The sequence below is a fragment of the Leucopleurus acutus genome, assembly GCF_964270905.1.
Source record: "Leucopleurus acutus genome assembly, chromosome: 21".
Classification (NCBI taxonomy): domain Eukaryota; kingdom Metazoa; phylum Chordata; class Mammalia; order Artiodactyla; family Delphinidae; genus Leucopleurus; species Leucopleurus acutus.
In genome coordinates this window covers 11,829,294-12,117,651 of record NC_139163.1, presented here as the reverse complement: position 1 = coordinate 12,117,651, position 288,358 = coordinate 11,829,294, and the positions used below count along the sequence as shown (strand labels likewise).

The 288,358-nt window shown below is 43.3% G+C and overlaps 3 protein-coding genes, 1 long non-coding RNA gene and 1 pseudogene across 7 annotated transcripts; 3 read left to right on the top strand and 2 right to left on the bottom strand.

The window, feature by feature from the left end:
* Positions 1-7,842: 7,842 nt before the first annotated feature.
* Positions 7,843-11,506, bottom strand: CDKN2AIP (CDKN2A interacting protein). 2 transcript variants are annotated; one of them, XM_082863760.1, is made up of 3 exons: positions 11,077-11,506; positions 10,509-10,639; positions 7,843-9,914 (listed from the first exon to the last, which is right to left on the bottom strand). In XM_082863760.1, exons 1-3 carry the CDS (start codon positions 11,346-11,348, stop codon positions 8,569-8,571), a joined length of 1,749 nt encoding a protein of 582 aa, XP_082719886.1. In that variant the 5' UTR covers positions 11,349-11,506; the 3' UTR covers positions 7,843-8,568. The 2 variants fall into 2 exon arrangements, with proteins under 2 accessions (XP_082719886.1, XP_082719887.1); XM_082863761.1 differs by having other exon boundaries at positions 9,804-9,914; positions 10,540-10,639.
* Positions 11,507-68,004: 56,498 nt separating this feature from the next.
* LOC309977552 (putative claudin-24) lies at positions 68,005-68,709 on the top strand (the record flags this gene model as incomplete). Its single annotated transcript, XM_082863684.1, has 1 exon — positions 68,005-68,709. The coding sequence occupies exon 1, from the start codon at positions 68,047-68,049 to the stop codon at positions 68,707-68,709; it is 663 nt and encodes a 220-aa protein (XP_082719810.1). The 5' UTR covers positions 68,005-68,046.
* A 1,560-nt stretch (positions 68,710-70,269) lies between these two features.
* On the top strand, positions 70,270-74,694 carry LOC309977507 (claudin-22-like; annotated as a pseudogene). Its single transcript has 2 exons — positions 70,270-70,958; positions 74,463-74,694. The product of its transcript is annotated as a claudin-22-like (transcript).
* On the bottom strand, positions 72,214-238,718 carry WWC2 (WW and C2 domain containing 2). 2 transcript variants are annotated; one of them, XM_082863903.1, is made up of 23 exons: positions 238,349-238,718; positions 152,314-152,423; positions 141,442-141,645; positions 140,603-140,679; positions 123,532-123,611; positions 118,789-118,918; positions 115,631-115,777; positions 114,305-114,378; positions 110,100-110,342; positions 104,262-104,351; positions 102,568-103,190; positions 99,238-99,367; positions 98,436-98,516; positions 98,256-98,342; positions 95,742-95,934; positions 94,357-94,521; positions 90,836-90,957; positions 88,792-88,990; positions 87,096-87,260; positions 85,432-85,524; positions 82,240-82,482; positions 78,020-78,147; positions 72,214-75,045 (listed from the first exon to the last, which is right to left on the bottom strand). In XM_082863903.1, the coding sequence occupies exons 1-23, from the start codon at positions 238,477-238,479 to the stop codon at positions 74,979-74,981; spliced, it is 3,582 nt and encodes a 1,193-aa protein (XP_082720029.1). In that variant the 5' UTR covers positions 238,480-238,718; the 3' UTR covers positions 72,214-74,978. The 2 variants fall into 2 exon arrangements, with proteins under 2 accessions (XP_082720029.1, XP_082720030.1); XM_082863904.1 differs by lacking the exon at positions 238,349-238,718 and adding an exon at positions 203,628-204,173.
* A 1,140-nt stretch (positions 238,719-239,858) lies between these two features.
* Positions 239,859-251,954, top strand: LOC309977531. The gene is made up of 3 exons (XR_014327064.1): positions 239,859-240,301; positions 240,687-240,817; positions 251,850-251,954. It is a non-coding gene; the product is annotated as an uncharacterized lncRNA (long non-coding RNA).
* Positions 251,955-288,358: the final 36,404 nt, after the last annotated feature.

Here is a 288,358-nt window from a genome sequence, read left to right as displayed (position 1 = left end):
ATGAGTGTGACATCCATGGGTTGTGAGTTATATCACAAGTCATTTTTTTGGCTATTTCACCAATTTTACTGATTGAATGATTTATCCTTTTTACAGGTTACATCAGATTTTAGAGCACGTACTGTGTTTGTGATTGCCATCTCTTAACTGTTGGAATGGAACAAAACATTGGAGATTATTTTAATGAGAAAAGCTTCTCCAGGAAGTCAGTGATGACCAAAAAATTAGGGGCATAATTTTTCTTTCTGGGACATAATTGTTTGGGGTCTTGTTGGAGGAAAAGACTTTGAGAACGGGGAGAGGGTGTGCTCCAGGACCTGGGTAACTGGGTGGCTTTAATGACCATCGTCTTACAGTGTGGGCCCTGGGAAGAACTTACCGGGGAGTCCCAGTAGCTAATTTTTCATTGTCACTCTACAGGACGTCTGTACCAGCACATCTTTCCCATTTTGTAGTTAAACATCCCTCTGGAGAATTATCCCTGAGGCACTGAGAACTTTATTGTACTTTCCCCATACACCCCCCTCCCCCCCAGCCTCTTGGTCTCAATTCAGATGTCAGTGAAGGTGCCCAGCACAGGACAACCTCTTTAGCTGGTTGCAGAGCTATTGCCAACTCCTGAATACACAGAAGTAACTCACCTTTGTTCTGGTCCTACAGCTTTAAACCCTTAAGTGAGGGCTTGTGAATCATCTAACCTGATGAGGATATTTGAGGCCCCATCTGATAAGTGCACTTTGTACCATAAACTCAAGTAAAAGTAAAAATCAAATCGATCGACAAAATACAAATATTTTCTACCACTAAATCGCTAAGGCAATTCCAAAGAATGTGCTTCTGGAACACAAGGCAATTCCAAAAGAGGTGCCCTAAAAATGTTTTGAAAGTGGTAGAATAATGGCATAAAGATATTCTTTCCAAATAAAGATATTTTTCTTTGAAGTACACAAAATTGGGATTTGTAAATTTGTTTTTCTTTCTTTAAACATAACTCTGATTTTAGAAGTATACGTATTATCTGGAGCAGAACATGTCATGTTCCTCACGAACACTTCCCTTTTACCCCTTTAGATATTTGCAGTGACATTTTAGATGTTTAAAGTCAATCAGTGTGATTTTTCAAATGCCTAGGATTATTTATTATATACTTATATGACTATGAAGAATGTAGAATTGAGTGCTTTAATAGTTATACATGCCTTCTATTTGTCCAATTATACTTGAGAGCTATAAATTTAAGATGTAGTTTGCTCAGCAGTGAGAAGCTGACATTTAACATTTGCGAGGTCAGTCAGGCAGTAGGTAAGTGAAGTCAGCCACAGAGTACTTACTTTCCTCTATTTCCACACCCTCCAGCCTCTTTAGGGCAAAGTTGTATTCGTTCTGTCTACTATGACCCAAACGAGGCCTTGAAAAACTGTCAACTTGTTGGCCATCTCAGCTTCTATGTTACTTCTATTATTTGACCCTTAAGAGAAAGTCTCTTATTGAAGGATCCATGGAGTAAAAAGAGGTTCCCTTATTAGACTTGAGGGATTAAATGGTTGAGGAAGCACTTGTGATCAGCCATCATTTAAAATCAGTAAGTCGTCTTACAGCAATGTATCGTGCTGCTCAGCGGAACTCATTTTTAAGCTGTAACACCTTCCACACACTGTCTTGCTCAGCAGTAAGGCAGTTAACACTTTGTGATTTATGAAGTTAGAAAGCCAACATTCTTAAGATAAATGTTGGTGGTGAATTCACACCTCTTTGTGGACTCCCTAGAACCTGCGAACACATTACGTTACCTGGCAAGGGAAAATTAACGTTGCAGATGGAGTTAAAAAAGTTGATCAGATGACCATCTAACCAGATGATCTTAAAATAGGGAGAGTATCTGTGTGAACCCAGTATAATCGCGAGGGTCCTTGTAAGTGGGAAAGGGAGGCAGAGAAGTCAGGGTCAGAAGAAGAGGTGACAGCAGAAGCAGGGTCGGTGCAATGCGGCTTGAGGACTCAAGTCACCCTCGCTGGCTTTGCAGATGGAGGAAGAGGGTCGTGAGCTAAGAATGCAAGCGCTTCTAGAAGCTGGAAAAGACACGGGAGGCAGACTCCTTCAGAGCCTCCGGAGGGTAAGCAGAGCAGCCAACACCTTGATGCGAGCCCGGGGGACCTCACTGGACTTCTAACTTACAGATTTGTATTGTTTAAGCCACCAGATCTGTGGTAATTTGTTACAGTGGCAATAGAAAATCAGTATGTTGTTATTGTCATTTTAGTTTGTCTGCTCTAGGCCAAGACTCAGTAGGGAAGCTTTGCTTTGATATACGGCAGCATAAATTCCCTTACAATAAGAAAGGATAGAATTTTGAATTCTGAAAAGCCACCAAAGTCTACAAAAAATTCTTGAGCTGACCTTATATTATTTCTATCTCCCAGTCCTTTCCCCTCTTGCTTTATATTGACAAAGATCAAAAAGGGGTCAGCAGCTGTCTTTCATGATTCTCTCAGAACCATTATTACACTGAAATTTACAGGATGTCTGACGTATGTACTATCGTCCATGGTTTCAGAAAGTAAAAAGCTTAAATCTTTACTCATTTGTTAGCTCACAACAGCAAAAGGTAACAACTGAGAAAAAAAAAATAAATGAAGCAAAGAAAGAAATATCAAAGGGAAACTGAGCAAGAGCCGTTGGGTTTACACAGAATGTTCAGAAGAAAACTTGGGGTAATTAAGGAAAGAACGCAGACGACCCAGTTTTATTCCATACTTGAACTGACGTTTAGTCTTCATCTGCTTAGTTCCTGAATTTCCCCCAAGGTTGTGAATAAAGAAAAAGAAATCTTTACCAGAACCCAAGCAGCCGTGCTTCACCTGGTATGATTTGATTTTAGGCTACTGTCTCGAAATAATTCCTCCCCTAGAAGAATGTGTTGGGCAAAGTCATGCCTGACCAAATATAAATAGTGCCCCAAGCTTTATCAAGTATCTTTAGCATATGTACCACCAATAACAGTTCGTTAGAACTTTTATGCTACCACCAGTATTTATTTCAAATTACTTTTTTAAAGTAAGATTTTTCTAAGTTTACTTGTACAACAATCTCAGGGATCCCAAAAAGGGCCACCTTGTTCTGCAACCCCAAGGACATCAGTGCACTGAATGACATCCACGGAATTCCATGTGAATGCTGCCCCGTGCTGTGCAGCTCAGCAGCTTTGGATTCAAGGTCTCGATTTCTTCAGGATTTCTTTATTCAAGCCCTCTTTGTTTCAATCTCTCGGACCCTCCTAAGGAAGGATGCATTCTTTGATTACAGTCAGGGGATAGATGAGGCAGGCTCATTACACGGGAACTGTCATTACTCCCACCGCTGCAATACTGACACACGCGAAGCTCATGCTGTCGAGGAGAGGCCAGGACCCACTTGCCTGGAATGCCCGCTTCCCTGCCTTACCCTCCGCAGAATCTGCTAGGGCTGGAATGGTTCATTTTTCTTTCCTTGCTATCCCTGCGTGGACTTCCCTAAAGTCACATTATCCTTCTCTCCTTCCCTATATGAGCCATAATGGCAGAATGACTGCCAGAGAATGTGAATTTCAAGGTAAAGGAATGAGTATTTTCGAGTATTCTTATTTTACCTTTATCATATTTCTCTTGTTAATCGCATTCAATATTTTGAAATGAAAAACGAGGACAGAGGTGCACATACTTTATCCCATATTGGTTTCCAAATTGCAGGTTATTGGGCATGTGTGTAACTCCCTCGTTAAGTAATCCATGACAGTCCACACAGGTATGACAAACTAGAGATGCCTCTGTGGACCTCTATGAGTTTTTATTTCATGAGAACCATTTTTTTTTTCCTCAGCTAGTGTAGGAAAGTAATAATATACAAATGGTGAAGAGTAATGAGACAGGATTCATTAGGTACATAATTTGTTTCAACCATTGGTTACATCACTGATTATACCACTGCCTCTGCAGATTGTCCCTTTAAAATTCTACAAATAATGTCTAGAAAATATTTTCCAACGATTTTTTCAGATCCATATTTGAGCAACTTCCCTTAAAGTTTACTTCTTTACAAACTTCCTAATTTAAATTGTTAAATAAAATTTCTCAAATTTTCTTCCAAGTGTGATTACACTATGTTCTAGTACATAAACAAATATCATGGGCCAGCATGTCTCATTGGCATCCACATTCAGTGCCCCAAATTAGAACGCTGGATTTGAGTCCCTACGTCAACAATTACTTGTTCTATGGTCTAAAATGGTCATGTTTTCTCATTTGTGAAACAGGATCAACAATACCAACCCACCTAAGGGTAAGGAGGCTTAGGTAAGACGTACATAAAGCATCAGTATATTATAGGCACCCAATAAGTGACAGCTACCCACATGGTGAGTCCTTGCACTGCAATTTTGTTTTTTGACCTAGGTAATCATTATGTGGGCATTTAATAATTTATATATGGACTTCTGCAATTACAACTCACAAAAAGTAAGAAATGGTAGCTATTTTTGGTGTTATCTAAATGTTAATTTACGTGATGGTCCCTTAAGCCTGACCTGAGTCCCTACTAATTGCAAATTCTAATATGGCATTTTACTTTAAAACAGATTAATTCCATTTAGTAAGCTGGTAACCTTCTGCCTTACATCACTCTAATACCAGTTGCAGAAGGAAGCTGGCATCTACACCAGGCCTCATAGTTGCTAAACCCCCTTCTGTCCAGTCCAAGGTGGTGCCAAGGAACTGAGAAAGGAAGGTAGAGGAATTCATCGACACGGTATGGCTGCCCTCTTTCAAAGTAGGTCTGCTCCTCGCTGTTTCACACACACAGGGCTCCATTTTTCTTTGAAGAAATATGACTAAAAGAAAGTTTGAAAACCACTGATCACATATTCAGAGTTCGGGTTTTATCATTTCCATGTCCGAGCCCTGGTAAACTGACAAACATGAACAGTCGTAAGGAAAACACTAGGTGATTATCCTTTTGTGCATTTGTCTTTACACTCCTCCTCAAGTTTTATGTACATTATGTGTAATAGTTCCACTTCATATCATAGTAGTTTTATTACTCCATACACTTACTGTTTATGCTGTTAGTTTGGTTTTCCTAATGACTTCCAAGGAGAATTCTGATTCTACTCATGAGAGTTTCAAGATCACAAAAAGTATTTGCTTGCTTTGTGTTAAGGACTGGCACATGAAATCTCTAGCTTTTACTAAAAAGAATATCCTGTATCTAACCTTCCTGTTTAGTATTACCTTTCTCCCCCCCTTCCAAGTTAGTCCATTTTGTTTGGGACCTTGTCCACTAACTACACTACTTTTCTTGCTGTATAAACCACAAAGGAATAGATAAAGAGAACTTTAAAAATTAGGATTTTTAGATAATGATCTTCCTTCAGTAGTCTTTCTAAAGAACAGAATAGAAAAGTGGATAGAGTAAAGCTGGTAATAAGGGGAGAAAAGGAAAAAGGAATGTTCTAGCTGGATAGCAACTAAGCTACATTCACTGAAATTTCTATTAATTTTTTTTTGCAGAGAGGGAGTAGGAACATTAATGGCTTGACAACCCTGAATTTATGTTTTTGTTTAAACGGTAAAAAGCTACAAAGAATTTCTTTAATCATCAACCATACAAATTTTTTTTTTTTAAAGTCGTGCTCAAAGAGATACCCATAGATTTGCCAGTGTCTAGGCAGTGAGTCGATATAGGGCTTCAGCACCATTTTTTAAGACAAAGCCTACAAATTCCCCTTCAACTAGTAACAATACAAATTTAAGACTGACCTGGTTCCCAGTTGCTGCTTGCTTTGGTTACCTCCTCACTGCCATCGCTCAGGAATCCAAAGAGGAAGGAGAAATCCGTACCAAGAAAAGCTGTACTCGGTAGGGAAAATGATGGCCCCTTTTTATCTAATTTAAAATGGAGCATGCTTTTGATAACACACACCAAAAGCCTTGGAATTATACATATCCTCATGACAATCATCCCAGCCAACGGCAGCAGCGGCAGGCCCCAAAAATTCGGGTTAAAAACTCATAACAATACCATTCTTTGAAGTCAACTCTCTAACTTTACCGTTAAAAAAAAAAAAAATTCTGGATTTTAGCACCATCAAGAAAAATTAGTTTCAGGTCATCATCTCACCTCATTGATTTAGAAGAAAAATCAGTATTTCCTCTCAATATCCTATTCAGTAAACTTGATTTCAAATTATTTTAACAAACTTCAACTGCACCCATATGGGATAATTCCCTAGTCAAGAATATTCAAGACATGCAGATACTAAGGAGAAGCAGTACAAACATTAGATCTCCTTCTGCGACTCAGTTCAAGGAAATGAGCCTTTGGAATGATGCGGTCACTTAAAACTAGTAGGAAACCAGTCTGAGGGGGATTTTCAGAAATGTCATCATTTAGAGAAGTGAGAAAGGTAATAAGCAATAAAACATAGTAAGAGCTTGGACTCTGGAATCAGATATGGGCTTGAATTTGATCTTTGACCAAATTACTTTTTCAGTTTCATCTGAAAAATGGACCAAACGACAATAGTTACTCATCAGGTTCTCAGAAAATGAGAATACACATATAAGCAATTCCTCAACTGTGGTATGTACTTTGATCCTCACAGCTGAGGCAGCTCTTCTATTTTACAGATAAAGGGTTAAATTTCCAGTTAAAGTTAAAGGGTTAAATGCCTACTTAAAGAGGAAGAGCCAAGATTCTATCTCAAGATTCCAAAGCTTGTTTTCTTCTGCACGACACTATTTTGAAGAATTGTAAAATATGCATTTCTCTTAAATCAAGGGTTCTTTAAATTCTGATTATAAGCTTTTAATAGTTATAGAAAACGTTTATTAATGTTTGTTTTTATATTAAGCAGCTTCCTGCAATTCTACCATATAAGACGTTTACTGTAATTTAAAATATTTTCAGTAACTTTTATATTAACTTGAAATTTAGCCAATTCAGGAAATTACTAAACCACCTAATTAGATACATTACAGAAATTTATTCTTACTTTTCTTGCAATCATTGTCCCACAAAATATACATTCCGAGGCTGAGGAAACTGAGGTAATTAAAACTGCTTTCACAACACTCATGTTATTTCTCCTCACAATGTATTATATAAAGGCAACCCCATTTACATAATATGGACTTTAAACTTTGGTATCCAATTTAACATGCTCAAAAATAAACTTTTTTAAAAGTTACCTAGTGAAATAAAAACAATTGATTATTTCAATTCAGGTATATAAAGTATCCCCTATTATTTCTAGAATATAAAATAGAAATAACTTCATGACTTAAATTTTACTACTTATGTCCAATTTTCCTACTCCAATACAACTGCCACACACAAGGCCATTTCCTGGTTTTTCTCAGTACATTATCACCATCACTGCTCAAAGTGCAGCAACTAGAAGCCAGAAAAAGGCCTCAAAGAATACAGTCCAAATCACCTAAGACACAGAAGCAGGATTTCCTTTCTTAACCAACAAATGTAATTCAACTCAACAGGCTCATTAAAGAGCTGAGCTTGGCTTCTCTTATTCTGCCCAGTGTTCTTCTACGAGGTTTTGTAAACAAAAAACCCACCCAGTTCTAGATTTGCAAACTGTTAACTTGTCTACCCATAAAAAGCTGTGTTATCAGCTATGAAAAATTACCTAGTTGCAATTTACGACGACTAGTGACAGGTGACAGGAATTCGCAGGAAGCCTATCGGCAGGAATTGGTTCTGACTACAGGGGGCGGGGCGAAAAGAAAAACCACAACTTCTTGAAAAGGTAAAATAGCTTAAAGCATTTAATATCTAAACAAATCAATCTGTTAATAGTAGTAGTCACAAAATATGCTTAATATAGAAACCCACATTTACGTCTTTAAGAAAAAGTGTAAATTGTACTTTACCTCAAAACATAAATTAACCCACTTAAAGAATCTGCAGAGGTCAAAATCATGGTGAATTTCAAACAACTTCAGAATAAAATAACCTTAAGTATTTAACACTGCTTTATATCTAAAAAATGCTTACAGCTTCTCATAAAAATAGTCTGAGGCAACTATTTTCTCTTTTATTCTTTAACAGACATGTTCAACATTATAGCCAACATTCTTAAAACCTTAAGCTTCACAGACTTTCAGACAAATACTATGGTCCCCTTTTCTTTGATGTGAAGGTTTATTCAGCTAGAAAAAAAAAAAAGCATGGTAGACAACTTAATACATTTTCACCAAATTCAAAGTAGTACAAAAATTTTAGAACTACAGAACTACACATCGTACCTAATGTGTCATTAAAAATAGAAGACAGTATTTTTTTCGGCAAATAAAACAGCATACTGGTATGCTGCTAACGCATAAACCTTTTAATGTATACTGTCATCCACAAATTATTTACAACTTCCACTGTGTGAAGAGAACTAGAATGTAAATTTTCTGCAAAACTGGAAAAAAGCAATACAAAATTTGTGAAAGCCTGTGTTTCATATTATACAAAAGTAAGCCAGTTTTTCTCTTCAAATACCAGATATTGTACACAGTGACATTTTGGACATTATTACAGTAATTCTTGAGGATGTTTTAATGCTGGAGGCAAGTTGACAGGCCTTGACTCTTCATCGAGGAGTACTAAGTCCTCGATTTCACTGCCTCTGTATTTCCTTTTACATATCTTTACCACCACCTTTTTCTTGAGAAATAACTTCAAGGCTTCTCTTGATGCAACTGCTTTTGCGTTTTCTTTGCTTTTTCCACAGCCAGTGCCCAAATACACAGACTTACATCTCAGTTCACAAACAATACTTTCTTGAGAGCTCTTGTTTTGAGGCAGATCTGCCAGTTCCTTTAGTGGGACGAAAACCACATCCAGCGTTGCTTTTAGAGCCTCGACAGCTGCGTTCAGGAGCTCTCCGTGATTCACGCTGGGACTAAAGCCACCAACGGCCACCAACTTCCATGCCACCGTTTTGTACAGTCTATTGAAAAAAGGCTGCTTCTGTTTCACATCTTCATTGGTTAACTTGCAACAAGAGAATCTGACAGAACTCTCGCTCGCCTGCGCAGTACTTTTAGAAGGCAGCTGTGACGTGCTGCTCTGAGAGCTACTCTTAGAAGCCAGCTGGGACACACTTGCTATGGAAGTGCTTTTGGAAACCAAAGAGCCGCTGGTCTGGGAGCTGTTCTTGGAAGCTAACAGTGATGCAGCTACCTGCGAAGTGCTTTTGGAAGTCAGCATCGTGTTTGCTGAGGTGGTGCTCTTGGGGGTTAGTAAAGATGTGCCTGATGAGGAACTGTTTTTAGAAACTGATGATGAAACACTTGCCTCTGAACTAGCTTTGGAAGTTAACCCGCTTGAAGCTGTCTCTGAACTAGGTTTAGAAGACAACAGTGGCAACTCTATTTCTGAGCTTCCTGAGGAGCCCAACAAGGGCACCTCAATCTCTGAGGTGCTCTGAGAGGCTGAGACTGCAGAGCCTTCCAAAGCACTCTTTTTCGGGGATCCACTTTGCTGTCTGGAATCAGCGGACTGGGTCACATGACTATTCACACTGGATTTCAACAACGAAGAAACCAATGACGCTGAACCATGTTTATCTGGAGCTTCTGGTTCAGAAGCTTTTCCACACCCTACCGCTGTTACCTGAGAGGGAATGCTGCTGCTTTGGCTGGAAACAGAGCGCTCTCCATCACTTGTGGAGCTATTCTGACTCAGGGTGCCAGAGCTCCGAGCTGAGTTCCCACTACTCTCTGACTTGGTAGTTGATCCCGAACATGCTGAACTACTTTCCTGCTGAGCTGAGGCACGCTCTGTTTTGGCAGGAATTTTCACATGATCTTTTTGCTCAACTGCAGAACTGTTTTTTCCTTCTATGGCTCGTTTTTTTGTTGGCTCTTCTACCCCTTCTGAAAAAAACGAAAACAAGTATGTGACTAAGCCTACCTCATACATATCAGCTGAAGATTTACAAGACAGATATTCATATTAAAATAAAGGCACAAGATGAAAACATTTCAAGATTTGTAAATCCTTTAAAAAGTGTGGAATAACTTCATTAATTTCTTAAAACAGCGCTGAATAACACCAATAATCTTTTCATTAAAAAAATTTTTTAGTTATATTTTTTCTGTTTTTTGGCCGCCCCACAGGGCATGTGGGTCTTAGTTCCCTGACTAGGGCTCCAACCCGTGCCCCCTGCAGTGGAAGCGCGGTGTCTTAATCACTGGACCGCCAGGGAAGTCCCCTCAATAATTTCTAATATTAAAAAATCAACAGCATAGACAACATTTCACACTTCAAAATCTCACAGAGGTCAAAGGAAACTATCAAATTCAAAGCCTAAAACACAGAGACACATAATTTAGGTTTAACATTCCAATTTGATTAATAACATTATATAAATTCTAACTTGTTAAAAACTTAGTAATAACGATAATTCCTAATAACATCAAATTTAAGTTCTAAACTCCTATGTATGTTCACATCTATGATCTGCTAACCATTGCTACTCGATATCCCTCTTTTCTTCACCTTGGCAACCAGTTCGTCTCTTGTTGTATGGATTGGAGCATCTGTCACTTTGATGCCTTCAGCCATACTAAGTATTTTATCCATAACTTTTTGAGGGTACCTGAAAAAAGGAAGGGAAAGACACTTTAGGAAGTGTTTTTGCTAAGCTGCCACCTCTGGGGTACGAAAACAGGCCACAGGAACTGCATTTCCTGGTTGTAATCAAGAAACGGAATCAACCGCCAGGAACATTCTGTTTCCTGGAACGCCGTAAACAAACGCCCGGGGTCTGGGAGGCGGGATCCCTTCTTACAAACCTAATTTAGATTCAGTGCCCCTCTCCCCCAAGAGCGTTGTGAGCTCATCGCCAACAAACAACTCCACCGCCAGCTCCCCACCCAACGGGGGCACCTCCAGACTGGTAACCATGGCAGAGACGCCCTTCTCGCCCTTAGAGGGCAGCCTGTCCCGCGGATTCCCGCGCTTCCACCACTTCCCCTTCCGCCGAAAGCTCCAGACAAAACCGCGAGAGCAGCTCAGGGACGCCGGCTCACTCACCGGCACCCGAGGAAGACGTGGTTGGCCCAGGCCATGGAAAAGGAAATGAGCTGCTGCAGCTGCCGACTGCGGGTCCCGCTCTCGGCGTCGGCGGCCTCCTCCGGGTGAGCGGAGGCAGCGCCGCCGGCGGGGGCCAGGTCCCCGGCGTTGCGGAGCAGGAACTCGCGGCGGTGGCGCCAGTGTTTGTCGGTCTCGCCGTCGGAGCGCAGCGTCTCCACCCAGGCGGCCACCCGCGGGTTCTGGCTCAGGTACTCCGACACCTCCTGCGCCATGTTGGGCCTGCGGGTCGCGGAAGTCGCGATCGGACGCTGCGCCGAGGCTAGGAGTTGCGGGGCGAGCGGCCCTGTCACTGCGGCCTGCACCGGCGGCCCACCACAGAACGCCCCTCGAGAAGCGCAAACACCAAACAACAGCGCCGGGAGCAGCTGAACCGCCCACTTCCGCCCGCCGCCGGCTCCTTCCCTTTTATAACCTCGCTGCCGCCGAGCGCCCGCGCGTCCTTCCGGTGCGAGCCGGCTCTCCCAGGACGCTTTGCGGCGCCCGAGCCGCCGCGGCGCTGCGGCCCCTGCGGCGGGGGTAGGGGAGGCGGGGCGAAATGAAGGGTTCGCGCGCCTGCCGTTCCGCCAGGGAGGGCCGCTAGTGGGTTCGCCCCGGGCGCCCTCGGCTTCAGCGCCGGCCCCAGCGTTCCGACTGGGCTTTGTGACGCCACGCGCTGCCGCGCCGGGCCCGCTGCTCCGGGGGTTGGCGGAGGACCGCGGGCTCCGGGGCGGCCGGGTGGGGCAGGCCGAGTCCTCGCATGCCGCGCGCGTCCCCGCGGACTCGAGCCGCCATCCGGCCGCGAGGTCTGGGCGCCTCGGCCCGAGGACGCTGGTTTCGAGCGGGGCCAAAGTAGACAAAGCTCGCCTCCATTTTTTCTGATTATGCAGAAAATCGAATGTAGACAAGCGAGGCATTCTGAGGTCGTCCAGTCTCGGGGCATTTAGGAATGTGCAGGTGTATATTAGCTTAAAAGTATTATACTAATAATAAAGGTAAATGATAACGTTTAATCCAGTTCGATGTTGCCTTGTGGAGCCCAGTCTTTGAAACTACTCCTGACCCCGCAGACTTGGGTTTGGTTTCCGCAGTTCAACCCGGGCAGTACTGCTTTCTCTAGGGTGGATATTTGGTCAGTAACATAAACGCTGCGCCAGTACCTTCGGTCTCCGTCGTATTTCCTTAAATTAACAAACTGCAACCCCTAGCTGGACGGATACCCAGGAGGCGGCTTGGAAAAGTGCATTTATCTCCACGCCCCTAAACTTCCCCTCTTAGAGCTATATTTTTCTTTGCATTTTTTCCATTTTAGAATGTCCAGACTTAAAGCATAGCTGCTGGCTTGCTTTTTGTTATGTTTCCAATATTAGGTATTTGGGTATTTTATGATTAATAAAATTTAATAATAAAATAAGTGATACTTATAATTTATCATTCTTGTCACTTATATAAGTGACAAGAATGATAAACTACGAAATAAAAAGAAATTTTCCTCTCACTAAATGTGGATTGTGATTTTAAAATAAATCAGAATAATCAAACAAGGTAAAAAAGGAATGGTCACTTAGATGGGATTAACAAAAAGCCAGGTAATTTATATACATGCTGGAACAAGCAAAATTCAACTATTGTGTGAAAATAGTAGAGCCCATTTTCCTGTCGTGCCCAATGAAAGTGCATAAAAACAGGCACAGAAATTTTTTAAGCTTACGATTTTGCTTCTAGTTTTGCTCTTCTTTCCTCTTTTCCCCCGAAACTTTAGAGGGGTGAAAAGAAGTGGAAACCTGGCACTTTATTTTTTAACATATTTATTGAAGTATAATTGCTTTACAATGTTGTGTTAGTTTCTGCTGTATAACAAAGTGAATCAGCTATATGTATACAAACATCCCCATATTTCCTCCCTCTTGCGTCTCCCTCCCACCCTCCCTATCCCACCCCTCTAAGTGGTCACAAAGCACCGAACTGATCTCCCTGTGCTGGTGGCTGCTTCCCACTAGCTATTTTACATTTGGTAGTGTATACATGTCCATGCCACTCTCTCACTTCGTCCCAGCTTACCCTTCCCCGTCCCCGTGTCCTCAAGTCCATTCTCTACATCTGTGTCTTTATTCCCGTCCTGCCCCTAGGTTTTTCAGAACCTTTTTTTTTAGATTCCATATATATGTGTTAGCATATGGTATTCGTTTTTCTCTTTCTGACTTACTTCACTCTGTAGGACAGACTCTAGGTCCATCCACCTCACTACAAATAACTCAATTTCATTCCTTTTTATGGCTGAGTAATATTCCATTGTATATATGTACCACATCTTCTTTATTCATTCATCTGTCGATGGACCCTTAGGTTGCTTCCATGTCCTAAACCTGGCATTTTAAAAGACTGGAGAAACTTCATGGTTTTTCCTTTCATGAATTCTTTGGCGAGAGAAGGGGGAGGTCGCAAGTAAAAGAATCTAAGATTACGTACCTAGATGATATTTGTACATTTTAATCCAAGAATTTTCTCACTGTTTTTCTTTTTGCCCTGTAGCCTTCCACCCATGGGCTTCACTGCCTTGAAGGGGGTGCAAATAGAGCCTGGATTTCAAAATTAATTGTTAAAGTTATAATAAAAGCATTACGGTCTGAAAGCTGGAGTATTTGTTATTTGCAAAAGCCAGCTGCTTTACTGAAAAGATGCATGTCTTTTTTTTTTTTTCTTTTCTTTCTTAAAAGGTTGACTTTGCATATGAAGATTCGGGGAATAGACCACGGACCACAAAGTTAAGAATGATAGCATATATTCTACTAGAAAAAAAAAAAAAGCCTTCTCACCATATGCAGACAAATTCTCAGACTGGAGGGAGGGAGAATTCAGAGAGAAAAGGTGAGAAGGGAACCTGTGAAAACCAATGAGGGTGGGGCTGAGCGGGGAGGAGGACGTGTTGGCTCTGCCTGGACCTTTGGGAGAAGACAGCCCACTAGTGCCCAGCGTGGGTTGGCCTTTATAAGAGAAGAAATGAACTTAGAGAAGGCCTTTTATAGCTCTAGTAATTAACTATACAACTCCCTCCTCCTCCCCCAACACACACACACACACCCCTTGTCTCTCACAGACCTTAGAGGGATCCAAAAAGTTCCACAAGGAGAGAGAAAGAGAGGAATGCTGAAGTGCCCCAGCCACCATGGTCCCTACTTACCTGCAGGATTTGTGCCATTTTGTTTTTACATTAAGCCTTAACATTAATAAATGTTAATAAATGTGTTTGCTGCTGTGAGAATTAAATAGGATTGTGAAGTTACATCTTTCATGGGGGTTAGTGTCTAACAATCAGCATATAAAATGAAAGTCAGATAAGATATGATAACACTCTACCTTCTTTTCCTGTGGCAAGCAGTAGGCTCAATTTTAGAAAGACCCCTTGGGCATCTACTGATGTGAAGAAGTAGGGAACCATGGGCTTTCTGTACAGGTTCACAAATGCTAGGTTGATTAATTTCAGTTGCAAGCGACAAACAAATTATGATTTTAGATGGCTTCTGCTTAAAAATAAAAAAGAAAGGGAATTTATTGGCTATATTACTGATAATCCAGGGAGTAGACTTTGGGGATCCAGGTACTCAAACAATATAATCAGGAATCCTGTTTCTCTGCATCTCTAGACTTTGCTTTCTCTGCGTTCGCCTCAATCTCAGATAAGCTCTTCTTACATAATGGCAAGATGGTTCCAGCAGCCCATAGCATATACATACTCCATATCTCAGCAACTGCTTTGAAAAGGGAGCTTATCTTTCCTGATAGTTTCTGTCATTGTCCTGAGGTTCTGTTGGGAATCCATTGGTTCTGTAGATAAACAGTGTAGCCAGGAATATGAAATATTCTGATTGTACAGGTCTGAGTCATGCGTCCCCCCTAAGAATAATAAAACACCTGAGCAGGGTCAATATCATGTAAGAGAAATAACAAAATCAGTAAATAAAGAATTTACACTCAAAAAAGTGGGAGTCACAGCCATATGCACAGTAAGATCGCCAAATGCCAGAAAAGATTTTAAAGAAAGGATGATAGTAATGAGTTTCAAATGGCACAAGATAATTCTCCTGTGGGAAGCCCTCTTATCAGAGGACTTCCTTTCCTCCACATCTTAGGCAACGTGATAAAGTCTTTTTATAACAATTACTATATTTCCTAACAGAATATTATATAGATCCTTCCTGAAAACAATTCCATCTTTTTAGTTATGTTCCTCCAAATACCAATAAGATGAAGTTATTATTATCTGTACTTTCCCATCCTTTTGTGAAAGTTTCGCTTATGCTTAGCCCTAGATTTAAATCTAGGAATGAGATACAGGTAGAGCTCAGACAAGAGTTGGTACTTGAAGAAGCACAGTTCAAGTTCCCATAAAATAATAAACTTGATCCTCACTCTTCAGAATCATGGACAGTTCGCACTGGAAGGGGACCTTAAGACTGTGTTTATTTTATAGGTGAGGCAACTGAGGGTCAGAGTGGTTCAGTGATTGGCCAAGGTCAAACAGCTGGCTAATGGGAAAGCAAGAATGAGAAACCAAGGAAAATAGTCTGTTGACTTGTGGTCGAGGACGCTGTCCTGTGTCACATATTGCTCCTTGGTGAAGTGTAATAAATTTTGATTAACTCACAAGGTGTAGTGGCTGCAAAAGAAAGAGGAACTGAACCAACCCTTGTTCAGTCCAGGCACTAAGATACGACAGCAGTAATCCACTTAATTATTGGGCAATTTGAAAACTAGAACAGGAAACGTGTGTTTCATTGTGCCCAGGGCTCCAATGCATGAATGTGTGATTGCCTTGAAACTGTGGGCAGGAGAGGAAGTAGAAAGTTACATTCCTGGAGGGATTGAGGGAGCCAAAGGAGAGGACAGAACATCGCCTAACTTAGTGGTTAAGAACAACCGTTTGGGAGTCAGAGATTCCTGGGGTTGAATTCCGGCTCCATTATATATCACCACTGCGGCCATGGGCAAATTGTTTAACCTCTGCAAGTCTTTTTTTTTTTAAGATTTTCTTGATGTGGACCTTTTTTTTTTTTTTAAGTCTTTATTGAATTTGTTACAATACTGCTTCTGTTTTATGTTTTGTTTTTTTGGCCCTGAGGCATGTGGGAATTTAGCTCCCCAACCAGGGATTGAACCCACACCCCCTGCAGTGGAAGGCGAAGTCTTAACCACTGGATGCCAGGGAAGTCCCTGTTTTCTTAATTTTAAAACAGGAATAGGGCTTCCCTGGTGGTGCAGTGGTTGAGAGTCCGCTTGCCGATGCAGGGGACACGGGTTCGTGCCCCGGTCCGGGAAGATCCCACATGCCGCGGAGCGGTTGGGCCCGTGAGCCATGGCCGCTGAGCCTGCGCATCCGGAGCCTGTGCTCCGCACCGGGAGAGGCCACAACAGTGAGAGGCCCGTGTACCGCAAAATAAAATAAAATCAGATTATAATGTGGCTGGGATAATACTGACACAGAAATAATTGCTTTTTGACAGGTGGTCCCACAGGTTTGTGATTAGACCTAAAAATTCCAGGCCAGCAAGCCGTGCCTAGGAGCCCTCCTCCCTGGACCTCCGTGAAGAATGACCTGCTTCTCTGAGATTCCACCTTCCCTGAAGCTTAGAGAGGCGCACAGCAAAGGGAACTGAGAAAGGAGTAGAGGTGAAAGTAGGTAAATGCGGTGTCCCGGAAGCCAAGGGAAGACAACGTTCAAGGAAGACAGAAAGAACTGGGTCTGATGCTGCTGGTGGGTCAAGGAGAATGAGGCCTGAGCACTGACCATTGGGTTTAACAGTCGGGAGGTCACTGATTATCCTGAGCAGACCCGATGAATGTATGAACATAACCGAATGCAGACAGGCAGAGGAAAGGGGCAGATCACATGGTACCACGTCCCTGGCTGCTGTCCTAGACTTGTCAATCACAGCATTCCCCGTGCTCACTATTCTCTTCCCAAACACAGCTCTACCTATGCAGACCCAGGCTAGTCCTCGCACATGGTGGTCTTATTCAGCACCGTATGATAGGCTAACCATTGGCCTGGGAGGGGAGCCTGACACAGGAGGCCCTGCCAATGCCCATCACATCCCCTTTCTGAAATATGCGAGGTAGGCTGCTATCAGTAGAATCTGAAGCTGAGAGACTGCACAGGGGGAGGTTGTGAGGTAGGAAGGCCACGCTGGACCGCTAGTGGGCTGAAGTTTCAAAACAGGCGGAACACGTGATCATGGAGCTGAATTTATGGCATAGAAAACGGCATGCAGATCAGAGTGCAGGGGCTGCCTGGTAGCAGGAGAAGAAGGGAGAAGCCCCCCAAGCAGAAGCAGAGATGGGGAATGTGGCTGTGTCACGTCTCGGTGGGCACTAGAGTCAGACCCCCAAAACACCGCCCTGTTCCAAACCTCCCACCAGCCGGGTGCCTCCCCGGAGCCCCGCCCTCCCATCTCCTCGAGGCTCTTCCCCCATCACTGTGAAGGTCTGCACGTGAAGCCCCCTACCTGAGCTCACTTGAGCGCAATGAAGTAAACCAGCAACACAGTGGGCACTATTTTACTAAGTCAGAGTGTGATCTCAGCAAGATGTGCTCAGAGGGTCCTGAATTAAAGCCAAAGAACAGAAACAAAATAGGAAATGGGATTGATAGACCAGACATCGGGATGTATTCAGAGCGTGGTAACAACACAGGGGTCTTTCCAGGAGTCTAACAGGAAAAGGGTGGGTGTCTCACTGACTTTTGCCTTCCTGGGCTTGACCGAGCCCGTGATGAAGTGAGGACGATGTGAGGAAGGCCAGACTTTCGTAGTGATGGAAGTTTTTTTGTGTTGGAGAGACCGAGGTAGGCAGCGTCCTTAAACTGGGAGCACCGGGTGAGCTAGTCCCTTGCATTCCTGAGGCTCAGTAGCTGGGTCATACGCATCTGCTAAAGATATCCCAAGGTCACTAGACCTTTGACTGAAGTAGTTATTTTTGTTGAGTTCAGTGGTCCAATTTGTCTTTTGCACATCGAATGTACAAAATTCAAAATTTGTTATGGTTCTGGGCACAGGGGTCAACTATGAGCTAGACCATTAAGGGATCAGGAAATCTCCCAACTAAACCATCTTGGGAAGGCTCTCCGGGATCTCCGCTTTAGGGCACCAGGGAAGAAGTTTCCAGAACTATTCCTGAACCATGGACACGAAAAAAGTATTCATCAGAGTCTAGATGATTTCAATCAGATTAACTGTAGCCTCTTGATTTTCATTTTATAGACTGAGTTTTAGACTTATTACAATGATATTTATTGAGCAACTACTTTGTGCCAGGCTCCATCTCAGTGCGGGAATGCCACGTGAGTCAACAGTAACGCTATTCCTGTCGTGAGGGGGGCTGATAACTTGGCCCTTCACAGTACAATCGGAGGTGCTAGCATGCTCTGCAGTAAAAACGGCCCCAAATTATTCTGGCTTACAGCCTATTAACTTTACCACTTCCTTAGTACAATGAGAATTTTACTGCCAATTTACCTAGCAGGTTAAACGAATATTTGTGAGGTTCACAGAGGCTGATGGCGAAATTCCTAGATGTGTCTTGTCAGTGCTGGATCTTTTCCTAGTCAACTGTGGTCTCTCAGTAGTTACCAAAAATACTTAGCATTTTCCTCTTTCATGGAAGCCATGGGAACCATGATTCTCACAAAGGAGACCTTTCAGAAGGGTGGGGACTGCTGGGGGGAGAGGGAGGGGAGAGGAGAGGAAGTGGGGGGAGACAGAGATGGGCAGAGAGATGCCTGATGAGTCCACCGCCATCCTCCACAGTGCGTGGCAGGAGGCTGGAGGGGACGGGAGACGTGCCTCAACCCGCCGTGGCTCCGTGGAGAAAGGCACGCGTGAGGGCGGAAAGTTGCGCGGTCTCCGAGTTCCCGCCACTGCCTGCGCATCAGGCTGCGGTGCAGCTATTTTGTGACCTGGCACTTTCGGGAATTGACATTTCCCTGCACGCGGTGTTACCCGAAACAGAAAGACCTCTTCAGAGAGTTTCTTTTCAGAATGTGTCCGCTGAATATCTGTGACCTCTTTTGGCTCCCCCCGCCTCCCAACGCAGGTGAGACACCTAAGGATGTAACTGAACTGCCCCCCGTAGAGAAGCCAGCAGGGAGCCACGCCGAGCCGGAGCCCGGGAGCGCCTCTGGGTCCTGACCTGAGTCAGTTCTCTTCCACTTGAGCAAAAAAGAAAGTCTGCAGGGAGGGCTTCCCAGGAGCAGTCACTTAAACACCACTCTGTTTGAACTGATTTATCTCTCTATGGACTGAAAAAATAGAAACGCACAAATAGATACCCTCTGCTCCCCAGGGCCCATATCCAGACCAGCAGGGCTCCTATGTGGATAAAACAAAAGAAATGCGTGAATGAGCCACACCCAAAGCAATCCTACAGTGTTAGCGACAATAATTATGTGGTCCCAAATCCAGCCTCTAGCATCAAGGACAGTCATTACCATCGCGTTGCTGTTCCCCCTGTTGTTTTCTTCCCCCCTTTGCCACCCCAGTTTTTGGGTCTCTTGCCCCAGGTTGGAGATTGTGGGAGATATTTCTTTAGAGGCAGAGGACAGAATTTGAAGTCTTTGGAAGGGAGGAGGTGGAAGGTGGCAGAGTGACAAGAGACTTGGGGAAATTCCCCCTGGGCTGGCAATGGAATAGAGATTTGAGTGGATTCTGTGAGTAATAGAGCTGCAAGCAACTGCCCCATCACCCCCACCCCAACCCCCTTGGGGAAGAGGAAGGAACTCAGAGTACTTGGCTGTGAGGTCTAGGGGAGGGGAAAAAAACCAAAAACCCTTTTCCCCTACCCTCTTAGATTCAGTGACTCAGGCCCGTGAATTAAGCTGACAAAAGATAGGTTAACAGGAGAAAATGCATACAGCTGAAACACTATTTCCAATTTTATGTGTCCAAGGCTTCACAGAAAAGAAGTAAAAAAACCCAAAGAAGTGGTTAGATTTGGGGGCTTATATACCATTTTAACAAAGGGAGATAAATTGTGAGGTGACTAGACAAAAGAAAGGGATTTGGGCTTTGAGGGATAATAAGTTGTGGGAAGGTGAACTAGGAAAGAAATGGAAGATAAGGGTTTTTTTAGTAAGCTTGATATGCACACTCATCATGGTGCTGGCCCTCTGTGTCCTGTGATGAAGGTTGCTCTCCTCACCCTGGTACAGGAGAGGGGGGACATTTATGCCACCATCACAAAGGGAAATCTACACCCTGCTTTTGGGCAGTTAAGAGGAGGGCAAAGGACTCTTCCTGTATTTGTTGATTCTCAACTTCCTTCTGCTCAAAATAGTGTCATATTTTGGGGTGGCATATTCTGAACCCTTCAGAGGAGTCCCTAAGGAGGCCAGACCCTACATTCAGAGGGGTGAATGACGACGGTCTTTAGGGACCAGGCTGGCTTGGGCACAAAGTGTATCTTGGCAGTGACCCCCTGATGGACAAGGGCTGGAGGCCCAACTTTGGTTTTTTGGACACTACAGATAACGCCAGCGGTTCTCGTGTGACCCTAGAGGTGGGAGGAGACCCAAACGTGACTGAGATTGAATTTCTCATCACACAGGCAAGTTGACTTAATATGACTTAGAAACTTCAAAATGTGGCATTTTTTAAATTTTTGCTACTTGTTTTAGAGTAAAATTCATAACCATTAGCTATATATTATCTCATTAAAACTCACAATAATCCTACCAAGTTGGTATTACTGTCATCACCATTTTGCAGGGGACATCAAGCCTTAAAGGGGTAAATAACTCAATTACTCACAGCTATTCCGGTGGTGCTGGGAACCACCTGGAAGGGACTGCCCCCCTCCATCCTACTTTGCATAACAATTGGTTATGGACTTTTCAGTTTTGAATTTGGCTAAACCTTTATTTTGAAGTGGTTTCTCCTGAATTCCTTTATGAGAAATTGAATTCATTTCATAGCACTCACTGTATAGATCCACTTGGTCACCCCCAGCTAGAAGGCAAGGTGCCTTGGTGGAGAACAGGGACGCTGTTTCCCCTGCAGGAGGGCACAGAAAGACACTCAAGTGTCACCCACTACACGCCCCCAAACCCACTTGCTGTCAACCACGTAGGGAAGGGAAATTCTGGCTCAATGTTATTAAAAAACAAAACCTTAAAGAAAAAAAGAAAAGTCAAAGAAACATCTATAAGAGAGTTCTTTGTAACAGTTTGGTAATCCGAACAGAAAAACCTTTGATAAGATCTCTGGGAGAGCGAAAGTAATTCTCCTCTCTCACTCTCTGAGTACGGATGGCGAAACAAAATGACCGATTCCACCAGCATCAATGAGGCCCTAATCCTGGAGGAAGGAAGTGGGGTCCGGTTTCCACTGCTGCTATAAAAAAAATCAGGGCTTTGTTTCTCAGAATTGCTTTTCCAGTAGTTGTGACACACGGCGGTTTTCTTTGGCAGGAAAAACGCCTTCGGAAAGGGCTGTTTTAGCCCGAGCCGCGCTGAGCTCGCGGGATGTTCCTCCCTGAGGCCACTGGGTGGCGCTCGAGGAGACGGGATGGCGGGTCCGAAGTGGGCAACATGCAGAGGTGACTCCGAAGAAGAGTGAGGCCAACCCTCCTCCCAAAGCCATTTTCAGTGTGGACAGTCGCGGTTTTCTCCCTCTTCTATAAAGAAGGAATAAAAGCATACTTAGAAATTATGTTTTTACTTGGAAAATGCTATTTTTATTGGTCTGTAAAAGACCATCGGCGTCAGAGCGTGCAAACGCAACGTCAAGGCCGGCGCCGGACTCCACCCTTCCAGCTCCTGGCCCGCAGCCCCTCCTGTACGGAAAGAGCCGAGTGGGCTCGTGCACGCCCTTCCCCCTTGGTTAGGCCCTCGGGCCCCAGCATCTCCGCGTTGCTCCCGGCACCGCCGATGGGCTTCCCCTACATTTTGAGTTCTGGTACCACCCCCTTGCACCTCCCCAGGGAGCAGCCAGGCCTTAGCAGTCAACTCTTACCCTGGTCTGCTCTCTTGAATAAACTTGCTTAGCAATTTCCCTCTTCAAAACCAAACCACGCTAGAAACAAGGGGTCCCTATCGGCCCTCCACTGCCCCTTTAGCTACATATTGCCCATTGCTTGCTTCCCCTTCTCAACAAGCGGGATGGATTTGGCTGTGAGCACGGCCTCGACTTCCTCCCTCCTATTTACTCAAATCCGCCCTGATTTAGTTTATGTTTAGTTTTTGTTTGATACTGATCACCCCTATCTCCTTCTCCCCTTGGGTCCCCCCTTGGCTCCTGAGACTTACCTCCCTTGGGCTTCCTCCCAGGCTCCGCCCTCCCAGGCCCCACCCCTCCTAGACCTGCCCCCCCCAATCCGCCCCCCCTTTCTGGGATCTACTTGCACGTAGCACTCTGCAGACCTGTGGAAGGGAGTCCACAAAAGGCCCCACTGCAGCAGGGGGTAAAGACTTGGGCCTGCTGGACAAGGTGACGAGTTTTTTTGTTTTTTAATTTATTTTATTTATTTTTGTCTGCGTTGGGTCTTCTTTGCTGCACGAAGGCTTTCTCTAGTTGTGGCGAGTGGGACCTACTCTTGGTTACGGTGCACAGGCTTCTCATTGCGGTGGCTTCTCTCGTTGCGGAGCACGGGCTCTAGGTGCGCGGGCTTCAGTAGCTGTGGCTCGCGGACTCAGTAGTTGTGGCTTGCGGGCTTAGTTGCTCCGCGTCATATGGGATCTTCCCAGACCAGGGCTTGAACCCGTGTCCCCTGCATTGGCAGGCGGATTCTTAACCACTGCACCACCAGGGAAGCCCAGGTGATGAGTTCTTGATCCGCATTTATTTTTACCGTTAGAAGGACCTTTGCTAAGGATCTTGAGTAATGGGTAGGTTCCCAAGCTCAGAGGATACATGTGTCCCCTACATGCCGCGGGGCTTGTAGGGGAGAGAGGGTTGGAAAGTGTGTGAAGGGTGTTCAGTGCTGGGCTAGCAGTTGGGACCCCATTTCACAGACCCCTAATCCTCGTGTGAGAGGCAGACCCGGGGGCCACTTGGGGAGGGCTTGGGGAGGGTCAGCATCCCTCCCTGGGCTCCCCCAAGGAAGGCTGGAACCCTGGAGCTCCAGTTATTTACTGCTGTCTGAAAAACTGATGCGGCAGATCAGGTCTGCAATTTGGACAGGAATGAGGGCATGGGAGAAGCCTCATCTCGGCTACACGAGGTATCAGCTGGGGCACGTCAGGGGGCTGAGGATCCACTTACAAGATGGCTTTCGCACATAGCTGGAGAGTTGGCGTTGGCTGTTGGTTGAGAGCTTGGGGGCTTGGTTCCTGTCCCCACGGGCCTCTCTACCATCGGCTTGGCCTTTCTCAACCAGTCTGCTGGCTGGTTCCCAGGAGACAAGTGGAAGTTACCAGTTTCTTAAGGCCTGGGCCCCAAACTGACACAGTGATTATCTTGCATCCACTGTATTCTATTGGTTAAATCGTTGCCAGGCTCAGGTTCGAGAGTAGAGGACAGAGATGCCACCTAGTGATAGGAGTATCAGAGAACTGGGGGCCACGTTTTCAAACTGCCACACGTAGGATCCTGCCTTTACCCCTCTCTCCTTCTCCGTCCTTTTAGGTTGGGACTGGGTGGGGACAGTCAGTAAAGTGAAGCCCAGAAAGTTATGGCATGGACCACGCCTTTCTCCACCCCGGCCTTAGGGCTGCTTCCCTCAGTGGTGGTCAAGCTTGCAGATGAAAGAAAGGCCGTGGTAATTTAATGTGTCCCTTCCAGGAGGGTGAAAAGGAGGGGAGGGGAGGAAGAAGTTTCAGGGAGCTTCAAGCAAGCTGGGGCTTCCATCTGGGGCAAGAGGAATTATTTGAGTGAAGGGAAGAGAGGTGAACACAACAGCAGAAGCATTTCTCAGTGTTTCCGAGAGGCCTTGCCCGATGGCCTGCTTTCAAAGTACAGAGCAGAGTTCCTGCTGTTATTGTGATGGTTATAGTGGGTTATTGTCATTAGAATGAGTTTAAGCTTCTTTTCCGTGTTCTTTCAAGGTGCTTCAAAAGTAATAGAAATTAAGAGTCCTGAGGCCCAGCCAGCTCAGGCATTTTCCTTTGAGGTTGGGGATGAGGAAGCCAGGCGTCATGCCAATGAAGCTGGACACCTGTGCTGCAGGCGATCAGCTGAAGCCGCTAATTAACCTCACAAACGCTGCCAAGCAGCTATGGGGGTGATGACCGGCTCCCTCCAGACCCAGCCCAATCTTGAGCCCCTGACCTTGAGCGACACTGTACCGCCCATGGCTGTTCTACAAAGGGGAGAATGATGGCAGGCAGCGGACTGGCTCCCTGCAATCATGAAGGTAACGAAAGACATAAATATACGAAGCACCAAGGCTTGCAGGGTGAGCGTGGCTCAGTGCCGAGAACCGCAGGGGCCTTTTGACACCAAGTGGGCACGTTTTCCTGATATAATTGTCTTCCTTTTGCAAGCATTGAATTAATTTCTCTTACGCACATACGCCCTTCTGCCTCTATCTGCACTCCATAAATAGTTGCTATTAATTGCCATGTCTTGCTTTTTATTATATGCTCATCGAGACCAGAAATTTCACATCCTCTGGGCTGCGAAAAGTCCTGGGTGGATTTACTATAATGCCACGCTACTGAGAAGCCCTCAGGAAATATTATCACTATTTATGAAAGTGGCAACTACTTTAATTGAGATGTGAACAACGAAAAAGGGCTAAATGCCCTTGGCTCTTCACCTCTGTTGCATTGGGAGAGACTGATTTTTTTTTAAGATTTTTTTTTTAATTTATTTATTTTGGTTGCGCCAGGTCTTAGTTGCAGCATATGGACTTCTCAGTTGCGGCATGTGGTCTTTTCAGTTGCAGCATGCATGTGGGATCTAGTTCCCCAACCAGGGATCGAACCTGGGCCCCCTGCGTTAGGAACGCAGAGTCTTATCCACTAGACCACCGGGAAAGTCCCGGGAGAGACTGATTAACACAGGCTTCCAGCTAACTCCTTCCCTCTCCGGCATCTAAAACTCGGGTGCATTTAGGTCACTGAGCAGCTGTGTGGGTGGGTGAGAGGCTTTCTTGGGCTTAAGCCAGAGAGCCCAGCTATTTGCAGCAGAACTAGATTTTTTTTTTTTTTTTTTTTTTTGTTTTTTTTGCGGTACGCGGGCCTCTCACCGCTGCGGCCTCTCCCGTTGCGGAGCACAGGCTCCGGACGCGCAGGCTCAGCGGCCACGGCTCATGGTCCCAGCCGCTCCGCGGCATGTGGGATCCTCCTGGACCGGGGCACGAACCCGCGTCCCCTGCAACAGCAGGCGGACTCTCAACCACTGCGCCACCAGGGAAGCCCAGAACTAGATTTTAAGATATGGAAAACTTGGTAAATATGCCAAGCAGGAGACAAGGAACCAGGCCAGGTCAGGTCAGGCCCCAAAATGGAGCCGCCAAAGAGGCTGGGAGGTCACGAGGGGGTGTGTGTGCAGCCAACACCAGAGGCTGGGGGTTCCTTTGAGCAAGCGGAGGGCTTGGGGTAGCACTGGGGCCGGTGTGCTGTGTCCCTTCCCCGGCTTCCATTTCTTGAAGCTCCATTTCCAGCTGAACATGTGATCGCTATCTTGCTGAGTTCAGGCAAGATAAAATCTGGGAGGGGCTGCCAGGATCCACATTTCCATCATTCTCAGGAAGTCAGAAGCAGGAGTTCTCACTCCTTGCCGTGGGTAAGTTGTGACTGGGTCTCCCAGGATGATCCCTGGGGTATGTTGGGTGTAATACCATGCTCAGTCATTGCTATACAGAAGCTTGAGAAAAAAGTGCAAGGTAGGACTGAAGCTTTATAGAGAATTATGCCACTGTGAGTTTTAAAACAAGCAAAAGAAAGTCATGACTGTCGCAAGCAGTCACACTGCACAGAACTGCAAAGTTGCGTTTCTGCTGCTACCTAGGTGACTTGGGTTCATTTGCATATTGTACTTTCATTTTGCTCAACTTTCATACATGGGCCAATAACATTTGCCAATGACTTAGACTCTCCTCAGACCAGGTGAAGTGAAATCCAGTTTGTTCTGAAGAAAAAGTGGAGGGAGCGGAGGATTGCGTTTAACTACCAGGTTTACTTAAAACACAATCCCCTCCCATTCAATTTATTTTCTGCGAGGTCAAATGGCAATTCCTTTCCAATTAGCCGGGAGTATCACATGACATGTGATAGACATGTAGACATGATAGACATGATAGACATGATAGACATGTATGTCTACTTTTCCTTTCCCAGGTGACCAGGATTTGGATCAGTAGATGTTGGCTGTTCTCTTTCCCAGAGCTGGAGTGACAAGGACCCAAGGCCGGATATCTACAGTGATTTTAATGACTTTGCTAGAGGTCACTTTGGGGGAAAAGTTTCAAAGACAGTCCACTAGCAGTGAAAGACAACACTCACGTTCTGTGTGATGCCCTGGGCGCATGAATATGTGAGCGTGTGTAACGTGAGAATTCTTGGGAAGTGATACGTCAAGGCAAGCTTGTCACCACGGTGGAGAGTGAGGGTACCCACCCTACATCCCCGTCCCTCTTCTCTGACCCCTTAAGCCAGTGCCTCCTCTAGCTCTCCTGGGAGTGTCATCTAGGTGAGTGAAATAATAGGAAGATTGCTCACATATTTTTAGAAAAAGGAAAATGCATAATGTCTTTAATTCCGTTTATATTTCTAGTGGGATCACAGGCCATCCCAGACTAAGGTTTTTCTAATGAATTAAATAGACTTGGTTTTGAGTCTTGGCTCTGCAACTTCTTAATTATGAGATCTTGGGAAATTTGTAGAAACTCTCAGATTTTCATTTATAAAATGAGGGTATTCACACCTCCCTCATGGGGCTGGGTGAATGGGACAGGGTGCACAAAAACACCCAGCACAGGGTCTCGACACCTAGCAGAGACTCGGGATCGGCAGGGAGGGAGAGTCTTCTTCTCTCCCCGCACAGCCTGTCCTGGAGGTGCTGCTGTCACCGGGCAGCACGGGGACACGTGGGAACGAAGGCGACGAGCACCGTGTGCCAACCGTGGGAAGTCCTTCTCGGAAACTAACAGCAAAGAGCTGCAGCGTGGATGGGGACTCTGGAGAGAATGGGTTTTCTGTTGCTTCAGAGATCACAGAACCTGCGGGTGCCAAGGGCAGCGTGGCTGGGCGAGGCAGCCCCGAGTAACAGGCTGATCAGGAGACAGGTCACAGAGCAAATGAAGGAAGTGGGAGGAAGTGTCCTTCAATAACCCATGTGACACAGTGTACCGCGATATTATACCTCATGATCTGCTCCTTTCCCCAAGTGTCCCCACACCCCTGCGTTACATGTGGAGACTGTTTATTCGCAGCTGAATTGCCGGTGCTTGGCCCACTGCCTGTCACTTAACTGTAGGTGCTCAGTAATGACTGATGACTGATTAACTGAGAGAATGATACCCCTAGCCTCCTGACGACCCAAATTTGCATTTTCCCTGCCTCTGAGACAACGTGGGCATTTCATAGGGTGCAAAGTTCCCGGTCTATTTTTCTGAGCTACTGCCTGCAGTCCTCTTAGAATTCACTCAAGGTACTCCTCTGTAGCAGCAGAATAAGAGCAGAGGATCCACGGAGAAGCTTTGATGCAACAAAATGGTTTTCTGTGTGCCGTTCACTGTGAAAATCAAGAATGGTTTTCATAAGAAATGAAGAATGACCAAAACATTTACAGAATCTCAAAAAAACATGAACAAAAGCCAGCTTCTCTGTCATCTTAGGCGTGTGGCACATACTTCACCAATGGATGTCCTCATACAAGCCTTTCCTTTTGTCTTTTTAATTAATTAATTAATTAATTAATTTTTGGCTGTGTTGGATCTTCGCTGCTGCGCACGGGCTTTCTCTAGTTGCAGCGAGCGGGGGCTACTCTTCGTTGCGGTGTGCGGGCTTCTCATTGCGTTGGCTTTTCTTGTTGTGGAGCACTGGCTCTAGGCACGTGGGCTTCAGTAGTTGTGGCACGTGGGCTCAGTAGTTGTGGCTCGCGGGCTTAGTTGCTCCGCAGCATGTGGGATCTTCCCAGAGCAGGACTTGAACCCGTGTCCCCTGCATTGGCAGGCGGATTCTCAACCGCTGCGCCACCAGGGAAGCCCCTCATCCGTATTTTTGATGAGTCTGAGCAAAAAAGAATCAAGGTTCTTTGTTGGTAAACAGGTAGCAATTAAACCATGTTCTTAGAACCATGGCTCAAAGAAACTCAGTACGTCCACCAGCAGAATTACAAAATAAAGGTGAAAGGAGGGACTTCCCTGGTGGCACAGTGGTTAACAATCCGCCTGCCGATGCCGGGGACATGAGTTCGAGCCCTGGTCCGGGAAGATCCCACATGCCACAGAGCAACTAAACCCGTGTACCACAACTACTGAGGCCGCGCTCTAGAGCCCGCGAGCCTCAACTTTGAGCCCGGGCGCCTAGAGCCCGTGCTCCGCAACAAGAGAAGCCACTGCAATGAGAAGCCCGCGCACCGCAACAAAGAGTAGCCCCCGCTCGCCGAAACTGGAGAAAGCCCGCGCGCAGCAACAAAGACCCAACAGAGCTAAAAATAAATAAATAAAATAATTAATTAAAAATAAACAAAAACAAAAAAGGGGTGAAACCATAGCGTTATCTGTAAAAAGATGCTACTGGAATACAGGACTATTGCAACCAGTTATCTTTTAAGTGATTGCCCAACTCATTTTAAAATCATTCTTTATGATAGAACATTTATGCCTTAAGGAATAATTAAACAGGCAAGTGCCAATTTTTGAAAAATAAGTTTACCCCAAATAGCTTATTTGTGAGCCCACGCCGTGGGTCCCTCCCTTGAACGGTGGTCTTCTGTTGTCCACGACAGACAGGCAGCGGCGTCTCACAGAAGTGTATATTGGGGGCCTGAGGAGCTTCCTAGGAAGGAAGTCAGCCTGGGTTACAGCTGGGGAACTGGTGAATGGACGCAACTCTATCTGCAAAAGCTGGGGAGCTTCCTGGAAAGAGACTCATTCAAGGGGAAGAAGTTGCCCAAGAAGAGGCTCTGAATGGCTTGGGCGGGAGGGTCCGGGGGAGCTGTTCCCCTAACCTGTTCCGGGCCCAGTCTACTTCACACTCGCACGTCTAGAGACAGAGAGAATAAAATGGAATGATCTATTGTAACACACTCCATAAAATCCTGGGGCTGAAACAGCAGTGCTTTGAGACTCCCTCCCTCTGGCACAGTTTACTCTCCCATAGGCTGGGAACAATGAGAACTCAGGACATCAGTGACCTCACCAGCAGGGAACAGCTGTACCCTGGGGGTGAGAAGATGAGGCATGGTGCCTGATGACACAGTGTCAGCCCCAGCAGGAAGTGCTAGAGCGGGTGGGGCACTGGCGGCCTGGAGAAGGACACAGGGGGCACTCCCTGAGCATGCCAGGAAGTTCTTGGGAGGGGCCACAGCGAGGTGGCCTTCTTGTGCTAGCAGGTAGAAGCAAGAGCCTTTGCAAATTGGTGATTACTCTTAATACTACCTCTTCCAAACATGGTGAGACCTAGGAAAACTTGGGTTCCATCATGCATTTGGTAATCATCTTATATTCTAAAATCATACTATAGACAGTGGTTAGATTTTTAAATACGGAAGAAAATAAGGAGGGAGGGAGGGAGGAAGCCCAATTTCTCCATTATAAACTATACATTGGCTAAACACTATACATTTGCTATTGAAAAAAGAGTAGAACTCTTTTTGTTTTTAAACCCATAAAATACATTTAAACATACCGAGTGTTAAGCAAACAGATAACTGGCCTCTGGTGCTTTTCCACTGTCAGCCGAACTGTTCACCTTAATCCACGTGCTTACTTAGGGCTCAGAACTCAGCATGTACTTAGGGCTCTGTCCATTACTTAATCCCTGAAATACACTGTTAACATCCTACATGGGGTGGTTGGGACAGGAATGAAGAGTCCCAACACCAGCTGAGGAGGGGCATGATGGGTAGGCAGGCAGAGAAGAACTAGCATCTATTGGACATCTTTTTTTGGTTTCTTCTCTAACTAAATGTTCATAAGATCTTATTATTTTTTTTTTCAGAAGAAAGCATCGGCATCTATTTTTTTTTTTTTTTTTTTTTTTTTTTTGCGGTACGCGGGCCTCTCACTGTTGTGGCCTCTCCCGTTGCGGAGCACAGGCTCCGGATGCGCAGGCTCAGTGACCATGGCTCACGGGCCCAGCCGCTCCGCGGCACATGGGATCTTCCCGGACCGGGGCACGAACCCGTGTCCCCTACATCGGCAGGCGGACTCTCAACCACTGCGCCACCAGGGAAGCCCTCTCTGGCTGTGTTTTTCTTTCCAATTCTTTGTGGGCTTTTTAGCTCCATCTCCCCAGTGGTCTCCATTCCATCATTTGTCCTCCATTAGTTCTTTTATTGGGTCTATCTTATTTCTGAAATGTTCACTGCTAAAGTGTCTCGCAGTTCTTAAAATCCCCAAAGCATTCCTACCTCGTAATCCTTCTCCCGTCCTGTTCCATCTTCATGAGGCACCAGGAGCATCTTTCCTGCAAGACCTTGCTTGGAGCTGACGGTGGACCCGAGAACTCCAGAAGCCTGATTAGTTTTCTTTTTACAGAACCAATCCATTTACCTAGACGACTTCACATTTCAATTCTCAACATCTAAGTATCGCCAGCACTTTTAAAGTAGAAGAATTCTTTGTCAGAGATAGGCTTTGCTTTTTGTCCTAGAGACATTTGCCAGAGGATATCAGTTTTTTAAGGGAAATATAAACAACCATCTAGTAAGGAAGAAAATCCCACATCTCACAGATTTCACTCACTTCTATTTTCTTCTTATTCATGCCCAGCTCATGTGAAGGGCTTGTTCAACCCATCTGATTATGGGAAAATGCCAGTTATCGAAAGGGTAAACATTCCCTAAATCTTCAATAATATCTAAAAAGTGTGTGATTTTATTGTACTCCTGACACATTTTGATGGTTTCATGGGTTAATGGATCTTCTTATGGAATCATTGAGCAAAAGCTTTAAATAAAAACATCAAAGCCTTTATTTTATTCTTCCTCAGTCACAGGACAGACCAACCCTGCAGCTCACTTCCTTATTAGAATACTAGAACCGTCGAATTTCTGCCCACACACTGACCGGGCTTTCCTGTGGGGTAAGGAGTCCTCTTTCTAGCCCTGAACTGAATGCTATTCATTCTTCCACTGTTCACTCACTATAGTGCTTCTGTAGTATTCTGATTCTGTTGAGAGAATCCAAAATTGGCAAATGCTTTGATTTACAAACCTTGATTTACAAACACAAAGGGTAAACATTTTCTAACCCTTCAGTAATTTTCCATAATGTTCCAAAGCATGCAACTTTATTCTACACGTTTTGATGGTTTCATGAGTTAACGGATCTCCTGACTGAACGATGGAATTATTAAGCCTTGCATAAATAGTAGAAGACCCTCTTCAGAGGTGTTAGATAAAGTAGAAGTTTGGCAACAGTCTGGTGAAGTGGGGCTCTATAGACCACCGGCCTGGAAAATCCAGTTTTCAATTCAGTTTCTCCTTGGTCCTGTCCTAGGCTGGTTAATAGAAGCTGAAGCAGGTTGAGGATTGAAGCAACTTGGATTATGGCGGCTGTAAGATTTAACTTGTGAAGTATAAGTATACTTAACGTGATCTGATATCTGTGTTTGTTCCCGGAAGGTTGTGTGTGAGTTCAATTTTGGTCACTGCATAATTTTCTCATTTCCTTACACTATAAATTCTGGAATGCTTTACCTTGGTACCTAATTACCTTTAAAAGGTAGTTATTTCCCACATTTCTCTTCCTGTTTTTCTGCTCACAGGCTTCTGATAAGTAGCCGTGACCCTCTTAATGAATGCGGCCATTGGAAGCTGCACTGCTAATAAGACAATGCTCTTTATAAGCCTTTAATTTATCTCTTTTAAACAAAATTTCTCATGTTGGAGTTTCTTTAAGCAGATCACATATGCTGATTAGCCTGGGCAAATCTGAGTGCTGTATAGGCACTAGGAGGTGCTGACTTCGGGGTTGTCCTCTGTCTGGTTATTTATTGCTGTGTAACCAACCGTCCCAAAACTCAGTGGCTTGAAACAACAATATATTTTTCTCTCACAGGGTTCAGTGGCTTGGCTGGGTTCGACTGTGTGATTCTCCCTTGCGGTCTCTCGTGCAGCTTGCCATCAGATGCTGGCTGGGGCTGGAGTCACTCGAAGGCACTTGGCTGGACGTCCAAGGTTTCTCTGGTCACATGTGGTGTGTAGGCTGGGATGACTGCAGAGCTGGGGGTTGGCTGGGTGCCTCTCTCTCTCCAGCCTCTCTCCAGGAGCGTGGGACTCCTCACAACCTAGCGATCTCAGGGTGGTAGACCTTCTTTCAGGCCGTGGCTTCCCTGAGAGCATGCCGTCCAACGAGTATGGTAGATAGTGCGAGGTTCCTCTGACCTGGCCTCGGAACTCAGTGCCACTGAGGCTGCATTCTGTTGTCTACATGGAAGTCACAGGGCCAAACCAGATTCAAGGGGACAGGACTATACACAGGCATGGACGTCAGGCGTTGTAGCCCATCAGAGATCCATCTTTGGAGTTTAGCTACTGTGTTTAATGTATCTCAAATTTATAAAGTGGGTTAGAGTTAAAGCTACCTATTTTGGTTGTATTCCTGGGAACACTTTAATAATAATAATAATAATAATAATATCTGCCATTCATGGAGCAATTGCACTATCACCTACTGGAGACAGAGTTGGACAAAAACAAAAAATTCCTGCTCTCACAGAACTAGTGGGGGAGAAAGGCAATAAAGTAAATAAGAAAATATATAGGATATCAGACGGTGCTAAACTCTACGGAGGAAACGTAAGCAGGAAGAGGCTTAGGAAATGAACGTGGAAGCAACGCTAAGTAGGCTCTTAGAGGAGGCTGCCCTGACGAGGGGACATTGAAGCAGACATCCGAAGGAGGGGAGGGCCCTTGTGGGGCAAAAGCTTTCTAGTAAGGGGGCCCTTTGGCTGGGGCTCAGTCAGGGGGTTAGGAGACAGGGTCAGAGTGGAGGGAGGGGTGTGGGGGGCTGTGAGGGTTACATAGGCCTTTTACTTACACGAGGCTTTTACTCTGAGTGTGAATGGAAGGCTCTGCTGTGGTGCTCTCCGCTGGAAGGGAGCGCAGGCCCAGCGGGAGACAGGCAGGGGGCTACCGCGCAACCCAGGCAATGGGGGCCTGGACCTGGGTGTTGGCTGCAGAAGTGCTAGGTAGTGAGGTATCATATTAGGTACATTTGGAGACAGAGACAACTCTTCCGAGAAGTTTTGCTGTGAATGGAGGGAGTGGAGAACCGAGGCGCAGGCTGGGAGGGACATGTGTTTTCCTCGGTTTTGTTTTTGTTTTTGGTTATTGTTTTTGTTTGTTTGTGTAAGATGCGAAGAATGTCTGTGCATTGGTGGGAACGACTGGTCCAACAGAAAGGGAACAGTTGGTGATGCAGGAGAGAGAGGGGCTGATTGCTGGTGTGACGTCCTTGAACAAGGAGCAGGGTGGGATCAGGGTACCAACGACAGGCTGACCTCAGGGAGGTGCACCGGCAGCTCGCCCAGAGTAATGGCGGGAACGACCAGGTGTATGGGTAGCTGGGTGGGTGTGGGGTGGCCTTTATGGAAGTCCTCTTTTGATGCCTCCATCAGATCCACAGAAGAGAATCTGGGGGTCTGGGAGGGAGATAATTTGCAAAACATCCATCAAAATGAGGGAAGAGTGAACTCACAGGACAGGAGGCAGGATCCCTGGGCAGCGCCTGGCCCCCTAGACGTCCCTGACCAGGGCTTGAAAGCCGGACGAGCGAGCGCAGGGTTGTTCTTCTCCATCGTTCCCAGCTGCGTGGAGGCCAGGGTGTTGCTGGAGAACTGGGTACAGAGCAGGGGAAGAGGCAGCCAGGTCAGCTCAAAGGGAGGAAGAGGGAAAGGCGCTGGAGTAGCGAGGGAGCGCCCGGACGGGGCGGGCGGGAGGGCCGTGTCGGGTGGTTACCTAAGGCCTCGGGGCTACGCAAGCACTTCCCCACCCGCGTCAGCGGGGATTGTTTTCAGATCCGGAAGCTCTCCTAAATTGTCCACAAATATCCTCCGGACCTAACAGAGAAACAAATAACTTACGGGAAATGACAGACCCCAAACCAACTAACAGAACGATCGAACGCTCGGGGTTTCCTGTCAGGTCAGCTGCCAGCCACTCCCTCCCCCGACCCCGCCGGGCCTTCGAGAAATTGGCAGCCGCGGCCCCAGGCCCGGGGCCCCAGCGAGAGGAGAGGACGCCGCCTGCCGGCCGCCCCCCGCCCCGCCGTCCGGGCTTTCCGCCTCCCCGGGCCGCCCTCGTCCGCCAAGTTCACCCGGCAGGGCCTCCGCCCCCCGGACCATCCCCAACCTGGGCCACCCTCCCCCTGGACGGGCCACTCCCACCCGGACCCTCCCCCTGCCGGGCCACCCTCCCCCGGGTCAAGTTCATCCGGCCGGGCCACCCTCCCCCGGCCCGCAGTAAAGGCGGGCGCGATCTTGGAGCCGGCGGCAGGCAGGCGGGGGCCCCGGGGGCGGCCCGGGGGCTGGGGCGCGGGGAGAAGCGGGGTGAGGCAGGAGTCGCTCGCTGGTCCGCCCTCCTCCCGCCGGGATTGCGGATTCGGGCCCGGGCACCCATGGTCCCCTCCTCTGCGCCTGCAGCACTTTCCCTGCCACCGCCCGGCCGCCCCCATCCAGCCTTTAGGCGTCAGCCCGGAAGCCTTGCTGGGAGGGCTGTCCCGGCCCCGCAGTCGGTGTTGGGGCCTCGGCCTCCTGAATTTCTCCTCTGCCTTAGTTGTCACACCGTTACATTGTCTGCCCATCCTCATATCACCAACATGACCAGGAAAGCAGGGCCTCTGTCTCTGCTGCTCACAACTGTATCCACCGTGCTTAGCACAATTCCTAGCACACGCATGGACCCAATAAACGTGCCTTGTATGAGTGGTGAGTCCGGCCAGTCTCCCTCCGCCTTCCCAGTCCTCTTTTCTTTCAGATTGCATGGCTGGAAAGTTCCAGACTTGCTCCAGACCGGGGCCTCTGACTCCCTGTTTCTGGTCTCCGTTATTCTCTGGTACCCAGGTGAGGACTCCGGCTCCTAGCCGTCAACAGTCAACTAGCAAACTTTTGAGGAGGGCCCAGCTCTCCTTTTTGCTGTACTGTAGACCCAGTTTCAGTCCCAAACTGCACTGATTCTGCCGGCCTCCCATGTCTGAGGTGTATTCTGACCTTTGGTGACAGAGAGCAAGAATATGCATGTTTAGTCTGGATTTGATCCACGAGGAGGCCACAGTGAGACTGGTTTTGAACAATTTCGGAAGCTGGCGCTCTGGCTGGCCGTTGTCAGCTTGCTGGTTGTGTAATTTTATTGCTACTGTCTGTGTGCCCTGAAGGGTTGCAATGGGAAGAGTTTTAAAGTCTAAAAATAAAAGTCAATAAACCAATAATGAGGACTGTCAAGCTATAATAACTCACACATGATTGAATCTTTTTCCAAATCCCAACAATTTGTTTTCAACACCAACCGACCAACTCTGGAGCCGAGGTTTGATTTGTCCCCACTGGTCAGTCCCAGCGCTGGTCTGAATGGCCGTGTGCGTGCGCGCTGCCTATCTGTCGGCAGAGCCATTACAAACCACTGGCCCAGGGTTAGGTTTATCTCGGCATTGATTGGCTTCAGGTTTGGGCGTGCTGCGTGGTTCCTGTGCAAGGGCCCAAATCTTTCCTGTCAGAGAGAGAGCACAAATAACCCAATCGTCCGTGAAAAATTCATTCACGAAAACACAAGGAAAATACGATAATACAGGAACCGTATTGAAATTAATCAAAAACCGGAGACACTGCCCTTCAGATGGCTCTGGGTCCCAGTTATCAGGGCTGCTTAGAACAGCCTCTATATTTTCTCACTGGGCCCTATCGCGAAGGATTTCTTGCTTGGAAAGAGCAAAGCTCTACTATAATTAAATCAAAGAATGATATTATTCTCCCACTGAAGTGTAAAAATTCAGCAAGAGCTGTGATAAAAACAGCAGTCACGGGTCCCTCTCTGCACTGCCAGAGGGTGATTCCCTTTGGTGGCAGCCCCTGGGGACAGGGTCCAGCTTCCTCTCCCGTTGCGGAGCACAGGCTCCGGACGCGCAGGCTCAGCGGCCATGGCTCACGGGCCTAGCCGCCCCGCGGCATGTGGGATCTTCCCGGACCGGGGCACGAACCCGCGTCCCCTGCATCAGCAGGTGGACTCTCAACCACTGCGCCACCAGGGAAGCCCAAGAGCCTTTTTAAAAGTGCATTTCCTTTGAACCAAAATAATCTGTACCTCCCCCATGAAAGCACTCATCACACTTTATTTGAATTCCTTGTTTAATTAATACTCAAATTCTCTACCAGACTCACCACTCTGAAGGAGGGACCTTGTCTGTCTAGATCATTGCTCTTTTCTCAGTGTCAATAGAGATGTGTGTTAGTAGGCGTTCAATACGTGTGTTAATGAATTAGTCACTACCTCCCACTTCTAGGATGTATCCCCAGGAAACAAGAGGACAAATGTGCAAAAATATTGGTAAAAGGCCATTTATCTCTTCATTGCTTCTAAAATGTCTACAAATGAGACTCTGGTTAAATAAATGAAGGGACTCTATCCAACAGAATACTATGCAGCCATTTAGAACGATGCTCCACATTTATTGACATAGAAAGATATTCACAAAACAGAGCTAGAGAGAAACGAAGTCAATTGCACAACTGTGCACCACCTATCACGGAATTTTTGTAAAATAAAAAAAGCTGTGTGGTAGGAAATCAGGTATTTTGATTTTCCTCTTTAGCTTTCTGTATTGTCTGATTTAACAAAAGTTTCTTTAAAATGTTCCTTTTATAGTGTGAAAAGCCAAGAAAATAACTTCCATTTTGAAAAACAATGTAATTGTTCATTCCCATTTGGCCTTTCTCCACATACAGGGCAATTATGCGTTGCACTTGTGAAAGGAGGAAAAATGGCTTCGATCAGAGAACACGAGAAACTAGCACATCATTAATTGAAGGAATTAAAAAGAAGGAATTCTGTCTGCTAAAGGTGCTCTCCTTTGTAGCAGACAAAAAAACTGAAAAGACTTTTTAAAAAGTCAGAGAAATAAAATGGCATCACAGGCTATAGGTTGAGTCGGTGCCCAGTGAACACTTAGAATAGCAAATCTGGAAAGGATGAATCACGAGGGCTTCTCTCCTTTTGATTCACACACATAATTATGCCAAATTGTAACCAGTGTCAGCTGCCTGGATGCTTCTAAGTCCTCCAGGCTTTTGCAAATCATCCTTTTTCTTTCATATCCAAACAGACTTGCTTGAGGCCCTATGTCAAGCTCTGGCTATAGAATGTTCATCGTTTCACCAAGATTTCTGATGACTCCCCCAGATTTGGAGGAAGGGGGTATGCACTCTATTCCCGCAGTCACCTGTTGGTAGATTCCTGCTTTTACTGAATCTGTTGCTTCCTAAGGCTGCTCTGTCTACCCACACTGCTTTGCCCACCCTAAACACACCTCTCTCTCATTCCCCAAAGCATCAACAGCACTGGAACCTGATGAATGTTTAGGCCCTAAGAAGACTCTTACAGCGCTGCTCAGAATAGGCAAAGACTTGCAGCTATGCTCTGCCCTCCGTACCCACGGGTTCTGCATTAGTGGATTCAACCAACTGCAGATGGAGAATAATTTTTTTTTAATTCAAAAAGTTGCAAAAAAGCAAACCTGGCATTTGTCACACCAGCGACTGTTGGCATAGTATTTACCACTGTTTATATAGAATTTACATTGTATTAGGTATTATAAGTAAACTAGAGATTATTATTTTTTATTGGAGTATAGTTGCTTTTCACTGCTGTGTCAGTTTCTGCTGTGTGGCAAAGTGAATCAGCCATACGCATACGTATATCCCCTCTTTTTTGGATTTCCTTCCCATTTAGGTCACCAGAGAGCACCGAGTGGAGTTACTTGTGCTATACAGTAGGTTCTCATTAGTTACCTATTTTATACATAGTAGTGTATATATGTCAATCACAGTCTCCCAATTAATCACCCCCCTTCCCCCTTGGTAACCATACATTTGTTCTCTATGTCTGTGTCTCTATTTCTGCTTTGCAAATAAGATCATCTATACCATTTTTCTTAAACTAGGGATGATTTAAAATAAACGGGAGGGGACTTCCCTGGTGGCACAGTGGTTAAGAATCCACCCACCAATGCAGGGGACACAGGTTCGAGCCCTGGTCCGGGAAGATCCCACATGCCGCAGAGCAACTAAGCCCGTGTGCCACAACTACTGAGCCTGCACTGTAGAGCCTGCGAGTCACAACTACTGAGCCCGCATGCCACAACTACTGAAACCCATGTGCCTAGAGCCTATGCTCCACAACAAGAGAAGCCACTGTAATGAGAAGCCCGTGTACTGCAGTGAAGAGTAGCCCCCGCTCGCCACAACTAGAGAAAGCCCGCACGTATCAACAAAGACCCAATGCAGCCAAAAATAAATAAATAAAAATAAAATAAATGGGAGGATGTGTGTAGTTATATGCAAATAATACACCATTTTATATAAGGGACTTGAGCATCCGTGGATTTTGGTATCTGTGGGGCTCCTGGAATGAACCAACCCCCCTTGGATACTGAAGGATGACTGTACATATCAAATACCACAACCCTCAAGTTCCTTTGCCTTCCCTCCTATGGTGTTCTCACTGGCTGTCCCTCTGGTGTTGGTGTCTGCTGTCATGTTTTCTCTGCATGTCTCTTTTCTTCCATATCTGTTCCTCCTTCCGTCACCCAGACCCACGAAGTCTTTTTCGAGCGTTGCCTGCCTTCCCCTTAGTCTATTAAGCAGAGCCGTTTTGTTTTCTCTCACTCCTGCCCTCACCTGCCTGCCTAATCCCAACCCATAGAGGCTGGACAGGGGATGTCACCTTTCCTGACCCAAAGGCCCATGCATCTTTTCTTACGCCTATGTGCATGCTTTGAGTACTGCTTTTTTCCTAGAATGGGAAAATTCTATAGTAATTTAATTTTTTAAAACATGAATTTCCCCTTCTCGTGCATAGATATCAGGTGGATATCTTCTACACTTCTGTATACCCATGCTTATCCCTATACGTACACAATTAGTTGTTAAATAAATCAAAACTGGTACGTTCTTTCAGAATCTGTCCCCATTTCTGTTGTACAAACTTTAGAGGTGGGGTAGCAAAACAAGAACATATGGAAAAGTTATTTTGGGGTTTGGCACAGACATTTCATAAGAAATCTCAAAGCAGCCATGCCTCCGCGTGTATTTGCAGGGCGGGGTGTGGAACCACGGAAGCTAAGAGTTTCCATTTGGAGGCAGTGCCTACCCTTCAGGGGCTCAGCCGAAGACATTTTGGCCTCTCGCTTCTGGAAGATGGTCCCCTGGAAGTTACCTGCTCAGCTGGGCTGTTTCTCACTCACCTCTAGTGGAGAGGGCACCCCCCCACCCCACCAGGTCCAGAAGAAAGACGGTATCCTTTGAAGTGACCCTGGGATGTATAGTTATGATTTTTTCTTAGCTTACTCCAAGCTATGAAAAATTTAGGGTTGCATTTCAACCCCTAGACTTCATTGAGTATTCAACGAATCTCTGTTCTTTCCCCTTTCTGCCTTTGAATGCCCTGGAAACATTTACAAAGCATCTGGCACTGAGTTTGTGCCTAAGCGTTCAAGAAACACGACTGAAATTACCCAAGCACATGCGTGTGCATTGACTGGAACTAGCATAAATATTGTCTCCAAGTCATGTCCGGGAAGCATGATAGACTCACTGTGGGTACCCACGTTCTGGAGGGACATTTATAGCAACAGCGAAAAGGCCAGATAATGGCCCCATTGAGAACAGCCATTTAGCACCACAAATACATTTCCTCAAATAAATCTGCTGATTACTTTCGCACTGACTTGACAGCTCAGCCAAGTGGTTTGCCCTAAAAGCAGCAAAAGGCCCCACCTCGTGTCCATCCACATCGGGGACCTCTGATGAAGAAATACAATTGGCGGGCCATTTTTGGAGATGATTGCACAAGACGAGGAAAGAAATGGGGAAAAAATCTCGCAGGAGCCAGCATTTATCATCGAGCTAGTTGCCCATATGAAATCGTAACTCCTGCTGCAGGAAAAATCGGCCACCATTCAAGACCCAGACAAGTGTTACTACAAATACTTTTGAGATGAAAAAGAAAAGCACAAGTTTTCCTTCAGATACACTATCAAGATGAGGGTGGATGGTAGAACGCTGGTTTGTTAACCCTTCAGGGGGTCGGCTCGTTTAAAATCCTTGAGGGCCTTCCCTTGGCTTTTAGGATAAAGTTTAAATCCCTTAGTTTGGAAGAAAAGACCCTTCCTGGTTAGGCTGTGTCTTCTCCACCACCAGGAGTCCTCATGATCTGCTCTAACCTTACAGAACCACCAGCAAATATCTCTTGTTCTCTGGTGTTTTCTCCCCACTCCTGTCCCCATCTTTCTTACTGAGTGAATATCTGTAGGAATTCAATGTACGGGTCATTCCCACTGGAAAGTCTTCCTTGAGTCTCATCCTCTGCTCCAGACTGGCTTGGATGGTCACCTGTCTTGCTCCCCTGGCACTGATGGCTGTGCTGGTCGTCTTGTGTGGTTTTCTTGTCTATTTTCCAGGAGGCTGAGGGAAGGGGCCATGTCCCTGCTGCTGAAACACGGTAGGTGTTTGATAAACATTACATGGCTCGTAAGAGACAACATGTATGTATTCCTACTATGCACCAGGCATTGACCTCAAGCCCTTTACATGCCTTACCTCCTTCAGTCCTTCCAACAGCCTTGGGAAGCCTTGTAGCCCTGTCCCCAGACTAGGAACAGACTCATTTTACAGGGGAGGAAAATAAAGCACAGAAATTTGGGGCAACATTCTCAAGGTCAGTCATACAGATACTCTACGTTGGGGTCAAGATTTGAACTCAGGCAGCTGGACTCCTGAGCCTGTATTTTTTTTTTTTAACATCCTTATTGGAGTATAATTGCTTTAGAATGGTGTGTTAGTTTCTGCTTTATAACAAAATGAATCAGTTATACATATACATATATCCCCATATCTCCTCCCTCTTGCGTCTCCCTCCCTCCCACCCTCCCTATCCCACCCCTCTAGCTGGTCACAAAGCACCGAGCTGATCTCCCTGTGCTATGCGGCTGCTTCCCACTAGCCATCTATTTTACATTTGGTAGTGTATATATGTGCATGCCACTCTCTTACTTTGTCCCAGCTGACCCTTCCCCCTCTCCGTGTCCTCAAGTCCATTCTCTACATCTGCGTCTTTATTCCTTTCCTGCCCCTATGTTCTTCAGAACCGTTTTTTTTTCTAGATTCCATATATATGTGTTAGCATACGGTATTTGTTTTTCTCTTTCTGACTTACTTCACTGTGTATGACAGTCTCTAAGTCCATCCACCTCACTACAAATAACTCAATTTCATTCTTTTTTATGGCTGAGTAATATTCCACTGTGTATATGTGCCACATCTTCTTTATCCATTCATCTGTCGATGGACACTTAGGTTGCTTCCATGTCCTGCTGAGCCTGTATTTTTAAACACCATGCTGGGCTGAGGGATGGATAGATACATGATGGGGAGAATCCTTCTTGATGCTGTTTCTTGAGAGTGAAGGAGAGGAAGAGAAGCTAGAGTTCTATTGTCACAGACACCAGAGCCCAGCCCCTTGCTCGAATGAGCCTGATGCCTCATCTGTTGCCTGTGGGGCGGGGGGAGACCGGGGTAAGGGGGGGGGGATGGTCAGGAAGGCGTGAGGGGCATGACGGTGGGAGGAGCTGCTCTTCCTCTTTGACATCTTTTTGCTCCTTTGACTTCTTGCCAATTGGTTCCTTTTTTCGGTGAGTAATTATAGACTATAGGGGTAGATGTAGATTATTCCATTGTCTTAAGCTATACATAATGAATCCCACTTGTAATATACTGCTTCTTATTAATATCTTAGAAAAATATTAATGTCTAAGAAAAAAACGCCTCCTTCCTTCAGCCCAGACATTCCTCAGACCAAGACTGTCAGCCACAAAGCATCAGCGGCTCCATCACTGCCCCAGGCTCTGGTGGTCCATCACTCAGGTCCAGGTGGGGATGGAGTGGGAGGTGATGAGGATGAATAGCAGGGACCAACCCAGGAGGCAGCTGAGGTGGCCCTGGGCTCCAGCAGAGCTTTCGTCTGGATTCCCCAGAGAGAATGGCCATTGGACACCACCTCTGGAAAAGGGCAGAGGGGCTGAGCTGCAGACCGTGTCCTTTGGACATTTGTAGTGCCTCAGCCCCCGGAACAGTGCTTTGTAGGTCCTTGGTGAACGTCTATTTGCCTGTGGATGGTGAGTAGAAAGGGAGGAAGGAAGGAATAGATAAAGGAAGGAGGAACGAAGGGAGGGAAGGAGGGAGTACCAGGAGGATATGGAGACTTGGGTATTGAAGAGGTGAAGGTTAGACATAAGAAAAGAAAGCCATGGTCATGCTGAACTCAAGGTAGACTTATCTGAGGATGGGGGGTGGTCTTCACAATGGTGGATTTTCTTTTTCTTTCTGTTCTTTAAAAAACAAAAATTGGGGGGGCTATATTCCCCGTGTTGTACAATATATCCTCGTACCTTATTTTATACCTAACTGTTTGTATCTCTTACACCCCTACCCCTGTGTTGCCCCTCCCCCCTTCCCTCTCCCCACTGGTAACTACTAGTGTGTTCTCTTTGTGAGTCTGCTTTTGTTTTTGTCATATTCACTAGTTTGTTGCATTTCATAGGTTCCATGTACAAGTGATATCATACAGTATTTGTCTTTCTCTGTCTGACTTATTTCACTTCGAACAATGCCCTTCAAGTCCATCCATGTGGTAGGTTTTGTTTTCAACTTCCATTTAAACATCTTTTCTTTCCTATAGCTTGATTTCTTTTAGGTCTTGAATACATATTAACTTTCCCATCTGCAAGACTTGGATTTTGTGGATGAACAGTTTGTTTCCTTGGGATTTTGAACAGCCCTCCAAGGTCCCACGTTGGCTCCAGTGCAGACTTTTGTCACAACTCTTTTCTGTACCCATCCAACATTGCATAGTTCAGATCCGTTCGTGATTCCACTTGAAACACAAAGTGACTTTACAACAGATATATTTTAATTCTAGGCAGAATTGTTTTTGGAATAGCAGAGAATGATTCTGAGATTTCAGAATAGGTTATGGATTAGGTCACCATAATTCAGTTCCCACCATCTCACCGCAAAGGCCTCCTAATGAGATTTTTATCTAAGCACTACACAGTTGCTCGTTTATTATTTTTCCTGGGTATGCCCAGATAGATGGCGTTGACAAACCCGAGCTCTGATCATTTTATCACAATGAGGTCAGCTCAGTGAGAGCTCTCTTGGCTGAGACCCAGAAAATATCATAACTCACTCAAGATAAGGTCAGTGTCATGGTGTAAATCACAAACTCTATAGTTAGAACAACCCTCCCCTATACGCTGACGTCTGTTTTCAGACGCGTTCTTAATCAGGTCTTCCAAACAATGCGTTCTTTATTTCAGGGGTTTGCTGCTTTAATCTCAGACAATAATGGCCATTCACTTACTCAAGTCAGCAGCTGCCTTCCTCTCTCTGCTAAAATTCCTTAATTGGAATCACCCTCTCATTGACCTAAACCATTCATTACAAACTATTTCAGACAAGCTCCTGATAGCCCTGCAGTAGAGGTGCCGCCTGTTTTTCTCTCATCTAGGATGCTTTTCCACTGCGGGAAGCTCTAGTCACTGCTCAGAAAGCTAATTTCTTTTGCCCTCACATTTTCAATGAACAGCTTTGCATTTTTGTAGCAGCAAAATCTGAGACAACTAGATCTTTGGGTTTCCTTAATTATCCAACAAGGTTGATGAGAGCTGGTGCCAGGAAATAGGTATTCTCCTATGTTCCTGATGGGACTGTAGGTTGATATAACAGTTCTAGGGAGCAATTTTATGCTATGCATCAAGAGTTTTTGGATTAAATCATTAATAAAGTAGAAATTAATATTAAATAGTAATATTAAATAAGTTGTTAATTAATCATTTAAAATTATTTGATCAAATTGATGTATTTCTAGAAATTTATTTTAAATAATCACGGCTCTATCAAATGATTTGACTATAAGATGTTCACTGATAAAATAAATCTTGGGGATGTGATGTACAGCATGGTGACTTTATTATTTTTTTTAACACTGTATCTTTTAAAAAAATAAATTTATTTATTTATTTTGGGCTGCATTGGGTCTTTATTGCTGCATGGGGGCTTTCTTTTTAGTCACAGTGAGTGGAGGCTACTCTTTGTTGCGGTTCGCTGGCGTCTCATTGTGGTGGCTTCTCTTGTTGCAGAGCACAGCCTCCAGGCACGTGGGCTTCAGTAGTTGTGGCACATGGGCTCAGTAGTTGTGGCGCACAAGCTTAGTTGCTCTGCAGCATATGGGATCTTCCCAGACCGGGGCTCAAACCCGTGTCCCCTGCATTGGCAGGCAGATTCTTAACCACTGCGCCACCAGGGAAGCCCAGCATGGTGACTTTAGTTAACAATACTATATTATATTTGAAAGTTGCTAAGAGAGTAGGTCTTAAAAGTTCTCATCACAAGAAAAAAATTTGCAACTATGTGAGGTGATGGATGCTAACTAGACTTATTGTGGTGATCATTTCACAGTATATACAAAAATCAAATTATTATGTTGTACACCTGAAACTAATATAATGTTATGTGTCAATTATATCTCAAGAACAAACTAATCAACAGGGTATTCCTGGACGTTTTCCTAGGTTTTTGACTACAATTTTATATAAACAAAACTCCATGGTTTTTGGGCTTCCCTGGTGGTGCAGTGGTTGAGAGTCTGCCTGCCAATACAGGGGACGCGGGTTCGTGCCCCGGTCCAGGAAGATCCCACGTGCCGCGGAGCGGCTGGGCCCGTGAGCCATGGCCGCTGAGCCTGCACGTCCAGAGCCTGTGCTCCGCAACGGGAGAGGCCACAACAGTGAGAGGCCTGTGTACCGCAAAACAAACAAACAAACAAACAAAAAAACTCCATGGTTTTAATTTGTCTTTAATGAATAAGTTCCTTGACAGTCTTAATTAAACTTATGGATTTTTTGTTCTCATTAACCTTAAATATAGTTGAATCCAGGCAATTGGAAAAAAAGAAAAGATGCTCATGGAGACTTTTTTAATAAAAGTGAAAACCTAAAACCACCTAAATGCAAAATAATAAAGGATTGGTTAAATTAAATCATGGATTATAAATACATTTTTATGTCACAACCACACAATGGGCCAGTGTGTGGCTATTAAGCATGAGGGTGGAAAAGCATATTTAAGGCACAGTACCTATGAGTCAGGGCCTCGCATTAAGGTAATCTAAGGTGGGTTTCTCTACAAAGGGACTCAGTCTGCAAGTGTGAGTTGTGACACAAGCCCCCAGGGACAGTGCAGGAACTTGGGCAGGTGACCGCAGAGCTGCTACCAATCCTGGGCCAAAGGGACACCGAGTGGGAGAGATGACCAGAAACCGTGACCAGAGAGGACTGTGGAAACCCTGGAGAGGAGTCATGACTTCTGTCAAGAGCAAGGCCAGCCCAGGGGACCTTGCAGAGCAGAGCCCAGGAGAATAAAGACTCTTCTCCTTGCCTCTGAGCTCCAGCTCGGGCTCCCACGGACCGAGCCAAAAACAGCATCAAGGTTAATGGCCCTGCGATGGCCCTGATGCTACACAGAGGCCCATGAGGAGGGGCAGAGAGGGGTCTGCAGGGACCATGTATTACTTTCCTACTGTGGCTGCCGCAGCCATCCCAGAAATGGGGAGGCTTCAAACACAGACGTGTATTTTCTCACAGTTCTGGAGGCCAGAAGCCTCAAATCAAGGTGTTGCTTCCTTCTGGAAGCTCCGAGGGATAATTGCTTCCAGGCTTCTCTCCTGGCTTCTCACAGCTGCCCCAATTCTCCGAGTTCCTTGGTGTGTAGACACGGCACTCAGATCCATGCCTCTGTCTCCATAGCTCCTGTCCTCTGCATTTCTCTCCACCTTCTCTTCTCTTCTCTTCTTTCTCTTCTCTTCTCTTCTCTTCTTTCTCTTCTCTTCTCTTCTCAACACTTGTCACTGGATTTAGGGCCCACCCAGCTAATCCAGGACGATCTCAGATAGAAAGATTTAATTCAGCCACACCTGCAAAGACCCTTTTTCCAAATAAGGTCACATTCACAGGTTCTGGGCGGACAGACAATCTCTGGCACGACCATGGCAAGATATTCACACAAACATGTAGGTGTAGGGGCCAATGGAGCAGGAAAACCAGTGTGCTCCTGTCCATTTTTTGTAGGAAAACCACACATGTGTATATCGAGGTATCAAAAAAAATTGTAAGAGCACGCCCAGAAGTGTTCAGAACGGCTCTTGATCTGTGGTAAGATTATGGATGATTTTTCTTTTCTTTCTTTCTTTTAAAATTAAAATATAGTTGATTTACAATATTGTTAGTTTCAGGTATACAGCAAAGTGATTGAGGTTTTTTTTCAGATTATATTCCATTATAGGTTATTACAAGATATTGAATATAATTCCTTGTGCTATACGGCAAATCCTTGCTGTTTATCTATTTTATGTATAGTAGTTTGCATCTGTTAATTCCATACTCCTAATTTGTCTCTCCCTCCCTCCCTCCCTCTCCCCTTTGGTAACCATAAGTTTGCTTTCTATGTCTGTCAATCTGTTTTGGTTTTGTATATAGATTCATTCATATTTTTTTTTTGATTCCACATATAAGTGTTACCATATAGTATTTCTCTTTCTCTGTCTGACTTACTTTGCTAAGTACAGTATTCTCTAGGTCCTGGATGATTTTTCTTTGTTTTTATTTATTTAGAGTTTCTACATTAAAAAAAAAAAGAGAGATGATGCTGTATTACATTTGTACTATGAAAAAGCAAATAATAGCCAAAGACAGAGAGAGAAAGAAAAAAAATGGCTGAATGATTGGTACCTGATGTTACGATCTCATGAAAGAGTGAAAGGATTTTGCCCATATATATTAAAGCCCCCACGTGTGGTCAAGTTGTATAATGGGATGTAATTGGCCCTGTGCTTCTCTCCTGATAACACAAAAGAAAAAGGGCATCATCTTCACTTTTAAAGTCCCAAAGCAATCTTACTGTCTCCTGTGGGATCTTCAACTGCTGGCTTCTGTCCCATCAAAGAAAACAGGCCACATCCTGGCTTTGAGAGAATGGATTTAATTGTATCTGCTTACCAATGCCAAAGCCAGGACTGTGAGTCACCAGGACCTACAGGTGTCAAAATGCTCTGATATACACCTGCCCTTAGCCACGGCAGGGTAAGAACTCTTCCCCACACTGGGGTCTGCGTCCTGATGCTGAGTATACCCCTGGGGTTGAGTTGGGGTCCCTAAGTGCTCCTGGCCTAGCCCTAACCCCTTCAGTAGATATACTGCTCTTTAGACAACTTCTTCAAGATTTATCAGAATATCTTTAGGAGCTAACTTCTGTATGGATGTGATGGGCTTATTAAAAGTTTCTGCTTTTCATTTCCTGGGGGTTAGCAAAGTCATGGTCCTAACTGTGATTTGCAAGAAGGTCAAGAAGAAGATTTTTCTACTTCTTTTTTTTTTTTTAATTAATTAATTTATTTGGCTGCATTGGGTCTTAGTTGTGGCGCGCAGGCTCTAGAGAGTGCGAGCTTAGTTGCCCCACAGCATAGGGGATCTTCGTTCCCTGACCAGGGATCAAACCCGCGTCCCCTGCTTTGGAAGGTGCAGATTCTTAACCACTGGACCACCAGGGAAGTCCCGATTTTTCTACTTCTGCATGGCTTTGAGGAATGGAGAAGCTAGAGGTCCTCATGCACTAAATAAATAGATGCAAAGAAGGTGGAGTGTCTCTGAACAGCAAGAATGAAAAGGGTAGATTTTTGAGCTGTAGGTGGGAATTTGGAATCCCCTGTGATCTATTTTATCCACATGACAGCCTGCAAAGGTCCACAGTAGGGACCCACCTTTCCCAAAGTTTCTTTTACATGTGTGGCCATGCAAAAGTTATCGAAAATCATCCTTCAATAGATAAAAGTATTTAATTACCCATTAGAAGAGAAAGGCTATTTTAGTTTTTATTTTTCCACCTCTTTGTGTAAAACAAAAAAGAAAAAGCTTTTAAGAGTCATCTGTTTGAGCAGAAATTCCATTTACCTTGCAACCTGGAAGTTCCTACTTGGTGGGACTTAATGGTGATCTCCCACAAAATGTCCATGCCAAACCTCTGAATGTGACCTCACATATTTGGAAAATCTATTGATACTTGGCAGATGTAATCAAGTTAAGGATCTCAAGATGAGATCATCCTGCATTAACTGGTGGGCCCAAAATCCAATGACAAGAGACTTTACAAAAAGGGGAGACACAGGATTTCCCTGGTGGCGCAGTGGTGAAGACTCCGCCCTCTCAATGCAGGGGGCCCAGATTCGATCCCTGGTCAGGGAACTAGATCCCACATGCATGCTGCAACTAAGAGTTTGCATGCCACAACTAAGGAGACTGCCTGCCACAACTAAGACCCGGTGCAACCAAATAAGTAAATAAATAAATATTTTTTAAAAGTCACATGAAGCCAGAGGCAGAGAAGGGAGTGACTCCAACCAACCAGGAGCTGGAGGCCAGGAACGGACCCCCACCCAACTCCCCGAGCCTCCAGAGGGAGCACAGCCAACACCTTGATTCAGGCTTCCGGCCCCCAGAACTGTGGGAGAGTAACTTCCTATCGTTCTAAGCCATCCAGTTTGCGGTAACGTCTTACAGCAGCCCAAGGAAACCAATACACCCTGTTTCTGCACATTATCCATCTTTGTCATTGCTCTGGTCACCTGGTGGCCCTAGAGGCAGTTATATGATTCCAGCCTATCATTCTAGAGAGCACTTTTCTATTAAAAAGTTGTCGCTGTTGTCTAAGCCACTCGGCAGGTAATGCCCATCTGGACTTTCCCGGTTATGTGTGCCCATAAATTTCCTTTTTGGAGGAAGATAGTTCATGACGTTTCTGTGACCTGCCATTGAAAGAGCCCAAACTCTTGAACCAAAGTTGCCAATGACATTTTGATTATTAAGTTTCTTCCCCTCATAACAGGGAAGCAATAAAGCCAGGACCAGCACTTCTGTCCCAGAATTTCTAGTCCCATGTTCCTACATTAAAAAGGGAGCATATTTCAATTCAGCTCATTTGCCAAAAGCAAGTCACATGGAAGATATAATCTAAAAGCTCAGTAGGGCTTCCCTGGTGGCGCAGTGGCTGGGAGTCCACCTACCGGTGCAGGAGACACGGGTTCGTGTCCCGGTCCGGGAGGATCCCACATGCCGCGGAGCGGCTGGGCCCGTGAGCCATGGCCGCTGAGCCTGCGTGTCCGGAGCCTGTGCTCCGCAACGGGAGAGGCCACAACAGTGAGAGGCTGGCGTACCACAAACAAAAAAACATAAAAAGCTCGGTAAATGACAATTAAAAATTTCACAAAACAGTTAAAAATGGACACAAGATTAATGTCTTCCATTTGTTTCCGTGTTATACTAACACACTGATGTCACCACGTGTGTATCTTGTTGACAGAGGATCTGAAACTCCGTCAGGACTATGCTGATGGATTCGGTGGTTTTGATGGTGGCCAATCCATTTCCTTTCACAGTTGGTCTCAATTTAGAGATTGGTCCAAAAGTTACAAGTAACTTTTTGGTAGGTACATTTTTACCTGCCCCAAACCACCAGATGGCAAGTGATACGCACAAGTTACGTGCTGCTTAAAATTTGACCTTTTCAAAGAGCTTTGCAAACAAGCTACTAGGTGAAGCTCATTGGATACTCAAGCAAGACCTGCCCTGCCCAGAAATCATCAAGCAAACATTTGCTCACGTTGTCCATTAGCCTGGTGAACTGACAGTCGCTGGTCCTCTGGGAAGCATGCGGACGGGCGCTACCGCAGGCAGCCAGCTCTGAGCCCACAGGCTGTTCTATGCAATTTGCTCTCACCGGTTGAGTTGTATGCTTGCCTCAAATTGTGGTGTTCGTTTCCTGAGCTGTTTATGCCATTTTTCTTTGGTATTGATTTGTGATTTAGTTAAATATCACACAAACCGCTTAAATATGAGTGAGAATAAAGTTAGTTTATATGAAAACTAGTTTGAAGACTTTGGAAAAACGGATCAAGGTAAGTAACTCAAAATGGCTCTTATACTAGGTGTTGGAGAGACCATTTTAACAGATTAGGGGCAAATCAGAAACATCTTGACACCTGCACCCGAAACGCTCAAGAGCCACAAGTTTTTACTCTATTTTAAAGAAACCAAGAGTAGAATCACTGCAGGCTGCGTTCAAGTGTGGTTTCTGCACAAAAGTCAGAGATTCCCCAGGCCGTTGACCCGTTCTCAGAGAACGGCCTGGCCTGACGTCACAAGATGAGTGTCCATAGACAGAATGTATATTTCTGTCATCGAAAGTAAGATGATATGATGGAGGTGAACATGTGTCATTGTTCCTGATTCCCCACTTTAAGAGACTGTTTTTCCATTAGATGACTCACTACCCGTGCTGATCTTGTCTGATAAGAGGGCTTCTGCCCTCATCAGCGAGTTACTCAGCCCTTGTCTCCCTCTTGAACAGGAATCTGCACTAATCAGCAGTGGCTGGAGGCTCACATGCCTCCTAATTAACTGTCCTTGGCTGTCATTTGCCTCTGAGTCAAACCTACACAATTAAAAAAAAATTGAAATCTAGGGCTTCCCTGGTGGCGCAGTGGTTGAGAGTCCGCCTGTCCATGCAGGGGACACGAGTTCGTGCCCCGGTCCGGGAAGATCTCACATGCCGCGGAGTGGCTGGGCCCGTGAGCCATGGCCGCTGAGCCTGCGCGTCCGGAGCCTGTGCCCCGCAACGGGAGAGGCCACGACAGTGAGAGGCCTTCATACCTCAAAAAAAAAAAAAGCAAAAAAACAACAAAATAAAACAAAACCCAGCAGCCGGAGGTCCTGACACTGCGGTCCCTGGCCGGGGCCAATCCCCTGTTGGGGTGATGTCCTTTTAAAGAGCTCCGTATACATCTCCTCGTCACAACATGCTTCGTAAATGATTAACTTGAGCAACTCTACAAGGAAAGGACCCAAGGAACATTTAAATGAAACTTCCTTCCTTTTAGGTTATTTTGTAATGTTTGTAGGATACTTTTTTTTTTAATTATTTATTTTTGGCTGTGTTGGGTCTTTGTTGCTGTGTGCGGGCTTTCTCTAGTTGCTGCCAGCAGGGGGCTACTCTTCATTGCGGTGCACGGGCTTCTCATTGCAGTGGCTTCTCTTGTTGCGGAGCACGGGCTGTAGGTGCACGGGTGTCAGTAGTTGTGGCACGTGGGCTCAGTAGTTGTGGCTCACAGGCTCTAGAGTGCAGGCTCAGTAGTTGTGGCGCACGGGCTTAGTTGCTCTGCGGCATGTGGGATCTTCCCAGACCAGGGCTCGAACCCGTGTCCCCGGCATTGGCAGGCAGATTCTTAACCACTGTGCCACAAGGGAAGCCCTGTAGAATACTTACATACTTTAAAAAATATAGTCACCCTCAGCAGGGGCATACCGCTTTACATTCTATCATGGCTTAAATATCCAGCTCTGAACACGCTGGCATGGTCCAGGCCACTTGTCGTTGTTAACGGCCATAGGGTATTTCATGTCAACGCATAATTTGCTTAGCGGTTTCCCCTATTGTGTGTGTCTGGCCCGTTTCCAGTTTTATACTGTGTTGAACCGCAGCTGCTGTGTATATATTTGTACATATTATGTTGTATATTTTTTTGGAGTTATTTTCTTGTAGCATATTCCCAAAAGTGGAATTACTGGGTCAAACATTCTTAGCTCTTGTTACACATTGTCCAATTTTTCTCAGGAAAGAGAGGAACCACTCTAAAGGGCCACCAGCAGGGTATGAATGTGCTTATTTCCTTAAAGTCCTGCCAGCATTGTGCTTTATTCTTTAAAAAGAAAAGTTGTGCTAGCTTAATAGATGGGAGATTGTTTTAAGTGATATTTCTGTCATTGCTGGGGGTTTGAAATCCATCAGCTTGGGATCGGGCCAGGTGGCCACAGGTCTGTGTAGGGTTCCCAGCACAAAAAAATGCAGCCAGCTGCCCCCAGGGAAGAGTAAATAGGTCACCAGGGTGGCAGCCCTGCCAGTGCCCGGTAGTCACTTCTCTTTAACGTAAGCGACTTCTAAGGAGGCTTGTACCACACATGTGAGGCATATTTTGTCCCTGAGGGAAGACTTCAAGAATTCTTTGTATTAGTCTGGATCAGCAAAATCTCCCTTACCCACCTTTACGGAAGATGGCTGGGGTTCGCGTGATAAGTCGGTCTTTGTGAAAGTACGGATTAAATGGAATTCTGTCGGCCTTGGAGGGGTGCTCTGGGAAACCACGCAGGGACTGAGAGCGTGGCTCTATCTCTGCCTTTCCTCACTTGCAAAAAGAGAAAATTCCACCCTGTATGTGTGTGGAGGTTTAGAACCCCCATGCACCCAACATCTCCAGCAAACAACAGCCTTCCACCCAAACTGGAGCCGTTCCAGGTGACTGAGCCCGGAGGTCCCTGCAGATGGAGGTACAACTGAACCCAGAACTTAGTTGGGTGGCCTTAGATGGGAGGTTGCTTCATTCTAGGGCGTGGCCTTGCCTGTGGAGATTCTCGGGGTCAGCCCAAGATGACCCCGACTGGAGAGCCATCGGGACACCGTGGGGCTTCTTGCCTCCAGCCCCAGACCTGCTGTTTCCTCTGCCCGGAGGCCTACCTCCATCTTTGCTCTGTGCTTCCTCCACATTGAAATGATAGGTCATCATTTCAACGTCATCTTTTCCCCTTTCGGGGTCAGGAGCTGCCATTCTGAGCTCCCAGAGCATCCTGCCCTTTTCTCCTCTATACACTCATCACACTGGACCATGGCAGCTGGAAATGCGTTTGACCCGTCTTCAGTGCCTGGTGCAGGACTCAATTTGTGGAATGAATGAATGAACGTATGTGATGATGAAAGGCTGAAGTAATTAACTCTGGTACTTACAGTGGCCACCAGGTCCTACGGTTTGCAGCAATCCAGGGCTGGACCAGAAACTTGTGAGGCATCCGAGGCAAGTGAGCCCTTGAGTTCTCTTTATCTCAGAAGCTGGAGATGAAGGGGACTCTGACCCACAGCTGTGGCAGCAAGGGGAGTGCTCTGGGGTCTCGTAGGCAGCTGGTTCTCTAGTTATCTCTCAGCCTTAGTAAAATTAGAATCATTTCTTCCAAACACCTTTTGGACTGTAGTCTTTGTTTCAGTGACCTCAGAATCCCTTTATGGAATGAGGCCAGAAAATAAAAAAGAAACAAAAACTATCAATCAAAACTTTGTCGTGAGGAAGCAGATTTCCTTTTCTTTTATGTTGCTCTACAAAGACCTCACAAAATATCGCACACGTATCACAACCCAGTTTAGGTCCTCGAGTCCTTAGCAACACTTCGTTCTGTTTACTTGACAGACATAAAGGAGCCACTGCAAAGTTCTGGACACACTGGGGGACCAGGGCTGGGGTTCCTTGCATTGGGGGTGGGTACAGAAATTCTCATCTGAGGCAACTGCAAGGAATACAAAAACCAAAAAAAAAAAAAAAAAAAAAATTAGGGCTGAGAATTGTGCTGAAAGCTAGGCCTAAGAACAAGGACAATACCGAGGGTGGATTGGCAGAGAAGAGAGGGCGTAGGCATCACTGGGCAAGAGGAGGCTGAGTGGTCGAAGGCTTGTTTTGAGTGGCCACAGCAAGACAGTCTCTGAAGGGCCCAATGCGCCAGGAGTAGAAAGAAACTTCCAGAAAGGGATAGCATATGGCCATTGCCTTTAAGGACTTTCCCAAACATCCAACCAGCAGGGAAATCAGACAAAACAGCAGGTCACAGCACACAGAATGCACTGGTGAAAGCGAATATTATTTCCCAACCATGACCATTTTCTCGTTGCAATGACGATAAATATGTTAACAGTAACTTTTCATCTAATAATTTAGACAGGATGCACATTAGTCTTTGCTCAAGCAAAGAGTTTACTTTGCATGAATTTGATATTAAAGATGGTTGCATAAACCAAGCTTTTCATGTAATCTTCAAAATTTTAAAGTTGCACGTCCTCTGGTGGAAAAGCGATAAATCAGTAAAACGAAAAATTCTTGCAGCTGTGTTGCTGTGCAGAGTTTATGAGTGTCTTTGCCAACATCAGATTCTTTAGAGAAGTAGGTTAGGTAGGATATAAATTATAAATTAATAAGTAAAAATAGAATCCCTGGATTCTACTATTTTCTATCATAGGTTGTAGCCACTTATAATTACAATTTAATTTTTTTCAGTATATCATGTAAAGACAACAGCAACTACTCTTTCTCAGGCACCTAGATATCCTGTTTACTTTAACTGTAATTTTCTAAAATACAAAGTTCCTCAAACTGAGAATCACAGATGCCTAAACATCTGCAAAATTTTAATTTTGTATTTTTGCCTTAGTGAACGTTTTTCAAAATTAGCGATTATAAAGAGAAAACTTACAGTGGCAACTTACATTTGGTATTTTCATAAAAAGACTTTGATTTAAGTCATTGTTTTCTCAAACTGGGATTCATGAGCAAATTCTAAGAGGACTTAAAAATTATTTCCCTGTAAATTCCTCAAGTTTAAGAAACATTTGCTATAGTACCTATCCTTATAATTCAAAGTCCATTCTTCTCTGATTCTTTTGATTGATGACATATTAACACTCTATCTCATAGTTTCTAGTATCTCTTTGACGATAAATTAAGTCCTTGGTTGTTAAAGATTTGCTTCTACTTTTATTTCCTAAAGCAGTTTTGTTTTTCCATGACAGGTTTTAAATTTGTCAAGAAGCATGGTGTTTGGTATTTTTTTCCCCAGGACCATGATTTTCTCCATTGTTACCAAAGATTCAAGTAAGAGTTGCATGAACGTCACAAGTGAAGTAAAATATCTTTGTCTTTTCCTTACAATAAGGATCATGGGACTGCTTGACAGCTTCACCTTTATAAAAATAACTTTCAAATTATGAAGGAGTCATGACGCTTTAGCAGTCCAGTCGAACGCTGAGGGCACGTGGGATAAAATTCACATGAGGAAGGTTTATTCACAGTGTCTGATGGTTTGAGCTGGATCTCTAATAAAGAAACATCAAGGAGAAAGATAAAGAACTCCGACCTGGGATCGGGCTCTACTGGCAAGGAATAAACCATTTAAAGTGAATTTTATTCAAATCCTGCCCAACTTCCTGGGCTAAACTCAAATGCCACTTTCTTTTTTAAAAAAATTTAATTTTTTTTTATACAGCAGGTCCTTATTAGTCATCAGTTTTATACACATCAGTGTATACATGTCAATCCCAATCTCCCAATTCATCCCACCACCACCCGCACCCTCCCCCCGCTTTCCCCCCTTGGTGTCCATACGTTTGTTCTCTGCATCTGTGTCTCTATTTCTACCCTGCAAACCGGTTCACCTGTACCATTTTTCTAGATTCCACATGTATGCGTTAATGTACAATATCAAATGCCACTTTCTCCTCGACACCTCCCCACATCAGCCTACCTCTTCCTTTTCCTTAGCTGGCCCTCCTCTCTCCCCTCGATGCACCTCCTTTAATCTGTCTCTGGACAATGGCCCGCCCCATCTTTACCTATGTTAGTTATTAAGTGGATGTCTTGTCTTCCCTGTAAGATTGTATTCTGTCTTTTAAGGAGGAACCACATCCAACTGCCCAGAGCGCATTCACAGCACCGGTTATGGATGTATTCAATCAAGTAACAAGTAAGATCTTGAATGTGAAATGTTGTGTGTGGGCCATGCTCCAAACTCAACGGGACCATATCTACCCATCTTTGCGGGAGTCAGAGATCCTACTGCAATGCCTTTCATCTGATCAGTTCTCAGTAAACATCGGCTGAATGAATGGATGATAGGAGTGGCAAGTTCATCACATAAGCTTCAAAAGCACCAGAGTCACTCTGCATCCATCCTGGCTCCTCCTCTGGGCCAGAATACATGGCGCAGCATGGGTAACATCATGGATTTTTTTTCACACTCTGTTTGAAATCCGCAGGTAAATCTCATCATGCCACTCCGACCCCCGCCCCCAAATTCCTTTCTAAAGTCTAAAACCCTTAGGGTGGCGTGACTCATTCATTCATTCAACAAACATTGACGGAGCACCTAATATACGCAGAGACTTGCCTCTGACAGGCTCTGGGGATACAGAGGTGAAAAGACAGATGGACTCCGGCCTGCAAGAAGCTCTCATTCTAGTGAAGACAGGAAGGCAATGAACACAAACAGATACGTCAGAATCTATAGTGGCTGGAGGGGGCAGGGAAGGAGGAGGTAATCAAGCTGGACCAGGCGTTTTAATGCTTGGAGTCAATGAACTCCAAGAAAGGGGCTCTTCCAAATGGGAAAAAATTACATTTTTACTAACTTAGCTTATTATAGGAATGCAACATGGAGGGAGACACCTGGTGCAGGAGGGAACGAGTTGGTGGATGGATGGATGGGTGGATGGATGAGTGGACAGATGGATGGATGATGAAAAAATTCAGGGCAGATGCAAAGTAGTTCACATTTACAATGTCTTTAATCAATCCTTCTCCTCTTGGAAATAAGATTTCCCTTCCAGCTAAGGCTGATGGAAATCTTGTGCTGATAATATCAACAGCCCTTCTCCCAAAGCAGGATCCTGGGGAAACTTGGCAAGAAACACTGACTCTGGATTCAGCCGCCCAGGCTTGGCCACAGGTGGAGCCGCTGGGCTGGTGGCCACAGGAACCACAGTCGATGACCGGGGCATCTGATCCTCCTAATCTGAAGGCAAAGGAGACAGTCACATAAAACTGCCATGGACGGTGCAGTGTGAGAGGAGCAACCTGATGAGAGGACCATTCACGCGCATCTGAGGAGAAAGAAAGGGTTTCACCGGCAGGATGGCCAAGCCAAACCCACCTGCCAAGCCTTTTCAGGTGGCACAAAGCCCAGTTTTAGAAGACTCCAGGTGTAGAAGGACTTTGAAAAAGGGCACCTGTCTTGGCCACTGTACAATAACAACCCAGCTGCAGAAGACATGCAGTTCCCCATCATCCTCTGAACATGGGTTTGAAAGACAAAATACAAAATAAAAATAGTAACTCCCATCTATTGAGAGCCTCCTATGTGCTTTTCAATTTCCACAGTTATCCCCAGCTGTCTCGGTCACCTTGTGAATGTTGGTGAACTGTTACTATTAACACCATTTTACAGAGCAGGAGACTGAGGCTCAGAGAAGTGAAATAAGTTGTCTCCATTACAGAAATGTAAGTAGCAGAGTTAAGGGTTTGAATCCAGGTCTTTCTGATTCCAGAGCCCAAGCCCTTGCCTTTTCTTTAAATAAATCTTTGATTTATGGAGAAATCTCATTCTCTTGGCTGGGGAAGGAAACTCATGCAATAATTCTGAAATAAGACCATTTTATGAGTATTAGGTGGGGATTTTCAAAAGCCCTTCATATTGCCTCGGTGAAATAGCATCGTCTTACGGAACTGCCCACCACAGGGCCCGGGGGTTGCTACCACCTCCTCCCTTGGAGCCAGGGAAGTGGGCTGCTACAGCTTCTGAGCAGGAACAGGTGTGTTAACAGATAACAAAGAGTTTAGGAAAGAGAGGTCAAGACCAAAAATATCACTGGGACACAAGGATTTCCTTTGCAAGGGGATTTACGAGAGAAATCTCCTTCAGACCCCTTAGCACGCTGCTCTGGGGAAACCTGAGTGAAACAAGCTGTTGAGAGAACAAAGGGCCTTGTGTTCGGGGAGCCGGGTACCTGGCAGCGGCAGGTGCGCTGTGATGGGGAGGCCCAAGGTGCACTCCCCACCCATGGACCCTCTCTCCTCCCGGGACTCGGCCCCTCCGGGCTGGTAGCGCCTGCGTGGCTCTGGGTTGGAGTGGCCGTCGTCCAGCGCTCCAGGCCGGCTCTGAAGGCCCTGGGGCACAGCCGGCTGCTCAGATGGGTCGTCGGGTCCAGACCTTTAAATTGCTTCTGAAGGCCCGTGACTCCCAATATAGGTCTCCAGCTCGGATCTCTGAGCACCGGACGCGTTTATCCAGCCACCTACTCGTCACCGCTATGCGTATGACTCCTAGGATCTCGGATATGAAAAGACCCCAAAGGACTCATTTCTCCTCTCCCGCGCCGTCTCCTTGGGTCTGTCCCATTTCAGGACACGTTGTCACCAGCCACCCAGAGGCTCGAACCGCGATCCGCAGTGGCACCGCCGACTCCTCCCCACGCCACAGGCCAGTCATCAGCAGGTCCTGCCCGCGCCCTCCCCAGGGGATGCACCTGAATGCCTGCATCCCCGCCAGTCCCGCCCCAGGCCGAGCCGCTCGCCTCCAGCGCGGGAGCCCCCGCCTCAACCTCTCCTTCCGCCCTCGGGCCTGTGCGGGGCCCCGCCCCCGCCCTGGCCCCGCCTCACCTTGCCCACAGGTCTCCTGCCACCGTGCCCTTTGCTTGGTTCCGCCACCACGCCAAGCGCGTTCCCATGAGGCTTCACGCTCTAGTTCCCTCGGCCTGGAAAGGTTCACCCAGGCCTTCGTTCGGTTGACTTTCCCACTGGTTAGTTCCTGGCTCACGTGTTACTTTCTCAGAGAGACGGAGACCACCCATCGTGAATCTCACCAGCTTGTCCATCATTTGGTTTCTCCCTTCCACTCTTGTATTGTCTGTCTCCATACCTGACGGATGGCCAACGAGGTCTGTGCATTTCTTCATCACCTTCTTAACCCCAAGGCCTGCCACAGGGCCTCACACGTAGTAGCTGCTCAATAAACATTCGTGGACTAGCTGAATGATTGCGACCCCAGCCTATCTGTCCAGTGTTACTTCCTGTCACCCCACTGCCCACCTCATCCTCCCTCCAGCCGGGATCTGGGAAGAGGGACTACTGTGGTCCCAGCCTGGGCACCACGCATGGCCCTGCCTTTGCCCGGTCCCCCCGACCTGAAGGCGTGCCACCCTCCTGGCTTCTGGCCCTCCCCCAGCTCCTAGTACTTTCCAGTGCGTGGCAGGTGCACGGTTATTGTTTGCATGGGATTCGGTCTCTCTCCCGGAGAAAGGGCAAATACCCTGATGGCCAGGGCCCCCGTGAGGGCTGTGGCTTCTGCCGGAGCCTGGCAGTGTGGGAGGGTTTCAGAAAGATCCCCGGAGTCCGAGTCTAGAGGCCAGGTCTTCGTCTTGATGCTGGTCCTAACCAGGTGTGTTGTTTCTTCAGGCCTCACTTCCTATAAAATGAAGCTGCTGCGGTGTCTGAGGTGTGGGCTGACCCCGGACTCCAGGACTCTCTTGACACTCACCTGCTCAAGAGGAGTTGCCAAAGCTGTCGCTGATTTGCACTGCTTTGCCCATCTGTTAAATGGAAATCAACTTAGCCACTAGCGTTTTGAGCCTAGATTAATACTTAGGAAGGATTTACAAAGGAAGAACCTAGTTAATCCTGAGATAGAGGGCTTTTCATTTCTATTTGCAAGGTGGGTGGGGACAGAGTCCCTGGCTAGGACAGTTCCCACATTCCTCTCTGTAAAGGCCCTTTGCTGATATAGTTTCTAACTTTACAGCCACGAAGCCAGCCCCAGCTTCCGTGGTTCAGCTCCCCTGCTGTCGGATGCACTCAGCGCCCGACTCTGGTCCAAGGGGGCGACACTGTGCTAAGTGGGGGCCGAGGTGAGCAGGTAACACTTCTAGACAAAACGGAGAGTCGATCGTGACAACGGCCAAAGGTCGCTCTTCACAGCATAAGATGATTATGACCCGGACTTCAGTGTTTGATTACAAACACGCTGAGGAGTACCAACGGGGGAACCAGACCCCTTTACATTGCTGCCGGCTCACGTCTGAGACCCATCAGAATCCTGGGCTGACCCCACGCCCACCGCTGAAGCTCAGCTCAAGATTTCAACCCCCACTGGGCTGAAATCTTCCTCTACATAGAGCAAGCTAGTTGGCTTGTTTAAACCCCACATTGCTTATCTATTAAATGGAGGTAACAATGGCGCCTAATCACAGGGTTCTTGCGAGGATAAGCAAGATAATACAGATAAAGCCCTTCTCCTAACGTCCAGCAAGCAGTAAGTGCTCATAAAAACACGTTATTAATATTCTACTTTAATAGTAAACTTTATAAAGTATATAATATTATACTTTAATATTAAAGTGTCCGTCAGTCCCATCGGTCACTGCATGACACGGTGTCCCCTTCATTCTTCAGAGCTCAGATCTTACAATATCTTTTAAATATTAGTCCTTTTCAGGCTTGGAATAAAATCTCAGCTGGGCCCTAAGAGGACAGAAACATCAGATAACTAGGCTCTCAGAAACACTCCACCCACACACACCCAGCGATGAAAAGGGCTTTCAGACCTGGTGCTGGGAATCCACTGGTTCCTCCAAGGTTTCCCTACTTCTTCTTTTAAATGCCATCACCTGAAACTGACTGAGGGCACCGGCAGCCCCTCACACACCAGTGCTTACGTGTGGGCGATGCATCCTGGTGTGGACATTCGGACACCCCCCTCTGCATTGGGACCTGGAGGGCAGCCCCCAGGGAAGGGTCCACGTAATCCTCCCGGATACACCCCCTAGCTGCTCTGCTGGACTGAACCCCTCCTGCCACCTGCTCTCAGTTCGTTAACCCCCAGAATGTCCTGAGCAAAACGTGTCAGGCCAGTGGGAATAATTTTCTGGTGCTGACCCCCCCACCCCCAAGATTGTCTGACGCAGGAAGCCACTGGCTGTAAGTGTGAAGACTCGGGCATGCACGCTATAATCACAGAGCATATTCGTTTATACTTGTTGATAGATGTTTCCTTACAGTCTTGTGATGTCCACCAAAGTGGTTTTTTTTTTTTTTTAACTCCAGTGGGCAAGGATGGGAGCTTTCTTTTTCTTTCTCCCCAAAACCCTTTGATGAAAGTTTCAAGGGCCATTCAATACACTGCCTGGCAATTATAAATCAAATCAATCCCAGTAACTGATAAGTGTTCTGAATTTTAAAACATTATTTTTTAAAATTTTAACCACCAATGTCTAGAGGCCTCAGAGTCACAGAGCTGGTGGTGTTTCAGGGAACAGAAGGGCATAAGGGACCACATCTATAGCTGAGAGAAGTCACTTTGAGTAAAACAGCAAAAGTCAAGAGGTAGATGCAATGAATAGAAAGGGCTGGCGAATCCCAGACCAGACCAGCCGCGCTTCCGCCTTCTCCGCAGCCCTGAGGGTGAGCTTCAGCGGTGGGCGTGGGGTCAGCCCAGGCTTCTGATGGGTCTCAGACTTGAGCTGGCAGCAACGTCAAGGGGTCTGGCTCCCCCGTGGTAATCCTCAGCCTGTTTGTGAATTCCTGCAGGAGCTTGTTAACCTCTAGAATCCTTCCCCCCAGCTCCTTTGAGAGACCCTGATTTGCAAAGTCTGGGCTGGTCTCAGTGATGAGCTGGAGCTGTCTCAAGCTGACTCACCAGAGCTGAGGGTTAATTTTTCAGGAATTTGGGGAGTTGGTTGTTAAATATAGCTATCATTAAAATTGAATTATACGATATAAACTTAGAATAAAGTTATATTAAAAACAAAGTATTAGTACTCAAAACATCACTTCCTGATTATCTTATTCCTTATTATTATCTATGCTCTTGAGGTAATTTACATCAATGTATCTCTATGGTAAGAATACTGTATAATGTATACAGTATTTGTATACATTGTATAATGGTGTATTATGGTACGTCTGTATAATGGTGGGTTATGGTACGTCTCTTCCTAACTCCACATTCAGTGATTCACATTGGTAGCCTGACGAGAGTATTTACATACTGGCAATTGGCAATGTCTATAAACCAGGGCTCCACCACCTGAGAAGAGCTGATAAACATTTACGAGCACACCACTGGGGGTGGAACCCACAAGTCAAGCTGGAATAATCCCCTGAGGTTGTTCTGACTTAGACAGAAGCTCTTCTTGGAACAACACTGCTAAGTGTAGACGCAGGGGACCCAGTGGCCTAGGATCTCTGTGCTCTTGGGAGAGAATTGAGGCACCTTCATCCAAAGCACTAAAAAGGACTTTGAGATCCTGGGCAGGTCACTTGCCTCCCTGTGCTTTAGTTCTGCCACCTGTGAAACGGCGCTGCTGACAGGGTCTTGCCCTACTGGGTGACTGTGAGGATTAATTGAGATAACATATGTGGAAGTCCTCAGAACAGTGCCTGGTAAGTGGAAGGCACTTGATCATTGCTGCCTATTCATTATGATCTGACGAAACATTAAAAACTTAGTTCAGCAGGTTACCTGTTTTTCTTTTATCATTTTTTTCTTCTTATGAGAATCCTACCTGGTTTGTAGAAAATTTAGAAAATATAATGAAAATGAGGAAAAGAACTAGCATCCCTCTCTAGCACCCTGTGATCATCTTGGTTCGCCTCCAGCCTTCTCATCTTTTCCCGACACCTAGACTATGTCCATCCCGATATCCTCTGGGAATGGCCAACTCATGATGTTATGGCAACATTTCCCATCCCACTATAGGTGGTTGATCGAGTTCACATCTTTGAGAGTCCCTTGGTTCTGCTCAGGCGCCAGCATGGCCTGTCGCCATGAGGACAGGTGACTGGCCAGGGGAGCGGCGTTTCCAGTGCTGGCGTTGCAGACAAACGTTCCCTATCAGCTACAAGGAGGCACCTCGTCCATCTTTTAGACACATGGTTGTTGAGAACCTAGTAGATACAAGGCGTGCTCTGGGGGTTGCGAAGGCTACCGGGTGTTTTGTTCCGATTAGTGAGCTCACGGTGTTGGTTGTGAGGATTACTATTTAGCAGGACAAGGAATACTAAGAAACACAAAGTAACTATAGGTTTCCTTTTAATCAAAAAACCTGTGTGTGGTGGGAGGAACCCCCTTGCCTGAAGCCCTTGTCAGGAGAAAGGTCGATCCAACCTTGTTAGGTTCACGCTCCTTGGGGAGGTCGGGACGTTTGCTCTTTCTCTGATTAGCTGTCCCCAGGGCCCTCGTCTCTCACAGCAGTGCTGATTCTAAGTGTCTTAAGGTTCAGTGGGTGTTTATCCCAGAAGATCCCAGACCAAGCCAACTGCTTCATCTTGCGCTTAACCCAGGACCGGGTGGGGGGACCTGGCCCATCGCTGGAGAGGCCGGCGTGCTGGACGCTGGGAGGTGTGCTCGGATCTCCAGGGAATTTTTTAAGGGTGACTTTGACAGCATGGGATTCGTGTCTCTCCACTGACTTTAGACTCATGCTCTCAGAGGACATCTAGTTCCCCCGCCCCATTGCCTCCTTCAGCCCCTCTTCCTGTGCCCCTTCCCAAGCAGCAGGGCCGCCCACACCAGACTGAAGACACAGCACCGAGGAGGCCCTGCCCAGGGGCCACCAGCACTTCCAGCAGCAGCCAGGCTACTGTCTGGCTTCGGGTGGCCTCATCCGTGTGGCTTCTGTATCTTAGATGATACAAAGGAGCTCATCACTGGAGCCACCAGTCAGGTTTCCAAGATGCAAAAACGACCCTGTCAAATCCCTGCTTATAATCCTTCAGAGGCTCTTGATGATCTATGTCCTAAAATCCAGATGATCTGGCATTACGTAGCCGTGCCCTGCAACGCAGCCTCGTTCCTGGAGGCTCCCTCGCTCTCCCCGGCTAACAGCTGTTCAGTTTTCCCCCCACCAGCTTCCAGGAGCGACCCTTCCTTTCAAGACAACTTTGACCTACTGTATAGCACAGGGAACTCTGCTCAGTACTCTGTAATAACCTAAATGGGAAAAGAATTTGAAAAAGAGTGCATGTATGTATATGTTTAACTGAATCACTTTGCTGTACACCTGAAATTAACAGAGCATTGTTAACCAACTGTGCTCTGATATTAAAAACAAAATCTGCTCTCCTCTCCCGCAATAGCCACTCTCCTTTAGTGCCACGTCCAAGAGAATATCTTACACAGTCTCCTTTTATCGGGCCAGGCTCACTTGAGGACAGATCTTTGCACCCCTGGCTCTCATGCGGTCAGAGATGCAGACAGGTGAGGCTGAATCAGTGAGCCAGCCTGGGCCCTCCTTCTGTCAGCCCTGGACCAGCAGAAAGGGCAGGACGACGGCGTGCGAACTGGCACAGGGTGGCAGAGGCAAGAGTTTGTGTAAAATGTGTCAAGGTCTCCACAGCCCAGGTAGTTTGGTTGTGACCACAAACTTAATCTTGAGCATGAAAGCAAAAAGCCAAGGAGAGAAGGAAGGGCTGGCTTTTCTATACAGTGCTTGCCATGCATCTCCTGGAATCTAGATTTGCTCAACGGTTCGTTAACAGGTCCATCTGGTTTACTTTTCCTGATAGATCTGTCTTCCAGAAATGGCCACAAAAGTACTTCCGTCTCACAAGCTCTTCCAGAACCTTGGTGTTATTTTCCCTCTCCCTGATCTGCCTCGTCTGTGAAGTGATGCTCTGTGACCTCGGAGTCTGGGTCCTAAAAGGAGACTCAGCCTCAGCTGACACTGCAAGGGGCAGAGACACACTTGCCCCACTGACTGCAGATTCCTGAGCAAACTCCACGTACACGCTCGTTGGTCTGAGCAACTACACTGTGGGATGGTTCATTTGCGGACGTTTATCAACCCTTGCCCTGGACGGAGAGGTTTCCCACGATGCGTGGCTTTGGGCACACTGGGCTGGTTGGTAACTCTCACCTTCTCTTTGTTAAGAATGTACATACTCCGCTGACCTCTCACGTTCTGTTTATGAGCTGTGTGGGGTTTTTTTTGTTTGTCTTTGTTTTCTGTTTTTTTAAGCATAACGTTCCTGAGACAGAGAGAACGCAGACCTCCACGCGCTGAACGACGTGCTGGTAGTATTTGTTTCCTGGCTGAATTTCACTCCCATCCCCCTCTGGAAACACCGGGGTCTAAGCGGCTAATCCACGAACTGAGACGTGGAGACGGGAGCCCCAGGTCAGGGGAGGGTGGTCTTTGTGCTTTCAGTCTCAGGGCGGCTGCACTAGGGTTTCCTCTGCCTGCAATCCTCACACTCCACTCTTTTTATTTCTTTGAATGATCGGATTTACTTATTTCCCGATGGCCTCTCCCACTGGAATATGAGCCCCCAGAGGCAGGGGCAGCGCCTGTATCCAGACTGGTCTTGGTAGTGTCTTCAGCACTTACTGCCTGGCCCAGAGGAGGTCCTCAAATATTTTATTTATTTGTTTTTTTTTTTAAATTAATTAATTATTTATTTTTGGCTGTGTTGGGTCTTCATTTTTGTGCGAGGGTTTTCTCTAGTTGCAGCGAGCGGGGGCCACTCTTCATCGCGGTGCGCGGGCCTCTCAATGTCGCGGCCTCTCTTGTTGCAGAGCACAGGCTCCAGACGCGCAGGCTCAGTAGTTGTGGCTCACGGGCCCAGTTGCTCCATGGCACGTGGGATCCTCCCAGACCAGGGCTCGAACCCGTGTCCCCTGCATTGGCAAGAGGATTCTCAATCACTGCACCACCAGGGAAGCCCCTATTTGTTTATTTGTTTGTTTTACATGCTGCAAGAATAAATGAGCTGGAGGTTATCCAGGTCCATTCCCCACCGCAGAGGAATTTCCTCCCTGTAGCCCAGGTGAGAATCACCTTGTTAACACCTCGGAGGTGGAGAGCGCCCTGCCTCACAGAGCAGCCTGTCCCATTCCATCTTTTGTTCAGCTTCAATGTGATATGAAGAAGTGTCTCTCCATAATTGTTAAAGATTGCTCTTGAGGGCTTCGTTAACTTGACTGCCCCCCGGAAGGGAAGTTCGAGGTCACCCATATCCCGCCTCCTGGGACGAGGCCCCAGGCAAATCTCTCGCCCTTTCTGGACCTTTGTGCCTTTGTGCAAACCGGAGCAGCTTACTCCAGTGCACTGAGGACAGCCATCAATCCGAAGGGATTCTGAACATTTGTCAAAGCTGAGGAAGAATTCATCTTCGTGTTTCATGTATGATGCTGGAGAATGCTGAAGAAGGGACATCTAACCCGACTCCTGTGCTCACTTTGGTGTGTCGGGATTGGGGTGCTGTCTCTCTGATCCCCTGTTGAGAGACATTGTAAAGGACCTTCTCCAATCCTGGACTAGAAATGTGATGGGCAGCTGGCTCACAGATTAGAATCATCCAGGGCAGTGGCTCCACTTTAGGAAGCTGCATGTCCTTCCCGCTCCAGGCAGGCGCATCAGGTCCTGCCTCTGGCTGTGGGGACAGGAGCGTGGTGGCCCTCGGGGCAGGGGCAGCCCTGGGAATGGGGGGCGTGGTCTCTCCTCCTGGCCTGTGAGGCCCTGCAGAGAGGGTCCTGTTCGGCAGAAGCATGCACTCAGGTGTGGCTTCAATCAAAAACACAAACAAAGGACTCCCCTGGTGGCGCAGTGGTTAAGAATCCGCCTGCCAATGCAGGGGACACGGGTTCAAGCCCTGGTCTGGGAAGATCCCACATGCCGCAGAGCAACTAAGCCCATGCACCACAACTGCTGAGCCTGTGCTCTAGAGTCCGTGAGCCACAACTGCTGAGCCTGTGAGCCACCACTACTGAAGCCCGCGCACCTAGAGCCCGTGCTCCGCAGCAAGGGAAGCCACTGCAGTGAGAAGTCTGCACACCGCAGCGAAGAGTAGCCTCCGCTCGCCGCAACTAGAGAAAGCCCTGCACAGCAACGAAGACCCAATGTAGCCAAAAATAAATAAATTAAATAAATAAATTTATTAAAAAAATCACACACAAACAAGATGACGCCTCGAAGGTCAGCCCCATGGTGGCTATTTTGTCTTGGAATTGGCAGGAGTTGTCATGCCTGGTGCTGCTTTGTCTTTGTGGCTTAAATGACAGTGAAGACAGCTCAGCGCTAGGCAAAAACAAACAAAAACAAAAACAAAAAACAACACCTCCTGGACACTAAGAAATTACGTTTTACCCCAAGTCCTTAACAAGGATGGAGAAAATCTCAGAATGAAATCCAGAGCTTCCTGAGATACCCCCTCTCCCCTCAGTACCTATGGGCACAGCCTCAGCCTCGTCATTTTACTTCACCCAGTGAACCAGCCTCTACTTCGCAAAGGAATCTAAGGGAAAGTCTTCTGCCAAGTCCCAACTGAGTCCCTGTGACAGTCAAGAACCTGGGCCAGGTTCTTGTGTAGGTTAAGGAAGCCTGAGAATGATAAAGATTATAGGGAAACAGTCTACCTTTCTTTACAAGGTCTTGTTTTGCATCTCTGACATCTCAGATTCAGCTATTACAATGAGGTCCTGTTGTAGAAAGAGCTGGCCTTTTATCACCACTTAAAATCTAATTAATCCATATTGAAGCACAAAGATTTCTGTTGTATTTTAGGGTGAGGGGTCATAGAGCGCTCTTTGTTCATCCTTAGACTTATATAATCATCAAGCATTGGGGATATAATTTTACCAAGCAAATTGGAAGGTAACAGATCAAATCCTTATCAGAAAGCCCAACTCATAGTTTTAACAGAGTCCTTCGTCCTTTACATGAAACATTATATTCAAGAAGAACAAAAACGCATTTCAGAGTGCCCAGAGTTAACGACCAAAACTTATATTCCCCAGGCAGCATCGAACCAAGATTGTCACACTACTGTCCACCACAAGACAGCAGCTCCTATAGAGGTGGCAAGGGTCCTAAGATTTGTTGCGATGGCTTTAGTCTTTAGAGTAGCAATGCAATTCGTTGGAATTTTGCTATCTCTGCTGGGATGGGTTTTATCCATTATTACAACTTTTTTGCCACATTGGAAAAACCTCAACCTGGACTTAAATGAAATGGAAAACTGGACCGTGGGACTCTGGCAGACCTGCGTCACCCAAGAGGAAGTGGGGATGCAATGCAAGGACTTTGATTCTTTCCTGGCTTTGCCCGCTGAGCTCAGGATCTCCAGGATTTTAATGTTCCTCTCAAATGGCCTGGGATTCCTGGGCCTGCTGGTCTCGGGGTTTGGCCTGGACTGCTTGAGAATTGGAGAGAGACAGCAGGATGTCAAGAAGCAGCTGTTAATCCTGGGAGGAATTCTGTTCTGGACAGCAGGTGTCACAGCCCTTGTTCCTGTCTCTTGGGTCGCCCACAGGACAGTCCAGGAGTTCTGGGATGAGACCATCCCCGAGATTGTGCCCAGGTGGGAGTTTGGGGAGGCCCTCTTTATCGGCTGGTTTGCTGGATTTTCTCTGCTGCTCGGAGGGTGTCTGCTAAACTGGGCCGCCTGCGGGACCCAGATTCCCCTGGCTTCCGGCCACTATGCAGTGGCAGAAATGCAAACTCAGTGTTCATACCTGGAGAATGGAACTGTCAATCCTTCAGTGTAAGACTTTGATGAGACCAGAGAGGTGTATCTCCCTATATCAACTGTGACGGTCTACATGATAAAGGGTTCTTTGTTATGTAACTATGTTTGTGATGGTCACATTTTCTCATTAAATACATTAAATCATGACTTTTCTATCCTAGATACCCCATCCCCCCAAAACCTGGAGAAGTAAGAAAGAGGCAAATCTTATATCTAAAGGAAAATGATTGTGGTAAGCATTACATAGGAATGAACAAAACAAACTTTCATTCATCTGGGTATTGAGATCAAACTTTGGTGGTGGTTGTCCAAGAGAGCACTAATTAGCTTTACTGTGTTCATTTGATATTAGAAATGTTTTTTTGGTTTTGTCGGTAGCTGAAATTGATAATTAGTTCCTGTTTCCTAAAGAAAAAAACCTAACAATCTGAAATCCTTTAAGCATTCTGCACTAGCAAAACCACATGCTCAGCCTATCCAAAGTGCTATTTCCACAACCATGATTTGGTCTTTCTTGAACAGAGGTGGTTTGTGTTCAGGAAATTGCTAGGAAGCCTGTGCGGCAGGACTTTATGAGGCTGAAGGGTTTCAGTACATTGTGATACTCTCAGATTTAAAATACTGGCCAATCTCTTCTTGTCTCTTCCCTCAAAAGCTTCGTACTTTAAAAAGATAAACAATCCCAAAAATATTTTGCTTAATATCCAGCTCATCTGCCCTAATAAAAATTTTCCTTTGTTCAGTTAAAAGTTACACGCATGGGGATGAACCAACAGAGGCGTTGATTCTAACCTATGCAGTCCTACTGCTTAATTTTTCCACGGCATAGAAAGCATATTTAAGCAAAGAAACAAAAATATAGCAAGCATTGATGTCCCTGTGTGTGAAGCTGTCAGGAAGGCGTGGAAGTAAACAGACTCGATATTTAGTTCAGAATCATTTCATATGTTATTGGGTATATGTAGCCTAAGAGATTAAAAAAAGAAAAGAAAAGCCTGATTTAAGGTCTACAGAAGAGATTTCTGAGATTGATTTGGTTAAGAAATACTTTTCTTGAACCTGTTTTTAAAAATGATAACACTCAGTTATAACCACAGTATGCGTATTGAAATGAGACCTCTTAACAGATGAAATTCTGATAGGTGCAACTAGTAAGATATATAGTAGCAGGAGTTGAACCAAACTGTCAATTAAACATCTTGCACGGAGACTTCTTAATTCTTTGACTTGACAGAAAGGTTGGGAACAACGTGAAAGCCATTTTTACTTTAACAATGAGAGGATTATTACTACTTAATGTTATTTCGGGGACAAACTGCCTACTACAAAATGCGTCCTATAGGACGTGAACGTGATCTTGGCCACACCTTGTCATTACTGGTTTGCAGAACTATTTCCCTATCCTTTTCTGAAAACTATTCAACATAGAATTGAACGATAGCAACTCTGGCAAGAATCCTCCTGTATACACAATGAAAAAATAGTTCTGAGCTCTGCAAGTGATAACACAAGTGTCACACTTCTTTTCACAGCCACTGAAAGGCAGGGGTTGGTCTGGCTAAGGTCACAGGATTTTATAATGGCTTTAGTATTTAGAGCTGTGGCACAATTAGCGGGAATTTCACTATCTTTGCTGGGATGGGTTTTATCCTGTCTTACAAACTACCTGCCACATGGAAAAATCTCAACCTGGACTTAAATGAAATGGAAAACTTGACCATGGGACTCTGGCAGACCTGCGTCACCCAAGAGGAAGTGGGGATGCAATTCTATCCTGGCTTTGCCCGCTGAGCTCAGGATCTCCAGGATTTTAATGTTCCTCTCAAACGGCCTGGGATTCCCGGGCCTGCTGGTCTCGGGGTTTGGCCTGGACTGCTTGAGAATTGGAGAGAGACAACAGGATGTCAAGAAGCAGCTGTTAATCCTGGGAGGAATTCTGTTCTGGACAGCAGGTGTCACAGCCCTTGTTCCTGTCTCTTGGGTCGCCCACAGGACAGTCCAGGAGTTCTGGGATGAGACCATCCCCGAAACTGTGCCCAGGTGGGAGTTTGGGGAGGCCCTCTTTATCGGCTGGTTTGCTGGATTTTCTCTCCTGCTCGGAGGGTGTCTGCTAAACTGGGCCGCCTGGGCCCTGGCTTCCGGCCACTATGCAGTGGCAGAAACGCCGCCACACCGTCTACACCTGGAGATGAAAACCACTCACCTGAAACTAAGCCAGAAGGGATCAGCGGTGCCCTCAGATGATTTGGTAGGATTTCCTGTTACACAGTAACCCATTCACTATGCTTTAGATTTCCTAACATGCATTTTCCCTTCGCTTCTGAAACTGTCATTTCTTTCTAAGATGGTAAACCACTTTTATCTTCTACTCTGAGACGAAAACCAATCAAGACTTAACAGTAATCATACTCATTACTGGGGATGAGTTTTCTCAATTTTAAAATAGATTCAGTGATTGCACAGAACCGGTAAATAAAACATTGTGTTAGTACCTACACATCTTCTGAAGGTGTTATTTAATAAAGATGAATCATTTGGCAATTGGAAATGTTACTGCTGATCACTGACTTCTTTCAAGGGTCTAAGATCACCTATTACACTGAAACGAAAGTCTGGCTGCTTATTTTTTTAAAAGGTATGACATCTGATTATATTTAAAAAATCGCTAGCTCTCTGAAAGCTTGAGAGGTGCACACTGGGGACACATCATCTCTTTTTAAATTGGAGACCTCAGTGCCTCTATGGAGATGCTTCCATTCATTCACGTCGTCTTTACTGTGTCAGAAGCAGAGGAGGGCAGTCTTGTGTTTTAAAGATTCATGTAAAATCTACCGCACCAACGTCCTTTTGCTTTGTGTCCTGTGCTCTGCGGTAGATGCTGCAGCCACAAGGCGACTGTGGGTCGGGACTGGGGGGCGTGGGCAGGTGCCCCCACCCCCTTTAACAAAAAAATCAGCAATATATATGGTCCAACCGAGAACTATTCACAGCAAGCTGCTGGCTTGGGGAGTTTTTTAATTTATTTATTTTATTATTTTATTTTGTTGGTTTTTGGCTGCATTGGGTCTTCGTTGCTGTGCGCGGGCTTTCTCTAGTTGCGGCGAGCGGGGGCTACTCTTCGTTGCGGTGTGCGGGCTTCTCACTGCGGTGGCTTCTCTTGTTGCAGAGCACGGGCTCTAGGTGCTTGGGCTTCAGTAGTTGTGGCACGGGGGCTCAGCAGTTGTGGGTCACGGGCTCTAGAGCGCAGGCTCAGTAGTTGTGGTGCACAGGCTTAGTTGCTCCGCGGCACGTGGGATCTTCTTGGACCAGGGCTCGAACCTGTGTCCCCTGCCTTGGCAGGTGGATTCTTAACCACTGCACCACCAGGGAAGCCACCAAACTTGGGGAATTCTTCATGAAAGATTTTATATTTGTTTGGTATATAGTTCAAGTAAACTTCTGTGTTTGCGCCAGTCAGGGAAATTCACTGAACAATAAATGACACTGAAATAAAGTATTAGGTAATATGTATCTTTGTTTTAAAAAGAAAACACTGAATTTTTTTCCACCCACAAACACATGAAAAGTGCAGAAACCAGAGTTAATCTATGTGATGTATTTGCATACTTTTACAAACAAGACAAATTAAAACAGAAACATATTCAGAATTTAACCTGATTAAATATTTAGTTCAGTCCTGAGCTTTTGATATTTAATACAATATAAAGTAATAGCAAAAAAAAGATTTTAAATTTATTTGATTTGCATGCTACAGAGATCCAGCTAAACTTTGTTCATTTGGCTAGCAATATTCTTTTTGTACCTGTAACACTTAGATTCTGATATACAAAATTGTAATAACATACTGATAATTCAAACTTGAGAACTAAATATTACATTCTTTTTACCCTGTGAAGAATAAATTCTACCTTTAAAAAATAGTACTTATAATATTAAAATTCATGTTGTCCATATGGTTTTGTGAGCAAGTTATTAAAATGTTTCGTCACTGTGAATCATCTGGGTTAGTACAAATATGACAGGATTGTTAAAAGCTGCCTATAAATACATAACACTATTGCTGATTTTTAAAGAGTGAAAAAGGATTATATTAAGTTTGTCTCTCATGTTAGAAATGAGCAAATGCTGTAAAATAAAACCAAAAGCATCTTGGTCACAACTGCTAACTACCAGCCTGAGACAGATTTTATTCTTTTATGCTTGTCTGAAACTCTTTGTCGTACAAAAAGTTAACAGCTAATCTGATGGAATTTATAAAGCTGTAAATATTCCAATATAGCCTCTTCTGTGTCAAACATTTAAGATGGCCAGAACCGAACTATATATTAAACAGAACATAAATAAGACCGTAAATAAATAAATGAAGAAAATAAAATCGTACGGTACAACCACACATAATCCTATAAACATTTTCATGGTCAAACTAAGAAGCTGAAAACAGCTGACCTTCATTTAACTCTACATTAAATAAACTTCTGTTTTTCACATTTGACCTCGACAAGGATGAACGGTGCTCTTCCTCCAGTTCTCCTTGGTCACCTAACAGGATGAACTGGGCCGCCTGCAAGGACTGTGCTCAGTCAATTCACGAGGCTGGTTTTTGTTCAAAGTAGTGTCACGTCCAGTTATTCCTTCAAAGACTTTTGTATATAAATGGTGGGACACTTAGGAAAAAGTCATTACAGTTCTAGGCTCAGAAATGGCTTGATCTGAATTTTGATTCTGATAAAATGAACCTTCCAAAACATGTGTAATTACTTTCAAATAAATATTCTTACCACCGAGGATTCTAGCTTAGGAATAGAACTTGTGTTTCTTTTTTTTAAGGGGCCCATTCCTTTAAGATGATGTTTTCATCTCTAAAAAAAAAGAATGATTTCACTTGTTACATAAGATGGCTCACCAAACATTGCCTCTTCCAGTATTACAGACCGAGGAACATGCATGATTTACTTTGCATAAAACTATTTCTTTTAAAAGCCTTTTATGCTGGCAGAGCTGACCTGGGGATTTGTTTCTTTTAAGAAGTGCTTGGGTTGGGTGAGCTAAAATTCTCCACTGGAGGAAACTTTAGTCAGTTTCCATCTTGTTTGTCTGGAATATACATTTATTTACTTTACAAACGACTCAGCTTTTACTTCAAATTAATAACCCCCCCAGGCACTCTCTTCTCTTTGCCTCCCAACTCCTTACCACAAGTTACACATAGGAGTCCCTAAAAATGACAGCTGCAAAGTAATTTCTAGTAAATGTTAGAGATCTGTTTACTGATGTATTTAAAAATTTTTTGGCAATCTTGATTCCGTCGAGGTACCCTTTCCTCTGTTCCTGGTTTCAGCAAGTGATGCTAATGTGTTTCCCTCCACAGTACCAGCACTGTGTGTCCTCAGCACCCTGGGCCCCTACCTTCACCCACTTGGTAACATCCTCACACCTAGGACGAAGCATGACTGGTGCAAGCCAGACACTCACGTCTGAACACTGACGCACAATCAGGCTGAGTGAGAAGCAGCAGCTGCTCACTGACGTGCTGATTTTAGTGTATTTGAGGCGGACTGGCTTTCTGCTTTCATCTCCCCACCCTTAAAGTCCTAAATCACGGGGTCTGTAGTGTGGCTGGAGCACTGCTCCTTTGCATTCTTGCCTTCCTGCACTCAGCATTTTGTTTTTTTTTTCTTTAGACAAATAGAAAAGGACAAAAAAAGGCAGTTGTTTTAAAGAAACAAAGTGTTCCGACAGAGGTGACGGAAATGAACGCAGCACCTGTTTCAGGTGGACCCGGGACTCTGCACTGAAGCTCACGCTCAAGTTCAACCTCACGCCGAACGAGCTGCCCTCTGGCACCAAGTATCACCTGGCGCCACTGCCGGCTTCACAGTCGCCCACAGTCGCCCACGGGAAAACAAAGGAAAAGCGAAAGCCGCGTGCTGCTGAGTTACTTCTCCACAGCCGGTCCAATAGGATGCGCGCTGGGTCCCGCCTCTATTCCATTTGTACCAAATAAAGCCCACTGGCAACACACGTATGCTGTACATCTGTTACCAGATGATCCTGTTTTGGTTATCTGATTTTTTTTTTCTTTTTTAAACATGTAAGAATTACATTCAAGGTACTTTACAAATTAACATGTTGAAAATCTGATGTGAAATAAAAGCTCTTTAAGAATTGACAGTTATATTACAAAAAAAACCCCAAAACAAAAAACAAAACCCCCAACAAGAAAACGTTCAGTCTTTTGCCCTCCCTAAGAAATGAAGAGGTGAAAACACGGTCTCGTCAGCGATGTAATCAGACGTCATCAGCCGGCAGGGACGGGATGCTTATCTTTGCTCTGGTGAAGTAGGCAATCTTCTCCCTACAGCCGGGGTGGGAAATACACCGACTTCAATAGGATGTTGAAAATGCTCTGTGCCCGTTAAAAATAGTCCCAAGAACGCCAGCGCTGTCTCCACAGGCCCGGATGGGAGATCTTGTCCTTAGCTAGAGCTCCATTTAAAATCAAGACTGTCTTCGCCTTTTTACGGAAGGACATAAAGGAGAACGGCAGCTCTGACCCACGGTAACCACCGGTCGACACAGGCATTTCCAACCTCAGACAGGTTTTAAACCACTGGGGTGGGGGTGTGGAGGGAGCGTGTCAGTCTAGGTCTGAGCATTTCTAGACCAGGGAGCAGAGGATTCTAGGGGCCAGAGTCCTCACAGGAAAGTACCCGATCTGGGGAGAATTCTTTAAACTCAGTACCATGCTAAGGTAAGGGCACAATAATGAGCGATGGATACCGGGGCTCAGATGAGGCAAGAGAAGGAGCCTGACCATCTTAAAGGCAGATCTGCCGCATCCCGACGCGGGGATAAGTGGAAACAACCTGAGAGGGAGAGGCTGAGAAAGAAGGGGCGGGAGGCTTTTCAGAGCTTAGCAGAGTGTCAAGAAAGTAAGGTTTTAGGGTTGTAGAGCCGCCAAGGGCAGGACCAGTATGTCCAGCCTCTAAGAAGCCTTCACATCGAACGGTCTCCCCTCAACACAGGCTGCTGACGGGCTTCCCCACGTGGGGCCACACTGGAAGCCCTGAGGAGGAATAAAGCACTGGCCCTCCTTCGAGAAACTGGGGGTGAGACGGTGCAGGAGCGTGGGGTTATGATGCAGGAGCTGAGGCGGAAAAGCTCTACCTCTAAGGAGAGGAGAGAGAAGGAGGGAAGCGTGAAAACCCTGGGCAAGGTGGAAGGAGAGTTATTTTTGTGCTACAGCGTCCTTTCCGTTTGCTCAATTCTATGAGATAAAATTAAGAATTAAAGGGGCGAGTGAAAGTAGTCAGGATATCGCTGAAGGCAGAACCCGAAACTGGGGTCTTTGCTTCATCACTTCCCGCAAGCGAATTACTTTGGCTCACGCCGTGCTTTTTAAACACACAAACTAGCTGTCAGTGTCTACGCTTGAGATGTTTCACATAAAATTCCTGGTTTCTACCTTCCCTCCGCAAATCGGAAGAGCAGGGAGCCCTGGGCTTTGAGAGAGCAGCTCAGGGAGAGTGTCCCAGGCCTCGGCGCACTTCCAGAGCCACTGCCGTGTCCTGGTCCATCTCCCTCTCCTCCGTCACCCATCTGGTGATAGGCCTGGCTTTGGGTGCTAAGCGAGTGTTTATAAACATTTATTTCGGGTTTTAGCAGCAGCTGAGGTTGGATGACTTCTCCTCTGGACAGTGTTTCTTGCACCAAAGGCACGAGAGGATTCCCCAAACCACCCTGCAGTTCTAGAAATCCAAGGAGCAGTATCCTCTGAAAGTTACAAGAGTGACCCTGGAGCTGAATGGAGACAGGAAAAAGCTGACTCTTTACTATAAGCCATCACGTTAAAGAGAGTCTGAGCCTGCCATGACCCGTCTCCTTCCCCCGCACCCGACTCACTCAGGATAGCAGGAACTCCCACTGCGTCCTCTGGCACCAAACCCATCCCTTCCTAACGAGCCCTCTCCACCCCATATCGTCAGACATGCTCCTTGGGCTTCTACCTCTTCAGCCCAAGAGCCTCCTACAGACTCCTCCACAGCACACACACACACACACACCACAGACCAATAAAACCACACCTCTCCCGTCGCCCCCCTCTCACTTGACTGAAACTGTCACGGGATGGTCACCAGTGGCCCCCAGCCTGGGGAGTGTCTCAATCCTCTTTGCTGTTGCCTTTGACAGCACCTGTCACCCTCCCTGCTCAGCTCCAGGACCACGCTCCCCAGTTCTCCTTCTAGCTCGCTGGCCATTCCTTCTTAGTCTCAACAGTCTCCTGTCCTGGTCACCTTCTCACACTTTCCGGGATGTCAGACCAACGTTTGTTGTGGAACCACCACATGTGAGACGAAGACTCACATTTTTATCTCCCATCTGATCCTTAATCCTGGCTTCAGATTTTTATTTCTACTTATCTACTGACCATGGCTTCCCAAGCTGGCCTACGGGAACTGGTAGGATGGTATGTCCAAAAGCAGAACTCTCCCCGCCCCCTAGCGCCCCTCCGTCCGCCCACCTCCCGTCACCCTCCTGTCGCCTGCCTGGCCTCCCCTTTCCAGGGTCTGCCCGGCCGCTCTCCACAACACCTCTAACGCCCTCACTCACTCCTGCGCTTGGAGACCCCTGCTGGTCCCCCACCACTCAGAGCCAGCGCTGGAAGCTTCGACACAGTGCACGGGGCCTTGTGCGGTCAACAGGCTCACCCACTGGCTCTGACCTTTAAGGCTCTGTGCCTCTGTCCCTGCCCCGAAGCCCTTTCCAAAACCACCACCCCTGGTGCCTGACACAGGCATACCCATTCTTCTACCCTGTACGGCCTCTTGGACTCCCGTGCGCTCCCGCAGGCCCAGCGTCTGCCCTCACGGGACCCCGCCTGGCCTTCAGGGGGCTCCTTCCGCATGGCACTGCCCGCCCCCCTCACACAGACCGGAGCCTCCGTAAGGCCAGGGGCGCTTGCCCTTCTCTGGGTGCCCGGGCCCAGCCCCGTGCATGGCTCACGGGGCCTGAGGAACAGTCCAGGGAGAGAACAGCAAAACCCCGAAGACAGGTGACTTTTCTGTACCTTTTTGTTTTCTGCGTTAAGATTTCTCAATGAGATGTCTAACTGCTTCTAAGAGCTGGGGACACCCCGGGCCCCGGGGAGCCGGGCTCAAACGGAGTCAGGACTGTGGCCGGCAGGGTCTGTGAGCTCAGGGAAACACATACATCAAACCGGAAACAGAGAGCGTGGTGTCCCACATCCTAACACGTGTCACCTGCCAGCCACCCTGCGGTGCAGGCCTGCGTGATTCGGGGACAGCCCCGCACGTCCCACGGGCGCTCACCTGAAGGACTGCACCTGCCGGGGCACCTTCCGGCTCTGCTCCCGAAGCCGGCACACGTCCTTGGACACCTGCCTCATCAGCTTCTCTGCGTTCAGGTCTTGCTTCTGCTCTTCTTTGGACTGTTCGGCCTGGTAAGGAAATGAAAACACAGAGCCCCCCAGAACATTAATTAGAGATTCCCAAAGGTGTGCTCCAAGGCTTGAAAGACGCCGGGCTCAGGTCAGGAGGCCAGCCCAGCAGGACGACACCCATGCGTCCACCTCACGCCCACAGCGAGCAGCTACGGGGTCGGGGCAAGGGTGTGTTAATGCATTTTAAAAATCTTACCACACAGGCAATGTGGGGTCATCGTGTTGCATCTAGAACACCTGGTAACTGCGCCCCTCTCCGCCCCCCAAAAGAGAAATTAAAAACTACTTACAGCACCATGTCCAAGAAATATCTACTCTTAACATTTTGGAGAATACACTTTCAACCTCTTATTCATCTTTTCAACCCCCTTTTTTTTCCATCTTAGACCTTTTAAAAGCTGTTTACTGAAGTAGAATTGACATACCAGAAAAGTGTACACAGACGCGCGTGCAGCTCAAAGAGCTTTTTACAAAGTGATACCCTTCTCAAAACTCCCAGACTGTAAACATCCCAGGGAGGCGACAGAACACATCCCAGCCTGTAAGTTTCCACAGAGGCTTCTACTCCCAGGAGGACGTGTTGTGAGTTGTGCTTAGCCCTTGGCAGGGAAGGGCGGGCGTGTGTATTGGGAGGGGACACTATTAATTTGAGTCAGGGGTTGGGGAGACTCCACTCATTTGGGCACCTTCTCCCCATGACCTCCCAAGTGGGGCGCTACGGTAACAGAATTTCCTGCTCAGTGGAGGCCACTGGTCATGGTGGGGCAGCTGGACCTCTGAAGGAAATGGGTGAGGAAATTTAGAATACTGGTGTTTGCAGCTTCAAGTCTTACAAGAGAGATCAGCTCGGGATCAGAACTAAGTAGTCGGCACAAAGAGATGGAAGGAAAAGTGGCTTTGCTGACGGTGGTGCCTGTAGCCTGCAGCAAGCTGATGGTCCCATCACTGGGACCCTTCTGCACTTGAAAAAGCCGACTGCTGTGCTTGTGTTGTTAACACAGGCAGCTATAAACTTTAGAGTAAAGACCAAGGTCTTCCGGCTTAAGAGACAAGACAAAGACAAGAACCAGTCTGACTGGTTCACAGCCAAACGGCTACAAACAGCAATTCTATTACTAGAACTCTATTCGTGCTTTGGAAACGCTACTGAAACAAGAAAGGTGTCCCAAAATGTATAGGAGTGTTCACTTCCACAGTCTATGACTGAAATTTGGGAAACTACCATTAGTAGAATAATGAAATAGTTATGATATATTTATGATTAAATAAATATGATATATTCATAATGTGTATTACAAATGCCTTAAAACAATCAATTTCAGCAACATATACAAATATGGAAAGCTGTTCATCTTACATGACTAGAATTAAGTGGGGAAAAAAATAAGTGCGGAACAGTATGTCTTCAGACCCTAGTTTTCTGTAACTCTTCCCAACACTGACACATACACGTGGCGTAAAAAAGAGCTGGAAGGACATATAACAGTCAGCAGAGGTCACCCCTGGGGAGTGGGACTCAGGGCGCGTCTATCAATACTTTTTGCTTTATATACTTCTGCATTATTTGGCTTTGCTACAACATGTTAATTTTTTAACTAAAAAAAACTCTAAATTTTAAAATATTCTCAACACACAAAGTGCACTAAACTCAGTTTAAATTTGAAAGCAAAAACGCTTGTGGCACTTTTAGGAAAGATGACATTTTACGAAAACTATTCATTCAGCCAAGTACTGATGAAGTTTCAGTTACACTCACACCGCTTTACGGAAAGCTAAACAGACTACAGTGGGGCATAACCTAGCTAGTACTTTGCTAATAATACTCTACTGCAGTAACTTCTGATTTTTTTCACCACAAAGGCTCCCTTTTCCAGATATTTTTTACTGCTCCCCTTTCCTCTCCTTGTTTTGAACGATTTTGTTTAGAAAAGTGGCCTATATTTAAGTAGCAGTTCCTTCTTGATTATTTTGGAATTGATGAGATAGGTGAGCTGTCACTCGGAGCTTCTGAATTTGTGTAATTCAAGTTCAAAGGGGACAGATGTGATGTTTTAGTTACTTTGTGAAGTCTTACCTTCAGTGAACGGATGATTTTTCACTTGGCGCCAGGTTGGGAACTACTGACTTAGTAGACACAAAGAAATGACTTCTACCATGATGTGGTACATCCAACTAGGAAACTAGTAATTCTCCTGAAATGTTGCTGTTATTCTAATTTTGGGGAACTTATAAGATGAACAAACCAATCTTAAAATGGCCATCTCCTTACTGACTTGAACAAACGGAGAGATCAGGAAAAACCAGCGAAGGAAGGTACATGCCGGGTATACTTAGGGGAGAAAACCTGGCCCGGTTTCCCCAAGAAAGCGTATTTCACTAGATCAGAGATGCAACAGGCCCCCGGGATCCTGTTCGGTATTTTGTTCCCTTCCGTAGGAATGGGAGCGTGAGGCCTATTACACACTGTTAAGATGGTCCCTCGAAGTAGCCTGCGGCTGCTGCTGTTTCCAACGACCAGCATTTATGTGGTGGCTGCCGAGTCCCTCTGAAACTTGGCTTTGTTCTGTGCAAAATAAGACCGACCACCCTGCAACACACGAAGAGCCTCCTCTCCCTGCTGAGTAAGAACACACTTTACTGCAGACTCCATTTGTCTCTGTGTTTATGTATTTATATCTGTACCCGGGTCTGTATCTTCCTCCAAAAGTCTGGGTGCTAAAATATAGCATAAAATTTTCACCAGGTGTTAATTATCGATAGTCACCAGCTTTGCAGGCAGTCGAGGCTCCGTGCCGAGCACTTCACCAGAATCACTGAGTTCTTCTGTTGAATGAGCTGTATTAATATTTCTGACATATAATTTTCTTAGCAGATTCTAACTTTTACAAATGTTAACATCTGTATTATTTTAAGCTTTGAAGAAGCCTAGCGTCACAGAACTGGCATTTTGACAGGGAAACAGAGGAAGAAAAAGAAATTTCTGCTTTGTAAGCAACCTGAGGCTCCTTTGGAAAAATACCAGCCCTTCCTCAGCACGCCTCTCCCCTTTTCACCCAACAAGTCACGATGAGCTGCCTGGTTCAGGAGGATCGGAAGCCGGTTTTTATGGCCCAGATTCCAGGAGGGTGTGATTAACCTTCAGTTTACGTGATGGGGGCCTGACCTGCAGGAAGGTCCAGTGATTTACTTACCGTCACGTTAAGAAGCCTGACAGAGTAAGGAACACAACCCGTCCTAATTACAGTCCTGAGCTGCTCGCTCTGCTTCCTAAGGGGGTTGTACTATACACGAGGACACTAACTGATTCAGTTCTTATTCTGAGCTACAAAACAGACTTTCAGCCACAAAGGAGGAAGGTTATGCAGAGTGACGCAGAGGCCTGACAGTTTTCCTAACAAGGCAGGCAGATCTGGGCTCTGCTGCTGGACTCCGTTCACAGTTTCCCCGGGAGCCGTATTTTTTATGGCAATTGGAAGGCTGTTTGCTCATCGTTAGGCATTTTATGGCCACTGTGCTGCAAATCTCACAAATCCCCAACTGCGGGCGGGAGGAAGGTGGATGCGAAAGGGCAGCATGTGTGTGTGTGCATGTGCGCCAGTGTGTCCGCATGTGTATAAGGAGTGGACGTGGGGCTTACGAGCACGCAGGAGAGAAGCCAATGGCTCTCACCAACTTCTGTGGCCGGAATGAGAGGCGCACAATTGGAAACAGTTTCTCTTTCACAGAGCGGGTGAGCACAAACTTCAGGGATGAGGAAAAAAGGCACGTAACTCCAATAATCTATCTAGACATACAGAGTCGGCAAAAATAAAGTGAAAAAAATCTGTACTCAGGGGAATCAGATTATTCTCAAAATGGTACAAACGCACCTTGCTTTGTGGGCTCTTTCTTCACTATCATTGGATGCAAGGGCTGCCACCAGGCAGGATGAAACACAGTGGGAACAAATGTGTTCTAAGTTCTAGAAAAAGGACTTGAAGACTCGAGCAAGACTGAGGTGTAGGCTGAGTACCTTCTACCCGGCGGGCTTTAGGCAACGTGAACTCCACGTAAGCGCCCCGGAGCTCACGGCAGCACCGGGCTCTGTACCTGCTTCTCGGCCTGTCGCAGAAGCTTCTGGAATCTCTCGTCCTCCAGCACACCCGGCGGAAGGTCCGTCTCTCCCTGGGCTTTCAGGTCCTCGAGCTTCTGCCTCAGGCCCCGCAGGGCCTGCAGCTCGTCGTTCAGGCGGCTCTGCCGGGTCAGCGAGGCCTGCAGGTCCAGCTCCAGGTCCAGGGAGGTTCGCACGGGGCATTCGGGTGCTGCCCTTCTGAGCACCGGCTGGCACACCGTCTGGAGGGTTGGAAACAGCACGACACCCTCATTACGTCGGTGGTCACCTAACAGGAGGGCACCATCCCTGCTTCCTGCTTTGGCCGATGAGGGGTGAGTGGCAGTGATGTGGCACCTCCTGACCCCTGTTACAGGGGCAGCAAAGGCCTAGAGGGGGGAGGCCGGGGGGCTTGGTCCTGAAGGAGGACAAGTAGAGCCCCCGGCCCACCTGTACTGAGCACGCAGGTAAGCAGCAAACGAGCCTTTATTGTTTTAAACCGCAGAGAGTTTTGAAGTTGGCACCGTGGTAGAGCCTAGCTTAGCCGGACCAATTTACTGCAAGAAGCCGGCCTCTGTGAACGACAAATACATTATGAGAAACTCACATCTGCTCCATTTCAGGCCACGCACCTGCGTCCCTGCAGCTCATACCTCTCTCTTATCATTTCTGCACGCGCTGGCCAGGACACAGCTGCTCAGGGGAGCTAGGGTTTTGACTCCTCCCTCGGTTTCCCATCGCTTAATATCTCTTCAGTACTTTCACCCCTGAATCACTGTGCTCTCTCTGGGGCCAAGCTTATCCACTTATCAAGAAATAATTACTGAATATGTATGAATGCATGTCCGCTGGCAGCGGCTTCTGTGTCCCAGGAAGTCAGGGGAGGGAGAGATCACTCAGGGCTGGGTCAGACTCGCTTGAAGAAAGGCCTTCAAACGAGGCTGGGCAGGACTCCCTGAGCAGAGGGAAACAAGGAGGGCATTTCTTGCCTGGACTGTTGGCAGTGGGAATGGAAAATAAGAGATTACTAATAAAGACGGGTACTATTTGATACAAGACAGACAGACGCAGACCTGACAGGTATTCCAGCTGGAAGGTCTGGAACAATGGTGGTGCTCATGACAGATGGAAAGGAGAGGCCTGTCTGTCCCTCTTCTCATTTCAGAGCTGCAGCCCAGGTCTGAATAGCTTTCATTGTCTCCTCGGATTCCTCTTTCTCCTTGCCCAACATATCCTGCTGCAACACTCTCTAATGTTCTTATTAGTAGCTTTCCCTTTGTTCAACTTCTGCTCTAACAAACTTATTACACAGAAGAATCATCTAGACACACACTCTCTTCGACTGTACTACTCATGTTTTCTAGATCAGAAATCCTTCCCAGCTGTCAGGTACATGGAGGCTTTCTAAAGGCTCCTGTGGGCACGGCCTGCTGGTTAAGTGTGTAACAGCGGGCTCGCTGGTTTGTAAGATTCTGCCCATTTCCTTGGTGTCAATGCTCCCCGCCATGACTGCTCTCAGGCTGTCAGTGTGGTGTCACTGAACTGGGGAGAGATGTGGCGATGGGTCCCCCCAACCTCATGCCTCGCTGGCCGGGCTGCCACCTTCCCAGCCAGGGAGACTTCCACTGATCTCCGGAGATGCTTTTGTTCTCTTCACCTCTACATGGTTCTCATGCTGTAACTCCTAAATCAGAACACCCTTCCCCATTCACTTCTACCAAAGTCTATCTGCCCACTTTAAAAGCTATTAACAGCGATCTCCTAAACAATGTTTCAGGATTAAACTAAGTATCAGTAACCCGACTGTTTTTCAGCTCCACTCAATTCATAAACACTGCTGGTTAAAAGTTCTCTGAAGAGTGCTACCATCCTCTAAAAGTATGTGCTTTTAAAAATGCAGGGGACTTAGAAAAGAGTTGAGACGAATTTTCATTCAAGATGATGGAAATTTAGGTGCTTTTAAAGCACAAAGTTTTGTAATCTGAAAGATCTGTGTTTCAAAAGGTCCTGAAAATGCTGAGGTTAAAGAAATGCCTGCACATTTACCTTTAGAAAAAAGAAATATGCTTAGGACTGTCAAGTAACTAGGAAGTTAAACCAGGAAGTTACATGTTGCCCAGTCACACATCCAGTACTTTGCCTACAGCGACACTAAACCAGAGTGACTCAACTTACCCTCCAATCTCCACTCCCATCCACGGGGCCCAGGCCTGGCCGAGCTGGGTCCTTCCTCATCCCCTGAATGTGCTTCCCTGCCCCTGTGCCATGTCAGGCCACCTAGTACCCATCCAACAGCACCCAGTATCCAGCTCCATCCCTGAAACAAAGCTACCACTTTCTTTAGAAATTTTATATGGGTGTCAAGGCCAGACACCTTCCCCACGAAGTGTTTTTGATTCTCCCGACCAGGTGAGCTCACTCCGCCCTTCTATCTGCACCCGGAGTCGCCCGTGTGCCCTCGGAAGACCTCCTCCAGGCAGGGCGGTCCTGCCCGTCACTGCAGAGCTTAGTGTGCACAGCGCTGCATTTTTACTGAACACCATGCTTTAAACCGAAATAAAGCAGCTTCGGAAATTAGCACGAAACAAATTATTAGTAAACAAATAACTTTCCATTACTAGTTCAGCTGCTGGTAGATAAACAGGAATTTCTGAACCGTCCAACCTTTTAATTTATCTAAAATTCATCCCTTTCGAGCTCATCCAGAGACCTCTGGCTTCCAGGAAAACCTGGCTTGAGCTTTTCCATCTACATTAATCTTAATCTTCTAAAAATATCTGTTTTTAAGCAAGCTACTAAAACCGTGTCCTCCTTTTCCAGAACGTCTGCCCCTCACGAAAGGCACCGGGTGTTACACTCTCCCCACAGCTGCTCAAGAGCTGGCTGTGGTGTGGAGGCCAGGCAGCCAGCAGCAGAGATGCTCCCCCCGACTCGGCAGGCCCGTCTCCATCCACGCTGCAAAGTGGATTTACCCTTCATTATCAGGGTTCCACACCGGTGATGAACGAACGCTCTCCAGCACATCCTTCTCCGTAACTGACACAACAGCTGTGTCTCCGTAATCCCAGTGGCTTCATCCCAGCTCCCAAGAGCACGGAGCAAGGACACCCAGCAGTCCTGGTGCTCATGTTCTGATATGCAAGACGCTGGGTGGGTCCAGGACAGCGGGATGCCGCTGAGGGAATACATACCCTTTTGACTCTCAAACTTCGCCGTTCGGTGGAGTTTCTCACAAATAGTGATTTTTTAGCCAGGGTTGAACTGTCACTGTCACTTCGATTTAACTGGCAACAAAGGATAAAAAAAAAAAAAAGAAAAGAAAAGAAAAGAAAAGGAAATCAGTGCGTACCAATGTGCTAGAGGAAGCTTGGAATTGAGAACTTTATCACAGAAAGAAGGTAGTTTATTTCTTTAAGAAAATCCTCCCCAAACAAAATTTTCCCTGTTTTCTTGCTTTTCTTAAATAACTTGATTTTCTTTAAATAATTGCCTTTTGGTTACAGTTATCATAAGTCATTTGTTAAGAAAATTATATACATTTTGAAATAAAATTATCCCTTGTATTTTTAGCTAATAGGCACTATCCATTCTTTAAAAGAAAGGTTTGTGTAATGCACAGAGCTCAAGGTCAGAGTGGAGTCACAGCACGTACAACTGGGAACACGCCCAGCCCGGGCAGCCCACACTCACTCCCTCACCTGCTTCAGGCCTTTGCTGAAACGTCACCTTCTCAGTGAAGTCTACTCTGAACCTACTTAAATTTGCGACCCTCATCCTCAACATTTCCATCCTTTCTTAACTTGCTCTACTGTTTTCCAGAGCACTGGTCCCTGCCCCAGAGACTTCATAGTTTACTCATCATGTTGAGTATTTGGCTCAACTCACAAGAACATAAGCCCCGCAGGACAGGGGGCTCTGGGTCTTTGGTTCATGGACGAATCCCAGGGATCTGGCAACGTGCTTAATGAATAGCAGGTGCTTAATAAAAATGTCTGGTGAACTGAATGAATAAGTTTAGAATTCTGAAAGTATTTTCTAACCCACTTTATAATGTTAAATCTAAATTACTATAAATCATAAATACTTATGGAACTAGAATTTGGTAAACTGATGCAAATCACATAATATTCTCCACAGAACCAGGAATCTGATTCAGTGTCTGGAGGCATTAGTAAAGGCGACTTTTGTCCTAAAACCCAACTCACAATCTTTGACTCAGCAGCACTAACATGTTTTTTTTTTTTTTTTTGCTGTACGCGGGCCTCTCACTGTTGTGGCCTCCCCCGCCGCGGAGCACAGGCTCCGGACGCGCAGGCTCAGCGGCCATGGCTCACGGGCCCAGCCGCTCCGCGGCATGTGGGATCCTCCCGGACCGGGGCACGAACCCATGTCCCCTGCATCGGGTGGCGGACTCCCAACCACTGCGCCACCAGGGAAGCCCGACTAACATGGTTTGAAGTATGCATGATACACAGCAGAAACATACAAGACGTCATAAATCTTGAGTCACTTTAAGTTTCTAAACACACACTGAGGTCCAGACAGACTCAGCAGCCTGGTCCTTAATGTCACTTATTTGCCAAATAAATGGCATTAGAAGCAAAGAGACATTAAATTTGAGGAAAGAAAAAAATTCCACCACCCAAACTAAAAAGAATGATTAAGAGTGTGGTATTTTATATTTTATTTTACGGCATTTCTAGCCATTAGAATCTGTAGTCGAGCTTGAAGATCCCCTGGCACTGTCTATTGTCACTAACGGGCCACTCCTGGCAGGGGGTGAGGAGAGGCGGCAGCCCCCTAAGAGCACTGCGCGCCTCACACCCTGCACATGCCCGCCCCGCAGACGCCTTACCCTGCAGACGTACTGGCTCCGCTCGCCGGGGGAGAAGGTCTGCGAGCGCACGATCACGCTGCTCCGCACGAAGGGGCGCTGCCGGGCGCTCAGGCCGCTGCGGTCTTTGGGGCGGACCGCCACACCGGCACTGCCCGCCTCGTCGGTATTTGTCTCTTTATCAACCTAGAAGTCAGTAATTTGTCAGGAGGGGAGAGACGTTTCTTGCTCCTTTCTTCTAAGCATGAAAGAAATACCTAATCTTACAAGAGACTCATCTAGCACCAGGACCACTTCTGTGAGACAGGCTTTGTCTTTCTGCTGATGGGAAGGTGGTTTCCTACTTAGTTCTTAGGAAGTTACCCTCAGGTAGGGTAGGATAATAACTGTCCAACAGGGTTACCTATAAGTGGCAGCACCACCACTAACAGATTAGACCTAAAAAAGGGAAGCTTTAGATTTACAGAGGGTAAATGTGCTTCTATAAAGAACCTTATTTGAGAATTCTTCATCATTAAACGTTATTCAACTTTCTGATTAGTTTTTTTCAGAGTAAACGATAAAAGTAACTAAATATAAGAAAATGAAAATACACTAGTTAAACCTCAGGCTAACGCAGAACATGCAATTATATATACAGCCATACCTCGGTATCCGTGGGAGATTGGTTCCAGACACCAAACTCTGTGGGTGCTCAAGTCCCACAACTGGCCCTCTGTATCTGGGGCTCCACATTCTCGCATTCAGCCAATCGTGTACTGTTTACTATCAGCGGTTGGTTGAATCAGATCCGCGGTTGGTTGAATCCGTGGAGGCAGAAACCACGGATACAGAAGGCCAACTGTATGTATGTGTGTATATATATATATACACACATGAAGTCTTCAGTCAGGGTATAACATTATTTTTCTTAGAAATAAATGTTATTTTCTAAACTCCCAAGTTTGCCAGCATCCTCAAACCGTGAACATGAGTTTCCCCCTTTGGGGATGGCAGTCTCAACATGTCTGTCACCAACCAGCAAAGTTACCTGCTTAGTAACATGGCATCTGTGCCTAAACCGAGTCATGTACCACCTTCCTGAACAGGTTTCAATCAGAGCCCCATCTAACCAAAATGAGCTTCACACGTTTACCTCATGTTTGAAATTGAAATAAACTTATAACATCTATGAAACTTAATACAATTAAGTAGGCATCCTGGTGTTATTCAGGAAATTCTGAAAATGCTTTCAGTAAATATTCACAGAACATTTACAGAGAGATAAACGCCACTTTTTTTTTTTTTTTTTGCGGTACACGGGCCTCTTACTGCTGTGGCCTCTCCCGTTGTGGAGCACAGGCTCTGGACGCGCAGGCTCAGCGGCCATGGTTCACGGGCCCAGCCGCTCTGTGGCACGTGGGATCTTCCCGGACCGGGGCACGAACCCGTGTCCCCTGCACCGGCAGGCGTACTCCCAAGCATTGCGCCACCAGGGAAGCCCTAAACGCCACTATTTATCTTCTTATATGAAACTTAATTGGAGAATGAATATTTGGGGCCCATTTGAAAAGGTTAAGGCATTTACAATGTTTCTTATGGTCTACTCCCACAAACGCCCATCCTGATCAGCTTTGGCACAAAATCCTAACATGGAGTTATAGCTGAAGAGACAGACTTGGTCTGTGTGGTGCCTCTAGGAGACCAGTTTCAGGAGGGGACAGCTGAGAACACTCACCAGGGCGGGCACTCCTGCAGGTGGCTGACTCCCAAGGTCGTTGGCACAGTTGTTTTCTGTCTTACTTGTGTCCTCGTTCATCTCAGGCACACTCGGGCGTGAGCTGACGTCTTCTGCACAGCAACTGCCCTCTGCCAATTTCACTTCAGCCCCTTCCTCAGCCACAATTTCATCAGAGGCCTCTCTCTGCATGGTTAACCTATGGGTGAAACAACACACAATACCGTTCAGGGTCAAGCAGGTGTGCTCTGTGATCAGTGCAACCTGGGCATGTTAACCCGTTATCTGGGCGATGAACAGACTCACACATCACGATTCAAGCCAGTTCTCTGGCTGGAACTTCTACTAAAATGCTCATGAGAAATAAAATTATCACCCCACTCTCCAGAAATCTGAAGCAAAATCATCATAATTTCGTACTGAAAAGTTAAATTCATGAAATTTGACCTAATTCCTAAATATTAAATAGAAGTACGCTAAAAAAATCACATATAAAGTTTAACCCATGGTTTGAAAATACGGACACTCGCTATAATATAATTTGGTATCAGTTGTTCATTTATTGTAAAATTATTCAAATAACAGAATGCAGTGACTCTCTGCTAAGAGTGAATAAAAATATCCATTATCAACTGTGCTCATGGTCTAGCAGAGGTGGAACCCTGGGTAGAGGAGTCTTACTACTGAACTAACAGAAGACTCTGAATGGTCTATGATCTTGTCTTTAACAAAAGCCATGGCCTGGGCTTGGGTGGCACTACAGGTGAGGCTGCAGAATACACTTACGGTTTATATTCTGTATAAACTGTACTGACAGGAAAGCAAGAGGACCAGGATGGGAAGAATATCTCACTCTTTGTTGAGTTTCATATTCTCATAATAGGAACATTTTTTTCCACTGATAATGAAAAGTCAAGCTTTAACTGTGACTGGTGATATACTGACAGATTGGAACAGACTAGTTGTTAAACACCTGGTCATGAAATGAACACGGGGGGATCAGCAATGAGGACTGTAAGTTAACAATTCTTTTAGATTACGTTCTAAGTGCATTTTTTGAAATGTGGGTGAAACAAGTTGCGTATTTTACATATGCAAGGAAGGCTCAGTATTTCAAGATATGATGAACCTCATAATCACTCTCATATTTACTTTTCTTTTTTGGTGCTCTGAACTTTATTCACTATAAAGGACTTTTGATAAAAACAAAGTATATCTGCTTTTCACATCACTATAGTACGCTGTTCCTTCCAAATGTCCACAGTTTTGTTATTTATATCTTGCCACTCTAAGTTTGTAAGAAGTTTTATATATACACACATAGACACAAATGCTGCTATATATGTATATGCATATATGTGTCAACAGTAGTTCAAACATAACAGAATAAGCAACAATACATACAAAATTAATCCAAATGACTTTACATATATACTAAAAAAACATGCATTCACTAAAATTTGTTTTAGAGAAAACAGTGCAAACCTGGAACGATAGTTCTTTATACATATGTGAATCTAGACAAACGCTATAATAACCTTTTTTTCTTTTTTAAAAACAATGAGGTATGGAAAATGAGAAGGAAACAGAAAAAGAAGGTGAAAGTGGCCACAAACAGAAAAAGAGCTCTTCAGAAGCTATTTTCTAAATACCTGCTTTGACTTCCCAGAGCCTGAATGGTACTTCTGGTCATTTGCAGAAAAAGAGTCAGTTTTTACATTTATCTATGACTCTGAAATAAACTACCATACCCTTCAAAATAGGTAGTTTAGACTTAAAACCAAACAAAAGCCCAAGAAATAGTGTCAAGATTACTGAAGCAAGAATCTCGCTCATGTGCTTGTCCGCAAACTCGCCACTACCCCTCTCAAGTCTCTAATGACCAAGGAAAGACTTTCCTAGGGGCAGCCCCCTGAAGCTGCTCTACTTTCCATTAATTCCAGAATAAGATCTAAACCTATAAAGGTTTCCCTGAAAGTTTCTTCTGAGAATCTAAACACATCATCTTTGCGATCCCGGTAGCAAAAGGAAATCGCTGTTTTACCAATCTCCATCTGGACCCCTTTGCTCTTCCTCCTGCTCTGGTTCTTCTTCTTCTTGTGCTAATTCTTGTTCCACAGCCAACAGCTCAGCTGATGTTCTTGCAAGTAAGGCTGACACTGCATCCTGGAGAAGGTAAAACACAGGGCAATGAACACCATATACTTCAAGAAATGATTGAAAAACTTATCGGATGGGGACTTATGCTTCTAGTTGAGAAAAAGAAGAGGTATGAGACCCAAGTCTCCTGCTGAGAATAAATATGAAGGCTGAATAAAGTAAAATAAAAAGCAAAATACAAACACACAAGAAATTCCAGCTGTTTTAAAGCAATGGAGAGCAACAAAGGCAATCAGCACTCGAGGACCAAGATCCCAGGGCAAAGGGAAACGCAAGGAGGTAAAGGGACCATCACTGCCACTCTTCTCCCCTGGGGGGCATGTCTCAGTTCCAGCGGTGAGGCACACAGGCTGACAGACTGTGGCTGCCCAGGGCTGTGACAGTGATGGGAGGATGCAGAGATGAAAACTGAGTTGGCGACAAGGTAGCCAGCATTCAAAGGGCCGGAGAAAATGAACTGTGAAGTGAGCCCAATGTTCTGCACAATATTCCTTTTGGGACATTTGCCCTTCCTAAGCGACATACGTGCAGAGCAAGAAGATGAGAAAGCAGAACCAGCTGCTAGGAGGCTAAACAGTAAGCAGACACCTCAGTTGCCCCATGGTCCTAGGGAGAGAAAAATTGGAATTCAGGTCCCTCAAATGATCCGGGTGATCTGCCCATATTGTCACCTGCCTTCCAGAAGAATATTAAATCCTCTCTGGAGGAAGCTATCAGCCAGATCCTCTACAATCCATACATAATATCCAGCATTCCACTGGAAACAGGGCCCAATGGCTGAAAGCCAAGAGAGATAAGAAGCAAAAGAAGCAGACCCACAGGTGATCCATACACGACAGTTATTTAGAAAAGGAATTTAAAACTTCATAATTAATATGTTCAAGAAAACTGACGAAACAATGGAGAATTTCCCTAGGATAAACACAAAGAAAAACACACGAGCACATCAGAGTGAAATTGCTGAAAATCAAAGAAAAAGAGGACATTTTACAAACAGTGAAAGAAAAAAGATGTAATACATTTTAAGGATCAACAATTAGACTCCTCCATCAGCTGAACAGAATCAGTGGAAACCAGATGACATGTTATTTTTAATGTGTTCAGAGAAATAATTATTCACTTAGAATTCTGAATACACAGGAAAAAAGTCCTTCACAAATGAAATCAAAACAAAGATGCTGATAGACCTGTACTAAAAGAAATACTAAAGAAAATTCTCCAGGCATAAGGAAAATGACCCAAACTGGAAGCACAATAATGCAGAAAGGAAAAGAATACATTAGAAAGGGTAAAGATATAGGAAAATCTAAATAAATACTGATTGTCAATAATAATAATGTCTTGTGGGATTTAGAATAAATGTAACTAAAATATATGACCAATAATTGCACACAAGGAGGAAAGGGAATCATGGAGTTAAGTCTTTAAAAATCTTTGCACATCAAAAAAAATAATAATAATAATGTATTTCTTTTCTTTTTTTTTTTTTTTTTAGGGATGGAGCAAATGAAGATGTCTTGAGAAAGGTGTTTATTTGATGGCATATCAGTGTCAATTCTTCCACACTGTTGGACCAACTGGGCAGTGTTGCTTGTTAAACACACACACACACACACACACACACACACACACACACACACACGTCAATGAAGCCTTCTTATTATATAGAAATTTTAAAATATCAGGCTGTTTAAATTTTTACACGTTTCACTTCGAGTCCTAATTTCTTTTTCATTGCATCTACCTATTTTCCCTAGCACTATTACTCTTGTAAGTAATCTTACAGGAGAGAATATTATACATCCGTGAGTTTTACCTTAGGCAATCCAACAGCTGCTTTTTTTTTAATTTGGAATTTTTGAATTTTATTTTATTTATTGTTTTATACAGGTTCTTATTAGTTATCCATTTTATACATATTAGTGTATATATGTCAATTAAAAATACATTAATTAAAATATATTTCAATTTAAAAAAATCTTTGCACTGTCTGAAAAAAAGCAAAAGCATTAATTTAACACAGTTTCTAAGTCAAGGATGCATGATGTAATCATCAGGGTAACAGCAAAAAAGAAAAGACTGTAATACTAATGGTCTAGGAGAAGAAAAACCAAAATTTTAAAATACTTGATTAATCCAAAAGAAGGAAAAAAAGAAACAGAGATAGGACTAAAAGAAAACAAAGAGTATGATGACAGGTTCAAAGCCAAATATATCACTAATAGCATTAAGTGTAAATAAATGAAATATTTCAATTAAAAGATGAAGATTTAAAAACTGGATAAGAAACCAAAACCAACTATGTACTGCTTACAGGTGAAACACTTTAAATATAAGAACTCAGAAAGGTTGAAAGTAAAAGAATAATAAAAGGTGAACCATGCAAATGCTAGCCAAAAAGAACTGATACAGCCTTACTGATACCAGACAAAAAGTGTTATTAGCGATAAAGAGGGATAATGTATAATGATAAAAAGGTCAGTTGAACAGAAAGATACAACATAATGCTAAATTTATATTCACCTAATAGCCTGGATACAAAATACATAAAGCAAAGATTAATAGAACTAAAAGGAGAAAGAGACATTTATAATCACAAATTGGAGATTTTATTATACCTCTTAATAATTGATAAAATAAGCAAATTGAAAAATCAGTAAATGCAGAAGATTTGAAAAGTAAAATTAACAAACTTGACCTGCAGAAAATACACACTTTTCAAGAGCACATGGAACTTTTACTAAAACGGAACACATGCAAATCTCAATATTCTCTATGATTGAATATGTATAAAAATTCATATAAAATACACCACAATGAAGTCTGTTTTATTCCAGGAATCCAAGGGCAATTTAACATTCAAAAGTCAATCAATGTATAATCCACTACATTAACAGAATAATGTTAAGAAGATAACCACGTAATCTTCTTAAGAGATACAGTAAAAATGCTTGATAAAATTCAATATCCATGCATAATAAAGCTCTTAGCAAACTGGAAAGAGAAGGAAACTTCCTTAATCTGATAGCAATTATCTGTAAACAGCCTCAGAAAAACCATTCTAAATGATGAATTATTGAAAGCCTTCACTTTGAAAAAGCATAGTACTGTCTACAGAGATAGATGACTGTACTGTCTACAGAGATAGATGACTAAGTCAACAGAACAGAATAGAAAGTTCAGGAACAGACTATACACATAGAAGATATCTGACTTATGACAAAAGTGACACTGAAGTGCAGCTAGGAAAGGAAGTATTTTCAACAAACAATCCTGGGTCAACTGGCTATCATATGGGTAAACAACAATCTTGACCCCTACCTCAAACCTTGCACAAAGATTAATTTCAGATGGGCTGCAGATCTAAAGGTCTTAATGAGATGTGTTTCTCCAACTCTGACTCACCAAGTCTATAGAATCGACTAGTGTCTGGCTTGGTTGAAACACTGAATCCTCAGTTTCATCTTCGTTCTTTTTGCACGGCATTTGCTTTGAAGGAAGCAAGTTATACCACAGAGTGAAAATCTCATTGGAAAAGGGTAAATCTGCCAGGCTGATCTGAGTTCCCGCCTATGTGAAATGAAAGGAAAAAAAGAGAAAACAAGAGAAAATAAAATGTTTCAATTCATATTTGCTCCCTCTGATATAATTAAGATTACTGGACAAGTTAAAAAAAAAAAAAAAGCAATACTCATGATATATAGCACTGGTGGATTTTTTTAAAAACCTGGCAATGTCTTATATTTTCCGGTGTGACTAAATAAGAAATATAGCTGATCCTTGAACAGTATGGGGTTAGGGACGGCAACAACACCCCCAATCCTGCAGTCGAAAATCCACGTCTGCCTTTACAGTTGGCCCTCCACGTGTCAGGTTCCACACACCCAGATTCAATCAACCACGGATCACGTAGTACTATAGTGTGAATTTAGTGAAAAAAAAAAAAAAATCTGTGTATAAGTGGACCACAAAAGAACCCCAGGGTTGGATTTTAGATCGGGATTACGGTTGACCCTAGGACTACACGGGTTTCAACTGGAGACCTCAGTGTTTCTTGAACACCTGGGCACACCTCTAGACACCTGTTTGAACACCTTATGTAATGCTGCTCTGGTCACTGTGCGCAATGATGTGTTAACCTTGCTATTAGTTATGTGTGAAGTCTTCTGCATTAGTCTTTAAATATCCTATTGCTCTAAACAGTAACACTTAAGACTTCCTAGAAGCTCTAACACCATGGCTGGGAGAACGAGCTGAATGAAGGAACCAGACTCAGTGTCCTGCTTAAATCTGTAGCAGTCAATTAGGTGTGGGATGTCCCTTTGATATCTATCCATCATTGATGAGCTGTGTGACCCTGGATGCATTACTTCTCTAAGCAGTCCTTCATCTGAAAATAGGGGTCATCATACCCTTTTCATAAGACTGTCAAGAGCATTAAATGAGATAATGTATACAGAACACCTGGCACCAGACTCGTATTGGGAATAACAAGCATACTCCACAGTGATGGTCCTAACAGAGGCCAAAGTTCTTCTTTATCTAAAGGTTAGAAATAAAAAGTAGATTTTACAGAGAATCATAATTTCTAAGCAAATTTGAAAGGTCTGGAATAAGAGAATGGAAACCAGAAATCACTACTTCAGATAAAAAATGAAGCCACTGTTGGGTGTGTCTGAGGCATTGGGCAGATCGGTAGAAGTATCGAGGCTGGCAAAACAACAACTAGAAAATTATTCCCAGAATATCCGATAGTGTTATCTGATGATGGAGATGATGAAAAGTCCTACCAGGCACTCTTCCCTTTGGTGTTTACTGACAGAGCACAGATCCACCCTCAGCGTCTTCTGCTGCAGGGCTGTCTGGGAGATGGCCACTCTGAACACATCACCGAATAACAGGGACTCCGCAGCTGGATGGACTTTCGTTCGAAACAGACAGCTGACATCAGTTGAGGAGGGAAGCAGAGCAACTCTGAAGTATCTGCAAAGAACAAGGATGAAATGGATTTCACTGGTTCAATTATATTGGATTCACAGCTGGTGTTTGAAAGTATCTGCCTGGGAGAGAAGCACAGGGACACGGACTTCGTCTCAACCCAAAGCTCTGCTGCCACCACGGTCGTCATGCTCAGGGGCACGGAGGCTCTGTTCTTAACCCGCCGGTGCTCCGATCATGCAAGGCCGAGCCTGCCACCCGCCCCGGGGCTGCAGCAAAGGCACGTGGTAGGGAAGTGAGAGGAACGAAGACCACGGGGCAGACGGATTTACGTCCCACCTGCCCGTGTCCTGACCATTCCACAGTGACTGCCACCTGAACCCAGGAAAGCAGGAACACACCAAGTAGACACGGGTGACTTTGTCCCAAAGAACACTCATCCTGCATATTAAACAAGAACTGCTGATGGTCATTCCCCAGGAATGGAACACGTTATCCTACTAGAGGGAAAGAAACGCTAGTAGCACACTGTTAAGAAAATTTAAAACAGATGAATTTTAAAAGTTCAAAAAAAGCACTGCCTAGCATCTCAGAAGTCTCAGATATGACAAACCGTTTTATGCTTTGTCATATTTTGAGGAAGCGTCAGAGATAAACAATAACTTCTAATACTACTTTATTTTATTTATTTTAGTTTTACTCTCTTTTTTAGCATCTTTATTGGAGTATCGTTGCTTTACAGTGGTGTGTTAGTTTCTGCCGTATAACAAAGTGAATCAGCTATACGTGTACATATATCCCCATATCCCCTCCCTTTTGCGTCTCCCTCCCTCCCACCCACCCTATCCCACCCCTCTAGGTGGTCACACAGCATGGAGCTGATCTCCCTGTGCTATGCAGCTGCTTCCCACTAGCTAGCTATTTTACATTTGGTAGTAATGCTACTTTAAAAGTGAGTTTTCTGAGCACGCATTACACGAGGATTGACAATTCCTGGAAATAGCATGAGGTATCTTCTTCTAAATACCAGAAAGAGAACACCCATTAAATTCCTCCCCAGTCCCCCATTTCCAGGCTTTCTAATTCATATTCTAAAGAGCATCTTTCTCCAATTATAAAAACTGTAAAGTCACATGAAGAACGGAGGAAGGCCACATTATTTCCGTAGTTTGTATCAACATTGATTATGGAGATTCAGCATTAAAAACCTAGTGGACCCTGGGCCACAGTCGTTAAGGCTGGAGATGCAGCAGAAGAAATCTTCTTTCCCTGCCTTCATGGAAAAGCAGCAAAGGGAGGTATTTTAGAGAGGCGGGCGGGAGGGACGGGATGTTCTGTTTCTCCAGACTCAGTTCACCTTGTCCCGGTGGCCTAACCACTTACACCATCCTCAAATGGTTCCGAGTGAAGAAAGTGAGACTTTACAGGGTTAGGAAGCAAAGGCATAGGGGAAGGAAAGTTGGGGTGCTTTTCCTCTCGTTCTGCTGCTGGGGAGGGGGTTGGGGGTCACTCACAGAGACCCTGTGGCCGCCGCCAACCCACTGACGCATCAACTCTGCTTGTTGTCATTAATAATCAAAAAAAACAGGTTTGACGTTAGGAGAAAGAAAGAACGACTCTGAGGATATTTCATGCTAGTTGTCGTCTTGAGCAGTGTCCATATTTAGGCCGAGGCTTTCGTTACGGGTTTAAGAACACGTTGCCATGCGCTCAGGAGGGGTTAGGCCAGGCAGACAAGCGACCGCAGGGCAGCCAGGAGCAGAGGCCTGGCCTCGCACTCTGGAGGCCACCTGTGACGTCCTGCGAGCGCCCTGCTCTGGCAGGGGCGGGACGTTTGCCGGCAGCCCCATCCCGACATCAGGGGCTTTGTGCAAGCGCGTGTTCTTGGGGGATTCTGTAGTTTTGCCTGGACTTGCGGGTTGGCTCTCCCTGTTCACACATTCGATCCCTGGCAGATCTGTCCTTTCCCTGACAGGCCACTCGAAGATTAAAAGGCTGTCCACGGTGTGCTCCGAGATCTCAGCATACTTATCAGGAGGGGGAAGTCACGAATGGTATCACCAGCCGGTCCTCCCTGAACACTACTGACAGGTATCCCTAACCTCAGTGCTGGGAAGCGGGCTCTCTGGGGTGATCAAGCCACTCCCCCACATGCCCTCCCTCCTCCCTGCACGGTTCATAAAACCAAAGGAGGGGATCGGCCCGTATCACCCCCTCTTCGCCTTTATCTAGTGCCGATTAAGACACAGTCAGCCCTGCTATGTCTTTCCCACATCTTCACTTGGATGAATTGCTACATTAAGATGGAAGATTCTCATATGGACAATCTTAAGTTCTTTGATTTGTCCTCCACTGATTTTACTTACACTTTTGAAGTGTGAGGTATCAGGAAGGCATGAAGATTTCGGAGTTGTGCTACAATCACCATGAAACTTGACCTTTTTGCATCATATCTGTCAAAAGAGAAGCTGATGAGATAAGGAAGAGTATGGGCCACTTGTCACCGCACGGAGGCGAGACGCGCCCCTTCCTGCGCACGTCCGCACCTGAGTCCGATCTGCACCTGGGCCGTCTCCGTGACGGCGACGTCCTCCTCACTGTACAGGACATCTTCGACTTCACTGGGCCTGGGGGCAGGGAAACAGCAGGTGCAGGTGAACGTTCGTGAACGGAAACGTGCAGAGCTATGGTTGCTGTCTGCCACTGACTGATTCTGAATGGAAACCTGAACTAACAGATTCCTCAGGACTTCACTAGTGGTCCAGTGGTTAGGACTCTGCACTCCCAAAGCAGGGGGCACGGGTTCCATTCCTGGGCAGGGGACTAAGACTGTGCAAGCCACACGGCATAGCTAAAAACAAAACAAAACAAAACAAAAAACAGCACTCCTCTACTAGCCAGTGGACCTGACCCCAGTGCAAGCTCACTTGTAAAAGTCTTGCTTCACCTTGTCAAGGAGTCTGCGTCGGGGCCTTGAGGGGAACGACTTTCTGGTGCCTGGGCTTCCAGAGCCTCCCCGGGGTGTATGGTACCCCAGATACACCAGGCTTTCCGAAATCTGCATACACGAAACGCTTCACGACGCGCCAACCAGGCACTGGGCAAGCCCTGCAATGCTCTCATTAAAAACGAGTTTACGTCTCTAAGAGGCTCGGCTGCCTTTGAGCATATCGGCCTGTTCCTCCTTTCCCTGCTGATGGGATGTTCTGGTATCCCTGGAATTTTCAGCCTGCCACTTCTTTAATGCCTACAGCCCTTTCCCCTGCAGAGAGTGGAATAAGGGCAGCGCGCTAGCGTCTGTCACCCCGCGCCCGGCTGCGCGGAGAGGGCACCGCGCTGGGTCCTTACTGTTTCACGAAAGCTTCGTAGACCCCGCTGTCCCCGGCCACAGACTCATCCGAGACCGCAGCCGACACGCAAGTGGTTTTCTCCCCAAGCAAGTGGATTCCTCTTCTTTTTGGTAATGATTTTTCCACATCTAGGGAGGGGAGAGTGACAGCACTAATTAGAAAAAGTTAAGTACAAAATGCACACATAGTTTGGTTCTGAGAAATCCAAAACGAACTTTCGACCTGAGAATCAAGGATGCTACTATTCAAATCAACAGAAGTGAAGGATTCCAGGCACTGTGACTTATAAGGTTCCTGGGATGCCAGTTATTTGAGAAAGAATCGGCTGTTCCTCTGTCCTGGATATTTTAAGGGAAGGGATCAATTGCACACTTTCTCCCGGGCCCCTTGCCTCCCCCTTCTCGGTACGCGCTGCAGAGAACACAGTCGCAGTCGCGGGTAAGAAGCTGTCTGCCTCCCTCAAGTACTGGAGACGTTTCTATGAGAGAGCTTCTAGCGCTCAATGGAGAGAAAGGTTTCCGCCTCTTTTGCTCGCCCCTTCTCTCCAGCCTCCCTCTCCTGAGCTGCTGCTCTAATAGAAATTAAAGAGAGAGTCTTTGACTTACAGAATTCCTCACTGGCTAATACCATTAAAAACGTTGTGCTACTGAATCTTCACCAACCACCACTTAACTTTTGATCTCTGACTCATATTCATACCCCGGCAACCTGCAGAGAGCAGGGAGCCTCGTTTAAAGCGGTGTTCCTGTGTAATAAGCTGCAAGCCCATGGCGTTCTTTCATCCTCAGGCAGGCGATCGGGATCAATATTGGTATGCATTTCGCCCCCCTTCTGAGTCACGACTTTACATCTTGTGAAGATGTTTAAATTTTAAGGCTTCAGATTACAGGGTTGATTGCTGCATTTTCCCTTTTATTTCTGGCAGTGGGAATGCTTTTTCCCCGATGATGAAGTGTCTTCTCTCCGCCCACCCCTCTTTGTGAGGGGTGAAGGTGATGACGTGATTTATTGATTACCCCCAGGAATAACCACAGCAGCCTGAAATTGACTTTGACAATGACAGAGACTGACTGCGGAAGGACTTCGGAGTTATTCCAACTTGATTTCTGCCATCCAGCAGGGACTGGTGCTGGACAGTCAAATGTATATAAAAGGAACTCAACTTTAGCTGAACAAGAGTCTAGAGCACTGACAGGTGACCAGAGTCACTATCACGAGCCACCTGCCCCCATGCCAAGGTCAGACATCCCCCCCACGGACTGAGTGTCGCTGACCTGACCTGGAGAGAATTAGTCTTTAGGGTTATAAATATATGCTTTCGGTTGTTTTCACATGTGAAACTGAATATTACTTGCAAACAAAGCTCTTGGATATATTTTCCCCTAGTGTGACTTTTTAACAGCTGTTTTCTAACTAACGTGCATTTAAAAAGTTAAACGTTGTTTCATAGACACTCTGGAGATACCATTCTGCAGGCACAGACCCCTCAGACAGACACGGGAGCAGATCAAGGGTAGGGAGCGAGGCGTCGGACACTGCGGGAAGCGCAGGGACGTCGGTGCCTCAGGACGGCCAGGCGGGGCAGACCCCGGGAGGTCCTCTCCCTCACCTCGTGCTTCACCAGCACGCAGCCTCATTTACTGGCCCCTCCAAACTGACTGAATGTGGACAGGTGGTCACTAGAGAACACTCCAAGTACATGAAGAGCAAAAACAGCTTTGAAATGCTCAAGAACTGTAAGATCCTTCAGGTCCAAAGCACAGAAGAGTGTCCACTTTCTTCCTTCTTTCTCCCTTGCTCTGTCCTTTCGTGCATGTCGGTGGTTTGTGACAGGAACTGGGTTTAGCAGAGTTTTTGTACTCCTTAGTGTCATACAGTTAACATTAATTACTGTGAGCTGAGTGCCGAGAACCAGGTGCGGCTGGGTGCTTCCCAGGCACTACGAGAGCGCTAACCCTTCCAGCACCCCACAAGGTAGATACTGCCTCGTGCCCGCTTTGCAGATGAGGAACAACAAGCCCGAGAGACCGGGTGACGTGCTCGCCGGAGCACGGCCGGCCTACGGGGCCCCTGCGACGCAAGGGCAGTCCGGACTGGCCTCAGGGGCAGCACGCGCCGGGCCACGCGCAAGGCCCCAAGGCAGGTTTCTGCTCTGCTGGAGCCATTAGGTAAGCGGCGCTCCTGTGCTATTTTCTTTGCGGTTATTATTCCAACAACACATCCCTTGTTGGCACCTGCCAGGCGGGCAGCACACAAACCACACAGCATCTCCTACGCTGTCTCTGCCCCAGGCCACTGGCAGGCGGTGGCTCAGTCCTCAGTGTTTGAAACCACACAAACGAGATGGATCCCTCTACCTCTCTAAACATCTGAAATGGCCAATCGATTAATACCTAGAATTCCGAGGACCAAAAGGACAAAATAAATATGCTTACGGAAACAGCAGGAAAATCCTCCTAAAGAGCCTGTGTTCTCCTGCGCTGTCGACGCGCAGGGGCCTGTGTGGCTCTGAGCAGGCCTCCTGGGACCAGCACTGGACTTTGTTTCTCATTTGGTTTGGGGCCAGCTCCTCGGAGCCCAACTGCGATCACCTGCCAAACAAGGCACCACCCCGTTCTCCTTACAACCACATCTAGTAGAGTAAAACCTTCTGCCTTGCAACGGCAAACAATTAAAAATATTAAATCCTCCCTCTGTCTGGGTCTCTGTGAGCACAGGTGCAGCAGTAAGGACTCAGGCCGCTGCGCTCTCTTGGGCTGCAACTAGTACCGTGGCCACAAGAGGGCAGGGTGACACCACGCACGGGAATCCACCTTTCTCCCCAGTAACCTTCCGCAGAGAGGGAGAGTCCGGCATGAAACAAAACTCATCGTTATTTATATAGAATTCCCACAGCAACCTAAACATTGAACCTTGGTACTAATTAGCTGGTATGCTAATTGCCTTGGTTTTCATCTGTTTTAGGCCAAGTTTGAAAAGAAGGTCCTCTTCCCTTTCTTGCTATTTCAGAACCAGAACCTATTTGCAAGCACGAAGTACGTTCACAAAATGTGTTCCCGGGCAGATGCCATACACAGTGGGGTTCTACACAACAGAGTGGATGCTCGATGATTAAATCTATCAAATACGGAAGGGGATTTGCGTTTGATCAAGAAAAAATGTGCAGGTTTATTAATAAACATTCTCTCCCAAATGAAGCCAAAATGAAAAAAGAGCAGCAGAAAGAGAAGGGGGACATATACCCTTTGTTTCCGTGGAAAAAGTAATCTCCAGTCACTCTCCGTGAAACGGTCAAGAGGGATGCGTGAGAGCAAGGGTCTCCGTTTACCTGCAGGCCCTTCATGCGGCAGCGCCCTGGCGCGTTCGGTGAGGTCCTTATCCTCTGAGAGAGACGGGGGCGCTCCTCCCGGGTCAGAGTCCAGCAACGGCTGATCTTCTCCGAGGCCAATGTCTGCAAAGTGGCTGCTCAATTCACAGTCCTCAAGGTCAGCAGAGAAGTGATGGAGAGGGACGACGTCGTGGGGAGACAGGGGGAACGTGCCTTCTGAGACCAAGGGAGAGCCCGGCGGGGACAGGGAGGAAAGGGAGGACCGGGAGGACAGGGACGCCACGGACGTGGGGGCCTCGGGCAGGGCGGGGGCGCGGCCCGGGGCCGCGGCCGCTGCCACACAGGGACCGCTCCGGCCAGGCTGGCTGGGGGACTTGGCCACTTCGTGTTCGTGGATGGTGGTGATGGGTCCGGAAGGAATGTAGCCACCTTTCTCCTGCAGGAGGAAGTCCAGTTTATACTGATAATCCGGGTCCAGCTGGTCGCCCTGACTGGTGTAGTAGAGCTCGCTGGAGCTGAGGGAGTTGAGGGACCCTCTGCTGGACGTGTTCAGAGACCCCCGGCTGGAGGCCAACGAGCCCAGGCTGCTCCCGGACGACATGGACAGCGTGCTGGCGGAGAGGCTGGGAGGGGAAAGCACAGCTGTAAAAACCGGGATGATGTGGAGACCCCTGCCGGCTCCTTCGGGCCGAGAGGAGAGAAACCCAGTGACACCAAAGAGCAGAGTCAACGACCGGGGTAAGAGAACTTGCTGTCACCCCACACGTGTCCAAGCTTATTCGTGAATGCTTCCAACCTGACTCTCTAAAGACTCTTTAAGCAGCAATCCTACCATTAAAAATCATCCCCCTTGTGCAAAAGTTACAAAAATTTTAAAAAGCGATCAAATACCTATTGATAAATCTACCTGCATAAATATCCAGAAGCAACTATGCAATTAAAAAATACAGAAGTTGGGCTTCCCTGGTGGCGCAGTGGTTGAGAGTCTGCCTGCCGATGCAGGGACACGGGTTCGTGCCCCGGTCCAGGAAGATCCCACATGCCGCGGAGCAGCTGGGCCTGTGAGCCATGGCCGCTGAGCCAGCGCGTCCGGAGCCTGTGCTACGCAACGGGAGAGGCCACAGCAGTGAGAGGCCCGCGTACCGCAAAAAAAAAAAGCACATGGCAGACTAAGAAAAAATACAGAAGTGGGAGGGAGGTGTAATGAACCCAACAGCATGAAGGGTTAATGCAGTGACTCTACTTTTAAAGAATCAAACTTTTTATTTTGAGAAAGGAAGAGGCCAGCTTCTAAAGACAAAGGCCCCTGGGCTCACTGCCTTCCTCCTCTTTCTATGTATATTTCAGGATGTATATTTTCAGGCAAATCTCCCCCACCTTCCCTTTTTAAAAGAAGGGATGACGCGGAGAAATGTGTCATTTTCCTAAGTATGTCCTGATAGTTGAAATACATCTTCTTCCCAACACATTTCAAACATGTTCCAAAAAGGACCTTGGGGTTCATGAAACAAAAATAAACCAAACCCAAATCCCTGCATCTTTAAATGTGGTCACCCGAGTTTTAATTGTATTAGTATAACAATTTTCCTACTTTTAAGTCATTGAAAATAAAGAGAAAAGTAATCAAAGATGAACTACAACATGCCTGGATGCAGTCAACAAAAATGTTCCCCTCAAGAACCAAACAGGCTTACTTTTTAAGTTGTGAATGCAAATATGTAGTTAATTTAGTAGTTTCTTCAAGTTTCTGTAGCAGCTCTTTCCTTCGCTCTTCCAATTTCAATCTAGACAAGAAAAAGAAATGAATTTATTTTCACAGAATTATGACCAAGCAGGAAAAGAAAGATTCTGAAAGAAAAGAAAGATCCTTATTATTTTCCCCTTGTGAGATCCAAATGAACTCGACACAGAGAAAACAGAGCCACCTGCCAGAAGGAAAGTGGGCGGAGCCGTCCACGGCCACTGGGCGAAGGACTGCACCAAACGGCCGGCATTACTGAGAACTTGTAAAATGTTGGTAGTCTAAAGTTTTCTTAAATGCGTAAGAACACCTCACGCTCTTACAGGTTAGGGGAAGACAGTGGGGAGGAAAAGAACAACGAAAAAAACGAACAAAGATTAAAGAGCCTTCTGCAGGCCTGAGACTTGAGCTTCCGTTACTAAAACACTTGACTGCAATAACGGGGAATTAGAAAAGATCATCTGAGTACTGAACTTGGTAAGGGCTGTTCCAAAATCATAGTTAGTGATAAAAATTCCAATGGTATTTTGATGAGAATGTTGGCGATGAAGAAACAAATTAGTCCATATTGCCAGTGTGAGCTAATTTGGGCTTAACTGTTTAAGCAAGAAAAAGACATAAAAGTGATTTCCTTTCCCATCGACGGCACCTCTCATCACCTGTACTGGATTTTCATGAAATTTCATCCACATTCAGCTGAACAAGTTTTATGAGGATTTTTTAGAAAAAAAAAATCTGAGTATTATGGAATTGTGTACTTGAGTAAGCCATTTTTAAATATATCAAGTATACTGTCTGTGTCAGGAGTTTTAGACATTGAAATGAGCAGAATGGGACCCAGAAAACCACCACGTTTTTTTTTAATCTCCTAAATATAAACAAAAATCAACCAGGAAAAAATATTAATTCAAAGTAGATTAACTGAATTAGAAGGTACATAAAGGTCCAGAGAAAGTCCCCGAATCTACTAAAACCCATGCCTCCTGATACGGGAGCAATACTTTTTTTTTTTTTTTTTTTTGTGGTACGCGGGCCTCTCACTGTTATGGCTCACTGTTATGGCTCCCGTTGCGGAGCACAGGCTCCGGACGTGCAGGCTCAGCGGCCATGGCTCACGGGCCCAGATGCTCCGCGGCATGGGGGATCCTCCCGGACCGGGGCACGAACCCGTGTCCCCTGCATCGGCAGGCGGACTCTTAACCACTGCGCCACCAGGGAAGCCCGGAGCAACACTTTTGAAGTAAGTTTTAAAACCAAGTCCCACACACAAAAATGAAGGCTTTTCTGGTATGGTAAGGAGGCTTCAGGGCAACACAGTGTGTTTCATGCTGAAATTTAAATCCAAATCTTTCCCATTCCAGTCAGTCACATGTGATGGTCCCCCCAGGCCCTCCTCTGGCAATGGCTCAGCTGCTGCCCTTCCAGACCTTTCCCGGTTGTCTTGAACTGAGGCCTGGCCTGTGTTCCCCAGTTGAACCCTAAGCTCCCGGAGGGCAGGCTCGGGCTCTTTCTCCCTCCTCTACCCAGGCTGCCTGGAGAGCCCGGCGCCCCTCCCCGGTCCCCTCCCTGCAGATGTCTAGATCACGTCATTGGAAGAAGCTTAAAGAAGGCTCTGGGGAGGTCTAGTGAATGTCAAAAAGTAGGGGGCTTCCCTGGTAGCGCAGTGGTTGAGAATCTGCCTGCCAATGCAGGGACACAGGTTCGGGCCCTGGTCTGGAAAGATCCCACATGCCGCGGAGCAACTAGGCCCGTGAGCCACAACTACTGAGCCTGCGCGTCTGGAGCCTGTGCTCCGCAACGAGAGGCCGCGACAGTGAGAGGCCCGCGCACCGCGATGAAGAGTGGCCCCCGCTCGTCGCAACTAGAGAAAGCCCTCGCACAGAAACGAAGACCCAGAATCTCACCTAAGGCCACCCCTGAAATAATGAGAAACCCACAATGTAAGTGGAAAACAGGATAATTTGGGGGAAGCAGCAAGTGCTTGTCTGACAGGCGTGTAGGTACCGAGAAGAAACGGAGGGGGTCTGGGGTCAGTGAAGCACCATTTGCTCTGCGATGAAACTAAGTCTGACACAGTGAATGTCAAGTTCCCAGAGGTGTCTCCCTGAAACCCTGCCGGCAACCCTGTGGCTGTCCTCTGTCAAGCACTGCACCTTCTGTCTCTGATGGAATCAGAGCCTCTCCCAGTGGGAGCTGGTTCCTGGTATCCTTCCTGGGAAATGACCTCCCCCACTTCCTCTGGACCAGGGACTAGAAGAAACTGCTGAGACGTCAGCCCCCTCAGGAGGGTGCGCCCCTGTCTCTCCTCACCCTTCTCCAGCCCCCGTCCTGCTACTCCTCCTGGGTGAGAAAGACCTCTTCAACCTGACCCCGAAAGACCCCTCCCACGGTCCCGCTGTTCCACACCCCTGCCCAGCTGCCCTGGACAAGACAAGGGGGCCCTTGCACCCTCCACCTCTGCCCTCGGTGCCCTGAGGGGGAAACCTCCATGTCATCTACAGAAGTAAGAAGTTCCTTTTCCATTAAAAAATATATGACACTCATACCCCCCGCCCACTTGCTATAAGAACTTTTTCAGAATCAGTGGCAAAAACATTCATATGATTAAGAAACAAGACACCCTGGCAAGATGCAAGGCAAAACCCCTAAGATTTGTGAAAAAGGAAGGAGCAATGTTAAGATCTTATCAGCCACAGGAAAGCACAGAGTTTAAGGAATTTCAATAACTTTAAGGAAAGAATAGAAGGATGTGTAACAAGTCTTTTTTTCATTTGAGAGCAATTTCTCGTTCCCGATGCGCTTTATGACCACTAGGGGGCGAGCTCCGTCTCCGCGGGCGGTCCCGCGAGTAGGCGACACTGAGGACGGGGCTGGTGGGCACAGCTGGGGGGACTCTGGGAGCTCACACAGCGGCTGAAAATTCATGTGAGTTTAGCTCCTTCAGAGACCAAAATTCAGCAATGACTCAGAATCTCGCCTGAGGCCACCCCTGAAATAATGAGAAACCCACAATGTAAGTGGAAAACAGGATAATTTGAGGGAAGCAGCAAGTGCTTTTCTGACAGGCGTGTAGGTACCGAGAAGAAACGGAGGGGGTCTGGGGTCGGTGAAGCACCGTTTGCTCTGCGATGAAACTAAGTCTGACACAGTGAATGTCAAGTTCCCAGAGGTGTCTCCCTCGACCTCCTGCTGGAGCACCGAGGAAATACACTGCCTGCAGAGGGCTTCTCGGGCCTTCTGGCTGGGGGGATGACCCCGTTTCAGCTCAAGAGCAACGACAAGCACAGCAGGAGTATACACAGGCAGTGGGAAGAAACGATGAGGTTGGTGAAGGGTAGGAAACGGGGAGAGCATATGGGGAGTAAAGTGAAACCACCACCACCAACAAAGCCCAAAGCCCCACCGTGCTGTGCCCACTGGGAAACGAAGGACTCCGGGTGCACTTCGCAGGGGTTCTGCTCTCTTGCACAGGGAATGCTGGGCCGTTTTGCAGCCAAGGAGAGCAGTGAGAAAACTGCAAGGCGCTTCAGCAAGAAAGTGTGAGTCCCTCAGCCTCACCCTGGTTTATCACGGGGCTCTGCTTTTGGCCGTGGACAGCACAGAGGAAGCTGGTGTCCATTTTCTGTAATGCTAAATGACTTGACCCTTCCAAATGACTCAGACAGCCAACATATCACAAATATGAAACATACACATTTCCCTTCCTGCTAAGATCTCAATTGTGGGACGTGGGCCCATGCGCGGTCGTGAGTCAGAGGGCCATCCAAACCCGTGGATGGCCCCCATTACTCCCTGTGCGACTCAAACCCCACGGCTGGATCTCACTAGATAGAGAATTATTTTGTATAAATATTTTATAGCTCCTCTTCCGGATGAGATCAAGCCTACTGTTTCTGCTGGAATTTTGACAGTTATTATGTGCGTGCAAACAAAAGTATAAAAGCCAAAGTCTAGGCACTTAAACTATATTTTTAACGTTACTTCGTTAGTCATTTTTGAAGCTCCAGTCCTAATGAAAAAGACAAACAAGGGACTCCCCTGGCAGTCCGGTGGTTAGGACTCCGCACTCCCAGTGCAGGGGGCACGGGTTCTATCCCTGGTCGGGGAGCTAAGATCCCGCATGCCACGTGGCCCGGCCAAAAAAAGAAAAAAAAGACAAGACATCATGCCTGTAAAAGCTGATTCAAACGAAGAAACACACGCCTGTTTTCTTTCTCTCCCAGAAAAAATTTAAAGTCCACTTGCAGGGCCCTTCCCGGATTCAGATACTGCAGAGTAGGACAGCTGAGATGTCAGATGTCCGTACGTTACACAGGTATAATTATATGACATTTATTAAGGGCGACATAACACAAAAGATCACTGGTGTTTTATCTACGAGCCACACAAAGCGAACCATTTCATCATATTTGCTGATGATTATCAAACGTTTATCCTCGGACTTTAAGAAACACAGACACAGACACTCAGATACAACATCGAGGTAATTCAGGAAAACAACTGAATTCTGCCTTCTCGCCCTTTCTTTTTGTTCCTTGTGGTCTTGGTCGGATGGCTCCCTACCTGGCCAGCCTTGCTGACACCTTCTAGAGATGTCAGAGCGGGAGGGGAGGAGAAGCAGGGGCAGGTGGGTGATGAGAATTATTTAAGATGGTGAAAGGATGGCATCTGTAGGGGGTTCCCCCTTTGATACTTTTTCACGCTCCCTAAAGCTGTGATGCTGTAGCTATGCGTTATCTCCAGCAGCATTTTAACTCACATGGTTAAACAAGTGCTCACGCTAATACCTCACCAGGAATGTCAGAGGTTCTTCCCTCCCCCGTCTCCTCCACCACCACACTTTTCAAATGTTTTGATATTATGTTGACACACAACCTTAAACATTTATAGAAGACAAGGAATTAGAAGGCAAGAAGGCAAGAAGTTAAAAAAAAAAAGTGACTGGATTATGGGTGGGTATTTTAAACTTATTCCCAGGTCACTTGAAGTTACGCAAATGTGAATCTCTCTCCCTTCATTCTGCTCCTTACTTGTTGGCCTAAAAGATGGATGCGCAGTGGTTCTAAAGGGCCACATGGTCTATGGCTGAAACAGGTAAACAGGTGTCTGACCATTAGTCAGCAAGGCCTGGACACAGGGCTGCTGTGCAGGTGTCCTCACGGCAAACACACACAGGGGTTCCCTGCTTAAGAGTCCAGCTGATCTGCCTACAGAACTGGAGTTTTTAGATTAAGTGATCAATTTACACCTTCCCACAGAAAGATGAGAAAATTGCTTAAAGCATTTTCCTTTATATTTTCTCCTGCTTCAGAGGAGGGTTTCAATTGACAAACAAAATCCAAGTGAACATTTTGTGACCTGTTGAGATATCAAAGGGAGCAAGTTGTCTTTTCCTTGTGAAATGAAAAGCAATAAACTTTTGCATTCTTGTGAGTAATAAACCCAGAATAGGAAGCTTCAGCCGCTCTAACAGTCCAGATAATCTCTCTTATCAGAGTGCAATAGTTTACAGCCACTGTTATCAGCCTCGGTCAGCGATGGACTGCATTCCTGGTTTTCTGTCAACATTCCTTAGTTATTCAACATCTGTCTCAGGCATTTTCACGTTCCCCAAAAGCGTAGAGGAACCACGGGGACTAAGCAGGGTGTGCTTTACTGCTCTACAGGAAGAAGTCCTCAGTCCACTAAGGGCTGAGGCCTCTGAGATTTCCGCAGACCAGGGAGAACGGCCTGGAGGCCCAGCTGATCCCCCCACAGGTTAGCCACCTGGGGCCCGGGGAGGGGAACGCACCTCTCGGCCAGAGCTCGGCTGGGCGCCCCCCGGACCGACAGCAGCTCCTTCTCCAGCCGCTGCCTCTCGGCACCCAGGCTCTCCAGCTCGTCCGGGGTGCGCTTCTCTGGGGTGACGAACTGAAGCTCTTTCAGAAGTTCTTCTTTCTCGTTAATCAGCATCAGCTTCTCCTTCTCAACGTCCAGCGCCCCAGGCCAGGCCTCACTGTCCAGTTTCGACAGTTCGATTTTCAAGTTGGCCATACTAAAATAAAATAAGACAGAATGAAATAACAGCTGTGCACGTAGTCAGAAGCCCCAAGGAAGGGAAAACACGAGGCGGGCTACGGTCAGGACTAACCCCCCAGGGACGGGCGTGATGGCTGGTGTGAGGCTCCGGTCCGGTCCGGTCCGGTCCCGGGGCAGCAGCGGTCCCGGGGCAGCGGCAGCGGATGCTACACTTACTTCTTATCTGCCTCATCCATCCTCCCCACCTTTAACAACTGAGTAAGCACACCTACCTACCGGAAAAAGGATGAAGGTCAAAGTACACAGAAGCTTAAAAAGCAGAGGGCCGTGGGCGGTCAGCCCTGACGTGTGCCTGCCTGTGTGAGGTGGCGGGAGGAACACCCGAGAGCTTCCTTTAAAGAATCTCTGGTAGGGCTTCCCTGGTGGCGCAGTGGTTGGGAGTCCGCCTGCCAATGAAGGGGACACGGGTTCGTGCCCCGGTCCGGGAAGATCCCACATGCCGCGGAGCGGCTGGGCCCGTGAGCCATGGCCGCTGACCCTGCGGGTCTGGAGCCTGTGCTCCGCAACGGGAGGGGCCACAGCGGTGAGAGGCCCGCGTACAGCAAAAAAAAAAAAAAAAAAAAAGAATCTCTGGTAAATGATGCCGGAAGTGCATTATTCTAGATCTCGTTCCTCTGCGTAAAGACGCTGTCCCCAGGCTAGGCTGGCAGCAACTGGGGATCAGCCAATCAGGGAAGGAAGAGGGGAGAAAAGAGGGCAGGGGCTAGGCCACGCAGTACCACAGCCAAGTCCGTCCCTCAAGGCTACAGCATCGCCAAGGAAAAGGGGGCAGGGCTCGGCTTCCCCCACCCACATTCTTCAGCTGTGCACCGTGAACTCGCTTCCCGCTCAGGGTCTGCATGGAGTCTACAGCACACACGGGGCGCTCACTGGGCTGGCCCTGTACACACGGCACTGACCCGGCTCTCCTCTGAACACACTTATCAGCAGCACCCAGGGCCCACTGGAGTGACAACAGGTGCTGAAGCGACGGGGCCGGGAGGGGCGGGAGGAGGAAAACGCGGCAAAGGGAACCTTCACCGGTTTCATAATTTTGCTGACCCCAGATGTCACTGCTTCTAGAGCTTCGTACTCAATGGTCAAGTTAACTCCTGATTCAATAAGAATGACCACCCGAATCAAATAACTTGCTCTGTGGCGCTGTGAGGACGATCGGGATTGTTCACAAGGGAAATGGCACTTGGCTGTTTTGACCATAAGCACAAGATCAAGGTAAACTATGAACACAACTGATGTTGGCACGAAGAATCCATATTCCTATTAAAAAATGTTGCATGATTACTCTGCGTATTGTTACAGCGCACACTAGAAAAATGAAAAACAGATAGAGAAGGGGAGACGTTTTCCTCCCCTTTCTGATGTAAAAAGCTGTTGAAGAGAAGAAAAAGTTGAACAAGAAACGTTGTCAGGGGACTTCCCTGGTGGTGCAGTGGTTAAGAATCCGCCTGCCAATGCTGGGGACGTGGGTTCGAGCCCTGGTCCGGGAAGATCCCACATGCCGCGGAGCAGCTAAGCCCGTGCGCCACAACTACCGAGCCTGCACTCTAGAGCCCGCGCACCACAACTACTGAGCCCACGTGCCACAACTACTGAAGCCCGCGCACCTAGAGGCCGTGCTCCACAACAAGAAGCCACCGCAATGAGAAGCCCGCGCACCGCAACAAAGAGTAGCCCCCGCTCGCTGCAACTAGAGAAGGCATGCGTGCAGCAAGGAGGACCCAACACAGCCATAAATAAATAAATAAATAAACCAAAACGAAACAAAAAGTGTTGTCAGGACAAAAAGGGAAGTAGTTCCACATTCTTCTGCCTGAAGTTCCTTGTATGAGTTACAAATAAAATTGCCATCTTAAACTGCACTGCATACATAATGTACTTCGGATTTTCCCCCATCGTCTGCACTTATGACAGATGTAACATCAGCTACTCGTCAGCTTTAACCACAAAACCATAAACAACTGTCCCAACGTACTGGAAAATTAAGCAAGACATTATTAGCTTTATTAAGCACGTAAAATAAAAGCTGGAGGAGAAAACAGGTTTCAGGAGAACACAACCCGCGTCTTACTCAGAATTGAGGAAGAAAAAGCGTTTTCAACATATGCATAAACGCTTGAGACTTACCTTCTCGTCAGAATCGCTAGAAACTTTAAAATAAAACCCCAAATGGTAATAGAACAGCAATGCAACCAAATGGGAAAGAACTAATGTCTTAAGTTTTGATGTGACTGTATTAACCGATTGAACTGACAGCAACGATGTAGTGAAGGAAAGAACAGCATCTATTACTTGTGGGATCAGGCATTAGGTAGGTCTTGAATTTTATTTGGAAATAGCTTTCTGGGCAAGAAAACATGAAGGTTTCCGGGACCACCTAGGAGGAGATGTGCTGTGTAAGCTCCACATGGAGCCAAAGTAAAGCAGAAGCTCAAGCTGGCCCAAGGGAAGTCGCGTCAAACCCCAAGGGCCCCGGGGCATGAGGCCTGGTCCCCAAGGTTAACTCTGAGTTATGGCCATTCTCCTTCAGAAAACCAGACACCAGAACACCAGATCCTGGCTTTGTTTACGTCAGAACCTAGGAGTTCTGGCAGCTCAGGAACTGGCATGCTTATAGCCAGAGGGCCCCAAACAGGCTTCCACATCACTGGGCCACAAAAGCACAGAGCAATTCTCAGTCCTTACTGAGGGCAAAGCATCAGCCTGGCATGTGAGAAGCAGACAATACAGTAAACAAAATGTTTCCTACCCTCAAGCCATTTATAATCTACCTGGGAAATTTTATAGGCATTAAAATTAGCCGAGTGCAGTGTTGCTCAGAGAGACTAAGTGACCTGCTCAAGCTCACGTGGTTAATGATTTATGGAACAAAGCTTCGGGTTCTTTCAGTAAATCAAAGAACCAAGTAATATTAATATTAGTAACAGAGGCTACCCAGAGGCAAATATTATATTTAGGCAGATCAAATAGAGAGTCTGTTAAAGCCAGACAACCTCTAAGAACTCTGGCCAGTGACTTTTAAATTCTCATCGTCACCAATAATAATGGATATATTCCAGTATCCATCTTACGGGCTTCCTTGTGGTGGGAAGCCACGATGCCCCAGTATGTTCTCAGCCGAACTGTTCACGTTCATGATAATGCAGGTTTGTCACCCAGTGCCTTCCTAAATAATAAAACAGCAGCATTTTTACACTCTTAAAAGGAAAATAATGAAATGTATCAGTATGACCCTCTCTCTCAGAACAAATTCAGTTCCTACATTATGACAACCAGCTGAGTCTGTCACCGAGGCAAGGACAGAGGAGTCTCCCAGGCCTTCCCCAGCAGAGTCACAAGGTAAGAAAAAGTTATCGAGGCAGGGCTGAAGAAGAATTGCGAGGGTCAAGGAGGGAAACACTCCCTGAAGTGAGTGACACAGCAGACAGCTCAGCATCCCCCAGGACGTCAGCAGGGGCTCTTCCCTTCAAGCCAAGGAAGATGCTTGAAGCTCTTTACCTTCAGACTCCTCAGCTGCTACCAAGCCCTGCACCTGAGCCACGGTATCACATTTCTATCTGAGAAACCAACCTCCGCACTTTGAATTGTGAGTAAGGAAGTACCGTACAAGCTCAAAGCTTCTTTCTTCCAGAATGAAGGGGAAAGTTTCATTCCCGCCCTTCTCATTAATTCTCCTTGTTCTTCAGCTTTTGGGGGAGGGGACCCCGTAACCCTTATATTCTAAGATCTGAAGGGTGACCTGGGTAAGAATGGTGGCGAGCGCCCAGCAGACGTCCCTACGTGAGTAAAGATGAATTCTGGAAAAGGAAAGCCGGGTGAGCCAGCTGACTACCCACTGACCGCTACCCACTGACCGCTACCCACTGACCGCTACCCACTGACCACTACCCACTGACCGCTACCCAGCTCCCCTGCTGTTACCTTCTTTTGGCTTCTTCATACTGGAGGCTCAGCCTGACCTTTTCAGCCAAATTTGATCTACTTCTCACTCCGATCTAGTAAAAAACAAAAGGGAAAAAGTCAATTAACTCTGCAAATGAATGAAGTAAACTGCTTTTGTTTCTAGGGAAGTGCAAGTAATTGCAAAGCTAAAGAAGATGGGAACACCAGTTTGAAAAGGCACTTACTTTATAGTCTCAGTAGGGACAAAACATTTCTTTTTAATACAAGCTTGTCTGTTTTTCAAAGACTTTAACGTCCTTTTCTCCACACATTAAATTCAAGATAAAAAATATCAGGTAAATGTTTCTGGTATCTAAGAGTTTATGAAGGGTGTACAGGTCAATAAAATTTATGAACTGGAACTAATTTCCTTGTCTCTATGAGCCAAAATTTCCATCATCTAACTTTCAAATGCATAAACATAAAATTAATTACTTCAAAAATTAATTTTTCAAACAGGTAAGCCCTACTGTTGATCTCTACCTGTTATACTTTCATAGCACAGAATTCAAAGAAGCATAGAGAATACAAAAATAACTGGAACTTATTGAAAAGTAAATATCTACTAATGGTGTCCCAAAAGGTAGAATACAAACTGGTAATAATATTCAAGCCACATTAAATATTTTCAAATGCCAGGTATAAACCACCAATCAAATGTTTTTTTTTTTTTTTTTTTGGTGGTACGCGGGCCTCTCACTGCTGTGGCCTCTCCCGCTGTGGAGCACAGGCTCCGGACGCACAGGCCCAGCGGCCATGGCCCACGGGCCCAGCCACTCCGCGGCATGTGGGATCCTCCCGGACCGGGGCACGAACCCGCGTCCCCTGCATTGGCAGGCGGACTCCCAACCACTGCGCCACCAGGGAAGCCCAATCAAATGTTTTAATATAATCAAGTTCAGATTTATAAAAACAAATTTTGTGGTTAGTTTTTAAAGGCATATATTTGTTTCTCATTAGCCTTAATGTTTATTTGGAAGGACCTTAATGTCTAAGACTCTAAACTTAATAGGAAAAACTCAAATTTTCATGTGTCTCTCGCCTTTCAATAGAGTCTCTGAATAAATACAGTATGAGAAAGTTTGAACAAAGCTATTCATATGGACAAATTCTGATATGCTTTGGCACCTTGGCAGAAAAGATAAGGCTAAGATTTTTAAATCCAATCTTATGAGTATGAAATGCTGAATGCACACAGCTGGAATTCGCACCACCTTCCTGGCCCCTGTTCCATTTGCCATCGGTACTGTAATCAGGGCCCGTCAGGACAGTGCCGGGGCCAACCCTTCCACGTGGATAACTTACATCCCCGGAAATGCTTGTTTGTGACCCGGCATCCAGGGTCTGTCTGGAGAGAGATAAATGAGAGTTCACAGGACTGGATCTCAAGTCTGGCTCAGATCTGCCAATGCTCTGGTCCAAGTGAAACCGCTCCTGCAGCTTAGCAAGACTCTGTTCAGGAAACACAAAGTACTTCATAAAGCTGAACATTTAAGAGCATGAAACTTCCCCACCAGGTAAAATTAAGCTAATCTCAATGGAAAAAACAACTACTTTATCTTAGTAGGTACTTATCACTTTAAATTCTTGAAAAAAATAAGAGTAGAATATAATTTTTGCACATACACACAGGACTTTGAAAATATGTAAGATCATATTAAACAGGTTATCTTATCTTTCCCAAGACAGCCTGGGAATTATTCACCCTGTGACTAATGGTATCTTTATATTTAATACATGCATTTCTTATTTTTAAAATTCTGTTAAAAAGAAGTCTATTTTAATAAGAACTACCCACTTTATGCAGTAGGAATTATGGAAGCATAGGATACCTAAAGCAGGCACACTTCCTACCTAGAAGACTTCTACAGTTATGCCATTTGACATCTGGACAGGATCCAGGAGATTATTTAGCTCACATAGATGTTAGAGATTAGGAAATGGAGGCCCAGAAGCCACAGTCACTCAGTACCTGCGGTGATGTTTGGTCTGGGAAAGTGCCTCATTACAAGTGAACGTGACTGGTGTCGTCACCCGGGTTTTCATAGAGTGAGTTTACTTTAGAGGGAGGATGTGAGAGTATTAAAAAGGAAAAAATTTAAATTGCTACCAAAGAACCCCCGTACAAAACACTAATAAAAATGTAAGAAGCTCATTATTATCAACTTTAAGAAGTGCCAGGATTTCATCCTGATATTTAAAATTCTCACGATAAGAAATTAGAAATATCAGAGATCTGATTTTTTTTTTACCTAACCTTCTCTATTTTCTTTCAAAGGCATATTTATACAAAATGTATATGCATGAGGGATAAAACGTAAATGGTCACATCAAATAATATATTATAGAAAAGAACGAAGAAACCTCTCAGGGACTTTGGACAAGTCTTTTCTATTTTTTCATGCGAACGGTGAAAAGATGTATATTTTTCAAACCTATGACCATGCACTCAATCAGTTTAGTAGGTCATGACTAGTATGTTTTTTTTTTTTTTCGGTACGCGGGCCTCTCACTGTTGTGGCCTCTCCTGTTGTAGAGCACAGGCTCCGGACACACAAGCTCAGCGGCCATGGCGCATGGGCCCAGCCACTCCGCGGCATGTGGGATCCTCCCGGACCGGGGCACAAACCCGTGTCCCCTGCATCGGCAGGCGGACTCTCAACCACTGCGCCACCAGGGAAGCCCCGATGACTAGTATGTTTTTAAATGAAGTAGAAGAGACTAGAAAGTAAAATCAAAGTATATTACTAGTATTAAAAGCAGGCATATTTCTGTGAAATTTGGTGTGTGTATCTATGGTTAAAGACATTTGTATTACTGGGTTTTGATGTAAAATATACGTATTTCTTACTCTGGGTCATAGCCAAAGAGGTTCAAAAGTCATAGAAGATAACTAATGTCCCTTTCTGCTCTACTGTTGATTCCTGTATTTATTAATTATTTTTTATATTTTAGTAATTAAAAAGGAATCTAGCTTTTAAATTTAATCTGGCCTATGTATAAATCCAAAGTTTACAGAAAGAATCAAAGAGGACCTGAAATTGCTAAATTATGAGGTTCCAATTTAACTCTGTTCAAGTTCCATTAACTTTTTTCAAAGGACTTATTTTGTGCTTTTCAGGAATGACTGATTTAATTGGCAGGATCATTGCAGAACAACAAAAAGTACATCCAAGTGAAGTTCTGTATGTGTTACACATTCGTTAGAACCACATATTCTAGAGCAAGACTGCCTGGGTTTGAACCTCAGTCCTGCCACTTACCTGCTGTGTGACTTTAACCAAGTAACAACTTCTCCACACTGCTGTTTTCTTGTCTACGGGTTGAGGATAATAACAGAGCCTATCTTTAGGCTGTTGTGAGAATTAAATGAAGTATTTCTATGCAAGGCAGGCAGAAGACTGCCTGGCACAAAGTCAGTATTTTAAGTCAGTCTTTTCTATTTGATCGCTTCTTGAAAGTTATTTCAGAATTCCCCAAATGCAAAATTATATGGGTTCAACAATATTCACCCACATTCAACCAGCATTTTGGAAACTGACATGAAGTAGCTGAATTTGGTACTTAAATGCAGAGGTTCTGTTTACCACGGGCTCTAACATTTTTTGAAAGACACAGACTAAATCCTCACCCAGCTAGATAAAGAACTCCAAATATCTAAAATATTACAAAGACTTCTCAGTGCTTGTGATAATTATGAGATGGAAGGGAGGGAAGAGGAGGAAGAGATATCTCTTTAAAAAACTTGACTGTATCTGCTAAATATAGATACCCAACATGCAGAATATTGATCGCTGAATGGTTGTTTTCTCTACATATAAGGCTGGTTCACTGGAGCTCAGACCCATAAGGTGAGAAGTGTACAGGTGTAACGAGGGGGTCTACTGCCATTAGCATCTCTCCCAGGGTGACTATACAGATGTCCCCCAGCTGGGTCAGCGTTCTCCCTGCCACCCCCAGCACCTCGGAATCTCCTGGGGTGGGGAATGGCTTTTCTAAGTTCCTCACGCCCCTTCCCCCTCTCCTCAAGGCACCTCATCTACTTACTGACAGCAGGTGACATACCCCTTCTGTACCCTGCGCTGAGGATCACTGAGTTAGATAACCCTGCTTATCAGGGCGCCACATGAAGTTTGCAGTGAGTTACAGGGTGCACCAAGATGCTAATCTCCTTAGATGGGCTCCAGGATCCAGCAGCCCCTGTCTCAAAGGTCATCCAAAGTCTGCCTTCAAATAAGCATATCAGAACCTTGGAACCAATCCGTTTTCTTCCAAGGCAGGTGGCTGGCTCAGTGCCTATAACAATCTCCTATGGGACCAAATTCCGTATGGATGGGGCAGAAGTGGGGTTTGTGTGGTGGTAAAGGGCCTTCCAGACTCCGGTGGAGAACTTCTGCCTCAAGGAAAGCTTCTGAGGCCCAAGAAGGTAGCAGTGTGACTTGAAAAAATGTTCCAACACATACCTGCATCAGATCTTGTTTTTCTTTTTCTCCTGAGCTAATAGCCTTTCTGATAGACTTCAGTTCAGTTAGGATGGCTTTGGCTTCACTAAGTTCATAGCCACTCTGGCCTCCAGACATTTTTTTATCAATTCTGTTAAAAGAGGAAAGGAAAAAAGAAAACTCAAAGAATAACCGAACGTACAAGTTAAAGAGATAGGAATTGGGTTTGGGGTTGTCTTGGCTAATTTTTACTACGTGACTCACACACACCAGTCTCAAGCTGATGAAGCTCTCTCCTTTCTCTTCTGATCACTTGGAGCTGAGAGCCCTTCCATCCCCCACTTCATCCCCCAGTCCACTGTCATCACCTTCAGGCTCAGGCTTTTTGCTTTCAGTCTGTTTGGGTGATCCCACTGCTGGCTGAACTCAAACCTCATCTCATGCTGATCCTGACAAAGGTTCAGGACACGGGGAAGCAGAAGGACAGAAATGCCAATAAACTGGGCGAGCACAGGAACCTCAGGATTCATCACTGCCACCTAATTTTACATGCTGCGATGTCTGTGCAAAACCTACCACAGTGCCTACAGCTTGGTGACCTTTAATAAAGGGTAGTGATTTTTATTTATACTAGTGACTATCCTGTAATATTTGGATTGCTTGGTTGGTTTCTTATTTCTTTTTAGATATATGAAATGTATTCTTCTTTTATGACAGTTATGAGTCAAGATAAATTGCTCGCCTTGCTCAATGAGTTCAAATCTAGGAACAAGGGGGCAGCAGATGTGTTCATTTGTCCACCAACGTTGAATAAAGAGCTCCCCGATGAGCTTATTTACTGCCCCTGCAGATCTGCTCACCAAATGTCCTTACAGTTCATAGGGTCACCCTGTGTCAGAGGATTTCATGTAACCTAATCTTTGTGGTCGAACGGCCCAACCAAATTACCTAATTAAAAAAAAAAAAAACGGTTCAACATTTTCTTCACCATCACTCTCCTGGTTCTCCCCACCACCTATGCTGCCTGGGACTCATTAGGAAAGAGCCTGGGCTTCCCTGGGCTTCCCTTCAGGGACACATGCCACATCTCTGCCCATCAGCCAACAGCGCTATTACATGCGTTCTCAGACATATCCTTGTCTTATCCACAGACTCTCCAGAGTTATGGCACCTACTAAATCACAGAAAACTGGCTCTGACCTAATTTGGTTTAAAACACTTAATAATTTGTATTTATTTCAACGTGAAGGGCATAGTCTGAAAAGTAAAAAAAAAACTAACACAATTATTATCTTATTCACTCTTCCAAAGTTTACCCAAACAAGTGCAGTTTGTAGATAACTTGATAACTAAAATGGTACTTGTAGATAACAAGTACCATTTTAGAAAATATTTTACGATGCTGAACAAATAATTAAAGTCTTAAAGAACCCAAGAGAATAAAATTAATTTTATCGTAAGGTCATTCTATAAAAAAGTATAACCAATGAAGTCACTGAATTAAACATATATGCGTGCGCGTGCACACACATACACAGAGTATTTGTGATGGGAAGGGACCCTAGAGATTACCTAGTCATGTTTCTTCCAAAAAAAGAAACTGAGACCAGAAAGTCTATGCAAATTTAGCTTCTAAATTGCATAAACACTTAGCTAAGTAGCACAACTGTCCTCAACATGAAAGACTTAGGCCTGGGGCTCTTATGACTATTACATTTAGAATATTTGATAAGAACCCCAGAAGTAGTTTGATTATATTTATTTCAGGAGGGCTTTATCAATGAAATTGCTGACACCCTTAAGTGTGTATCTACTCACTTAGTTGAGGCAAAAAGCTTATTTTAATAAGAAAAAGAATCTGTGAGATTTCATGAAACGGCTAGTAATATAGGTATCTCAAACTGTCAAAGGCAGTTTCTAAAGCCCAAGTAATTTCTTCCGATTTGTATAAAACCTTCAGAATTTAATAGTAAAACAAATCTTTAATTCAGAAATCAACTTTGACATTTGAAAATAAAAGCCAGTGAGTAGTTTTCAGAAATAAACTTTAATATTGAAAAATAAAAGCAGGGCTACTTCAAGACTGCTAATTTAAATGTCAGAGAGCTTTAAAAATAGATGAGAATTTCTCGGACAGCCACTGCTCAATCAAATGTTAAATACGACAAGAACCACCTCCATGCAGCATTCGCCCTTTTGGTCTTTCTTTCCCTTTTTCCGAACATTTCTACTTTACTTTAACTATTGCTTTTGCCCTCTACCTCCACGTTTTTCCTTTTTCTCCTCCACTTTTCATCTCCCCCTTTTTCTCTCTTTTGACCCTAACTGACCATAAAATAAAGTATCAGCATAAGTTGCTGACTTTTTTTTTTTTTAAAACGAAGTACGTACTGTGCTTTTTGTTCTTGAGAAATACAATTTTACTTTCATCCCTTAAAAATTAAAGAAACATTGTTTTTGGTTTCTGGGTACCCTATAGTTAATTTTTTCCCTATATCTTACCATTTGCATGCCTTCCCTGGAAAATGTGTACCCCCTGAGCCAAACTTTCATAGATTCTGTATATACTCTTGGCTTGCTGGGTGTTTCAGCACTTTCCATTTTCCAGTTTTGAGTGAACACTGGAGGTGGCAAAGCGGAAATATGCTTCTCTTCCTGGCATCCACCTACACATAAACTACACTATCGCTTAGGCCAAAGTCAACTTTGGGACCACAGTCTGAAATGAATAACGTAAAGAATAAAACTACATTCATTCATCCAGCATAAACTATTGCATCAAGTAAAATAAAAACCGGGGTTTAAATTACATCCTAATTCCAGATTCCACAAACTTTTTCCGTTTTATTGTGAATAAGTGAAAAGTTACAGAATCCTGCAGTGGGATTCTGTATAAATCTTTTCCTGAAATATATTTTGTCGTAACCCAAGTAAAAAGTCCCCTTATAGTACCAGGAATACTTTTCTTGAAAAGTATGGTCTCTGGGTTCAATCAATTATTATTCAATCTTCTAGTAGTACGGTGTTGAACAACTGGATGAAAACAGCTTTATTTTGTCTATAGCTATTTTGATCTACGAAAGGAATCTGATGTTAGATATCCTATCTTTCTGCTCTTGGTTCAGCGGATTAGAATCACTGCAAGAGAAAGCCTGAATTTCTACAACAAATGTCTATTGTTTTCTTGTGGAATGTTATTGACAGATTCTTAAACATGCCTTGGATTCCTATAAAAATTGCTTGCAAGCAAACTGCTTTGAAACAATACAGCATTGTTACATCAATATAACAAAAACAGCAAGTTTGGCTAACCTTTAATCCCAGTGATGAATGAGTTATAATTTCATGTGCCTTAAAAGTATGCAACGTGTGGCTAAACGCTTCGTGGTTCTCCCACCACAAAGCCCTCCGTTATGCTGATGTACAACTGACTAAATAATACATTTAGGTGCTTCCAGGTCTGTTGAGTTTTTCGGGGCGCTCTGCAACCAGCTGAGGTTCTCTGAACAGGGCTGGACCTGAGAACCACATGGGGGTCTCACAGAATCTGACTTGGGGTGGAGACAAGACACAGGGATTTTTAAGAGCTCCTCAGATTATTCCAATATGCAGTCAGGTTAGAGAACCACCAGGATGGGAGCATCTGAAAGAATATCATGGTCATGATCACGTGAGGTGAGTGTCAAAAACAAAACTGATCCAGTAAACCAAATGTCTGAGATGAAAGTCATGTGGCTGGTGGTCAAGAGGAGTGACTGGGGTCCCGAAATATAACTCGTCAACCAAACACACAGAACAATCAGCTTATGTGGCCTGGCCAGCGAACACGTGGGATCTTTAACGGGGTAACGCCTTGCTGCCTTGGATACTGCTAAGGGAGACAAGGAAGAACATGAGACCCGCCGATCAGGGAAGCCCCTATGAATCCTGCATTGCTACGGGGGGCACTGAACCGGGCAGCAAGGAGGAGGGAAGGGAAAAGCAGCTGGATGCCTTTCAAGGGATGATGTCTTCAACCCTCCCTGTGGTTGTGTGCTGGATGAACCATCGCTGCTTCCCTGCATCGGAGACCCTGGGGTGGGCACTGCAGGAGCTGGAAGGTCTCAGTGTGCCTGCTGGGGTTGTTAGTCTGGGCCTCGTCAGCAGAAGAGCAGTGGCTTCCAGGGGCTGGGAATGGGGCAGGGATTTCCAGATCCTGCTACCTTCCGTCATCTCCATTCTCATTTGACTCAGCTCGAGCTGGAGCCAGGGTCCAGCAGACTTCAGCATGGAGCAGGAAAGGGCAGAGGGAACACGGGAGCCGAGGCACTCACTCAGCCCCTCTGCAGACACCCCCGACTTGCTCCCTGAGATCAGACAGCATTAGGTCCCCCTGGGGCTGCCAGAGGCGGACAGGCCCCGAGCCTGGGGCTCGGCGGGCGCAGGCTTACAGAGCCCAGCCTCCGGAGAGAAGGGGGAGGCCCTTCCTGGGCTCGATCTCCTGGCTCTGCCTCAAACTGAGAGCAGGCTGGCAGGCCCAGAGACGAAGCTAAGTTTCTCACTTTGGTTTCCTTGGATCGCCAAAGATTAGTGAACATTTCACACCTATTCAAGTGTATAGATTTTCCCAAGATTTTTGCTTTTTTTTTTTTGGTGCAGAGCTTTGCACTTCATATTTTTCTTCTCTTTGAGAAAACTCTTATGTAATCTATACTTCTTTTTTCTTTGTATCGGTTCAGGGGCTTTGGATTATTCGAGAGTCAATTTCAGTATTTTCATACTCACTGTTTCAAGGTTGCAAAGCCTTGTTCTTTATAGAGCAATTCTTGCTTCATCTGTGACAGTTCTCGCTTCAGCTTTTTAACCTTTTGTGAGAAATCAATGTAAATATGAATGTTTGTAAGTAATCAGCAACACAGTTTAAAAAGGTAATCTATTAGTAAACCATTAAACACATAAACACAGCCACTAGTTTGACATTGACTCGACTAGTTTCTCCTGGACATAAGTTCTATGGAAGGCAGATTATCAGCGATGTGCATTACTACTCAAGTTTCCTCTCATCATCGGACGCAGCAACATTGCTATGAGCCGGACATCGCGATCGTCCGCGCTCTGTGATAAACAACCACTACGGGGAGAGGCAGGATGGTCAGCCAGGGTCTCTCGGACTCTGCGCTTGCCCTTCCTTCCTGACTCTAGAGGACCCCTGGCCACCCCTCTGTTCCCCAAACAGGCCAGGCTGTTCCAGCCTCAGGGCTTCGGCATGTGCTGTTCCCCCAGCTAAAAGGCCCTTCCCTCAGCTCTTCACTAGCTGACTCCCTGTCACTCGGCCTCAGCTCCACGTTACCTTTGCAAACAGCACTTCTCTGGCCACTGCACCCAGGCCATTGGTCTGTTTTGTTTAGTTCGCAGCATTTTCCAAGAGCTGAAATTGTACTTGTTTCCTTTCTGTCCCCCATGGGAAAGTAAGAAGCATCACCCAGCTGTACCCCAAGCTTGTAAAATAAAACCAGGTGTACAGCAGGGGATCAATAAATATTTGTTGTCAAACTGATACAAATTGTTCTCTTCCTGTTATCTTTGGTAATAAGAATACTAAGGTTTGGCAGGTCAGGAAAACGGCCCAAGCCTGGTTCAGTCACAAACTGAAGGTACTCTCATGGGTGTCAGAAACTTTCCATATAGTGAGTTATAGTCTTAAGTTTTAAGCACATCCTGTTGTATAGTATTTCCCTGTGTTTTGCACTTTTACTTCCTATTTATTCTACCCATTCCACAAACACCTATTGATTCTGCGCAATGTGTCAAGTCCTGGGTCTGAAAGTGTGAATGAAACAGACCTACTGCCCTTATGTGTCTTACAGGACAACGAGGGGGCCTGGTATGGAGCAAATGATTGTCCAACGAAATAAATCTTTCCAACTGCCATAGGTGATATAAAAGAAAAGCACAGGATACTTCACGATCTAAAAGGGAGACGGGACCTAATTTAGTCTGAGGGGTTGAGGAGATGAGAGGGTTCGTGGGCTTCACTGATAGAAGGGGTCCCCACAGGGTAGAGCCTGTGGACAAACCCTAAACTGTGGGAGGGGAAACTCAGCAAGTCTCTGGGATTTAAAGAATGCTGTCACTGCTGGATTACAGAGGTGGCGTGTGGAATGAGGTGAGAATGCAAAAGGAGGCCTGATTACATAGAACCTGAAGCCATGCTGAGGATTTCTAGATCTCCTCCTAAGAACAATGAGAATCAAGGAGGGATTGTAAGGCATGAGCTGCTTCATGCTTCTAAAAGATCACTGTGGAGACTCTATGGTGCTTGGACCAGAGGGGCCCAAAGGGGCCATCCTGCCTGGTGTGCGGGCCGTGCTATAGGAAAAATCCATTTTAGAGGTAGAATCAACAGGACTTGGTGGCGGACTCAATGTGGAGGGTGAGGGAGAAGATGTGTCAAAGATCACTTCCGAAATCCTGGGTATGTGAAGGTGATTTCCTGGGGGGGAGATAAAGGGTTTCTGTGAGACATTTATTTTTCTGACACCCATGGCACTTCAAGGCAAGTGGAATATGTGGACTTGAAGTGTCCAGGCTAGAGATATAAAATAGTCACTGACATAGGACTAGACTAGACTAGAGATATAAAATAAAGAGCCACTGACGTAAGGATGCTGTTCTAAATGCACGAGGATAAACGAGATCAACTAGAGAGTGTGTACGGAGGAGGGAAGGCAGCTCAGGAACACCTTGGGCATCTGCATCGCTCACAGGTCAACGAGAGAAGGAGACAAAGTACACTGCGAAGCAGAGGCCAGAGAGGTCAGAGGAAAACAGAGAGCATCGTGGAACAGACGGGAAAAAAGTAAACGGGGGGACAAGGCCCTATGAGGAACCAAACGACAAAGACAAGGGCTGTTGTGACACATTTGTAGACCATGAGGCACAATATTTTGGATACAGTAATGTTCAATAATTTACCTGTTAAGTTAATCTGAAGGCTTAACAGTTTGTGCCCTAAGGCACTTACATTTTATTAGGGAGAAGGAAATAGAAAGAATTGTGTTGCAAGGCCCAATTCCTAACTAAAAGAGAGGTACAAACAATGTTACTGGAACCCAAAGGAGGAGAGGACTACTTAGGCCAGGGGAGGAGGGCTGCCCTCAGAGAGAAGGATCTTGAAGGTGCTTTAATATTCATGCATAGCAACAAGCTCACTCACAGTGTCCAGTAAAGACATTTCAGTTTTAGTATCAGACTATCATCATGTCAGGAGCCATCAGTAACCGACAGCTCATTCCACATGTAATTCTACTTCTGACAGCACTCTCAAAAGCTTTTCACCAAAAAGACTAACATTTTTATTTAAAAATAACAACAGAAATCCAAAAATCAATAGTAACTGGGCTGAAACCTGTCTCTACCTTTGAAAACACAGTTGACAAAAAAACAAACAAACAATGGTACTATCAAGCCCTCTTGGAACAGCTGAATTAAAACAATTAGCGTATCTCATGGTCATAAAATGGCACTCCACTTAAAATCATTTGGGCTGTGATGACACACCCATTTACTTTCTTTCAAAAATGATCATTGTGGGCTTCCCTGGTGGCGCAGTGGTTGGGAGTCTGCCTGCCGATGCAGGGGACACGGGTTCGTGCTCCGGTCCGGGAGGATCCCACATGCCGCGGAGCGGCTGGGCCCGTGAGCCATGGCTGCTGAGCCTGTGCGTCCGGAGCCTGTGCTCCGCAGCGGGAGGGGCCACAACAGTGAGAGGCCCGCGTAATGCAAAAAAAAAAAAAAAAAATGATCATTGTAAATTTAACTTTTGACAATTCAGACTCTTCTCTGCTTAAGTGACGTGAGATTTTATTGTATGTTGGCTGACAGTGATAAAGGAGGCTAACACCTGTGTTTTCTTCCACATCATGTACTTTACCTACAGTTGGCTGAAAGCCACTGCTTTCATTTTGGGGAGTCTTCTGAGTGGATTACCTGAATGATTTTCAGCTGCCAAATATCAATGTGCATTTTATTTTGTTAAGGATGAAAAAGTTTGATTCTATTATAATGATAAGTGAAAACAGATACTGCTATTTCCAACCCAACATTATTTCCGATTGTTTCTGGTTTTAAGAGTTTGGTCTTAACTGTTCAACACCCTTTCTTCTCAGAGAACCATTTGGCATCGTTAGCTATTGGAGGATCACTGTCTCTACTCTCATTCTCCAACCCACTTTCAAATGTAGGACACAGAACATGAAAACAAATGTCCTTAGATCCCAGCTAAGGGTTACGCTAATGCTGATTTGCACGTTTAACACAATGTGGACTCTACTTGGAGACAATAGTGAGAGCTAAAATGCCAAGCACTTCAGGTATTCCAGGCACTGTGCTTTCAACCCTCACAACTATTCTAGTAGATGGATACAGTTTTAATTCTTATTTTACAGGTGAGGAATCTCAGACCTAAAGAGAATAAGTAAGTAATCTGCTGAAGGTTACCCTGCTACTAAGCAGCAGAGAGCGGTCTAGAACCCAGGAGAATGTTTTAAAACTACAATTATAAAAGTTTTAGTTATTAATGGCATGATAATATATATAAGATCAAAGACAAACTAGAACTGTAGCAAAATGACCTAAATAAAGCCTATGGTCCTTATTCTACCTTAGAAAGGTCAGTATTCTTTTTTTTTTTTTTTTCTTTTCGGTACGCGAGCCTCTCACTGTTGTGGCCTCTCCGCGGCCGTGGCTCATGGGCCCAGCCGCTCCGCGGCATGTGGGATCCTCCCGGACAGGGGCACGAACCCGTGTCCCCTGCATTGGCAGGCGGACTCTCAACCACTGCACCACCAGGGAAGCCCCATGTCAGTATTCTTCTATCCCACCCAAGCTGAATATGTGAAGAGCCTCACAAGCCCTAGAGCCTGTTTTTGCCTTATATCAATACGTGGTGAACTCTCTGCAGCTGGATCCAACCATCTAATTTTCCAGACCTATGTCTACGGCTCAAATCTCAAACCCGAGAGTCCCAAATCGGAGGCAGAGAGACCCATGACTTTTGCACATTCCCTGCCTTTTATACCCACTACACCAAAGCAACTGACGTTTTGAATTGATTTTAAAGTTAGTTCTGAAATCCAGAAAGAGAGTGATTCAATGGGATAAGCACGACTGGAAATCATACAGCCTCTTACCATCTCTTACAATCCTAGTGTGTAATAAGTTTTCTTTTAAAAGAAGGAGAAACAAGATGGCAATGAAGGAAAAGTAAATTCCAGAACGTGTGGACCTTGGGAAGATCACAAGACAGGCAGGGTTCAGAAATCTGCCCTAAAAGTGACCCTTGCAACATTAAAGTTACAATGATCACAGTGACATTTTACTGACGACTACTGTCCCTTCTCACCACTCCCTCCGTCGTCTTGCCAGGAGCTCCCTAAGCAAAGCCGACAAAGGGCAGCTGTCATCTTGCTCTTCTGGAAATCTTCCTTATCACCACTGCTTCCACCTCACTAAAAATCCTCACCACCCGCCTCCTCTCTCAAGTCACCTTTAAAGAAAATGAGAAATCAGCTCCAGATCATCAGAGGATTAATAATAAAAACATGTTTGACATTACTAAAGAATAGCAGGAAACAGAATCCCAGATGCTGTTAGGACCATTTGTGATGACTAATAAATGGATTCTGTCGTCAGAAACAAGATGATTGAATATATGTTTAAAAATCCCAAACTTCTGTTTAACAACAGTGAAAAGGAAAAAACAAAACCTACTAAGAAAAATATGAAACATTTTTGAAGTATACTACCTTGAGATACAAATAATAGATAAAAATATGGAAGGTCAACTCTAGATCTCTTTCTGCTAAATAAACCAATGAGTTGCCACATAACCCAGAAATTCCGCTCCTAGGCATAAACCCAAGAGACATGAGAACTTATATCCACATAAACACCTGTGCAGGAATGTTTGTAGTGGTTCTATTTATCATCACTCAAAAGTGGAAACAACCCAAATACCCACCAACTGGTGAATGAATAAATGAAATGTGATGTGTCTGTACAATGGAATATTATTTAGCAATGAAAAGAAATGAAGTACTGACACATGCTACAACATGGATGAACCTTGAAAGCAGTATGCCAAGTGAAAGAAGCTCACAAAAGACCACATATTGTATGATTCCATTTATACAAAACGTATAACAGAATAGGCAAATCTAGGGAGGAAGACAATATATAGTGGTTGCTTGGGCTTTGGAGATAGAGGATATGGTTGTGCAGAATGGGCAGTGACAGCTAATGGAGTACAGGGTTCCCTTTAGGGGACACAAAAATGTTCTAAAACTAGATTGTGATGATGGGGATACAACAATAAATACACTAAAACCCACTGAAGTGTACATTTTAAACAGGTGAACTGTGTGGTATGGGAATTAATTCTCAAAAAGCTGTTAAATTCAAAAAATAAATTGGCAAACAGAAATAGAAAAGGTAGAATGTCACCAAAAAAAAAAAAATCACCTCTTAACAAAGACAAAATTGAAAATCATGGTATCATTATATATCACTTAAACTAGCAAAAAAAATATTAATACAAATGATAAACACCTGGTCAAATGGCTTCCTATTTCAGATTAACATCCGAAGTCTACAGTGGTCCCCAAGGCCTATGAATTCTGTCTTCATCTCATTGTCTAGGTTACCTCTCTCACCTCCTCTCTTACTGCTCTCACTTTCTCTCTCCATATATTGTGGCCACATTTGACTTCTTATTGTGCTTTGAAGATCCCAGACCTTCTCTAACATCTGGACCTTTACACCGGCTCTTCCTCACCTAACTTCACCACCTCTGTCTAGCGTCTGCTCAAATGTCACCTTCTCAATGAGACTTACCCTAAATGCTCTATACAAAACTACAGCCAGCTCTCCTCCTTCATCTCTCATGCCCTGTTATACAGCAATTATTTTTAGTTAGATTGATTTTTTAAAAAAACAAACCATGACTAGAAGCTGAATTTATCAGAATGCTTTCTCTGTATCAACTGGAATGATTAATGATTTCTGTTTACTCTGTTAGTGTAGTAAATAATTCATTTTCAAATCCTAGACTGTACATATCTAGGATAAGCCCAACTTGGTCCTGACAAACTATTTTTGAACATTCCTGCATCTGGTTTACCAACATTTTGCTTAGGATTTTTGTATCTAAGCTTATGAATATGGCTGGCTTATTTTTTCCCTCATATTATCTTGTCAGAATTTGGTTGTATTAGCCTAATCTTCAGGGTGTATCTGGAATTTCACTGATAGTAACAGGGCTGGTTAGATTCTTTCTTTCATCTGGAGTCATTTTTGGTCAACGATATCTTAGTAATAACTTATTCATCTCATCTCAAAATTAAAATGTAAGAGTATAAATTTACTCAAAATGTCCTGTTATTTCTTAAGCATCTAGAGTTTTATCTCTTCATTCCTTGTATATTTTTACTTGTTTCTTTTCTCTCTTATCAATCCTGACAGACATCTGTCAATTCTATTATTCTTTCAAAGAACTAAATTATGCTTTTGTTGATCTCCTCTATTATAGCCATGTTTATTATTTAAATAATATCTTCCCTTAATTTTATTTCCCTTCATCAACTGTCTTCAGATTTATTCTGTTGTTCTTAGATGGAATTCACTGCTCATTAATTTTAAGGCTTTCTTATTTTCTAGTATATGCATGCAAGGCTAAAACTTTTCTCCAATTCTCTTCTGACACTACTAACAGTATTAGCTAAACTACAGACTTTACTTGGATCCCCCAGGATCCGCCCATGTTGTCTTTACTTGTCATGTCTCCCTAGACTCCTCCAATTTGTGACACTTCCTCAGTCTTTTCTCATCTTTAATGACCTGTTCGCTTTTGAATAGGTTAGATGTTTCATGAAGTGTACCTTGGGTTTGCTAGATGCTTTCTCATAGTCAGACTGAGGTTATAGATTGGGAGGAAGAATATGACAGAGGTGATGTGTCCTTCTCATCGAATGATATCGGGGTCCATGCTGTCAACCTGACATCACTGGTGATGTTAAACTTAATCACTTAGTTATGGTAGCAAATCCCTAGATTTCTTCACTTTAAGTTTACTGTTTTTCTCTTTCCAAACTCTACTTGTTAGAAGATAATCACCAGGCCAGTCCATACTCAAGAAGAGAGGAGTATCAAAGATTAGTGGACATGTTAAAAATCACCAGAGTTAAGTAATACACATTTGTGGGGAGATACTGTGAGGCTACACAAATATCCCTTTTCTCAACGTTTTACTCACTAATTTTATCAAAGAGCACCCATTATTATTTAGAAGTGTATGGTTCTCCTCCAAATTAAGTAGCCTCTAAGTTTTTTAAACTTAGGAGTATAACATACCTACAAAAAAGAAAAAAGAAAATCTTAAGTAGACCATTCAATAAATGAATGGTACAACACCCATGGGAAGGTCAAAAGTTCAAGAAGTCCCAGAAGCCATTCCTGTGCCCCACCAAATTACTAACCCTTTCTTTCTCCCCAAAGTAACCACTATCCTGACTTCCGACCCTATAAGTGGTTTTGTCTTTGTTGAACTTTATATAAATGGAATCATACAGTATGTATTGTTTTATGTCTAGCTTCATTTACTCAGCATGGTGTTGTTGTAACTGTGCTCAATTATACTTGGGGGCTCATATTTTAACACATTCATTGCCCTCTTTTTTCTTCTTAGTGAAGCATTTTGCCTTATAATCTACCTATTCCAAAATTAACAAAGCTATATTAGCTTTATTCTTTTTTTTTTTTTTTTAATTTATTTTGGCCGTGCCAGGTCATAGCTGTGGCACATGGGATCTTCGTTGCGGCATGCGGGACCTTTAGTTGCAGCCCATGGACTCTTAGTTGCAGCATGCATGCGGGATCTAGTTCCCTGACCAGGGATCGAACCCGGGCCTCCTGCATTGGGAGCACGGAGTCCTACCCAATGGACCACCAGGGAAGTCCCAATACTAGCTTTATTCTGACTAGAATTTGTTGCGTCTTTTTTACCCATCCTTTTATTTTTAACTCTTCTGTATCTTTGTTTCTGGTGTCTCTTATAAGCATCATATAGGTAGATTTTTCTTTCCAAAACCAGTCTGTAAATCCTTGTCTTTTAAACTAGAACATTTAATCCAATTACACTTATTTCTAATTATTTGGGTTTAATTTACCCATCTTACATTAAACTTTTCATTCGCTTGCCTTTTCTATTCTCTTCTCTCTTTTCCTGCTTTCTTTAGTATTTCCAATGGTGAAGAATTTCTGGTGCCATTAGTTACTTTCAAATTTTGTCTGAAAACATGTTTATCTCATTCATATGCATGAAAGATGTTTTCCTGTGTATAAAATTCTGGTTGATGGTTATTTTCTCTTAGAGCACTGAAAGTATTACATTATCATTTTCCTTTCGTCATCACTATGGAATAGTCACGAGTATCACTCTGTCAGACCTTTGCAAATAATCTTTTTTCCTCTGGCAGCTTTGAATTTTAACCATTATGTGATTAATTTACAGAAGTTCTACTTAGTTCTTTTCCCATATATCCTTGGTCATTTCACAGTCATAGTATCTTTCTTACTCATATTTTCAATTCCTTTTTTATTTCTTGACATATTAAACACCCATATTTTACATTCTGTATCTAAAATCAACAAAATCTGAAGCATTTGAAGACCTGATTCTATTGTCTGTTTTTTTCTGCGGTTCTTACTGATGTGACCTTGTTTCTCTGTAAATTTGTGATTTTTGGCTATGAGTTTGTACCCTTAGAGCTCTACCTGTGGAAGACACAGGTGCAGGTGCATTTCTCCGGAGAGGATATGCACTTCCAGGCAACTGGCAGCGCAGCCACCTGCCGCTTTCTAGACCTGCCACAGCTCGAGGTAAGTGTTTAGCTTGCAGTTTCTCAGACCTTCCAGGTAAGTGTGAACTCAGCCTGCAAACCCATATAAGGTGTGTCAGATGGTGATATGTTCAGAGGTCAGAATGGTTTCTCATTGTTTCTCCAAACAGGTCACTTTTCCTACTGCTTTCTGGTGGGTGATGGCAGTGGCAGGTATGTTGGGGTGGCAGGGCTGGAGGAGTTTAATCCTAGCTCCTCTCACACCGAGGGTTTGGTCCTTTTGGGTCCCAATTTTATGCAGTTGGGCTTTGTCTCCATGAGACCATGAAAAGAACACGATGGAAGGTGACGTTCACCCAGCGTGGCAAATTCTCTTAGGGAAAAGCAAGTTTTAGTGCTCTGTTATTGCTTTAAATGTCTTATGGCTAATTTAATTGAGTTTATGATTGAACTTCTCACATTTAAATTGCTGATCCATCTGGAATTAAAGGAAAAAGGTACAGATTCACTTTCATTTCTTTTAAAATGGGCCAAGATATGTCCCAAGCATTCACTGAATAATCCATTTTTTCCTTAATGATATGGAGTGCCACTTTTATCACATTTTAAATTCGACAAGGTGTTTCTGCATATTCTTCAATGTTCAGTTCCACTGATCTTTCATTTTTGTGTCAATATCACACTTTTGTAATTACTGGAGATTTAAATATTTTAAATATATTAAGATAAAGACCTATATACAATTGCCAACCCAACTGTAATAAACACTCATGCATACAGATTGTGGTCTCTAAATACCACTTCTCACTAAAAAAGAATCAGAGCTTCTTGGAGAAATGTTTGATTCCAGACCTTATACAAAAAAATCAAGAACATCTTTCCAGACCAAAGAGAAAGAAACTATCAGAATATTGGGATCAAAGGCCTCAGGAGCCAATATAAAAAGGCTCCTATACGCACAAGACAGGATGATGTGACGTTCAATAAGAATAATAATTGCAATGACATATCAATAATGTTTAAATTCGTGATCACACAGTGATACTTAAACAAACAAACTCAACTCTGTTGGTCATCTCTAACAGATGCTAGGACATAGCTCATCATTTGAAATTTGTTTTTTTTTTTTAAAGGAAAATAATCTAACATTTATTCATCTTTCCAATATGAGCTGAGGGTAAGCAAATAACAAGTAGCAGTTGGGCGGTGTGGAATTTCACTTTATAGAAGTATCCCAACAAAAAAATAAATAAGGAATAATATAATTAGACTATCATCATTTTGTAATCCTTAATGAAATGACCTAGATGATGATCATGAATGACTACTACTATAATAAAAAAGAAAAATGGGACATTGTATGCCTGAGGGAGATAATGTTATACCAACCATGATGAATTCTACTCCCCACTAAGAAAAAAAAAAAACCCTAGATCTCGTAATCTCTACATCTAATTAGCAATTTATACGGGCCAATAATTTTTTTATAAAAGATACAAGATACAAAAGTCAGATGAAGACCTCTATAAACAACCTGGTTTTTATGAATAGTTACATACAGAGAAAAGAGGGTGACTGAAATCAACTTCAAAAATATATATATTTGTCTAAACTCATCATATTGTACTTTTAAATTTGGTGAATTTCATTATAAATAGTTTATAATAAATTATAACAGCAATAAAAGTGAATAAGTGATCATTTTCTATGTGGGGGGAAAGATTTAAATGAGTAATTATTAGAACCAGTAAATAACGTAATTTCTTCATGCCCCTGTCCTGCTTTCTGTCAATTATGCCTTTTCAAGCATTTCATACACATGGAAGCACACCAGTAGGTAGTCTTCATGACTGGCTTCTTTCACTTATCGTATTGCTTGTGAAATTCATCCATGTCATGAGTATTAGCAGCTTGTTCCTTTTGATTGCATTTTATGGATATACCACAATTTATTTATCCATTCATCCACTGGTGAACCTGAAGGCTGTTTCCAGGTTTGGGCTAGTAAGAATAGGGCTCCTGTGAATGTTTACACTCAAGTCTTTGAGTATATGCTTTCATTTCTCTTGTGGAAATACCTACAAGTGGGATTGCTGGGTAACATTTTAAGTGTATGTTTAACTTCGTAAGAGACGTATGTAGTATAAATAGCTATTTTTTTCCTCTCACAACTTCATTGTCATGGCCTCAAGAGGCTGATTCTCTCAAAATTTAACATGAACATATTAGGTCAATGTATTTATTGGGTTTATGTCAAGGAAAAGTATCAAAATATAATGAAGTGTTGGTTTGAGTTGTGTTCGTTATAATATCTTTATCTCACACAGTTCCACAGAGCTTAACTCCCACAGTCCTTCAGAAAAATGAGAGAATGAGTATTGCAGCCTTCATAGAATCATTTAAAATTGATTTTTAGGAATCCTTATTCCCTGTTCCTGTCTGCTTAGACTGTACATTCTCTCACAGAAGAAGTTAATTGCATTTGATTTTGTAAAATGCCATGAGCATTACGGATATGAGGGTGTTTATGAGTGAAGATGGAGAAGTCTGGAAGTCATGGCCAGAGAGACTGAGACAGTAGTTCACCCAAGTGAGGAGAAACTAAATACCTCCTCCCCCAGCAACACAGTTTTGATGAAGAATTTCTTTTGACATATAATTATTTAGCCTGCAGTATGGTACCCTTCAAAGCTAGAAAAGGAGACCAAAATCATTAGAGAGAAAGAAAGAGAGAAACAAAACAGTATGAAATCAATAAATGTGATTGTTATAATTTCACTCTGAGTATGCTTTTTGAAAAAAACACTACCGTGCTATGAAATTTAATCGTTTCCAGTTATTAGCATGTCTTAACAGAGATAAGACCAGTTCTTGCATTAAGCAGAGTATCTCTCTCCCATTTTCTCTTTCAGTCTTGCTTCTTTAGTGAAGGTGAATCAAGTCATATCATTCTTCATTTCATTCAAACTTCATGAAGACTGTTGTACTATTTTCAAACCCAACACCAACTACAACATAAATTCATTTTTGGATATCTTAAAAGAATAACCATTTCTGATGTATAGTTTGCTACTGCAAATCAGTATTGCTCTATCTCCTTCAAAACCTTGAGATCAGGAAATTGGAGCTGAAAGAACTTGGGATGTAAGCTAAGTATAAAGATATCACTCATGTCTAATCAAGAGACAATCCTTATTTGTAGCAATTTGCATTCTCAGAAGGCATATTTCTTTTCATCTGAAGCACACTGCTATGACTTTTGTATGTTAGTTACATCACTGGTTAAAGTGTCATAGTTTGATGTGCACATGAGCTAATAACTCCATTCACAGTTACACAGTTACAAACTAACCCTTACATTCAACTGCCATTCTTTTAAAATCTGTGCCCAAGACTGCAAACAGGTGAGATTGTGGATGGCTTTTCTAAGTCCATCACCATTGCTAAAAATAATTCAAAGTGAATTCATATTAACAATGTGGGGATAAATATATCTGAGAATAAAGACAGCACCCTGTTATCAACAGCAATGCCCACTAACCAGCCATGTATTTGGCGTGGAGAGCAAATAATTTAACCAGAGGAGCGTTTGTTTCCTTTTTGACAAAATTAAAAGTTACATCAGATCATATGCTGCAGTGCTCAATAAATTTCTCAAACACATTTGTATTTCTAAAGAAATTTATACTTTTACATTTCCAACATTTTATTTCAGTTTGATAAACAAGAGTAAAAACTTAATCAAAATTCAGCAAAAATTTTCTACATCCAATTTTCACCACATCTCACCTATTTATAATCTGGGATATAAATTTTGAAAAATATCAATTGAATTGAAGGTTGAGTTTGTATAAGATACACCATTCCTTATCCTAAGTATCTAGAATGAACGAATGAAATAATAAATTTTGGTGTAAAATTTTTTACATTCCTCTTCCTAAAAAAATAGATTTTCTCAAGAAATTAAACACCCACCTCTAAAAGTTATGAATATATTACTAAAACGGCATTAATTTATTCATTTCTCCATTTCAACAACTAGGAATAAGATGCCAGGAAATACCGTTATCCTATTAGCCCGAGAAGGAAACTACAGCCCAATGATCACCGACACCTATGACCATAATATAAAATAATACAAAACAGATGCTTTAGACAGATGTTCCTAAATACCTGATTTTCAAATGCTTGACCCATTTGCTGTAATTCAATAAAACAAATGAAGCACCTACTAATATTGTTACAGTAAAATAATGAAGTATGAGGCCAGTGCTTGACTTCATCTGAAAAGTTGTTACTATGACGAAAAATGCAGGCAGGTCCCCTGAGACACCAAAGCAATGAAGAGTTAGCTAATTCATGAGTTACTATTTCTGCGGCACTACTTTGTGAAAGGGACTAGTATATGCAGGGATTCTACAGGATAGGCAAGCCACGAAAAATTAGGTTATCAAAATCCATGAAACTCTGCTCAAATTATCCAGCTGCTTCTGAATGGCTGGGGAAGAGCCACCTGGCCAAGAAGTGCTCAAATGACAGAGAGAGGCAACCATCTGCCCCGCCATGTTCAAACCATGACACAGCTCAAAACATCACAATAGAGCATGGACCACAAGGGCCAATGTGCTAAGGAAGTGTTTCTATAAAAAGGCATTTGCGTGCTTCCCTGGTGGCGCAGTGGTTGAGAGTCCGCCTGCCGATGCGGGGGACGCGGGTTCGTGCCCCGGTCCGGGAAGATCCCACATGCCGCAGAGCGGCTGGGCCCGTGAGCCATGGCCGCTGAGCCTGCGCGTCCGGATCCTGTGCTCCACAACGGGAGAGGCCACAACAGTGAGAGGCCCGTGTACCGCAAAAAAAAAAAAAAAAAAAAAAAAGGCATTTGCACTGACAGGAAGTGTTAAACAAGTGCCTATTCGCTAATGAAAGAGATGCTCTCATCTTTCATTACAGTTATTATGAATGTCTTCTACCTCTTCTTGAGGGAAGCACCTTCGTGGGGAAGGCACTCCTTCCTGACTCACCTTTGTGGTCCCACAGTGATGCCATACACATGAAACACAGGCTTCTCATATTAAGAGCACATTAAACCTGGCGCAACATAAGCTTTGTCTGAGGGATTCTGCTGCATTAGGAGACATGTCCAGGGGACAGGACTACTTGGGATCTTCTGGGATCTCCCCCAGTGAGACGGGGCTCCATTTCCTTCTAACAGTTATTTGTGTGAGATATCCTATATGTACTTTTGATTTTAAATCCCTCCCTTAGTTTGCATCTTTCCTAAAATAGCATTTAAATGGACAGATTATGACAGCCTGTTGAGGTATTCCATTTACAATATGTCTTACAAAGAAAAGAACTGTGAAAAATGTTTAAAATTTCAAAGGGCAGTAATAGTAAGTAATAACTTCTCGAGAAGTGCACAACTCAAGGGAATACTGAAGTTTAGCAAGAGTAACTTTTGACAAAATACCTTCATTCTCTGCCCCCCCCCCCCGCCTTTTTTAGATAAGGTATCTGCCTAGCAGATCACAGAAGTGTACACACATGGTAGACATGGAGCAGCAAGGATCCCACAAACCAGCCCATGGGATTCTTAAGGAACGTACAGAGAAATAAAGGTGGATTGACAGAGTAAGGGTTGTTTATGGTAGAAAAGAACACTTCTAACAATGACTTCCATAAGTGAAACCCAGAAATCCAGACTGAAGAGAGGTTTGCTTCCAGAAAGTATAGATGAACTTTTTCACACTCTTTTTCTGAGAACGACAGAAAAGTTGTGAGGTAAAACAAAACAAAAAAGAACATCTATTTGAAGACACGGGCGAACGACTAAGGCAAATAAGGGAAGCCCATAGTCAAGGTCCAAACTTGGCACTGTTTTTCCTTTTGAGGCATTTGCATATGTGTAGGGAAAGTGAAAAGCTGGGAGAATGTAGTGACCGAGAGAGCCTGACACACAGAAAGCACCGGCTGTCCCACAGAGCTGAGAGGCTTCGGGGAGAGACTGGAATCCAGCCTCAATCCAGCAAAGGGACCCTCAGGAAACAGCCCAGGAGTTCAACTGGGATTCTGAAAAGCTCCGCCCTAAGAGAAAGGGTGGACTGGAAATAGATCCACTCTGAGAAAAATGAAGGAAGCCCAGAATTCAGAAAACTCAAACCCTGACTGAATTAAAACTATCTACCCCTGGACTAACTGCCTATAAGAAGCAAAACTAAATCCTCTTTGAAGGATAACAAGATCATCCCAAACTTCAAATGATATTTATTCTCTTTCATACATAATATATGGCTCTTAATTAAAAGTAAGCAGCTGTGAGGTGTCAAATATTGACCAAAAATCAAGAGAAATGCCTAGAATTTCTCGAAGAATCCAACATACAGGAAGTCTAGATATTATACTAATTAAGACATGGAATTTTCAAATAACTGTGATTATTTCATTCAGAAAAATTATTATATCAACATGCAGAATTTGGGCAAGTAACTAGAAACAAAAAATAAATAGAAATTTTAGAATTGAAAAAACACAGAGTGGAATTAAGCTGAAACCAATAATAAAAGATAAGAAAATCCTAACCGGTTTAAAAATTAAGTAATATACTCATATGAGAAATTATAAAGAAATTAGAAAATATTTTGAACTGACTGATAATAAAAATACAAATTCAAAACCTATGGGATGTATGCAAAAGCCATGCACAGAAAGTAATTTAGAGCTTTAAGGGCAGATATTAGAAAGTAACAAGGCCCCAAACCGTGTGTCAGTATCTGCTCGAGTTGAAGCTATGTATATTTTTTGACACGGCAATTCCACTCCTAGGTGCATAACCAACAAAAATGTGTACATCTGTGCACCCAAAGACATGTGTAGTAGACACGTACACTAAGGCATAATTTTTAATTACCAGCAATTCGAATAAACGCTGATGTACGTCGACAGTAGAAGAAATAAAGAATTCATGGTATCTATACGAAAGTGGACTGCTTTACAGCAATAAAAGTGAATGTACATGAATCTCAAAATGTTGAACAAAAGAAGCCATCAGGAATCCATGAGGTAGCATTCCAATTTCACAAAGTTCAAAGCAGGCAGAAAATCAACTTAGAGTATTGCCAGTAAAGGTCACCTAGTGGGCTTCCCTGGTGGCGCAGTGGTTGAGAGTCCGCCTGCCGATGCAGGGGACACGGGTTCGTGCCCCGGTCCGGGAAGATCCCACATGCCGCGGAGAGGCTGGGCCTGTGAGCCATGGCCGCTGAGCCTGCGCGTCCGGAGCCTGTGCTCCGCAACGGGAGAGGCCACAACAGTGAGAGGCCCGCGTACCGCAAAAATAAATAAATAAATAAATAAAGGTCACCTAGTGTCACCTTTAGGGAGAAGGGTGATGATGAGGGGATACCATGGGGGCTTCTGGGGTCATGGCAATAATCTCTTTCATGACCTATGTATTGGTTGCATGAGTTTGTTTACTTGGTGAACAGTCTGTAAGACTCCAAAAGTCAAGGGTAAACAAGCTGTGACCTTAACAGCAGTGTGGTCAAAAAGATTTAGGGTGAAGATGGGCAAACAACCCATGAGGAAGTGTGAGGCACTAGAAAAGGAAGTGACGTGGTGATGTGAACCGTGGGCATCTTGAAATATTAGGCTGTCTGATGAAAGAGCAACTAGGCTCAACTCTGGACGTGTGTTTCAGCACAATAAGGAAAAGTAAGTTTTCCAGACTCAAATTTTGATGCAGTATACTAACTGCAAATAATAAAACTGCCCAGAAAAGGAACACACTCTCTCTCAATAGAAAGAACAATCTCAATCACTCACATGTTCTAACAAAAGCAGAAAGACTACCCATCGAGGATAAATGAAAGGGTTCCTGCATTGAATGGAGAGGGCAGATGACCACCAAGTCCCCTTCCAGATTCTAGGCATATGTTCCACGAAGAACCACAATAAAAAAGTCTTACCCTTAATCGCGTAGTGGAGATCTCAGCTTTTAAGATATCAGGGTCATATTTAGTACTGGATGAAGATCCTGAGAATACTTTCAAAGGGAAAAAAGAAAAAAAAAAAGTAACTTGTACAAGTTGCATAACTAGTTGTCAACTTGGAATTTACAAACTCTAAAAACAACAAGATTTACATGCTTCTGTGGATACTTACTTAACTTTATAACTCCTTTACTGTCATTCATCAGACACCTAAATATAAAAAGTCATCTTCAAACCTTTATAATTTTTTTCAAGAAAAAGGAATGTTATAAAGACCCCAGCGCCTCATTTTCCTCTGAATTTTATATCTATGGATAAAATCTTAGAGAATCTTATTGCAGACCCAGTTTATCAGAGCTTTGCATTATCCAGAAACTTGTAATTTAAGTAGAACTTCTGGGCCCATCACAGATGCTTCTTTAAACAAGACCAGCTCCAGATTATCAATTTCTGAGATGAGAGAGAGGTCGGTCAACTCAGGTGTTCAACAGAAACTTCATTCTAGTTAATAGCTCCAGTTTTAGTTTAGTCCCACTGCAAACACTGTACAAGAGTAGCACAAGGGCCAAATTATTTGCCCTGATCTGAAAAGGTAAACATTAATCCCCCACTGAGGAGACTTTTATCTGGAATGGGGTCAAGGGGTTTTACTGAGAAATCTGATGTGTGCCCTCAGCCTCACATGGCTCTGAGGGACTCTTCCTGCCCGGGAAGGAACAGGACTCAGAACAAAGTCCCACAGAAACCCAAGTGGCCTTCTATTACCTACGACTTGGTCCCCATTTCTCAGGTCTGAACAGCCACGCTGTACTTACAGCTGGTGCGAGAGCTCGACTTTTCCTTGTAGGCGTCATTTAACCGGACGTATTCATCCAGGGCCAGGGCCAGTCTTTGCTCCTTCACGTGGTACAGCTCCTTCTGCGTCCTGAGGGCATCCTGAGCCACGGACAGATAGTCCTTGAGCATTTTCTCCTGTTCCCCCCTCCATTGTTTCCTTGGATCTTCAATCTGCGTAGTTTCTGAAAGTATGTTAGGTGGGTTATTTTTCAGAATTTAATGATTTTTTTTGTCTATTTATTTAAGCTTTCAAAAAAGTAGCCATCTTTATTTCTTACCTCCTGTAAGTAGTTTATTAGTGGTATAAAGTGACTTCTCCAGAAGTGTGATAGAGTTTCTGTTTTAGTTTACCCAGTGCCTCCCCATCCCAACCCCTTTCAGGTCCTTGTCAGCAGTTTATCTTCATTGCCAATCCCTCAGACACAGTGTTGCCTAGGTAAGCACAGCAGCAGGGCTGTGCTTAGGTCCTTCCTTTCAAGAACTGTCTGGCTCCCCAGTACCTTCAGAATAAAAGCCAAGCTTTTATGGCCCTGTATGATCTGAACCCAACCTGCTTCCCATGCTTCTATTCACTCAGTACAGGACTCTTGCCAGGCTGCCCTCTACATCAGCAGTACTCAAAGTGTGGTCTGCAGACCAGCGCCGGTCCGTAAACTCTGTTACGTGTCTGTGACAATAAGTACAGATATCAAGAGTAAACATTTTGAAATGTTTACAGCAATTTCATACAGTTATCCTATATCTGTTGACTCTAATAATAATAATACTGGGCCTTGCATTTTGCATTTTTTTCAACTTTTCTAATTCATTTTTATTGTTATTTTATAAAAATATCAGTTAGTCCATAATGGCTCAGAAATTTTAAAACAAACAAACACAAAGACCAAACCCCGGTCACGGGTTAAGGAGAATACCCTAAGGCACAGTTCTTGGTTCTGCACTTCTGCACACTAGCATCACCTAGAGAGCTCTAAAATGAATCCCAGACCAATTAGAGTTTCTGTGGGTGGAACCCAGGCAATGGCAGGTTTACAAGCTCCTCCAGTGATTCCCATGAGCGGCTGTGGCTGAGAGTTTGTGCTCTGCAACAGCTCACATACTGCCTCCTGCATGGAATTACGGATTATTCAAAACATCCCATCCTAAACTTGCTCAAACTTGCCTCCCCTGCCTCACCCACTCCTCCCAGAGGGAACCAAAATAAAGGCTCTGGCCCATGCTTTCCCCTTTGCTCCTTCTGCCTCCTGACAGACCCAGGTGCTTCCCCACGTGGCCCTTCATGGTGTGATGTGGCCCCCCTCTCCTGGGAACTGTAAGTAGTACAACTTCTTTCGATGGCACTGACCTATTTGTGTTGTCACTCAGCCATCTCTAGAAATTAAATCCCAGGTACAATCAAGACAGATGGGTCATACGCGCTGGCCACTGCATGAACATGAGGACCCACCTCTTCCTGACAAGTTAGGATTGGATAATTAACTTATCAATTTGCTGGAATGTCCAGTGGTGTGTACGGTCTTCAAAATGCTTTGTGTGTGACTCTCAACCTTAATGTACCCCAACTCGGTATTTCTGGTTGCCCCTAAGGACTCCAGTGAGTCAAAATGCAGAGAATGATAGTAGACGATCTGCTGTGACCACAATTATCTCCAGCGGCCAGGCTGGCTCTGGAAATGTTTAACCTGGTCTCCAGGGATAAGTGATAACACTACAGTGGTTCAGACGTGAAGCCTGGGTCCCCTTCGGGCCAAGGGAGGCCTGGGTCAGCCAGGGGCACTGCCACCACTGCCTCAGACCTACAGCCCTCCCTTCCGTCAGTGGTTAGAGAAAACATCAGCGCTTTCTCTAAAGTAGTGAGTATTTGGAACACGAATTTTTAAAGATGTAAATACTTCAATGTGCAAAAGAGGCAAATCTCATGTAATTGTGGGGAAAAATACGCTAGAGTCAATGGCCAAAGAAGATATGCAGGAGGGGGCAGTGCTGGACAGACAGCCCCCCAGCCAAGAATCTTCAAGGGCATCATCGCAAGGGGCAGGCTCGGCGTCTGGGCAACACGGAGAGTGGACAGTGATCAGCCAATAAGAGCCTAAACGTCTCCATTTTAAATATTCCTTATAACTCAGGTCTCTGGCTATCCAAACATGTAATATTTACATTCATTTCCAATATTTCTATATACGAATGCAAACTGACTCAAAGCACAGAGAATTCATCCTCTAACAAACAGAAATTTATGTTCTTAACTGTGGATGACCCCCAATAATCCTCACCTCCTAGTGTGCACACCCCTGAATACCGGCTAGCGTGCGCGACTTGCTTCGAACGAAGAGCACACAGAGACTGGGTGTCACTGTGACCGCCGTCGTGCCCTCTCTGCCTGGCCCTCCTTGGCTTTTTTGCTCTAGTGAAGCCAACTGCCAGGTTACACGCCATCCTATGCACGTAGCGAGGAGAGGGGGGTGACGGCCGGCAGCAGACAAGGAACTGAATGAATCGTGCCAGCCACCACACGAGTGAGCCTGGAAGCAGGCCTCCTCCGGTCATGCCTGGGGGTGACACAGCATGGCACACACCTTGAGGACACCCTGTGAGAGACCTGGAGCCAGAGGACCTGGCTCAGCCTTGCTTGGCTTCAGCGCCCGAAGAAACAACGAGATAATAAATGCAACCTGTTACAGTGAGATATATAACTAGGAAACTAACCAAATAAAGAGATGATACAAATTGAAAATGTGCATGAAAAACTTGAAATGTTCATACATTATAATAGCTGTAGCAAGATACATACTTCCAGTTCTCTCTCAATATCTTTGGAGGTGTTACCTAATCATATTTCCCTACATATTGGCGAACTGGCATACTTTCAATAAAATGCTTGTCAACAGCTAAATTGCCACAAAACCCTGAAAGTAACACTGACTGACACTTAAATGAATAAAGTACAATGATAATAATAATAATAAACTATCAGCATTTGTTTTGGATACATCAGCAGAAACACTCCAGTCGACTGGTTTAAATACTGGATGCTACAAGAGACTCAGCAGGAAACACTGACATTTCCAATATACCGCCCCATTCAAATATGAACTACAGAAGTGGGTTCCCAGAGGCATCTTTGAAGAAGCCTTCACAAAGCAAGATTGTGCTTCATCTCCATCAGTTATATTTGCTGAATAGATCTGTGAAGAATATTTATTAAATGTAAATACTCAAAAAGGTATATTATACAAACGTGGTATTTTTTTATTAAGACCTGGTGGCCTTGGGATATCACTGTATTATAATGCAATATAATTTGCATGTTGTCTACTATATGAAAGAAGTAGTTAAAGTAGTACTGTTAAAATGTCACGCACCTCAAGGGAATTCACATTCCATCAGTTTTATAGATGTGGAACTTTATAGATAGAGAACACGTTGTGAGTTACAAGATCTTATCAGGGGAGATAACATTAGACTCTTCAAAGGAATATTATTTCTGTCTCTCATGCACATTTCTATTCTTTCTGCTGTGCTCAGGAAGAATGAATGAAATGAATATGAGTAACTCTCCTTATCTTCCTTTATAGACACGATCTGCTATGTTTACTTATCTGTTTGTTCTACAGACAACTGAGCATCTACTGCATGCACTAGGGAAAACAGGATGTTCAGGTATGATCCCTCCTTCCAAAGAAATTATAAAGTATAGAAGAAATTGTGACACAGGAATTAAAACAACAACAACGACAACAACTGTTTTATACGGTAGAAAATGGCGAGAGCCCCGAGAAGAGAAAGGTCAAGTGCCACGGAAGTTTAGAGACACGGGAGTTTCCTCTGGCTGAAAAAGTAAGGTCCCATGGAAGAGGCAGTGATTAAGAAGGGCTTTGAAAGGTCCCAGACAAGAGGCCCTTCAAGGACCAAACCCCTGTTTGCCGCTCCAGCCGTTTTCCCCAGCCTCATTCACACCAGCCTCAGCCGCACTGAATTTCTTTTCTTTCCTTCATTGAGTCCTGCTTCCTGAGGCCTCTTCAGACCTCTGGCTTTACTTGTGGGTCTTCCTTCTTCCAGGCAGTTTCTCCTCCAAACTCCCAAAGCCTACCCCCTCCCCGTGTTCTCCAGGACTGGTAACTTACTCATCCTTTGGGTTATGAGCTTAAAGCGCCTTCTCTAAGTAGCTGCGGCCATGCCCTTCAGAATGGATATGGTGCTTCACTTGTTCTCCTTTGTTCTGCTAGTGATGGTGGTACTAGAATTCTGCTCCATGTTCTCACTTCTTCCCCAATACTCCAAGAGGGACTAGATGGTTTCTCGAACGCCAGGTTAATAAATATGAAACTCATTTTGTAAGCAACAGTATGCGGTAGAAAGGCTCTAAGTAAGGGCATGAAAGGATCTTAGTTATATTTTAGGAGGATCATCTGAGAGAAATGTGAGGTTCTATTATCAAAAGAGTTGATATGATTGTGCAGAAAATTTTTTGAATGAAAGATTATACAATAAGTTAAAAAAAGCAGTTTATAAAACTGTACGTATGTAATATAATCCCACTTGATGTATACAATATATTGAACACTCGTGTGTGTGTGTGTGTGCGTGTGTCTGTGTGTATCAATATGAAAAAGTCTGGAAGGATACACACTACAAGATTTAGAATACTTGATTATCTCTGAGTAGTATGAATATAGATAATTTCTTCCTTTTATTTACCCACATTTTCTACTTTTCTCCTATCATATCTATTACTTCTATTAAAAAATATTTTTTAGGGCTTCCCTGGTGGTGCAGTGGTTGAGAGTCCGCCTGCCAATGCAGGGGACACGGGTTTGTGCCCCGGTCCGGGAAGATCCCGCATGCCGCGGAGCGGCTGGGCCCGTGAGCCATGGCTGCTGAGCCTGTGCGCCCAGAGCCTGTGCTCCGCAACAGAAGAGGCCACGACAGTGAGAGGACCACGTACCGCAAAAACAAAAACAAAAACAAACAAACAAAATATATATATATATTTTTTAATGGGAAAGGAACGAAAGGCACAAGGCAATGAGGGTCTGAATTAGGAAAATAGCAGTGAAAATGAGGCTAAAGGAGCAAATCTGAAAATATAGAGGAAAAGATCAACAAGAATTGACAAGATGATTCTACATTTTTCAACTCAGTAACCATGAGGACTGTGTTTCGAAAAATAATGAAGTCAAAGGGAAAACTGAAGAATCCCATTTTGTACTTGTTTGTTTTGAAGTTTCAATGGCAAAATAGGTAGCAGTGTCCTACAACTGGAAATGTTTGACAAATATTAGGACAATCAGAGTCAGATAGACAGATAGAAGGGTCATTAACATAGTAATGGCAAAGGATGGTACTGCTGTAGATAAAGGACAGCATGCTGGGGGAGGTGGGTAAGGCCACATCTTCGGGGAGTGACAGGATACAGGGACTCTCAAAAGGAATATGAGGCCAATGAGGAGAGAAAGAAGGAACAGTGAAGTGAGGAAAACAACAGGTTTAAGAAGAAAGGCGTGGTTATCTATGTCAGCTCTACATCCAGGGGGAAGAGACGGATGACTGTGACTAAGAAGAGGTCCCTGAACTTGACAACTATATGAAATATGTAACTTATCACTTAACAGTGATGCTAACTAATAAGTGTTAGTATCACTACCAGCATAATATGTTCTACTTGGATATTTTAAGTATCTAAATTTTTTCTTTATAAAATATCTTAACAGGGCTTCCCTGGTGGCGCAGTGGTTGAGAGTTCACCTGCCGATGCAGGGGACACGGGTTCGTGCCCCGGTCTGGGAAGATCCCACATGCCGCGGAGCAGCTGCACCCGTGAGCCATGGCCGCTGAGCCTGCATGTCCAGAGCCTGTTGCTCCGCAACGGGAGAGGCCACAACAGTGAGAAACCCGCGTACCGGAAAAAATATATATATCTTAACAGTTTATCCTCCTAGGAAAACATAAAGGATGAAATAAATCAGAGATGAAGTAGAAGGGTCAAAACTTTATTTCGTTTCTCCCAAAGGAAACAACTCCATATTAAATAGCATATACACCTGAGGAACTTTCATCAAACCTGAACACATGTGCTGCTTCAAAGCTAATATAGAGGAGTTTGATTCAGGGTAATATGAAGTACACACCATCCAATCTCTCCGAGACAGCATGGGGAAGGATGAGAGAGGAGAGCTGAGGAACTGTCTATTTAAGTTTGTTGCTTGTTGGTTTTTTTTTTTTTTTTGGCAGTACGCGGGCCTCTCACTGTTGTGGCCTCTCTCGTTGCAGAGCACAGGCTCCGGACGTGCAGGCTCAGCGGCCATGGCTCACGGGCCCAGCCGCTCCGCGGCATGCGGGATGTTCCCGGACCGGGGCACAAACCCGTGTCCCCTGCATCGGCAGGCGGACTCTCAACCACTGCGCCACCAGGGAAGCCCTGTTGCCTGTTTTTAAATTGGTTTGTTTGTCCTTTTAATGTTGATTTCCAGGAGTTCTTATATATCCTGGCTATGGATATATAAGATATGTGTACAATGAATATTCATCTGTGATATTGTGTGTATCAGTAGTATATTCCTTAAAAATAAGGTGAGTAAAAGATTCCGTTCACAAATTAAACACACACTCCATTTATATGAAATTCTAGAACAGGCAAAGCTAAGGTGTGATGATAGAAATCAAAGCAATTTGCAGCAGTGGGGAGGGGGTGACGGGCAAGGGGCAGGAAAGAACTTTCTGGGGGCGGGGTGAGAATATCTTGTATCTTGATTGGCTGGCAACTACACAGGAGTATACATTTGTCAGAATTCATTGAAATATGTACTTAAAATCTGTGCATTTTCTTATATGTAAATAAGACCTTAATTACTGAAAGACAAAAAAGTTAAGTACAACTCTGACCCTATCAAAAAGTGATTTGCTTCTGGTTGTAGTGATAATATCAAAACCTTACAAACAGTACTTCATAATTACCTTCTAGTTAGTTACAAACACCCCCATCAATATCTACACCCCGACTCCGCACACACAGCCACTAAAAGGTGAATTCTATCACAAAACACTTAGGGCCTAAAATAACTATCACTGTCAAGGTCAAAACTTTTCCTTCTAGATATTTAACAGTGTTACATAGAAACAGTATTAAACAGCCAAGCAGTCTTAATTTCATTTTTTTATTGAAATAAGGAGAAAATAATGCTGAAACTATACAATGTCAAGACACAACATATGTGTAGACCAGCTGTTAAGAGAAGATAATACAATTTGCTCCCTAACTACTTCATAGGAATGTCTTTAAGATTAATGAGATAACGGACCAGATCCTTTTTAGTGGGAAAACTACCTGCTGTGGGTATTTGGGGCACTTTAGGGCACAGTAAATCCATCAGGTCACTGGGGTACCATTACTGTACCAAAGCAAAATGCGAGACTTAAACATGTATGTTCTGACAATCAAGTTTTGAAGTATTCAGAGTAGTGCTTTCTGAAGCATAATTTATAACTGAAATGCACTTCAACTTCTTTCAAAACAAACAGAAAGCTTTTAATCTGTGAGTTAAACAATAAAGCTCTTCTTTGTTCTAACATGTAAGAGTTTATCATCATACCAGGCATCCAAAGATAGAGAAATAAAGATGCAGTCACTGTGCACAAGAAGCTCACAATTTAGCGAGGAAAAACATACAAATAAATAAGTTAAATGCAATATAACAAGTGCTATTTTAAAATCTTTAAGTACCTGGTACTAAGAAATACCTGCACGGGGTAACTAATTCAGAATGGGGTGGGGACTTGCAAGGTGGAGGGTCAGGTGCCAGAGAAGGCCTCTGGGAAACAGTGGGCAGACGGACCGAGCGGACAGTCCCTAGAAGGATATGGCAGTTGGCCGAAAGGGAAGGCCTGGGGGCTGCACAGAGAGTGACCAGGGCTAGAACCAACAAATGCAAAGAAAGGCAGAAAGCCAAGGAAGCACAAGGCACAGCTGGAGCGTCATCCCGTGCCTGGGAAGGACAGGGCGGGAGATGAAAGTGGAGGCCAGTGGGGCAGACTGGAAAGAGCCTCACAGTAAGGAATCAAATATACGCATCTGGAACTCCGGACGAGCCCTAAGAGACAAATGTGGCCATCACCCAAGGAGATCTGCAGGCTGCAAAGAGAAGACGATTACAGAAATCCTGATACCAGGTACAGGAGAAGAAGAGATGGGCAAAAGAAAACGGCAGGAGCAGCCAGGTATGCCAAATAAATTCCAACAGAAGGTGTCATGAAATCCAAAGGGGTAAAGAGCAAGAGGGAGTAGCCCGTGGGGGCAGGGATCTGTCAGATCAAGGCCAAGGAAGACAGGCTGGGGCGCTGGGATTCCGTCACCTGTGGGGTCTCAGGTGACCTCGGCAAGAGCGTTTGTGTGAAATCATGGCCAACAATGGAGGAAGGGAAGTCCACGGGGGCTGTGTGTGGCTTTTAGTGAGTTTCCCGGTGAAGGGAAACAGATGACATGCTGCAAGGGATGGGGGTTGAAAGATTGTTTCAAGTAGGAGTGAGAAAGAGAGTGAGAATGAGAGAAAGTGAGAAGGAGGGAGGGAGGGGGGGAGAGATTGTTATTATTTGTTTTTTCTTTTGGTAGTTTTGGTTTGGTTTCATTTTGAGAGTCTCCAGTGTTTAAATACTAAGATGAAAGAACCATTAGAAATTGAAATGGTAGGAGGAATTTTTTTTTTTTTTTTTTTTTTTTTTTGTGGTACGTGGGCTCTCTCTCTCTCTCTCTGTTGTGGCCTCTCCCGTTGCGGAGCAACAGGCTCCGGATGCGCAGGCTCCGCAGCATGTGGGATCTTCCCGGACCGGGGCACGAACCCGTGTCCCCTGCATCGGCAGGCAGACTCTCAACCACTGCGCCACTAGGGAAGCCCGGGAGAAATTTTTAAAACCAGAAAATAACTGGTAAAGATACTACCTAGGAGAGAAGGATGGGACATAGAAGTTATTAAGCGGGGTCTTGGGGGTTGAGGTGGGTGATTCAGAAGAACACCTCTTCCACTGAGAAAAAGCAGAGAGCCCTGGAGGTGGGTGTAGAAGCTGAAGAGACTGTCGGCAGTGGGAGGGAAGTTGAGCTAATTCATTTTCTCATTTTGGTGCCATGAGAACTTATTTCCATCGAATCAGGAGAGGAAGGTTTGTTTCTGGTTCCCTAAATATTATTTAAGGAAAAAAAGCTAAACTTTTATCCATATAAAATAAGTATAAAAGTGAGATTTAAATAACCATACGTCTTTTCGTTGAAAAACTGACTTAATACGTCCAAGACCTTGCTCCTTTCAACCCCTCTATCTCACCTACCTGTGAGAATTAGACAATGTCACAGCCCTCGAACCTATTCCACCACAACTAAGCTACTCACACTGTTACCTGTACACTCCCCGCCCCAAGGCATAAGCAACACTCAGCACACCGGGCTTCTCAAGAGTCAGCTTCTCTGGCTCCCTGGCTGCCTCCGGGTGGGGTGAGCATTTTATTATCCGTGCTTGGTGGTCTTCTAGGCAGAGCACCCCCTTTCAGTGTAAATTACTGGAAGTGAGTCCTTCATCTCAACTCACTTTCACTGAAGCCTCACACTAGGTCACTTGGAGGCACGCATGCAGCCTTCCCACCCGATTGGCCGTCCGCCCCACGGCCTTCGGCCTCTGCAGACTTCAGAGCGGAGCAGCCCAGTCACTTCTGGAACCTTCCCAGTCATGCTGGGAAAGGAGTATTTGCACAGGTAAAGAAAGAGACTGACAGGGAATCTGTGCAAGGATGTTTTCACAAATTCAATACGTGATGTGAACATATTTCACATTCTTAGATTTCTAAGAGATCACTGCTATAAATATGGGCTTTTTGTGCCTCTCAAAATCTTTATCCTATATCTAGACAAGGGCAGCCGCAAGCCGTCACTCGTAAATGAACATCAAATAAAACACTTCTATAATGATACTATTCCTAAAGATATTAATGAGTACTTATTAAATAAAATTTTAATGTAACGATAGACCTAAGAATATTAAGATAATGGAGTATAAATTCATTATGTATTCCTAAGAACCTATAAAAATAAAATAATTATTTTTAAGTGAAATAAGCAAAATGAATATCAGTGAGTATTACATTCGACCATCTGAATAAATTTTTTATAGGGGTGGCTAGAGAGCTAAATAGAAATATAAACACATACACAATATAAAAAAACATACAAAAAATACTACTTCAAGTACGTGTTTTAAAAAGTTGTTTACAGCCACAGTGGTCCTCTGCCCTAGGCTTACCATGACAGGGAAGTGACAGATCTAAAGGCTATTACGGTGAGAGGTGCTCCCCTTCCAACCACAAAGAAATCAGGAAACAGAAACAAGACGAGGTTCTGGTCTTCTCGCCACAGCTACAGCTGCGTCTTCCAGAGTCGCTGGTGAGTGTCAAGCCCTCCCTGGACCCCACCGGCACACAGGCCGCTGTGCCATTAGACCAGGCTGCACCCGTGCCCATCTCTTTCCATGGCAAGGACAAGAAAGGGGGAACCCCACCTTGAAGGCCCAGTGGCCATGGAAAGAAGAGACAGATGGCTCATGGTCTCCACAGGCCCTAGACGTGTGCTGAAGAAAACTCAGGCCCTAACAGACAGGCAGACAGACAGGCAGACCAGACCCCTTCCTCCCACTCTGCTCCATCAGCCTAACTCTACACACATGCCCCAACCTCCAAAATGGACATTTCAGTTAAATATTAGTCACTGGAAAGCGGGGGTTTAAAATAAAGAAATTCACTTTGTAAAATGTTTACTCTTTTGTATGACTCTAGATTTTCCGATATGCTTGCTCGTACCGAAGAGGAAAACTTACTGTTTATGTGATCGATGTAGTAGACACCAATCTGAGGGTCAAACCCGGCTTCCCATCCCCACGGCAGCTCATCACCAACACAGTCAGCAAACGACAAGGGCTTCGTTAGCCTGTAACAAACCAGAATAAAGGTACAGGTGATTCCTTCCATCCAACCGCGTATGTTTAAATCCAGCACCCTACCCACGTGCTAAGTGTCCAGGCTGCGTTTCCTTTTTGTTCTTGATTGTTTCTAGAGTTTGCACTACTGTGTCTGAAATCTTTAAAGAAAAAAACAACAAGGCTGAAATGCAGAGATGAATATCCAAAAAAGTAGCAGTAAGTCATAATATCCTTTGGAAAGTTCACAGCCTAAGATTGGGAGACAGATCTGTACAATAAATAAATAAGGCCATCTTAAATCAGGGAGAACGCCAAGCTGAGGGGTCAGGAGGGCTGGAATCTAGCTTGAGCTCTGCAGCTACATAGCCATTTCAGTGAAAAGAAAAGTTTGTCCCAGCATTCGAGTACCAGCATCATGGGAATCATCATACCAGTACCTCTAAGACGAGGTAAGCATCAGGCTACACTAACTTCAGATTTGGACGCTCTACTGTACATTAACTCGCCTGCAAGGTCCACAAAGAGCTCTCCTTGACAGGAGAGACAATAGATCTTATTTTTATACTTATATTTTTATACCTGTACTTAACAGTCTCTCAACAAAATATTTAATGGAATCAAACACACAAAGTATTTCTGTTATCAATGTGATCTCACCTTTTGAAACTGCCTTAAACTTTCTCTTTAAGCCTTAAAACTAATCGGGAAACTAGTTACCTAAGCAGAGTACAGGTTTCAGAGTTAATTATGGGTTGATTTTCTCTCTCACTTCCTTCATTTTCGCATCTGAGATTTTCCCTGGCTGCTAAAGCAGCTGCAGGCAGGCCAGCACCACAGACTGGTGACCGCCCTGCTGTAGGGTGGCCAACCTCAGGTGACATCTCTGCTAATTTAATGCACTGGCACCACCAGCACAGTTCCTACGTATGACATCACCTGGAGTCGCTGTGATCCATGCTAGTGAATATCAATGATTTCAGAGCGCAACTGAAATACAGGTCGTTCCCAGAATCACATCACTTTCATCAGAATAATGAACTGTGTCATGTACCCTTCAGAACGCTGGGAGAAAAACATGAAAAGGAGGGAAACCCTTTCTTCCCAGGTGTGGCCTGCCAACAGCCCTCCTCCAAGGACGTAAAACACCAAGGGATGAAAGAAAGAAGTGTCTCCTTTTCTCTCAACCTTCCCTAAGCATGAACTCCGCTTCTGGAGACGGCTGCAGGGATCCTGGCATTCACGAACACCGGCTGACTCAGTCACCACACTGACTCACCGTGAGACCTCCTGACTGGGCAGCTCTCTCTACCTCAGTTTCCTTCTCTTCATTTTAAGTGGTGATCACACCCCCCATCTTCTCCCTGCAATTTAACTACCTGCTAAGATTAATGGGAGGATGAAAAGGGATTAACTCAGAAGAGTGTCTGGGACATGGTCAAGCAGCAGTCAGTAAATGTCAGTGACTGTGAATCCAAGCATCACACGTGAATTCTCTCTCTCAGCCTCCAGAGGAACCAAGTCTGGGAGCACAAGGCACAGCAGTGTTTCTCAAAGTCTAGTCCTCACAACCAGCAGCGTCCACATCTGGGAACTGGTTAGAAACAAATCCTTGGGCCCTCTAGTATAGTATATGCCTACAGGATCAGGAACTCTAGGGCCCAGCAACGTATGTTTAATCAAGCTTTCCAGGTAATTCTAGAGAATTTGGCTCAGAAGTTAAGAACTTGAAATTCGAGATCCAAGGGACCTGGATTCAAATGCTTGTTCTGCCATCTTACAACATGGGGCAGGTTATTAACCTGAAAAGCCCCTGTTTTCCAATCTATTATTTTTTAAAAAGGTAGGGACTGGGGGAGATCATGAAGCTTAAATGAGAACCAAACGGTGTAATGCCTGATAAGTGGAAAGCTTCTATAGGCAGTAGATGAGTGAAATGAATCTCAGACATGTTAAGCAATGCATCCAAATATGGCAATCTGCCATATTTGCTTTGCAAACCTGGAGTCGATTTGAACTTAATCTGAGTCCCAAAACTGGCTCTTAGAATTATGCTCAAATCCCACCATATATCATAAAAACTGGGCAGGAAAATTGAGTTTTCTTTTGACAAAGGAATTAGATACTATGTACATCAAAAACTCCCTGGGACTTCCCTGGTGGTGCAGAATCCGCCTGCCAATGCAGGGAACATGGGTTCCATCCCTGGTCTGGGAAGATCCCACATGCCGCAACTAAGCCCGTGCGCCACAACTACTGAGCCTGCGCTCTAGAGCCCATGAGCCACAACTACTGAAGACCGCGCACCTAGAGCCCGTGCTCTGCAACAAGAGAAGCCACCGCAATGCGAAGCCCGCGTACCGCAACGCAGAGTAGCCCCCGCTCGCCGCAACTACAGAAAGCCTGCGCGCAGCAATGAAGACCCAATGCAGCCAAAAATAGATAAATAAATTTATTTTTAAAAACCCTCCCCACACCATGGAAAGTGGCCTTGTCTTCATAATCTGTCTGTAAGACTGAGCTTCGACCACCTGATTAGACAAAGCCCCTTGCGTATCATTCTGCTTGACGATTCTCCTTCCTTAAACTCCTCTATCTCTGCTGTCTAAAAGGCACATGAACCCTAAAGAAATAAAGAAGAAGGAGACATGGAAATGGTACGTATAAATGACGAAAGAGAGACATTACACAAGTTTTGTCCTGGCACCAAAGCAACATGTTTAAGCATGAGTATGACATGAATATACTTATTACTTTTAGAATTAGAAGTCACAAAAGTTTCAGAACATGCAGTATGATTACAAGTTATGGTAACTGGATTACACTTGGAAATAACCCATCTTTTCCTATTTATTGGTCAACAGATAATAAGCACTTTATTAACTGTCACTGTTCTAACACTAGAATTACATCTATAAGTGAACTCAGTTAAAAATTCAGGCGTTTCCCGTATGGACACCAAGGCGGAAAAAGTGGCGGGGTGGTGGTGGGATGAATTGGGAGATTGGGATTGACATGTATACACTAATATGTATAAAATAGATAACTAATAAGAACCGGCTGTATAAAACATAAAATAAAATTCAGAAATTAAAAAAAAAATTCAGACGTTTCCATTCCTGGAATTTTAACTTAAAAGCTTCCTTGCGGCGTTACTGCAAAAATCAGTTTAATACTGTATTTTCTGTATCTGGATAAAAACAGATCTTTTCTCCACACCCTCTCAATAAGTAAAACCATTAAATACATATTTATAAATGTCAAATTTTTAATTCTTATCCAAATTATAAAACATAAATAAAATAACATTCTCAGATACCAAACAAAATGAATCACTCAAATATACTGCTATCCTGATAAAGAAAACATATTACTATGATATACTAAGAAGTAACAGGAAACAAAAATAACAGATGTATTCCAAAATTAGAAACAAACATGACTTAGGACAAATACGGTGAGCAGAAATGTTGATTAGCTTCTAAATTCCTTCCTCTTGTTTTGCACAAGGAACCTCTGAAACAGTCAGTCTTACCTTGATGTTAAGGGAGTAAAAAATGGACGGAGTTCGTTGGTTCCCCACAAAGGAGCAACAGCATGCAGAAGGCCTGAAATTACGGACCGTCTTTATGCGAAATTCCAGAGATTACTCTTTGCTTAGAAAACAGTCTTCCTTTGCACCGTGACTAATGTGAAGAAAATGGCAATTTACTGCAGCATTTTGCCACAGTTTACATACAAAATTTGAACTTTGCAAGGTATTTCCTCTCCTTGTGGGCATTATATCATTCTTTTATACAACCTGTCATTTAGTATTTATTGTCAGGCCACGGATCCCTGTCCTGTGACATGAGATGCCACACACAGATGAATTTACTCTTCCCAATTACACGACGGTGAATACTGCTGTGTGTGCAAGCACACATCCAGAAACGATGACTTTGCGCTAACTGCAACCGAGTTTGTGCTTATTGCACTAAATGAAACGGCACTTGACAGAGAAAACCATTTTCAGGTTAATAAAACTCTTGCCACGGTTCCAGCCTCCCAAATGTACAGTTTAGCTTGAATGTTAAAGGTCTGAAGAGTTATTTTTCCTTCACAGCATCTGCTGCTGCTGTCGTTTAACTGAAACTCAAGGCAGAGTTCGCATCGTCGACTAGGTCTCTGATCGCTACAGAATCGGCCCACATAAACCCGCCTGAATTGCTCCAAGAGAACGGGGAAGGAATGCAAGATGAGATTCACAATGTGAATTTTACAGGGAGGGTAAAATACCAGAAATCTCTCCATAGTTCTGAGGGAATTTTAATTTATAATGTTGCTGATTAGTCCCCTAAAAACAACTTCTTATCTGTTTTGATCACTATCCTAGGCAGGGAAACCAGCAACGCAAAGGAACAAAATGAGGGGAATGCCAGGGATGAGTGAACAGAGGCAGCAGAAGAAACCGGCTTTTAAGAATACAAACCTCTTCAGAGGAGGGTAACGCAGTTAGTTCTGGGTCTTTGGGGAAATTAGCTTAAATTCTTCTCAAAGGGTCACATTAGACAGGAGAGAACTGCCAGATGGGCAGGCCTGGACCTGGGGCAATGGACGCGCTCAGGAGACTGCTGCCCTGGGTTTGAACGGCTCAGGCAGGGTTGCTAGCTGGTAAGTGGCGTCTAACTGGGCTCATTTCTTTAGACTGAGTCCATCATGTCCTCTTGGACCTCCTTGTGCTCAGACAGGTGTCCTCTACGTGGGCTCTAGATCTGGTCTTCCTACAGTTTATACCCACTGGTGCCAAAGGGCATCAGTTTAATCCCTCCTCCATGTGATAGGCTTTCAAATATTTAAACACAGCCATCTTGCTTCCCAAGTCTGCTCGCCCGGAACACGGATGCCCCATCCCCTCTCCGTTTCTCATCTCTCTCCTCCACTCAAAAGCCTGCCCATCTCCTGCCCTTAATCCCATCCGCTTCTCCCTGCTCTGCAACTTCACCCCATCTGTTATTATCAAGGGTTAATCTCCTCTCACATAGCTAATGCCTTGTCCCTCAGCCTACAGATATACAGGACTCAACACCCCCTACCCTTCAAAACGCCTCCCCTCAGATCTCCCGGCTCCTCTTTTGACATTTGCTTCCTAACCGTTCACTCTATCTGACCTAGGGATTTTAGATCTGGAGGACCTAAAATCTCCCTTACGCCACCTAACCTAATTCTCTAATTCCTTCATGAAGAGACTCCTGAAAGGCAACATTTGTGAGCAATCACCTCTGAAAGCGCACGCGGCTTGTGCTGTTGCTTTGGGGACCCAAACATTACTTGTAAAAATGTCAATAACAATATTCTATGTAAAAAAGGTCAATTTTTACACAATTATCCTAATAATATAAAACATTCACTGAGTGATTCCCATGTACCACACATGCTTTCATGTCTATAAATGTGTGAATTAAATCCCCATAAACCTCCGCAAAGTAGATACAATTATTATCACCCTTTGAATACCCTGTGCAGGAATAAAAAAACCCCACCTTGGGCTTCCCTGGTGGCGCAGTGGTTGGGAGTCCGCCTGCCGATGCAGGGGACGCGGGTTCGTGGCCCGGTCCGGGAGGATTCCACGTGCCGCGGAGCGGCTGGGCCCGTGAGCCATGGCCGCTGAGCTTGCGCGTCCGGAGCCTGTGCTCCGCAGTGGGGGAGGCCACAGCAGTGAGGGGCCCGCGTACCGCAAGAAAAAAGAAAAAAAAAAGAAAAAGAAAAAAGAAAAACCCAACTTACTTGTAATGAAACAAGCCTGTGACTGTACCGCACACACCTCTCTCTCTAGTCAAAGTTTGTGGTTTCCAGCCATGAAGTTTCCATTCCTGTGCAGGATGTGGCCATCACTACTGTCATTCCAGGCACGGATTTAACTATTGATATGCTACTTGGATTAACTAGCCACCAATTTCTGGAAGAAATGGCAAGAAAGGAGTCCCTTTAAAAAGTTCTGGAGAGAGGAGGTGGGAGTGGGCCTGGGCTTTAAGACGGCCCTGCAGATGAGGGACAGAGTGCTCCTGCTGCCTGAGCGCGTCCATGGAGGTGCCCACGTCATCGCGGGCCTTTGTACCAGAAACCTTCGCAGAAGAGGCTCCAAAGAAGTAAAAAATAAGACCCGATCACAGGAGAGAGGAAAAACACACACCAAGGACACGCAACTCTTAAATTCTTTAGGGATCTGACCAAAGATCAAAAGCAGCTTTTAAAAAATACTCTCTTCACATGATCTGTAGACTGAATAGCAATTTCTAGGTAAAACTGTATGATTTATACATATAGTATGTAATTCTTAAACAGGAGGTTATAATAGGATTCCATTTAATTGTTTATATTGTCTGCCTCCTTTAGTTAAAAAGAAAAGGTGGGGGACTTCCCTGGTGGTCCAGTGGTAAAGAATCGCCTTCCAATGCAGGGGACTCGGGTTCCATGCCTGGTCAGGGAACTAAGATCCCACACGCCGCAGGGCAACTAAGCCCACGTGCCACAGCTATTGAGCTCGTGCATCTCAACGAGAGAGCCCCTGTGCCGCAAAACTACAGAGGCCACGTGCCCTGGAGCCTGTGCGCCGCAGCTAGAAAAGAGAAAACCTGCACGCCACAGCTAGAGAGAAGCTCGCGCGCCGCAACCAAGACCCGACACAGCCAAAAAATAAAGAAAGAATAAAGAAACTAAATTTAAAAAAAAAAGAAAAGTTGGTGCTAACAAGGCCAAAATTGTGGATGCCATCTCCCACAAGGGCTCTTTAATACAACACTGGCCCAGAAATGTTGAGTTACAGCAGTGGTTCTCAGACCTAAGAGCACATCCCACTCATCTGAAAAGCTTATTAAAACAGATTACCGGGCCCACTCCCAGAGCTTCTGACTCAGCAGATCGGGGGTGGGGCCTGACCTACTAGGATTTGCATTTCTGACAGCTTCCCCAGTGATGCTCATGCTGTTGGTCCCTGGACCACACTTTGAGAACCGCTGGTTAAAGGGCACAAATTACAGCCTAACACACCCAGGTGATGGAGAAAAGGAAAACAAACTGAATTTAAAAAGGAACCTGGGACTTCCCTGGTGGCGCAGTGGTTAAGAATCCGCCTGCCAGTGCAGGGGACACAGGTTCGAGTCCTGGGTCGGGAAGATCCCACATGCCGCGGAGCGACTAAGTCCGTGCGCCACAACTACTGAGCCTGCGCTCTAGAGCCCATGAGCCACAACTACTGAGCCCATGTGCCACAACTACTGAAGTCCGCGTGCCTAGAGCCCGTGCTCCACAACGCCACCGCAATGAGAAGCCTACGCACCGCAACGAAGAGTAGACCCCGCTCGCCGCATCTAGAGGAAGCCCTCGCGCATCAGACCCAACGCAACAAAAAATAAATTAATTTTAAAAATTTATTAAAAAAAGGAACCTGGCGACAAAAGCCTATGCTTCAGAAATATCTCTATTGGGGCTTCCCTGGTGGCGCAGTGGTTGAGAGTCCGCCTGCCGATGCAGGGGACACGGGTTTGTGCCCCAGTCCGGGAAGACCCCACATGCCGCGGAGCGGCTGGGCCCGCGAGCCATGGCCGCTAAGCCTGCGCGTCCGAAGCCTGTGTTCTACAACGTGAGAGGGCTCTACAGCAGTGAGAGGCCCGCGTACCGCAAAAAAAAAAAAAAAAAAAACCAAATATCTCTACTATGAAAACTATGAAATGTTTAGACAAAATTAATGGCTTAATAATTCTCAGATTTGGGCCACTTCATTTAATTTTAAGTAAACTTTTTTTTCCCTCAAGGAACACTTAATTTTAAAATAAGTTCTTTAAAAGAAAGGTTTTCTTTTTCTCTCATTTTCTCTTATATATGAAATATAGTAACAAGTATTCAACATCATTAGTCATGAGGGAAATGCAAATCAAAACCACAATGAGGTACTCACTAGGGTGGCTATAATTTAAAAAACAGAAACAACAAGTGTTGATGAAGATGCAGAGAAATGGGAATGCTGCGCATTGTTGATGGGAATGTAAAATGATTCAGCCTCTATAGAAAACAGTTTGGAAGTTCCTCAAAGAGTTAACCATAGAATTACTGCATAACCCCACCATCCCACTCCGAGGCAAATAACTAAAAGAACTGAAAAAAGGTACCCGAACAATTACATGTATGCACATGTTCACAGCAGCACCATTCACAATAGTCTAAAGGTGGAAAGAACTCAGACTTCCATCAATGGATGAATGGATAAACAACGTGTGGTATATTATTATTCAGCCATAAAAAGGAATGAAGTACCTATACATGCTACAGTGTGGATGAACCTCCAAACATTGTATCAAGTGAAAGAAGCCAGAACAAAGGTCATATATTATAATTCCATGTATATAAAATATCCAGTATAGATAAATCCATGCAGATGGAAAGTAGTTCAATGGTTGCCAGGGGCTAGGGAGAGGGGCAAATGGGGAGAAAGTGCTCAGCGGGTACTGGAGTGATGGAAATGTTTTGGAACTAGACAGAGGTGATGGTTGAACACCACCGCGAATGTATATATGCCACCAAATTGTTCATGTTAAAGTGGTTAATTTTGTGTTATGTGAATTTCACCTCAATAAATTGTTTTTAAAAATTAGTAACAAGTTATAACAATGTCAAGACTCCAAATGAATATTTGGAGTAAGTAAAATAATAAAAATATAGGAAAATGTTCAACTTCACTAATAATAGAAAGAAATGCCAAATAAAACAATAATAAGGCTTAATTTTAAGTCTATTAGGATATCAAGTTTTTGTTTTGTTTTGCTTTGTCCTAAGGATGAAATTCAGTTCTGGTGAGGATATGGGAAATCAGTTACTTTCGTTTACTGCTGGTGATTCTGTAACTTGATACATCCTTTTAAGAAACAGTTGGGCAGTATTAAAAAACCATTAAAGTCTTGATTCCACGTAACCCAGGAATGCTACTCTTACACAGTGTCCCCTGAATCCTGTCCCGCCTGACCACCTCCACAGAGACTCAGGAGTCACCTCAGGCACCTTTACTACACTCTCATTTCTCGACCAGCTTCTCAAAGGCAGGGCCTCTGCACACATCTCTGCATCTCTAGCCCAACGCCTTCCTCGTACACAGTCGGCATAGAATCAACGTTGACTGAGTGGGTGCAGATTAGAAAGGAAGACAGAAATGAAAACAGGGACACCAAGGAAGAATTATCATTTTTTTAAAAATGTTCAATTTACAAAGATGTAATGGTAAATGCATTTACTAAGAAAACAATATGAAGGTTGATATTAAGGTGATAGTTGACAAACATGTTTCCTGACCATGGGACAGGCAGGATACGAGAAAAAAACCTTTCAAAACTGCATCAAAATATCTGGTCCTATAACTTATTTTAGTTTACTATAATTATATTATGTATCATAAATGAATAGCTAAACAGGGAACAGATTCTTAGTTACGAAGAGGTAACAGAATTTATTTCAGGTGTTTCAATAATTCAGCAAGTTTTTTAAAAAAAGTATCTTACGCTACAGAAGAAAACAGAGAGGTCAGCAAACACTTTAACCTGAACCTCATTTCTCTGCTAAGTGCCAAGAAATGTTTGCTTGTTGGATTATTTGGTTTTGGAAAATAGTTTGAGAATTTAAGTGGATATGCTGGCAAAGAAGGTAGGAATGTTTGAAAGAGGAAGAGGGCTAAAGAGATTATTGTCCAAACAAACAAAACAAAAACCCACCAAGACTGTCTTGTCCTCCTCCCTAGACTTTAAACAACACACAACCAACAAGGATTTCATCACAGATAATAACTGTCCAAGGGCCAGGACGGGAAGAAGCGGGACACTCACCCAAGAGAATGTGCTCCAGTCACAACAACAAAGAACTGACACACGACCCACCCACCCCTCGGCATGGACAGGACCTTGTTGGATGCAACCTCTCTCTTAGAGAGGTCAACTAAGTGATTTAAATGAACCAGTATTACTTTTATCAAAACTTAAGGAACTGGGAAGATGTTTTTTAATCCCTATGACCTTAAAGGAGAACCCCAGTTAACAATATGTTTCATTCTAGGCTATGTTTTTCTTATATAAATATATACATATGTATACCAATGCACATAAAATATTATGCACATTTTTACAAGAATGGAATAAAACTAAATAAACTATACATATACTATAGTTTTGGGTCCTACCTTAAAAAAATACAGGTAATACATTCTCATTATGAAGAATACGTAAACTAGGCTAAGCTATTATTAAAGTCCCTCCTTCATTCACCTGCAGAATGCTACGTACTGCAATATTCTGGTATCTTATAGTCCACCTATAAATTCATATACTTTTACAAAACATGCAAATAGGCTCACACTATGTGCATTTTCTATGACTTTGTTCAGTTTGCAATATAAGTAAGAAATCTTTCAATGAGCATATATATAGGTTTACCTCAATCTTTTACTAACTGAGTGTATTACAGTCCATTATTTAACTATTCATCAATTAATAGACATGAGTGGCAACTTCCTTCAAGAGAAACTAATGCTTCAAAGAACTTGCTTGTAAATGTTTTCAGCTGTGCAATTTTTTAGAATAAAGCCCTTGGAAGAGTCAAAGAACATACACCCTTTTTAAATTTCAAAATCTCAACATGCATTAAAGAGATGTTAAAGACATATTAGCATTTACGTTTTTACATTCTGATAGTCTCCTCCACATGCGCTTTAGCAATTTGCACTCTCATCCACAAGGTAAGCGAGGGCTCATTTACCCACATTCCACCACCTCTCAATATGATTGTTGGAGGGGGGAGCAATCTAGTAATTGCTAGTAAGGTTTGTAACCTTTCTGTACGTTTCTTTGCTTCTTTTGTGAATTGTCCTTTTTAAAATTGTGTTGTTTGTCCTTCTTAATGATTTGTAGCAACTTTTAACATATTTTGGTAGTAATCCTTTGTCAAGTGGCAAATATTTTTTCCAAGGATATTACTTATCCATAAACTTTGTTTATGATGAGTAAAAGATTGTTTATTTAAACGTGTTGGGCTAATTGGATAGCCAGTTAGGGAATAAAAGCTAGATCCTACCTCTTTGTTACAACAAAATTAATTCCAGATAAATCAAAAGAGCTATACATGATACATGAAACTAACTGAAGTATGAAACCCACTAGAAGGAAAGATATAGAAGAATTCTTTAGGACTTCTGGATTGCACTCCTTAACCCAGTGTTTCAAACTGTAGTCCCTTAAAACACTTGCCACTGAAAATAAATACAGTGACAACAAAATCATACTCTAAAATTGTAGCGAATTGCTGGCAGCGGCTTGGAGCTGATGGTTTGCTCACTTGGTTGAAAAGGCAATTAAGTGTCAGAAAGGTGCTAGCACCAAACAGACTTTCTCCGTGATCTAATCAGAAGACTTGAAAAGTGAAATAGATGAAAAAAAAAGACTAAAAGTTACTTAATGGGATGTTCCTATTCCACTGCACCTACCTTGGGAACCATGGTCCTAAGTCAATGGAAGACACCCAGCAAGGAGTGGCAGACCTGGGACAAGTTTTAATTTAGGAAAGTGAACCCGAGAGTGACGCCCTGAGCATGCTAAAGCAGCGGTTCTCAAAGTGTGGTCCCTGACCCAGCAGCATCAGTACCGCCTGGTAACTGGGTAGAAATGCAAATTATCAAGCTCCTCCCCCGAAACTACTAAATCAGCAACTGGGAGGCTATGGCCAAGCTCTCCACGTGATTCTCATGCCTGTGAGAGCTGCTGGGCTGGAGAGGCTGAAACAGACCTCAACCTTCCCTTTTACCATCAGAGAGTAAGCCACTGCAATGACGAGGAGAAAGGTGGCCAAGGTGGTGGCAGCGCGGAGGGCTGCGGGAAAGGAAATGAGCGGATTCGAGGCTGCCTCCGAGGAGAAAAGGTTCCTAGTCACGGCAGACCCCCCAGTCACTGGATGTTTGAAAGCAGAAGGTGGATAACGAAAAGTTGGGGGTGTTACGGAAACAGGGCACTCACTAAACGTGAAAGCAGAAATGAGAAAGTCTACAATGCTTATGGTTTGGCAGTTTCAAAGGAGCGTAGTGATATCAGCATGGGTAAGCAAAATGAACAGGAACAATTAACTTAAAAATATGTTGTGTGTGAGGCGCCAGAGGGACATGCAGGTAAAATGAGGACTAAAATTTCCATGTGGAGATCAGATAATGGATGAGATTAATGAGCCAGGCAAGGCCTTGGGATGTGCCCACATTTAATGGGACAGTAAGGATGCTGAGGAAACTGACTTCAAATGGAAGAGGAAAAAAAAAAAACAACAACCCACTCCAGCCTCTAATCTTTTCATTCCTGCCAATAGGAAGTAATAATAATAAAACTACCAACAAAGGAACATTTCATTCATGCGTCCATGAGGTCACCCGACGTTTACTGAAAGTCTCTTTCGTGTGCTGGGACACACGAGTCGCGAGAAGCATGGCTCTCGTCCCCAGCAGCTTCTCCAGACAAACAGTGCCTGTCCTCTAGGTGGGAGCTGCGGGGTGGCATAAATCACTTCCCCAGTGGTAGCTCAATGTTTGCTTTGGAGACGAATGCACTTGGACTGTGCCTCTTTGTGGTACCGTGGATTAATAACCAGTGGGCTAGTCTTTCTGACATTGGGTGGACTGTAGGGGAACACAAAGTCGTCCTCGTAACAACAACACAGGGCTAGACTCCCTGAACCAAAGCACCCATTTCTCTGTCTTTTAAGTGCAGAGACTCCATATTTGTTAAGAGGGAAGTAACCTTCCGAGGCCAGGAAAACCAGCTGCACAGAGCCCACATGGACTCGATCTCTCTCCTTTCCACACACTAAGTCCATGGTTAACTACCCATCTTCACGCCCCTGATCACATGGACCACAGGAAGCAGTTACAGGTCATGCTGGAATTTAATAATCCCAAGCCTAGCTTTTTTTTTTTTTTCATAGGATCACTGAAGTTTAATTTATATACCAGAAAATTTGCCCGTTGTACGTGTACAAATCAGAAAATTTTAGTAAATTTATAGAGTTAAAACCACCACACAATCTAAGTGTAGCACATTCTGACCACCCCCAAAAGATCCCTTATGCCTATTTGCAGTCTCTCCCTGCTCCATCCCTACCCCCTGCCCCAAGCAACCACGCATTTACTTTCTGTCTCTGTAGATTTAACTTTTCTGGAATTTCATACAAATGGAAGCATGGAAATTTGTGCTTTCTTGTGTTTGGTTTCTTTCATTTAGCATGTTTTTGTGGTACACCCATGTCGTCTAAGGATTGATTTATCTTTCTTCCTTCCTCCCTACGACCTGTCTTGTCCACTTCTGGAGTCCTTGGTGCCTAGAACAATGGCTGGTACTCATCCAACACGTGCTCAATGACTGTCCTTTCCGCGGACCACTGCATCTGCACTGATGGATCCCTGGCAACCACACTCTAAATCCCTCTCAGGATACGAGGCTTTTGCACTGAAAAGCACCTCATTCTGGCTCTGAGTACAACTAACACAAACCAAAAGAATCACGGATTTTTTTTTTTTTTAAAGCTACAGGATTGGAATTCTGAGAATCAAGTATCAGAAAACTAAGAAATGTTCTTACGCAGCCCAAGGAATGGCGCTAACATGCTACAAATCAATTCCATCCCCAGCATTTGCTTTGCTAGTTAAACACATGATTGGATTTTTGTAACTTATAGGAAGACTTTCTTTGGTGGTATTTCCTTGTGCCTTCCAGCCTCTGTTTTCCTCTGGCACAGCACCAGATCCTCCAAGCACTAAAAATTAGACGTATGGAATGTCAGGAATGTCTGATAACTACACTAACTTCAGAGCTCAGCCATTAGTCATAAACAGAAATGCCCTTTGAGCTCACTCAAATTCAACTCGAAGCAAACAAAAGTCATGAGGCTGAGTACTGGCAAAGCGTGCAGGCTGCTGTGGGGTGGGCTGGGAAGGCTCTAAATATAGTTCTTCATCGCAGCAAAGACAAATACTGCTTCGTTATCGAAAATGTTAATACACTGAAGGTGCAAAGCATTGCTCGGTGACGTTTTCAATTGGTAGCACCTGAGTTAGAAACACAAACCATTAAAATTACTTTATAAAATAAAGTTTGTCCTATTCCCATATATTTTCACTAACATCTCCTTAACAGTGCCTCATCTTCAGTTATTAATCCAGCTCTACAGGTGCTGGTACTGTTCAAGATTAATTAAAAGAAAGAATACAAACACCAAAAACTTTGAGGAACTGTTCTAATTCGAAAGAGAAATAACAGAGACCTCCCTGGCGGTGCAGTGGCTAGGACTCGGCACTTTCACTGCTGGGGCCCGGGTTTGATCCCTGGTCAGGGAACTAAGATCCTGCAAGCTGCATGGTTCACCCCCCCGCCAAAAAAAAGAGGGAAATAACCAATTGTAGCATGTTTATCTCAAATGGATCCCAATTTTTAAAAAAAGATAAAAGAATTCTTAGAACAACTGGGTAATTTAAATATACTAGATGTTATACTAGATATTGGATGATAGATGTTAGATGACATGACAGGATTTTAAAAATTTTCCATAGTTGTAATAATTGATATTATGGTGAGTAAGGGAATATTTTTTCCTTGGAAGATGCATGCTGAATTATTTAATGGTGGAGGATCATAATATCTGTAACTCACCTTCCAATGTTACAGCAAAAAAAAGTAAACATAAATACAATACACACACACACACACAAAATAAAAAATAAATACAATACAATACACTCATATATTTAAAGAGAGAGGGAGGAGAGGATAAAAGAAATGTGGTGATAAATTATTTGTCAGATCTACAAATTTTTCATAATAAAAAGTTAGGAGGGAAAAAAATCCCTCATTAAGGAAATTCCAGTAAACACAACAGATTGAATACATGTTTGCCTACACTCCGTCTAGAAAACTGCAGAAAAAGGATTTTAAAAAGTCATAAACACAGAAGGACAAAGGGCAGCTCAGAGGACAAGAGCCACAAAATTTGGGATTGTGGAAAGCCGAGTGGTGACTGAGTTAGCTGACGGAGAAACAGGAAACCTAAGTCAGCAAGAGAAAGCCGAGCAGCTGATTGATTCATACTGCAAACCCTTGAAAGGCTCTGGAATTCCAGCATCAAGGACTTCAGACGGCTGGGTGTGGCTGTGGAGGACTGGCCGGAAGTCTGTTAAGAAGTAGCCAGCCCCTCAGCCTGCCTTTGCTCAATCTGGGTGAAACTGAAGGTTTCCTCTCTAGAGAGACTCAACTACAAAGATTCTGGACTTCCTGGCAGCTGGTACAGCTGAAAGAAGGCGTACCTTACTGAAAACACGAGCATTAAGGGACTGTCCACGCACTGACCAGTGGGGTTCCCGGACCCCCTTTCCCCACTCAGTTTTCAGAACCACTGGTAGCTGGTCTTACACTTGCTAAGCACGAGATTGGTGGTGTTTTTCCTGGGAAAACTAACAAGCTCAGAAGAGATCTATTGACATTAATACCTGGGAGTGCCCTTATAGGAAGGGTGGGCCAGATCACTACATGACTAAGCCTCACCCACAATATAGAGCTTCCAAACTGCTTTTTATGGCTCATTCTTAAATATGACTGATAGCTGTATCAGTCACAACAGGCTAGGTAACGCTCTAATAAAAAACAATACCAAAGTCTCAGTGGCTGAACACAACAAACACTAATTTCCCACTCAAGCCAAGTTCAAAGTGGTTCTGGATGACTCCCCCAGGCAGCTGGCCTCCACAGTATGGCTCAGGATTCCAGGATGCATCTCGGGTGACTGGCACCTCCACTGCGATACTAGGTAGATAGGTAGGTAGATAGATAGACAGATTGATAGACAGATAGACAGATCTCAGTCCATCAATCTTGTGGGCTGGGGATACACATACACCCATACTGTTCACATTCCACAGCCAAAACACATCACATGGAGGCAGGGAAATTAATCCCCTCATGTGCCTGGAAGGAGTGGAAGAACGAGAATGATCAGTATGAGCTATTCTAATGCATAAGTTAAGAACACTAGGTCTCTAAAATAAAAGCAGAATCTAAAACAAACACACTAAAACAATGAATCAGGCAATTTAATGCATAGAAGAAATTTTCAATTTTGTTCAGAGAAACTGAAGAAAATTTCAATAGCATAACAGACCATCAAACAATAAATTTTTGGAGAAAGAAATTTAAAACCCTTGGTAATGAACAATACGATAGAAGAAATGAACCTATCTATTGAAGTGTTAGAAGATTAACTTAAGAAAATTTCCCAGAGAGAAAGACAAATAGAAAGGAAAAGATAGGAAAACTGGAGGACCAGTCCAGGGGGGTCTACTATCTGAGTAGCAGCAGTTCCAGAAAGAGACAACAAAGTATACATGAAGGGGAAGATATTATCAAAGATGTAATACAAGAAAATTTCTCTTAACTGAATGACTGGTTTCTTGAATATAAACAGCCCACCCAGAAGAATCGTTAACAAAAAAGACCTACGTCAAAGCACAATATTGTGAAATTTTAGAACATGGAGGCAACGAGAAGAGTCTAAAAGCTTCGAGAGGAACCAGTCACCAAAAAAAAAAAGGAAAAAGAAAAAGAAAAATCAAGAATCAGAAAGGCTATACACTAAGAACAAATTTTCTGAAAAAGAAATAAAGAAATTGATCCCATTTACAATGGCATCAAAACCAACAAAATACCTAGAAATAAATTTAACCAAGGAGGTGACAGATCTCTACTCTGAAGACTATAAGACATTGAAGACAACAGAAACAAATGGAAAAGTATCCTGTTTTCATGGATTGGAAGAATTAATATTGTTAAAATGTCAGTACTGCCAAAAGCCATCTACAGATTCAATGCCATCCCTATCAAGATAACAATGGCATTTTTTAAAGAAGTAGAGAAAATACTCCTAAAATTTATATGGAACCACAAAAATACCCTGAATAGCCAAAGCAATCCTAAAAGAATAGCAAAGCAGAGGCATCACACTTCCTGATTTCCAACTATACTATAGCTATAGTAATCAAAACAGTACAGTACTGGCATAAAACAGACAAATGGGACAGGATCGAGAGCCCAGAAATAAACCTAAGCATATACAGTGAACTAATATTTGACAATTGAGATAATAATACTCAATGGAGAAAAGACAGTCTCTTCAATAAAGGGTGCTGGGATAACTGGATACTCACATGTAAAAGAATGAAATTGAACCCCTATCTTACAACACTCAGGAAAATTTACTCAAAATGGATTAAAGACTTAAATGTAAGACCTGAAACCATGAAACTCCTAGAAGAAAACAGAGGAATAAAGCTCCTTGATGTGAGTCTTGCTAATGACTTTTTTGATATGACACCAGCACAAGCAACAAAACAAAAAATAAACAAGTAGGGCTACATCAAACTAAAAGTTTCTGTAGAGCAAAAGAAACCAAGAAGAAAGGGAAAAGACAACTTATGGAATAAGAAAAAATATTTGCAAACCATATATCTGATAAGGGGTTAATATCCAAAATATGTAAAGAACTCATAAAGCTCAACAGCAAAAATAAACAAATAACCCAGTTAAAAAAACAGACAAAGGACCTGAATAGATCTTTTTCCAAAGAAGATATACAAAGGCCAACACATACGTGAAAAGATGCTCAACATCACGAGCCATTAGGGAATGCAAATTAAAACTGTGATGACATATCACCTCATGAGTGTTAGAACGGCCATCATCAAAAAGGCAAGGGATAACAAATACTGGCAAGGATGTGGAGAAAAGGGAACCCTTGTGCACCACTGGTGGGACTGTATAGCCACTATTGAAAATAGTCAAAAAAATTAAAAATAGAACCACCATATGGTCCAGCAATTCCACTTCTGGGAATACATCCAAAGGCAACAAAACACTAACTCCAAAAGATATCTGTACCCCCATGTTCATAGCAGTATTATTTATAATGGCCAAGACATGGAAACAACCTAAGTGTCCATCAATGAATGAATGGGTAAAGAAGTTGTGCTATCTATCTATATACAGCACAACTATATTATATATATATATTATTCAGACATAAAAAAAATGAGGAAATCCTACTACCTGTGCCAACATGGATGGACCCTGAAGGCATTAGGCTAAGTGAATTAAGTCAGACAGAGAAAGACAAATACATATAAATGATCTCAATTATATGCGGACTCTGCAAACAAACAAAACACCAAAAAAACCTCATAGTAAAGAAAAAGAGATCAGACTTGTAGTTGCCAGGGGCGTAGGTGGGGGAAAGGGGGAATTGGTGGAAGGTGGTCAAAAGGTACAGACTCCCAGTTATAAGCTAAGTAAGTACTAGGGATGTCATGTACAGCGTGGTGACCACACTAGCAGCTAGCAGCTAACACTGCTGTGTGATACACAGGAAAGTTGTTAAGACAGTAAGTCTTAAGAGTTATCATCATGAGACAATTTTTTCTTTTCTTCCTTTTCTTTTTATTGTGTCTATGAGATTCAATGTGAGATAGCCAAACCTATGGTGGTAATCATTTCACAGTACTTGTAAATCAAACCATCATGCTGTATGCCTTATACAGTGCTATATGTCAATTATTTCTCAATAAAACTGCGGAAAACAAGAATCGTAAAGGCACCGGACTTCCCAAACACAAGGCTGGAGGCTACAAGTCAGTAGAGAAACATGGTCCCATTTTTCAGTACAAATTATTTCCAATCTGAAATTGTATCCCCAGGTAAAATGTCTATCAGGTATGAGAGTAGAATAATGTGGCATTTTCTGAGATGCATAGACTCAACAAATTTCTCTCCTATGCCCCCCTAAGGCAACTCTACCCAAAGGAGAGAAGAAAGCAAGAAAACTGGAAGACATGGGATTCAAAAATTAAAGTATCTTAATTTCTAGTAAATGGAGATCCCATGCGCGTATGACCCGTGCAGCAGTTACAGTTACATGACTCACCAGGCTGAACTGGAAACCAAGAATAGAAGGAACAGCAGGTGTGAAACTGACAGAATACCTGTTGTGTTTAAATGTACTGAAAGGAGATTTACAATTCTGGCAGCAAACTGGTGATGGGGACACAGAAAATTAAGTCAATGGAAAAAAAAAGAGACAATTATTAACTACAGAGAAAACCAAAGGAAATTCAGCTGTAGTACACTAGATTGGTCATCCAGAAACAATATTTACATAGTCATAAAAATGTAAATATTGAATACTGATTTATTTACAAGGTGATATAACGCTCCAGGATGATGAAGGGAAGGGAAATGCGTACATGGGGAGGGCACCCAGGAGAGCTGAATCCTCACCCCGAGTGGGAGGTCAATTCTCCAAATCTACAGCTAAGAAAATCAATACATATACAAGTGTTATTTAAAAATACAGAGGTAGGGCTTCCCTGGTGGCGCAGTGGTTGAGAGTCCGCCTGCCGATGCAGGGGACACGGGTTCGTGCCCCAGTCCGGGAAGATCCCACATGCCACGGAGTGGCTGGGCCTGTGAGCCATAGCCGCTGAGCCTGCGCGTCCAGAGCCTGTGCTCCGCAACGGGAGAGGCCACAACAGTAAGAGGCCCGCGTATCTCAAAAAAAAAAAAGTACAGAGGTAAATACCAAAAGAAACCGTTAAATATGTAAAAGTGGTTGACTCTGGGGAGAGAGAATCAGGTATAGGGAAGAGCAGTGGGTCGGGGACTGCCGATGTGCTTGAGAACCTATAATGTTCATTCATCATTTACAGATAGAACTCTGGCTAAGATAAAGTTGTAAAATCTCCCATAAGTTTCCAATTTTAATTCCAAAAATCAGAAAACTTTCTGTACTGTCTCTTTTTACTGATTTCAAATTTATTCTTAAAGAAATCTCACCTAAAGTTTTACATTTTTTAAGTTTTTTGAAGTACAGTTTATTAAAGTTACATTTGCTCAGAGCTTAAAGTATTTTTCCCCCGGTACGCTAAAGCACATCACCTAAAAATCAGAAATTATTACCAATGTAATCTTTTAGTAGAAACTAAGTTCTAGTGAATCAAACAAAACAGAAAATATAAATATTATACCTTGTTCTTCTGGGTTTTATTTGGAAGCCCCTGTTACATTCAATACACTGTTGAGAGATACCAAATAATATATATGAAAAATATTCTGGAAAGTGCATAAATGCTTTTATTTCCATTTTGAACACTTGACCCTCCTCTCCCAGAGGCTGAAATCTAACTGCAAAGATAAGGCATATGCAGAAACATACACAACAAAAGGCAGTGTGTGCTAGGAACCATGTGAATGGTACAAAGAAGCAATGAAGGCAGCTGATTAAAGAAAGTTTCCATCTGGTTGCATCTGAAATGGTGGTTGTCACGCTGCGCTCTCATCAGTTACCTTCTCTCTCCATTTTATAAAGCAGAAAGACAAATTAATCTGAAGAAATGACCCTTCCTATGTTCCCAAAGTGCACTTCCACATCCTCGTGTTGCACCTCCAGGGCTTCCTTTTAATTCTCCCCGTGCCTGCCCCTAACCTGGCAATAGTGCTCTCCTCCTTTCCCCATCCACTACCACAAGCTCCTTCCAGATGACTGCAACTCCAGGCCCTCAGAGCCGCAAGTCTGCCCTGGAGCCTCTGCAGCTCTTGTCATTCACCTGAAGACCATCCTCACGAAGGTTTCTGAATGTTTAATTTCTACACCCTCCGAGCCTCAGGCTGGCTGGCAAGCCGGTCGCCGCTGTGACTTCAAGTGTCTGCCTCCTGAATCGGATGTTTTCAGCCATGATGGGTCAAAGAGGACCCACTATTTTCTAGAGTGGAAATCATTCTCTGGCCAGCACAGCAACTGTTAACCTAATGTTTTTGTCTTCTTAAGCGAATAAGCATCTGGACTGTGCCATCTGGAATATTCCTCTCATCATTACTTCTACTGTGGCTTTATGCTCTTTTTGTCCAACAAACCTACTACTGTCTTTTCTGAGTACCTTGAAAATCTATTTTCCAAAAAAATCATCCTTTTGAAGTATGCTCTTCTTTTGAAGCTCAGATTGGTGTCCATGAGAAACTATTGATTTCGTAGTCACTTCCCTACTTAGGTGAACAACTACCTGATCGTTTATATTAAAGTAAGCTAGAATCAGGTTTCAAAAGTTTCTGGCGTGAAAACGTATTATTTTGATAGTCATACTGAGTATTCAACCGTTAGATATTCAGTAATTCACTGGTTTACAAGAGAAAGTTGTAGCACTTAACACTTTGTTTCTTTACACCAGGTCTTGAATCTTCAAAATTACTTCCTTTAATACAAAAGCTACGTGATAGAAACAATTCTGGTTTGTATGCATCAAGATATTCACCCCATTGTTTGGGTATATGAGGGTCGTTCCAAAATTGTATTTCCTCAGGATTTCTCTGATGGACATCTAAAAATATAATAATAAAAATAAAAAATATACAAAACACACTTGTCTTTCCTTCTTCAAACCTTAACAGCTTTACAGTAACGCATCTGATTTCAATGAGTATCAATAATGTGATTATGTATAATTAGAGTAAAATAAAATTCTCTCAGGCCAATGATTTGTACGCTTGTACTTGATCAATTTTGTTAATTTTAATATTTCCAAATGTTTTTAAAAATACAGATACAGACTTTATAATACTTCATGCCATAAAAAGATGACATTTCATATTTAAAGATAATTTTTAAAAACTCTTGTATTTCTACACATGCCATAATTTAAAATCCTATTTCAATGTGTGAAAATGGTATCTATCGTCCTTGTTTTAGATTTTTGTCCTTAAGGATTTCCACTGCAGCCAGCATGTACCCTGACACTCAGTGACAGACAGGGAGGGAATGAATGGCTTAACAATCTCCTTCTTAACGTTTGCTTTCTTCAAAGAATTTCTAGGCACTAGACACTTAAAAAAAAATAAGCTTTGACACCCTTGACGTTGGAGTAGACATTTTTACTTCATCACAACTAAGCCGAGACACAGAGACAATGATGTGACTGGGCCAAAAGTAAGCGTAGAGTCCCCCGAAGACAGCTCTATAGTGAACTGAAAAACCTACTACACCGACAATCAGAGTATCTGGGTTTGACCCTATCTCTTCCAATAGCTTGCTGGGAGAGCTTTAACACTTACCAAGTTCTTTGATTGTTAGTTTTCTTCAACTATAAAACAACAGGGTTTGATTCAAAGATCCAAAGTCAATTCACGTGCTAAATCTTAATGACTTCTTAGATTCTGCAGTCCTTCACTGTAGAGTGTCGTAATTCATATCTTATTTTCTCACTGACTTAGAAATCTAAATGATCCTTAATTGACAGTGGCCCCTAACAATTCTGTTTCAAACCCCTGTGCCCCCAAAAGAGCCCTTTACTATATCTGGCAGTAAATATAAGGATCTTTTTAAAACTTTAAAAAAAGAAAATCATTCACGGACTTCTATTGCCAACTACATAAAATCCAAGGGATGTGGTCTGGCATTCAGGATACTCAAAATCTGACCTCAACTCACCTTCCCAACTTTTATCTCCAATGATTCCCTTTCTTGTTGCCAAAGCTACAGTCAAACTAAACATGTTTTCCTTAACCACTCCAAAGTCTTCCCGGTGCCCATGTTTTTTATTCATGGTATTATCTTTACCTAGACTGTTCTCTGTCTCCACGGAGTCAAGTTTGACCAGATCCTCAAAGCTAGGGGGACCATATAATTTATCATCCAAACTGCGACAATTTTGACAGTGAAAGGGGATGTTAATTGGATGGGACGCCAGAAACAAACTGGGGCTCACCCAACACACTGGGACATGTGATCGCTCTACATAAAGCCCAGCTGGAGTGAACATTTACTGGAAATAAAATCCCTCCCCTAAACCTCCATCACACTGGAAATTTGTATCCCCTTTTGATGATCATTTCTGCTGTGTATCTGAGTTATGTATACAACAGTCTGAGTCATGAAATGATTCAGCCTTATACTCCCCACAATGCCTGGCATATAGTAGGTGCTCAGTAAACATCTGATAAATGAGTGAGCTCCTAGGTATGTGAGATTTCTGTACATGACATTAGGTTCTTTCAAGTCAGTACACGCCTTTTTTAAATCAGCAGCACAGTTCACACAGAGAAGAGCCACATTCCTTGGTCACCCCAAAGAGAGCCATTTCCCCGCAGGGATGTCCCAGGTTCACACAGCAACTGGAATGAGGATTCCCGTGGCCCTGTGGAGGCTTCAAACACACTTCAAACACACGCTGATTCAGGCCTGCTTCAGGACGTAGCCCAACTCCTTGATGTGTAAAAACACCCCGTGAGGTAGATACAAGAAGTCCCCATTTTATGAAACACTGTGGTTCACAGAAACGAACAGCATTGTCCAGAATGAGCTGCTAAGTGAGAAGCCAGGTCTGAAATCCAGACATTCTGACCACTAGGACTACCTTGGTCCCCACAGGACACTGCAATGAACTTGACAGATATGGCATTTACATAACAGAAAATATCATTCTCATCCCTGAATGCTGCAGGCTACGACACACAACTGCCCCAAATGTTTTACGCAGTTCTGTTGATTTTCTGAAAATGAGAGTGAAAAAAATCTTTCATTAGCTGCTTCTTTCAGCCACTAGTATAGATAGACCTGGCTAAGTTAGAGTAGGGGGGAAGAAAAGAAAAAGAAACATAAATAAGAGAAAGAGAGAATTTAACATATTACAAATCTTAGAAGCAGGAAGCGTGGAGTGTCACGGTACCAGCATAGCCCTGGATGTGCCACAAGCACGCATCACAATGTTGCCACGCAGATGCGTCAAGTTATTTCGGGGACCCAATAAAGGAGGCACTTTATCTTCTGGAATGTCCACCTGAAGATGGAGCCTTCTACTAAAACATAAGTCTTATGAATTAAACAAAAGAATTTTAAAAACATCAAACACACTCATTTTTTTGTCCAAGTATGTTTCATTAGACCGTACTCAAATGCCACACATAGGATTTGGATGAAAAAGTAAAACTTGCACTTTGTGCCAGGTTTTTTTTTTTTTTTTTTTTTTTTTTTTGCCGTACACGGGCCTCTCCCGTTGCGGAGCACAGGCTCCGCATGTGCAGGCTCAGCGGCTATGGCTCACGGGCCCAGCCGCTCCGCGGCATGTGGGATCCTCCCGGACCGGGGCACGAACCCATGTCCCCCGCGTCGGCAGGCGGACTCTCAACCACTGCGCCACCAGGGAAGCCCTGTGCCAGTTTTTAAAGTTCCTTCATTACCTATACGGTTTCCACGTCCTTTCTTTGTAACAACAGTTCAATTTAAGCCTCAACAGGCTTCATTCCCATTTGCTCTGAGTCTGAAGGCATGAGAAGTATGTAGCATTTACAAAGCAGGAAATATCTAAAAGCATTCTGCTGAGATTTCCTTCCCCCACACCCCGTTCCACACCCGTTCCTTAAACTGCCTTCGAAAGGCCTGCTGCGTCCCTTACAAATTAAACCCAAGCTACGGAAAGAAGCAGCGCGCTGTTCCTTGCTTTGTTTGGACGCCGCATCTCCACGAGCGTTGGATGCTGCCTGGCTTCAGCAGCTTCTCAGGCTAGCATCTGACCCCTCGTGCTTAGATATTTTAATGCCACGCAGGTCAAAGATGCTTTTCTGCTGTTATCAGAGTGGAATTTAGGAGGAAAAAAAGAAAGCCTACCAACTCGGCTTTCCATTCTCCACATACCAAACCCTAATCAAGAGGCCCTTCCAACGTTTGGCGCGAACGTGTCTCTCTGACTCTCCAAGTCAGGAGAGGCCTTTCACCACCACCCCCCGAACCCCTCCTCCCACCCTCACTCCCTGACCCACCCTCAGATCAACTCTGCCCAACCGTGGTCTGAGCTCCCATGCGTGTTTACCCAGTAGATGTAAGACTCTGGAACAAATGGAATGTTTGTTTATGGTCCATTAGAGGTAAAGATTGTGAACACGGTGCTTACATGAGGCTAACATTTATTAGTTATTAATACCTCTGCAACAGTACCCAGCAACTGTTATTAATACCTCTGGTTTATTAACTGTCCCAAATGTGCCTTTTCTACAGGGCACCATTGGTCAGGATAAGTCATTATGGTGGCGAACCACACTGGAGGCTGTCACACACAACTGGCAGCCAGCCAGCCACAACTCGCCTGATTCTGGAAAACATCCATCCATGTCCCCAGAAGCCATTCAAGGTCAAGGGATACCTAGGAGGTCTGGCTCCACTGAGAAGCAGCCTCATGATAGGTGGGTGGAGCTGGCCTAAACCTGATCAATTCCAGGACCCATACCCACAAGAGAGGACTTACTTCTCTGCCAGCTCCAAAGCCATATGTATCACAAAGATTTTCTCCAACAGCGTAGACTGGCTTAAGAGTTTCCTAAAATATTCTCGATTTTAAAAAAAGCAGGAATCTCTTAGTTCTAACCTTCTCTGTCTTTTGAAGACCAAGTCCCAATCTCTTCTTCCTTTTCCCATTACTTAAAAAAAAAAAAAAAATTGTTAAATCACATAATGCAGGGGACACTGACCTACATTAAGTCATAATATTTTACAAGTAAAGAAATAGGTGGTTTAAGACTATGAAGTCTTCCTAAGCGACATTTAGAGCAGAAAGTGAATTTCTTATATGGACCTTCTTTTTTGTTTGTTTGTTTGTTTTGCGGTATGCGGGCCTCTCACTGTTGTGGCCTCTCCCGTTGCGGAGCACAGGCTCTGGACGCGCAGGCTCAGTGGCCATGGCTCACGGGCCCAGCCGCTCCGCGGCATGTGGGATCTTCCCGGACCGGGGCACGAACCTGTGTGCCCTGCAACGGCAGGCGGACTCTCAACCACTGCACCACCAGGGAAGCCCATATGGACCTTCTTAATTGCTGCTCACAGAAATTATTTTGTCCACGTGGCATGAGAGAATTTTAATTTCGGTTCCATTTTCTCATTACCCTCAAAAACTCTAAAAGTACCATTTTGTTAAATTGAGTCAGTGCCCATTGAATAGAGTAATTCAGTAACTTAGCTCACTTGTCCACTAGAACACTAATTTCATTTTTTCTAAAATTAATACAACCTGCAACATTAAAGCAAACCACTCCCATCTATCTTGCCACCTTACTCAATAATTCAATTCTCTGTGTAATTATGTTATAAAATTATAAGCTAAATCACAAATCACTTTTGTACAATGACCTAGAAGATACTTCCAAAGTAATTTGGCCATGACTTATAACTTGGGTCAATTCAAACAATTAAGATGAAAAATAATAAAGGAAATAGAACACATGCTAATTTACACTGGAGTTAGGCTCCAAAAGCTTATTTGTAAATCGGCTGTTCAAGCGCTCCGGTTACTCACTGGCTTAGGCCCCCAAAGCAGATCACAGAAGTCTATTAAACTCACAGTTTATGTAAATAAAGCTCTTGCATCTTCCCTCTCATACGACAAGCTTTTTTACTGGACGAAGGATCTGTCACTCTGTTTTGATTATTTCCTTCAGCTGTGGGCTCTGGGTCTCTCCTCTGAGAGGAGAGATTTCCCAGCTCCAGTCCACCAAATCCTGCAGGCCAGGCGAGCTGGGAGCGTGCGGTGTGCATAACACAACCTCGGCACACGAGGTTCCACACGGCTCCCAAGACTCTTGTTTTGTGACCTCTCTGTGGCCACATGGATGAGTCAGCCTGCTTCCCTTTTTACTGTCATCATTTCTTTTCACCAACCAGAGTGTTTCTCCCTTATGTTCACTGGGGAAAGAGTCTCATAGCTACGTCCTATCCTCTTTGGTCCCTAATGCAAACCACCATGGTAGCCTAAGGCTTTTCACTGCTACTCTCTCAAGTACGAGGGCTTCTCTTCCTTGAAGTCATCTCCTCTCACCCAGGTGCTATAGAGAAGAACAAAAATTGAACGCTGGAAATAATGATGCCTCTTGGAACACGAAAGATGAATACATTTGAAAAGGCAAAGGCCTTGATAAGACCTTGGGTTTAAGGATGAGACTCTAAACACATGCTCTCGGAACCAAAGATAACCACTGGACTAGATTAACTAGATTCACCAGACTTGGCAATGCTATGGGGTGGGGGGTGGGGGGGGAGGTGAGAAGAAGAGCTGGGTGACAGAGTAGTAGAGTTGTTCCTCATGAGTCAGACAACGTATAAGTCCCACAAAAGAAAAAAAAAAAGAAAAAAGAAGAAGAAGACAAAGACAGCTCTTTTTCAACTCTCTAGACCAGAAACAAGGCCAGGGAGAAGAGGCAATGTCAGGCCGGGGCAGCTGGAGAACAAGGCACCATGTAGACTAACGGGTGGCATGTTAATGGGAAACACCATGAAGAGGCTAAGAATATAGGAAGACATGGACAACAATACAGCTGATAATGGTTGCTGAAGTGTTGGCACTGGAAGCTAAGGAACTTTTATTCTTAGTACAGGTAGTCCTCACTCTGCACAGTAGCACAGGACCATGAAAATGAATGTGCAAGCTGATATTGTGCAAAGTAATCTTAATAATTAATGGGAAAAGGCTTCAATTGTTCCATGACCTTTGAAATCTTTCATCAAAATATTAAAAGCTCTCTATTAATGTGTAGGGAAATGAAAAAATAGTAAAACTAATATTTATTTAGTATACTGTAATTTAAAACATTAGAAATAGAAAGTGTTTATTTGTAAAAAACTTATCAAGAGTAGTTTGAATAGAGCTTGTCTTCTTCACGTTGTATAACTTACGATTCGAAAAGAGAATCTTCTCTATACCTTGACAGGTTGCCCTACTCCTTTCTAAGTCTGGATCGGCTGCCAACATTTTATCCTTTGTGCTTTTAATGTCATGAATTATCTCCAAGAGTTCCTTTAATGTTAAGATATTTGGTGGCATCCTGGGATATCTTCATCTTTTTCATCATAGTCACTTACCTCATTTAAGCCAAAACATTTGCCTTCATTAAATTCCTACGGCTACACATCTCGTCTTGCAAATGGTGGCAATGTCAACGTTCTCATGGTCAACTATTTCTTCTATAACTCCATTTAAGTTCAATTCAAATCCTGCAATGTTATTTGCACAGTGTGGTAAAAGTTTCTGCCATTCTGCACACATACTACCCACTGTTACTTCCTGCTATAATGCTTGGATGTTTTCCAATGCATGCTTTATCTCACATTTCTTCCAAAATTCAGCTACAGAAAATGCACGATATCCCCTTGTAGCATCAATACCCAGTCTAAAAGTCCATTTAAGATAAGAGGCTTCAAAAGGTAGTAGAAAGCAAATTCTGACATTTTCATTCAAGTCCCTGAGAGAATCAGGGTGCCCTACAGCATTATCTAACAGTAGTGGTTGTGCTTCAGAAGTTAAATTATTTTGCATACTTCTGGACAAAAACACAATTGGAACAAGTTTTGAAACAATGACACCATGACCCGTGATCTCTTATTTGCATGCCAAATGACTGGTTGAGATGCTTTTTCATGATTGTTTAATGCTCTAGGATTCTCAGACAGATAGATCAGCACAGGTTTTAAAGTCTCCCTTTGCATCGCCTCCTACTAGAAGAGTTACCCTGTTTTTAACTCCTTTATAATCACATCGGGATCTGACATCTTTTGTGGCACAAGTTCCTGAGGGGGCTGCTTTCCAACCTGCCCCTTTAACATTAAATATTTGAGTATCATCATCACCTGCCTTAACTAATCCTTGGGACCTGGATGCACGTTTCTCAGCAGCATCCTTACCTGTGCTATAGCTTCACCTGATGGCTTAACATTAATCAACTCATGCCGACTTCTGAATGATGAAACCAGTCTTTACAGACAGTATTTCTTCAATATCCACACATTTACTATTTTCTTTCAATGTGGCAACGAACTTCAATACTTTGGCCTGGACGATAATCAAGCTGATTGGGATTTTTAAAATTACAGTCTTCGATCCAAAATATAAGTAAACACCCTATTTCAACCAAAAGCAACTTTCTGTTCCTAGCACAATTTAAACTAGAAGATGCTGAAATGACTTCACCTTGTTTTTATATTCACAGGATGCATTCAACATGCTTCATGCAGGCCTAGGTCTCATCCCATCTTTACTTTGCTGTCAACATTTTCACATCTTCTAATCACTTCCAATTTCACTTCTAGCACTATCCCTTTTCATTTCTGTGCTTTCATTTTTATTGGCCAATTCCCTCTTTCAATTATTCATTCTTGTAAAATGATGTGTGGGTTTATCACTGGGAGATAAAGAAGCAATACAACTACACGCTTTGTTGTCTGTGTGTGAACTGAATAACAGACGCACAGGGAACAATCACTGACAGAACTGAAAAAGGCCATATGATTTATCACTGATCATCATTCACATTTGTTATCTATGCAGTGATTTGTGGACTGAAGCAAAGGTTGTACTTTGTGAAGTTACAGTCAGTACACCCTGGTAGCTGAAACCTGAACCATGCCACTGTGGGACTGGTGTTATCTATGTAAAACATACGTGTGCACATGAGAACTGTACAAAGTTGCATTCTGGCTTATTTCATTCCAATCCCTGCTTAACAATTACCTAGCCCAAATTAGGCTAAAAATTTTATAATCTTACTGAAATGATGAAACTTTAGGGAAAATAAAAAGAGCCCTAAACTCTGACCAAATACGGAGAAATTAATTATATAAATAAGGCATACAGAAACAGAAGAGAAGGGTTACAATAACATTTCACTATAAAGTACAATTATTCGCAAAACTAACTTATTGTGATGCAAGCATTTTTAAAAAGAGAAATTCGGTCTGTAAGAAGAATGTGAGTACCAGCAATAACGGCAGCTGTTAAAGCCAAATCTTCCAACAATTCTTCAAAATGTAAAAAGACAATTTTAAAAGGCAAGAACAAATAAAACTACATAAACCCATGCCTCAGGATAACCAGAAAACTATTCAAATTACCTGTAAGTAAAGAAAGTAAATACCAAACCCTAGTGAGCTACTATCAGTTCTGCTGTAACACTTATTTTGAAAACGCAAATTTTGGTGTTCAAATATGATTGGCACATTAGGGAACAAGTAGAACACAGTAAGAATTTTGAGTTTGCTTATGAGCATCTTCATCTGCAAGAAACACTAGGTGAATGCAGAAAACTGCACCCAGCTGAACCAAGCTGGTAGGAATAGGAAACACTCTGCCCGCCTTGAAAATCTACCAGCTCCCTCAGTTCACCACAGGAGCTATGAGCTGCACCCACCCATCCGCACCTGGTCTTCCAACTTTCCATTCGATAAAACAACTCGAAAGCTACAGTCCTTCCTAAGGCCGCCCCACAGGCAGACTTCAGGTCGTTCTCAAGGTGAAGTACCATACTTATTGGATTGATATTTCTAATGACTTAACATGGGTAAAAATAGCACTGCAGTTTTTATTAGGTTCCTATTTTTGTAATGAGCCATGGACAGTATTTAAGTATTGTGCCCTGTTATAGATTGTGTGTGTGGCCCCCATCGCCCACCCAAAATTCGTATGTTGCTGTTCTAATCCCCAGTACCTCCAAATGTGACTGTATTTGGTGATAGGTCCTCTAAAGAGGTAACTAAGATAAAATGAGGTCATACACGTGGGCCCTAATCCAACAGGACTGGAGTCCTTATGAAAAGAGGACAGAAGGACAAAGACGCACACAGCGGGGAGACCCTGTGAGGACAGATGGAGAAAGAGGCCCTCTACAAGCCAGGGAGAGAGGTTTCGGAAGAGACCAACCCTGCTGACACATTGATTTCCAACTTCTAGCCTCCAGAACTGTGAGGAAATGGACTTCTGTTGAGTCACCCAGTCTGTGGTACTTTGTTATGGCAGCCCTAGCAAACTAACACATGCTCTCAAACCCATTTTCCCCACAAACCCTGTGGTTTTTATTGTGCAGTTTTGCGCAGCATGACGATGTTGAAGAACGCATAGGTTGCACTGCAGGAGAACTGACTGTGTATCTCATGTTCCTGCTGTAAGTCATCACAGAAACAATGGTATCCCAGGAAAAACTGCGTGGTAGCTGTGGTCTTAAGACGGATCTACAATCACAGCCTAAAAGAGAAAGTCCCCCTAAATGGGAAAATACTGGGGGGTGGGGTGGGGAGAGGACTACAGGGAAGGAACTAACTTAAAAGTGCATCCGACTAGAGATAATCATACTAAGTGAAGTCAGTCAGAAAGAGAAAGACAAATACCATGTGATATCACTTATGTGTGGAATCTAAAATATGACCCAAATGAACCTATCTGTGAAACAGAAACAGAATCAAGGACATAGAGAACAGATTGGTGGTTGCCAAGGGGGAGAGGGGAGGAAAAGGGTTGGATTGGGAATTTGGGGTTAGCAGATGCAAACTGGTATATATAGGATGGATAAACAACAAGGTCCTACCGTATAGCACAGGGAACTATATTCAATATCCTGTGATAAACCATAATGGAAAAGAATATGAAAAAGAATGTACATGTATCTACAACTGAGTCACTTTGCTGTACAGCAGTAATTAACACAACACTGTAATTCAACTATACTTCAATAAAAAATTAATTTAAAAAAAGTGCATCCAGACACCAGAGGCAGTCTTGGAAAGGCAACTATTTGGGGGAAAACAAGGTAGAAAGGAAAGAGGAGGCACTCTGGAAACCTCCTGGTAAAGAGAAAAAAGCCAAGACGGGAAATTTAGAAAACTGCAAGAGAAAAAACTTTTCAACAATTTAGGGGCACATAAATCCTCCCCCATTCCCTCCCCCGACAAAAGCCATCCAGGAAAGCAACCACACTGTAGACACCGTCGGAAGCCCGACAGACACCCCCTTAAACAAAAGGCCAAAGTAGACATCACCAGCAACGGGACAGACAGACATCACATACCCCCTGATATCATGCACTGAAAAGGACACCAGATTACTTCTGGGATATTTCTAGCAAAAATGCATGACCTGAATATATCACGATTAAACACTGGACAAACACAAATTGAGGGACATTCATAACGCCAAAAAAATGACCTATACTCTTCAAAAATGTTAAGTTCATGGAAGACCAAGAAATACTGAGAACCTATTCCAGATTAAGGGAGAATAAAGAGGCATTACAACTAAATAAAACAGGTGAGCCTGAATTATATGGGAGACATGTCCTATAAAGGGCAATAATGGGGCACAAATTCAATTTAGCACAATTTGAATAAAGTACATAGAATAGATCATTGTACTGTGACTTTGTAAGAGAGTGTCCTTGTTTTAGGAAATGCAAACTGAAGTATTTAAGGGTGAAGGGTAGCAAGTCTGTAATTTACTCTCAAATGGTTAACAAAAATTGATGTATATAAGGGAGTGTGTGTGTGTGTGTGTGTGTGTGTGTGTGTGTCTGTGTGTGTGTGTAGGGAGGGGAAAGGGGAGGGCGGGAGAAAGAGAGAATGATAAACTGACCATCAGAAAATGTTACCATTTGAAGAATGTGGGTAAAGGATATATGAGAATTCTTTGTACTCTTTTTGCAACTATTCTGTAAGTATATAATGATTTCAAAATTAGAAGTTAAAAAGAGAGAAAGAGATAAATTTTGCCTAGCCTTCCAATCTATACTTTCTGGTCAAGTTCGTAATTCATTGGCTAAGAACAAGGCCAAGAAAGAGTAGAAGGGAGTATAATTAAAGAATGAAGAACAAAAGGGAATTAGAAATTCACAAATAATACTATCACATCATCTTAAAATCTGAATTCAGAAATTTAAAAAAAATCTTGGAATCAGGCTCCATAATATAGGTTTCAAAATTGTGATTTAAACCACCAACCCTGCCAAGTGGCACAGGGAAAAATTCTTTCAGCCTTTCCTTGGGTGTTCCTGAGTCAACGACTCTTAAGTTGATTCTGTATAGCAGCAGGCACTCACATAGAGAGAAGGACCAAGCAGAAAGGTTATATCATGTGACATTTTCTTAAAGTGCATCTTATTCCTTTCAAGTGCATATAGCCCAACCAACTGCTAAGAGAGGAAAGAATAATGGAGTGACTTAACATGACTTCATTCCAACGGCAGCACTTGACCCAGGCGCCCTCATCATCCCTAGATCATTATAGCTTTGTCCAGATCAGTCCCCCTCCCTCCAAACACTCTTCCTTTCAATCTCTCCAGCTATACTCTTCCAGATTCTTCATTCTATACACCTTCTATGCCGTGACTCCTTTATCAAAACCCTTTGAAAGGTACTTATAAAGAATCAGGTTCAAATATCTTACCCTCAGTATTCAAGGTCTCCCACCATCTAGACTTCAGCTTCTTTTCCAAACTTGTTCTCTAATCTTCCTTCAGCCAAACTAGCCCCTGTGTCTTTGCTGACCCCCAGCTTTCCCTGCTAATCCTCAAAGCCCCACTTGGGGGTCCACTGAACTCCATGAAGCCTGTTCTCACCAACTCAACCGCTTCCCTCTTCTTGGAAGATGTAGTAATTAGAACTTGCTGCATGTAAGTAAGTAAAAAAAGCAAAAGAAGGAAGGAAAGAAGGAATGGAGGGAGGGAAGGAGGGAGGAAGGAAACAGAAGCCCTACAAAGTTCTGAATTTTTTGACTATCAATTGTCTAATTTTTGCCCATAATTTCCCCCCTTTCATCCATTTTATTGCCCCAGCTTTGCACATACTTATTCTATAATACAATGGGACAGAGCAGCTGTGAGAGCACAGAGATAGCAAAACTATTGTAGTTCTCAAAGAAGCATGAAACAAAAATGGTGCGGGAAGAACTGGTGCTGTGGTCTGAGAGGAGGGGCCAGGGCGCAGGGAAGGTAGCAGGGGCCGCTGCCACCAGGGAGCGTGGTGCTTCCAGCATAGGCCATTGGCAGTACAATGCTATATATCCCAACTGGGGAGGGACCGAGGGTCAGCATACAACGCCCCCAAAGACAGAAGTGTGAACTACATCCTAACCCAGTTCAAATTATTAACCGTTATAATCAGGTAAATCTAAATGAATGAAATGTTGCCATATTTTCAAAGTTCAGCAGTAACACAAGATAGATTCTCTATGGACGATATAAGCATTTGGTTATAAAAACAGAGATCCTGTTGGTGGATGCACTGGGGGAAACTCAAGGCTGTACCTGACCCCTCCCTCCTCTTTATTCAGGACAAGGGCTTCAAGGTCATTTCAAGATATTCCCTGGGGGTAACCATGTGTGGGGACCAATGTCAACTAGACTTATTGTGGAGACCATTTCACTATATGAATATAAATATCAAATCATTACGTTGTGTACCTCAAACTAATATTATGATATATGTCAATTACATCTAAATTTTTCAAATAAATTAATGTTTTTGAAAGAAAAATTCTTGTAATTGCAGTCCAGTTCCACAAAATCAAGAGCCCAGCTCAAAGGGGAAATTTTTAAACTGTGTTTTCCTCTTTGAAAAGTCTTTAAAATAAAAAGATACAAAAAGCATTTGAGCAATGACAGTCTGCAACCCCCCAAAGAGCTCCCAAGGATAAAATTCATCCTAAACCGAGAGAGCTACACCCTTTACTTCCCATGTTTCCACGTATGAAAGTCATTCATTCCCTTGCCCAACTCCCCCAATGGACTGAGCTCTATGATAGCAAACTGCCTTTTATTTATCCCTTTTATTTATTTATCTGCAGCTCCCAGCCCAATTTATGGGCCCAATAAATGTTTGTTATGAAAATAAATATTTAGCCAGAATGGTGAGAATGTAGTAAAAGTAGTTGACCATTTTGACCACACACACACACACACACACACACACACACACACACACACACACAGAGATATTCCCTGGAGGCCAGAAACTTCAGGAATAGCATATAACTCAAATATTCAGTCTGCACTATTCAAGGTAATCGTAGTAATAGTTAACACGTTTCCAGCAGGTATCTAATCACTTACTCCTCATTAACAAACCTTTGAGTTAGGTACTCCTATGACTTAACATAAAAGGAAACTGAGGCCCACGGAGGTTAAGTAACTTGCCCCAAATCACACAGCCAGAGAGGGGTAGAGCCAGGGTTCAAATGCAGGCAATCTCCGGAGTCCACACTTTCAACCATCATATAAATACAAATATATCAAAATAGATGAAATAAATGCATTCTAAGAATTAAGCAAAAAGTATAATATTTTAATTGCATACTTTTGGGTTAATTTTTAGAATGCAGTCTAATTTAAACAGCACTAAATGATGATTAAATTTTGTTTTGTTTTGTTTTTAAAAGTTACCTAAGTTACTGTTAAAATAGAGAGCTCATTAATTATAACTATTTGTAGGGCAATCATAATTACTAAAAACTGACATTTTAATTATTTAATCAAAATAACAATATAGTATGGAGATTTTTCTTTAATAACAATAATCATTTTTAAAAGGTATTTTAAATGTTTAAATATTTTAGTTATAAATATGAATTATGGTGTTAAAACCAAAATGAAATAAACACAAATGAAATAGAACATTTTAGCTGGGTTACCATGAAAAAATATCTGATATGTGACTCCATCTTCCTGTTCCTTTTCCTGAGAGGTGGTGAAGCACAGAGGGCCATATCCAGGCTTTGGAGCGCTGCTGGAATCACAGCTGGTCCATTCTCCAGCTCTGTGACCTCAGGGAAGGTACTTAACCTCTGAGCTTTGTAAATAACACCAACAATCTCAAGTTATTTGGAAGACAAAAATATGTAATATACACAAGACAGCATACCTAAAGTAAATAAATCCTTTTCTTTGTTACAAGAGAAACAAGAACAGGCAGATAACTTTTGTCTCCGTGCATGAGTAAGTCCAAACTATACTGATACTTTCCAGAGTCCAAGGGACAAGCAATGTTTCTCCATCCCCCTTTTTCCTTTCTGAAACTTTGAGGAAAACTTGCATTAATTAAGGAAAAATTGCATTAATATATCCTAAATCTAGATTCCAATTTATATGGATGGCTTATGCCAAAATAAAGTATTCACTTTAAAATTTAACCTTTGAAATTATTTTGTTTTAAAAATCTTTTTTTTTTTTTTTAAACTGACAACTTTGGCCTCTGTGAGCCTCTGTGATGACTTTAAACTCTGTGTAAGACGGAGATCTCTTCACCTTACCCACTGAAGGCAAGAGACAGGACCAGATGATATGTAGTGGTTTCTTTAGCAAAATAAGGTTTTAAATTTGTCAACAAATAGGAGCAGATCCAGAAACAAGAGTAGCTCTAATGAAAAGGCAGAGTCCATTCTCCTGAAAAAGGATTCACGGTAACGAGTAGGTAACAACTAACAATTTTCAGGCCAACCACTCGCTCCTTGTCCTACCCAAGAACCAAAATGCCTATCAAATGGCCCTTTCCTGGTCTGTTCGCCAGACTGCCTGAGAAGGCGGTCTGGTGGGCAGAAAACTCCCATGCACCCCGGAGGCCTCCCATGAACTAACAGAAGAGCAGATGAAGGAAATCCCTCTTTACAGAAATAGTCCAGTTAACAAATGAATAAGGGATGACTGACATCATCGTCTTGCAACCCCCAGTTGTCATAAATCTAGACACTCAGCATCAACAACACTAATTTCCTTCCTAATGTCATAGAGAAATATCTCAGACATTGTATGCTTTCTACCACTAAAATATGTATATATCTATATCTATGTATCCTGAATTTGATCAAACCTATAGATCTATTATCAATTTACAAGAAATACAAAATTGCACAATGGGAATGCTATCAGGAAAAAAAGGATGAAGACAAGCTGTGGATTATAAAATGCTTAAAGGGATTTTTTTTTTTTTTTAAAGAATCAATCCACGGTGCATGTAGTTTTATCAGGATAATTACTTCATAAGAAGGGGCTATAGAAGTCTTCCGGGGTGGCTGGCAAAGTTCTAGTGTCCTGAGTGGTGTTAGAAGGGTATTCCCTTTACAACAATTCGTTAAGCTGTACGTTTGTTTTATCTGGTTTCTCTCTCTCTCTTCCTACACACACACACACACACACACACACACACACACACACACACACACAATAAAAAAGAGTTTAAAAAGAAGAGTGAGATTCTAAAGGTAATTCCAGATTAGCCATTAGGCAGACTAAGTATGTGCTAAAGTGCTTAGAATATCAGTAATAAAATTCTCCTCTCCTGCTCCTATTCCAATTAGAAAGAATAATTTTGGATTTAATACTTAAAAAAAAAAGGAAATGAAGAGGTCACTATGAGGAAAAGTCAGAACTCTGAGGAGGTCCTTAGAATTCCTTTACTAGTTAGTAAAGGAATTTAAGTAAAGGAATACTCTTTATTTTGAGTTATCCTGGAGGGACACCATATAATCTTTACAATGCCTGGGGGTACTGGGTTTGTATTTGCCTTGCCTTTTCTTAAAAACGAAATCTCTCACCTTCACGTGGGGGTGAGAAGGAGGTTTGGTGGGTCTGTTCTTAATTGCTCATCTTTACTAAATGCTTTTCAGATCTTTTTTTCTAGCTCCCTCAAGACACCCTGGTTTGGGAGAGAGCTGCTTCTCTAGAGATTCCAACTTGAATAAGAAAGTCTCTGCTACAAGGAGCTCAAACTCAGGGACAGAAGTTGCACAGGAACATGGATAATTCCTTGCCGAGCTAAGAGCTAGAGCCAGGACACAGACAAAGGAGCAGAGATGTTACGTCATTCCCTGAACCCTGCAGCCTATTCATGTCATTTATCTAGTGCCAACTTTGCAGAGGAAGGGAACCACATTTAACCTACAGAGAAATAAAGAAGGCAGCAGGGAACATAAAAGCAGAGTTCGGTAAACATTACACTAGCTTAGCAAGAAAAATCAGAGATGTATCTCAATGTTCTTCATCTAATTTTAAAATGGGGAGGAGGATATAGAAGCAGCATGATAATCCTAAATATGTTCACTTAGTTAAAATTCTAAGATCTAGATATAATTTAAGGAAAGTTCAACAGGCATTCTATTCCAAGTTTGTTAAATTTCACTATTCATTAGCAGTGATATAAATATGGGATATGTCATTACCAGATTAATTCTTGGATAGTTTTTATATATAAATATCCCCAAAATCACTTTATATCCAAAAAACCACTGTTTAGTCAAGACAGGTATTTTTATATGAAGGGGAAGCGTGCATACCTAAAGTACTGTGAGACAACCACCAATCTCACTCGCTACATATACTTTTTGTACTCAAGTAGGTAAACCAGAGTTTAAGGGCAGTTTTAGTAAGATCAGCTAACTGCAGAGCTATAATTTCACAGAGTTCTAAAATTTCTTATAACCGACTTTTATTTTTTTAACTACTCAAAGCTAAAGGATTATTCAATACAATCATTCTAAGTATTTGTTTTATAAAGGCTGTTCCCATTCATATTGAACAATGACACAGAATGAGATATATTAGCATGTGCAAATATATACTTTACCAGAGAAAAATATGTTTCACCTTTTCTTCTTATATTTGTCTTGATCTGCTTTTATGTTTGTCTTTATGATGTTTCGGAAAACAGAACTTAAAAGAAATAAATTGTTTGGACAATCCTTTGTTTTAACATCATTCAAAATCTCTTACAACAAGAATATACTGAAATCCTAAATGAAAACATCAGAAATTTCTGTACCATTTTCAGATTGATCCTAAACTTTTAAAATTTCATTATGCTGTCAATATCATCCTTTTACAACATTTTTAAGCAAAAGGTTGAAGAGGTTTTACCAATTAAAAATCTCTTGAGATTCACTTGGTAAAACTGCCACATTTTAAGAAGCTACAATGACAACAGAGTAATCTGAGTGTTTGTTCCTTATCACAGGTGTGAAGCTCCCTCCGTTGCCCCAAACTTTACCCTGTTGTGCAGTTACTTGTGAGGAAAATAATAGGAGTTATAATAAGGATCTGGCTTTAACTCAGAAACCCAGTCATTACACACATGAGCTGTGTGGCTTTGGGCAAATTACTTAGTCTCTCTGAGCCTCCACAGCCTTACAGAAAATAGAGATTATATTATGTATGTACATGTGTGAGAATTAAATAATGCTATACACATATAGCATCTGAGATAGAGTGAGAACTCAAAAGTTCCTACTTCCTTCTCTTTTCTCATCAGAAATGTTGAGAGTGGAGGGGTAAGAAAAGTTTGCCTATGATACACTCTAGGTCTGGAATAGTGGTTCTTCTATTGTGGTCCATGACCCGTGGCACTGACACGGCCTGTGAGCCTGTTAAAAATGCAAGTTCACGGCACAGGCCCCAGCTCAACCTCACAAATTACCATCTCTCGGGATGAACCCAGGAAACTGGGTTTTCATAAGCTTTCTAGGTGTTTCTTAAGAACATTACAGTTTGAGAACTACTGTTCTAACAACGCAGAGTATTGACAGCCAGCATCCTCTCGCGATTCCTCATCCCGTTTCCTGATTCTGGCTGACCTCCCGCTCCTTCCCCGCTCGCCATCCAGCTCCCTCAACTGCCCAGCTCCAGAGACTCTGCTTTTGACTTCGCTGGCTCCCTTCCCAGACCACAGCTGGTTGCTACCCCTCCTGGCAGTCCTCTCCTGATGACAATGAGGTAACTGTCACATCGTCACCCCAGCACCACCCTGGTACACAGACAGACAGATATCCACCCAGGCTGTACAGTGCCCTCAGGAGCAGGCTGGTCTGTGCCCATTTGAATCCCAAGTGAGTGACCCTTCCTGTCCAGAAAAAGCATCATTCTGCCAACCCAAGGTACCTGGGGCAGAGGGGAACTCCCAACAACTACGTCTCACTTTCAAGGCTTTACTTGGAATTGACAAGTCAACTGAGGAAGGTTTTACAGATCTAGCTGGCTAGTTCCCAGAACCAAGTCCACACCCACAACCCACCGCCCTGACCCAGCTGTGGAAAATGCTCATCCAAACCCAAGTCACGGAGCTCATTACAATTTATGTCTTTTCAACCACTCTGTCTCAAGACGAGACAAAAGGAGCAACACTCTTGCAAACAGATACTCTAAACAGCAGTTATGATGGACACTCGCCAGAGGTATACATCTCAGTAGTTACTGGCCTGGACCAAGAGTATCATAACTATTTACTAGACAAATACTTCTGGACGAGAAAGGCCTCCCACACAGTGTGAGAAGGCCGACTGTGCACTGTAGTGGATTTCCGTCGCTTCAGCTGCTTAGCACCCCTAACCTGCGAGAGGGAAGATGTCTTGCCCGCTCCCACGTGGCTACAGTGGGGACCACTGTGCCCAACCTGCTCCCTAGCAAGGATGTGGCCAGGAAGGGCCAATCATATTCGGCTGCCCAGAGAGATTACTTATATACACTATGACTTCAACAATATAAAACGTGTGCAAATAAACTATGCTTAGAAGATAATATGCAAACATTATTTTTAAATATTGGGCATATGGGTAATTATTAGCAACTATTCTTTAATACTGCTGGTCTATCATCTTTCAACAATGATCAAAGAAAACATGCTTGCCAGGTATGTTTTCACACAGCTTGAAGATAAATAAATATTACCCAAAATTTTCTTTATTTATGTAAAAGCCATTGATATTCATTTATATTCACTTACTTTGAGGCAGTTGCGATCTTAAATGTTTTATAACACACATTTAAAGAACCCTCTCTAAAACAACCCTCTGAGGAAACAGGCAGAGAAGCCTACCAGAGGGCTGCACAGTCAGGAATCCACAATGCCGGAATCAAAACCACTCGCACCAGGCAGGCCATTCTGCTTCTCGACTGCGGGGCTAAATTCATTACACTTTCTCTCCATCTATGGAGTCCTCACTCTACAGAAGCACAGAGAGTTCTATGGGAACCCTAGCTCGTCTACGGCCATCCTTCCTTGAGCTGGGATTTTTGTCAGATTTCATCAGCTACATAAAACCAAATCCAGCCAGTACTTAGAGACACAAGAAAAGCACGGTGGCTTCAAGAATGCTCTAGATGTTACTGAGGTGACACTTTTCCCCAATATTTAAAAATAATAATGTCTGCTTGCATATTACCCTCTAATTAGAATACAACGTGTTTACAATGAATAGCGTTCCATGTACAATGAACATCATTAAACAAATCTTGTCCTGTTATAAGCAGTCAGGATGAAAACAACTGAAACTGGAATAACCTCTTATTAGTGAGACATAGCATGAATGGGTAATGACATCTGGGATCATACATTTTCTCTCTACAAAAATTTCAATTAGTCCTGGCAGCCACGGCCTTAATTAGTATCTTTGAATATTAATTTTAACCTTCAAAAGAATGATTTAGCAATGCTCCAAGATTATGAAATTAGACAAAGCAGTTTTCTTTGCCCTAGTACATTTCAGTACTAATCTCCTAGTAAAACAATCTCTAAATTTGTAAACTTTCTTAATTTTCAACTGAAATTCCAAAACAGGACACTAAATTAAACACTAAGGTTTCACAGTAAATAATTAGTATTTATTCAAGTCAAAATGGTCACATTTCACCAAATTATTACCTTAAGTTATCTCTGCAGCCACTTCAACACGTATACGCCAACCAGAGGAAAAGCTCCCTGATTTGGACTAATGAAGTTCCTGAAAACTAAACTAATGAAGTTAATTAACCAACTATTAAAAGGTAACTTAACTTTGCTACATTTCAAATGCCAGGTAACTCAAACTTGGGAAACTAATTATTCAGGAGAAGCTCTGAAGATGTGCAAATGGCACATCGGTTGATACGGATTTACACAGGATTTACACAGGCTGTAAGTGGATTTACACAGGATTCTGAAATACAGGCACCTGTAAAAGGTCCTTGAAAAGTTTATTATTATTTCCTTCTTTGTGGCTCTGAATCCATTATCTCAATTTCATCTTCACTAGTAGTTTGGCCTTTCTATTAAGAAAGAGCTCACACTAAGAACATCAACCCCATATAAATTCATAACTTAAAATATGCAGCATTTTCAATTTTATTAAGAACTTTCATTAAATTTCATCTCATATTCTAGAAATAGAACTTAACCTAATTCTTACCTTAAAATGATTGTATACTATTAAAAATACATAAAGCTAAAAGAATGATCACCAGATTATTTACAGCCGCTTCCCAATTATCCAAAGAGGTCCATACATACTTAACATGACAGAGACAGCAAATGAGTCTCATCTCTATGGCAACCTAATCAATTAGTAATGACCTCCCAGAGCATGTTTTAGAGAAGGATTCTGATGCAACAGAGCCAGGACTGGGATGCAAGTGAAGAGTGCAGTAGCACGGGTGCCATGCTTAAGTCACCTACGCCCACTATCAATAAATATTCAGAGACTGCCAAGTTAGTAATTCAATAAAACATAATCTAAAAAAAAAATTAGCCTGCAAAAGTGAGTGGCACATTATGAATTCCAAAGCCAAATAAAAGTGATTTGGGGAAAATTTCGCTTGTTGCTACATCTTCTATCTGGTGATTCTCTTCTGATGGTGCCAGAGTGAATTTCACTGTTCATTCTGCCAGGAGACTGGATTTTCTTATGCTTCACTTTACATTGCTCATTCTGGGAAGAAAACTGCATTTTCTTGGTTTTCACTTTATATATAATTTATGGAAGGAAGTTGAACATTCTTGTGTTTCACTTTACAGGATACTAACAGTAAAACCACCCAGCCCACACCCTGATACCCTTGGGTAACATTAGCCTGCTGCTGAACAGGGGCCAGACCATACACCACATGGCTCTATTCCAGGGCTTCTCGAAGGGTGCAGCCAGGGAATGTGCCTGGGGGCAAGGGTATTCAAATCCACAAAACAGGCCTGGCATTTAAAATGTAATTTCAGTATTAAAGTAGGCACAAATGCATTATTTAGAAGAACACAAAATTGGCATGGATCTTTAGAAGAAAAGAGATTACAAAAAATGTTCCCTTTATGGAAAGACCTGCGTGCGCGCACTCACAAACACACACACACACAAACAGACATACCCTCTTGGGTTCAGTCTTTGCATTCAGAACACTTTGGTGGAAAGCTCAGAGAAACACAGCACTGTGCCATTATTGTCCATAAACTGAGGACTGACTCGGAAAATGTATCTTGATTTTCAAAGGGGAGAGGGGTAGCAAGCTGATCTTGGTAACAGCTTCCAACAAAAAAAGTGCATTCGGGCAGAAAAAGTTTTGTTTATTAGAGTTATATCTGCACCCTAATCACATTAATAATAGCGATACTTAACATCTGAGCATTTCCAGGCAATATGACCCCAGAACCTGGGGGTGTTATCCTTCCATTACTTGCCAAGAATATTCCAACTAGTAGTGGGCCTTTGTATTTCACATGATGTCTCCTCTGTCCACAATGTTCTTCTCTCAGATATTTCCCTGGCTCATGCCCTCACTTTCCTACCACTTTTCTAAAACAGCACTCCACCCGATCAAGACTGCTATTCCCCAATCGCCTTACCTTCCTTCTTCACAGCACAGACATGGTGCTATGCATTTCTCTGTTTACCTGCTAACCTGCAGTGAACACTCCACACAGGCAGCACCTTGTTCTGTTATGCTTTTCACATACTATCAAAGCCCACGAACAGTGCCTGGCATACAGCAGAAGAATTAAAGATTTGTGGAATGAATGACTACTAGACTGTATTTTTTCAGAAATGTATCATATGAGACATGAAGATATCAGATTTGTATGCCTACAACACACTCCAACCAGGGCAGAAAGATGTACTCCCAAGGCCTCCCCAGCAATGCCAAATAGTCCCCTTATTTTAGCAACACATACCACCTGGCTGCCCATAGAAATGCCAAATATTTTGAAATAAGCCCATTGGTGATACAAATGTGAACCTAGTCACTCTGGTGATAATTTTTGTTAAAATTGACCCTCACTAGAAGGTAGTGGAGAACCTATCCAGGCACAGAAGATGCCATATTTGTCCCTTGGAGTGATGGTGAGGTGCTATAGACTGTGCCCTTCCAAAATCCAAATGTTAAAGCCCCGACCCCCAATGTGACTGTATTTAGAGATGGGGTCCTTAGGAGTTAATTAAGGTTAAATAAGGTCATAAGGGTGGGGCCCTAATCTGATAGGACTAGTGGTCTTATAAGAAAAGAAAGAGAGAAGGATCCTTCTCTCTCCACCCACACTGGTGGAGAAAAGCCACGTGAGGACACAATGAAAAAGGGGACATCTACAAGTCAGGAAGATAGCCCTCACCAGAAATCAAATTGGCCAATACCTTGGTCTTGGACTTCTAGCCTCCAGAGCTAGTGGCGTTTCCTTATAGCAGCACAACTAACACGTAGAGAGTCGAAAATCAGATGATGCGTAACAGCCTTGAAATCCTTCGAAACCGGCTCCTCTTCTCCTGCTCAGTCCTCCCCATGTGGTTCGCCACAAACCTGTCTCATCCTCACGGACGGGCCGTTCTGGTTAGGATCCCCCTGCTGCAGTAACACAAGTCAGCTCTGAAAGGGTTTTGTTTCTATCTCCATGTCTTTCTAAGCCTCAGTAAATCTAAATATGGGGGTATCAATAATACACTTCATAGGGGCTTGTGAAAATTAAACTAACCTGTGGTGAAAGTTTAGAGCAGTATGTCACACAGAGTAAATGCCAAATAATACTGGGTACTATTATCGGGAGCAGGGCCATCCAGTCTTACTTCCAAAATAACACTATGCAGTGTGTATAACCAGTACCCTCGTTTCAGGAAACTGAAGCACAGAAAGGTCACACAGTAAGTGGAGGAGCCAAGATTTGAAAGTAGGCAGTCTGAATCCAGGGTCTAAGCTCTCAACTCAGCGACCGGCCCACAGTGAAAACCCTGTAAAGGTTATTGCTTTTATTACTAATGTCACACTATAATCTTAGTAAAGAAAACAAAAGTGGGCATTAATCAAGAAAGCAATTTATTTTTCCTTTCCAATGCTGTCCTTATAAGGTCTCATCAATTATTTTATCTAACAGAAAAACTATAATTCTATCTGCTTAAAAAGAATGCTTCTTTGTGTGCACTAAAAATAGCTGTTATCTCAATATATTCCTCAAAGTATTGAGACGTTCTGAGTAAGTAGTTCTCGTTTATGACTCCTTTGTGAGTCAATACCTTCCACGAATAACAATGAAGCAAGTCTGCTTTGGTCTCTATTAGCAGCACTTGGCCACTCTCCCCTTGGAACAGTGGTCTCAAGTCTTGCATAGGAAAGAATCGCTGCAACAACTACCTGTAGAATACACATTATTTTCAAGCACACATGTAATATTCACTAAAATGGCAATATACATACATATTCTCTGACTCCAACTGCATCAGAAATCAAAATCAAAGACAAATCTTTGTTTTGGGTAAAAAACAAAACAAAACAAAACAAAACAGCTAAAAACTATAAAATGTGTAAAACAGCATGATAAAACCCAACAGGTAAAAACATAAACAAATTCAAGAAAAGAACCATGTCGTTAGATTTACTATGTATGAAGTGCAATTTTTAAAGAGAAAAGACCAAAATCTTAAGCATCCCTTTTAAGAACTTTTTAAAAAATCAGTAAAATCGACCCAAAGTAGAAGAATGGAAATAAGTGCAGAAAGTAATGAAACAGAAAGCAAATGATAAAGATGAATAATGTCAATGTCAATGTCAAAACTCATTTCTTTGAAAAAAGTAATATTGACCAACCTCCTACAAAAACGGAAAAAGGCAAAAAATTAAAATACAGATAGACAATAGCAGAAATGAAGAGGAAACACAAGTATAGATGCTACTACCTAGATTAAACATATATGAACTTCTCATGAATCACTTTGCGCTAACAGATTTGGACATATGGATGAAATGAACAAATTCCTGAAAACTGAAACCCAAAAAAACTGAATAAGAAAGAGAAAACTTGAATTGTTTCATAAGCATTAAAGAAACTATATCAGCAGTTAAAATGCTACACCCATATATTATTTTATAGGCTTGTTCAACCAAACAGTCAAGAATGAAATAAGGTTGATATTACATCAACTATTCAATAGTATAGAAAAAGTGGGCACATTCCCCAACTCATTGTATCATGGGACACAACCTTAACAACAAAATTTGACAACAAAAGAATGAGGAAAGACAATTATAGGTCAAGTTCACTTAAGAACATAGACATAAAACAAAACAATAGGACATTTAGTTGGCATTAAGACATATACATTAAAGTATTTTAACATCTCTAAAACCAAAACATCTTACAGTCTAAGATACTTTATAATCATGATGTGCCACTTAAAAAAATTTATATCCTTGAAATAGGGATGCATGTTACATAAATGGCATTTTCAATTTGAAAAAAAAAGTATTGGCAAATCAAACTCTAACAATAAGAATAATTCATAACCAACTTGGGTTTATCCCAGGAATGCAAGGTTGGCTTAACATCAAAATATCAATTAATGTATTTAATGCAACATGCCATTCACAAAAGATAACTTAGTTGATTATCTCAAAAAGAACAGAAAACCTTTTGATAAAATTCAACATCTTTTGGAAAACAAAACAAACAAACAAAAACCTCTTACATGCTAGGAACAGAAGGGAACTTCCTTAACATGATAAATGTGTCCACAAAATGCCTATTTACATTAAAAGCATTTCCTGTAGGATTTAGAACAAAACAAAGATGCCCCTTATTACTATTTCAATTCAACACTGTATTGAGATTCCAAGCTAGTACTATATGGCAGGAAAAAGACATAAAAGGATTAAGGATAAGCAAGGAAGAACAAAAGTGTCCTTATTTGTAAATGTTATCACAGTCTTCACATAAATAACCTAGGAGACTTTTGCTACCAAATTCTGAGATTCATTATAAAACTATAATATTTAAGACAATGTGATAATGGCAAAAGAACTGTATAAATAGACCAAAGGAACTGAAGAGCAACACAAAAATAGAACCACACAAAGATTGACACTTGAGATAGAGAAACTGATGTGGAAGATGTATTACTGTTCAGTTGGAAAAGTTGGACTTTTCAATACATAGTACTGTGGTGACAAGTTAGACATATAGGGAAAAAAATGAAGCTGGTCTCATCCCACCCCCCACACTCAAAAACCAAGTCCTAGTGATTTGAAGACCCAAGTGCGAAAGGCAAATCTCTAAAGCTTTGCAAACATAATACAGTAGAATACCTTATGACCTCAGGATATAGGATACAGTTTTCTTAAACAAGAAACAAATGCACGATCATATATAAGAAGATGGGCAGATCTGACTATGCTAACTTAAGAACCGTCATTCATCAAAATCTCCAGGAAGAAAGGGAAAAATAAGCCACAAACTGGGAGAAGATATTTACAGCACAAATAACTCACAAAAATTTGTTCCTAAAATATATAAAAAACTCTTAAGAATCAATAAAAAACTAGCAAACCATTCAGAAAAATGAGCAACCAAAAAAATCCCCACCCAGGAATTTCAAAGAAAAGGTAAACAAATGGCATCTAAACATATGAAAACATGCTCAACCTCATTCATAATTAGAGAAATAGAGAATTATAACTACATGGAGGTATTAGGTTCAAACCCACTCAAATGAAAAAAATTTATAAGTTAGACAATGTCCAAATGTTGCCAAGAAATGTGTGGAACCAGGAAATTTCATTTATTGCTGGAGAGTGTAAACTGGAGAGTGTAAACTGCTTTACAAAAAATTTTTTTCTTTTGAAAATTTGTTTTTACCTACTAGAGGTGTACATGCAACCATATAACCCAACAAATCTACTCCTAGATATACATTCTGGAGAAACTTCTCTTGCCTGAGAAGATGTATAAAAAATGCTTAGAGCAGCACGGTTCATAATAGGGAAAAACCGGACACAAATCCAATGCCCACCTGCTATATCTATACAATGTAAGACCACACAGCAATAATTATAAGTAAGTAACAGTCATCAACATGGATAAATTCTAAATTTTAATTGTGTATTGACCTTAATGTATTCTTTTTATCATAAACTATTTTTAAAAAATATTTATTTATTTACTTATATATTTTGGCTGCACTGGGTCTAAGTTGTGGCATGCAGACTCTTAGTTGTGGCATGCGGGATCTTTAGTTGCAGCATGCATGAGGGATTTAGTTCCCCGACTAGGGATCAAACCTGGGCACCCTGCATTGGGAGCATGGAGTCTTACCCACTGGATCACCAGGGAAGTCCCAATCATAAGCTATTTTTTAATTGACATACAGTAAAACTGACATCTTGGAGAGTGTATAATTTCTGAAATGTAACAAATGTATAGATTCAAGTTACCACCACCACAGTCAGAATACAGAAAATTCCATCACACCCAAAAACTCCCTCATTCTACCCCTCTGTAGTCACACACTCCTCCTCCCACCATCCCCAACCCCAAACCCTGGCAAACACTAATCTGTTCTCCACCACTATAAATTCATCTTTTTAAGAAGGTTGTATAAATGGAACTATACAGTATTGAACTTTTTGAGACAGAAGTCTTTCACTAAGCATAATGCCACTGAGATTCATCCAAGCTGTTGCTATCATTGTCTCTGCTGAGCAGTGTTCAACTAGATATAAGTGCTGCAATTTGTTCATCCATTCACCCACTGAAGGACATTTGGGTGGTTTCCAGTTAGGGGGGATTACGACCAGAACTGCTATAAACATTTGTGTATAGGTTTTTGTGTGAAAGTAAATTTTTACTTCTCTACAAAAAGTACCAACAAGTGGGACTGTTGGGTTTTACGGTAAGTGTGTATGTAACTTCATAAGAAACTGGCCAACTTTCTTCCAGAGAAGCCATCCCGTTTCACATTCCATCAGCAATGGACGAGAGTTCCACTTACTTCACAACCCCATCAGCAGTTGGTAATGTCACCATTTTTTCATTTTAGCCATTTTAATAGGCATGCAGTGGTATCTCATTGTGGTTTTAATGTGCATTTCCCTAAAAGCCAATGATGTGGAACATTTTTTCATTTGCTTATTTACCATTTGTGTATCTTCTTTAGTGACATGTCTATTCAAATCTTTGGGGCATTTTTAAAACTGGATTTTATGTTTCTAACTGTTGAGTTTTGAGAGTAATTTATAAAATATATAGTCAGATATGTGATTTGCAAATGTTTTCCCCAAGTCTATAACTTGGTTTTGTATTTTCTTACAGCATGTTTCAGAAAAGTGATTAACTTTTATGGAGTCCAGGTTATCATTTTTCCTATGAACCATGTATTTAGTATCATGTCTAAGAACCCTTTGCCTAACAGAAGGTCATGAAAATTTTCTCCATTGTTTTTTCTAAAATTTTTATCATTTTACATTCACATCTATGACCTGTTTTGAGATTTTTTTCTGTAGAGAATGTGAAGTTTACAGTTTTTTTTTTTTTTGGCATATGGATGTTCAACTGTTTCAATACCATTTGTTGAAAAAAGCATCTTTTCTTCAATAAAGTATATTTGAGCCTTTTTCAAAAATCAACTGTCCATATTTGTGCGGATCGATCTCTGGATCCTCTGTTGTGTTCCACTGATCTATACACTCACCCTTCACAAATATGACACTGTCTTAATTACTTGGTGGTTAATTTTATGTGTTAACTTGGCTAAGCCACAGCACCCAGATATTTGGTCAAACATGAGTCTAAATGTTGCTGTGAAAGTACTTTCTGGAAGAGATTAACATTTAAATCGGTAGACTTTTGGGTAAAGCATACTACCTTCCATAATGTGGGTGGGCTTCTTCTAATCAGCTGAAGCCCTTAAGAGAAAAAAAGATTGATGTCCCCTGAGGAAGAGGGAATTCTATCTCTATACTGCCTTTAGACTCAAGCTGCAACATCAATTCTTCCCTGCTGGCCTACCCTGAAGATTTTGGACTTGCCAGGCTCCACAACCGTTCAAGCCAATTCTTTAAATATATCTCCTATTGCTTCTGTTTCTCTGGAAAACCCTGACTAATAAAATTACTAGAGCTTCACAGTAAGTCTTACCACTGGACAGCGTGTTCCTCCGACTTCATTATTCTTTTTCAAAATCTTTTTCTCTTTTCTAACTCACTTACCTTTCCATATAAATTTTAGAATCAACTTGTCAATATGTGCAAAAAATTCTGCTGAGATTTCTACTGGAACTGATTAAATCAATTTGGGAAGAACTGACATCTTTACTATATTTAGTATTCCAATCTATGAATATATTTCCCCATTTATTTAGGTATTCCTTGATTTCTTTCACTGGTGTTTTTTATTTTTTCTTTTTTTCTTTTGCGGTACACGGGCCTCTCACTGCTGTGGCCTCTCCCGCTGTGGAGCACAGCCTCCGGACACGCAGGCTCAGCGGCCATGGCTCACGGGTCCAGCCGCTCCGCGGCACGTGGGATCCTCCCAGACCAGGGCACGAACCCATGTCCCCTGCATCGGCAGGCGGACCCTCAACAACTGCGCCACCAGGGAAGCCCTCACTGGTGTTTTAAGTACTGTAAAGATTACAGTTTTGTGTACTTTAGGTTTTATCTAAGTATTTAACTTTTTGAAGCTATTGTAATGGTATTGTTTTAATTCTGGGTTCCAATTATCCACTGTTAGCTTATAAAAATACTGTTTTAATTTATGTACATACTGCACCCTCAAGGAGGTACAGCATTACTCCCCAGTCCTTAAGTGTCCGCTGAAAGCATGATTTAAGTTGAAGACTCCATGTCTTCAGTTTCATTTGTATTCTCTGTGTTCCTAGAAAAAGTGCTCTCTAAACCCAGAAGACATGCTGTAAATGTCAACTAACAGGTATTGACAAGATGCCTATCTGTGATCAGTGAAGTCAGTAACATCTTCTTCATGACTTTTCAGATCCACTAAGATACAGCCCATAAGGTGCCTCCTTAATATCTGCTGTAGTTATTAACAGACTTTACTACAACCCTTATATCTAGTACTATAGTATAAAGATCATGAAAGGCAGATTTTCCCTATACCACTAACTGGGAACCTCCCCAGAATATGTGACAATTCAGTAAGGGCTTTCAAAAGAAAAGAAAAATAGCTCATTTGTCACCAGACCATTTAAAATATAACATTTTGGCTCAGAATCAGATGACATACAATGATTACACATAAGAACTTTAATGGAGGAGGAAACTCCATTTCTTGGCAACATTTAGAAATTCAAATACCTTTGTTAAAGGTATTCCAAAAGCAAAACCTGTATTTCCACCACCCCTGCTTCTCCAGGCTCTTCTTGATACAGGATGATAACATACTTCAGTTGGAGCCTACAGTAAAGGAGAAAAGTCTCAGCTTTAAATATAAAAAAGCAAATGTAGCATAAAAACATTTTCCCATATTGGATTCCACAGGAACTGGGAAACTTTCACCAAAAGTCACATTGACAAACAATAAGCCAGCTTCCACTAAGAAACAGAAGGCAGCTTTCCTTCAGTTCTTTTTTTTTTTTTTTTGCAAATTAAATCTCAACCTGGTTTTAGCAAGTCCCAAGGAAAAACTAGGACTTCCAATCTTGATTAATCTAGATTAGCCTCTGTGCCAAGGAGGCTGGGCCATCAACCCTCAAAAGACTTCCCAGACAACCTCCTTTTACACTATTCTTTCATTGCATCTTGGGTTTCACATTGTGTGTGTGTGTTTCCAGAAAGTTTTAAGTGTTTAAGGATATACTTCCTGGGATTATTTCTGTTCGTTACTAGAGAAGTTTCTCTGAAAATAGCCAAAGCAATCTTGAGAGAAAGAAGGACAAAACTGGAGGTATCATGGTTCCTGACTTTGAACTATAATACAAAGCCATCATAATCAAAACAGTATGGTACTGGCACAAAAAACAGACACATAGATCAATGGAACAGAACACCCAGAAATAAACCCATGTACATATAGTGAATGGTTATGAAAAATTATGACAATTATTATGACAAAGGAAGCAAGAATATAACAATGGGGAAAAGACAGTCTCGTCAATAAGAGATTTTGGGAAAACTGGACAGCTACACGAAAAAGAATGCAACTAGACCATCTTCTCACAGAAATAAACTCAAAATGGATTAAAGACTTAAATGTAAAACCTGAAACTGCAAACCTCCTCAAAGAAAACATAGGCAGGGGCTTCCCTGGTGGTGCAGTGGTTAAGAATCTGCCTGCCAATGCAGGGGACACGGGTTCGAGCCCTGGTCTGCGAAGATCCCACATGCCGCGGAGCAACTAAGCCTGTGCACCACAACTACTAAACCTGAGCTCTAGAGCCTGCAAGCCACAACTACTGAGCCCGCGCACCACAACTACTGAAGCCCGCATGTCTAGAGCCTGTGCTCCACAATGAAGAGAAGCCACCGAATGAGTAGCCCACACACCGCAACAAGGAGTAGCCCCCCGCTTGCTGCAACTAGAGAAAGCCCACACGCAGCAACAAAGACCCAATGCAGCCAAAAATAAATCAATAAATAAGTTTATTTTTTAAAAAAACAAAAAACACAGGCAGTATGTTTTATACAATGGGTCTTGGCAATATTTTTTGGATCTATCTTCTCAGGCAATGGCAACAAAAGCAAAAGCGGACAAATGGGACCACATTAAACTAAAAAAAAAGCTTTTGCACAGTAAAGGAAACCATCAACAAAATGAAAAGGCAATCTACTGAATGGGAGAAGTTATTTGCAAGTGATGTCTGATATGGGGTTAATATCCAAAATATATAAAGAACTCACACAAATCAATATCAAAAGACCAATCTGATTTAAAAATGGGCAGCGGACCTCAATAGGCATTTTTCCAAAGAAAACATACAGGTGGCCAATAGGTACATGAAAAGATGCTCAACATCACTAATCATCACGGAAATGCAAATCAAAATCACAATGAGATAACACCTCACCTGTCAGAATAGCTATCACCAAAAAGACAAGAAATAACAAGTGTTGGAGAGGATGTGGAGAAAAGGGAACCCTTGTGCACTGTTGGTGGGAATGTAAATTGGTACAGCCACTATGGAAAAGAGAACGAAGGTTCCTCAAAAAATTAAAAATAGAACTACCTATGATCCAGCAATTTCACTCCTGGGTATTTATATGAAGAAAACAAAAACACTAATTTGAAAAAATATCTGCATCTCAATGTTCGTTGCACCATTATTTACAACAGCCAAGATAGGTATAAGTAACATAAGTATCCATTGATACATGACTGGATAAAGTACATGTGATACAAACACACACACACGCACACACACATACATATACATGTATATAAAACTCAGTCATAAAAAAGTGAAATCTTGACATTTGTAACAATATGGATGGACCTGGAGGGTATCATGCTTAGCAAAATAAGTCAGACAGAGAAAGATAAATACTGTATGTTTTCACCTATATGTGGAATCTAAAAAACAAAACAAACAAATATACAGAAACATACTCACAGATACAGAGAACAAACTAGTGGCTGCCAGAGGGGAGGGAGATGGGGGGAAGGGTGAAATAGGTGAAGGGGATAAAGAGGTACAAACTACCAGTTATAAAGTAAGTCAGTCACAGGGATGTAATGTACAGCACAGGGAATAGAGTCAATAAAAATATAAATTTGTATGGTATGTAAGTTACAAAAATATCAAATCACTGTTATACATCTGAACCTAATATAATATTATAAGTCAACTATACTTCAATTTTAAAAAAGAAAGTTTTATGGGTTTATTTATTATTTTATATGTGACTGTCAGCATACAGTCCACAATTTGTGATGGAAGATTCCAGAATGATCTGCCTCTGATACTTCCAATCTTCTCACTCCCCATAACCATTCCAGGTTCAACCCAGGCCACTACGTCTGGGAAAGTCAGGCTTATTAAGGTATAATTAAACAGCATACAATTCACCCTTTGGGTACACAATTCTATTAATTCTGACAAATGCGCACTACTGTACAACCACCACTGCAGTCAAGAAACAGAGCATCTCCACCACCTCCAAAAGCTCTCTCTTCCCCCATATAGTCAGTCCCTCCTTGTACCCCTGGCAACCATAGATCTGTTCTCTGATCTGATAGATATTCCTGTTCAAGAATGTCATATAAATCAATCCACACAGTACGCAGCCACTTGAATTTGGCCTCCTTCCTAAGTCCACGCATTCTCAATGGGGGAGTGAAGGACCCCTACTGTCTCCAAAGAGGTGAAAACTGATTCTTGGCACGTGTAAAAACCTTAGGTATTTCAATGGTCTGAGTGTGCCAAAGGGCTACAGTGCATAAACAGATAGACAATACCTCTGTGGTATTAAAATTTCATGAGGGGGCTTCCCTGGTGGCGCAGTGGTTGAGAGTCCGCCTGCCGATGCAGCGGACACGGGTTCGTGCCCTGGCCCGGGAAGATCCCACATGCCGCGGAGCGGCTGGGCCCGTGAGCCATGGCCGCTGAGCCTGCGCGTCCGGAGCCTGTGCTCCGCAACGGGAGAGGCCACAACAATGAGACCCCTGCGTACCGCAAAAAAAAAAAAAAAAAATTTCATGAGGGGAATGGGCAATTAGGGAAAATATGTAAAAGGGCTGCAGGGTATAATAATTTTTTAAAGGTTGAGAATCATTGATTTTGCATAATGCATTTGAGATTCATCTATGTTGCTTCATTTATCAATAATTTGTTGCTTTTAACTATTGATAGTATTTTAGTATAAAAATGCCAGTTTGCTGGGCTTCCCTGGTGTTCCAGTGGTTAAGAATTCGCCTGCCAATGCAGGGGACACAGGTTCAAGCCCTGGTCCGGGAAGATCCCACATGCTGCAGAGTAACTAAGCCCATGAGCCACAACTACTGGGCCTGCACTCTAGAACCCATGAGCCACAACTACTGGGCCCAAGTGCCACAACTACTGAAGCCCACGCGCCTGGAGCCCGTGCTCCGAAACAAAGAGAAGCCACTGCAGTGAGAAGCCCGTGCATCACAACAAAGAGTAGCCCCCGCTCGCCGCAACCAGAGAAAAGCCTGCGCACAGCAGCAAAGACCCAACACAGCCAAAAATAAAATAAATTTTAAATTTAAAAATAAATAAATAAATAGAACCAAAAAAAGAAAAAATGCCAGTGTGTTTATCCATTCATAACTGATGGTACATGCTTTCTATTCTCTTGAGCACAAATCTAGGAGTGGGATCACTGGATTGAGAGGTAGGTTATGCTGCTTACCAAAGTGGCTGTATCATATTGCTTTTCCGCTAGCAACGTATGAGCGTTCCAGTTGCTCCCCATCCTCACCAGTGCTTGATATTATCAAGTTTGTTTATTTATTCAGCCATTCCAATAGAGGTAGTGGTTACCTCATTATGGTTTTAATTTGCAGTTTCTGAATGACTAATAGTTTCTTAGCGTCTTTTATGCATATAGCTTCTAAGAGCATATCTTCTTTGGTCAAGGTTCTGCCTAGATCTTTTGCTCCGATTTTATTAGGTTCATTGTTTTCTTATTACTGAGTTGTAAGGAAGAGGTCAGTCTTTAACATGGTCAAAATGAAGAGTTTTTTAGAAAGTTAGGACTCTGAAAAGAGAGAATATATCAATCAAATAATAAGTTTTATATCTACCATACTACTTTCCTTATAAAAATATACTTTATCATAATATTCATAGTTCATAAACAGTTATATAGTGTTTTTGTTTTCTGTAATGTTTTTTATTTCTATACCATTTTGTTTCTTTTCTTTCTAGGATAAGGACAAATTTTTTATTGATTCATAATTATATAAATTTTATAATTATTAACTTATAATTCTTTTAAGTTAATGCTTAGGTCAGAGTTGGTAGCCATTAAACTAGGCCAATGGCTCTGAAATTTCCTTGTCGCCACCTTTAAAGAGCCAAATTCCTCACAAGCCACCTCCTCCACCCACCATTTCTATTCTTTTGTGGAAAATGAACTCAGGACTAACAGAAACTTGTGGCTATATGAGAAAAATCTGGGAGGATTATTATACTATATACTTCCCTGTTTTAGCAATAAATGTATATATGTATATATATTTTAAGCACAATTCACGTATGTCTGAAGTTTTGTTACTAGAAAAGTATGGGTACAAAATACCACTGCTGTAAATGTGCATCACAACGTTGAGTTAACAAAATAACCCAAAGGACTAAATTGAAGACAGTGACACTCAGCAAACCGAAATTAATAGTTAGAAAGTAAAAGAAGCAACTGGAAACAATAACTACCTCAAGACAATGATAAATATGAATATTCTTCCTGAACACTGCCCTATGCAAGGTAGGCACTCAGTATGTGTTACATGAATAAAGGAATGGTTAGAAGAAAATTGCAGAATTCCAACTATCTACTATGCGTTTGTAAATAAATAAGCTTTGCAAAGTTGTGTGGCAGCCAACTTCTAGGCAGGACACTAAATTAAATTCCTCAACAAACTTTACTAATGTGCTAACTGTTGTTATCAAACAACAAATTATAATAATCTCTACAAACTCACTCAGAATGCTTTAATAACAACTGTGTAGAATCATTTATCATTTTCTCAAAGATTAAAAGGACATGTCTTTTTTAAGCACTTTCCACTACATCAACATTTTGACCACGTCACTGACTATGGTGACGTCAACCATTCCCCAAATTTCAATTACCATTGCTGTAAATGTTCATTACTGTAAGATAATTCCTCTCAAATTTCTATCTTAAGACTAACCCTCTCTCCTAAGCTCTAGACTTGCAAAGTCAAATGCCTACCCCACATCTCCACCTGCATGTCTCACAAATGCCTTAAACTCAACTTGCCCTTCCTCTAGCGTTAACCAGCCTGCTAAGTGACATCATCATCCACCCAACTGCTGAGCCTGAAAGGCTAGAAGTCACGGCTCTGCTTCACCCCTAACAGCCCATCAATCAACTGATCTTAGTGTTAGATCTCCTACATACAGACACTTAATCGCCATCTCCACTACCACTATTTGAATCCAAGTCAACATCACACCCTGTCTCAACTACTGAAATGGTTTACTAGTTATCTTCTACCTCTGCAATACTGCCCTTCCCCCATCAATCTATTTAGAGAAATCTAATTTATCTAACAGATAAATTAATACGTTTATTATATTATTATTATATTATATTATTATTGTTAATAAATCTAATTAGATAAATTAGAGTACATGTTTGCAACGGAATACTATGCATCCATAAAAAAGAATGAAACAGCTCTTTCTATACTGCCATGGAATGGTATCCAAACTATGTTCAAAACTAAGGCATATAGAACCTTCATATTTGCGTAAAAAAAGGGTGAGGAAAAAGAGTTATGTGTTTGCCAGTGTGTGCACAGAATATCTATGGAAGGATACATGAGAAATAGAGTATAATTGTCTCTAGGGAAAGGAAATGGATGGCAGGAAGACAGAGGTGGAAAGGAGACAAGACTGCTATACCCTTTGGTGCCCTTGAATATCAAATTATGTGATGACTTTACCTATTCACAAAACAAATAAGATCAAAAAGGAAAGGAAAAAATATCTTTGTCTCAGGATAAACTGCCAAGACCTTGACCCTGCCCCTGCCTAACTCTCCAGTCTTATATCAAGTCTTCTGCCCTCCACTCCCGATACAGGCGCACATGCACTGGATTCTTTCTGAACCTCCAAGGCATCAAGTGTGTCCCTGCTCAGAGACTTTGCACATGCTCTTTCCTCTGTGCCCCAAAATGGTCTAATCTCACCCCCCATTCCAGCTAACTCCTATTATCCTTCAGGTTTCCATTTAAATGTCACTTCCTTGGTTCCCAGAGTAAGCCATGGGCCGCACAGCACACCGCCATTTCACCCTGTGCTTCTCTTCTTAATACTCAGATGTTTAAAACAACACTACTCTTCTAGGGGCTTCCCTGTTGGTCCAGTGGTTAAGACTTCACCTTCCAATGCAGGGGGTGTGGGTTCGATCCCTGGTTGGGGAGCTAAGATCCCATATGCCTCGTGGGCAAAAAACCAAAAGAACATAAACCAGAAGCAATATTGTAACAAATTCAATAAAGACTTAAAAAAAAATGGTCCACATCAAAAAGAAATTAAAAACAAACAAACAAACAAAAGAAAACTACTCTTCTATATGTTTGCACATCTAGAATCCAAACAACAGGAGGACGGTGGTCGCATCCGTCTTTACTGACCGTGCAGGAAGAAGTAGGGCACCCTGGAGGTCCAGGAGAATGAGTAGTGTGACTACAGTGTGTATTTGCGGAGAGAGGGGAAGGGGACTCGTTACGAATCTGGAGCAGCAGACGGACCTGGCACCACGCAGGCGCTCAGACCCTGGCTGAATGAATAAATAAGTGGACAAATGAGGAGACCTGGGCTTGGATCCAGTTTAGACACCTACTGGATGGGTCACCTCCAGTAGATTATTTAACCTCTCTAAACCTCATATATCAAATAGAAACAGTCACATCTGTCTCTTTTGCTGTAAAGGACTAAAGAAAGTACCAAAGACTCAAGCAGGGGATCAGTGCCCCGTGGAAGCCAAGGAATGTCCACAGCACCCACAGCAAGAAATGAGCTGACCCAAAGCTGGGGTCCCTAACAGGTCAGAGGCTGCTGGCCCATGGAACAGGAGACACCTTTTATTTAGCATAAAAACCAAGACAAAAATAAAAAGAGAGGCATGTAGGCATCGGGAAGACATTATAGTGAACAAGACAACAGCAGTAGAGGTCACTATGCCCTGATGCAGAACGAATGGAGTCTGTAGCTGGGACAAGAGATCAACCAACTGCAGAGCCAGGCCTATTGTGAAAGCCATCAGAGCCACAGATCCCAACCTCCTCTAGTGACAGGCACAGGGCTGGGAGTATACAGATGGTTACTCCACACGTAATGAGAAAATGGACATCTGCCGAGTACTCGGGAAGAGTAAGTACACAAATACTTGATGGACTGGTACAAGTTGATTCACCTGATCTGTATGTTATAAAGACTTCGAAAGGGCAGCTATACAAATTCTTGGCACCGGCAGTGATGGGAAACACACCACCTTGTAAGGTAACCTATTCCATTCTTCAACAACTGAAGACATCAGACAGGAGTTCATTATGAGGAAGAAGGTGCAGGTTTTCTTGTAGTTGTATCCACTGGTCCTATCACTTGCACAGGTGAAGTCCTGTCTTTCTTTCATATAACAGACCTTCAAATATTTAAGATGATTATAATTAGGTGATCATGTTCTCATTTGCCCAGGACGGTCCTAGTGTGTGTCCATCATCCCAGCATAACTACTAACAGTACCTTCTTTCACTCTCAAAGAGTCCTGGTTTGGACAATACATTATATGATCCCTCAGTTCTGAGACACCTCCTCACTCCCCCCAAATACTCTCCTCTTCAGGCTCAGCATTCGCCTTCTCACCACTCATTTCTCCTGGGACATTATCCCCAGGCTCTTCACGGTCCCTAAGCCCTTAGCTCTGAACAAGCTCCAGGTGACTGATACCGCTAAACCAAACGCAGTATTCTAGGTGTAACATCACAGGAAAAACCAGAATTTATTCTTCTGATCATATGAGAGCACCTTAGCATTTTCAGAAATCAGGTCACACTCTTTATGCTGAGCTCAAATTACCAGTGAAAAGTTTTCTGTCCTTTCCCCCTGTGTTTCCACCAGGCAATCCTGTACTTACACAATAGATTTTTAGACCCTGGTGCAAGGCCTTTCAGTGTTGCATTAAATTTCATTTAGTTTATCACTTCAACCAAGTAGTCTACGAGACATTAGGGTCCTGATTCTCTCATGAGCCCTGTTTCCCCACCTTGTCCTATCTGCAAGTCTGATAAACTTATGTTTTCCTCTAAGCTGTTAATAAAAAAGACTGAACTTGGAGCTATCGCCAAAATCCTAGAACTAGCCCAAAGAAATTTCCTCTTCAGAATCCACTGATCCTTCATGGACACCTTTGGGTAAGGTCACTCAATTACTAGCATGTCTAACTAAGAGGTTAACAAGTCCATATTTCACCACGTTCTTCATAAGAACGTGACACAATATCTTGCTTAAATGTACCATGTCCACTGCATGAGACTATTTTGGGACACTCTATTCTGCAGGTAACATCTAGATGTCAATGTGGAGATATCCTGAAAATAGAGAACAAGGACAGACGTATATTCACCCACTGATATTCACCAAGTCATACAATAAATACAGGTTCTCGTATGTGCCAAGAGCTGTGGCTGCCTTGGTCACACAACGGTAACAAGGTACACATGCCCTGCCTACACAGTATTTTGAAAAACACTCATTTTTTAGGAGTTAGAGGAAGACCCAATAAGAAAACGGAGTAGGGAGTCAAAGATTAAGGTGGAGAAAAAAGAGGATGTTTTATAGAAACAGCCGAGAAAGAAACTTGATGAAGTGAGAATCAAAGAAGAACCTGTGCCTGGATGGCGGAGATTTACAGCGGTACAAACGTCGCCGGAAGGCAGAACTGGTTACAAAGGAAAGGTGGTGAGTTTGGCCTTGAACATGTTAAATAATGATGGGAAAGTGATTTGAAGATTAAGTATAAAAGAATCGCTTTTTTAAAAAAAGACTAGAAGAAAAGTAATGAATATTTTCATAATTTTCACACAGAAAAAGTCTTTCCAGGCATTTTATAAAACCCAAAAGGATAAACGCATAAAATAAAAATTCAAAACATTAAGCATCGGGCTTCCCTGGTGGTGCAGTGGTTGAGAGTCCGCCTGCCGATGCAGGGGACGCGGGTTCGTGCCCCAGTCCGGGAAGATCCCACATGCTGCGGAGCGACTAGGCCCGTAAACCATGGCCGCTGAGCTTGTGTGTCCCGTGGCCACAGCAGTGAGAGGCCCGCTTACCGCAAAAAAACAAAACAAAACAAAAAGACATTAAGCATCATAAAACTCTATAAAATTTAAATGGAAAATATATGTGAAGCACATTAAAGCTCTGACTTCGAGCTTTGTGTCACATGTCTCAGAGTCCCAGGTAGGAGGAGGGTCACAAGGGAAGGGAAAGAGGACAAAATCAGAGACAAAAACTCTCATGGGAGCTACGGCTGAAGCGTCTCAAGCAGGTGAAGGACGTGACAGTGTCACCATGAAAGCAAGCCCGGGAGGAGGGGGGGTGGGCAAGGGCCCCCTGTGCCACCTTCCCCGTGTCACCCCACCCTCAGGGACCCGGCAGAGGCCAGGGGCCACTCCTCAGAGCCCCTGGCCAGCGTGGCTCCTGGTGAGTCTGCCACAAGAGGAGACAGAAGAGAAGCAGAGGGCAGAACCCCGGACGAGGCTGACAGCAGCTCCCTGCCCCAGATCCTGAGAACCACCCCGTCCCCGCAGGGCAGACGGGCCACTGCGGGAGCCTGGCGGAACTGCAGCCTGCCCAGGCCAGCTCCCAGGTCCACCCCCGGGCTCAGGCCCAGGCCTGCCAGCCTCCGCAACCCGCAGGAGCAGCTTCTCCTCACTCTTCTCTCAGGTGAGGAAGCAGCAGATTGCACGTTAGACCCTTTATCCCTTAGAATAGAGACTAGCCTGTTTTCCTGAATGGACCCTGACTGCCACCCCACTGGATTTATTAAGAAGACCGCTGTTTACTTTTGAAAAGTCAGACTGTAGTAAAGCAATGGACCGGAAAACGAGATCAGAGGGCATTAAACAAAGAGTAGTCAGCCATCATTCACATCGCTTACTGAGCATACGCCCAATAAATATTGGTTGAATGTTGAGTGTGGAAGAACTACTTCAAGAAGGTGGGCAGTTAAAAGAAAGAAGAGAAATAGTAAGGTATTTCAAGGGCTCACAAGTCATTTTCAGTCGTGAACCCTAAGACCAAAAGGACCCATGATCTCCTTGAACACCACCCGTGTTGCCGTAGGTCTTCAGCATAGTTAGAAAATAAAAGACAGTCATATATTACAACCGCACATCATCATCAGCAAATCGGAGCTAATTCCTCATAAAAATGCATATATATTCCTCATAAAATACCTAAAAACAGAATAAAACAAAACCAGGCCTGAAAAGCATTTGTGAATTTATTAAGCCTACACACAAAATGCCCTCCCTTTCTACAGGTAATACAAATATAGCAGAGTTATACGGTATAGAACTGTAATTTAGGGGGAAAAAATAGACTGCTACAACAATAAGGCAATGGATTAAAATAAAGAAACTGAGTTTACTGGGCTGTTCCAGCCACATTTATCTTAATCTAGCCCTGCAAGGTCTCACGCACCTGTACCATGATCTTCTTATGCAGAGGGCAGACAGAATGGAATGGCCACTGTTCCCGTGTGTTGTCTTAGAAAAAACACATATGTATAATTTCTGGTTTTTTTTTTTTTTTTTTTTGGCTGCACTGGGTCTTCGTTGCTGCGCGTAGGCTTTCTCTATTGTGACGAGCAGGGGCTTCTCGTTGCAGAGCACAGGCTCTAGGCGCGCGGGCTTCAATACTTGAGGTGCATGGGCTCGGTAGTTGTGGCTCACAGACTCTAGAGTGCAGGCTCAGTAGTTGTGGTGCACGGGCTTAGCTGCCCCATGGCATGTGGGATCTTCCCAGACCAGGGATCGAACCCATGTCCTCTGCATTGGCAGGCGGATTCTTAACCGCTGCGCCACCAGGGATGTCCCATATGTATAATTTCTGAGAGAAAGTTTGGGGTAGTGAATAAGGCAAGAATAAGTTAGAAGTCAGAAATTCAGACTAGAATTCTGATTCAGGTGTCTCTCAAGAAGCAAAAGAAGTTACTGACAAACTCATGAGACGGAGACACTGTAATTCTTTTCATGCCTCAGTGAAAATCTGATGAATAAAGGCAATGTTTATAAAGAATGTTTTTAGTTTCTCTGACATGAAGTGTTATACAAGGAAAATAGGAACTTAAGGAGTGATCCATAAGTAAATTCTCTTCTTTCTATTAATCTGGCCCCCAAAACTGGTAACAGTGCGATAGTTTATAAAACTTCCAATTCCTGTGAAAATGGTGATAATGAATGAAAGCAGCCAACTGTTCCAAACAGAAACTTCTTGAAAAACACTTCTTAGTACGCCAAGTATTAGATCTTTTAAAAACGTCAGTGGTGGCACTGAACCAAGTGGTATTTGCTCCCTACTCTCAAGGAACATGAAATTAACATCACAGGAAAGGCCAGAGATCTCAGGGAAGCAGTCAAATGGCACGCATGATGAGGCACGATATGCCTGAACGCTATAATTGACAGAATTGGTGAAATTTATCATTGAATCATTCATGAGTCAGCAAATACTTATCAAGAGCCCAAAACACGCCCACCAAACTAAGCGAGGGGCACACAACAAGGAATGTGATAACAGCAATAGCAGTAATAATAATAGCAGCTATTTGTTGAATGATGTCTATGTAACAGGCCCTGTACTACAATGCTCTAAATTATCTCATTTACTCCTCCCAACAATCCTATGAGCTTGGCATTATACATAATATCGCCATTTTTCACATTAAACAATGAGGCTCTGAGAAACTGGGTCAAATAGATCTGTTTTGTTTCAGGCCCTACTCACTCACAAGCTCAATTACTCTCAACCTCAGTTTTCTTCATCTATGAAATGGTAATATAAAAGGATTAACTGATATAATTATGTTGGCACCAAAACAAAGTTAAGCCCTCTCTAAGTCATAGTTAATATCACCATTGCATGAGATCATAAAGCTACCAAGTAAACAGAAGAACCAGCATTCTGATTCCATCAGATTCCAAAGCCTACATTCCAGAACCACAACACTACACAGAGGGGCAGGGGTGAGGCTTCTGCTGCAAGTGAAAGCTTTTGGTCTGAAGCTGGTTAAACAATAAGAAAAGCAATCATCCCGCCTCACACAAGGATGGCGGGGCCTCTAGGGCTGATGGTTTCAGTGGCTCAACAATGTCACTAAGGACCTCGTCTCAGTCCATCTCTACTCCGCCATCCTCTGTGCTGGCTTCATTCTTAGGCTGGCAGCAAGACGGGGACCACGGCTCCAGGCAACACATCCAGGCAAAACAACATCGAGAACAGGAAAAACTGTCCCCTTCTCCAGCTGTCTCCTATCCTCAGGCGGACTTCCCCTCACCTCTCACAGGCCAGAACAGGCCACATGTCCACTCCTGAACCAGTCTTCAACAGAAGGGGCAGAATTTCCACAACTGGCAATACACTAAGTATCTGAGACAGACGAGACAGAGCAAAGAATTACAAGATGTATTTCAGGAGACTGAAAACTGAAACTATCTCTTAACAAATCCACGGGACGTGGCTTATAAGGAAGAGGGATACAAGAATTCCAAGTGGAGAGAGTGGAGAGCCTGAAACATAACACAGACATTGGAAAAACCGCTCTGGCTAGAAAAACATGGTATCATACTACAAAGGAAGTCCAAGGTGAAGTAAGCATGGGAGTCACACAACGCCTTCTGTTAGTCAAGTCAGCACCCATTTAAGCCACTAAGTGTAGAGCAATAAAGACCTGAAATACTGAAAACAGGCACACACTCAACCCTGCACCTAATTCAAAATGCAACAAATCTTACAGTGTAGAACATAATAGAGAACTTTGGTACAGCCTTCTGCTTCCTTCTCACAATTCTTTTCCCATTCTCACACATAAATAAAAGTAAACTAGTGTGTGCATACATAAACCATGGAAGACTTTCCAAACCACAGTTATTTTTCGCATTCACGCAACCAGGTTTGATGTAAAAGGTAAACTATCCTTTGACCTGAAATACAGTAATATGGAAATCCTACAAAGTTCTGAAGAAACCGCTTCTGTTTCATCTACAACAGTTTCTCTGCTATTCCTAAGAAATGTCTAGGTTTATCTGCCTTGAAAATGACAAGAGTGGGTAGAAAGAACACCACATATCGCCCACCAAGTCGTATTTTGAGGCAGGTACTGGATATTTAGAGGAGCCCCAGGATGCCTGTGGGGTTGGGAAGGGCATCAAGGTCACTGCATCTGATGCCCTCCTCTGCCATAATAGGATTCCAGAGCATCAGACGTAGGAGCAAGCTGCCAGGATCAAGTCTTCGCCACTGCACACATCACCCCGGAAGAGCTGCACGGGAGTCATCTCTCAAACCATCCAGAACAATAACTGATTCTCACCCAGTTCTGGTCTGCAGTGGACAAAAGCCATCTGAACACCTGAATGGCCAAGATGGTGGCTTCTCAGCTACTCTGAGGACAGTCAGGCTCACCTTGGCGGGGCTGTAGCACTGGGGACATTTCCCACACTTGGGATGATTTCTTTGGCCACACGCTGCATCAGAAAAATTTAGTGCGTCTAGTAATTTTTAAGCTTTTGTGGAGAGGTTTGAGCTACCATAGATTCTAAATTCTGACGTAAAGAGGAATTCAAACTGAATACTAATGATTAAGTGCAAAATAACCATGAAATCATAACATTTCAGAAGGTCGAATACAACTACAGCAGGGATCTGTAATCTGTAGGGGAGGATAAAGTTTTCCTCAACTCACTTAGGGTCCCTGGTAGGGTCTAAAAATTAAACTGACAGAGACAGATTAACAGGAGAAGAGCACACAAATTTATTTAATAAGTTTTATGTGACACGGGAGCCTTCATAAGGAAATGAAGATCCAAAGAAACAGTTAGACCCGTTATTTTTATACTAACTTTGATGAAGAGCTGATGGTCGTGGAAGAATATGATATAGGTTCAGGTGTGTGCCTGAACCCCATCAGAGAAAAAGAACATCCATAGCTTTAACTGCTAATACTACTAAATAAGTAATAATGAAAATAAGTTAAACAAGCTCAAGAAGTTACAAAAAATGAAAAAGCAGAAGGAAGGAAGGAATAAAGATAAAAAGCAGAAAGTACTGAATTGGAAAAATAATTAATAACAATAAACTCAGGTTGGTTACTTTAAAAAGAAATACACAAAAAGCTGAGCAATTAGGTAACCTAAACTGAAAAGAAAAAAAATGAAAAAGTACAAATACACTAGGTAATAAATGAGAACAGGAAAACAACCAGAGATACAGTAGAAAGGAGAAGAATGTTAAGGGATTATCTTGTCCAATAAATTGGAAAACACTGATGATTTTCCAGGAAAATATAAATACCAAACTGATCCCTGAAGACAGGGAAAAATCTAATCAGTCACATAGATACCAAAACAGTTATCCAAGAACTAATCCTCCAGAAAAAGTACGATATCAAACAAGTCATGAATGTGAACACTACCAAACTGCAAGGAACACACAATTTCAATGATAGTTGAACTGTTCCATAGAAAATGGTGAAAGCTTCCAAATTCTTTTCAGGAAGTCAGCATAACATTAGAACAAAATCTGATCAAGGGAGCATGAAAAGAGGAGAAGAAAAAAATTAGAAAATTAGACTACTCTCATGAATATTAATGTAAAAATCCTAATACTAGCAAAGAGAATACAGCAATACATTTTTTTAAATGACCAAGTGGGCTTTATACCAAAATTCAAAATTAGGAAAATCTATTAATAAAATTCATTATATTAACAGCTTAAAGTACAAATTATCTCTACATAGTAAAAAGGTATATGAAAAAATTCAATATGTGTATTTAATATATAACAACAACAACAAACACAAATGAACATCCATGTCTACAATACCAAGATTTAGGGAATGATATTTTACCATTCTTGCCTTCAGACTTAAAAATATAAAGAATTATAGACACCTTTCAGGACAGACCCCCTTACACCTTTCCTTCCCTAGAGGCAATTACTATCCTGATGTCAGGGTAGACCATTCCTGTTTTCATTTCATTTCATTTTTTAATTCTATTTATGTTTACATGGCTGTGTCGGCACAGCCAAATAAATCCCTCTTAGTTGTGGCACGAGGGATCTTCGGTGCAGTGCACAGGCTCTTCTTCGCAGCTCCGCAGGCTTCTCTCTAGTTGTGGCATGTGGGATTCAGAGCGCGCGGGCTCAGTAGTTGCAGTGAGCAGGTTTAGTTGTCCCGTGCGATCTTAGTTCCCCCACCAGGGACCAAATCCAAGTCCCCTGCATTGGAAGGCGGATGCTTAACCACTAGACCACCAGGGAAGTCCCGACCATTCCTATTTTTAAATCTTGACCACATACATATGTATCCCAGAATGCTATACACTCTAGTTTTGCACGTTTTTAAAAAATTTAACATGAATGCTATACCATACATATACTTCTGAAACTTGCCTTGTTTCTCTAAACCCTATCATCAAGACTTATCTATGCTGATATATGTAGGAAGATTCTAGTTCATTTATTTTAACTGCTGTATAGCATTCCATTGTATGACTAAATCGTGAAAGTTGTTTAATACAGTCCCCTATCGATGGACATCTGGATTGTTAACAATTTTCTGCTTTTATAAATTATGCTACAATGAACTTGCTTGTACATAGTGCAAGAGTTTCTCTCGGATATACTAAGTAGCATCCTGGGCTTATAGGAATGCAAATGTTTAAACTGACATACATTGCCAGTTGCTATCTTAGTAGTATTATCAATTCACACTTATATAAGCAGTGATGAAAGCTATTTCCCCACATCCTCTCCACATCTGAGTGTTATCAGGCTTATTAATTTTAGTAAATCTGATGACAATGAGTTGGTATTTCACTGGAGTTTTCTTTTTTCCTCTGCATTTCCCTTATTACTAGTGAAAGTGAGATTCTGCCACACATTCATTAACCATTCTGTTTTCTTCTTCTTAGAACTGGCTGTAATTTTTGGTCCCTTTTCTTGTGTATTCTCTTTTACTTACTGAATTACAGACCTTTATTCATTCAGGATACTAATTTTTAATTAGTTATGTGCAACACTGTCTCCCTTTTTCTGTCTTTTTTTTTTTTTTTTTTTTTGCAGTATGCGAGCCTCTCACTGTTGTGGCCTCTCCAGTTGTGGAGCACAGGCTCTGGACGCGCAGGCTCAGCGGCCATGGCTCACGGGCCCAGCCGCTCCACGGCATGTGGGATCTTCCCGGACCGGGGCACGAACCCGTGTCCCCTGCATCGGCAAGCAGACTCTCAACCACTGCGCCACCAGGGAAGCCCCCTTTTTTTGTCTCTTGATTTCACTTATGCCGTATGTTATGTCAGAGTTCTTCTGTAGTCAAATGTATCAGTCTTTTCCTAAACAGCTTGGACTTCTTAGTCCTGACTACTATGTCATACAGATGCCCACCTACTTATAATTTTCTAATAGCTAAAAATCTGTTTTTCCATGTTGATTTTCCACATTGATCAATCTACAAATTTTTGTGTATGGGAAAACATAGGGACCTGAATTTATTTTTTAATATAGATGACCTGTTGTACCAGCACCATCTCTTGAATAATCCATTCTTCCCCACTGATTTTGTAATCTGCTTAATATATAATGTTTATAAATAAGTAATAAAAATGGCAACTATTCAACAACAAAAAGTAAAGAATAGGAAGACTTAGTCCACAAAAAAGGAAAAATAGGTGACTTTTTAAAAAGTGAAATTCCCCGGTGGCCTAGTGGTTAGGATTCCGGGCTTTCACTGCCATGGCCTGGGTTCAATCCCTGGTAAGGGAACTGAGATCCTGCAAGCTATGCGGTGTGGCCATAAATAAACAAACAAACAAACAGGAATTCCCTGGCGGGCCAGTGGTTAGGACTCATAGCTTTCACTGCTGTGGGCCCAGGTTCGATCCCTGGTTCGGGAACTAAGACCCCACAAGCTGCATGGCACGGCTAATAATAATAATAAAATAAAATTTTAAAAATAAAATAAAAAAGTGAAAAAGTGTTCCAAATTTTAAAATACTATTTTTAAATTTGCATTTCTCTTTCAGTGAAAAATACCAAATGCTTTGAAACATAATGCTTGGCAAAGGTGTGGGAAACAGGCACTAATTCATAGGTTGTGGGGAGTAGAAACAGGTACACCCCCCATGGAGAGCAAGCTGAAGCAACCAATCAAAATTGTAAATGCATATATCTTGAATTCATTTGCATTAAAGAGACTTGTACATGTTAGTATCAGTGAAAGCCATTTGTAACAGAAGAATAAAAACTGGGAGGAACTTAAATGTTCATCAATGAGGAAATGGTTCCAAAATGTGCAGTATACTCACAAAACAGTATGTTAAGAGGCAGGTTATATGCAACGGAATAGAACAATCTCCAAGACATACTACAAGGAGAGAAATCAAGGTGCAAAATAGTATTATAATTGTGTCAAAAAATTCAAAGCTGGGCTTCCCTGGTGGCACAGTGGTTGAGAGTCCGCCTGCCAATGCAGGGGACGCGGGTTCGTGCCCTGGTCTGGGAAGATCCCACATGCCACGGAGCGGCTGGGCCGGTGAGCCATGGCCGCTGAGCCTGCGCGTCCGGAGCCTGTGCTCTGCAACGGGAGAGGCCACAACAGTGAGAGGTCCACGTACCGCAAAAAAAAAAACAAAAAAAAAATTAAAAGCTAAAGTATATGTAGAAGTATGAGTATGCATGTGTAGGTCTGTAGATGCAGAGAACAGCTCTAAAAGAATATACAAGAAACTGGTGATAGATATCTCCCTTTGAGGAGAGGAATGGGGAGTCAATAGGGGTGGGAGGGAGATTTACTTTTCACTGAGTATCTTCTTGCTCTTGAATTTGGTAACATGTGCATGTATTACCTATTCAAAAATAATAGAAAAAAATTAATCATTTAAAGGAAAAACATTGCTGATTGATTCTTTTCTTGCTAAAATAATGAGGCATCTTCTACCTTTCAGCAGGATGGGGAAAGAAGGTTTCATTTTACCCCCAAAGACTGAGGACCACAGTAATAGAGCTGCAGAGCCCACGAAAAACTGCAAAGATGGGGCAGGTAGTAGAATATTTCGTACAAATGAATAAACAAGCAAATGAAGTTAGGAGGCCAACACTAAAGAACATGGACGTGTCTACCTCGAGGTGCTGTAGTAAGAATTAACTGAGATAATACATGTGGGATGACTACAGGGGCTCTGACAACTGCAGCAACTTAGTTTCCTTGTTCAAACCCATCCTACTTTGACAAACGTTGGAATGTAGGAGTTTATGAGGGTGTGTGTTTTTATTTATTTATTGGTTGTGCTGGGTCTTCATTGCTGCGTGCGGGCTTTCTCTAGTTGCGGCAAGCAGGGGCTACTCTTCATTGTGGTGCGCGGGCATCTCATTGTGGTGGCTTCTCTTATTGCGGAGCATGGGCTCTAGGCACACGGGCTCCAGTAGCTATGGCACTTGGGCTCAGTAGTTGCGGCTCTCGGGCTCTAGAGCACAGGCTCAGTAGTTATGGTGCGTGGGCTCAGTAGCTGTGGCTCATGGGCTTAGTTGCTCTGTGGCACGTGGGATCTTCCCGGACCAGGGATGGAACCCCTGCCCCTGCATTGGCAGGTGGATTCTTAACCACTGCGCCACCAGGGAAGCCTGAGGGTGTGTGTGTTTTAACTCAAATGGAATCATAGTAGAGATCTTTGTGTCTCAGTACCCATATTTCTTTATCAATTCATAGTATTTCATTCTATGCGTCATTATTATTTAACATGAATAAAGGTGTTTTTCAATAAAATTTATATATATACGTACATACACACAACCCTTCAGGCAGCTGACCCTGTGACCTTGAAAATTCTAAAATAACTAGTTTTTCAACAAATGGGACTCTTCAAGACCAGAAAAGGAAAGCCAGCTTTCCTGGTTTTTTTTAAATCCCCAAATTATTAACTAACTTAGAAGGATTTAATTTTAAAGTATTATAAGTGTCCTTTCTATACTTGCAAAGGTAACTTTACCTCCATTACTAGGACATTACTTCAGATATCGTGATGAAACCAGAGGTTTAGGCGACTTCTATTTCTGTTGTGACTTTCTTTAAAACGCTTCAACAAACAAATGCAAGTTCCTTGAATGGACTGCTTAAGAACTATATAATTACCACTCTGAATGAATATGAATTTCTGGGTTAAATATGGAACTCTGAACAAGAATTGACAATAGTGGAAAAGAAATGAGCCTCGTATACAAGAGGCATGGTTTTCCATGATTTACATATAAAAACCTTCCTTAACGAGTTAAGTGAATACCCATCTCAAATATTCCATGCTCATTTAAGTTCTCACTCTTATCCCAGAATATATTTTAGAATTAACATCCTAACATTATATCTGTGCTTTTAAAACTGACATATTAAAAATATAAAAATCCAATTTAAATTTTCAAAATTGAAATAAGACTTTTGTTTCCAAAAAAGAAATCACTGTTTCTTAACATGCAAAGGTGCACGGGGGACTTACCTGGCGGTCCAGTGACTAAGACTTCACCTTACAATGCAGGGGGTGTGGGTTCGATCCCTGGTTGGGGAGCTAAGATCCCGCATGCCTTGCGGCCAAAAAAACAAAACATAAAACAGAAGCAATATTGTAACAAAGTCAATAAAGGCTTTAAAAATGGTCCACATCAAAAAAAAAAATCTTAAAAAAAAAGGGCACAGATGGCAACATAGAGATGCCTGGGAGGAGGTGCCTGATCCCCTCCTGAAGGTACAGAGGCTCCGCAGTTTCTTCTGAAATCTTAAAGAAGAAAGTCATGTCTTGTGCCTGCAAACTGTGTAAAGGGCTAGTGCTTCAGGGTTTGTTCTCAAGAGTGAGCTGGGGAAGAGGCGAGAATGCAGGATGAGGACAAAGGGCGTCTCTTCACTGAGTCCTGCATTCTCCAATGGAGAATCAATTACATTATCACTATAAATCCCTAAACCGGCCCATTCCCAGTCCTCCTGCCTCTAACTGGGGAGCTGACTTCCGCAGTCCAGCCCGATTCCTAGCGCCCTTCCGGAGAGGGAACTCAGGGAAGTCCATCCAGCAGCCTCCACTGCCGGGCCAGCTCTAGACTTCCCTTCAGATGGGCCAACCTGTGCCTTCACTACCGCTGCTAATTTAGGTAAACACTGCTCGTTTAACCAGCACAAAGGAGTATAATCGGAAAATCACACAACAGAGTCAAACAGCAAGCAGCCACCAGGAGTCAGGAAAATTTAGGCTGAAGTAGGGTGGAGAGCAATGAAACAAATACCATCAGGACAAAAGAAGTCTTTAGGAAGGAGATAAAGTGTGGTGAGGGGAGGATGAGAGCCAGAGCTTTAAAAAAAGAAAGTTGGGAAATTTCAGATGAATCATGGGTTTTCTATGCAAACCACTACACACGGCTTCTTTTCGGCCACAATAGTAAATGCAGTCGGACGACTCAACGCTTGGCTACTCGGCTGCAGCCTGTAGTCTTTCCTCATTTGAATAGTATTTTAGGAATGTTTTGTCAAAGTGTCGGATGATTATTCACTTCTACCGCATTCTTCCCTTCACCGTGATCATTATGGTCATAGTAACTATTTTATAGGCAGAACATTCACAACATTAAATGATGACCTTTTTCAACCTGTTCAAATTCATGTATTTATTTGCCCACAATTCCTTTAAAAAGGAAGATTAACAACTGTTGCTCGTAGCAACTCAGGAACAAAAGATTCTTCACATGCATAATCTAAGCATTTAATTAAAATTCACAAACTTGGATCTCCAACGAAGTCAAAAGTAGAAATGTAAGAATACCAGATTCCCAAGTAGCAGCAGTGACACAGTATATTGTTCAGATATCACATCTGTGACACGGATAAGGAATGTACAGGTTTAAAGATTCCTTTATGACCACCATTTCAGTGAAGTGCTTATATTCTCCCAGGTAAGTTTCACAGCGTAAATAAATCAAACAAAAATATACCACACTCTCCCTAAGTTTCTGTCACTTCCCTTTTACCAAGGCCAGAGCCTGAATACAAATCTAAGTAGTGTAAAGCAAACTCTAACAAGGCAATGCACAGAAGATGATTCTTCCCCTCAGGACTTAAGCTCAACTACAAGGGTCAAGGTAAAAATGAATTCCAATCAAGGTCTGTAATTTACACACTTGTGAAACCAAGGTCATCTCAGACAACAGATTGCCCATTAGGATTTAAATCAATGGAAAAGAGAGAGTTCTATTAAAGAATCTGGAAGAGCTGATCTGGGGCTGAACTGTCGAGGAAAGCTTCAAGTGTTGAAATTAAGTCCTCAAGGGTAGCTGTGACCTCCAACCCCAAACCCAAGGCCAAGGGCTCTACTGGGTAGTACCTGGAGGTCACACACAGCGAAAAGCACAGCTTTGAAGTCAGACAGACGTAGGTGAGGCCTGCCATCTCTGCTTAACAGCTTTGTGCCCTGAGACAAGCCACCTTACCTATTAAGCTCAGTTTCCTAAAATGGCTCCTGTCAAAGGTTTCATTTACTCAGTAAGTATTTATTAAGAGCTTGCACAGAACTAAACACTGAAATACAACAGTGAACAAGACAGACACAGGACCTGCCATCATGGAGCCTGAAATGACATATATGAAGGCTCAACAAATGGTGCATATATCATCATTATCATCATCTTTAGCACAGTGGTGGAAAGTATAAGGTATGTTCCAGTGAGAACAAATACACCATCTTAGCTGGAACAAGGTTTCACTCCCCCCAAAATACTGGCATGCTTCAGGGCTCAGTCCGGGGACCTCTTCTTTTCCTTCTCTCCCAAGAGTCTCATCCCATCCCACAATTTAAAAATACTATCTATGTATACCCAAATTTAGCTGTCTCCCAAACTCCAGACTCTATATCCAGCTGCCTATCAGATATCTCCACGTACATGTCCTAACAGGCATCTCAGACCTATAAATCTGCAACAGAACTCTGGATCGCTGATGTAACTGGAAACCAACCAACCATATTCCTTCCTTGGTCTTTTCCATCCGTAAATCAGTAAATCCTTCATCCCTCTCTTTTCCTTATGCCCCACATATCTAAAGCATGAGTAAGTTCTTTCACTTTCACCTAAAAAACATATCCCCAATCCATTGCCAAAGCCATCATTCCAGTTCAAGATCTGATTGCTTCTCATTTAGATTATATCACTGCAATAGCTGCTATGATTCCTTCTCTGCAGAGCAATGGTCTCTTTTTTAAAAAATGGGAAAGAACATATTTACACATACGCACACACACACGCCCCATCATTCCTCCATTCAACTGAGAACTCTCCAACGGCTCCCGGATGCCCTTAAAATGTTGATGGTCTACAAGGCATACAAGATCAGACGCCTTTTTGACCTCTCTGCCTCCTGTCATAAGCCCTCCCACTCCCCCACCCCCATCTCTGCACTGCAGCCACACCAGCTCCCTTTCAGTTCCTTGAACATGCCAACCTCCCTAGCACTTTGGGACAGTGCAGCCCGACAGAACTTCCTGTATCGACAGAAATGCTCTATATCTGCCCATGTAGCTATTGAGCACTTAACATGTGGCTAGTGAGACTGAGGAACTAAATGTTTAACTTTATTTAATTTTGATTAATTTAAGTAGCCACATACTCCTAGCAGCTATCATATTGACTACTAGACAGAGCAGGGCTAGGAACCTAACCTGTTCCTCTTCCTGGACTCTTCCCCCAGATCTTCACGTGGATGGTGCTTTCTTATCCTCATGGCTCAGCTAAATTGTCAGCTCCTCAGAAAGGCCTGACCACTCCACTCAAAGTAGCTCCCACTGACAGCATTTTCTCTGCACCTTGGTTATTTTCGTCAAGACACATTCAGTACTGCCTCTATCATCTGTCTCCCCCAAACTAGAATATAAAATCCATCGAAGTAGAGACCTTGCAGAATTTATTCATTGCTATGTCCCTAAGATACATGTACTTGGCACATAGAGTTTTCAATAAATGTTTGATGAATGGCTGAATGAATGAATGAGTGAGTGGATGGCTAGGAGGCCAAGTCAGTAAAAGCAGGCTGGGGACAGATTGTGGAAGCTGCTGGAAGAAGGCAAGGGTCCTTCAAAAACTTGCATTTGATTTCCATGAGTATGGGCTCTGCACTGTTCCTAAGTGTCCCGGGGGGACAGGCAGGCTAAGCAGGGGGCACAAAGGAACGGTACACACGCAAAGCAGGTCTCCACCCCCAACTGACTTGAAATCAATTTATGAGAACATAACTGATGCAGACACACGGACGCTCCTTACATATGAGACATCAGGAAATCTCTCAAGAATGTATCCACATAAAATCTAAAGGCATACCTTTAGAGGGGAAAAGGACTGAAGGGGTATTAGACAATCAAGTTAGCTTTGTAGCCTTTGGAGCTGCAATAGCAAAACAGGGCATTAATGTTATGTTAAACATTCAGCCAAGTTAAATACCGGTTTAGAGTCATACCGTCCTCTGGGAGCTGTCACTAGCTGTGTCACTTAGCAGAAAAGGGGGAGGGGAGGCAATGAGGGGAGTAAGTTAATGATCTGTTTCTAACAAGTTCAAACACCCTGAAAATCAGGAAAAAGGGAAAGAATAAAGTGTAGAGAGTATTACTAACCAGCCAAAAATTAGCAAACCTGGACCTAGAAGCTGGCAAAACTGACAACCCAGGGATACCACGTACAATACGGATTCCACACATTCCTTCATTGTCATAATTTCAAAGAAAAAAAAAGACTTGCATTTGAATTTATCTCTATTTAAAACCAAAACACTAAGAAAACTGCAAAGTAGAGTTTGGTACTAAATGAAACTGTGTGCTCTTCAAAGTTTTGAGAGTAAACATTTTCTACCATGCTTTAAACTTTACTGAATATCAGCGCCACTTAATAAAATTACCCTCCTGCATAAAACGGAGCAGTATCAGTAAAGTAATTCCACGGTCGCTCACTAAGTCAGAATCTTCATCAGGAATTTATAGCACAAACCTCTTTAGGTCAACCTTTCCTACAACGTGAACTGTCACTACTCAAGTTTGAGCCCAAGAGAAAACAGCACAGTGAGAGAGGAACCAGTGGCACTCTCCACCTGCTAAATCCCAACACACTAATTTTTCCAGAAATATAATACTAGGGAGACTTATTTAGCTAAAAGTCACTATTAAGTCAAAATAATGTCCACATTTCTTCAAAACTAAATCTCCTGCCTCCACCCCCCGTGAGATCAAAGCAGGTTAAATGTACACCTCTGTGCAAATTCTCTACTGGGACCACTGTAGCTCCTCCCATGTTACAGGAGTAAAGCAACAGCTCCCAGAGCTTAGCTCGGTTACTCTGCTCCTGGTCTACTTCCCAGTGGGCTCCGTTCTCAACGCTACTCACTGCTGTCTTCTCAGAACCATGATTTCTTGACTGACATCAGGGTTAATAGTATAGGAAAAACTATTTGCAGTGTGAAACAGTTTTAGCCCCTCATGGCATCTTTGGGACACCTGTAACTGTGACAGGCACCAGCTTTGTAAAGATAGTACATGGAATTATTTTCTATTTGATAATCATCACCAACTGTATGATTTTATAAATACTATCAAGAAAGTACCTATACTATCCCAAGTAAATACTATTCCAAGAAAGTCAGTGTTTCCAACGATCAAAACAGATCACTGTTATAGTTATACTGCCAAGAGTAAACTGTAAACAAACAACTACAGTACTTCCAAAAGTCTGTGGGGTTTTTTGCCTGTTTCTCTCCTGTCCCTATGTATAATTCCAGTTCCATCAGAGAAGAATGGGTTTGGAAAACTTTTAAGTAGCATGCTGCATGTCATTAGAAGAAAAGTAATAAGAGAAGCAAAGCAACTCCTCCAATTCGGCATCCATGTCTGATTTATTTTTATACAACAGTGCCTAGAGTCCAAGTTATTTGTGAAAGCTATGATCAATGATCACTGATCAACATGCCATTTTATCATATAAGACTAACATTTCTTTTAAATGTTTCAATAAAATATTTCGAAGACTTGATCATCTCACTTTACATCAGAGGTTCTGGAAAGGGCCAGAGAGTAAATATTTAAGGCTTTATGGGTCACATACAATCTTGGACACATATTCTTCTTTGTTTTTATTTGTTTGTTTTACAACCCTTTAATGATGTAAGACCCATTCTTAGCTGGAGGGCTACACAAAAAGAAGGCTGCAGGCTGGGATTTGGCCCTTGGGCCACAGTTAGCCCACCCCTGCTTTTCAAGTATACCAAAAAAACATAATTATACAGTACGGCCACTTTGACTAAAGAAAAACACTTCCAACTGTTTTGTGTGTTTTTCTGTAATTTTTTTTTTAAGTAAACTAATTTTTTCAGAACAGTTTTAGATTTACAGAAAGCAAGCAGTTAATACAGTTTCCATACATCCCACCCTCCGTTTCCCCTATTGCAGTGGTACATTTATTAAAATTAATGAAGCAACATTGATACATTGTTATTGACTACGATGCAGATTTCCTTATCTTATACATAATGTCCTTTTTCTTCCCAGGATCCCATCAGGACACCCTATTGTCTCCTTAGGCTCCTCCTGGCTGTGACAGTTTCTCAGACATTCCTTGGATTTGATGGCCACGTCAGTTTTAAGGAATACTAGTCAGACAGTTTGTGAAATGCCCTCTACTGAGATTTTGTGGGTGTTTTTCTCACGATTAGACAGCGGTTTTGATAGCTTTTTGGGAGAAAGATCGCAAAGAAAAAGTGGTCATCACATCATATCAATGGTACATCAACACGACTTATCACTGTTGACATTTACCTTGACCACCTGGCTGAGGCTATGTTTGTTAGGTTTCCTCCAACTGCTTTAAAAATAATAATAATGGGGCTTCCCTGGTGGCGCAGTGGTGGAGAGTCCGCCTGCCGATGCAGGGGACACGGGTTCGTGCCCTGGTCCGGGAGGATCCCACACGCCGCGGAGTGGCTGGGCCCGTGAGCCATGGCCGCTGAGCCTGCACGTCAGGAGCCTGTGCTCCGCAATGGGAGAGGCCACAGCAGTGAGAGGTCTGCATACCGCAAAAAACAACAACAACAACAAAAATAATAATAATAATAATAAAAATGATTTTAATTCTTACTATATATTACTAGTTTAAAGCTTTTAAACAGCAAATGATCTTGAATAAGCTGGCTGTATACATACACGCACACATTATGATTCATTATCTATGTGATTCACATCTATGCCTCTTAAAATATATTATATTTGAAATGAAGACAAAAATTAATATGGACTTTGCCAGTAGATTCTACTTTTAATTCACCCTAACTCTTCTTCCTTTGCCTATTAGGAGACATAAAAAAGGTGGGTAGAGTGGCAAAGGCTAAAAGGCTAGAATAAAGGAGGAAAACTTGGGTCATACTGAGGCTATCAAAACACTGCAGGAAATGCAAATCAAAACCACAGTAAGATACTAGCTCATCCCACCAGAAATGCTAAAAAAAGAAAAGAAAAGAAAAGAGCAAGTGTTGGTGAGGGTGTGGGGAAGCTGGAACACTCATACACTCATACAGTCATACATTCACACACTCATAAACTGACACACTCACACACACACACTCATACACTCATACACTGCTGGTAGGGATGTAAATGGTGCAGCCGCTGTGGAAGAGTTTGCAGTTCCTCAAAAAGTTAAACATAGAATTAACATATGACCCAGCAACTCCACTTCTAGGTATTTTATCCAAGAGAACTGAAGACACATATTCATATAAAAATTATACATAAATGTTCATGGCAGTATTATTCATAATAGCCAAAAAGTAGAATAAACACAAATGTCCAACAGCCGATGAATGGATATGCAAAGTGTGGTATAGCCATACAACTTATTATTCAAGTCATAAAAAGAAATGAAATACTGGTACATGCTACAGCATGAATGAACCCTGAAAACATTATGCTAAATGTCATTAAGCCAGACACAAAAGTAAACATACTGTATTATTCCATTTATATGAAATGTCCAGTATAGGCAGAAACATAGAGACAAAAACAGAGACAGAAAGTAGATTAGGGGTTGCCAAAGGCAGCAGGGGTAGGGGAAGGATGGGGAGTGAGCTCTTAATGGGTACAGGGTTTCTTTTGGGGGTAATAAAAATGTTCAGGAATTACATAATGATCATGGTTGCACAACACTGTGAATATACTCAAAAAAAACCTGTATTGTACACTTTAAAATGGCTAATTTTATGTGATGGCTAATTTTATGTGATGGGGAAAAAAGCCACTGAAAACATTCTGAAGCTATATATTTGGGAAATCATTTTTAACCCACAGCTTATATACACTGTGCCTTTTAAAATCCCTTTCCTACTCTTTATACTTCTGTGGTGATTTTTTCCAGTAACAGGAGCTTCAGAAATGGATGAAGAGGGCTTCCCTGGTGGCGCAGTGGTTAAGAATCCGCCTGCCAATGCAGGGGATTGGCATTGGTTTGAGCCCTGGTCCGGGAAGATCCCACATGCCGCGGAGCAACTAAGCCCGTGCGTCACAACTACTGAGCCTGCGCTCTAGAGCCCGTGAGCCACAACTACTGAGCCCGTGTGCCACAACTACTGAAGCCCACGCGCCTAGAGCCCGTGCTCTGCAACAAGAGAAGCCACCACCATGAGAAGCCCGCACACCGCAACGAAGAGTAGCCCCCGCTCCCTGCAACTAGAGAAAGCCTGCGCCCAGCAACAAAGACCCAACGCAGCCTAAAATAAATAAACAAAAAATAAATAAATTTATTAAAAAAAAAAAAGAAATGGCTGAAGAAATTAGTCCAGGGCTTCCCTGGTGGCGCAGTGGTTGAGAGTCCGCCTGCCGATGCAGGGGACGCGGGTTCGCGCCCCGGGTCTGGGAAGATCCCACATGCCGCGGAGCGGCTGGGCCCGTGAGCCATGGCCGCTGAGCCTGTGCGTCCGGAGCCTGTGCTCCGCAACGGGAGTGGCCACAGCGGTGAGAGGCCCGCGTACCGCAAAAAAAAAAAATAAAAAGATAAATTAGTCCAAAATTCTAACAAGAAATCAGTTCAACCAATTTCAGTCAAGTTCATAGGACCGGAGCATACACAAGACCAGGGCCCTATCGCAAGGAAGTTACACTTCATTAGGGCTAACACTGTTTCCTACGTTTCGGTAACTCCCACTGGCAAAATGAGGCTGGTCACACTCCTCTAGAGTGGTGGCATCATTCTCCTACAGACGACTACTCCTAGAAGCTGAGCAAGTGCCATCCACAAGGCAACATCTCCAGGCCCCAGAGGCACGCAGCACAGGGCCTGGTCAGGCTGCAGGGCGGCTTCTACACTTCCGCCAGCCCTCCAGGGCTTGCCCACAGGAAACTGAAATCCTGGCTTGCTTGAAGGCCACATGTCACAGTGGCTGATTATGTAGCTCACAACTTAGTGATTTGCTGCTAAAAAGAAAAAATTACTTATTTATAAATAATAGTCTTTCTTGACATTGCAATTATTGTCCTGAGAGTTCCAACAAAATTAAGGTGCAAACTATGGACTAGTAAAGTCAGAGACGAAACCTCAGTCATGGACTAGGCAACCACTGCTCGCTCCAGCTAACATCACAGCAAACTGTTGAAAACAAGAAATATTCTGTCGGGAATTTTTGGAAGACAGCATAGTTCAGTTTAAATTACGGCTTCCCATAGTGATTTTTTTTAAAAAACCTTCTTTTAAGAACCTCTCCACGCTTCAAATACCATAATCACTGAAATCATAGTAACCACTTGGCACCCAGACTTGGACAGAGCCTGGAGAGGGATGACTCCCAGCAATCTATGACAAGGGCGGTTGTGATTATGACTATTGGGGCTGATTTTGTGTTCTCCACTCTTATAAGTAATTCACATATTTATACTGTTAGTCAAAATGTGGCAGCTTAATTCTCTCATTATTTTTAATCTAACTGGAAAATCAATTGTCTCTGGTTGTTGGTGGTTATGGCTATAGCTATGAAAACCCAACAACAAGAAATTGGAAACAAGGGTAGCTCAACTAGTAGTATTCTTTCATTAACTTCACAAACTTTCTGTATCAACTGACCTAACCAACATTCATTTAACATCTACCAGATACAAAGGATACAGAGAGCAGGAATAAGCAATTAGGTCTTTTGAAGAATTCACACTCCAGCAGTAAGTAGGTTTAGCAAAATTACTTGCTTTGACTTTGAAAGAAAGACAGCAGAGTTGCATACAGCCTAACCATGTGCCACAAACTGGGTGTGGAGAGCCAAAGTTAACTCAGACACTGGTGACACCCAGCCGACATGTCTTCCTCCTCACTGTCCCCCAGCCCCAGCCCCCAGGATTTCTTCCCTTCAATTAGAAAGGACAGGTTGCTCAACATCTGATCCAAGTCATAAACCAGAGATTATGGCCTATCAGCCCTTTTTAATGTAAAGTCACTTTGTGTGGTGGTACCTCTTTTAAGTTCAGCTAGACAAAGTTATTGTATCCCTGGGTAACGTCCAATCTGAGGACGGAAAGCAAACAGAATTCCACTGGGAGTCTGTAAAACCACTCATCCTGTCTCTGAGCCCTGCCCACCTTAGCCACCTACTCCTCCAAGAGGCAAATAAATCCATCATCCCACCTTTTTCTCCCACATTGAATACAGTTTTTTTTTTAAAGCACCAGGCCATTTGTCCATGATCTATGGCCCACCGTAAACACCATTTGGTGCAGTCAAAGGGTGCCCATGGTGAGCAAAATAAGAGGTGAGTGATGGAGCAGAACTGCAAAATAACAGTTGGCCTACCTGGGGTGGGGAGGGTTGCCAAGGAGTCACAGACAGGAGCTTTCCCCAGCATTGAGCGGGGGCAGGGGGGAGAGGAAGGGCAAAGTCAAGACTGTTACAGTAAAACTGTAATCTATGCAGGTTGATACAGAGCCCCAAACTGAACTTCTAATGTGCTCAAGAGTGCACTGAACTTCCAAGTTCTACGTGGACTAGTACTGTGGTTCAATGGGGTCAGCTCGATGGGTCCCCAACCCACACTCCCAAGGCATTCATCCTACGTGGCCAGCTCAGGGATCAGAGCATCCTACCTAGTTGACAGGAACCTTTGAAGACCAAGAAAGACTGGTCAAATGGAAACCACCTAAGTATCCATCAACAGATGAATAGATAAAGAAGCTGTGGCATACAGTATGTGATATACAATAGAATACTACTCAGCAATAAAAAAGAACAAAAATTTTGCCATTTGTGGCAACATGGATGGACTTGGAGGGCATTATGCTAAGTGAAATAAGTCAGACAGAGAAAGACAAATACTGTATGATATCACTTTTATGTGGAATTTAAAAAATACAACAAACTAGTGAATATAACATAAAAGAAGCAGACTCGCAGATACCGAGAACAAACTAGTGGTTACCAGTGGCGGGGGGCAGGGGTAACAGGGGTGGGGAGTGGGAGGTACACACTACTGGGTGTAAGACAGGCTCAAAGATGTATTGTACAGGGCTTCCCTGGTGGCGCAGTGGTTAAGAGTCCGCCTGCCAATGCAGGGGACGCGGGTTCGTGCCCCGGTCCGGGAAGATCCCACATGCCGCAGAGCGGCTGGGCCCGTGAGCCATGGCCGCTGAGCCTGTGCGTCCGGAGCCTGTACTCCGCAACGGGAGAGGCCACAGCGGTGAGAGGCCCACATACTGCAAAAAAAAAACAAAAAAAAAAAGATGTATTGTACAACATGGGGAATAGAGCCAATATTTTGTAATAACTGTAAATGGAAAGTAACCTTTGAAAATTGTATAAAATGAAAAAAAAATTGCATAAAAGTAAAAAATTTTTAAAAAAAGACTGGTCAATCAGCCTGAAAAGTCAACCCTGGGCAGAGAGGTTCTCCTCCATCGAGAGACCCCTGAGCATGCCCAGATGTCCCGGAAGACTAGAGGAATGACAAAGGACACAGGCTCCAGAGTCGGACTATCTGGCTTCGAATCCTGGCTCCACGTTTAACTACAATGGCAGTCTCCCTGCGACTCCATTTCCCCATCTGTAACTGGAAGATAATAACAGCACCTACCTCATAGGACTTCTGGGAGAATAAAATGAGATCACAGTTAAAGAGCTTAGCAGGGTGGCTGTCACACAGAAAACACTGAGAAAATGTGTGCAGAACCTCTACTATCTTCAGGGGTAACCGGAACTATCCGTCAGTTCCTAAATTGGAATGACAACACTACAGCTACTACTCTTTGGTGAGGCCCTAGTTAGGGGCCCCCAAACATCTCCATGGGGTTGGTGGTATGATCTTCACTTTAGAGTTGAAAATGGAGCTTTAGACGGGTTCAGACACTCATCTAAGCTTTCTCAGCTAATAAAGGTGGAGCAAGGAAAGCTTTGATCACATTGCAGCAGAGTCTGTATCATGTAATGGACCTCCAAAAGCTTAAAACCATTTTAAAATAATACTTCAATATTCTAAAATCACTACTTATTGAATAAAATTATGTTCTTGTGAAATCTCCCAGCCTTCCCCATGACATCTGCATAATTACCTATACAATCAGAAATACCTCACAAATTCTGATAGACCATGAAAAACACAAAATTATCTTTCTTAACATAAATATGACTGGGTAAATCATCATGCCCATCTTAATGAAATGGATTTAAAAGTTCAAAAGTACTGCAGACCCACAGTTTATCAAGTCACTTTTTTTTCAGGATTTGTAATTTGATCCTGTAAAAGAAGGGGCACATTCCAATTGGCCTGTGCAACACCTCTCTGCCCGTATGTTTGGTAAGTGTGTAACAAAATTGCCTAGAGGTAATAGTTCCTCCAAATATCCTCTTCCACCATCTCTTACACTAGTTAGCAAGACTTATAGACACTGCACTGCCCTAAAATAAAACACAACCAAATTTAACTTATGTCAATGTTGACTCATCTCACAGAATGTCCTTTAAAGCTCTAATACTGCGACCCAGAATATGTATAACCGGTCAAATTTATAAATACTTAAAGATCCAACAGCTTCAAGGCAAACTGGAATAATAACAAATCACCTTAGTCAAAACTGTTTGTCCCCATCAAATGAATTGGTTACCCAGTTTCTTAAAAACAGAGTTCATGATAATTGTTAATCCATTAACAATTTTAAATAAAAGACATGCTTAACTTTCTTAAGAAGTAGTGGTAAAGATAAGCCAAGCCATATAATTTTATTTCACTTTCTATTTGCTTTACCCAGGCGTTACACAGTCTTGTAATCCTTGCTAGTAAACGCAAATGAGATGATATTAACAAAACATGTAAACTGAAGTAAAAGAGAATCTAAAATGCCTAAATATTTCAAGAATGCATTGCAGTTTCAATAACCTGAAACTCCAAGTATCAGAAAGCAGAAAGAATTACCATACAACTGTAAAAGTCAAATATTTATACAGGTGCCTTAAAAGCCACTGTTGGGTGCACACCATCATCATTGAAATTTACTATCTGTTAAGTAGTTTCAAAGTGCAATAACTGGCTTGGAGCGTGAAGTTTATGACAACAACTAATACATCTGGAGAGACTGTGAAGGCGTGATGCTTGTCATAACTTTCATCAGGTCAGCAACACGCAGCCAGGCTAGAGCAAGACGGAGCCTCAGCACCGGTGCCTTTTCTCATTTCAAGAGGGAAACCTAAACCGATACCTTCATGGATAATTTAACAAGGATTGTTCCATAAATTTATAATGTCACTTGTGACTTTCTTATAACTGCTCTTTAGTAGCATTCAAAAACAATATTCTTGAGATAAAAGTAACTGAGAACATAAAGTATGAAACTATTTCAGCTTCAAATTGAGAAAAGGGGGAATGTTTAATAGGAGAAGCACCTAAAAAGGTTATAAACCCCTAAGGCCACATTCCATAAAAAGGTGGAAAGAAATTTCAGAAATGATAAACATCCAAAATTTGGAATTATCCCTAATGGTATATTATTTAAATTTATAAATAGGAATACCTCCTTAATAGTTTACAAATTTACAATTAGGAATATCTCCTCTTATTCTTCCAATAATTCTAACTATAAGAAATTTTCCTTTTCAGGGTAAAGAGAAAAATGGAAAAGAGAAACAACATTTGTGAACATTCAGCTAAACTTCAGTCCCTGAACTTCTTAGATGATGATATTGTTATGTTTCTCCTCTTCACTTCTGAGCAGGAATAAAAAGTGTGTTGAAAACTACAAGAAACCACGCTAAGCTCAAGTCAGCATTCCTCAATAACCAAGGTTCGGTTCCACTGTTCATTTCACCACTTCTTACTTCAACACAGCATCTGCCTTTTCAAGAGCTGAGAGTCAGTTCAAGTTTTCAGGTGAAGATAAACACTAAGCAGTAAACCCCCAAACAAGCGTCTCTAAACTCTGGGGGGCAAAGTCAGTTACACCCACCACCAGGGCTCAGCAAGGAAGGGTGCCCGGGGCCCCCTCAGGCCCAGGGCCTCTGGCCCGACCATGGCGCACCCCGTCAAGAACGTGCAGGCAAGGCTGGGAGCCAAGGACGGCCAGAGAGATGCCACAGGTGGCCTGGACGGCTGGCTGGCCCCGCCTGGCACTTAGGCCTCCTCCTCCGGGAGGCCCAGGGCCGGGCCCCGCCTCCCAGGCCGAATGGACCCTCCAGCCTCTTGATGGCCAACTTCAGGCGGAGGCGAGCTCGGAGCAGGGCTCAGGGGGCCCCTGTGGGTCCGTGAACTGGACACTGTGACCGCCCAGGGCGTCAATTCCACCCTTCCCTCTGCGCCCAGAGTGTCTAAAGGTCCCGGGGCCGCCGCAGAGCGGGTGGCCAAGAGGGCCCTGGAAGGGGCGGCTGCAACCGGCCCCCTCCAGGGCTCCTGGCCGGCTGACGCAGCCCCGGCTCGGGCAGAAGGTCCCGCGCCTCCTTCCCGGGACCCCTCCCGGCCACCCGGGCCGGTGACGCCCCACGCCCCCCGCGCCGCGGGCGCCGCCGCTCGGCCAGGTCTCCCGGACAACAGCCGCCGCCGCGCTTCCGAGGCGGGTCCCCGCGCCCACCCGCGGCCCGGCAGCCCACCTGTCCCGGGGGTCGATCCAGCTGGTCCTCCGGGTGTTGTGGTCGATGTAGAAGACCTTGCCGTCGTAGTCCCTGGCCTCCTCCCAGCCCCGGGGTAGCGGCAGCTGCCCGCTCCCGGCCCTCCTAGGCATGGTCGGCGGCCTCGCCGGCGAGCGGCGCCTCCATAGGGACCGGGCGCGGGACGCGGCGGGAACGCGACTGCGCGGCCCGACCCGGGCGCCGGCGTGGGGCTGCGGGGCGCGGGGCGCGGCGGGGCCACGCGCGGGGGCGCCTCAGGAAACCCTGCTCTCGGCCCCAGCGGGGATCAGTCCACCATGTCTGCGTCGGAGCGGGCGAGCGAACCCTCCTCCTCCTCCTCCTCCTCGCGATCGCCGCCGCTGCCTCCGCCTCTTCCTCCTCCTCCTCCTCCCCGTCCCCCTGTGGCCGCCGAGGGTCGCGGCGCCCAGGCTGCCCGAGCCGCCGCCGTCTGGGCTCGGATCCGGGAAGCTCCGCGGAGCGGCGGCCGTGGCGGCGACGGTCTTCTCATTTGCATACGATTAGCATGCGCCCCGCCCGGGGCCCGCCCCCACCCGCTCCTCCCCTCGCTCGGCTCCTGGGCATGCACATTCCTCGCCGCCACATTCCAGGGCTTAACCCTGCCGCTCCCGCGGCACGCTGCGCTTGCCGGGGCGCCGGCCCGAGTCAGGGGCGGAAGGGAGCCGCGGGCCAGGTGGGAGGGAAGACGGAGAAGGAATGCGCTGCTCGCTGCTTCCCCTTGACCCCAAATATCTCCCTACGGCCGACCATTTGGGGTTTTAGAGTTTCGGGACGGGAAAGGCGGCTCAAGAGAAGTCTCCGCAGCCCTCTCCACCGCCTTCCGACTTCTAGGGAAACCACAAGACTTTCGAGAGGAAAGGGGTGGGGAGGCTCTCTTCGGAAGACAAGGTCCCAGCAAACCGAGAAGGCACAAAGGTTCCCCCGCTCCCCCTCGGACCCCGGGGCGTTCCGGGCGGTGGGAAAGTGTGAAAAGCAGAGCCAGCGCTCGAAAGCGCGTCAGTGGCGCGTCCGGGGCGGTGTCGCCCCCGGGGCCTCTGCAGGGCGCCCGGCCCTCCGTGACCTCAGCCTCGCGGCGGAAAGCGAAGGCGGATCCCGCGGTCCGAGGGCGCCGCGACATGCCTGCCCCGGTGCCCCGCTGCGCGGGGGAAACTCGGGCCAGATTCGGAAAAGCCACTGCACCCCCCCTCCTCCCACACCCCCCGCCGCGGCCGTCGTCGTCGTCGTCGTCGTCGTCGTCCGCCGCGCGCGGGCCTGAGGCGCTCCACACGGGCGCCCTGCGCTGGACGTGCACGCGCCCGGGAGCCAGCCCCTTACGTCCGCCCGCGCCCCGGGAAGTCCCCCGCCCGCGCCCCGGGAAGTCCCCCACCCGGAGCCCCGCCGAGGCCCAGAAGGTGTGGGCGAGCCCGCTGGCAGGAAAACGCGGCGGCCTGGCGGCCAGGCTTTCCTAGACCCTGGATGTGTCCGGGGAGGAACGTGGACTTTCTCTCCTTCTACAAGTATTTATTTATTCAGCAGCTACTACGCCCTGGTCGGCCCTGAGGAGGGTCCGGACGTCGGGCTCCGGGCTGGACGGTTCCACGAGCTGCAGGCCTGGCAGGGCTCGGACACACACAGCATTTGTGCCCCCAGCCCCTCGGTCTGGGAGGGAGCCTCCCAGTCCCCAGACTCCTCTCCAGCCAAGTCTACACCACCGTCCCATTCATATTCTTCTGGGTTACTAAGCAGCTGCTTTTAGAGTAAAAACAAAATAAAAAAACGGAGGAAGACCCGGAGATCATTCACCTTTTGGTGTGAATTCGCTTAATCCTGCCGCCTAATTTGTAAAGACTTCCCCACCTTGTGCGGGACGCAGCGCACAGCAAGGGCTTTCAGGGGGTTTGGAACAACGTCCGCCTCCCCTCCTGGGTGCACAGACCGGTAAAGGAGTCAGGTGAATTGAGATTCTCTACAGCGCGGAGCTGGCGCTGCGCGGTTAGTGTAGCAGCTGCCCTGGAGGCTGGGGACGGCCTTTGGTTCTCCAGGCTGTCGGGGCATCTGCGGTCAATCTCGAAGGTGGAGGGAGGAGGGTGGTCCTCGAGAGGAAGGACGTGGGGTCAGGCTTGGAACAGCTTCACGGCGGGGACTGGACCTGCCGTCTCGGGCGAGGGCCTTAGAAGGGGTTGTATTTGTACTTGGAGCATCTGGGCAGAAACTTTTAACTACTAGAAACTCTAGAGAGAACTCCTGGGAAGGAGCTACCAGAGGTCGCAGGAGTTGGGGAACGGAGTCACCCAAGATGAACTCACTTACTGTATCTTTCTAGGTCTTCCTCGTTTACACCCAGGAAACTAGGCTTCGCCTGTAACAAAGGGAAGCCCCCGCCTCCAGGTCCTGTGTTCAGCCCCACTCCATTGATAAGGAAGTGATCACACAAGGCAAGCTTCTCCTGTTCAGGTGAGATGTGACATCCTAGTGGATAACCTTAAGGTTGTACTTATGAATGCTGTGAAAAAGATAAGACCTGGCTAAAACTAATCTCTCACACCACTGAGTGAACGAGGTGCTTTGTTTTGGACTGGTCTATACTGGCCCATTAGCATGGCCAAAATTTGTGTTATGGTATACTAATAACATCATTGGGCAACCCAGCCAAGCCATTCTTGTTTAAACCTTGCTTCCTGCTGTGCTTTCCCCCCTCAAAAAAAACAATTAGAAAACATGAATTATATTAAAATGTCTGCATCCTACTGTTAAAAAAAAAAAAAGTAACACACTTTGCTGTTGCCACAATTTAGTTTGTTTCACTGGGATGAACTACTGCCCAATACTTCTCTGTGTTATTTCACATTTCATAAGCTTTCAGGTAAGTATTCTTACCCAACTTCTAAAACCGATGAGGAACCCAAAATGGCACACAGCGGTAAATGACATTTATTGTTCTATAAATCTCAAGACTTCAAAAAGGGACCCTAAATAGACAAACAAAACTCTGAAGCATTTAAGAGGCAAGCTTGCTTCTTCTCCCCCACTGGGTGGCACAGGAAACATTTGGTCACACAAAAGCAGTTAAGATGACAGAAAGGAAAATTGCTCCTCTGCAGGGTTTTTTTGTCTTGATCAAGTTTTCACTCTGCTGTTCTGAGTTCACCCAGTTTACACAGTACCATCCCTTCGGAAAATTCCTAGTGGTTAAGACAATGAAGATTATCCCTAGTTTATAGATGGATACGTTTAGATTTCATTTGGTTCCAGTTGATCATTGGCACAGAAGGATGATGCTGTCTGCTGTCCTGGATACCAGATTACCACAGTCTATGGCAGCACTAGCCGCTGAGGAGTCTGTTTTCTGGTCTTCAATTCCCTTTTCTCCCAGCTTTACATTTTCTCTGGTACTAATAGTCTGTGGGGGGTGAGCTGCCATTAAACAAAGCTCCCACGTCAACGTCCAAATCCTGCGTGGCAGGAAAATTAGCAGTATCAAAAATGGGAGTAGACAGTGAAATTTATTTCAACAGATAATTAGTTATAACTATCCAAATTTAAAATATGTATACTTTTAATCCAGCAATCCCGGTGCTACAGGTTTACCTACGGATATTAAAATTCCTCAGGATTTGCAAGGATGTTCATTGTAGCATGCTTCATAATAACAAAACTGGAAAAAACACCAGCATCCATCATTAAGGGACTAAGTAAGTGAATTATCCATACTCAGCAGGCATATTAAAAGCATTGCATAAAAATGTATGTGCTGATAATGTGTGTGCTGATCCTGGAAAGATGTCCAGGATCTTTAAGTGAAAAAAAGCAAGGTGCAAAATCCACTTGCTTGTTAACTTCACTGGAGGTGGAGCCAATCATAAAATTTAAAGAACACAGCCTCCTATATACTTCCTTAGTGTCAAAGGGAGAATTCAGACAGTAAATTAAGAGAATGGGGACTGTCAGAAAGGTCTCGTCAAAGCAGTATACATAAGGAAAATGATCATTAAAAGGGATGGGGTCGAGATGAGTGGACATGATTCCAAAATGGACCGGCGTGGCAGGGTGTGCTTGTAGGAGGAAATGGATATTGGAAACTCCAAGGGGAATCTGGTGTGCAAGATCCCAAGACTGGCTGGAGCCGTCTAGTTAGGAGGCTGGCGTGGTAATATAGGTATGAGAGAGATAAAGGTCTGGATTAGAAATAAAGTGAGGAAGGCATGAAAAGGAATGATCCGGCAAGAATTTGCTACTGATTAGATTAAGCAGTAAGTCGACCACAAGGAGGAATCTGGTATGAGTCCAAGATTTTAGGCCATCAAGAGAAACTCAAATAGCTGAAATAAATGAGGAAGTCCAAAGGGGGATCTGATATGGGGTTTGATTTTAGAAATTAGAGATACCCAGCAGAAAGTTAAAGGTCGGGACTCAAGCTCAAACAAAAGGTCAGGACTGCAAATACATGGTCGAATGTCACCCATCTGAAATTCTGTAAAGGGCTGAGGATTCAGGATTGAATCTTGGGAAAGAAACATCAGTATAAGTCTAATAGCATTAAGTAACCCATCTATAGTCCTGTATTTGGCCTGTAATTCTTCAGTAATTTGATGTGATTTAATTTATTTCTTTGTAAAATGTGGTCTCCATTTTCAGTGATGTGTGTAAGAATTCGTTACTAGCGTGTAATCCATCTCTGAATGAATTATTGTTATAAACTTTAAGCTTAAGCTATTGAATCAACTCATGTGTAGGACAAGATGAACTGGTTTTCAATATTTTAATATCCCCTGTCTCCTCAAGGAGATCAGGGATTATATCAACTGGAACTTCTAAATAAGGATAACTTTTTCTTTCCTGAATCAAGCTAGTGACTTTTTGTTTTTGTTTTTGCTCTTCTGCAACCGAAACGTTAAAATAAATAACATCTCTAGGTATTATGAATCAGTAGCCCTAATCCACAATTCCTAAATCTTATTGTCTAGACAGTCCTGAAAAAGATAGGCATATGAGCGTTAAGAATTCCCAGTGCCAAGCCAGACCAGAAACCTCGATAACCACAGCCACTTCCCTGCCAGTTACTCATTATAGCAACACCTTGGGCAACAGCGATCATTCCAGTTCAGTAGCAAGTAAGCAACATCAAACAGGTTGGATTTTACCTTACTCACTGCAGAGGGAGACCCACATTGAGCGAATGCTGTGGTTGCTAAAGAGATAGAAAACATTTAATAGCTGTCTTATTAACTAACAGGAACAAAAGCTCCAATGCCATGTTTGTATGTGTGAGGCTCTCAGAGGGTACCTCTTGTATACTCTGTGGGGTAGACTCTTAGAATAAATATTCACTGACATTCTTTCTTACATAATGAAAAAATATAAGGTTCCATTTTCCTTTTACCATCTTTAATTTGCATTTTTCCCCCATTCCAACTTTATAATCCACGAAAAACAGCTTCTTTAAAAAAACGGGATGGTATTCCCTCATCCCTATCTTTTAAAACTATTTCATATCTCCTTTCCTATCCCTCTGAATTTTCCATTAAAATCTTTATTTCTACTTATTATTTCTCAGTCTTTCTCTCTTTCTCCACTTCATCCTCTCTCTTTCTCTTACTTCTTGATTTCCTGATGTTGACTCAATGCTGTGAATTTGGCTTTAAGAAATTTAACTGCAATATAATCTCCCAAATTTGTCTGATTTAGGGATATTCAAATTGAATAAGGAGAAAAATCGGTCTATGTAATAAAACATGTTCAAAGAAGTGTATTTTGCCAATAAACGTATGGAAAGTTGCTCAACATCATTAAGAACCAGTGAAATGAAAACTAAAACCACAGTGAGATACTCATGTAGCTGCTACACTGGCAAAAACTTAAGTTTAAAAATATCAGGTGTTGGTAAGAATGTGGAGCAACAGGTATTGTCATCAGTGACGGGTGGCAATACAAATTGGTACAGACACAGTTTGGCCATGTCTAGGAAAATTGAGGATATCCACATCCTATGACCTAGTGATTCCATTCCTAGGTATATCCCTAGAGAAATTCACACATATATGCTCCAGATCCACGTACAAGAAATGTTTAGGGTGTATTATTTACAGTAGCCTAAAAGTGAAGCATGCAACTGTCTGATAAAGAATGTAGTGGATAAATATATTGTGTGGTTTATTTATGCAATACAGTAGAGCAGTGATAAACGGATGAACTATAGCTACACAAAACCCCTTCGGTAAATCTTTAAAAATATAATGTTGGGTAAAAGAAGCAAAAAACAAAAGAATTTGTACAGAGAGATTTCATTCACATAAAGTTCACAAAAACAGGTAAAACCAAACTATATTGATTAGAGATGTGTATGTAAGAGGTGAAAGTATAAAGAAAAACAAGGAAATAAGTACCCCAAAGGTCAACATAGTGCTTACTTCTAAAGGGAGGGATAATGTTGAACTTGGGGAGAAGGACATGGGGAGAGGAATTCTGTTAATGTTCTGAGGTTTTTTTAAACCTGTTTGCTTTATATTTTTTGTTAAACTATATGCACATGTTTATACACTTTTCTGTATGTATGTTACATTTCTTTTTCTCTCTCTCTCACACACACACACACGGAAATACTATAGTTTTATCTTGAAGCGTGGGAATACCCAAGACCTGGGAAACCTGCTTTAATGAACAGATGAAAATTGTACCTGTAATTGGCACATTCAGTGTGTGAATGCAAATGCCCCACTAAAGGTTATTCTTTCTAAAATAGAGTAAGCTCCCTTATTTGTTTATTTACAGATGTTGAGACATATATACAAATAAGATCCAATTACAATAATTCTGTAAAACGAAGCTATATCCTTCAAATTCGTATCCTGTACCAGAACTTCTTAAAACCATAAGAAATTATGCACAGCAATAATTCTACACAACCAATATTCTGTCTGGCTGCTAAACACTTTCAGTTTTAAAATGGCCTGACTACCGTTCCACTGGTGTCCTGGGGGGAGGGGGAGGGGCAGCGGGTAGGCCAGCGGAGGCCCGACTTTACTGAACTGTGCTGTGCATGCCAGTTTTTTTAGCTCTCACCCTTCAGCTCACTCAACTCTTTTTGTAGAAAACATCCAAATCACCTCTTCTAGAATTTACCGAGACCACCAAATCACAAAATAAAACAAGTCCCTCACTCATCCATTCAACTTCTATTGCACACTTAATATGAACAGGGTTCTGAAAACTAAAGGCTGAATAAGAACAAGGTCCCTGCTCGATTGCAACAGTACTGATTCTCAGTATTTGGGTATTCCCATGCATTGTGGTGTTTTTGTGTCTTTAAATATCTGTAATATTGTTGGTGTAATACCGTTATTTTAATATTTAAAAAATAAAAAATTGGAGCCATTTACTTCTTGAGACACACCCAAGAAATTTAGATTATTTTTATTTTGAAAAATGTGAAAACTACAGAAAAATTGAAAGAATAATAAAATGAATACCTGTGTAAGCATCTTGCAGATCCACCAGGCGATATTAACATGTTGCCATGTTACTATCTCTTTTATATCTCTGTTTGTAGATAAAGGCTTTTTTATTCAACCATTTGAAAGTAAAAATAAGGACATCCTCTGACATAACCATAGTATTATTATCAACCCCTCAGATTAAAATTGATATAATAAATACTACTTAATATACAGTCCATATCCACATTTCCCCAATTACCCTAAAGCGTCCTGTACAGCTGTTTGTTGTTTTTTAAACAGGATGCCGTCAAGGACACCACGTGGCACTTAATTGTCCTGTCTCTTTAGTCTCCTCCAATCTTGAACATCCCCCTGCTTTCATGACAATGATGAAGAGTCTAGGCTGGCAGTTTTGCAAAATATCCCACAATCTGGGTTTAGATGATTTCCTCAAGATTCAGATGAAAATCCTTGTCCAGAAAACTCCATGGTTAGGTTTATATTTCCCACCTCATCACATCAGGAGGCCTGTGATGTCAGTTTTGTCCCATCGTTGGTCCCATGCACCACTGAACGATGCAAAGTGGCATCTGACAGGTGTATCTGATACCACTGCAAAGGCCTCTTTTCTCCTCTGTACTAATAACTATCTGTGGGGTTATACTTTAAGACTATATGAATATCCTTTTCCCAAACAAATCTTTCACCCATGCATTTGGCATTTATTCAAGAGCCATGCTTACATACATCAATTATTGAATTCATGGTTCCAAAATGGTGGGTTTTTTCCTTACATTTACCAGCCAGCATTTTTATGTGAAGAACTTTCCCTATCTTTCTGCCATGATTGTTGTTATTTTTTTATCACTAGGGACACATGGATTATTTTTTAGTGTGTTATAATCCATTCCTGCGTTTTTTCTTGTGGTAAAATAAATGTAATACCTACCATTTTAATCATTTTTAAGTGTACAGTTTAGGGGCCTTAAGTACATTCACACTGTTGTGCAACCATCACCACCATCCGTCTCCAGGACTCCGTCTTCCCCACGTGAACTCTGTGCCCCTTAAACACTAAGTCCCCATGCTCCCCTCTCCCCCGTTCCTGGCAACTGCACCATCTTTTTTTTTACACTCAGATTGTCTTAGATTTGGCCTATGGGAGCTCCTTCATTGTATTTCCTGTGTTCTCTGACATGTCCCCATCATTCTTTTTTTTTAATATAAATTTATTTATTTATTTATCTCTGGATGCATTGGGTCTTTGTTGCTGCATGCAGGCTTTCTCTAGTTGTGGTGAACAGGGGCTACTCTTTGTTGCTGTGCGCGGGCTTCTCATTGCAGTGGCTTCTCTTGTTGCAGAGCATGGGCTCTAGGCGTGCGGGCTTCAGTAGTTGTGGCTCGCAGGCTCAGTAGTCATGGCTTGCAGGCTCTAGAGCTCAGGCTCAGTAGTTGTGGCTCGCAGGCTCTAGAGCGCAGGCTCAGTAGTTGTGGCGCACGGACTTAGTTGCTCCGCAGCATGTGGGATCTTCCCGGACCAGGGCTCAAACCCGTGTCCCCTGCATTGGCAGGCGGACTCTCAACCACTGCACCACCCGGGAAGTCCCATATCCCCATCATTCTTTGAGCATTTCCTTGTTTTCTGGCACAAGAAGATTTTCCAGGCTCCCTTTAATCCTTTCCCTGTCCCAGAGCTTGACTCAGCCATTTCTCCAAGGACCCCACGTCCTTTTAGTGGGCAGTGAATGGTATTTAGAAACTAACATCTGAGCATCTAGGTGAAGTCACCGATATTGGAGGGTCACCCAGGCCCTCTTAGTAGATACATGTACATGCTTATCTATTTCTCTGTCAAAAACCACGAGTTCATATGAATTCCTTCAGTTCAAACTCAACATCACAGCACTCACTCCAGTTTTGTTTCCTTTCTGTGTTTGTAACGCCCTTCTCGAACAGGGAGAAAACTGACTCTCCTCCTCAGTGTATTTATGTATTTAATCGATACCCCTGAATGTAACCAGCCTCCCAAGGCTGCCACTGTGCCTTCCCCGATGATACCACCCCCAACCCACCCCCGTGGCCTGCACACCTCGCGTTCAGCCCACGCCCTCCCAGAAGCCTCTCCTACCCTCTGTGGGCTCCCGCACCCGGTGCTGGGCCACTCTGCCATGCAGCAGCCCTCCTCACCCCACTCAAGCTCCCATACCCCACACCAGGGCACCCGACGCCCTCAAACGACTCATCTGCTCCGGCTCTGACACCCCACGCTGGGCTGCACCTCCACGAGGACACCATCTCTGTGCTGCTTGTTTTACTGCCTTTCCAAGCACACACTCTTCTTACCCTTCTTGGTAAGTCCCACATTCCATACCAGGGGGACTGCCCATCTGTTTGGACGTCCCCCCAGCTAGGGCTCTGACTCTCACACTCGTAAGAGTAGCGTTTCTCACAACTTCAGTAGAACCTTGGTAACCTTGTTAAAAATGAAGATTGGGCTTCCCTGGTGGCACAGTGGTTGAGAGTCCGCCTGCCGATGCAGGGGACACGGGTTCGTGCCCCGGTCCGGGAAGATCCCACATGCCGCGGAGCGGCTGGGCCCGTGAGCCATGGCCGCTGAGCCTGCGCGTCCGGAGCCTGTGCTCCGCAGCGAGAGAGGCCACAACAGTGAGAGGCCCGCGTACCGAAAAATAAAAGGAAAAAAATGCAGATTGCCGGGTCCCACTCCCAGAGATTATGATTCAGTCAATTGAAATGAGATGGTGAGATCCACATCCTCAACAGGTGCTTCTGATGCAAGTGGTCTGAGTGACAATTTAAGAAATTCTGTTTTCATCTGGAATAACAGCATCAAAAGATAAACACGTTTAATATTTTGACAAGTATTGCCAAACCGTCTTCCTGAAAGGCTGTACCACGTTGTGGTTCCACTGGCTGTGCATAGCAGTGCACTGTCCCAAACCTTTCAGCATACCCCTCTAAGGGGAGGTGCTTCACGAACATTGGGTGTGTGGGTGGAGCGGGGGATCCTCTTCCCTGGGCCTCAGTTTCCTTATAAAATCAGGATCTTGGATTAAATCAGTGCTTCCAAACTTTCCTGATGATGAACATCACTTGGAAGTCTTGTTAAAAATCCAGATTTGCAGGATCAGGTCTACTGCATCAGACTCTCTAGGGGAAGGGAGTGGGAATCTGTTTGTTTAACAGTAATCCCGAGCTTTTCTTGAATAAGTTCCACGTTACTCCTTTGACTAAGTGAGTTTTGTAAATATTGCTCTGATCGACTTTGAATGTTCCCTCCGGTTCTATAATATTTTAATTTCACCGGACTGTACAAGACCTTTTGTTTTAATTATGAACCAATAGCCGTGAACTTTAGAGGAAAAAGTACAAGCTGTCTGCAGAGCAGCTATAATGCTCAAATAAGATATACGTGGATGATAAATTCAAGACATGTCCTTTACATCTTTGTGAAGGCTAAATATTTCAGATATTTTTACATTTTTAAAGAAACTGCCACTGCAAAGATTTAAAATATTCCTAAAATGTCAAGGTGGCATACTAATACTCCTGTGCCGCTTTCTCATTGGGATTATTAAAGAAATGGACTACTGCATAATAAAAGAAAAACTTCAGACCTGAAGGAAGATCAGACTTCAAGTAAAAGAAAGTTTTGAAGTTCTCAAGTTTCTCAGTGAAAAGGAAATAAGTCCAGTTGAAAACAGTAATAATGATAAAAGAGGATTGAAAGTAGATCTTATGACACCACGCTGAATGAATGATGTGTAATTTGGAGAAGTTATGGTTAAAGAGGTTGCTGCAGAGGAATGCATTGATTCATCTAAAACAAATATTAAACTGAAGATTTTCCATATTGAAGTGATTTTTCTTTATGTATTATATTGATTTATGAGTCATATTTACAGACACTCTTAAAATTGGAAGTCATCAGGTCACTGTTGGCTATTGGATATTTTGGTCAAATAAATCTTCTGTTATAGACTTTTTAAAAAAAGTTACTTATTGGGACTTCCCGGGTGGTGCAGTGGTTAAGAATCCGCCTGCCAATGCAGGGGACACAGGTTCGAGCCCTGGTCCAGGAAGATCCCACATGCCACGGAGCAACTAGGGCTGTGTGCCACAACTACCGAGCCTGCGCTCTAGAGCCCGTGAGCCACAACTACTGAAGTCTGCGTGCCTAGAGTCTGTGCTCCACAACAAGAGAAGCCACTGCAATGAGAAGCCCGCACACCACAACCAAGAGTAGCCCCCACTTGTTGCAACTAGAGAAAGCCCGCTCGCAGCAACAAAGACCCAGTGCAGCCAAAAATAAATAAACAAATATTTTTTAAAAAGTTAATTATTTAGCACTTACCATGAGCCACCATCCCAAGTGCTTTGCTTCTGTAAACTCATTTTCTCTTCCATCAGCTCTATGGAGTATGTACTTTCATGACTCCTTTTTGAGAGGAGAGGAAACTGAGGCACAGATCACTTGACTTGTTTGCCCACAAACACATGGCTATTAAGTGATGAAGCTGGAAGTCAAACCCAAGGGGACTGACTTTGGGACCTGTGTTCTTGGCCACATCACAGCAGGGTGGTGGTTAGTGTGGGCAATTGTTATGAAGAGCACATTGCTTCCTTTACTTTCTGTCTTCATTCAAAATTGAGTCATTATTATTAGCAAACGTTTAGGTAGACCCGAGCCAGGTTTCTCACTGTCCAAAAAAAAAAAAAAGTTACAAATAAGCAAGGGGGAAATCTAGAGTGAACCCTGTGGTACTAGAATAGTGTTGGAGACATCACTATGAACTCAAGTTTTCATGTGTAGTTTAATATAGGAAGATAGGGAAGTAGATAGATAGATAGAAATATGAGTGTATCCATGGGTTTATCTACACACATGTATTTCCTGGCTTATATCATTAGAGGACCTAGAAACAACAGCACCTCAGTAGCAAGAACTTGCTACTAAGGATGCAGTACCAAGGACAAGCATCCACATCTTGGTTTCTAACACCATTTTCCAATAAAAGGAACCAAGGATCCTTGGAGAAGTGCCTGATTCTAGGGAGAGAGCAGGGAAAATACAAGATGTGCCTGGAGCATCTTGTAGTACAAGAAAGTACAGAAGTTCCCAGAGAGCAAAACAATGGGATATATCAAAGGGACATAGGAGCCAACTGTTACAATTGTATTTTCTTAGATTCTGTATTTGTCCACTTGGCATTCAGTCATCACAGGGCCAAACTAAACAGCCAAGGTTGTTTTCATCTCCCCTATCATCCAGCTTTTGTGGGTGTGTGAAAATCATATTACAAACCCTCCAACCAACCCCAGATCCATATCCCCCATCACCTCTTTTTTTTTTTTTTTTTTTGCAGTACGCGGGCCTCTCACTGTTGTGGCCTCCCGTTGCGGAGCACAGGCTCCGGACGCACAGGCCCCGGACGCACAGGCCCAGCGGCCACGGCCCATGAGCCCAGCCGCTCCGTGGCATGTGGGATTTTTCTGGACTGGGGCACGAACCCGTGTCCCCTGCATTGGCAGGTGGACTCAACCACTGCGCCACCAGGGAAGCACCCCCCATCACCTCTTTTATTTAATTCTCACACACCAAGCCAGTATTTCCCCAGCTCTATATCAACCCAGGGCCAGGTACCAGACAACCAAGGACAGCCTCTAGGATTCAAAGCCCATACTAAAGGACTTCCCTGGTGGCGCCGTGGTTAAGAATCCGCCTGCCAATGCAGGGGACACGGGTTCGATCCCTGGTCCGGGAAGATCCCACATGCCGCGGGGCTACTAAGCCCGTGAGCCACAACTACTGAAGCCCGCATGCGTAGAGCCCGTGCTCCGCAACAAGAGAAGCCACTGCAATAAGAAGCCCACAAAGAGTAGCCCCCGCTCACCACAACTAGAGAAAGCCCGCGTGCAGCAACAAAGACCCAACGCAGCCAAAAATAAATACATAAATAAATAATTTTAAAACAAACAAAAACAAAGCCCATGCTAGAATTATTCAGACTAATCCTAAGCTTTGCCTTTCCCAGGGAAAACCCAGGAAATTCTGTGGCCTGTGCTCTCCTCATGCTCCTGCTGCTGCCCTGACCAAGCCTAGTGCTTCCCCATGTGGCCCCGTGTGCTGTAGTGTGTTCCCTTCTTTTGGAAAATGTAAGTAACAACTTCTTTCAATGGCATTAGCCTCTCCGTGTTCACTTAGTCACCTCCATGAGTTAAAATCCCACAGGTATATTTAAACACAACTGGCGCAATGAGCAGGGTGACTCAGTGTTCTGTAGAGGGACATGCCTCTAGGTGGCTCTTGGCTTGCAAACGGGATTCACCCAAGAGCCAGTTCTGCCTGGGAAGACACGCTGGCTGCTGGTGTCCATGTGCTTTAGCTGTCACCGCTGTATGCTGTGTCTGCTGTATGCTGCCGTGGTATTCCAAACTAGATTGTAAGAGGACTTCAAAGGCACACACCTTTGCCGTCCACCTCATTGGTCTTAGATGCTGAAGTCTAGGTTGGCAGTTGCCCTCATTCCCTAGTTGGTGCCTTTCACTGGACAGTTTGGTCCACTGGGCCAAACCTGGTTTCCCCCATTCAATAAACGTAGGTTCCAGGCAGTGACCCCAGGCTGATTAGGATAAGGCAAAAACTCCCCCACAAAAGGAACAAGGACAGGCTTCCTCCAATGAGACTGTGTTGGGGGCAAGTCTGTACAATCTACCCAACAGCCTTGAAGACGGCCGTGGGCAATCAGCCTCCCTGTTGGAGTCTCCCCTCCCTTCAGTGATTCACCACACTGGCAGCCCTTCTAGAGGGTGTCTTTATGGAGATATCTCTAAATGTGCAAAGACCATCATTGCCTTTTGCATTAGGTTGGTTGGTCTACCTATATGGGAGGAGGCTGCACTGGTTGCTGTCTTGAGATTTCTTCCAGATCTATGATTCCAACTTGATAGGAATTCTATTTAATTCAATTCACACAACGTTGGCTAGTAATCTATGAATACCAAGAAATATATATCATATGGACTGTTTTGAAATATTGTATATTTCGTATGTAACAACCTTTATTGTATGATACAATCAAACCACATGAAATAACATTTTTTAGTACAAACAAGAGTGATTACTGTAAAGCAATTATACTCCAATAAAGATGTTATAAAAAAATGATTAGAATTTTTTTAAACATCAGACAAAAATCTTTAAGTAGTACTAATCCTAAACAATTTTGCTTGCTTTTCAAGTTTATGTGGACTGATTATGCCTTTCAAACATCCAGTATTCTTTTTTGTTTGTTTGTTTCTTTGTTTGTTTTTGGTTTTTTTTGCTTTACGCGGGCCTCTCACTGCTGTGGCCTCTCCCGTTGCGGAGCACGGGCTCCGGACACACAGGCCCAGCGGCCACGGCCCATGAGCCCAGCCGCTCCGTGGCACGTGGGATCCTCCCGGACCGGGGCACGAACCCACGTCCCCCGCATCGTCAGGCAGACTCTCAACCACTGTACCACCAGGGAAGCCCCCATCCAGTATTCTTGAATCGCTATTTTGTGCTAGACACTGAACTGGGGGGTTAAATGCTCAAAGAAATAGGATTCTAGAGACCAAATACAATAAATTATTTAAGGTATATAAAGGAGGTGCACATAAAGCCTATTTCAATACATAATGCAACACATCTGTGCCCAATCATTGGCTAAAAGTTTTTGTTTGTTTAACACTGTATGGCATAAATCACAGCAAGATCCTTTCTGACCCACCTCCTAGAGAAATGGAAATAAAAACAAAAATAAACAAATGAGACCTAATGAAACTTAAAAGCTTTTACACAGCAAAGGAAACCATAAACAAGACGAGAAGACAACCCTCAGAATGGGAGAAAATATTTGCAAATGAAGCAACTGACAAAGGATTAATCTCCAAAATATACAAGCAGCTCATGCAGCTCAATATCAAAAAAACAAACAACCCAATCCAAAAGCGGGCAGAAGACCTAAATAGACATTTCTCCAAAGAAGACATACAGATTTCCAACAGACACATGAAAGGATGCTCAACATCACTAATCCTTAGAGAAATGCAAATCAAAACTATGATGAGGTATCACCTCACACTGGTCAGAATGGCCATCATCAAGATAACTACAAACAATAAATGCTGGAGCGTGTGTGGAGAAAAGGGAACCCTCTTGCACTGTTGGTGGGAATGTAAATTGATACAGCCACTATGGAGAACAGTATGGAGGTTCCTTAAAAAACTAAAAGTAGAACTACCATATGACCCAGCAATCCAACTACTGGGCATATACCCTGAGAAAACCACAATTCAAAAAGAGACATGTACCACAATGTTCATTGAAGCACTATTTACAATAGCCAGGACATGGAATCAACCTAAGTGTCCATTGACAGATGAATGGATAAAGAAGATGTGGCACATATATACAATGGAATATTACTCAGCCATAAAAAGAAACAAAATTGAGTTATTTGTAGTGAGGTGGATGGACCTAGAGACTGTCATACAGAGTGAAGTAAGTCAGAAAAACAACTGTATGCTAACATATATATGGAATCTAAAAAAAAAATAAAAAGCGTCTGAAGAACCTAAGGGCAGGACAGGAGTAAAGACGCAGACGTAGAGAATGGACTTGAGGACACGGGGATGGGGAAGGGTAAGCTGGGACGAAGTGAGAGAGTGGCATGGACATATATACACTACCAAATGTAAAATAGATAGCTAGTGGGAAGCAGCTGCATAGCACAGGGAGATCAGCTCGGGTGCTTTGTGACCACCTAGAGGGGTGGGAGGGAGGGAGACGCAAGAGGGAGGAGCTATGGGGATATATGTATATGTATAGCTGATTCACTTTGTTATGCAGCAGAAACTAACACAACAATGTAAAGCAATTATACTCCAATAAATATATTTTTTAAAAAAAGATTAGCTGATTCAAAATTGTGATGCTGGGAGATGGACTAAGTTAAGGTTGCCTGTTAGATGGCTAAAACTTTCTACTGATGTTTTTTTATTTTTTCCATTATAAAGATTCTTTTAGTGGAAAAAAAAAGAAAGTTCATTATGATGTAGAGGAAATAAAGTCCAACCGTTCACACAGCCAAATAGCAGATGAAACAGATGGACTCTGAGCTGCCATAAAGCCCAGAAAATTCTCCTGACTCTTTTGGCTCTTATTTTGTAACTGGCATGAAAAGTCCATTTTTCTGCCATTGTGGTTGTAAGTTGCACAGCCTTCTGCTTTTTCACTCTTATATATTGATCCTTCAAAGTTTATATGATGGATAATAGAATAATAATTTATAAAGCATTTACTTAAAAATAAATCTGGGAGATGAAGCTCCACGAAACTAATTTGGGCTCAATGCCCAGAGAAATGTCATATTGAGAATTTCTTGACTTAAATATATTCAGTACAGCCACATATTAGCTAAACCTCCTGATGGATTTCTGTTTAACTCTGTGAAGGCCGAAAAATATCACAGGGCCAGTACTGGTTAACGTTGAACTGTAGAAAGGTTGTGTGTACTACAGTGATTTTGTACGTGAATATACACGTGTGTTTGCAAACACGCAGCTAAAAGTCATGGTCATCTGATCACTGTTGGCTTCTAAACAGTCTGGCTGGTCTTTGGTTTTCGAGTTAAACAGCTACAAAGTTCACTTCTATGTTTTGCTCTGGTTTCTCAATGCAAAAAAAAAAAAACGAAAAAAGTGTGTTGACAAGTGACAACAAAAACTGTGTTGAGAAAGGGGACTTTTCTTTTTAGCAGAGAGCACTCTTGGCCTCTTTTGAAAAGTCCAAGGTGCAAGCTGGAAGACTCTCCCTACAAACAGGTGAAGCAACCTTCTACCTATTTGATTAAGTCCTGTCCTTGGCTCCATTCAAGGATTCCTGGGTGTGAATGCCTTTGCTACCCTGGCTTCATGAAGAATCAGTCACTCCCCGGGCTGTAAGTCTCTGAAAGTGTCCAGGAAGAGAAACAGGAGGGGTGACCCTGGTATATATGGAAAGATACACCTAGAGAGTTTGACTGTTGTTTCAGAATCTGCTGTCTTGTCCCTTCTTACTTTCTCTTTCAGTGAGAAGGAGATAACGGACATGTGCGTAAATACGGAGGCACATGTGTGTATTCCTTTTTCTCTTCTTTTTCCGACTGTGTTTTGTGTGTGTGTGTGTGTGTGTGTGTGTGTGTGTGTGTGTGTGTGTGTACATGCGCCCAGCAGCTTCTCCTAGGAGCACTAGATGAAGCTACAGTAGCCCTGGGGAAAAGCCTGAATGTTGGGGGGTCAGGAAGACCTTGGCTGCATTCCTGGCTGCACCACATATTAGCTGGGTGACCCTAACAACCACTTTACTCTGAGCTCAGGTTTTCTTTTGTTACGTGGAGACTTAAGTACCCACCTCAGGAAACTGCAGGGAGCATTGAGACAACAGGGCAGCACCATTCAGAGCTGGTTCACTTTTTCATTTTCTTCTCCCTCTTCTGGCTTCTGATAGTCTTGTCTCTCTTTGCCATCCCTCTGCATTTAACTCCTTACCCCCAAAAGTAATTTGCATTACCTTGGAAAGAAAGTATGTTTTAAAGGACTTGGTCCTTACTGAATACGTTAAGAATTTTTAGGTTTCTAATTTAGACATCCCATGATTTCAAACTTTTCAGTGTCTCCAACAAGTGTTTAAAAATTGTAGTGGACTTTCTTTTTTCCCAACCTCTGAACCCTCTTCCTAAGCTTGGATGCAGCCCCACTCTGGGAGCCTTGACGGTGGGCAGGGAATTCTGCCTTCCACTAGGGGAACCAGGAAGGAAGTACAGGCAGTACGTTAACTTAGCTTAGCCAGTCAGATGTTCCCAATGGAACGTGACTGTGGTTCAAAGAAGCAAGGAGGGCTAGTGCAGCAGCAACACCCTTCTGCAGGTAGTGCCGAGATCTGGTATAGTAAAGGGTTTGCTGTGCCAGTGATGGGTCAGGCGTTCAACAGGGGGGGTAGGTCTCGGTCTTCGCAGAAGACTTTCACCCTCAGGCAATTTCATCCAGGCTCTTTTGCCTTCTCTGTTTAGGCAGCTCTTCTGGAGAGGGGTCTAAGAAGGGACTTGCCTCTGAGACATTTCTAGAACCATTTCCCGTCTTTTGAGCCATTGCCTGGGGAATCTCTCTCCTAGATTAAAGTGACAGGCTACCACCTTCTCTTAGGAACCCTCACTGGTGGGTGCTGCTTGAAATTTAATTTTAGTAACCTGATTTTTTTCCTTTTTTTTAATTGAAGTATAGTTGATTTACAATGTTGTGTTAATTTCTGCTTACAGCAAACTAATTCACTTACATATATATATATATATATATATATATATATATATACACATTCTTTTTCATATTCTTTTCCATTCTGGTTTATCACAGGATATTGAATAGAGTTCCCTGTGCTCTACGGTAGGGCCCTGTTGTTTATCCATTCTGTATATAATAGCTCACATGTGCTGACCCCAACCTCCCACTCCATCCCTCCCCCAACGCCCTCCCCCTTGGCAACCACCAGTCTGTTCTCTGTGTTCATGTTTCTGTTTCTGTTTCATAGATAGGTTCATATTTTATTTTATTTTATTTATTTATTTATTTATTTTTGCTTTACGCGGGCCTCTCACTGCTGTGGCCTCTCCTGTTGCGGAGCACAGGCTCAGCGGCCATGGCTCACGGGCCCAGCCGCTCCGCGGCACGTGGGATCCTCCCAGACCAGGGCACGAACCTGCGCCCCCTGCATTGGCAGGCGGACCCCCAACCACTGCACCACCAGGGAAGCCCTAAATAGGTTCATATTTTAGATTCCACATATAAGTGATATCCTATGGTATTTGCCTTCCTCTTTCTGACTTACTTCACTTAGTATGGTCCATCCATGTTGCTGCAAATGGCATTATTTCATTCTTCTTTATGGCTGAGTAGTATCCCATTGTTTACATGTACCACATCTTCTTCATGCATTCATCTGTTGATGGACATTTAGGTTGTTTCCATGTCTTAGCTATTGTGAATAGTGCTGCTGTGAACATAGGGGTGCATGTATCTTTCTGAATTATAGTTTTGTCTGGGTATATGCCCAGGAGTGGGATTGCTGGATCATATGGTAATTCAATTTTTAGTTTTCTGAGGAACCTGCCTACTGTTCTCCACAGTGGCTGCACCAACTTACATTCGCACCAGCAGTGCAGGAGGGTTCCCTTTTCTCCACGCCCTCTCCAGCATCTGTTATTTGTAGACTTTTTAGTGATGGCCATTCTGACCAATGTGAGGTGGTACCTCATTGTAGTTTTGATTTGCATTTCTCTTTTAGTGACCTGATTTTATTTCTTCTCCTCTCACTTCTTTACTTCCAAGTGTACATGTTTGACTGTGTATGTGTGTGTATCTTAGTGCGTGTTTCTTTCTCTTCGGCCTTCCCACATTAAAGTCTAATCTGGAGTCAAAAAGAGTTGTCCAAGTTTTCTCTGATTAAAAACCAATAAAGCCCAAATCACTAGAAAATCCAGGATTAAAAGCAGTTTGCACGTACCACAATTTTTAAATACCCTTATTTGTAGACATACAAGTGCAATGTTGAATATTTGCTCCCCGCATTTTACAGTACTTTCTTGGATTGCAGCCCCACCAGTAAGAAGCACAATTTACATAAGTGTGAAGTCATAATAGATGTAATACGTTTGAAGTCATAATAGGGTTACTTTCTTTGAGCTTTTCAGTCAGAGGCATTTTGATCAGAACCATCTGTTAGTTGTTGTTTCTTTTCCTTTCTCCTCAAACTGCTGCATCTAGCCACCAGAATTCACCTCACTCCAAAGAAAGCCTGCAATCAGTGTCAGCTGATGGGAAAATGCTTCTGTCTTACTTAGTATTCAGAAACATCACCACTTCTGCAGATCTCTGCTGCTGATAGTAAACTAAGAAATCATGACCAAAATCCACTGCATAGAAACTGAGCTGAGGGGCTCTACCAGCTGTGTGACCTTGGGCAAGTTGTCTCTTGGTACCTCTGTTTCTTGCTCTGGAGAAAGAGGTGATGATTATACTAGCACCTACCTCATAGGGTGGTTATGAGTCTAAAATGAGTTAACACACGTGAGATGCTCCCGACGTGGCCCAGCGTGTACTTTGTGCTCAGTAAGGGTTAACTCTGCCCATTACAATCCATATCCCTTAGTTGGCCAGTGAGCAGTGTTCAGTTCTCCCAGCCTGTTATGGGCTGGATTGTGTCCCGCTCCAGTTCATATGCTGAAGTCCTAGCCTCCAGTGTCTCGGAATGTGACTGTATTTGAAAGTAGATCCTTTAAAGAGATAATTAAGGTGAAGTGTGGTCATGTGGGTGAGCCCTAACCCAATGTGTCTTTATAAGAGGAGATTAGGACACAGACACACACAGAGGAAGGACCATGTGCAGACAGGTGGCTTTCTACAAGCCGAGGAGAGAGGGCTTCAGGAGAAAACAACGCTGTCCACGCCTTCATCTTGGACTTGCAGACTTCAGAAAATAGCTTTCTGTCGTTTAAGCCACTTGGTCTGTGGTAAATACTAACGTTTTGGTGCTTTGTTGTGGCAGCCTTAGCAAACTAGTCCACAGCCCAGTCTCAAGCTTTGTCCTTGAAACTGGCTGCGGTCTTGGGTTTCTTGTCCTTGAACCCTGCTGCTTCTCCCCTTTCTCTGGCTACTCAGTGCTCCCCACTGGCTGCTCTGCCATCTCTGCACCCCAGAATAGAAATGTTCCCCAGGTTCCTTCTCAGCACCCTTCTCTTTCTTTCTACGTTTTCTCACAAGGTGATTATCCGTTTTCCCGGCTCCACCTCTGGCCATCACACAGAAGAATTCCAAATCTATAGCTCTAGTTTCACCCTTCCTGAGATCTACACAGACTCCTCAGATGCCTGTTAGACATCTTCACGGCTGTGTCTTACTAATAAATCCTCCAGCCAAACCCACTGTCTTTTCATACTTTTTCCTCCTCTTTTGCCCCGCCCCCTCCCTTAATGACTTCACTATCTTCTTAGAGACCCAAACTATGAAACCACCCAACCATCGCTTATTTCCTTCCCTCACCGCTCCCGTGTCCCCAAGCCCCATAAACTCAATTCCCACAAAGTTTTCCATACTTCTCACCTGTCCCAGTCACCTCACAAGTCCAGGACTCATCAGCAGTTGCCCAATAGTTTGCAATTACTCCTTATTTCCCCTGACTTCAGCTTTGGATCTGCATCCTTCAAGGAGTTATTTTCCTAAAACACAAATGCTAGTATTTTCTTCCCAAAATATCTTAGTGGCCCTTTGTTGCCTAATTTAACAAATAAAGCCCAAATTACTTCCATTGGCATTCATGATTTTCTGTGATCTATTAAATAGCCTTCCTTTTCAACTTTAAAGGATATTTTTTTAAAAATCCACAAAATCAGCAAATATACTTTACACTGCTGCCGTATCAGACTACTTCAGAATCAGTGTAGGTTGTCGAACCTACAGAAAGCAAGCATTTATATTCTGCAAATATATTGCCCTTGTCTTCTGTATATTACAAGACTTCCCTTAAAAGTAGGTCCTATGTGGTAAATGGAACAAAGGAGAATTCTGATGTTTTTTATAAATGCTATTTTTAATATCATGGACTCCCATCACACCTTTTGTTATTGTTGTCATTTTCCACTTTAAAATATAATTGACACACGTCATTGTATATGTTTAAGGTGTACAGCTTAATGATTTGACTTACATACGTTGAGAAGCAATCATCGCAGAAAGTTTAGGTATCTTGCATCATCTCATGTAGATACAAAAAAAAAAAGAAAAAGAAAAAGAATTTCTCCTTGTGATGAGAACTCTTAGGGTTTACTGTCTCAGCTTCCCTACGTATCACACAGCAGTCATCATGTTATACATGACATCTCTAGTACTTACTTACCTTATGAATGGAAATTTGTTCCTTTGACCACCTTCCTCTAATTCCCCCTTCCCCTACCCTCCGCCTCTGGTAACCACAAGTCAGATTTCTTTTCTTATGAGGTTGTTGGGTTTTTTTGTTTTGTCTTTTAGGTTCCACATATAAGGGAGCTCATGCAGTATTTGTCTTTCTCTGTCTGACTTATTTCACTTAGCATAATACCCTCAAGGTCTATCCATGTTGCTGCAAATCCTTGTTTTTTATGGCTGAAATACATGTATATGTATATGTGTGTGTGTGTGTATATACACACACACACACATACCACAACTTCTTTATCTATTCATCTGTAAATGGCCACTTACAAATAATGCTGCAGTGAACCTGGGGGTTCAGATATCTCTTTGACATAGTGTCTTCGTTTACTTCAGATATATTCCTAGAAGTGGAATTGCTGGATCATATGGTAGTTATATTTTTAACGTTTTGAAGAGCCTGCATACTGTTAGTGGCTGCACCAATTTACAATTTTTCCAACGGTGCACAGGGTTCCCATGTCTCCTCATTCTCGCCCACATCGGTTCTCTTGGCTTCTTCTTTTTTTTTTTTTTTTTTTTTTGCAGTACGCAGGCCTCTCACTGTTGTGGCCTCTCCCATTGCGGAGCACAGGCTCCGGACGTGCAGGCTCAGGGGCCATGGCTCACGGGCCCAGCCGCTCCGTGGCATGTGGGATCTTCCCGGACCGGGGCACGAACCTGTGTCCCCTGCATCAGCAGGCGGACTCTCAACCACTGCGCCACCAGGGAAGCCCTCTCTTGGCTTCTTGATGATGGCCGTCCTAACAGGCCTGAGGTGATATCTCATTGTGGTTTTGCCCTCATCACATTTTATCCACGTTAAACTGTAGACCTGAGGATAATAATATGGGTGTATGCATCCTTCATTCATCCTAGGTCTATTTATAAAACTTCAAAGGATACCATGGCGCTGCACCCACTACTGCAAATGGTCAAGGCCCAGAAGCACTCCTTGGAAAGTGTCAAGAGTCCAAGACTCAAGTCCATTGCAATCAAATGCATTTCCAGTGAGCCTTGCATAAATGTTAGAATTCATATGTGAAATCCTGCCTAGTAAGGAAAAGGAAACGAAACCTCACTTCAATCTTGTTCTTGGGGCAATCCAAGATTCACAGATTCCCAGTAGCAGGTGTTCAGCAGATAAAGGATCGAGTCTTGGCAGGGAAAGGGAGATCTGTGTGAGGGCTATAATTTTGGAGTTTTCCCCCAGGAGATAAACAGAACTGTGCTGAAGGATGGACCGTCAGCCAGGGAGTACAGAAGGAGAAGAGAGGCGTGAACCTTCAGTGTGTACACAGAGAAAGGAGAATTCATGAAAAGTGATCTCAATCTAGCAGTCAGTGCTTAGATAATTGAGAAAAAAAAATGAGGGGAAAAAAAGAGAAAAAGAAAAACACATTATCTCTCAGTTATGTTTTCTATCTTCTTAAGGATTTATCCAAATCTTTGTCAACACGTTCTAAGAACATTTTGTTTTTCTTTCTGCTTAGCTTGCTTTAAACTTTTAAACTATCTTGGTATCATTCTGTAGCATGGGCAGAGAGGTTTTTTTAAAAAAGGAGTTCTTTGGGGATCATTAAATATAATTTTTAATCTGTTTCACTTGATTTTTACTTTAATAATACCCAGAGGAATATTCATATATGAATCAGTCTGAAATAATGGAGCTTGGAATAATTGTATTTTGGAGAAATAGGTCAGTTCACAGCTGCCACTAAAAAGGTAACACCTTGTAGCAATAGTTCTTTCTGAAGGTCGGTCATCAAAAATGTTGCTAAGTCACCCAGTCCATGTGTTTTAAACTTGATATTAATGGTTAGAAATGTACACATGTAGTTTTTTTGGGGGGGCGGTGCAAATTTTTGAAGAACAATACTTTAGGTTAAGGTAGATGGGGAGTTTGGGGCCAAAATTCCATCAATAATATTACTCCAGTGCACTTCACCTGATTTGAGAAAGGTCATATAGGTTCTTCCCCAAGTATGAACACTTGACTGATGAACTTTCATACACACAATTCAGTACCTGTAGACTGACCCCTCTTCCTGCCCTCCGGGTTTTTCCTGGGACACCGGAGAGGACATGAGATGCTGCTGCCACCTGGTGGTCAACAGGGGTAACTAACATTTACCCCCACGCTGTTCTCTCCCGGGCATCCTCCATCCAGTTCAGTCCAGGTCTGCTGTGTTCAGTAAACATTTACTGAGCTTACATGAGGGCCAGGCATTGTGATCATTCCTCAGGGGACATGCCTGTCCCTGTCTACTTTTCCTTTTTTACCATTTACAATTTAGTTTATTTAATCTCATGCAATTGCTTTCTTGGGAACGGACTCATTCCCTTTTACCCTCTCTGTCCCCCATACTCTCCCAGTTCTTTCTCCGTTCCTTTAGAAATGGTTAGCTCTATTCTTCTTTCTCAGCTTCCATTTGGGCACCACCAATGACACTAACCATGACTTAAAGCGAAAATGTTATCCTGTTAGACATTGTTCCAAGGAAAAAGGAAATCATACAATTTATAAGTTTTCCACAGACTTCTAAAGGCTTCCAAAGGGCCCAGAGTTTCACACAAGATGCTTTTTGTCTTCCCGTCTAATTGCATCTACACTATTTTTACTCATTTTTCCTGAGGCACCAACATTGAAGAAAAATATTTCTAATTCTTTTCATCGATTTTCTATTTTCTAGCCATAGTAAATTTTCCTTTTTCTATTTTCCAGCTCATTGTGGGTTATATCAGCTTGCTTGAGATTGTTTGTAAGCATAATCATCATTGATAAAACTGCTTTTAGGGAAAATTCATTTGAACTCAAACAAGTAGATAAAAGCTTTTGAAATGTAGTCCGCTTCAACAAGAGACTTTTCGGCAATTAAAAAACATAAATTAGGGGCTATTTTGTTTATAATATTAAAAAGATTTGTAACTTCATAGATTAACTTATCACGGAATCTCTAAATAACATGATCTCCTGAATGCATTTAAATTGTGATTCAATTGTAAAACATTTAGAAATAGAAGTTGCTATAAATCCAGTGGGGGTAAACAAACACAGAGCCAGTAAGAATCAAAGAATTTGGGAAGAATCACATAATTTCAGGATCCTGTTAGTTCCACTAAGTGTGCACATATCTGAAATAGTCTTATTTGTAATCAAAGCATTTGGGAAGACTAATTATAATAAGAACTATGTAACCTTCAAATAAATTCCTAGAATTCTTGGTGGGATTGCTAAATCAAAGGGCATGTACATTTGTAATTTTGATAGATATTGCCAAGTTTCCGTCCATAGAGATTATACCAGTTACCTTTGTATCAATTTTTAAATCCCCAAAGATGTCATTATTATTGGTTTATACAGTCAGTGCTTATTAAATCTATCCAAGCACTTATGATTTCCTTTGCTATTCATTCCTTCCTCATCTCTGGCCCTCCATATGGGATTATTTTCCTTTTTAAAAGTATATCCCTGGACTTCCTTGTTGGCGCAGTTGTTAAGAAACCGCCAGCCAAAGCATGGAACACGGGTTCGAGCCCTGTTAAGGGAAGACCCCACATGCTGCGGAGTCATGAAGACCGTGCGCCACAACTACTGAGCCCGCATGCCACAACTACTAAAGCCCGCGTGCCTAGAGCCCGTGCTCCGCAATAAAAGAAGCCACCGCAATAAGAAGCCCGCGCAGCGCAAGAAGAGTAACCCCCGCTCGCCGCAACTAGAGAAAGCCTGCGCGTGGCAACGAAGACCCAACGCAGACAAAAATAAATAAATAAAATAAATTTTAAAGTATATCCCTTAGAATTTACTTTAGTGAGTTTCTGCTGTGGTGAACTCTCTGTTTTGTTTGAATGAAAATGTCTTTATTTGCCCTCCTCCCTGAAATAATTCTAGGCTGACAATTATGGTCTCTTAGCACGTTGAAAAATCTCATCCTTTAAGCTTCCTTTGTTGCTGTTAAGGACTTAGGTCTCAGTCTGACTGTAACTCTTTCCAAGGTAATTCATGTTTCCCCCTCTGGCTGGTTTTAAGGTCTTTCTCTTTGGATTTTAAAATAATTGATATTGTTTTAGGGTTTTTCAGAAACTTCTTTTGCTTTGTTTTAGTTTCCTTTGATGTGTCTAGATGTGGATTTTCTTTTTTCCTGCTCAAGATTTGATGAACTTCTTAAATCTGTGGATTTGTCTCTTTTATTAGTCATTAGTTATTATCCTTTTAAATATGGTCTTTTACTTGTTCATTTCATCCTCTCTAGACTCTCAATAAATGTATATCAGACCCTCCTCTTCTATCTTCTATGCCTTTAATCCTCTCTTCTGTATTTTTTGTCTTCTGTGCTGTGCTCTAGATAATTTCTTCTGACCAACATCAACATCCGGTTCAGGAATGTTCTCTTTAGCTCTGTCTCGCCTGCTGTGAAACTCTTTTTGACTAATTAATTTCAGTTAGAGTTTTTCAATTTTAGAGGTTCTATTTGTTTCTTTGTTAATGCAATGTTTATAGTTTCTGGTTTCCTGGAGATATTTTCAAGCTAGTTTTTTACTCCTTGACGCATAAAAGCAGCTGCTTCACAGCATATGCCTGGGCATCCCAGTGTCTGAGGTGTCTCTGTGGCGGCCATGAACATGCACCTCTCAGATATCTGGCGACTAAGAGCATAAATAGCTGTTGGCGCCAGCTGCTGTGCTCTGGTGCCCATGACCACATTCACGCAGAGGACACGTCCAGGCACAGCAAGGACCCGGAGGAAAACCTGTTTATGGGAGACATGAGACTCCTTTGACAGGTGACTTTGGCTCAAGGACTCCTCTCCAGCCTTACTGAACTTTCTTAGCGCTGCGTTGCAGTTTAAGACTCTCCCACCTAACCTTCCACCCTTCCTTGTCTCCTTCACAGGGGCCTGAACTGCAGTGCGGTAGGTCCCTAAGCCCCCGCCATTCCCTTTATGCCTCTTCATTTTCCTTCACGGGCATTTCCCCTCATAAATCCTTGCATGTCTAGTCTTGTCCTGGTGTCTGCTTCCTGGAGCACTTCAACTAGCCCGAGTGGTACCAGGATTAACCCAAGACAGTAGATGAGAAATGTGCATCTGAGATTGCCCCACGCACTGCAAAGTGGGCCAAGAGGATGCCAACCCTGTTGGTTGGTGGGGCGCGAAGCGTCTTGGCACAGGGTGGAGGCTTAATTACTAATGATTTCACCAGCGGTGATGTGAAAAAATGCCCCAGTGCCAGGGCTACAGCAATGATGCAGGCACTCAAGCGATATGGGGGAGCCATGCCTACAAAAACAGAGCTGACTGGTTACTGTTAAATTGTACTGATGCCCTGCAGAGGGATAATGAGAAACTGAGGGCAGTTAATGGCTAAGTGTGCGCCTCAGTGGTAACTTACAGCGGGGCCCTTCTCTCCTGCAGTGGAAGAGCAGACGCAGTGGAGAGTAGGCTGAAGACAGCTGTTAGAGACGTCTGCAAGCTTAGCCAAGGCAGACCTGTAACACAAAAATTTGAGCCCCGTTGGGGAAAACCTGAGACTCTGAAACATACGATGGAGTCACCTGAATGGATGCCCTGCACATGTCAGCTCTGTGACCACCAGCCACCTCCATCCTCCAGGCTTACAGAGGTGCCCACCCTTCCCCAGTCAGAGTTAGCACTTCTGCTAGATGGGAAGACACTGCAGAGACCTTGCCTACGAGGCAACAGTTGTCCCCTCTTGGGGGTCCCCACCTCTTCTCTTGGCAGCCAGAATGATCACTAGGGTTACATCCCAGTGCAACCCAGCTGAAGATGCACTGGGCATGATAAGGGAGGAAAGAGACCATACACCAAAAGAATGACAGGAAGCGTCCAGCATCTGCTGGCAGGAGCCGGGGGGGCAGCCCTGGAATTAAATTTTAAAGATGCTCAATCAAGACTAGCGGAATGTGACACTGGATAAGCAATTCCTTGGGAGATGGGATTTAATATCCTGGCAAGGGCCCCAGGGGATGGGGAGAAGTCCTTGCTGGGGTGGCTCCTGGAAGCCTGGAGAAAGGGATGACCAGTACGCAGCTAAGTGGAAAGGCCTGAGGTACCCAGGCAAACGGTAGAGTCAGGAGACGCTGGGATGGACGGATGGTCTCACTTCAATGAGACGGGATGACCAAGAAGTCTCTGTGAGACACACATACTCTAGAGGGCGGGAAATGAACCCTGTGAAGACTCAGAGCCCTGCCATTGGACAGAAGACTTTAGAGCTCAGAGATCCGGCACATCCTGGGACATCTTCTCTAAAATAACATCCTTACCAGAGGGAAGGAAGCACTGCCCCTGGTGGGATACCCTTGGGTTCTGGAAGCAGTGCCTTCCACAGCTGAGAGTACTGTCACCTCCACCTACTGGATGGCGTGAAGGCTGCCAGCTTTGAGTGGAGCAGAAAGGGCTCTGGCACATGTTCAGGCTCTGGTGGTGCCAGCAGCCTTACTTGGGCCATATGATGCAGCAGACCCTGTGGGGCTGGAGGTGTCAGTGGTGAGGAAAGAAGCGGCGTGCAGCCTGCTGCAAGCCCCAGTGGGAGAATCACAGTGCAGGCCCCTGGGATTCCAGAGCAGGGCCGTGCCATTCCTAGCAGAGAATTATATGCTCCTTGAGAAAGTCCCTAGCACGTTCCTGGGTCCTGGTAGAGATGTCTACCATCTTTAGGAATTGTCTAACCTTTGGGTGGGGGGCAGTCTCGCCGAGGTCAGCCGGGCCCCAGAGGTCAAAATCATCAGAACACAGCAAATAAAAGATGTGGTTGATAGAAGGTTCAGGAACAATTGGCTTCCACCTCCTTCCAGGAGCCGGCGGTGTCACAGCTCCGGCCCCAGCTTCGGCCCTGAGCCTGGCTTAGCCCTTGGCCTGGCTTAGCATCCTTCCACCTCATCACCCTCATCTGGATCTGGAGCCCAGCTGGCCTATTGCTTTGCAGTTCTGTTCTGTTTTGGGTCCATAGTGATGTTTTCTTGTTTTTGAGCTCAGTTTGCATTTCTGACTTCTGTTTTTATATTTTCTCTCTCATTACTATACGTTTCGAGAAAAAGAGTGCGTCAGAGCACGAACACGCTGCACCATCTTAACCGGATGTCCAGTTCATCCTCTGTCTATCTGTTTGTTAAGGTGGGAGCTACCAGAGCAGGAATATACGCGTATGGGAGAGGCTGAATGGAGAAGGAGAAGTGGAAGGAGAAGGGATCATCGGTGCACGGGGCTTCCTGAGGGAGCGGGAAGTGATGGGTGGAGAGCACGGCGGGCGGGGGGAACCTTTGCTACAGGGAGAGATGCTCTCTGCTGTGGAAGGAGGAGGGGAGGGCAGCAGATCCGGGAGCTTCTACTTTAGGGGACAGGAAGTTGGGGTGGTGCCTGTCTTTATGAAGCAGGACATGAGGCCATCAGCTGAGAAGAGGAGACGATGGGGTGAAAAGGAAGGGATATTGGCAGACAGAGAGGATTTCTAAAACAGGAGCTGGCGGCTCTCCAATTTCTTTTTTTTTTTTTTTTTTTTTTGGCCTTTGGGTCTTTGCTGCTGGGCACGGGCTTTCTCTAGTTGCGGCAAGTGGGGCTTTCTCTAGTTGCGGCGAGTGGGGCCTACTCTTCGTTGCGGTGTGCAGGCTTCTCATCGCAGTGGCTTCTCTTGTTTCGGAGCACAGGCTCTAGGTGCGCGGGCTTCAGTAGTTGTGGCACGTGGGCTTAGTAGTTGTGGCTTGCAGGCTCTAGAACGCAGGCTCAGTAGTTGTGGCACACGGGATTAGTTGCTCTGTGGCACGTGGGATCTTCCCGGACCAGGGCTCGAACCCGTGTCCCCTGCGTTGGCAGGAGGATTCCCAACCACTGCACCACCAGGAAAGTCTCTTCCAGTTTCTAAAAACTACTTACATGTTGGAGCTGATCGACAAAGCGTAAATGTATTACATTTTGAGTATTTTGCAAACAAAAAGGATTTTGAATGGCCCTGTTGTTAGGCATGAGAAATATATTTCCAGTGTTATTTTGACTTTTAGTAACTCTTCGAATGACATAACCCTTTTGATTGTGCCTCAAAGAGTGGCCATGGAGGAAAATTTGTATTTGTTTTTGTGAGCTTCGGTGAAAAGAAATCCACAGAATTGCGTATAAAGGTTAGGTAGCCTGAAGACTAAAGGGATTTGCTTATTTCTGGTTTTCTTGATTACTTTTGTTAGATTTTAAATTTTTATTTTGGGCCATTTTATAATAACTATGGAGTCAGTTTGCCTTGGAATGAATCCTGGCCTCTATTTATGAGCTATGTGAAATTGGGCGAGCAATTTTTTATCTTTGTGTCTCAGTTTCTTCTCCTGCAACAAGGGTAGAATAATAATATTTACTTCATGGAGCTATTGTAAGGAACAAATTAGATGATGTATGTAAAGTGCCTCGCTCAATAAAGCTTAGCTGTCCGTGTCATTTTTAATGGTTGAAAAATATCCCACTCTATAACTAACATAATTTATATAGCAACTGCCCATTGATAGATATTTACATTGCTTCGAATATTTTTGCTGTAATAAACAAGGTTTGGTAAATATATGAAGATGTGGAGCAATGGGATCTCTTACATACTGTTAGTGGGAGCGTAAATAGGTATCAACCCTTTAGGAAATAGTTTGACACTACTCTGTAAAGTTGAGTATGGCCATACCATGTGACTCACTAATTCCATGCCTAGGCATACATCCTAGAGAAACTGTTACATATCTGTGCCAGGAGATTTGTGTAAGAACATGCATAGCAGCCCTGTTCTTGGTAGCCCTAATGGAAAGGACCCAAATGTCCAACAACAGTAGACTGGATAAAGGTGGCCTTGGAGGGCTTCCCTGGTGGCGCAGTGGTTGAGAGTCCGCCTGCCGATGCAGGAGACACGGGTTCGTGCCCCGGTCTGGGAAGATCCCACATGCCGCGGAGCGGCTGGGCCCGTGAGCCATGGCCGCTGAGCCTGCACGTCCGGAGCCTGTGCTCCGCAATGGGAGAGGCCACAACAGTGAGAGGCCCGCGTACCGCAAAAAAAAAAAAAAGGTGGCCTTGGAAACAAATGAACTACCACTATGTGCAACCCAGGAGAAACTCACAAGCATTTGACATTTGATGAAAGAAGCAGGTCATATCCTAAAATTCATATGGAATCCCAAGGGACCCTGAATACTCTTGAAATAATCTTGAAAAAGAAGAAAAAGTTGGAGGTCTCACACATCCTGGTTTCAAAACTTACTAAAAACCATTAGTAATCACAAAAGTTTAGTGCTGGCAGAAAGACAGACATACAGACCAATGGAATAGAATAGACAGCCAAGAAATAAACCCTTATATGTACAGTCAAATGATTGTTGACAACCACTCAATGAGAAAAGGACAGTCTCTTCAACAAATGTGATGGGAAAACTGGGTATAGACAGCAGAGAATGAAGATGGACTCTTACCTTACACCATACCTAAAAATTAGCTCAAAATGAATCAAAGACCTAAAACTATAAAACTAAGATCTAAAACTATAAAACTCTTCGAAGAAAACATAGGGGGAAAGCTTCTTGAACTCTGGACTTGACAAAGATTTCTTGGATATGTTACCAAAAACACAGACAAAAAATTAGATCAAAATTAGAGACTTCTGTGCATCAAAGGACAAAATTAGAGAGAAAAAAAAACAACCTACAAAATGGGAGAAACATTTGCAAATTATATATCTGATAAGGGGTTAATATCCAGACTATATAAAGAACTTCTGCAACACAACAACAAAAAAACAAGCAACCCATTTAAAACATGGAGAAAGGACATGAATAAACATTTATCCAAAAAAGATACACAAATGGCAATAGGCACATGAAAAAAATGTTCAACATTATTAATCATTAGTGCAAATCAACACTAGTGAGATGCTACCTTACATCCATCAGTATGGCCACTATTAAAAAAAAAACAACAACAGAAAATAACAAGTGTTGATGAGAATGTGGAGAGATTGGAACTTTTGTGCACTGTTGGTGGGAATGTAAAGCAGTGCTACTGCTGTGGAAGACAGTGTGGCAGTGCCTCAAGCAATTAAAACTAGAACTACCGTGTGATCCAGCAATTCCTCTTTTGTATATGTACTCAAAAGAATTGAAAGCAAGGACTCAAAGAGATATTTGTACATCCATGTTCATAGCAGCATTATTCACAACAGCCAAAATGTGGAAGAACCCAAGTGTCCATCAATGGATAAATAGGTAATCAAAATGCGGCCTAAATATATACAATGGAAAGTTTTTTAGCTTTAAAAAGTAATGAAATTCTGATACATGCTACAGCATGGAGACCTTGAGGACATTATGCTAAGCGAAATAAGCCAGTCGATAAAGGACAAATACTGTATGACTCCCCTTATTTGAGGTACCTAGATTAGTAAAATTCATAGCGGCAGAAGTAGAATGGTGGTTGCTAGGAGCTTGTGGGGAGTGGGGAATGAGGAATTATTGTGTAACAGGTACAGAGTTTCACTTTGTGAGACAAAAAGAGTTCTGTGGATGGATAGTGGTGATGATAGCATAATAATGTGACTGTACTTAATGCCACAAACTGTACACTTAAATGTGGTTAATTAAGGTGGTAAATTTTATACTATGTGTATTTTACCACAATTGAAAAAAAGAAGCAGGTCACAAAATAATACATACAATAAAATTCCACTTACATAAAATTCAAAAACAGGCAAAACTATGCTTTCATAGACAATAAAACTGCAAAAAAAAAAAAAAGCAAGGAAATGATTCTTAGAAACGTCAAAATAAACGGCAATCGTTTCTACTGGGGACAGGAGGGGATGAGGGAGGAACTTTGGGGTGCCGCCTACGTTCTGATTCTTGGTTCAGGTTACATACGGATGTTTGCCTTATTACTCTCTTGAACTGTACAGGTATTTTAGGTAGCATTTATATTTGATATATTTCCTAGTTAAGAAGGAAAAGAAAAAGTTAAAAGCACTTTACTGCTATAGATTATTCAATCAGACAATGTCATGGAAAAAGCAACTAATGGTTTGCTGGAAACCTCGCAGCCTCCCACCAAAATAGCTGTAAGATTTCTCCTGGCCATTGGCCCTGGTGGATTTGGAGTTGGCAGCAGGTGACACCACACAAGCTGCCGGGCATCGTGGGGGAAGGTGACAGAGCTAAAGAGACCACCAACAAACGGGGCTTCAGAGTGGATCTGGAGCTTGATTTTTCTTTCATTCCTCTTCATGACACTGCTACGTTCACAATTTTTCAGTTGTTAAAAGGCGTCGGGTGGGGAGTTCCCTGGTGGCCTAGTGGTTAGGGTTCAGGGCTTTCACTGCTGTGGCCTGGGTTCAGAACCTGGTTGGGGAACTGAGATCCCGCAAGCTGCAAGGTGCAGCAAAAAATAAAAATAATAAATAAATAAATAAAAATTTACAAAGTATCAGGTGAATTTCTTTTAACCTAAATAATTTCAGTTCAGCGTGGAAAGGAAAGATGTGCTTAACAAATACCTAACTCAAAACTCTGCTTGAAAGTGTTTCTGGTGACCAACCAGGCAGGCGTCATCAGTATTACCACCCACAGGAACTTGCTGGCCACTCACCATGTGCCTTATCTGAGATGAGTGCTGTGATTTCTGGTGAAAAAATACCTTGAAAAATATTATTCACTAGTAACCAAGCAACTTTTTACATTCCAAGAACTTCAAATAAAATATAAACAACTTCAGATTCTCTTGAGTGTGAAAGACCAAAATAATACATGCCATGCCCACGGCATCTAAAGAGCTGGATGCTCTCCCCTGGGGTGAGGAGTTGGGTCAACATCAAGGATTTGGAGGAGGTTATCGCCATAAAATATGATGGATCAACAACAGAATAAGGAAGTAAATCCTGGTAGAGTCAGAGGGCGATTACTATATTGCAATGCTAATGAATGAATTACAGTTACACATGACAACCTGGACGAACCAATGCTAAGGGGGAAACATGTCACAAAAGAATATGAACATCATGATTTTATTTAAAAGTCCATATGATGTTCATAAATAGGCAAAACTATTTTGTATTGTTGGGAATGCATATTTGGGGGGAAATAATGAGAGCGTGACCTGCATAGGGAGGAAGGGGCGTGGGGCGGGGCGACCAGGAAATGATGGTTAGGGAGCTGCTCTCTGACAACCATCATTTGCTGTTTCTTGATTTGGGTCATTGTTACACCTGTGCTTGTGTTAAACTCTACGTTTGTATCTGTTATATGGCTCAAAGCATCAATAAAAAGCATGATGGCATTTTACTCATTGTGAGAAACGTGAAGATGGAACCCGTAATGTTTTGCTGTGGTGATTTTCCCCTTGAGCCGCCCAGACCTTTCTAAGATACTGACTTTCATGAACTAGAAAAGTCTTTTCTTTCTCTTGATCAGAGCAGGGGGGGAGGGGGGGTTGGTTTTTCTTTCTCTTTCTATTGCTATTTCTCCTTCTTTGGCTATAAGGAGAGAATTGAGCCCAACAAGAGTCTTTTCCATCTGCCTGTCAATGCAGTGGACACGGGTTCGAGCCCTGGTCCAGGAAGATCCCACGTGCCACGGAGCAACTAATCCCGTGCGTCACAACTACTGAGCCCGCGCACCGCAACAAAGAGTAGCTCCCCACTCACGGCAACTAGAGAAAGCCCGCGCACAGCAACAAAGACCCAACACAGCCAAAAGTAAATAAATTTTTTAAAAAAGAGTCTTTTACAGAGACTTTGATTTTTTTTTAGAGACGTGTGTGTGCGTATGTCTGACCCGTGAAAGGATAAAATTAGACCGTTGGGGACAGCTACTGTACATAACTTAGTGCTAAAGAACAGGTCTTCTGAAGAGCAATTGACATCTCCAGTGTTTCAGGAGTTTGTAATAAATATTCCACACAAGGAACACCTGGTTCTTAGGGTCTTGGGAAAGGGGTTTGCTGGAACCTATTCTTTTTTTTTTTTTTAAGTTTTTTTAAAAAATTTATTTATTTTTGTCTGCATTGGGTCTTCTTTGCTGCCTGCGGGCTTTCCCTAGTTGCGGCGAGTGGGGGCTACTCTTTGTTATGGTGTGCGGGCTTCTCATTGCAGTGGCTTCTCTTGCTGTGGAGCACAGGCTCTATGCACGCAGGCTCAGTAGTTGTGGCTCGGGGACTCGAGAGCGCAGGCTCAGTAGTTGTGGCGCATGGGCTTAGTTGCTCTGCGGCATGTGGGATCTTTCCGGACCAGGGCTCGAACCCATGCCCCCTGCATTGGCAGACGGATTCTTAATCACTGCTCCAAGGAAGTCCGGAACCTATTCTTGTAAACTGTTGGCAGTTTGCCTCTCTAGTGCAGAAACATTTCATTTCTGTGAACCATTTTGTACTTTAAAGGTTCAAAGTGAATCCGTAACTCACAGTAGCATCAACAAACCTGTCTCAGAAACTGTCTACGTAATAAAAGGAAAGGTGTAAGAGGAACCCATCCATGAAAAACGATCTTCTTCCCATTTTTGAGGGAGTGGGAGACAGGTGCTGCTCAGAGCAAAAGTGGTTATTGAGAGTTATTTTAAGACTTTATTTTAATGTAATTTGTTTCAGTATTTACTTAAGCCTTTGGGAGAGAGGAAAGGTATATACGATAGTATCAAAGAGGGAGGCTTGATTTAAAATATGATCCCATTTAAAATAAATAAATAAATAAATAAATAAAATATGATCCCATTTTTTGACATAAGCTGTAGATCTAAGCCTTAGGTCTTGACAATATTGTGCCTGAAATATATTGAAAACCCACCTCCAGAGAACTCCTAGAAATGCTAATAAAAATGGAACAACTGTTCTCTAAAATGTAGAGCTGAGTGCTCAAGAAAGCATCACCCAGAGAAATATGGGGAGCTGTGAGCACATGGCTGGAAGCAGCAGCAAAGTGTCCCTTGGAAATAGGGACTTGGGTTTAACCTTCCTGTGGGTACAAGAAACGGGGCCTTGGGCCTCCTGTGGGCAAAGGTAGGAACTGAGATCCCCACGTAAATGTGGAGCCCTTGAAAGACAGTAACCTCAGGGAAAGAGTAGATTCGGCAAATACCCACGGTCCCAGACCACAGATGTCAGTTTACAGTCATTTCTTGGTTTGGGGGGTACTTGGACCATGACAGTGTATTTACTTTAACAGACTCGTACCCAAAGCACCATTTAATTTTCCTCTTCAGGAAGAATAAAACTACACTTAGAAGGGAAGACTGAATTGCAAGAATAAATAGAAAGCAAACAAACGTATACATTTTGGCTAAATTTTAAAAGCACTAGCTACTGTTGTTGTAAACTAACAATAACAATAATGACTAATTTGAGCATATGTGAACAATGTTGTAGCTAAACTACTGGAAAATGTAACATATAAGGTTATAGGCATTTTAAAATGCATTTTGAAATCCTGGTGACATTTGAAAAGAGAGTAAGGATATTGGTTAACTTTTGGCTTTAAGTCAAATATACATCATGAGTAGTAAGGGTAACTCCTAAAGAATAAATGTAGAGCCATAACTTACAAACGAGTTGGAAATAAAATAGAGAGGCAAGGAAAATTATTAATTCGTTAGGAGATGGGAAGGGAGAAATAGGAAGCAAAGTATGGAAAGTAGCATGAAAATAAGATGGTAGAAATAAATCCAATATATCAGTAGTCCTAAATGGATACAATAGCAGTTAAAAATTGTATTTTAAAAATTTGTGCTATATTCTGTGTTCAAGAGATATACTTAAATCATAATGACCTAGAAAGGTTAAAAGTAAAGAATCAAAAAAAAAAAAAAACCCCGAAATCAAACATATACCAAAACAGAAGCAAGAAAGAACAAAACTTGTGAGCTATAGCGATACTGGGCATCAAAGAGTTGAAGGTGAAAAGCGTTATTGGGGATCATGAAAATCGTTAAATAATGAATGAATTCACCTAAAAATATAATTCTGAAATTGTATGCACCTAATGACGCAGCCTCAAATGTAAAGTGCAGATACTGACAGAAGAGAAATAAACAAAAGCCCCAGGGCAAGGAGAGGTCTTTAGCCACATCACTCTTTGTAATTGACAGATCAGGCAGGCAAGGGTTTAGCAAAGACACATAATGTTTTAATAACACAACAAGTGTGATCTAATTGCTATATAAAAATCCCTGTGCCCCACAGAGAATAGACATAATTTTTACGTATATGTGGCAAGATATTTTAGGGCCACAAAGCAAATACCAAAGCATTTTTATCATATTGGCCACAATTCTCTTTCCTCAATGCTATTAACTTGAAATTAATAACAATAGACAACAAAGTTTCATATATTTTGAAATTTAAAAGAACTTCTAAAACATAGTAAATAAAAAATTATAATGGAATGATAATTGCTAATGTTAACTGAGCGATGACTGTGTGCCAGGCACTCTTCAATGCATCTTTCATGGATGAGCCAACTTAATGCTTGTAAAGACCCTGTGCCATAAGAACTATCATTATCTCCATTTGCAGATAATGAAACTGAGGCACAGAGTGGTTCATTAACTTGTCCAAGAGGCAGAACTGACACGGAGCAGGACCCTACGGTCCTTGCACCCCCTGCCCCAGGTCCTCCACCTGCCTTTTGTCTGTGGAAAAACTTAAGCCAAAGAATAAGTTTAATCAGAGAAGTGAGAAAATGCAGAAACGAAGGAAAACCATCAAAGGAGACCAAATAATAATAGTTTAGTCATTAAGCAAAGTCAAGGACCTTTAGGTCCTCCTCAAGGGCTACAGATAATATCCTGAGCCGTATCCTGTGAGCTGTCTTGTAGCTACAGAAACCCACACCAGGTGGAAGAGGTTAACTACATGATGACCAGGATGTAGCCATGACATAAGCTGCCACAATTCTGAGAACTGGCCTCAGAGAAATGGAAACAAACTGATCCTGGAACTCAAGATTAACTGTACCTACACAATCAAGATGACGCTGGTCAGACCACCGATGACCATTTTCAAGATGACTGTTAGAGCCGGCTGCCTTGTTTCTGCACGTAGCCCCTCCCTCTGTCTATAAAAGCTCTTGCCCCCTGGTTGTGGGGCTGCGGGGAGTGGACCTTTGGGCATCTGCCCTCCCGCGCACCGGTGGCCGGCAACCAAAATAAAGCAAACCTTCCTTTCCACCAACCTGGCCTCATTATTGTGCTTTTGAGCAGCGAGCGGCCGGACGCCACTTTCGGTTACAGAACCATCCTCTTTATCACAACCCAAAACTGCTTCTCCACTTAGAAAATAAGTCTGTAACTGAATGATCATGAAAATGAAACAGATAGAAACATGCAGGGTCCATCAAAAGTGGCAGTGACTAGGACATGTATAATCTTAAATGCCATAGCTTAGCAAAAAACAAAAAAAAAAGACTGAAAAAAGAATGAGATATACACTCAGCAGAATGAACCCGAAAATAGGAGATACCAGGAATTAAGAGAAAGCATAAATTAATAAAATAGAAAACAAAGAAACAATGATGAAGATTATAAAAACCAAAACTGATTCACTGCAATAAAATGGTAAGGCCTGCAAGCAAGATGGAGCAGGAAAAAACTGAGATTAAGCACACAAACCACACACAACGCACTAAGACTAAATAAGACAACTTTTGCCAAGAGGGAGCAGAGATTTTGAAAACCAGAGGAGAGTGCTATTCACAGCTTAATGCCAATGCTGGGAACATATAAAATGGACAATTTCCCCAAATAAATATAACTTATCAAAAGGGACTGGAAAAGGAACAGAAAAGCTGAATATCAAAAGTCATGGAAGAATTTTATCAGTAGTTAAAAATCAACCAAAAGGGCTTCCCTGGTGGCGCAGTGGTTGAGAGTCCGCCTGGAGCAGATGGGCCCGTGAGCCATGGCCGCTGAGCCTGCGCATCCGGAGCCTGCGCTCCGCAGCGGGAGAGGTCACAACAGTGAGAGGCCCGCGTACCAAAAAAAAAAAAAAAAAATCAACCAAAAAACCTAACCCCAGAAGTGTTAAGTGTATAACAAATGATTATCTGGATGGTATAAGAACTCTGAAATAGCAAATGAGGAAATGCTTCCCAACTCAGACCAGAATAGTGGAAGAAAGGAAAGTTACAAAGGCTCTCATATGCAAACATTGTTACAAAAATCCTAAGTAAATTTTGGCAAACTGAGCTTTGGCAATATAGAAATAAAAGAATATATCACGAACAAATTGGATTAACTGCAGAGTGCAAAGATGGTTTAAAATGAGAAAATTGCTTTTATGTTATTTGTCACATTAACAGATTAAAAGAAAAAACGAGAGCATCTTGGAAAACACAGATATAGCACTTGATAAAATTCAACATCAATTCATGATAACACTTTGTTTTTATTAAAACAGGAATAGAAAAGAACTTGCTTGACCTATTATTTTTAATTTTATTTCCCAAAAAAATTAAAATCTGAAGCCAATTTAGCAGAATAGTGGGCCCAGGTGTTTGTAGTATAATTCTCTGAACTTGGTTTTTTGTTTGTTTCATTTTGGTTTTGGACCATCTAGATTTTAAATGGAAAAATAATTGAAATAATAGAGGAAATGATGGCATAGAAAATTTATAAAATGGAGACACTGATGAAACAAGAGAAAACAAATGATCGCTAAAAAAATAAATAAGAGGACCATTATAGACACCACATTTTAGATGTTGTGTTAGTCCGTTCAGGCTGCTTTAACAAAATACCACCAACCAGGTGGCTTATAAACAACAGAAATGTGTTACTCACAGTTCTGGAGGCTGGAAGTCCAAGATCAAGACGCTGGTAGATTCAGTGCTGGTGAGGGGGGTGATCTGCTGCCTGGTTCATAGGCAGCTGTCTTTTCACTGTGTTCTCGTGTGGTGGAAGGGGGTAAGGGACCTTTTTGGGGTCTTTTGTAGAAAAGCGCTAATCCCATTCATGAAGGCTCTGCATCTCCCAAAAGCGCCACCTCCTAATACGGTTACATTGGGCGTCAGGTTTCAACAGATGAATTTTGGAGGGACATAAACATTCAGTCTGTGGCAAATGGTTAGACAATAAAAATAAAGGGTTCAGAGAATTGGGAAGTAGAAAAGAAGAGGTGAAAACTTACAAGACATAGAAAAAGAAGGACTAGTGAGAACAACAGAAGTTCATGTAGATGAAAAGTAGAAGGAAACAAAATGGCAATTTGAATCTAGTAAAATAGGTTTGTGGGAACAAGGAGTGTTAATTTAAAAAAAATAAGAGGAAGAAGAGGAGGAGAGGAAGGGAAAAAATATACCACTCACCCTGTTAATATATTAAGCAGAACACTTCCTTTCAGGACTAAGGGTTTTTCACCTCACCTGGCTGGAGAGCTAACATCATGCTGTGCTCCTGCTATGGCTTTTTTGTGGAACCAGAGAGCTGTCAGCCGGGCACATCTCTAATTGAGGTGCAGGCAGCCAACGGCTGGTTGTAATGGGGGCAAAAGAACAGGTGCACTGTCCTCCAAATATCACATGCATGGCACAACATTGGAAATTTACGTTGGCTTAAAAAGTAATGTCTATGAAAATGCTTGAGCAATTTTAGTATGCTATATAAGGGGCATTAGAATTATCGAAGATAAGGTGACACATGTTATAAGGATAAGAAGAGCTTTATTTTAGTTTGTAATAACACCTTGGCAGGCATTAGGACATAGTAGCCTTTATTTGTGCCTTCTTTCCAGAATCTTTCCTGAGTGCCTGCTAGAGATACGTGAGACAGTCTCTGCCCTCATGGAGCTGGCAGTGTTTTAGGGGAGACCTGGTGCTCATGTATAACATCAGGCAGATGGAGGTGAGTGCCACGAGTGCAATAGCCTCGTCCTATAGGGGTAGAGCTTTGTAAGCTGTGGGGATCAAGAAGGTTCCAAGGAGGAGGTGGCATCCACGTGGACCATGAGGACAGGGGACATTTGAACATGAAAAGATGGAGAGAAGGCTCAGACAAACAAAGTAGTTCTCCTTCATTTCATGAAACATTGGATAATTTGCAGTCACCCATCCCTGCCTTGAGAAACACGGGCATAGGTCAGGCACATTTGGGTGAGGAAAGGGGAGCTGAAAGTCTGTCGTGGAGAGCACTCAGGATGAGCTGGAGCATCAGGGAGTATGCAGGCATCCGGCTAAGTACCTTGACTTGGGACGGTCTTGGAATTCCAATTCCAAGTCTCAGATGCCCACAATCCTTTCTTCTCATGCAGCCTCTGGCAGTGTCTAAAGAGGAAACAGTAAGGAATGGTGCCTTGTCCAGCCCCTGCCCTCTAGGCACAGGGGAATGCCGATGGGGTGGGCTTGGATCTCCACGCAGCTCCCCTGTTCAAAGGAATTAATGTAATCATACAAAGCCCTCCCCCCCACCCCCCACCATAGCCAAAAGCAAGTGCACTCACTTGTGAATAATTTGAAAAGGCAAGTGGAAATCATTTACCACATTACTTCAGAATATCTCATAATACAGAAACTCCTGTATTTAAATCATCAGAATTATAATATCCTCCCACTTTCTCACTTATGATGACCATTTTGAGCATTTGTGTTTCTTAGAGGGCTGGGATAACCGTGGTTAATGCCAGACAGGAATTTCCCCTGCCGGGTTCATAACGATTTCCACTGGGGAGTTTGCCCTGAGGAACAGATTTCTCTAAAGGAATCAGTGCTAAAGGACAGACAATAAATAATGAGCATGTTGTTTAGAGATGTTTGTAAAATATTTTACATGCCAAGTTGTATAAATGTGTCGATAGGTATGAAATACATCAAAATCTTTGGTGGCTGATGGTCCAGACCTTGTTGCTTAAAGTCCTGGGACTAGCAGCCTAGCATCTCTGCCCCACCCTGAACCCATATCCCAAGACAGTTAGTATGAAGATTAACTTTGGAAAAGTCCTGGTTTAGATAACCTTGAGAGGAAGCTCTCAGTCACCCTGCCCAAACCCCCATGAGGTTCCCCAGTGGAAGAAAAGCCGAGCATTACTAGTATTTTATTTACTCTAATATTAATGTTATCCAACGGTCAGATAACATTCTAATTATTTCCCGTCAATATCCATGATCCCACTAGATACACTGTTTTTCTTTAGTTCTCAGGAAGAATCATGAGGAAATTCAGTCTATTTAAATCCAAATTAAGCTCTGGTTTGCAATATTCACACTATGAAACCATATTAAAAGTCACCACACCACTTCTGACTGCATGATGATTAGAAGTAAAATACTAACCCTAAAAAGGTCTCAGCTTGTCGTGTCTTATTTTCCTCATACAAGGTCTTATTCATTAAATGGCTGAATGTTTGTGAATAAATATCATTCCTATTTTTAAGATCCAGACAGATAATTAATGAACTATATTGATAATTACAGAATTTTAATATTTATAGACATCTGTCACTTTACTTTTTTTTTTTTAATTTTTATTTATTTATTTATTTTTGGCTGCATTGGGTCTTCATCACTGCGTGAGGGCTTTTCTCCGGTTGCGGCGCGCGGGCTTCTCATTGCAGTGGCTTCTCTTGTTGCGGAGCACAGGCTCTAGGAGCATGGGCTTCAGTAGTTTTGGCATGCGGGCTCGGTAGTTGTGACTCACGTGCTCTAGATCGCAGGCTCAGTAGTTGTGGCGCACGGGTTTAGTTGCTCCGCGGCATGTGGGATCTTCCTGGACCAGGGCTCGAATCCGTGTCCCCTGCACTGGCAGGCAGATTCTTAACCACTGCACCACCAGGGAAGCCCTGTCACTTTACATTTTAAGATAGTCTTACCATATGTGCTGCTCTCTTTTAATTCCAGTAATTAAAGTTTATGAACATATACTGTGAAAATGTAGCTGTAACATTGTCAAATAGATTATTAGGAGGCTTTCTTACTGATAAGCTGTCTATTTTTTTAAAGGGAAATTATTACAAAGATGAAACTTATCCTAGAATTTCGTTCCTCTTTTGTTAAAACATTTTGTTGTGCACTTTTCAAGTCTCTTAAATTCAGCCCCAAAATATACCCTACAACCCTGGGTATGGGGCTGTACTTAGGTTATATCTATATTGGCGTCATTATTTAATATGTGAAATGTACCAGTAATTTACCAGAACTTCTGCCTAATAAGGAAAACTTACATTCTTTTTAATCTTCCCTGACTTTTCAGGTTTCTCCTGCAGCAGCTCTGAAGACACTGCACAGGTTGAGAAATGCTTTTCTCGCTTCTTTCACTCACCACTCGGTACAGCATCCAAATTGATTATGGTATAGTTGATATGGGTGAAGTTATTTTTCCATTTTTGCGCTTGCCTTAAATATCACCCCAGATCGGGTTTGATTTTCCACATCCAGGTTGGATTTGAATCAGCCCTCAGGCATTAAAAATAGTAGACACATTTTTATTTAAGTTTTAGCAACAAAGACAACAATTCCCCAACTATCTCTTGATGTCAGTTCGGGAAAGGAGTCCGTCAGCTGAGACACTTGAACATGCTCACAGACAGTGGCCCGACCATATGTGAACACAGAACGTTGATACACAAACCTGCAGCAACTAGCCCAGGAATTCGGCCTGCTCTAAGTCTGACTTACAGGAAGTCAGGCTACTCTCTGGTAGCAGTGCAGGAAACCAAACAGTAACCTCTTTACCAATCAGTTCAAAGTGGCCAGGACTTGAATAATAACTGACAGCTTCCTTAATTTTTTTTTTTTTTTTTTTTTGCGGTACACGGGCCTCTCACTGTCGTGGCCTCTCCCGTTGCGGAGCACAGGCTCCGGACGCGCAGGCTCAGCGGCCATGGCTCACGGGCCCAGCCGCTCCGCGGCACGTGGGATCCTCCCGGACCGGGGCACGAACCCGTGTCCCCCGCATCGGCAGGCGGACTCGCAACCACTGCGCCACCAGGGCAACCCCCTGACTTACTTCACTCTTGATCGTTAACATTTACACACCAGCTGTAGCAGCAACACGTTACATTCATTTGCAAATTAGCTTCCAATCTAGTATATCTCCAGAAAAGGGAATAAAATCCTATTAAAGAACACAAGACGGCTCTCATAAACCAGAATATTCTATTTTTGACAGAAACTAAAGGGAAGAGGGAGAGAAGAGAACTCAAGATTTGCTAAGCATTTAACGTGATGGGGGCTCGCTGCTGTAATGTTGATACACATTTCATCCTGTAATTCTCACTCCAGCCCTGAATGTAGAAAAGATCCCCATTCTATAGATGAGGAGCCTGAGCCTTGAGAAAAGATGGGAATTCCCTACATTCAGCCACTGCTCTCACCAGGGAAGCGTGGCGCTTGCTCGCGGGCCCTGGTGAGTCTCACTCCAGAGCTGGCTCGCTTTGCCGCTCTGCCAGACCGGCCACAGGGAGATGCCACACCACAGCTCTGTCTTCAAGTCACATCTAGTCCAGCTGGCTCTCCAAAGGAGTGAGGGCATGCATCTTCAACAGGGACCATATTGCCCCCAAGGATGCAGCAGTTGGTTCTTGGGAACAATAACCTCATAGTTATTATAAAGTACGAGTATACATATAGTACAGAAATAGATATCTAGTATACCTATGCTATTAAAATTTCATGGAGGGGAATGATTAGGAAAAAAATGTCTAAAAAAAACTCCTTATGATAATGATGAAAAGGGTTGTGAACACGGGCAAAGGGAGAGAGTAGAGGCACGGGTGGCTGTTAGACCTGCCGTTGTGCGCTTGACGGTCTGGAGCCTCCACAGGGGGGTGACCTGGAACCCCGGGGTCCTCCAGCTCTTTCTCCCCGTTCTGAGCATGGAAGTCCAGAGGAGGCACAGGCCACGGCTGTATAGAGAGTCTGGTGCTAGATGCAACCCAGACCTTTCACTCTCTAGCTCTTGTTGGGAACGTTGCTGGTGGATTCATCCCACACATAGCAACGGCAAAACGTCTTGGAGGAAATGAACAGGTGCTCCTTTCCTTAAGCAGCGTGGGGACGCCTGAAGTGGGAACACTCACTGGGGCGAAGATTCAAAGACCCTCACATCCATCCAGTTCACAGAACCTATGGATCAGGCCACATATGGAGCTCTCCAACTGCTTTGGTGTAATTGGCACCAAGGGTGAGGTAGGTGGAAGGCTTTTCAGAGAATGAAATGTATCTTTAGGTCTACCTAAAGATTCCTCCACCCAAGTGGGATTTGAAGCTTTTCCCCTGTGAGCTCAGGGGTTTACCCTCTCACTCCTACAGGGGACAGCGGAAGTGGCTGCAAAGATGGAATTCTTTTGTGTCACTTCCCTGTCCTTGACAGAGCAGAATTTATGGCAGGCATCCTCTGCATTATGGCCCTGCTCAACCGTCATTTCAAAAATGACATTAGCTGTAGTCCAAGGATCAGTTAAAAAAAAAAAGGTGAAATATGAAAACTAAAGAACAGGGCTCCAATGCCTGCGCCTTCTCTGCATTGTGATGGGGTACGACGTGTTTTCACAAACTTCTGTCTTTGTCTTGAGGAAGGGAAAGGACTGTTTAAGATTTTTAAATGCAGGACAAAGGAAGACTCTGTAAAGGGTTAGGAGGAAAACTCTACATTTAGGTCACTCACTAGCACACTTAAAAGAAAATGTCTCCAGTGACCATAAATTATTGGATATCTTACGGGGGCACACAATGCGTCAGATAGGTCCCTTCCCCTTTATCTGCGTTTTTTGATACCTGGTAGGAGGGAGTGGGGGAGAGACACTTCACAGTGAATGGAGGTAGATAAAAGGGGAAGATCTGACAGTTGCCGTTATTACCGTGCCGTATCATTTACCTCAGCCGGGAGTCACTAACGCACCAGGTCACCCCCGAGGTCGAGGGCAAGACGGGGAGTTTACATAGCCAAACAGGGTAGCTTGCTGGCTGGGGGCACACATCAAAGTGTGACAACAAACATGAGAAGAAGATTTGTTCAGGTACAGAGATCAAGATAACAGTGCTTTCCTTGCAATATTCTACCACTGTGGTGGAAGGGATGCTTTAAATTTCAACATCAGTTCTTTCTGATCTTTTGAGACGTAGCAAACACAATTAAGGGTTTAGTGAAATATCCTGTTTCTTTAGAAGTGGGTTCTTCCTAATAATGTATTGTTTCACTAATGTCTTCCTCTGCACCAACTCCAAATTTGAAGTAGAAATCTCCCCCTTTTTTACGGTGGCAAAATATACATAACGTAAAGTTTACCGTTTTTAAGTGTACAGTTCAGTGGCATCAAGTACATTCCTATTCTTGTACAACCATCTCTACCATCCGTCTCCAGAACTTTTTGTTTTCTTCAGCTGAAACTCTGTACCCATTAAATACCAACTCCCCATTCTTCCCATAACCTCATAACCCCCAGCCCCTGATAACCACTCTACTCTTGCAATTTCTATACATCTGACTAATCTAGGTAACTCATAAAAGTGGAATCATGTGACATGTGTCCTTTTGCGTCTGACTTACTTCACTTAGCACAATGCCCGCCGGGTTCTTCCATGTTGTAGCATGTGTCAGAATTGCATTCCTTTTTAAGAGTGACTGACATTCCATTGTATGTATAGACCACATTTTGTTTATCCAATCATCCGTTGACAGACATCTGGATTGTTTCCATCCTTTGGCTATTGTGAATAATGCTGCTATGAACATGGGTGTATAAATATCTGTTTGAGTCTCTGCTTTCAATTCTTTCGTATACCCAGAAGTGGAAAGCTAGATCACATGGCAATTCTATGTTTAATTTTCTGAGGAACTACCATGCTCTTTTTCTCCCCCCTCCCCGTGTCTTTTGTACCTTAAACCTATGTGGCTTTTTTATTGGGAATTATATGAAATTGGTTCTGTACAGTAAATAGTTTGAAACAGGTTATAGTTTCCACAGTGGCATTGGTTGCCATTTATAGTCTCCAAACAGTAGGTATCTGGACAGTCAGGTAGCAGGTGAGAGATACCCAGTGAGCATTGTTTCCCATGAGACATTATTTCAGTGAGATCAAGCGTGCAGTCCTTAATGTCAAGCCAAAGACAGCAACAAAGTAGATGTCACTAACCCAGGGTGGCTATTCTCCACTTGGGACATGGGACTTGCAGCCACATAAGAACTCCTATGTGTTCTGAATTCAGTTCACCAGTGCAGAGTTCCCTGAGACCTTGGAGTAGTGGCGGTACAGGGAGATTTGGGAGACCTGGGTGCTAATCTTAATCCTGGCATAAATAATGTGTGACATTGAAAAAGACCTTTAGCCTCTCAGACACATAGCTTCCCTAAGGACCTTTGAGTTCAGTGTTCTCTAAATTACTTAGAGCTTTGTAATCCTGTGAAGTAACAGTTACCTTGATACTATGCTATTGTTAAACACTGATGACTCCTTTTTAATCTGCCTCCTTTAATGAATCCAGTAATTTTCAAAAAACCTGTAATAATTCTTCACCTTTTGTTCCTGGTTACTGAAAGTTTGGTTACGGAGGATTTCTATTTGCAGCAACATTTCAGCAGCTCCACTGGGTGTTTTTGGTTTTGCCTATTTGCTTAGCACTTGTGAGTTTCCCTGGTTTCACCTCTCTCAACATTATGAGGTCTGAAAAGCACCCTTGGAAAGAGAAAGACATTGGGGGCCTCCCAAAGGCTGGGCAGGTCCAGTGAGTGTCCGTAATTGACTGTACGAAGATACCAATTTCCCTGCAGTTGAAATAAAATTCAGTGCAGAATATAAGATTTTATGTCTGTACAGAGTCATAGATTATTTTCCTCTCAAAGGCTACTGTGAGATAAATACAATTTCTCAGGTTTTCATGAAAAAGTGATTTGAATATTGGGCCTAGACTTCCAAGTTCAAACTATTTGTTTATTATAGTTCTTGGTATAACAGTGCTTGAAGGCTGACCAAAATTTCTAGGGCCATTGGGAAAACCCGTTGATGGGAATTTTTGATTTGCAAGAAAGACAATACCAACTTAAAGTATACTTTCTTATTAGCTAAAATCTTGGCCAAGCTTCTGGTAGAAAAGGCTGATCCTGTGAAATGGGCCATCCGGGTCCTCTGATTCTGCGAGGGGTTCATTTGTTCTAAATGGTTGGCACAGATGTTTGTGTTTTGTTTCTGACGTTGCTTAACTTTGTGTGACGAGTGGTAGGATTTCAAGCAGTCTCAAATTTCTGCCATGATTAGGAAAACCAGCAAATGACTGTGTCACAGCATTAGGGAGATCATGATAGGATTAAATAATGAAACTTTTGCACTGCCACTACTGGTAAGGGGGTATTTGTGTTACACTGAAATCTAAAATACAACAAAGAATATAAAAGGTATATGTATGACAAAGACCAGTGTTCCAAACAATCTATCACCCAAAGGAAAAAATAGAACGTTTCTAGTGCCTGGGAAGCACCATGTGTCCTTCCTCCAGTACCTCCTACTGTTTTCCCCTGGAGGAGTGGTTTATAGCCCTCATTACACGTTAGCATCACCTGAGGGGCTTTTGAACCATACTGATGCCAGCGCTGGTTACACATTAGAATGGGGAATTATTCTAATATAATACAATAGTTTTGATTCTATTATACTGCATATAGCTAAGGGTAAAAACCTCTGTACTAAAGAGTTCTTCTCAAACTTCAATGTGTGTTCAAATCCCCTGAAGATCTTGTCAAAACGTAGCCCCTGAAGTCTTGTACATCCTCTGTAAGATTTCTTCCTAGGTACTTTATATGTTTCTTACTATTGTAAATGGTATTTTAACCGATTGTTACCAATGTGTTAAAATATATTGGCTTTTGTAGATTGATACTGTCCAGCAAACATGCTGTATCCTGTTATTAATTATGGTAATTTATCTATAGGTTATTTGGAGTTTTCTATGTAGACAGTTGTATCATCTTGCAAATAATAACAATTTTGTTTCTTTCTGCCCAATCCTTCTATGTTTTCCTGTTTTTTCTGCTTTTCTTCCCTCATGGCTAGGCCTTCAAAACAATCTTAAAGAGAAAGAGTGACGGCAGGTGTTCATGTTAGTTTCTGATCTTAAAGGGAGTGTTTTTAATATTTCATAATTGAATATGGTATTTTCTCAGGTGTTTTTTTCTTTTGATGAGGATGTGTTTTATCAGGTGAAGGAAGTTTTTTCTATTCTCAGCTTGCTGGATTTTTATTATGAAGAACATGGAATGTTATCAAATGATTTTTCTCCGTTATTTTGTTTTTCTGATTTAAAGATACATTATTGTGAATTACATTAATAGGCCTTGAATTCCTAGGATCAACCCAATGAGATAATCAGGGACTGTATTTTTTATATATCACTATATTTGGTTTGTCTACATTTTGTTTAAAACCTTTAGATCTATGTCAGGCTAGCTTTACAACCTCTTTTTCTATTCTCTGGAAGAGAAATTATCTGAATAGAATATAATAGTTGAATATTTGGTAGAAGTAGAAGTAGTCATTTGAGGCTGCTGTTTTCTTTGTGACAAGATTTTTAAACTATAGATTTAGTTTTATTAATGGTTGAGATGTTTTCTGG

Coding starts and splice junctions, on each gene's coding strand:
- CDKN2AIP (XM_082863760.1), bottom strand. CDS start 11,348: ATGGCGCAGGAGGTGTCGGAGTACCTGAGCCAGAACCCGCGGGTGGCC. Junction 10,640..11,076: donor CACGTCTTCCTCGGGTGCCG/GTGAGTGAGCCG, acceptor TCCTTTTTTCAG/GTACCCTCAAAAAGTTATGG. Junction 9,915..10,508: donor AGGGATATCGAGTAGCAATG/GTTAGCAGATCA, acceptor CGTTTTTTTCAG/AAGGGGTAGAAGAGCCAACA.
- WWC2 (XM_082863903.1), bottom strand. CDS start 238,479: ATGCCTAGGAGGGCCGGGAGCGGGCAGCTGCCGCTACCCCGGGGCTGG. Junction 115,778..118,788: donor AAAAACAAGATCTGATGCAG/GTATGTGTTGGA, acceptor TTTCCTGAACAG/AGTCTTGCTAAGCTGCAGGA. Junction 90,958..94,356: donor TAGTCGATTCTATAGACTTG/GTGAGTCAGAGT, acceptor TACCTTCTCCAG/GATGCAGTGTCAGCCTTACT.